This window comes from Durio zibethinus, chromosome 8, assembly GCF_047325235.1.
Source record: "Durio zibethinus cultivar Kanyao isolate XHJ-2024 chromosome 8, ASM4732523v1, whole genome shotgun sequence".
Classification (NCBI taxonomy): domain Eukaryota; kingdom Viridiplantae; phylum Streptophyta; class Magnoliopsida; order Malvales; family Malvaceae; genus Durio; species Durio zibethinus.
In genome coordinates, this window is record NC_143169.1 from 14,905,005 (window position 1) to 15,193,362 (window position 288,358).

The window sequence follows — 288,358 nt, forward strand, 5'->3', positions numbered from 1 at the left end:
TTCGTGGGTTGGGTTAGGCATACGGAGTTCATTCCATGCGTAAGCATATGAACTTCATTCCCAATCTAAGATCAGACTGGACCGAGGGTTGCTGCGGTAGGATCGGTAGCACGCAGGGGGGGATCGAGTCAATCCTCGGCTTGTGCATTCTACCTCTTCGGCCGACTGAGCGCTCCTATGCTCATTTCGTTAGTTGGCTTAGGCATACAGAGTTCATTCCATGTCTAAGCCCCAGTCGGATCAAGGGTTGTGGCAACAGGACCAGCAACGGGATCAGTAACATGTAGAAGGGGATCAACCTGATCCCCAACTTGCACATTATGCCTCTTCGATCGGCCTCTCTGACCGGTTGAGCACCCGTACGCTCATTTCGTAGGTTGACTTAGGCATCGGAGTTCATCCCAAGTCTAAGCATACGAAGTTCATTCCCAATCTAAGATCGGATCGGACTGAGGGTTGCGATAGCAGGATCGGCAGCACGTAGGGAGGACCGGGTCGATCCCCGACTTTCGCATTCTACCTCTCCGGTAGACTGAGCACTCGTACGCCCGTTTCATGGGTTGGCTTACGCATAGGGAGTTGATTCCATGTCTAAGCCCTAGCCGGATCGAGGGTTGTGGCAGCGGGATCGACAGTTCGTATAGGGGGACCGGGCCGATCCCCGACTTGCGCATTATGCCTTTTCAGCTGACTCAGCACCCGAACGCTCGTTTCGTGGGTTCACTTAGGCATATAGAGTTCATTCCCAGTCTAAGATAGGACCGGACCGAGTGTTACAATAGTAAGATCGACAGCACTCAGGGAGGATCGGGTCGATCCCCGACTTACGTATTTTACCTCTCCGATCGGTTGAGTGTCGGCACGCTCGTTTCGTGGGTTGGCTTAGGCATACGGAGTTCATTACCAGTCTAAGATCGAACTGGACCAAGGGCTGCGACAGCAGGACCAATAACAGGATCAACAGTACGCAGGGGGGACCAGGCCGATCCCCGACTTACGCATTCTGCCTCTTCGGGCACCCTCTCCGGGCGCCCTCTTCGATCGGTTGAGCACCCTTACACTCGTTTTGTGGGTTGACTTAGGCATACGGAGTTCATCCCCAGTCTAAGCTTATAGAGTTCATTCCCAGTCTAAGATCAAACCAGACCGAGGGTTGCGACAGAAGGATCGGCAGCATGCAGGGGGGACCAGGCCGATCCCCGGCTTGCGCATTCTGCCTCTCCGACTGGCTGACCGCCAGCATGCCTATTTCGTGGGTTGGCTTAGGCCTAGGGAGTTCATTTCGTGTCTAAGCCCCAGCCAGATCGAAGGTAGTGGTAGTGGGATCGACACCACGCAAAGAGGGACCGGGCTGATCCTCGGCTTACGCATTCTGCCTCTCTGACCAGCTGAGCGCCCGCACGCTCGTTTTATGGGTTGACTTAGGCAAACGGAGTTCATCCCCATTCTAAGCATATGGAGTTCATTCCCGATCTATGATCGAATCAGACCGAGGTTACGACAGCATGATCGATAGCAAGCAGAGGGGACCGGCCGATCCCCGACTTGTGCGTTCTGCCTCTCCGACCGGCTGAGCACCCGCATTCCCATTTCATGGGTTGGCTCAAGCGTAGGGAGTTCATTCCATGTCTAAGCCCCAGCCGGACAGAGGGTTGTGGCAGCGGGACCTGCAGCATACAGAAGGGGACAGGCTTGTGTATTATGCCTCTCCGACAGGCTCAGCGTCCGCACGCTTGTTTCGTGGGTTGACTTATGCATACGGAGTTCATTCCCAGTCTAAGATCAGATCGGAGCGAGGGTTGCGACAGCAGGATTGATAGCAAGTAGGGGGGATCGAACCAGTCCCCGACTTGCACATTCTGCCTCTCCGACCGGCTAAGCGCCCGCACGCTCGTTTCATGGGTTGGCTTAGGCATACAGAGTTCATTCAATGTCTAAGGATAAAGAGTTCATTCCCAGTCTAAGATCGAACCAAACCGAGGGTTGTGACAGCAAAACCAGCAGCAGGATCGGTAGCATGCAGGGGGGGATTGGGCCGATCCCCGACTTGCGCATTTTGCCTCTCCGGTCGGCTGAGCACCCGCACGCTCATTTCATGGGTTGGCTTAGGCATACAGAGTTCATTCCATGTCTAAGCCCCAGTCTGACTGAGGGTTGTGGCAGCAAGACCGTCAGCGGGATCGACAGCACGCAGAGGGGGACCAGGCTAATCCCCAGCTTGCGCATTATGCCTCTTCGGTCGGACTGAGCACCCACACGCTCGTTTCATGGGTTGACATAGGCAAACGGAGTTCATCCCTAGTCTAAGCATATGGAGTTCATTCCCAGTCTAAGATCGGGCCGAACAGAGGGTTGCGGCAGCAGGATCAACAGCACGCAGGGGGGACCGGGCCGATCCCTGCCTTGCACATTTTGCCTCTCCGACCTGCTGAGCGCCCGCACGCCCGTTTCATGGGTTGGCTTAGGCATAGGGAGTTCATTTCATGTCTAAGCCCCAGCCAGACCGAGGGTTGTGGCAGCGAGACCAGCAGCACGCAGAAGGGGACCGAGCCGATCCCCGGGTTGCGCATTCTGCCTCTCCGGCAGGTTGAGTGACCGTGTCACGGACCTAAGGGGGGGTCCTAAATCCCACATCAAATATAATAGGAGGGTCACTGGGGTATAAAAGTGTTCACACCATCTCTGGCTTGTGAGGCACCTTTTATAGGACAAGACCATGAGGCCATGGGGGCTAGACGGACAATACCTCAAAGGGTGTGAACCGTGGCGGTCAGGCTGATTCAAGACACCGAAAGGGTGATGCCCAGGTCTCGAAGCACGAGTTTGGATCTTGAGTCTCGACCCGTGACACCCGAACGCTCATTTCGTGGGTTGGCTTAGGCATACGGAGTTCATTTCATGTTTAAGCCCCATCCAGACCGAGGGTTGTGGTAGCAGAACCGGCAGCGGGATCGACAGTACGTAGAGGGAGACCGGGTTGATCCCCGGCTTGTGTATTTTGCCTCTCCGACCGGCTGAGCGCCCGCACACTCATTTTGTAGGTTGGCTTAGGCATACGGAGTTCATCCCCAGTCTAAGCATACGGAGTTCATCCCCAGTCTAAGATCAAACCAGATCGAGGGTTGCGGTAGCAGGATCGATAGCACGTAGGGGGGACCGGACTGATCCCCGACTTGCGCATTCTGCCTCTCCGACCGGCTGAACGCCCGCACGCCCGTTTCATTGGTTGGCTTTTGGCATAGGGAGTTCATTGCATGTTTTATTGGTTTGCTGCCAATAGCCATTAAAGTGTCTGAAATGGGGACACTTTTTTCAAACTGTCACAAAATCTTTTCCACTTCGAGTTTTTAGCTGAATTTTTTTTGTGTGCCAACAAAAATACAAGGATCACCTCTACCAAATTTGGGTTCAAAATGCTTTCTAAAAAAATTTTAAAAAATCCCAAACCGTAGAAAGTTTTGAAAATCATGAAAAATAGAAAACGGGTCATCTTGCCATGAAACTTCACATGAAGGCGTAGGGGACCATTGTATGAATTTACAAGCCATAAAAATGGCATTGGCATGGCAGAAATATGAAGATGTGCTTCAACCCACCTACCACCTGTTTGATCCCTGGCATACGCATCCTACCTCTCTGGTTGGCTGAGCGTCCACACGCTCGTTTCGTCGGTTGACTTAGGCATACAGAGTTCATCCCCAGTCTAAGCATATGGAGTTCATTCCCAGTATAATCTCGGATCAGACCGAGGGTTGTGACAGCATGCAGGGGGACCAGACCGATCCCCAGCTTACGCATTCTACCTCTTCAACCGGTTGAGCGCCCGTACGCCCGTTTCGTGCGTTGGCTTAGGCATAGGGAGTTCATTCCATGTCCAAGCCCCAACCAGATCGAGGGTTGTGGCAGCAGGACTGGCAGCATGCAGAGCGGGATTGGACCGATCCTCGGCTTACGCATTATGCCTCTCTGGCCGGCTGAGCGCCCGTACGCTTGTTTCGTGAGTTGACTTAGGCATACGAAGTTCATTCCCAGTCTAAGATCGGACTGAACCAAGGGTTACGCCTTCTGCCTCTCCGACCGACTGAGCACCCGCACGTTCGTTTCGTGGGTAGGCTTAGGCACACGGAGTTCATTCCATGTCTAAGCATACGAAGTTCATTCTTAGTCTAAGATCAGATCGGATCGAGGGTTGTGATAGCAGGACCAGCAGCAAGATCGACAGCACACAGAGGGATCGGGTCGATCCCCGGCTTACGCATTCTGCCTCTCTGACTAGCCTCTCCTACCGACTGAGCACCTGTACACTCGTTTCATGGGTTGACTTAGGCGTACGGAGTTCATCCCCAGTCTAAGCTTATGGAGTTTATTCATAGTCTAAGATCTAATCGAACCGAGGGCTACAGTAGCAGGATCGGCAGCATGCAGAGGGGATCGAGTCGAGCCCCGGCTTGTGCATTCTACCTCTCTGGTCGGCTGAGCGCCCGTACGCATGCTCATTTCATGGGTTGGCTTAGGCATACGGAGTTCATTCCCAATCTAAGATCGGACCAGATCGAGGGTTACGGTAGCAGGACTAACAATAGGATTGGCAGCACGTAGGTGGGGACCAAGCCGATCCCCGGCTTACGCATTCTGCCTCTCTAGTCAGCTGAGCGCTTGCACGCTTATTTCATGGGTTGGCTTAGGCATACGGAGTTCATTCCATGCCTAAGCCCCAGCCAGACCGAGGGTTGTGGCAGCAGGACCGGTAGCAGGATCGACAGCACACAGAGGGGGACCGAGTTGATCTCTGGCTTGCGTATTATACCTCTTCGTCCGGCCTCTCCGGCTGACTGAACGCCCGCATGCTCATTTTATGGGTTGACTCAGGCATACGGAGTTCATCCCCAGTCTAAGCATACGGAGTTCATCCCTGGTCTAGGATCAGTTCGGACCAAGTGTTACGACAGCAGGATCGGCAGAACGCAAGGGGGTTTCGGCGATGGAGGGGCCGGGGGGTGCGTACACATGATGTGCGATGGGTGCTGGTACTTGGCCCTTATATTGGCCCCCTATCCCTCATCAAACCTCGAGAACTCACACCCCCTTACAGAGCATTTGATATTTTATAGGTTTGTTGCCAGTAGCCATTAAAGTGTCTGAAATGGGGACACTTTTTTCAAACGATCACAAAATCTTGTCCAGTTCATATTTTTAGCTGACTTTTTTTTTGCATGCCAAAAAAAATACAGGGATCACCTCTACCAAATTTGGGGACAAAAATCTTTCTAAAAAAATTTTAAAAAATCCTAAATCGTAAAAAAGTTTCAAAAATCATTAAAAATAGAAAACAGGTCGTCTTGCCACGAAACTTCGCATGAAGGCTTAGGGGACCATTGTATGAATTTACAAGCTATAAAAATGGCATTGGCATGGCAGAAACATGAAGATATGCTTGAACCCACCTATCACCCGTTCAATCCTCGGCTTGCGTATCCTGCCTCTCTGGTCGGTTGAGTGCTCGCACGCTTGTTTCGTGGGTTGACTTAGGCATACGGAGTTCATTCCCAATCTAAGATCAGACCGGATCGAGGGTTATGGTAGCAAGATCGGTAGCACGTAGGGGGGATCGGGCCGATCCCTGGCTTGCGCATTCGATCGGCTGAGCGCCCGCACGCACGCTGGTTTCGTGGGTTGGCTTAGGCATACAGAGTTCATTCCATGTCTAAGCATACGGAGTTCATTGCCAGTCTAAGATCAGACCGAACCGAGGGCTACGACAGTAGGACCAGCAACAGGATTGACTGCACGTAGGGGGACCGAGTCGATCCCCGGCTTGCGCATTTTGTCTCTCCGTCTGTCTAAGGCCCGCACGCTTGTTTCGTGGGTTGACTTAGGCATACGGAGTTCAATCCATGTCTAAGCCCAAGCCGGACCGAGGTTGTGGCAGCAGGACCGGCAGCAGGATCGACAGCACGCAGAGGGGGATCGGGCTGATCCCTGGCTTGCGCATTATGCCTCTTCGGTCGACCTCTCCAGCCGGCTGAGCGCCCGTACGCTCATTTCATGGGTTGACTTAGGCATACGGAGTTCATCGCTAGTCTAAGCATACGAAGTTCATTCCCAGTCTAGGATCGGATCGGATCGAGTGTTGCGGCAGCAGGATCGACAGCACGTTGGGGGGACGGGCCGATCCCTGGCTTGCGCATTCCGCCTCTTCGGCCGACTGAGTGCCCGCACGCCCGTTTCGTGGGTTGGCTTAGGCATAGAGAGTTCATTCCATGTCTAAGCCCCAGCCGGACTGAGGGTTGTGGCAGTTGGACCAGTAGCACGCAGAGGGGGATCGAGTCGATCCCTGGCTTGCATATTATGCCTCTTCGGCTTGCTCAGCATCCGCATGCCCATTTCATGGGTTGGCTTAGGCATAGGGAGTTGATTCCATGTCTAAGCCCCAGCTGGACCAAGGGTTGTGGTAGCGGGATCGACAGCACGCATAGGGGGACCGGGTCGATCCCCGGCTTGCGCATTATGCCTCTTCAGCTGGCTCAGTGCCCGTACGCTCGTTTCATGGGTTGACTTATGCATACGGAATTCATTCCCAGTCTAAGATCGAATCGAACTGAGGGTTGTGGCAGCAGGATCGACAGCATGCAGGGAGGGACCGGGTCGATCCCCGCTTGCACATTCTGCCTCTCTGGCCGGTTGAGCGCCTGCAGGCTCGTTTGGTGGGTCGGCTTAGGCATACGAAGTTCATTCCATGTCTAAGCATATGGAGTTCACTCCCAGTCTAAGATTTTGAGCCACGGTGCACATGCTGGGCTCGGGCATTTACTGGTGTAAAATTTTTTTAGCCCAGGGCACCATCGCCGGAGCATCGCCGGAGAGCCTAACAGGCGACATTGGGGGGGCCGAGGTTAGTGAACACATGATGTGCGATGGGTGCTGGTACTTGGCCCTTATATTGGCCCCCTATCCCTCATCAAACCTTGAGAACTCACACCCCCTTAAAGAGCATTTGAAATTTTATAGGTTTGCTGCCAGTAGCCATTAAAGTGTCTGAAATGGGGACACTTTTTTCAAACGGTCACAAAATCTTCTCCACTTTGAGTTTTTAGCAGAATTGTTTTGTGGATGCCAACAAAAATACAAGGACCACCTCTACCAAATTTGGGGACAAAACTCTATCTAAAAAAATTTTAAAAAATCTCGAACCGTAAAAAGTTTTAAATATTGTGAAAAATAAAAAATGGGTCTTCTTGCCACAAAACTTCACATGAAGGCTTAGAGGACCATTGTATGAATTTACAAGCCATAAAAATAGCATTGGCACGGCAAAAATATGAAGATGTGCTTGAACCCACCTACCACCCGTTCGATCCTCAGCTTGCACATCTTGCCTCTCTGGTCGGCTGAGCGCCCGCATGCTTGTTTCGTGGGTTGACTTAGGCATATGTAGTTCATCCCCAGTCTAAGCATACGCAGTTCATTCCCAATCTAAGATTGGACTGGACCGAGGGTTACGGTAGCAGGATCGGTACCATGCAAGGGGGACCGAGCCAATCTCCGGCTTGCGCATTCTGCCTCTCTGGCCGGCTGAGCGCCCGCACGCCCGTTTCTTGGGTTGGCTTAGGCATAGGGAGTTCATTCCATGTCTAAGCCCCAGCCAGACCGAGTGTTGTGGCAGCGGGACCGGCAGCACACGGAGAGGGATCGGGCCGATCCCCGGCTTGCGCATTATGCCTCTCCGATCGGCTCAGTGCCTGCATGCTCATTTCATGGGTTCACTTAGGCATACGGAGTTCATTCCCAGTCTAAGATCAGACCGAACTAAGGGTTGCAGTAGCAGGATCGACAGCACGTAGGGGGGATCAGGCCGACCCTAGCTTGTGCATTCTGTATTTTCGATCGGCTAAGCTCCCGTACGCATGCTCGTTTCATGGGTTGGCTTAGGCATACGGAGTTCATTCCATGTCTAAGCATACGAAGTTCATTCCCTGTCTAAGATCGGACCGCATCAAGGGTTGGGGCAGCAGGACCAGTAGCAGGATCGGCAGCACGCAAGGGGGGACTAGGCCGATCCTCGGCTTACGCATTCTGCCTCTCCAGTTGGCTGAGTGCCCGCACGCTCATTTCATGGGTTGGCTTAGGCATACGGAGTTCATTCCATGTCTAAGCCCCAACCGGACTGAGGGTTGTGGCAGCAAGACCGGTAGCGGGATCGACAGCACGCAGAGGGGGACCGGACTGATCCCCGACTTACGCATTATGCCTCTCTGATCGGCTGAGTGCCCGCACGCTCATTTTATGGGTTGACTTAGGCATACGGAGTTCATCCCCAGTCTAAGCATATGGAGTTCATTCCCAGTCTAAGATTGGACTGGACCGAGGGTTACGACAGTAGGATTGGCAGCACGTAAGGGGGATCGGGCTGATCCCCAGCTTGCACATTCTGCCTCTCTAGTCGACTGAGTCCCCGCATGCCCGTTTCGTGAGTTGGCTTAGGCATAGGGAGTTCATTCCATGTCTAAGCCCCAACTGAACTAAGGGTTGTGGCAGCGAGACCGATAGCACGTAAAGGGGGACCGGGCTGATCATCGGCTTGCACATTATGCCTCTTCGACCGGCTCAGTGCCCGCACGCTCGTTTCATGGGTTGACGTATGCATACGGAGTTCATTCCTAGTCTAAGATCGGACCAGACCGAGGGTTGCGGTAGCAGGATCGACAGCACGTAGGGGGACCGGGTCGATCCCCGGTTTACGTGTTCTGCCTCTCCGACCGGTCGAGCGCCCGCACACTCATTTCGTGGGTTGGCTTAGGCATGCGGAGTTCATTCCATGTCTAAGCATATGGAGCTCATTTCCAGTCTAAGATTTTGAGCCACGGTGCATATGCTGGGCTCGGGCATGTGCTGCTGCCGTATTTTTTTTGCACGGGGCACCATCTCCGGAGTATCGTTGGAAAGCCTAACCGACGGCATTGGGGGTTCCGGCGATTGGGGGCCGGGGGGTGTGCACACATGATATACGATGGGTGCTGGTACTTGGCCCTTATATTGGCCCCCTATCCCTCATCAAACCTCAAGAATTCACACCCTCTTAAAGAGCATTTGAGATTTTATAGGTGTGCTGCCAGCAGCCATTAAAGTGTCTGAAATGGGGACACTTTTTTCAAACGGTCACAAAATCTTCTCCACTTCGAGTTTTTAGCTGAATTTTTTTGTGCATGCCAAAAAAAATACAAGGATCACCTCTACCAAATTTAGGGACAAAGCTCTTTCTAAAAAAATTTTAAAAAGTCCTAAACCGTAAAAAGTTTCAAAAATCGTGAAAAATAGAAAACGGGTCGTCTTGCCACGAAACTTCAGATGAAGGCTTAGGGGACCAATGCATTAATTTACAAGCCATAAAAATGGCATTGGCATGGCAGAAATATGAAGATGTGCTTGAACCCACCTACTACCCGTTTGATCTTCGGCTTGTGCATCCTGCCTCTCTGGTCGACTGAGTGCCCGCACGCTCGTTTCGTGGGTTGACTTAGGCATACGGAGTTCATCCCCAGTCTAAGCATACGGAGTTCATCCCCAATCTAAGCATACGGAGTTCATTCCCAGTCTAAGATCAGACCAGAGCGAGGGTTGCAACAGCAGGATCGATAGCATGCAGGGGGACCGGGTCGATCCCCGGCTTGCACATTCTGCCTCTCCGGTCGGTTGAGTGCCCATACTTCCATTCCATGGGTTGGCTTAGGCATAGGGAGAACATTCCATGCCTAAACCCTAGCCGGAACGAGGGTTGTGGCAGCGCAACCGGCAGCACGCAAAGGGGGATCGGGCCGATCCTTGGCTTGCGCATTATGCCTCTCCGACCTGCTCAACGCCTACACGCTCGTTTCGTGGGTTGACTTAGGCATACGGAGTTCATTCCCAGTCTAAGATTAGACTGGATTGAGGGTTGCGGCAGCAGGATCGACAGAACGTAGGGGGGACCAGGCTGGTCCCCGGCTTACGCATTCTGCCTCTCCGGCTGACTGAACGTTCGCACGCTCGTTTCGTGGGTTGGCTTAGGCATACGGAGTTCATTCCGTGTCTAAGCATACGGAGTTCAATCTCAGTCTAAGATTTTAAGCCACGGTGCACATGCTGGGCTCGGGCATGTGCTGGTGTCGCATTTTGTTTTGCCCGGAGCATCGTCGGAGCATCGTCGGAGAGCCTAGCCGGCGACATTGGGAGTTCCGGTGATTGGGGGGGCCGGGGGGGTGTGCGTGCATGATGTGTGATGGGTACTGGTACTTGGCCCTTATATTGGCCCCCTATCCCTCATCAAACCTTGAAAACTCACACCCCCTTAAAGAGCATTTGAGATTTTATAGGTTTGCTGCCAGTAGCCATTAAAGTGTCTGAAATGGAGACACTTTTTTCAAACGGTCACAAAATCTTCTCCACTTCGAGTTTCTAGCTAAATTTTTTTGTGCATGCCAAAAAAAATACAAGGATCACCTCTTCCAAATTTTGGGACAAAACTCTTTCTAAAAAAATTTTAGAAAATCTCGAATCGTAAAAAGTTTCAAAAATCGTGAAAAATAAAAAATGAGTCATCTCGCCATGAAACTTCACATGAAGGCTTAGGGGACCATTGTTTGAATTTACACTCCATAAAAATGGCATTGGCATGGCAGAAATATGAAGATGTGCTTGAACTCACCTATCACTCGTCCGATCCCTGGCTTACGAATCCTGCCTCTTTGGTCGGCTGAGCGCCCGTACGCTCGTTTCGTGGGTTGAGATTAGGCATACGGAGTTCATCCCCAGTCTAAGCATATGAAGTTCATTCCTAGTCTAAGATCAAATTGGACCGAGGGTTATGGCAGCAGGATCGATAGCACGCAGGGGGGACCGGGTCAATCCCCAGCTTGCGCATTCTGCCTCTCTGGCCAACTGAGTGCCCGCACGCCCGTTTCGTGGGTTGGCTTAGGCATAAGGAGTTCTTTCCATGTCTAAGCCCCAATCAGACTGAGGGTTGTTGCAGCGGGACCAACAGCGCACAGAGGGGGACCGGGTCGATCCCCGACTCGTGCGTTCTGCCTTTTCGATCGGTTGAGCACCCGTACGCTCGTTTCATGGGTTGGCTTAGGCATACGGAGTTCATTCCATGTCTAAGCATACGAAGTTCATTCACAGTCTAAGATTTTGAGCCACGGTGCACATGCTGGGCTCGGGCATGTGCTGGTGCCACATTTTTTTCACCCGGGGCACCATCGCCGGAGCATTGCCAAATAGCCTAACCGACGGCATTGGGGGTTCCAACGATTGGGGGGCTGGGGGGTGTGCGCACATGATGTGCGATGGGTGCTGGTACTTGGCCCTTATATTGGCCCCCTATCCCTCATCAAACCTTGAGAACTCACACCCCCTTAAAGAGCATTTAAGATTTTATAGGTTTGCTGCCAGTAGCTATTAGAGTGTCTGAAATGGGGACACTTTTTTCAAACGATCACAAAATCTTCTCCACTTCGAGTTTTTAGCTGAATGTTTTTGTGCATGCAAAAAAAAAATACAAGGATCACCTCTACCAAATTTGGGGACAAAACTCTTTCTAAAAAAATTTTAAAAAATCCCGAATCGTAAAAAGTTTCAAAAATCGTGAAAAATAAAAAACGGGTCATCTTGCCGTGAAACTTCACATGAAGGCTTAGGGGACCATTGTATGAATTTACAAGCCACAAAAATGGCATTGGCATAGCAAAAATATGAAGATTTGCTTGAACCCACCTACCACCCGTTTGATCCCCGACTTCCGCATTCTGCCTCTCTAGTCGGCTAAGCACCTGTATGCTCATTTCATGGGTTGACTTAGTTATACGGAGTTCATCCCCAGTCTAAGCATACGAAGTTTATTCCCAGTCTAAGATCGGACCGGATCGAGGGTTACGGTAGTAGGATCGGTAGCATGTAGGAGGGATCGGGTCGATCCTTGGCTTACGCATTATGCCTCTTTGACCGGCTCAGCGCCCGCACGCTTGGTTCATGGGTTGACTTATGCATATGAAGTTCATTCCTAGTCTAAGATCAGATCGGATCGAGAGTTGTGATAGCAGGATCGACAGCACGCAGGGGGGGACCAGGCCAATCCCCAGCTTGTGCATTCTGCCTCTCTGGCTGGCTGAGCACCCACACGCTCGTTTCGTGGGTTGGCTTAGGCATACGGAGTTCATTCCATGTCTAAGCATACGGAGTTCATTCCCAGTCTAAGATTTTGAGCCTCAGTGCACATGCTGGGCTCGGGCATGTACTGGTGCCGTATTTTTTTTGCTCGGGGCACCATCGTCGGAGAGCCTAACAGACGGGATTAGGGGTTCCAGCGATTGAGGGGGCCGGGGGGTGTCCGCACATGATGTGTGATGGGTGCTGGTACTTGTGTCAAGGGCTCTGACCTTAGACTCAGAAACCGTGCGACCTTAGGCTTGGAATCTCCTCCTTTATGCCTAAGTCAGCCTAAAACACAAGCGTACGGGCACTAGAACAACGGGAAGGGCTGATTACGCAAGTTAAAGAGAAACATGATAAGAAGGTAGAATTCTGGAAATACTCTTGTTTTCACTGAAATGGAAGTGTTTGATGGTGTACAAATGAAGGAGGAGCAGCCCTCTATTTATAGTTGAGGCTCCAGCTTACACTTAATGGCAATATCCCTAGAATAAAGGCTAAAATCATGGGATTATAGAGATTACAATCAATCAGGATGCTAACTCCTGATTTTCAGGGTCAACCAAATCTGTCAGGATGCTGCTGCTGATCCTGCTTGCTTCCAAAAGCTTTCATTGCACGTCTAGCACCTTAGGGCCTTCTGGATGTGGTACAACAACTTGTATGCTAGGCCTTGGTCTCACGGGTTGGCCTGTAAGTTGGGCCGGTGTTCTGAACTCGTTTGCTAGGCTTTGCGTGCAAATACCCGCTAGCATGCCTGGTCTGTGGGCCTCAACCTCTGGCTCACCTGCTATGCGCCTGATGTGCCTAGCATGCTTGCCCAGGGTGTGATATTCTCCCCCACCTGATTGCGTAATGCCCTCATTGCATCTTCTACATTGTACTGCCTGATTTGGTCCTCGAACTACCATAAGTCTTCTACTTGTTCCCAGCTTACCTTACTGTCTGGAAGTCCCTTTCAGTGCACCAAGTACTCTTGTCTTGGCTGATAGTTCTTCCGTCTCACCTCCCGGTCAACTATGATGCTGTCGACCTCCTTCTCATATGAGGCCTTTGGCACACGCTTTGACTCTACCCATCTTGGATCTCTCTCATCCTCATAGAACAGCTTGAGCATGCTCACATGGAACACCGGGTGTACCCTCAGCTTGGGTGGCATATCCAGCTTGTAGGCAACTTTGCCTACCCTTTTGACTACTCAAAAAGGTCCCTCATACCTTCGGACTAGGCCTTTGTGCAGCCCCCTATGGCGTACAATGGGATGTAGCTTCACCAACACCAAGTCTCCAACCTGGAACTGCACGTCCCGCCTATTCTGGTCTGCCCACTTCTTCGACCTCTTGGCCGCCTTGTGTAGACAAACTCTGGCCAAGTCAGTTTGCTCCTGCCATGCCTTGGCAAACTTGTATGCTGCTGGATTCGACCCTGTATAACCTGTAACAATCGAACCGGGTGTTAGTGGTTGCTACCCTGTCATAACCTCAAATGGGCTCTGGTTCGTTGCCTCGCTCCTTTACAAGTTGTAGGAAAACTGCGCAATATCTAACAGGTTTGGCCAGTCCCTTTGTGTGGCACTCACATAGCGCCTGAGGTAGACCTCCAATAGTCCATTCACTCGTTCTGTCTGCCCATCGGTCTGGGGATGCATGCTGGTGGAAAAGTTCAAGTCTGACCCTAACAGCTTGAACAACTCAGTCCAGAACCTGCCCGTAAAACACCTATCCCGATCACTAACAATGGTCCTCGGCACTCCCCAGTACTTAACCATGTTCTTCAGGAACAATCGAGCTACCTCCTTGGCTGGGCACTCCTTGGTTGCTGGAATGAAGATTCCATACTTGGAAAACCTATCCACCACTACCATGATGCTTCCAAACCCTTCTGCTTTGGGTAGACTGACTATAAAGTCCAGAGAAACACTCTCCCATGGTCATTCTAGCATTAGCAATGGCTCCAAGAGACTACTTGGTTTTTTGAGCTCCACCTTGTCCTGTTGGCACACAAGACAAGTCTTCACATAGGCCTCCACATCATCCCTCATGTACGGCCAGTAGTACCGATCCTCAATCAGTGCCAAGGTATGGCTCACTCCAGGGTGTCCAGCCCACCTTGAATCATGGCATTCTTGCAAAACTTCCTTGCAGAGCTTCTTGTGCTACGGCACAAACAGCCTACTACCTTGGTGTACAACAAGCCATCCTGTAACTAAAACCGCCTAGTCTAACTTTGCTGGGCGTACTCCATCAAAGCCTTAGCTGTAGGATCATGCGCAAGTCCCTCCTTGATGTGCGGCACCATTGACCCCTCTAGTTGGCTAATGGCAGCAAGGTTAGCCTTCCTGCTCAGGGCGTCTGCCACTAGGTTCGCCCACCCCAGCTTGTACTCCATCTGGAAATCAAATTCTGCAAGAAAATCTTACCATCTCGCCTGCTTGGGGGATAGCTTCTTTTGCATTTGGAAGTAGCTGGTCGCCACATTGTCTGTCCTAACCACAAACCTTGACCCCAACAGGTAATGGCGCTAAGTGCGTAAGTAGTGCACCACTGCAATCATCTCCTTCTCTTAGACCGTGTGCTTGCGCTCAGTCTCGTTCAGCTTCCTGCTCTCGAACGCGATTGGACGTCCCTCCTGCATTAACATGCCCCCTATGGCAAAGTCTGATGCATCCATATGCACCTCATACGACTTGGCATGGTCTGGCAAGGCCAAGACTGTCTCCTCGGTCACAGCTCGCTTTAACCTATCAAAGGCTTCCTGGCACCCTGCGCTCCACTCCCATGCTTTCCCTTTCTTGAGCAAATCAGTTAATGGCATGGCTATTGCTGAGTGACCTTTGATGAAGCACCTGTAGTAGTTGACCAGCCCAAGGAATGATCTCAACTCAGTGACCTTGGCTGGTGGTTGCCACTCCAGGATGGCATGTATCTTCCCTTCATCCATGCGTATCCTGCCACCTCCCACTATGTGGCCAAGGAACGGGATCTCCTGTTGGGCGAATGAGCACTCCTTCCTCTTGACAAACAGCTTGTGTGCCCGTAACACCTCGAACACCTATCTCAAGTGGTCTACATGCTCTCCCAAAGTCTGGCTGTAGATCATAATGTCATCCAAATAAACCACAACAAACCGATCAAGGAATGACTGAAGTACCTTGTTCATAAGGGTGCAGAATGTTGCTGGGGCGTTCGTGAGTCCGAAAGGCATCACCAAGAACTCATATGAACCATACCGAGTGACACATGCTGTCTTTGGCTCATCTCCCTCTACGATCCTGACTTGATAGTAGCTTGACCTCAAATCCAACTTGGTGAACCACCTACACTCCCAAGTTGATCGAACAAGTTCGTAATGAGTGGGATGGGATACTTGTTCTTGATGGTCAGCTTGTTCAAAGCCCGGTAGTCTATACACAGCCAAAACGACCTATCATGCTTGCGCTAAAATAGAACCGATGCACCATAGGGTGCCTTCAATGGCTTGATGAAGCTAGCATCAACTAACTCTTTGAGCTGCTTCCTCAACTCCTCTAACTCTGGTGGAGACATTTGGTAAGGGGCTCTAGCTGGTGGCTTGGCCTCGGACACCAGCTCGATCTTGTGGTCCACTTCCCTCTTAGGTGGTAGCTTGCTAGGTAGCTTTGCGGGCATCACATCACTAAAGGTCTTCATCACCTTTAGCACCTCTAAGGGTGACTCGGTCTTTTTCTCCCTTGGCTCATCATATTTCAGGGCTGCCAAGAAGGTGTCTTCTTGTTTGCTTACCGCCTTGGCAAATTGGATGGCTGACACCACCCGCGATCGAACTCTAGACCCTCTCCTCAATGGCACTAGGCATTGGCACCGTGCATCCAAGATGCAAACACAATCGGAAAAAGGCACAAAGAGGGCGTTAATCCGAACAAGGAAATCCAACCCAATCACAAACTCATAGTCGTCAAGGGGTATTACCTCAATGGTCTCCTTGCCTTTCCAGTCTCCGACCTAAAACTCCACTCCCCGCGTTACTCCAATGGCTGGAACTTCCTTGGAGTTCACCGTTTTGATGGTACCAGTCCCTTTCTGCACCTTTAGTCCGAGCTTCTGGGCTCTATCACCTAAAATAAAAAGATGTGAGGCACATGTGTCCACCAGTGCGCTCACCTTCTGACCTGCAACCATCAGATCTGCAAATATCAAGCCCTTTGGCTTATGACTCCCCTTACTCTAGATAGCATTAAGCACCAATGACCCAAGCTTTGTTGCCTCTGACTCTGGCTCCTCGTCAGACTCCTTGTCTACAGCAGCCAGCTTGCCTTTCTATGGGTAATTACGTGCTATGTGGCTCCCTCCACATAGGTAGCAAGCTAGTGGCTCTCAGTCCCACTTTGCTTTCCACTTGCCTGCTGGTGGCTTCCTCTCGCCATCCTTGGTTGAACGATCTTGGTCTCCATCCTTGGACTCCCGGTCACGGTCCTTCCCCTTAGACTACTTCTTTCGATCCCTATCATCCCTGCCCTTACCTTTGGGCTTGGTAGACTCAAACTTGTTCAGAGGCTTGAACTCTATCAAGGCCTTGACAGTAGTCATGGCTTTAGCCAAGTCATGAACTCCTCTCCTTTGTAGCTCATGCTTCACCCACGGCTTTAGCCCATCCATGAAAGCAAATAAGGAGTCCTTCTCGCCTAGATCCTAGATCTGTAGCATCAGTTCAGAGAATTTCTGGACATATTCCTTTATGTCCCCTTGCTAGCTCAGCCTGTGTAACTTTGCCTGTGCCTCATCATCGGCATACTCCGGGTAAAATTATTCTCTGAACTCCTTTTGGAACTCTGCCCAGGTTTCAATCTTGGCGCTCCCACGCCTGACATCATCACACCTACGCCTCTACCACAATAAGGCTACATCAGTGAGATACATAGTAGCGGTGCTTACCTTTATCGCCTCGTCTTGCATGCCCATGGCCTGGAAGTACTGCTCTATACCTCAAAAGTAGTTATCTACTTCCTTGGCCACCCTAGTCCCCTTGAACTCCTTAGGCTTGGGGACATCCAATCTGGACTTGGACACTCCAGCAAACATGCCATTCCGAATGGCAGTCTTGTAAGCAACGAGCTCACTGGTAAGCTCCTCCATCCGCTGGCGCATGGCCTCCATGCCATCGCGCAAGGTTAGCACTTCAACCTCCAAGGTCTGATTCTTTTAGGTGAACACGTCCAAGCCTTTCTTGAGAGCAGCTTGCAGCTCACTTTGGATCTCCTCCCCCATGGAGTCTAGGATGCAATGTGAGTCTCTACCCCCTCAAGCTTCTCTCCCATGTCGTCCATGGTCACCTCCACCTTGGCCAGCCTACCATCCATGGTAGACCAGATATCTCTAGAACTGGCTTTCTTCCCTTTTCCATGCCCATGCTCCTGGGCCTCTGGTTGTTGGTTAGCAGTGTCACTTTGGGATGCCATCTCCTCTAACCTGCATAACACAAACACGCAGAATCAAACCTGCTCTGATACCAATTGTCACGGGCTCCGACCTTAGACTCAGAAACCGTGCAGCCTTAGGCTTGAAATCTCCTCTTTTATTCCCAAGTCAGCCTAAAACACAAGCGTACGGGCACTAGAACAACGGGAAGGGCTAATTACGCAAGTTAAAGAGAAACAGGATAAGAAGGCAGAATTCTGGAAATGCTCTTGTTTTCGCTGAAACGGAAGTGTTTGATGGTGTACAAATGAGGGAGGAGCAGCCCTCTATTTATAGTTGAGGCTCCAGTTTACACTTAATGGCAATATCCCTAGAATAAAGGCTAAAATCATGGGATTATACAGATTACAATCAATCAAGATTCTAACTCCTGATTTTCAGGGTCAACCAAATCTACCAGGATGCTGCTACTGATCCTGCCTGCTTCCAGAAGCTTCCCCTATGTGTCCAGCACCTTGGGCCCTTCTAGATGTGGTACGGGCAGCTTGTATTCCAGGCCTTGGTCTCACGGGCTGGCCTGCAAGTTGGGCGGGCGTTCTGAACTCGTTTGTTAGGCTTTGCATGCAGATACCCGCCAGCACGCCTGGTCTAAACGCCTCAAACTCTGGCTCGCCTGTTGGTGCGCCTGATGTGCCTGGCATGCCTACCTAGGGTGTGAAACTTGGCCCTAATATTGGTCCCCTATCCCTCATCAAACCTTGAGAACTCACACCCCCTTAAAGAGCATTTGAGATTTTATAGGTTTGCTGCCAGTAGCTATTAAAGTGTCTGAAATGGGGACACTTTTTTCAAACGGTCACAAAATCGTCTCCACCTTGAATTTTTAGCTGAATTTTTTTGTGCATGCCAAAAAAAATACAAGGATCACCTCTACTAAATTTGGGGGCAAAAAACTTTCTAAAAAAATTTTAAAAAATCCCAAACCGCAAAATGTTTTGAAAATCGTGAAAAATAGAAAACGGGTTGTCTTGCCACGAAACTTCACATGAAGGCTTAGGAGACTATTGTATGAATTTACAAGCCATAAAAATGGCATTGGCATGGCAGAAATACGAAGATGTGCTTGAACCCACCTACCACCCGTTCGATCCCCGGCTTGTGCATCCTGCCTCTCTGGTCGGCTGAGCGCTTGCACGCTCGTTTCATGGGTTGACTTAGGCATACGAAGTTCATCCCTAGTCTAAGCATACAGAGTTCATTCCTAATCTAAGATCGAACCAGACCGCGGGTTACGGTAACGGGATCGACAACATGCAGAGGGGACCGAGCCAATCCCTGGCTTGTGCATTCTGCCTCTTCGACCGGTTGAGCGCCTGTATGCCTATTTCGTGGCTTGGCTTAGGCAACGGGAGTTCATTCCATGTCTAAGCCCTAGCCAAATGAGGGTTGTGGCAGTGGGATCGACAGCCCGTAGAGGGGGACCGGGTCGATCCCTGGCTTGTGCATTATGCCTCTCTGGCCGACTCAGTGCCCGTACACTCGTTTTGTTGGTTGACTTAGGCATACGGAGTTCATTCCCAATCTAAGATTGGATCGAATCGAGGGTTGCAGCAATAGGATTGATAGCACGCAAGGGGGGATAGGGCCGATCCCCGACTTGCGCATTCTGCCTCTCCGACTGGCTGAGTGCCCACACGCTCGTTTCGTGGGTTGGCTTAGGCATACGAAGTTCATTCCATGTCAAAGCATATGGAGTTCATTCCCAGTCTAAGATCGGACCGGAATGAGGGTTGCGGCAGTAGGACCAACAGCAGGATTGACAGCACACCGGAGGGGATCGGGTCGATCCTCAGGTTGCGTATTATGCCTCTTCGGCCGGCTGAGCGCCCGCACGCTCATTTCATGGGTTGGCTTAGGCATACCGAGTTCATTCCATGTCTAAGTCCCAGCCGGACTAAGGGTTGTGGTAGCAGGACCAGCAGCGGGATCGGCAGCACGCAGAGGGGGATCGGGCTGATCCTCGGCTTGCGCATTATGCCTCTCCGACCGGCTGAACGCCCGTACGTTTGTTTCGTGGGTTGACTTAGGCATACGAAGTTTATCCCCAATCTAAGCATACGGAGTTCATTCTTAGTCTAAGATCAGACCGGACTGAAGGTTGCGACAGTAGGATCGGCAGCACGCAGGGGGGACAAGGCTGATCCCCAGCTTGCGCATTTTACCTCTTCGTCCAACTGAGCACCCCCACGCTCGTTTCGTGGGTTGGTTTAGGCATAGGGAGTTCATTCCATGTCTAAGCCCCAGCCAGACCGAGGGTTGTGGCAATGGGATTGGCAACACGCAGGGGGGACCGGGTCGATCCCCAACTTGCGCATTCTGCAAGAGTTCTGCCTCTCCGGCCGGTTCAGCGCCCGCACGCCCCTTTCGTGGGTTGGCTTAGGCATAGGGAGTTCATTCCATGTCTAAGCCCCAGCTGAATCGAGGGTTGTGGTAGTGGGACTGGCAGCACGCAGAGGGGGATCGGGCTGATCCCCTACTTGCGCATTATTCCTTTTCGGTTGGCTCAGCGCCCGCACGCTCGTTCCATGGGTTGACTTATGCATACGGAGTTCATTCCAAGTCTAAGATCGGACCGGATTGAGGGTTACGGTAGTAGGATCGATAGCACGTAGGAGGGGACCGGGCCGATCCCTGGCTTGCCCATTCTGCCTCTCCGATCGGCTGAGCGCCCGCACGTTCGTTTCGTAGGTTGGCTTAGGCATACGAAGTTCATTCCACGTCTAAGCATACGGAGTTCATTCCCAATCTAAGATTTTGAGCCCCAGTGCACATACTGGGCTCAGGCATGTGCTAGTGCCGTATTTTTTTCGCCTGGGGCACCATCCCGGAGCATCACCGGAGAGCCTAACCGACGGCATTGGGGGTTCCGGTGATTGGGGGGCCAGGGGGTTGTTCGCACATGATGTGCGATGGGTGCTGGTACTTGGCCCTTATATTGGCCCCCTATCTCTCATCAAACCTCGAGAACTCACACCTCCTTAAAGAGCATTTGAGATTTTATAGGTTTGCTGCCAGTAGCCATTAAAGTGTCTGAAATGGGAACACTTTTTCAAACGGTCACAAAATCTTCTCCACTTTGAGTTTTTAGCTGAACATTTTTGTGCATGCCAACAAAAATACAAGGATCACCTCTACCAAATTTGGGGACAAAACTCTTTCTAAAGAAATTTTAAAAAATCCCGAACCGTAAAAAGTTTCAAAAATCATGAAAAATAGAAAACGGGTCATCTTGCCACGAAACTTCACATGAAGGCTTTGGGGACCATTGTATGAATTTACACGCCATAAAAATGGCATTGGCATGGCAGAAATATGAAGATGTGCTTGAACCCACCTACCACCCGTTCGATCCCCGACTTGCGCATCCTGCCTCTCTGGTCGGTTGAGCGGCCGTACACTCATTTCATGGGTTGACTTAGGCATACGGTGGGGCACCATCGCTGGAGCATCGTTGGAGAGCCTAACCGGTGGCATTGGGGGTTCCGGTGATTGGGGGGCTGGGGGGTTGTTCGCACATGATGTGCGATGGGTGCTGGTACTTGGCCCTTATATTGGCCCCCTATCTCTCATCAAACCTCAAGAACTCACACCTCCTTAAAAAGCATTTGAGATTTTATAGGTTTGCTGCCAGTAGCCATTAAAGTGTCTGAAATGGGAACACTTTTTCAAACGGTCACAAAATCTTCTCCACTTCGAGTTTTTAGCTGAATGTTTTTGTGCATGCCATAAAAAATACAAGGATCACCTCTACCAAATTTGGGGACAAAACTCTTTCTAAAAAAGTTTTAAAAAATCCCGAACCATAGAAAGTTTCAAAAATCATGAAAAATAGAAAATGGGTCACCTTGCCACAAAACTTCACATGAAGGCTTAGGGGACCATTGTATGAATTTACACGCCATAAAAATGGCATTGGCACTACAAAAATATGAAGATGTGCTTGAACCCACCTACCACCCGTTCGATCCCCGGCTTGCGCATCCTACCTCTCTGGTCGGCTGAGTGGCGGTACGCTTGTTTCGTGGGTTGACTTAGGCATACGGAGTTAATCCCTAGTCTAAGCATACGGAGTTCATTCCCAGTCTATGATCGGACTGGACCGAGGGTTGCGGCAGTAGCATCGATAGCACGCAAGGGGGATCAAGTCGATCCCTAGCTTGTGCATTCTGCCTTTCCGGCTGACTGAGCACCCGTACGCCTGTTTCGTGGGTTGGCTTAGGCATAGGGAGTTTATTCCGTGTCTAAGCCTCAGTCGGACTGAAGGTTGTGGCAGCGGGATCGGCAGCATGCAGAGGGGGACCGGGCCAGTCCCCGACTTGCACATTATGCCTCTCCGGCCAGCTCATCGCCCGCACGCTCATTTCATTGGTTGACTTAGGCATACTGAGTTCATTCCCAATCTAAGATTGGACCAAACCAAGGGTTGCAACAGCAAGATCGACAGCACGCAGGGGGGACCAGACCGATCCCTAGCTTACGCATTCTACCTCTCTGGCTGGCTGAGCGCCCTCATGCCCGTTTCGTGGGTTGGCTTAGGCATAGGGAGTTCATTCCATGTCTAATCCCTAGCCACACCGATGGTTGTGGTAGCGGGACCGACAGCACGCAGAGGGGGATCGGGCCGATCCACGGCTTGTGCATTATGCCTCTCCGATCGGCTCAGTGCTTGCACACTCGTTTCGTGGGTTGACTTAGGCATACAGAGTTCATTCCTAGTCTAAGATCGGACCGGACCGAGGGTTGCGACAGCAGGATTGATAGCACGCAGAGGGGACTGGGCCGATCCCGGACTTACGCATTCTACCTCTCCGATCGGCTGAGAGCCCGCACGTTCGTTTCGTGGGTTGGCTTAGGCATAGGAGTTCATTCCATGTCTAAGCATACGAAGTTCATTCCCAATCTAAGATCAGACCGGATCGAAGGTTACGATAGCAAGACCAGCAGCAAGATCGACAACACACAGGGGGGGAGCGGGCCAATCCCCGGCTTACGCATTCTGCCTCTACGGTCGGCTGAGTGTCCGCACGCTCGTTTCGTGGGTTGGCTTCGGCATACGGAGTTCATTCCATGTCTAAGCCCCAGTCGGACCGAGGGTTGTGGCAGTAGGACCGGTAGCGGGATCGGCAGCACGTAGAGGGGGATCGGGCTAATCCTCGGCTTGTGCATTACGCCTCTCTGGCCGGCCTCTCCGGTTGGTTGAGCACCTGCACGCTCGTTTCATGGGTTGACTTAGGCATACAGAGTTCATCTCCAGTCTAAGCATACAGAGTTTATTCCCAGTCTAAGATCAGACCGGATCGAGGGTTGCGATAGCAGGATCGACAGCACGTAAGGGGACCGGATCGGTCCCCGTCTTACGTATTCTACCTCTCCGTTCGACTGAGCGCCCGCACGCTCGTTTCGTGGGTTGGATTAGGCATATAGAGTTTATTCCATGTCTAAGCGTACGAAGTTCATTCCATGTCTTAGATCAGACCGGACCAAGGGTTGAGATAGCAGGACCAATAGCAAGATCGGCAGCACGCAGGAGGGGACCGAGCTGATCCCCAGCTTATGTATTCTACCTCTCCGATCGATTGAGCGCCCACACGCTCGTTTTGTGGGTTGACTTAGGCATACAGAGTTCATCCCCGGTCTAAGCATACGTAGTTCATTCCCAGTCTAAGATCGAACCGGATCGAGGGTTGCAGCAGCAGGATAGGCAACACGTAGGGGGGATTGGGCCGATCCCTAGCTGGCGCATTCTGCCTCTTCGACAGGCTGAGCACCCGTACGCCCGTTTCGTGGGTTGGCTTAGGCATAGGGAGTTCATTCCATGTCTAAGTCCCAGCCGGATCGAGGGTTGTGGTAGTAGGACCAACAGCACGCAGAGGGGGACCGGGCTGATCCCTGGCTTGCGCATTCTACCTCTACGACCGGTTGAGCGTCCGCACGCTCGTTTCATGGGTTGACTTAGGCATACGAAGTTCATCCCAATCTAAGCATATGGAGTTCATTCCCAATCTAAGATTAGATCAGACCGAGGGTTGTGACAGTAGGATCGATAGTATGTAGGGGGGACCAGGCCGATCCTCGGCTAGCGCATTCTACCTCTTCAATTGGCTGAGTGCCCACATGCTCTTTTCATGGATTGGCTTAGGCATAGGGAGTTCATTCCATGTCTAAGCCCCAGTCGGATCAAGGGTTGTGGCAGTGGGACCGGGCTAATCCCTGGCTTGCGCATTATGCCTCTCCAGCCGGCTCAGCACCTGAACACTCATTTCATGGGTTAACTTAGGCATACGGAGTTCATTCCCAATCTAAGATCGGACTGGACCGAGGGTTGCGGCAGCAGGATCGACAGCAAGCAGGGGAAGATCAGGCCAATCCCCGACTTATGCATTCTGCCTCTCCAACCGACTGAGCACCTACACGCTCGTTTCATGGGTTGGCTTAGGTATACGGAGTTCATTCCATGTCTAAGCATACGGAGTTCCTTCCCAGTCTAAGATCGGACCGGACCGAGGGTTGCGATAGCAGGACTAGTAACGGGATAGGTAGCACATAAGAGGGATCGGGCCGATTGTTGGCTTGCGCATTCTGCCACTCTGACTGGCCTCTTCGATCGACTGCACGCCCGCATGCTCGTTTTGTGGGTTGACTTAGGCATACGGAGTTCATCCCCAGTCTAAGTATACGGAGTTCATTCCCAGTCTAAGATTGAATCGAACCGAGGGTTACGATAGTAGGATCCGTAGCATGCAGGGGGATCAGGTCGATCCCCGGCTTGCGCATTCTACCTCTCCGATCGGTTAAGCGCCCGCACGCCCGTTTCGTAGGTTGGCTTAGGCATAAGGAGTTCATTCCATGTTTAAGCCATAGCCAGACCGAGGGTTGTGGCAGTGGGATCGGCAGCACGCAGATGGGGAACAGGCTGATCCCTGGCTTGCGCATTCTGCCTCTCCGACCGGTTATGCGCCTGCACGCTCATTTCGTGGGTTGGCTTAGGCATACGGAGTTCATTCCATGTCTAAGCATACGTAGTTCAAACCCAGTCTAAGAGTTTGAGCCACGGTGCACATGCTGGGCTCAGGCATGTGCTAGTGCCGCATTTTTTTCGCCTAGGGCACCATCGTCAGAGCATCGCCGGAGAGCCTAACCGGCGGTATTGGGGGTTCCAACGATTGGGGGGGCCGGGGGGTGTGCGCACATGATGTGCGATGGGTGCTGGTACTTGGCCCTTATAGTGGCCCCCTATCCCTCATCAAACCTCGAGGACTCACACCCTCTTAAAGAGCATTTGAGATTTTATAGGTTTGCTGCCAGTAGCCATTAAAGTGTCTGAAATGGGGACTCTTTTTTCAAACAGTCACAAAATCTTCTCCGCTCCGAGTTTTTAGCTGAATTTTTTTGTGCATGCCAACAAAAACACAAGGATCACTCTACCAAATTTGGGGACAAAACTCTTTCTAAAAAAATTTTAAAAAATCTCGAACCGTAAAAAGTTTCAAAAATCATGAAAAATAGAAAACAGGTCGTCTTGCCACGAAACTTCACATGATGGCATAGGGGACCATTGTATGAATTTACAAGCCATAAAAATGGCATTGCCATGGAAAAAATATGAAGATGTGCTTGAACCCACCTACCACCCGTTCGATCCCTGGTTGGCATATCCTGCCTCTCTGTTCGGCTGAGTGTCCGTATGCTCGTTTCGTGGGTTGACTTAGGCATACGAAGTTCATCCCCAGTCTAAGCATATAGAGTTCATTCCCAGTCTAAGATCGGACAGGATAGAGGGTTGCAGCAGTAGGATTAGTAGCACGCAAGGGGGACCAGGCCTATCCCTGGCTTGCACATTCTGCCTCTCCGATCGGCTAAGCGCCCGCACGCCCGTTTCGTGGGTTGGCTTAGGCATAGGGAGTTCGTTCCAAGTCTAAGCCCTAGTCGGACCGAGGGTTGTGGCAGTGGGATCGACAGCACGGAGAGGGGGATCGGGCCGATCCCCGGCTTGTGCATTATGCCTCTCCGATCGGCTCAGAACCCGCACGCTCGTTTCGTGGGTTGACTTAGGCATACGGAGTATATTCCCAATCTAATATCAGATCGGACCGAGGGTTGTGGTAGTAGGATCGACAGTACGCAGGGGGATCGGGCCACTCCCCGGCTTACGCATTCTGCCTCTCCGATTGGCTGAGCGCCCGTATGCTCGTTTCGTGGGTTGGCTTAGGCATACGGAGTTCATTCCATGTCTAAGCATACGGAGTTCATTCCCTGTCTAAGATCAGACCGGACCAAGGCTTACGGTAGCAAGACTAGTAGCAGGATCGACAGCACGCAGGAGGATCGAGTCGATCCCCAACTTGCGTATTCTGCCTCTCCGATCGGCTGAGCGTCTGCACGCTCATTTCATGGGTTGACTTAGGCATACGGAGTTCGTCCCCAGTCTAAGCATATGGAGTTCATTCCCAGTCTAAGATCGAACCGGGCCGAGGGTTACGGCAGTAGGATCGACAGCACGTAGGAGGGACCGGGCCGATCTCCGGCTTGCGCATTCTACCTCTCTGGTCGATTGAGCGCCTAGACGCCCGTTGCGTGGGTTGGCTTAGGCATAGGGAGTTCATTCCATGTCTAAGCCCCAGTCGGACTGAGGGATGTGGCAACGGGATCGACAACCCACAGAGGGGGACCGGGCTGATCGCCAGCTTGCGCATTCTGCCTTTCCGATCAGTTGAGCACCCGCATGCTCATTTCGTGGGTTGGCTTAGGCATACGGAGTTCATTCCATGTCTAAGTATACGGAGTTCATTCCCAGTCTAAGAGTTTGAGCCATGGTGCACATGCTGGGCTCAAGCATGTGCTGGTGCCGTAATTTTTTTCTCCTAGGGCACCATCACCGGAGCATCACCGAAGAGCCTAACCGATGGCATTGGGGGTTCTGGCGATTGGGGGGGACGGGGGGTGTGCATACATGATGTGCGATGGGTGCTGGTACTTGGCCCTTATATTGGCCCCCTATCCCTCATCAAACCTCGAGAACTCACACCCCCTTAAAGAGCATTTGAGATTTTATACGTTTGCTGCCAGTAGCCATTAAAATGTCTGAAATGGGGACACTTTTTTCGAACGATCACAAAATCTTCTCCACTTTTTTCACCTCTACCAAATTTGGGGACAAAAATCTTTCTAAAAAAATTTAAAAAAATCTTGAACCGTAAAAAGTTTTAAAAATCGTGAAAAATGAAAAATGGGTCATCTTACCACGAAACTTCACATGAAGGCATAGGGGACCATTGTATGAATTTACAAGCCATAAAAATGGCATTGGCACGGTAGAAATATGAAGATGTGCTTGAACCCACCTACCACTCGTTCGATCCCCGACTTGTGCTTCCTACCTCTCTGGTCAGCTGAGCGTTCGCATGCTCGTTTCGTGGGTTGACTTAGGCATATGGAGTTCATCCCCAGTCTAAGCATACAAAATTCATTCCCAGTCTAAGATTGGACCGGATCGAGGGTTGAGGTAGCACGCAAGGGGGACTGGGCTAATCTTCGACTTGTAAATTTTACCTCTCCGACCGGCTCAGTGCCCGTACACCTGTTTCATGGGTTGGCTTAGGCATAGGGATTTCATTCCATGTCTAAGCCCCAGCCGGACCGAGGGTTGTGGCAGTGGGATCGGTAACACATAGAGGGGGATCGGGTCGATCCTCGGCTTGCGTATTATGCCTCTCCAATTGCGATGGGAGGATCAGTAGCATGTAGGGGGGATCGGATCGATCCTTAGCTTGTGCATTCTGCCTCTTTGGCTGGCTGAGTGCCCACACGCCCCTTTCGTGGGTTGACTTAGGCATACGAGTTCATTCCCAGTCATGATCAGACTGAACCGAGGGTTGAGGTAGCAAGATCGACAGGACGCAAAAGGGATCAGGCTGGTCCTCAGCTTACTCATTTGCCTCTCCTACTGACTGAGCATCTGCACACTCGTTTCATGGGTTGGCTTAGGCATACAGACTTCATTCCATGTCTAAGCCCCAGTCGAACTGAGGGTTGTGACAACAAGACCGACAGCGGGATTGGCAGCACGCAGAGGGGGACCGGGTTGATCCCCGACTTGCACATTATGCCTCTCCGATCGGCCTTTTCAATCGGCTAAACGCTCGTAAGGTCGTTTCATGGGTTGACTTAGGCATACGGAGTTCATCCCCAGTCTAAGCATACGGAGTTTATTCCCAGTCTAAGATCAAACCAGACCAAAGGTTGTAGCAGCAGGATCCCCAGCATGTAGGGGGACCGAGCCGATCCCTAGCTTGTGCATTCTGACTCTCTGGCTGGCTGAGCGCCTACACGCCCATTGCGTGGGTTAGCTTAGGCATATAGACTTCATTCCATGTTTATGCCCCAATCGGACCGAAGGTTCTAGCAGTGGGACCGGTAGCACGCAGAGGGGGATCGGGTCTATCCCCGGCTTACGCATTATGCCTCTCCGATCGGCTCAGTGCCCGAACACTCGTTTCATGGGTTGACTTAGCCATACGAAGTTCATTCCCAGTCTAAGATTTGACCGCACCGAGGGTTACGATAGCAGGATCGATAGCACGTAGGGGGGATCGAGTCGATCCCTGGCTTGCGCATTCTGCCTCTCTGACTAGCTGAGTGCCCGCATGCTCGTTTCATGGGTTGGCTTAGGCATACGGAGTTCATTCCATGTCTAAGCATACGGAGTGCATTCCCAATCTAAGATCAGATCGGACCGAGGGTTGCGGCAGTAGGATTGACAGCACGCAAGGGGGGACCGGGCTGAACCCAGGCTAGCACATTCTGCCTCCCTAGCCGGTTGAGCACCCGCACGCCCATTTCGTGGGTTGGCTTAGGCATACGGAGTTCATTCCATGTCTAAGCCCCAGCCAGACCGAGGGTTATGGCAACGGGATCGTAGCACGCAGAGGAGGACTGAGCCGATCCCTAGCTTACGCATTATGCCTCTCCGGGCAGCTCAGTGCCCAAACGCTTGTTTCGTGGGTTGACTTACGCATACGGAGTTCATTCTCAATCTTAGATTGGATCAGACTGAGGGTTACGATAGTAGGATCGACAGCACACAGGGTGGGATTGAGCCGGTCCTCGGCTTACGCATTTTACCTCTCCGACCGACTGAGCGCCCGTACGTTCATTTTATGGGTTGGCTTAGGCATACGGAGTTCATTCCTTGTCTAAGCATACGGAGTTCATTCCTAGTCTAAGATCAGACCAGACCGAGGCTTACGGTAGTAGGACCAACAGCAGGATCGACAGCATGTAGGGGCGAACCAGGTCGATCCCTGGCTTGCGCATTCTGCCTCTTCGATCGGCTGAGCACCCGCACACTCATTTTGTGGGTTGACTTAGGCATACGGAGTTCATTCCTAGTCTAAGATCAGACCAGACTGAGGGTTGCGGTAGCAGGATCGATAGCACACAGGGGGGATCGGGCTGATTCCCGGCTTACGCATTCTGCCTTTCTGATCGACTGAGTGCCCACACGCTCGTTTCGTGGGTTGGCTTAGGCATACAGAGTTCATTCCATGTCTAAGCATACGGAGTTCATTCCATGTCCAAGATCAGACCAAACCGAGGGTTAAGGTAGCAGGATCGACAGCACGCATGGGGGATCGGGTCGGTCCCCGGCTTACGCATTCTACTACACGCTCATTTCTTGTGTTGGCTTAGGCATACAGAGTTCATTCCATGTCTAAGCCCCAGCCAGATCGAGGGTTATGGTAGCAGGACTGGCAGCGAGATCAGCAGCACACAGAGAAAGATCGGGTTGATCCCCAGGTTGTGTATTATGCCTCTCCGGTCAGCCTCTTTGGTCAGCCTCTTTGGTCGGTTGAGCGCCCGCATGCTCGTTTCGTGTTTTGACTTAAGCATACGGAGTTCATCCCCAGTCTAAGCATACGAAGTTCATTCCTAGTCTAAGATTAGACCGGATCGAGGGTTACGACAGCAGGATCGATAGCATGTAGGGGGGACCGAGTCGATCCTCGGCTTGTGCATTCTGCCTCTCCGGTCGACTGAGCGCCTACACGCCCGTTTCGTGGATTGGCTTAGGCATAGGGAGTTCATTCCATGTCTAAGCCCAAGCCAGACCGAGTGTTGTGGCAGCGGGACCGACAGCACACAGAGGGGGATAAGGTCGATCCCTGGCTTGCGCATTACGCCTCTCTAGCCGGCTCAGCGCCCAAACGCTCATTTCATGGGTTGACTTAGGCATACGGAGTTCGTTCCTAGTCTAAGATCAGATCGGATCGTGGGTTACGACAGTAGGACCAGCAATAGGATCGACAGCACGCAGGGGGGACCAAGTCGATCCCCGACTTGCGCATTCTGCCTCTTCGGCCGGCCTCCTCGGTCGATTGAGTGCCTGCAAGCTCGTTTCATGGGTTGACTTAGGCATAAGGAGTTCATCCCCAGTCTAAGCATATGGAGTTCATTCCCAGTCTAAGATCAAACTAGACCGAGGATTACGACAGTAGGATCAGCAGCACGCAAGGGGGATCGGGATGATCCCCGACTTGTGCATTCTACCTCTCCGACCGGCTTGTGCATTCTACCTCTCCGACTGGCTTGCGCATTCTGCCTCTCCTACCGGCTAGCACCCGCACGTTCGTTTCATGGGTTGGCTTAGGCATACGGAGTTCATTCCCAGTCTAAGATTGGACCGAACCGAGGGTTGCGATAGCAGGATCGATAGCACGCAGGGAGGGACCGGGTCGGTCCCTTGCTTGCGCATTCTACCTCTCTGGTCGACTGAGCACCCGTACGCTTGTTTCATGAGTTGGCTTAGGTGTATAGAGTTCATTCCATGTCTAAGCCCCAACCGGACTGAGGGTTGTGGCAGCGGGACCGCAGCACGCAGTGGGCCGATCCCTAGCTTGCGCATTATGCCTCTCCATCCAGCTCAGCGCCCAAACGCTCATTTCGTGGGCTGACTTAGGCATACGGAGTTCATTCCCAATCTTAGATCGGATCGGACCGAGGGTTGCGATAGTAGGATTGACAGCACGCAGGGTGGGACTGGGCCGGTCCTCGACTTATGCATTCTGCCTCTCCAATCGGCTGAACACCCGTACGCTCGTTTTATGGGTTGGCTTAGGCATACAGAGTTCATTCCATGTCTAAGCATATGGAGTTCATTCCTAGTCTAAGATAGGACCGAACCGAGGCTTGCGATAGCAGGACCAAAAGCAGGATCGGTAGCATGCAGGGGCGAACCAGACCGATCCCTGGCTTGTGCATTCTGCCTCTCCGACCGACTGAGCGCCCGCACACTTGTTTCATGGGTTAACTTAGGCATACGGAGTTTATTCCCAGTCTAAGATCAGATCGGACCAAGGGTTGCGGCAGTAGGATCGACAGCACACAGGGGGGATCGGGTTGGTCCTCGACTTGCGCATTCTGCCTTTTCAGTTCGCTAAGCACCCGCACGTTCATTTCGTGAGTTGGATTAGGCATATGTAGTTCATTCCATGTCTAAGCGTACGAAGTTCATTTTCAGTCTCAGATCGAACCGGACCAAGGGTTGAGATAGCAGGATTGACAGCACGCAGGAGGGATCGGGCCAGTCCCCGACTTGCGCATTCTGCCTCTCCTACCTGCTGAGTGCCCGTACGCTCGTTTCATGGGTTGGCTTAGGCATATGGAGTTCATTCCATGTCTAAGCCCAGCCAGACCGAGGGTTGTGGCAGCAAGACCGGTCGCGGGATCGGTAGCACGCAGAGAAAGATCGGGCTGATCCCCAGCTTGTGTATTATGCCTCTCCGACCAGCCTCTTTGGCCGACTGAGTGCCCGCACGCTCGTTTTGTGGGTTGACTTAGGCATACGGAGTTCATCCCCAGTCTAAGCATACGGAGTTCATTCCTAGTCTAAGATTGGATCGGATCGAGGGTTATGGCAGCAGGATCGGGAGCATGTAGGGGGGACCGGGCCGATCCTCAGCTTGTGCATTCTGCCTCTCCGACCGACTGAGCGCCCGCACACCCGTTTCGTGGATTGGCTTAGGCATAGGGAGTTCATTCCATGTCTAAGCCCCAGCTGGACTGAGGGTTGTGGCAGCAGGACCGGTAGCATACAGAGGGGGACAGGGCCGATCCCTGGCTTGTGCATTATGCCTCTCCAGCCGGCTCAGTGCCCAAGCGCTCATTTCGTGTGTTGACTTAGGCATACAGAGTTCATTCCTAGCCTAAGATCGGATCGGACCGAGGGTTGTGGCAGCAAGACCAGCAGCAAGTCGATAGCACGCAGGGGGGATCGGGTCGATCCCCGGCTTGCGCATTCTGCCTCTCCGACCAGCCTCCCCGGCCGGTTGAGTGCCTGCACGCTCGTTTCGTGGGTTGACTTAAGCATACGAAATTCATCCCCAGTCTAAGCATAAAGAGTTCATTCCCAATCTAAGATCGAACCGGATCGAGGGTTGCGGCAGCAGGATCGATAGCACGCAAGGGGGATCAGGCTGATCCCTGACTTGCGCATTCTACTTCTCCGACTGGCTTACGCATTCTGCCTCTCCGGTCAACTGAGCGCCCGGACGCTCGTTTGGTGGGTTGGCTTATGCATACGAAGTTCATTCCCAGTCTAAGATCAGATCAGACTAAGGGTTGCGGTAGCAGGATCGATAGCACGCAGGAAGGGACCGGGTCGGTCCCTTGCTTGCGTATTCTACCTCTCTGGCTGACTGAGCACCCGCACGCTCATTTCGTGGGTTGGCTTAGGCATACGGAGTTCATTCCATGTCTAAGCCCCAGCTGCACCGAGGGTTGTGGCAGCAGGACTGGCAGCGAGATCGACAGCACTCAGATGCGGATCGGGCTGACCCCCAACTTGCGCATTATGCCTCTCCGGCCAGCTGAGCGCCCACATGCTCGTTTCATGGGTTGGCTTAGGCATACGCAGTTCATTCCATGTCTAAGCATATGGAGTTCATTCCCAGTCTAAGAGTTTAAGCCACGGTGCACATACTGGGCTCGGGCATGTGCTGGTGCCGTATTTTTTTCGCTTGGGGCACCATCACTGGAGCATCATCGGAGCATCACTGGAGAGCCTAGCCGGCGGCATTGGGGGTTCCGGCATTGGGGGGGCCGGGGGGTCTGCGCATATGATGTGCGATGGGTGCTGGTACTTCGCCTTTATGTTGGCCCCCTATCCCTCATCAAACCTCGAGAACTCACACCCCCTTAAAAAGCATTTGAGATTTTATAGGTTTGCTGCTAGTAGCCATTAAAGTGACTGAAATGGGGACACGTTTTTGAAACGTTCACAAAATCTTCTCCACTTCGATTTTTTAGCTGAATTTTTTTGTGCATGCCAAAAAAAATACAAGGATCACCTCTACCAAATTTGGGGACAAAAATCTTTCTAAAAAAATATTAAAAAATCCCGAACATTAAAAAGTTTCCAAAATCATAAAAAATAGAAAATGGGTCGTCTTGCCACGAAACTTCACATGAAATCGTAGGGGACCATTGTATGAATTTACAAGCCATAAAAATGGCATTGGCACGGCAGAAATATGAAGATGTGCTTGAACCCACCTACCACCCGTTCGATCCTCGGCTTGCGCATCCTGCCTCTCTGGTCTACTAAGCGTCCGCACGCTCGTTTCGTGGGTTGACTTAGGCATACGAAGTTCATCCCCAGTCTAAGCATACGGAGTTCACTCCCAATCTAAGGTTGGACTGGACCGAGGGTTGTGACAACAGGATCGACAGAACGCAGGGGGGACCGGGTCGATCCCCGGCTTACGCATTCTGCCCCTCTGGCTGGCTGAGCACCCTCACGCTCGTTTCTTGGGTTGGCTTAGGCATACGGAGTTCATTCCATGTCTAAGCATACGGAGTTCATTCCCAGTCTAAGAGTTTGAGCCATGGTGCACATGCTGGGCTTGGGCATGTGCTGGTGCCACATTTTTTTCACCCGGGGCACCATCACCGGAGCATCGCCGGAGCATCACCGGAGAGCCTAATCAGCGGCATTGGGGGTTTCGACGATTGGGGGGGCCAGGGGGTGTGTGCACATGATGTGCTGTGGGTGCTGGTACTTGGCCCTTATACTAGCCCCCTATCCCTCATCAAACCTCGAGTACTCACACACCCTTCAAGAGCATTTGAGATTTTATAGGTTTGCTGTCAGTAGCCATTAAAGTGTCTGAAATGGGCACACTTTTTTGAAACGGTCACAAAATCTTCTCCACTTTGAGTTTTTAGTTGAATTTTGTTGTGCATGTGAACAAAAATACAAGGATCAGCTCTACCAAATTTGGGGACAAAACTCTTACTAAAAAAATTTTAAACAATCCTGAACCGTAAAAAGTTTCAAAAATCATGAAAAATAGAAATGGGTCGTCTTGCCACGAAACTTCACTTGAAGGCGTAGGGGACCATTGTATGAATTTACAAGCCATAAAAATGGCATTGGCATGATAGAAATATGAATATGTGCTTGAACCCACCTACCACCCATTCGATCCCTGACTTGCGCATCCTACCTCTCTCGTCGGCTGAGCGTCCACACGCTCGTTTCATTGGTTGACTTAGGCATACGGAGTTCATCCCCAGTCTAAGCATACGGAGTTCATTCCTAATATAAGGTTGGATCGGACCGAGGGTTACGACAGCAGGATCGGCAGCACGCAGGGGGGACTAGGCCGATCCCTGGTTTGTGCATTCTGCCTCCTCGATCGACTGAGTGCCTGCACGCTCGTTTCATGGGTTGGCTTAGGCATACGGAGTTCGTTCCATGTCTAAGCCCTAGCCGGACCGAGGGTAGTGGCAGCGGGACTTACAGCACGCAGAGGGGGATCGGGTCGATCCCCAGCTTGGACATTCTGCCTCTCCGGTCGGCTTAGAGCCCGCACGCTCATTTTGTGGGTTGGCTTAGGAATACGGAGTTCATTCCATGTCTAAGCCCTAACCAGACTGAGGGTTGTGGCAGTAGGACCGACAGTGAGATCGACAGCACGCAGAGAGGGACCGAGCTGATCCCCGGCTTACGCATTATGCCTCTCTGACCGGTTGAGCGCCCGCACGCTCGTTTCGTGGGTTGACTTAGGCATACGAAGTTCATCCCCAGTCTGAGCATATGGAGTTCATTCCCAGTCTAAGATCAGACTGGATCAAGGGTTGCGACAGTAGGATCGGCAGCACGCAGGAGGGACTGGGTCGATCCTCGGCTTATGCATTCTACCTTTCCAATCGGCTGAGCGCCCACACGCCCATTTTGTGGGTTGGCTAAGGCATAGGGAGTCCATTCCAATCCTAAGCCCCAGTCGGATCGAGGGTTATGGTAGCGGGACCGGCATCACACAAAGGGGGACCGAGGTGATCCTTAGCTTGCGTATTATCCGTCTCCGACCGGCTCAGCGCCAGAACGCTCGTTTCGTAGGTTGACTTAGGCATACGGAGTTCATTCCCACTCTAAGATCGGATCAGACCGAGGGTTGTGGTAGCAAGATCGATAGCACGTAGGGTTACGGCAGTAGGATCGATAGCACACAGGGGGGATTGGGCCGATCCTCGGCTTACGCATTCTACCTCTTCGGTCGGCTGAGCGCCCGCACGCTCGTTTCATGGGTTGGCTTAGGCATAGGGAGTTCATTCCATGTCTAAGCCCCAGTCGGACCGAGGGTTGTGGCAGCAGGACCGGTAGCACGCAGAGGGGGATCGGGGTTGATCCTCGACTTGCGCATTCTGCCTCTCCGGCCAACGAAGAGCCCGCACGCTCATTTCATGGGTTGGCTTAGGCATACGGAGTTCATTTCAAGTCTAAGCATACGAAGTTCATTCCCAGTCTAAGAGTTTGAACCACAGTGCACATGCTGGGCTCGAGCATGTGCTGGTGCCGCATTTTTTTTGCTCAGGGCACCATCACCGGAGCATCATCGGAGAGTCTAACCGACGGCATTGGGGGTTCCGATGATTGGGGGGCCGAGGGTGTGCGCACATGATGTGTGATGGGTGCTCGTACTTGGCCCTTATGTTGGCCCCCTATCCCTCATCAAACCTCGAGAACTCACACCCCCTTAAAGAGCATTTGAGATTTTATAGGTTTGCTGCTAGTAGCCATTAAAATGTCTGAAATGGGGACATTTTTTTCAAACGTTCGCAAAATCTTCTCCAGTTCGAGTTTTTAGCTAAATTTTTTTGTGCATGCCAAAAAAATACAAGGATCACCTCTACCAAATATGGGGACAAAATTCTTTCTAAAAAAATTTTAAAAAATCCTGAACCGTAAAAAGTTTCAAAAATTGTGAAAAATAGAAAATGGGTCATCTTGCCACGAAACTTCACATGAAGGCGTAGGGGACCATTGTATGAATTTACAAGCCATAAAAATGGCATTGGCATGGCAGAAATATGAAGATGTGCTTGAACCCACCTACCACCCATTCGATCCCCGGCTTGCGCATCCTGCCTTTCTGGTCGACTGAGCGTCAGCACGCTCGTTTCATGGGTTGGCTTTGGCATACGGAGTTCATTCCATGTCTAGGTATACAGAGTTCATTCCCAGTCTAAGAGTTTGAGCCATGGTGCACATGTTGGGCTTGGGCATGCGCTGGTGTCGCATTTTTTTCGCCCGGGGCACCATCACCGGAGCATCGTCGGAGAGCCTAACCGGCGGCATTGGGGGTTCCGACGATTGGGGGGGCCAGGGGGTGTGCACACATGATGTGCAATGGGTGCTGGTACTTGGCCCTTATATTGGCCCCCTATCCCTCATCAAACCTCGAGAACTCACACCCCCTTAAAGAGCATTTGAGATTTTATAGGTTTGCTGCTAGTAGCCATTAAAGTGTCTGAAATGGGGACACTTTTTTGAAACGTTCACAAAATCTTCTCCACTTCGAGTTTTTAGCTGAATTTTTTTGTGCATGCCAAAAAAATACAAGGATCACCTCTACCAAATTTGGGGACAAAATTCTTTCTAAAAAAATTTTAGAAAAATCTTGAACCGTAAAAAGTTTCAAAAATCGTTAAAAATAGAAAACGGGTTGTCTTCCCACGAAACTTCACATGAAGGCGTAGGGGACCATTGTATGAATTTACAAGCCATAAAAATGGCATTGGCATGGCAGAAATATGAAGATGTGCTTGAACCCACCTACCACCCGTTCGATCCCCGGCTTGCGCATCCTGCCTCTCTGGTCGGCTAAGCGTCCGCACACTCGTTTCGTGGGTTGACTTAGGCATACGGAGTTCATCCCCAGTCTAAGCATACAGAGTTCATTCCCAATATAAGGTTGGATCAGATCGAGTGTCGTGACAGCAGGATCTATAGTACACAGGGGGGACCGGGCCGATCCTCTGCTTGCGCATTCTACCTCTCCGACCGACTGAACGCCCGCACGCTCGTTTCGTGGGCAGGCTTAGGCATACAGAGTTCATTCCATTTCTAAGCATAAGGAGTTCATTCCCAGTCTAAGAGTTTGAGCCACGGTGCACATGCTGGGCTCGGGCATGTGCTGCTGCCACATTTTTTTCGCTCAGGGCAACATTGTCGGAGCATCGTCGGAGGGCCTAACAGGCGGCAATAGGGGTTCCGGCGATTGGGGGGCCGGGGGGGTGTGCGCACATGATGTGCAGTGGGTGCTGGTACTTGGCCCTTATATTGGCCCCCTATCCCTCATCAAACCTCAAGAACTCACACCTCCTTAAAGAGCATTTGAGATTTTATAGGTTTGCTGCCAGTAGCAATTAAAGTGTCTGAAATGGGGACACGTTTTTCAAATGGTAACAAAATCTTCTTCACTTCGAGTTTTTAGTTGAATTTTTTTGTGCATGCCAAAAAAAATACAAGGATCATCTCTACCAAATTTGGGGACAAAACGCTTTGTAAAAAAATTTTAAAAAATCCCGAACCACAAAAAGTTTCAAAAATCGTGAAAAATAGAAAACGGGTCATCTTGCCACGAAATTTCACACGAAGGCGTAGGGGACCATTGTATGAATTTACAAGCCATAAAAATGGCATTGGCATGGCAGAAATATGAAGGTGTGCTTGAACCCACCTACCACCCGTTCGATCCCCGGCTTGCGCATATTGCCTCTCTGGTCGGCTGAGCGTCCACACACTCATTTCGTGTGTTGACTTAGGCATACGGAGTTCATCCCCAATCTAAGCATACGAAGTTCATTCCCAATCTAAGATCGGACCGAACCGAGGGTTGCGACAGCAGGATCAGCAGCACGCAGGAAGGATCGAGCTGATCCCCGACTTGCGCATTTTGGCTCTCCGGCCGACTGACCGCCCGCACACCCGTTTCATGGGTTGGCTTAGGCATAGGGAGTTCATTCCACGTCTAAGCCCCAGCCAGACCGAGGGTTATGGCAGCGAGACCGGCAGCACGCAGAGGGGGATCAGGTCGATCCCCGGCTTGCGCATTACGCCTCACCGGCCAGCTCAACACCTGTACGCTCGTTTCATGGGTTGACTTAGGCATATGAAGCTCATTCCCAGTCTAAGATCAGATCAGACTGAGGGTTTCAGTAGCAGGATCGACAGCTCGTAGGGGGGATCGGGCCAGTCCCTAGCTTGTGCATTCTGCCTCTCCGGTCGGCTGAGTGCCCGCACGCTCATTTCGTGGGTTGGCATAGGCATATGGAGTTCATTCCATGTCTAAGCATATGAAGTTCATTCCTAGTCTAAGATGAGACTGGACTGAAGGTTGCGATAGCAGGACTAGCAGCAGGATCAGCAGCACGCAGGGGGATCGGGCCGATCCCCGGCTTGCCCATTTTCCCTCTCCGATCGACTGAACGCCCGCACGCTCGTTTTGTGGGTTGGCTTAGGAATATGGAGTTCATTCCATGTCTAAGCCCCCGTTGGATCGAGGGTTGTGGTAGCAGTACCGGTAGTGGGATCGGTAGCATGCAGAGGGGGACCGAGCTGATCCCTGACTTACATATTATGCCTCTCTGACTGGCTGAGCACCCGTACGCTTGTTTCGTGGGTTGACTTAGGCATACGGAGTTCATCCCCAGTCTAAGCTTACAGAGTTCATTCCCAGTCTAAGATCAGACTGGACCAAGGGTTGTGACAGCAAGATTAGTAGCACACATGAGGGACCGAGCCGATCCCCGGCTTACGCATTCTGCCTCTCCGGTCGGTCGAGCCCCCACACATCCATTTCATGGGTTGGCTTAGGCATAGGGAGTTCATTCCATGTCTAAGCCCCAACCGAATCGAGGGTTGTGGTAGTGGGACCGACAGGACACAGAGGGGGACCGGGCTTATCACCGGCTTGTGCATTATCTGTCTCCGACCGGCTCAACGCCCGAACGCTCGTTTCGTGGGTTGACTTAGGCGTACGGAGTTCATTCCCACTCTAAGATCGGATCAGACCGAGGGTTACGACAGCAAGATCGATAGCACACCGGGGGGGATAGGGCTGATCCTCGATTTGTGCATTCTGCCTCTTCGACCGACTGAGCGCCCGTACGCTCGTTTCCTGGGTTCGCTTAGGCATACGGAGTTCATTCCATGTCTAAGCATATGGAGTTCATTCCCAAGTCTAAGAGTTTGAGCCATGGTGCACATGCTGGGCTCGGGCATGTGCTGGTGCAGTATTTTTTTTGCCCGGGGCACCATCGTCGGAGCATCGTCAGAGAGCCTAACTGGAGGCATTGGGGGTTCCGGTGATTGGGGGGGTCGAGGGGGTGTGCACACATGATGTACGATGGGTGCTGGTACTTGGCCCTTATATTGGCCCCCTATCCCTCATCAAACCTCGAGAACTCACACCACCTTAAAGAGCATTTGAGATTTTATAGGTTTGCTGCCAGTAGCCATTAAAGTGTTTGAAATGGGGACACTATTTTCAAAGGGTCACAAAATCTTCTCCACTTTTTGTGCATGCCAATAAAAATACAAGGATCACCTCTACCAAGTTTAGGGATAAAACTCTCTCCAAAAAAATTTTAAAAAATCTTGAACCGTAAAAAGTTTCAAAAATCATGAAAAATAGAAAACGGGCCGTCTTGCCATGAAACATCACATGAAGGTGTAGGGGACCATTGTATGAATTTACAAGCCATAAAAAAGGCATTGGCATGGCAGAAATATGAAGTTGTGCTTGAACCCACCTACCACCCGTTCGATCCCCGTCTTGCGCATCCTGCCTCTCTGGTGGGCTGAGCATCCGCATGCTCGTTTCGTGGGTTGACTTAGGCATACGGAGTTCATCCCCAATCTAAGCATACGGAGTTCATTCCCAATTTAAGATTGGATCGGACCGAGGGTTGCGACAGCAGGATCGACAGTACGCAGGGGTGACCAGGCCGATCCTCGACTTGCGCATTCTTCCTCTCCTGTCGGCTAAGCGCCCGCACGCCCATTTTGTGGGTTGGCTTAGGCATAGAGAGTTCATTCCATGTCTAAGCCCCAATCGGACCGAGGGTTGTGGCAGTAGTATTGGCAGCACACAGAGAGCGATCGGACCGATCCCCGACTTGCGCATTACGCCTCTCCGATCGGCTCAGCGCCCGTACGCTCGTTTTATGGGTTGAGTTAGGCATACGGACTTCATTCCCAGTCTAAGATCAGACCGGACCAAGGGTTACGATAGCAGGATTGACAGCACACAGGGGGGATCGAGCCGGTCCCCCAGCTTGCAAATTCTACCTCTCCGACCGACTGAGCGCCCGCACGTTCATTTCGTGGGTAGGCTTAGGCATACGCAATTCATTCCATGTCTAAGCATACGGAGTTCATTCCCTGTCTCAGATCAGATCGGATCGAGGGTTCCGGTAGGAGGACCAGTAGTAGGATCGACAGCACGCAAGGGGGGACCGGGCCGATCCCAGGCTTGCGCATTCTACCTCTCCCGTCGGTTGAGTGCCCGCACGCTCATTCGTGGGTTGGCTTAGGTATATGGAGTTCATCCCATTTCTAAGCCCCAACCGGATCAAGGGTTGTGGCAACAGGACCGGTAATGGGATCGGCAGTATGCAGAAGGGATCGGGCTGATCCTTGACTTGCGCATTATGCCTCTCCAGCCGGTTGAGTGCCCGCACGCTCGTTTCATGGGTTGACATAGGCATGCGAAGTTCATCTCCAGTCTAAGCATACGGAGTTCACTCCCAGTCTAAGATCGGATCAGACCGAAGGTTACGGTAACGGGATCGGCTGCACGTAGGGGGGACCGAGCTGATCCCCGACTTACGCATTCTACCTCTCCTGTCGGCTGAGCGCCCCCATGCCCGTTTCGTGGGTTGGCTTAGGCATAGGGAGTTCATTCCATGACTAAGCCCCAACCGGACTGAGGGTTGTGGTAATGGGACCGACAGCACACAGAGGGGGATCGGGTCGATCTTTGGTTTTCAAATTATGCCTCTCCGGCCTGCTCAGCGCCCAAACGCTCGCTTCGTGGGTTGACTTAGGCATACGGAGTTCATTCCCAGTCTAAGATCAGACCAGATCGAGGGTTGTGACAGCAATATCGATAGCACGCGGGGGGGATCAGGTCGGTCCCCGACTTGCACATTCTACCTCTTCGACCGGTTGAGTGCCCACATGCTCGTTTCGAGGGTCGGGTTAGGCATATGGAGTTCATTCCATGTCTAAGCATACGAAGTTCATTCCCAGTCTAAGATCAGACTGGATCAAGGGTTACAGCAACAGGACCAGTAGTAGGATCGGCAGCACGTAGGGGGGATCGGGCTGATCCTCGGCTTACGCATTCTGCCTCTCCGATCGACTGAGCACCCGTACGCTTATTTCGTGGGTTTTCTTAAGCATACAGAGTTCATTCCATGTCTAAGCCCTCGTCGGATCGAGGGTTACGGCACCAAGACCGGCAGCGGGATCGGTAGCACGCAAAGAGGGACCGTGCTAATCCCCGGCTTGCGCATTATGCCTCTCTGATCGGCCCTCCGGTCGGCTAAGCACCCGTACGCTCGTTTGGTGGGTTGACTTAGGCATATGTAGTTCATCCCCAGTCTAAGCGTATAGAGTTCATTACCAGTCTAAGATTGAACCAGACCGAGGGTTGCGGCAGCAAGATCGATAGCACGTAGAGGTGATCGGCCGATCCCCGGCTTGCACATTCTACCTCTCCGGCCGGCTGAGCGCCTGCACGCTCGTTTCGTGGGTTGGCTTAGGCTTAGGGAGTTCATTCCATGTCTAAGCCCCAGTCGGATCGAGGGTTGTGGCAGCGGGATTGGCAGCACGTAGAGGGGGATTGGGTCGATCCCCGACTTGCGCATTATGCCTCTCTGATTGGCTCAGCACCCGCACGCTCGTTTTGTGGGTTGACTTAGGCATACAGAGTTCATTCCCAGTCTAAGATCGGACTGGACCAAGGGTTGCGGCAGTAGGAGGGATCGGGTTGATCCCCAGCTTGTGCATTCTGCCTTTCCGGTCGACTGAGCACCCGCACCCTCGTTTCATGGGTTTTCTTAGGCATACGGAGTTCATTCCATGTCTAACCCCAGTCGGACCGAGGGTTGTGGCAGCAAGATCGGTAGCAGAATTGGCAGCATGTAGAGGGGGACCGTGCTAATCCCTGGCTTGTGCATTATGCCTCTCCGATCGGCCCTCCGGCCTGCTGAGTGCTCGTACGCTCATTTCATGGGCTGACTTACGCATACGTAGTTTATCCCCAGTCTAAGCATACGGAGTTCATTGCCAGTCTAAGATCGGACTGGACCGAGGGTTACGGCAGCAGGATCGATAGCACGTAGGGGGATCGGGTCGATCCCCGGCTTACGCATTCTGCCTCTCCGATCGGCTGAACGCCCACATGCCCGTTACATGGGTTGGCTTAGGCTTAGGGAGTTTATCCCATGTCTAAGCCCCAGCTAGACCGAGGGTTGTGGCAGCTGGATCAGCAGCACGTAGAGGGGGATCGGGGCAATCCCAGACTTGCACATTATGCCTCTCAGACTGGCTCAGCGCCCGCATGCTCATTTCGTGGGTTGACTTAGGCATACGGAGTTCATTCCTAGTCTAAGATCAGATCGGACCGAGGGTTGCAGCAGCAAGACCAGCAGCAGGATCGACAGGACGCAGGGAGGGACCAGGTCGGTCCCCAGCTTGCGCATTCTGCCTCTCCGATCAGCTGAGCGCCCGCACGTTCATTTCGTGGGTTAGCTTAGGCGTACGGAGTTCATTCCACGTCTAAGCCCCAGTCGGACCGAGGGTTGTGGCAGCTGGATCGGCAGCACGTAGAGGGGGACCGGGCTGATCCCTGACTTATGCATTATGCCTCTCAAACGAGCCTCTTCGACCGACTGAGCGCCCGTACGCTCGTTTTGTGGGTTGACTTAGGCATACGAAGTTCATCCCCAGTCTAAGCATAAGGAGTTCATTCCCAGTCTAAGATCAGATCGGATCGGATCAAAGGTTGTGACAGAACGTTCGGTAGTACACATGGGGGATCGGGTCGATCCCCGGCTTACGCATTCTACATTTCCGGCCAGCTGAGCACCCGCACGCCCGTTTCGTGGGTTGGCTTAGGCATAGGGAGTTCATTCCATGTCTAAGCCCCAGCCAGATCGAGGGTTGTGGTAGTGGGATTGACAACATGCAAAGGGGGACCGGGTCGATCCCCGGCTTTCGCATTATGCCTTTCCGATTGGCTCAACGCCCGAACGCTCGTTTTGTGGGTTGACTTAGGCATACGAAGTTCATTCCCAGTATAAGATCGGATCAGATCGAAGGTTGTGGCAAAAGGTTCGGTAGCACGCAGGGGGGATCGAGCCGATCCCCGGCTTGCGTATTCTATCTCTCCCACCAGCTGAGCGCCCGCACGCTCGTTTCGTGGGTTGGCTTAGGCATAGGGAGTTCATTCCATGTCTAAGCCGCAGCCAAATCGAGGGTTGTGGCAGCAGAACCAATAGCATGCAGAGGGGGATCGGGTCGATCCCCAGCTTGCGCATTATGCCTCTCCGATCGGCTCAGCCCCCGAACGCTCATTTCGTGGGTTGACTTAGGCATACGAAGTTCATTCCCAGTCTAAGATCAGACCGGATTGAGGATTGCGGCAGCAGGATCGACAGCACGTAGGGGGGGACCAGGCCGATCCCCGACTTGTGCATTCTGCCTCTCCAACCGGTTGAGTGCCCGCATGCTCGTTTCATGGGTTGGCTTAGGCATACGGAGTTCACTCCATGTCTAAGCATACGGAGTTCATTCCAAGTCTAAGATCGGACCGGACCAAGAGTTGTGGTAGCAGGACCAGCAGCAGGATCGACAGCACGCAGGAGGGGACAGGGCCTGTGTCGTGGGTTGGCTTAGGCATAGGGAGTTCATTCCATGTCTAAGCCCCAGCAGGATTGAGGGTTGTGGCAGCGGGACCGACAGCACGTAGAGAAGGATCGGGCCATCCCCGGCTTGCGCATTATGCCTCTCCGATCAGCTCAGTGCCGCACGCTCGTTTTATGGGTTGACTTAGGCATACGGAGTTCATTCCCAGTTTAAGATCAGACCAGATGGAGGGTTACGATAGCAGGATCAACAGGACGTAAGGGGGATCGAGTCGATCCCCGGCTTGCGCATTTTGCCTCTCCGATCGGCTGAGCGACCGCACGTTCATTTCGTGGGTTGGCTTAGGCATACAGAGTTCATTCCATGTCTAAGCCCCAGTCAGACCAAGGGTTGTGGTAGCAGGACTGACAGCAAGATCAGCAGCACGCAGAGGGGGACCGGGCTGATCCTCAACTTGCGCATTATGCCTCTCCGACGGGCTGAGCACCCGCACGCTCGTTTCATGGGTTGACTTAGGCATACGGAGTTCATCCCCAGTCTAAGCATACGGAGTTCATTCCCAGCCTAAGATAGGACCGGGCCGAGGGTTACGACAGTAGGATCGGTAGCACGCAGGAGGGATTAGGCCGATCCTTGGCTTGTGCACTCTGCCTCTTCGGTCGGTTGAGCCGATCCCCGACTTGCGCATTTTGCCTCTCCGGTCGGCTCAGTGCCCGAACGCTCGTTTCGTGGGTTGACTTAGGCATACGGAGTTCATTCCCAGTTTAAGATCGGACTGGACCGAGGGTTGTGACAACAAAATCGACAGCACGTTATGGGGACCGGGTCAATCCCCGACTTGCGCATTCTACCTCTCCGGCCTGCTGAGTGCCCGTACGTTCGTTTCGTGGGTTGGCTTAGGCATACGGACTTCATTCCATGTCTAAGCATACGGAGTTCATTCCCAGTCTAAGATCAGACCGGACTGAAGGTTGAGGCAACAAGACCAGCAGCGGGATCGACAACACACAAGGGGGGACCGGACCGATCCCCAGCTTGGGCATTCTGCCTTTTCGGCCTGCTGAGTGCCCGCACGCTCATTTTGTGGGTTGGCTTAGGCATACGGAGTTCATTCCATGTCTAAGCCCCAGCTGGACCAATGGTTGTGGCAGCAGGACCGGCAGCGGGATCGACAGCAAGCAAAAGGGGACCAGACTGATCCTCGGCTTACGCATTATGCCTCTCCGATTGACCTCTCCGACTGGCTAAGCACCCGTACGCTCATTTCATGGGTTGACTTAGGCATACGGAGTTCACCCATAGTCTAAGCATACGGAGTTCATTTCTAGTCTAAGATCGAACCGGATCGAGAGTTGCGACAGCAGGATCGATAGCACGTAGGGGGGACTAGGCCGATCCCCGACTTGCCCATTCTGCCTCTCCGGCCGGCTGAACGCTCGTACGCCCCGTTTCGTGGGTTGGCTTAGGCATAGGGAGTTCATTCCATGTCTAAACCCCAGCCGGACTGAGAGTTGTGGCAGCAAGATCGATAACACGCAAAGGGGGACCTGATCGATCCCAGGCTTATGCATTATGCCTCTCCGGTCGGCTCAACGCCCGAACGCTCGTTTCATGGGTTGACTTAGGCATACAGAGTTCATTCCCAGTCTAAGATCAGACCGGACCGAGGGTTGCAGCAGCAAGATCGACAGCACGCAGGGGGGACCTGATCGGTCCCCAACTTGCGCATTCTGCCTCTTCGACCGGCTGAGCACCCGCATGCTCATTTCATGGTTGGCTTAGGCATACGGAGTTCATTCTATGTCTAAGCATATGGAGTTCATTCCCAGTTTAAGATCGAACTAGACCGAGGGTTACGACAGCAGGACCAGTAGCAGGATCAGTAGCACGTAAGAGGGATCGAGCTGATCTCAACTTGCACATTCTGTTTCTTTGACCAGCCTCTCCGATCGACTGAAAGCCCACACGCTTGTTTCGTGGGTTGGCTTAGGCATATGAATTTCATCCCCAGTCTAAGCATATGGAGTTCATTCCCAGTCTAAGATCGAACCAGATCGAGGGTTACGGTAGCAGGATCGACAGCATGCTGGGGGACCGGCCAGCTGAGCGCCTACACGCCCATTTCGTGGGTTGGCTTAGGCATAGGGAGTTCATTCCATGTCTAAGCCCCAGCCAGATAGAGGGTTGTGGTAGCGGGATCGACAGCACGCAGAGGGGGACCGGTCCGATCCTCGACTTACGCATTCTGCCTCCCCGATTGGCTGAATGCCCGCACGCTCGTTTCGCAGGTTGGCTTAGGCATACAGAGTTCATTCCATGTCTAAGCATACGGAGTTTATTCCTAGTCTAAGATCTGACCGGACTGAGGGTTGCGGCAGCAGGACTAGCAGTAGGATTGGTAGGACACGGAGGGGGATTGAGCCTATCCCCGGCTTGCGCATTCTACCTCTCCGGCCGGTTGAACGCCCGCACACTCATTTCGTGGGTTGGCTTAGGCGTATGGAGTTCATTCCATGTCTAAGCCCCAGTCAGACCGAGGGTTGTGGTAGCAGGATCGACAACACGCAGAAGAGGACCAGGCTGATCTTCGGCTTGCGTATTATACCTCTTCGGTCAGCCTCTCCGGCCGGTTGAACGCCCGCACGCACGTTTCATGGGTTGACTTAGGCATACGGAGTTCATCCCCAGTCTAAGCTTGCGGAGTTCATTCCCAGTCTAAGATCAGACCGGATCGAGAGTTGCGGCATCTGGATCGATAGCACGCAGGAGGGACCGGGCCGATCCCTGGCTTGCGTATTCTGCCTCTCTGGCCGGCTGAGTGCCCGCACGCCCATTTCATGGGTTGGCTTAGGCATAGGGAGTTAATTCCATGTCTAAGCCCCAACCGGACCAAGAGTTATGGTAGTGGGACCGGCAGCACATAGAGGGGGATCAGACCGATCCCCGGCTTGTGCATTATGCCTTTCCGACCGGTTGAACACCCGCACGCTCGTTTCGTGGGTTGACTTAGGCATACGAAGTTTATTCCCAGTCTAAGATCAGACTGGACTGAGGGTTGTGACAGTAAGATCGACAGCACGCATGGGGGATCGGGCCAGTCCCCGGCTTACTCATTCTGCCTCTCCAGCCCATTGAGCACCTGCACATTCATTTCCTGGGTTGGCTTAGGCATACGGAGTTCATTCCATGTCTAAGCATGCAGAGTTCATTTCCAGTCTCAGATCAGACCGGATCGAGGGTTACAGTAGCAGGACCAGTAGCAGGATCGATAGCACGCAGAGGGGGATCGGGCTGATCCCCGGCTTACGCATTTTGCCTCTCCGTTCGGTTGAGCGCCCGTACGCTCGTTTCGTGGGTTGGCTTAGGCATACGGAGTTCATTCCATGTCTAAGCCCCAGTCAGATCGAGGGTTGTGGCAGCAAGATCGACAGAGGGATCGACAGCACACAGAGGTGGATCGGGCTGATCCCCAGCTTGCGCATTATGCCTCTCCAGTCGGCCTCTTCGGTCAACTAAGTGTCCGCACGTTGATTTTGTGGGTTGCCTTAGGCATACGAAGTTCATCCCTAGTCTAAGCATACGAAGTTGATTCCTAGTCTAAGATAAGACCAGACCGAGGGTTACGGTAGCAGGATCGACAGCCTGCAGGGGGACCAGGTCGATACCTGGCTTGTGTATTCTGCCTCTACGGCCGGCTAAGTGCACGCACACCCGCTTCGTGGGTTGGCTTAGGCATAGGGAGTTCATTCCATGTCTAAGCCCCTGTTGAACCGAGGGTTGTGGCAGTGGGATCGACAGCTCGTAGACTAGGTCAATCCCCGGCTTGTGCATTATGCCTCTCCGGTCGGCTCAGTGCCCGAACGCTCGTTTCGTGGGTTGACTTAGGCATACGAAGTTCATTCCTAGTCTAAGAATGGACCGGATCGAGGGTTGCGATAGCAGGATCGACAACACGCAGGAGGGGATCAGATCGGTCCTCGGCTTGCACATTCTACCTCTCCGATCGGCTGAGCACCTGCACACTCCTTTCCTGGGTTGGCTTAGGCATATGGAGTTCATTCCATGTGTAAGCATATGGAGTTCATTCCCTGTCTAAGATCAGGCCGGACAAAGGGTTATGACAGCAGGACCAGTAGCAGGATCAATAGCAAGTAGGAGGGGACCGAGCTGATCCCCAGCTTGCGCATTTTGCCTTTCCGGCTGGCTGAGCGCTCGCACGCTCATTTCGTGGGTTGACTTAGGCATACGGAGTTCATCCCTAGTCTAAGCATACGGAATTCATTCCCAATCTAAGATTGAACTAGATCGAGGGTTGTGGCAGCAGGATTGACAACACACAAAGGGGATCGGGCCTATCCTCGGCTTGCGCATTCTGCCTCTCCGACCGGCTGAGCGCCGCACGCCCGTTTCATGGGTTGGCTTAGGCATAGGGAGTTCATTCCATGTCTAAGCCCTAGCCGAACAGAGGGTTGTGGCAGCAGAACTGGCGGCACATAGAGGGGGACCGAGTCAGTCCTCGGCTTACGTATTCTACCTCTCCGGTCGGCTGAGCGCCCACACGCTCGTTTTGTGGGTTGACTTAGGCATACGTAGTTCATCCCCAGTCTAAGCATACAGAGTTCATTCCCAGTCTAAGATTGGATCGGACCGAGGGTTGCGATAGCAGGATCGGTAGCACGCAGGGGGATCGGGTCGATCCCTGGCTTGTACATTTTACCTTTTTGATCGGCTGAGCACCCGTACACCCATTTCATGGGTTGGCTTAGGCATAGGGAATTCATTAAATGTCTAAGCCCCAGCCAGACCGAGGGTTGTGGTAGCAGGACCGGCAGCATGCAGAGAGGGGCCGAGCCGATCCTCGACTTGCGCATTATACCTCTCCGACGGTTTACGCAGAGGGTCAGGTCGGATCGAAGGTTGTGGCAACGGGCCGAACGCTCGTTTCGTGGGTTGATTTAGGCATACAGAGTTCATTCCTCGTCTAAGATCATACCAGAGTGAGGGTTGTGGCAGCAGGATCGACAGCACGCAGGGGGGACCGGGTCGATCCCTGACTTGCGCATTCTACCTCTCCGCTGGCTAAGCACCCGCACGCCGGTTTCGTGGGTTGACTTAGGCATAGGGTGTTCATTCCATGTCTCTGCCCCAGTCGGACTGAGGGTTGTGGCAGCGGGATTGATAGCACGCAGTATGCCTCTTCGACTGGCTCAGCGCTCACACGCTTGTTTCGTTTATGCAAACGGAGTTCATTCCTAGTATAAGATAGCAAGATCGACAGCACGCAGGGGGGATCGGGTCGATCCCAGACTTGCGCATTCTACCTCTCCCGCCGGCTGAGCGCCTGCATGTTCGTTTCGTGGGTTGGCTGAGGCATACTAAGTTCATTCCATGTCTAAGCATACAGAGTTCATTCCTAGCCTAAGATTTTAAGCCACGGTGCACTTGCTGGGCTCCGGCATGTGTTGGTGTGGCATTTTTTTCACCCAGGGCACCATTACCGAAGCATCGCCAGAGCATCACCGAAGAGCCTAACCGACGGCATTGGGGGTTTTGACGATTTGGGGGGCCGGAGGGGTGCGCATCCTGCCTCTCTGGTCGGCTGAGCACCCGCACTCTCGTTTTGTGGGTTGGCGTAGGCATATGGAGTTCATCCCTAGTCTAAGCATATGAAGTTCATTCCCAATCTAAGGTCAGACCGGATCGAGGGTTGCAATAGCAGGATCGACAGTACGCAGGGGGGATCAGGGTGATCCTCGATTTACGTATTCTACCTCTCCAGCCGATTGAAAGCCCGCACGCCCATTTTGTGGGTTGGCTTAGGCATAGGGAGTTCATTCCATGTCTAAGCCCTAGTCGGACCGAGGGTTGTGGCAGCGGGACCGGCAGTAAGTAGGAGGGATCGGGCCAATCCTCGGCTTGCCCATTACGCCTCTCCGATCGGTTTCGTGGGTTGGCTTAGGCAAAGGGAGTTCGTTCCATGTCTAATTCCTAACCGGTCTAAGGGTTCTTGCAGCGGGACTGATAGCACGTAGAGGGGGACCGGGCCGATCCTCGGTTTGCGGATTATGCCTCTCCGGTCGACTCAGCACCCGCACGCTCATTTCATGGGTTGACTTAGGCATACAGAGTTCATTCCCCATCTAAGATCAGACCGGATTGAGGGTTGTGGCAGCAGGATCGACAGCACGTAGGGGGGATCGGGTCGATCCTCGGCTTGCCCATTCTACCTCTCCGACCGGCTGAGCACCCACACGCTCGTTTCATGGGTTGGCTTGGGCATACGGAGTTCATTCCTTGTCTAAGCATACGGAGTTCATTCCCAATCTAAGATCAGATCGGACCGAAGGTTGTGGCAGTAGGACCAGCAGCAGGATGACAGCACGTAGGGGGGACCGGGTCGATCCTCTGCTTGCGCATTCTACCTCTCCGATCGGTTGAGCAGCCACATGCTCGTTTCATGGGCTGGGTTAGGCATACGGAGTTCATTCCATGTCTAAGCCCCAACCCAGTCAAGGGTTGTGGCAGTAGGACCGGTAGCGGGATCGACAGCATGCAGAGGGGGACCGGACTGATCCCTGACTTGCACATTATGCCTCTCCGATCGACCTTTTCGATCTGTTGAGCACCCGTATACTCATTTCATGGGTTGACTTAGGTATACGGAGTTCATCCCCAGTCTAAGCATACGGAGTTCATTCCCAGTCTAAGATCGAACTGGACCGAGGGTTGCGACAGCAGGATCGACAGCACACAGAGGGGACCGGGCTAATCCCCGACTTGCGCATTCTGTCTCTTCAGTCGGCTGAGCGCCTGCACGCCCGTTTCATGGGTTGGCTTAGGCATAAAGAGTTCATTCCATGTCTCAGCCTCAGTCGGACCGAGGGTTGTGGCAGCGGGACCGACAGCATGTAGAGGGGGATCAGGTCGATCCCCGGCTTGCGCATTTTGCTTCTTCGGTCAACTCAACGCTCGCACGCTCGTTTCGTTAGTTGACTTATGCAAACAGAGTTCATTCCCAGTCTAAGATCAAACCGGACTGAAGGTTGCAACAGCAGGATCGACAGCACGCAGGGGGGGATCGGGTCGATCCCCAACTTGCGCATTCTACCTCTCCCACCGGCTGAGCGCCCGCACGCTCGTTTCATGGGTTGGCTTAGGCATACGGAGTTCATTCCATGTCTAAGCATACGGAGTTCATTCCTAGCCTAAGATTTTAAGCCACGGTGCACTTGCTGGGCTTCGCCATATGCTGTTACGACATTTTTTTCGCCTGGGGCACCATCGTCGAAGCATCACCAGAACATCACTGGAGAACCTAACCGGTGGTATTGGGGGTTTCGGTGATTGGGGGGGTCGGGGGGGTGTGCGCACATGATGTGCGATGGGTGCTGGCACTTGTGTCACGGGTCTGACCTTAGACTCAAAAATCGTGAGACCTTAGGCTTGGAATCTCCTCTTTTATGCCTAAGTCAGCCTAAAACACAAGCACACGGGCACTAGACCAACGGGAAGGGCTGATTATGCATGTTAAAGAGAAACAGGATAAGAAGGTAGAATTCTGGAAATGCTCTTGTATTCACTGAAACGGAAGTGTTTGATGGTGTACAAATGAGGAAGGAGCAGCCTTCTATTTATAGTTGAGGCTCCAGCTTACACTTAATGGCAATATCCCTAGAATAAAGGCTAAAATCATGGGATTATACAGATTACAATCAATCAGGATGCTAACTCCTTATTTTCAAGGTCAACCAAATCTGCCAGGATGTTGCTGCTGATCCTACCTGCTTTCAGAAGCTTCCCTTGCGTGTCTAACACCTTGGGCCCTTCTGGATGTGGTGCGGGCAGCTTGTATGCCAAGCCTTGGTCTCATGGGCTGGCCTACAGGTTGGGCGGGCATTCTGAACTCGTTTACTAGGCTTTGCATGTAGATACCCGCCAGCATGCCTGGTCTGCGGGCCTCAACCTCTTGCTCACCCGCCAGCACCCAGGGCATGACATTCTCCCCCACTTGATTGTGCAAGGCCCTCATTACATCTTCTGCATGGTACTGCCTGATCTGGTCCCTGAACTGCCATAAGTCATCTGCTGGTTCCCAATTCACCTCACTGTCTGAAAGTCCCTTCCAATGGACCAAGTACTCTTGTCTTGCCTGATAGTTCTTCCGTCTCACCTCCCGATCTGCTATGATGCTGTGGACCTCCTTCTCATATAAGGCCCTTGCTCCCAATGGTGCACACTTTGACTCTGCCCATCCTGGATCTTTCTCATCCTCATGGAACGGCTTGAGCATGCTCACATGGAACACCGGGTGTACCTTCAGCTCGGGTGGCATATCCAGCTTGTAGGCAACCTTGCCTACCCTCTTGACAACTCGAAAAGGTCCCTCATACCTCTGGACTAGGCCTTTGTGTAGCCCCCTATGGCGCACAATGGGATGCAGCTTCACCAATACCAAGTCTCTAACCTAGAACTGCACGTCCCGCCTATTCTGGTCTACCCACTTCTTCAACCTCTTGGTCGCCTTGTGTAGACAAACTCTGGCCAAGTCAGTTTGCTCTGCCATGCCTTGGCAAACTTGTATGCTACTGGATTCAACCCTGTATAACCTGCAGCAATCGAACCAGGTGTTAGTGGTTGTTGCCCTGTCACAACCTTAAATGGGCTCTGGTTCGTTGCCTCGCTCCTTTGCAAGTTGTAGGAAAATTGTGCAATATCTAGTAGCTTTGGCCAGTCCCTTTGTATGGCACTCACATAGTGCCTGAGGTAGACCTGCAATAGTCCATTCACTCATTCTGTCTGCCCATCGGTCTGCGGATGCATGCTGGTGGAAAAGTTTAAGTCTGGTTCAGCTTCCTGCTCTTGAATGCGACTGGACATCCCCCCTGCATCAACACGCCCCCTATGGGAAAGTCTGATGCATCCGTATGCACCTCATACGGCTTGGCATGGTCTGGTAAGGCCAAGACTGGCTCCTCGATCACAGCCTGCTTCAACCTGTCAAAGGCTTCCTGGCACCCTGTGCTCTACTCCAATGCTTTCCCTTTCTTGAACAAGTCAGTCAATGGCGTGGCTATTGCTGAGTGACCTTTGATGAAGCACCTGTAGTAGTTGACCAGCCCAAGGAATGATCTCAACTCAGTGACCTTGGCTGGTGGTTGCCACTCCAGGATGGCATGTACCTTGCCTTCACCATGCGTATCCTGCCACCTCCCACTATGTGGCCAAGGAACGGGATCTCCTGCTGGGCAAATGAGCACTTCTCACTCTTGACAAACAGCTTGTGCGCCCGTAACACCTCGAACACCTGTCTCAAGTGGTCTACATGCTCTCCTAAATTCTGGCTGTAGATCACAATGTCATCCAAATAAACCACAACAAATCGATCAAGGAATGACTGAAGTACCTTGTTCATAAGGGTGCAGAATGTTGCTGGGGCGTTCGTGATTTTGAAAGGCATCACCAAGAACTCATACGAACCATACTGAGTGACACATGCTGTCTTTGGCTCATCTCCCTCTGTGATCCTGACTTGATAGTAGCCTGACCTCAAATCCAACTTGGTAAACCACCTTGCACTCCCAAGTTGATCGAACAAGTCCGCAATGAGTGGGATAGGGTACTTGTTCTTGATGGTCAGCTTGTTCAAAGCTCGGTAGTCTATGCACAGCCGCAACAACCCATCATGCTTGCATTGAAATAGAATCGGTGCACCATAGGGTGCCTTCGATGGCCTGATGAAGCCAGCATCAACTAACTCTTTGAGCTGCTTCCTTAACTCTTTCAACTCTGGTAGAGACATTCGGTAAGGGGCTCTAGCTGGTGGCTTGGCCTCGAACACTAGCTCGATCTTGTGGTCCATCTCCCTCTTAGGTGGTAGCTTGCTAGGTAGCTTTGCGGGCATCACATCACTAAAGGTCTTCAGCACTTTTAGCACCTCCAAGGGTGACTCGATCTCTTTCTCCCTTGGCTCATCATATTTTAGGACTGCCAAGAAGGTTTCTTCTTGTCTGCTTACTTTCTTGGCAAATTGGATGGCTGACACCACCCGCAACCCAACTCTAGACCCTCTCCTCAATGGCACTAGGCATTGGCACCGTGCATCCAAGATGCAAACACAATCGGCAAAAGGCACAAGGAGGGCGTTAATCCGAACAAGGAAATCCAACCCAATCACAAACTCATAGTCGTCAAGGGGTATTACCTTAATGGTCTCCTTGCCTTTTCGGTCTCCAAGCTGTAACTCCACTCCCCGCGCTACTCCAATGGCTGGAACTTCCTTGGAGTTCACCGTTTTGATGGTACTAGTCCCTTTCTGCACCTTTAGTCCGAGCTTCCGAGCTCCTATCACCTGAAATAAAAAGATGTGAGGCACCTGTGTCCACCAGTGTTCTCACCTTCTGACCCGCAACCATCAGATCCGTAAACATCAAGCCCTTTGGCTTACGACTCCCCTTACTCTAGATAGCATTGAGCACTAACGACCCAAGCTTTGCTACCCCTGACTCTGGCTCCTCGTCAGACTTCTTGTCTATAGTAGCCAGCTTGCTCTTCTACAGGTAATTGCGCCCTATGTGGCTCCCTCCACATAGGTACCATGCTAGTGGCTCTCGGTCCCCCTTTGCTTTCCACTTGCCTGCTGGTGGCTTCCTCTCGCCATCCTTGGTTGAACTGTCTCGATCTCCATCCTTGGACTCTCGATCACGATCTTTCCCCTTGGACTGCTTCTTCCGGTCCCTATCGTCCCTTCCCTTACCCTTAGGCTTGGTAGACTCGAACTTCTTCAGAGGCTTGAACTCTATCAAGGCCTCGACAGTAGTCATGGCTTTAGCCAAGTCATGAACTCCTCTCCTTTGTAGCTCATGCTTCACCCACAGCTTCAGCCCATCCATGAAAGTAAATAAGGCATCCTTCTCACCTAGATTTGAGATCTGTAGCATCAGTTCAGAGAATTTTTGGACATACTCCCTTATGTCCCCTTGTTGGTTCAACCTGCACAACTTTGCTCGCGCCTCATCATCGGCATACTCCAGGTAAAATTGTTCTCTGAACTCCTTTTGGAACTCTGCCCAGGTTCCAATCTTGGTGCTTCCACACCTGACATCATCACACCTATGCCTCTACCACAATAAGGTTACATCAGTGAGATACATAGCAGCGATGCTTACCTTTATCGCCTGGTCTTGCATGCCCATGGCCTGGAAGTACTGCTCCACACCCCAAAGGTAGTTATCTACTTCCTTGGCCGCCCTAGTCCCCTTGAACTCCTTAGGCTTGGGGACATCCAATCTGGACTTGGACACTCCAGCAAACATGCCATTCCCAATGTCAGTCTTGCAAGCAACGAGCTCACTGGTAAGCTCCTCCATCCACTGGCGCAAGCCTCCATGCCATCGTGCAAGGTCAGCACTTCAGCCTCCAAGGTCTAATTCTTTTGGGTGAACACATCCAAGCCTTTGTTGAAAGTAGCTTGCAGCTCACTTCGGATCTCTTCCCCCATGGAGTCTAGTGATGTAATGTGAGTCTCTACCCCTTCAAGCTTTTCCCCTATGTCGCCCTTGGTCACCTCCACCTTGGCCAGCCTACCGCCCATGGTAGACCAGATATCTCTAAAACTGGCTTTCCTCCCTCTTCCATGCCCATACTCCTAGGCCTTTGGTTATTGGTTAGCAGTGTCACTTTGGGATGCCATCTCCTCTAACCTACACAACACAAACACGTAGAATCGAACTTGCTCTGATACCAACTGTCACGGGCTCCAACCTTAGACTCAAAAACTGTGCGGCCTTAGGTTTGGAATCTCCTCCTTTATGCCTAAGTCAGCCTAAAACACAAGCGTACAAGCACTAGAACAATGGGAAGGGCTGATTATGCAAGTCAAAGAGAAACAGGATAAGAAGGCAGAATTCTAGAAATGCTCTTGTATTCACTGAAACAGAAGTGTTTGATGGTGTATAAATGAGGGACAAGAAGCCCTCCATTTATAGTTGAGGCTCCAGCTTACACTTAATGGCAATATCCCTAGAATAAAGGCTAAAATCATGGGATTATACAGATTACATTCAATCAGGATGCTAACTCCTGATTTTCAGGGTCAACCAAATCTGCCAGGATGCTGCTGCTGATCCTGCATGCTTCCAGAAGCTTCCCTTGCGTGTCCAGCACCTTGGGCCCTTTTGGATGTGGTGCGGGCAGCTTGTATGCCAGGCCTTGGTCTCACGGGCTGCTTTGCAAGTTGGGCGGGCATTCTGAACTCGTTTGCTTGGCTTTGTGCGCAGATACCCACCAGCACGCCTGGTCTGCGGGCCTCAACCTTTGGCTCGCCTGCTGGTGTGCCTGATGTGCCTGGCGCGCCCTCCCAGGGCATGACACTTGGCCCTTATATTGGCCCCCTATCCCTCATCAAACCTCAAGAACTCACACCCCCTTAAAGAGCATTTGAGATTTTATAGGTTTGCTACAAGTAGCCATTAAAGTGTCTAAAATGGGGACACTTTTTTCAAACGGTCACAAAATCTTCTCCACTTCTAGTTTTTAGCTGAATTTTTTTGTGAATGCCAAAAAAAAATACTAGGATCACCTCTACCAAATTTGGGGCCAAAACGCTTTCTAAAAAAATTTTAAAAAATCCCAAACCGTAAAAAGTTTTGAAAATCATGAAAAATAGAAAATGGGTCGTCATGCCACGAAACTTCACATGAAGGCTTAGGGGAAAATTGTATGAATTTACAAGCCATAAAAATGGCATTGGCATGGCAGAAATATGAAGATGTGCTTGAACCCACCTACCACCCGTTCGATCCTCGGCTTACGCATCCTGCCTCTCTGGTCGGCTGAGCACCCGCACGTTCGTTTCGTGGGTTGACTTAGGCATACAGAGTTCATCTCCAGTCTAAGCATACGAAGTTCATTCCAAGTCTAAGATCGAACCAGATCGAGGGTTGCGGCAACAGGATCGACAGTACGCAGGGGGGACTGGGCCAATCCCTGGCTTGCGCATTCTGCCTCTCCGATCGACTGAGCACCCGCACGCCCGTTTCTTAGGTTAGCTTAGGCATAGGGAGTTCATTCCATGCCTAAGCCCCAGCCGGACCGAGGGCTATGGTAGTAGGATCGGCAGCACGCAGAGAGAGACCAGACCGATCCTCGGCTCACGCATTATGCCTCTTCGGTTGGCTCAGCGCCCGTATGCTCATTTCATGGGTTGACTTAGGCATACAGAGTTCATTCCCAGTCTAAGATTGGATAGGACTGAGGGTTACAGCAGCAGGATCGACAGCACGCAAGAGGGGATCAGGTCGATCCCCGACTTGCGCATTCTGCCTCTCCAACCAGCTGAACGCCCACATGCTCGTTTCGTGGGTTAGCTTAGGCATACGGAGTTCATTCCATGTCTAAGCATACAGAGTTCATTTCTAGTCTAAGATCAGACCGGACCAAGGGTTGCGATAGCAGGACCAACAGCAGGAAGGACAACATGCCGGGGGGGAACGAGCCGATCCCCGACTTACGTATTCTACCTCTTCGGCCGGCTGAGCACCCGCACGCTTGTTTTGTGGGTTGGCTTAGGCATACGGAGTTCATTCCATGTCGAAGCCCCAGCCGAACCGAGGGTTATGGCAGCAGGACCGGCAACGGGATCGACAGCACACAGAGGGGGACCGGGCTGATCCTCGGTTCGTACATTATACCTCTCCGACCGGCCTCTCCGGTCGGTTGAACGCCCGCATGCTCGTTTCGTGGGTTGACTTAGGCATACGAAGTTCATCCCCAATCTAAGCATACAGAGTTCATTCCCAGTCTAAGATTGGATCGAACTGAGGGTTGCGACAGCAGGATCGACAGCACGTAGGGAAGACCAAGTCAATCCCTAGCGTGCGCATTCTGCCTCTCTGGCCGGCTGAGCGCCCTGTACGCCCGTTTCGTGGGTTGGCTTAGGCATAAGGAGTTCAATCCATGTCTAAGCCCCAGTTGGACTAAGGGTTGTGGCAGCGAGATCGACAGAACATAAGGGGGATCGGGCTGATCCCCGACTTTCACATTCTCCCTCTCCGACCAGCTGAGCGCCCGCGCGCCCATTTCGTGGATTGGCTTAGGCATAGGGAGTTCATTCCATGTCTAAGCCCCAGCCAGACCAAGGGTTGTGGCAACGAGACTGGTAGCACGCAGAGGGGGATCGGGCTGAACCTCGACTTGTGCATTGTGCCTCTTCGACCGACTCAGCGCCCGCATGCTCGTTTGGTGGGTTGACTTAGGCATATGGAGTTCATCCCCAGTCTAAGCATACGAAGTTCATTCCCAGTCTAAGATTGGATCGAGTCAAGGGTTGCAGTAGCAGGATCGATAGCACGTAAGTGGTCCGGGCCGATCCTCGGCTTACGCATTCTGCCTCTCTGGTCGGTTGAACGCTCGTACGCTTAGGCATACGGAGTTCATTCCATGTCTTAGCATACGGAGTTCATTCCTAGTCTAAGATTTTGAGCCACGGTGCACATGCTGGGCTCGGGCATGTGCTGGTGCCACATTTTTTTCGCCCAGGTCACTATCGTCGGAGCATTGCCAGAGAGCCTAACCAACGGCATTGGGGGTTCCGACGATTGGGGGGGCTGGGGGGTGTGCGCACATGATGTGAAATGGGTGCTGGTACTTGGCCATTATATTGTCCCCCTATCCCTCATCGAACCTCGAGAACTCACACCCCCTAAGCATACGGAGTTCATTCCATGTCTAAGCATACGGAGTTCATTCCCAGTCTAAGATCAGACTGGATCAAGGGTTGCGGCAGCAGGACCAGCAGCAGGATCGACAACATGCAGGGGGGACCAGGCCGATCCCCGACTTACGCATTCTGCCTCTCCGGCCAGTTGAGCGCCCGCACGCTCGTTTCATGGGTTGGCTTAGGCATACGAAGTTTTTTCCACGTATAAGCCCTAGTCAGACCGAGGGTTGTGGGAGTAGGATCGATAGCGGGATCGGCAGCATGCATAGGAGGACTGGGCTGATCCCTGGCTTACGTATTATGCCTCTCCGATCACCCTCTCTGGTCGGTTGAGCCCCCGCATGCTTGTTTCGTGGATTGGCTTAGGCAAATGGAGTTCATCCCCAGTCTAAGCATACGGAGTTCATTCCCAATCTAAGATGGAACCGAACCGAGGGTTGCAGCTGCAGGATCGACAGCACGCAGGAGGGATCGGGCCAATTCACAGCTTGCGCATTCTGCCTCTTCTGCCAGCTGAGCGCCCGCACGCCCGTTTCATGGGTTCGCTTAGGCATAGGGAGTTCATTCCATGTCTAAGCCCCAGCTGGGCCGATGGTTATGTCAGTGGGATCGGTAGCACGCAGGGGGGACTGGGCCAATCCCCATCTTGTGCATTATGCCTCTTCGGTCGGTTCAGCGCCTACACACTCGTTTCGTGGGTTGATTTATGCATACGGAGTTCATTCCCAGTCTCAAATCGGATCAGACTGAGGGTTGCGACAGCAGGATCGATAGCACGTAGGGGGGGACCGGGCTGATCCACGGCTTGCGCATTCTACCTCTCCAGTTGGTTGAGTGCCCGCACGCTCGTTTCTTGGGTTGGCTTAGGCATATGGAGTTCATTCCTTGTCTAAGCATACGGAGTTCATTCCCAGTCTAAGATTTTGAGCCACAGTGCACATGCTAGGCTCAGGCATGTGCTGGTGCTACAATTTTTTCGCCCGGGGCACCATCGTAGGAGCATCACCGGAGAGCCTAACCGGTGGCATTGGAGGTTCCGACGATTGGGGGGGCCGGGGGGTGTGCGCACATGATGTGCGATGGGTGCTGGTACTTTTGTCACTGGCTCTGACCTTAGACTCAGAAATCTCATCCTTTATGCCTAAGTCAGCCTAAAACACATGCGTACAGGCACTAGAACAACGGGAAGGGCTGATTATGCAAGTTAAAGAGATACAGGATAAGAAGGCAAAATTTTGGAAATGCTCTTGTATTCACTGAAACGGAAGTGTTTGATGGTGTACAAATGAGGGAGGAGCAGCCCTCTATTTATAGTTGAGGCTCTAGCTTACACTTAATGGTAATATCCTAAAAATAAAGGCAAAAATCATGAGATTATACAGATTACAATCAATCAGGATGCTAACTCCTGATTTTTAGCGTCAACCAAATCTGCCAGGATGCTGCTGCTGATCTTGCTTGCTTCCAGAAGCTTCCCTTGCATGTCCAGCACCTTGGGCCCTTCTAGATGTGGTGCGGGCAGCTTGTATGCCAGGCCTTGGTCTCACGGGCTGGCCTACAAGTTGGGCGGGCATTCTGAACTCGTTTGTTAGGCTTTGAGCGTAGATACCCGCCAGTACGCCTGGTCTGCGAGCCTCAACCTCTGGCTCGCCTGTTGGTGCACCCTGATGTGCCTGGCGCACCTGCCTAAGGCATGACATTCTCTCCCACCTGATTGTGCAACACCCTCAATGCGTCTTCTGCATGGTACTACCTGATCTGGTCCCTGAACTGCCATAAGTCATCTGCTAGTTCCTAGCTCGCTTCACTGTCTGGAAGTCCCTTCCAGCACACCAAGTACTCTTGTCTTGGCTGATAGTTCTTCCGTCTCACCTCTCGGTTAGCTATGATGCTGTGGACCTCCTTCTCATATGAGGCCCTTGCTCCCAATGGTGCACACTTTGACTCTGCCTGTCCTAGATCTCCCTCATCCTCATGGAACGGCTTGAGCATGCTCACATGGAACACCGGGTGTACCCTCAGCTTGGGTGGCATATCCAGCTTGTAGGCAACCTTGCCTACCCTCTTGACTACTCAAAAAGCTCCCTTATACCTCCGAACTAGGCCTTTGTGCAACCTCTATGGCACACAATGGGATGCAGCTTCACTAACACCAAGTCTCCAACCTGGAACTGCACGTCCCGCCTATTCTGGTCTGTCCACTTCTTCGACCTCTTGGCCGCCTTGTGTAGACAAACTCTGGCCAAGTCAGTTTGCTCTTGCCATGCCTTGGCAAACTTGTATGCTGCTAGATTCGACCTTGTATAACCTGCAGCAATCAAACTGGGTATTAGTGGTTGTTGCCCTGTCACAACCTCAAATGAGCTCTGGTTCACTGCCTCGCTCCTTTGCAAGTTGTAGGAAAACTGTGCAATATCTAGCAGCTTTGGCCAGTCCCTTTGTGTGGCACTCACATAGTGCCTAAGGTAGACCTCTAATAGTCCATTCACTCATTTTGTCTGCCCATCAGTCTACGGATGCATGTTGGTGGAAAAGTTCAAGTGTGACCCCAATAGCTTGAACAACTCAATCCAGAACCTGCCCGTGAAATGCCCATCCCGATCACTAACAATGGTCCTCGGCACTCCCCAGTACTTAACCATGTTCTTCAGCAACAATCGAGCTACCTCCTCGGCTGGGCACTCCTTGGTTGCTGGAATGAAGATTCCATACTCGAAAAACTTGTCCACCACTACCATGATGCTTCCAAACCCTTCTGTTTTGGGTAGACCAACTATAAAGTCCACAGAAACACTCTTCCATGGTCACTCTGGCACTGGCAATGGCTCCAAGAGACCACCTGGTTTCTTGAGCTCCACCTTGTCCTGTTGGCACACAATACAAGTCTTTACATACGCCTCCACATTGTCCCTCATGTGCGGCCAGTAGTACCGATCCTCGATCAGCACCAAGGTATGGCTCACTCCGAGGTGTCCAGCCCATCTTGAATCATGGCATTCTTGCAAAACTTCCTTGCGGAGCTACTCGTGCTGTGGCACAAATAGTCTACTGCCCCTGGTGTACAGCAAGCCATCCTGTAGTCAAAATCGCCTAGTCTTACCTTGCTGGGTGTACTCCATCAAAACCTTGGCTATAGGATCATGCGTAAGTCCCTCCTTGATGCGCGGCACCAGTGACCCCTCTGGTTGGCTAATGGCAGCAAGGTTAGCCTTCCTGCTCAGGGCGTCTGCCACTAGGTTCACCTGCCTCGGCTTGTACTCCATCTGGAAATCAAATTCCGTAAAGAAATCTTGCCATCTCACATGCTTGGGGGATAACTTCTTCTGCGTTTGGAAGTAGCTGGTCGATACATTGTCCGTCCTAACCATGAACCTTGACCCCAACAGGTAATGGCGCTAAGTGTGTAAGCAATACACCACTGCAGTCATCTCCTTCTCTTGGACCATGTACTTGCACTCAGTCTCGTTCAACTTCCTACTCTCGAACACGACTGGACGTCCCTCCTGCATCAACACGCCCCCTATGGCAAAGTCTGATGCATCCGTATGCACCTCATACGACTTGGCATGGTCTGGCAAGGCCAAGACTGGCTCCTCAGTCACAGCCTGCTTCAACCTGTCAAAGGCTTCCTGGCATCCTGTGCTCTACTCCCATGCTTTCTTTTTCTTGAGCAAGTCAGTCAATGGCATGGCTATTGCTGAGTGACCTTTGATGAAGTGCTTGTAGTAGTTGACCAGCCCAAGGAACGATCTCAACTCAGTGACCTTGGTTGGCGGTTGCCACTCCAGGATGGCGTGTATCTTGCCTTCAACCATGCGTATCCTACCACCTCCCACTATATGGCCAAGGAACGGGATCTCCTACTGGGTGAATGAGCACTTCTCCCTCTTGACAAACAGCTTGTGTGCCCGCAACACCTCGAACACCTGTCTCAAGTGGTCTACATGCTCTCCCAAAGTCTAGCTGTAGATCACAATGTCATCCAAATAAACCACAACAAATCGACCAAAGAATGACTGAAGTACCTTGTTCATAAGGGTACAGAATGTTACTGGGGCATTCATGAGTCCAAAAGGCATCACCAAGAACTAATACGAACCATATTGAGTGACACATGCTATCTTTAGCTCATCTCCCTCCGCGATCCTAACTTGATAGTAGCCTAACCTCAAATCCAGCTTGGTGAACCACCTTGCGCTCCTAAGTTGATCGAACAAGTCCGCAATGAGTGGGATGGGGTACTTGTTCTTGATGGTCAGCTTGTTCAAACCCGGTAGTCTATGCACAGCCGTAACAACCCATCATGCTTGCGCTGAAATAGAACCGATGCACCATAGGGTGCCTTCAATGGCCTGATGAAGCAAGCATCAACTAACTCTTTGAGCTGCTTCCTCAACTCTTCCAACTTTGGTGGAGACATTCGATAAGGGGCTCTAGCTGGTGGCTTGGCCTCAGACACCAGCTCGATCTTGTGGTCCACCTCCCTTTTAGGTGGTAGCTTGCTAGGTAGCTTTGCGAGCATCACATCACTAAAGGTCTTCAGCACCTTTAGCACCTCCAAGGGTGACTCAATCTCCTTCTCCCTTGGCTCATCATATATTCAGGGCTGCTAAGATAGTGTCTTCTTGTCTGCTTACCACCCGCGACCCAACTCCAGACCCTCTCCTCAATGGCACTAGGCATTGACACCGTGCATCCAAGATGCAACACAATCGGCAAAAGGTACAAGGAGGGTGTTAATCTGAACAAGGAAATCCAACCCAATCACAAACTCATAGTTGTCAAAGGGTATTACTTCAATGGTCTCCTTGCCTTTCCAATCTCCAAGCTGCAACTCCACTCCCCGCGTTACTCCAATGGCTGGAACTTCATTGGAGTTCACCATTTTGATGGTACTAGTCCTTTTTTGCACCTTTAGTCTGAGCTTCCAGGCTCTATCACCTTAAATAAAAAGATGTGAGGCACTTGTGTGCAGCAGTGCATTCACCTTCTGACCTATAACCTTCAGATCCACAAACATCAAGCCCTTTGGCTTGTGGCTCCCCTTATTCTGGACAGCATTGAGCACCAACGACCCAAGCTTTGCTGCCCCTGACTCTGGCTCATCGTCAGACTCCTTGTCTACAGTAGCTAGCTTGCCCTTCTGTAGTAATTGCATGCTATGTGGCTCCCTTCACATAGGTAGCATGCTGGTGGCTCTCGGTCCCCCTTTGCTTTCCACTTGCCTGCTGGTGGCTTCCTCTCGCCATCTTTGGTTGAATGGTCTCGGTCTCCATCCTTGGACTCTTGGTCACGGTCTTTCCCCTTGGACTGCTTCTTTCGGTCCCTATTGTCCTTGCCCTTACCCTTGGGCTTGGCAGACTCGAACTTGTTCAGAGGCTTGAACTCTATCAAGGCCTCGGCAGTAGTCATGGCTTTAGCCAAGTCATGAACTCCTTTCCTTTGTAGCTCATGCTTCACCCACGGCTTGAGCCCATCCATGAAAGCAAATAAGGTGTCCTTCTCACCTAGATCTGAGATCTGTAGCATCAGTTCAGAGAATTTCTGGACATACTCCCTTATGTCCCCTTGCTGGCTCAGCCTGCACAACTTTGCCTGTGCCTCATCATCGACATACTCAGGGTAAAATTGTTCTCTGAAACTCCTTTTGGAATTCTACGCAGGTTCCAATCTTGGTGCTCCCATTCCTGACATCATCACACTTGTGCCTCTACCACAATAAGGCTACATCAGTGAGATGCATAGCAGCGGTGCTTACCTTTATCGCTTTGTCTTGCATGCCCATGGCCTGGAAGTACTGCTCCATACCCCATAGGTAGTTATCTACTTCCTTGGCCACCCTAGTCCCCTTGAACTCCTTAGGCTTGGGGGCATCCAATCTGGACTTGGACACTCTAGCAAACATGCCATTCCCAATGGTAGTCTTACAAGCAACGAGCTCACTGGTAAGCTCCTCCATCCACTGATGCATGGCCTCCATGCCATCGCGCAAGGTCAACACTTCAGCCTCTAAGGTCTGATTCTTTTGGGTGAACACGTCCAAGCCTTTGTTGAGAGCAGCTTGCAGCTCACTTGGGATCTCCTCCCCCATGGAGTCTAGTGATGCAATGTGAGTCTCTACCCCTCCCCCATGGAGTCTAGTGATGCAATGTGAGTCTCTACCCCTTCAAGCTTTTCGCCCATGTCGCCAATGGTCACCTCCACCTTGGCCAGCCTACCGTCCATGGTAGACCAGATATCTTTAGAACTGGCTTTCCTCCATCTTCCATGCCCATGCTCCTGGGCCTCTAGTTGTTGGTTAGCAGCATCACTTTGGGATACCATCTCCTCTAACCTACACAACATAAACACATAGAATCAAACTTGCTCTAATACCAACTGTCACGAGCTCCGACCTTAGACTCAGAAACCGTGCGGCCTTAGGCTTGGAATCTCCTCCTTTATGCCTAAGTTAGCCTAAAACACAAGCGTACGGGCACTAGAACAACAGGAAGGGCTGATTACGCAAGTTAAAGAGAAACAAGATAAGAAGGCAGAATTCTAGAAATGCTCTTGTATTCACTAAAAACAGAAGTGTTTGATGTTGTACAAATGAGGGAGGAGCAGCCCTCTACTTGTAGTTGAGGCTCCAGCTTACACTTAATGGCAATATCCCTTGAATAAAGGCTAAAATCATGGGATTATACAGATTACAATCAATCAGGATGCTAACTCCTGATTTTCAGGGTCAACCAAATCTGCCAGGATGCTGCTGCTGATCCTACCTGCTTCCAGAAGCTTCCCTTACGTGTCCAGCACCTTGGGCCCTTTTGGATGTGGTGCGGGCAGCTTGTATGCCAGGCCTTGGTCTCATGAGCTGGCCTACAAGTTGGGCGGGCATTCTGAACTCGTTTGCTAGGCTTGCGCGCATATAGCCGCCAGCACGCCTGATCTGTGGGCCTCAACCTCTGGCTCACCTGCTGATGTACCTGATGTGCCTGGCACTCCCACCCAGGGTGTGACACTTGGCCCTTATATTGGCCCCCTATCCCTCATCAAACCTTGAGAACTCACACCCCCTTAAAGAGCATTTGAGATTTTATAGGTTTGCTGCCAGTAGCCATTAAAGTGTCTGAAATGGGGACACTTTTTTCAAACGGTCACAAAATCTTCTCCACTTCACGTTTTTGGCTGAATTTTTTTGTACATGCCAAAAAAAATACAAGGATCACCTCTACCAAATTTGGGGACAAAAATCTTTCTAAAAAATTTTTAAAAAAATCCCTAACCGTAAAATGTTTCAAAAATCATGAAAAATAGAAAATGGGTCGTCTTGCCACGAAACTTCACATGAAGGCTTAGGGGACCATTGTATGAATTTACAAGCCATAAAAATGGCATTGGCATGGCAGAAATATGAAGATGTGCTTAAACCCACCTACCACTCGTTCGATCCCCGGCTTGCGAATCCTGCCTCTCTGGTCGGCTGAGTGCCCGCACGCTCGTTTCGTGGGTTAACTTAGGCATACGGAGTTCATCCCCAGTCTAAGCATATAGAGTTCATTCCCAGTCTAAGCATACGGGGTTCATTCCCAGTTTAAGATCGGATCGGACTGAGCATTGTGGCAGCAGGATCGACAGCACGCAGGGGGGACCAGGCCGATCCCCGGCTTGTGCATTATGCTTCTCCGACCGACTGAGCACCCGCACGCCCATTTCGTGGGTTAGCTTAGGCATAGGGAGTTCATTCCATGTCTAAGCCCCAGTCGGACTGAGGGTTGTGGCAGTGGGACCGGTAGCACGCAGAGGGGGACCGGGCCAATCCTCATCTTACGTGTTATTTCCCTTCGGCTGGCTCAGCGCCCACATGCTCGTTTCATGGGTTGACTTATGCATACGAAGTTCATTTCCAGTCTAAGATCGAATCGGACTGAAGGTTGCAGCTGCAGTACCGACGGCACGTAAGGGGGATCGGGTCGGTCCCCGGCTTGTGCCCGCACGCCATTTCATGGGTTGGCTTAGGCATACGAAGTTCATTCCATCTCTAAGCATACAGAGGGTTGCGACAGCAAGACTAACAGCAAGATCGACAGCACGTAGGGGAGGATCGAGCCGATCCCCAGCTTGCGCATTCTGCCTCTTCGACCGGCTTTACGCCTGCATGCTCATTTCATGGGTTGACTTAGGCATACAGAGTTCATTCCTAATATAAGATCAGACCGGATTGAGGGTTGCGGCAGCAGGATCGATAGCATGCAAGGGGGACCGATCTAGTCCCCGGCTTACGCATTCTACCTCTCTAGCTGGCTGAGCGCCTGCAGGCTCGTTTCATGGGTTGGCTTAGGCATACGGAGTTTACTCCATGTCTAAGCATACGGAGTTCATTCATAGTCTAAGATCGGATTGGATCGAGGGTTGCGATAGCAGGACCAGTAGCAGGATCAGTAGCATGCAGGGGGGACTGGGCCGATCCCTGGCTTGCGCATTCTGCCTCTCCGACCGGCTGAGCACCCGCACGCTCGTTTTGTGGGTTGGCTTAGGCATACGGAGTTCATTCCATGTCTAAGCCCCAGTCGGACTGAGGGTTGTGGCAGCAGGACCGACAGCGGGATCGACAACACGCAAAGGGGGATCGGGCTGATCCCCGACTTATGCATTATGCCTCCCCGACCGGTTGAGTGCCCGCATGCTCGTTTCATGGGTTGACTTAGGCATACGGAGTTCATCCCTAGTCTATGCATACAGAGTTCATTCCCAGTCTATGATCAGACCGAATCGAGGGTTGCGACAGCAAGATCGACAGCATGTAGGGGGACCGAGCCAATCCCCGGCTTGCGCATTCTGCCTCTCCGGCCAGCTGAGCTCTCGTACGCCCGTTTCATGGGTTGGCTTAGGCATAGGGAGTTCATTCCATGTCTAAGCCCCAGCCAGACCGAGGGTTGTGGGAGCGGGACCGACAGCACGTAGAGGGGGATCGGGTCGATCCCCGACTTGCGCATTATGCCTCTTCGACCGGCTCAGTGCCTGCACGCTTGTTTCGTGGGTTGACTTATGCATACGGAGTTCATTCCCAATCTAAGATCAGACCGGACCGAGGGTTGTGGCAGTAGGATCGACAACATGCAGGGGGGACCGGGCCAATCCCCGACTTGCGCATTCTGCCTCTCCGACCAGTTGAGCGCTCGCACGCTCATTTCGTGGGGTGGGTTAGGCATACGGAGTTCATTCCATGTCTAAGCATATGGAGTTCATTCCTAGTCTAAGATTTTGAGCCACGGTGCACATGTTGGGCTAGGGCATGCACTGGTGCCGCATTTTTTTCGTCCGAGGCACCATCATCGGATTGCCTAACCGATGGCATTGGGGGTTCCGACGATTGGGGGGGCCGGGGGTGTGCACACATGATGTGCGATGGGTGCTGGTACTTGGCCCTTATATTGGCCCCCTATCCCTCATCAAACCTTAAGAACTCACACCCCCTTAAAGAGCATTTGAGATTTTATAAGTTTGCTGCCAGTAGCCATTAAACTGTCTGAAATGGAAACACTTTTTTCAAACGGTCACAAAATCTTCTCCACTTTGAGTTTTTAGCTGAATTGTTTTGTGCATGCCTACAAAAATACAAGGATCACCTCTACCATATTTGGGGACAAAACTTTTCTAAAAAAATTTTAAAAAATCTCGAACCGTAAAAAGTTTCAAAAATCATGAAAAATAGAAAATGGGTTATCTTGCCACGAAACTTCACATGAAGGCTTAGGGGACCATTGTATGAATTTACAAGCCATAAAAATGGCATTGGCATGGCAGAAATATGAAGATGTGCTTGAACCCACCTACCACCCGTTCGATCCTCGGCTTGCGCATCCTGCCTCTCTAGTCGGCTGAGCGCCCGCACGCTCGTTTCGTGGGTTGACTTAGGCATACGAAGTTCATCCCCAGTCTAAGCATACGGAGTTCATTCCTAGTCTAAGATCGGATCGGACCGAGGGTTGAGGCAGCAAGATCGATAGCACGTAAGGGGGACCAGACCGATCCCTGGCTTACGCATTCTGCCTCTCCGATCGGCTGAGCGCCTGCACGCCCATTTTATGGGTTAGCTTAGCCATAGGGAGTTCATTCCTCGGCTTGCACATTACGCCTCTCCGACTAGCTCAGCACCTACACACTCATTTCATGGGTTAAGATAGGCATAAGGAGTTCATTCCCAGTCTAAGATCGGATCGGACCGAGGGTTGCGACAGTAGGATTGATAGCATGTAGGGGGGATCGGGTCGGTCCCCGGCTTGTGCATTCTACATCTTCGACCGACTGAGCACCCACACGCTCGTTTCATGGGTTGGCTTAGGCATATGGAGTTCATTCCATGTCTAAGCATACGAAGTTCATTCCCAATCTATGATCGGACCGAACCAAGGGTTGTGGTAGTAGGACCAGTAGTAGGATCGATAGCACGCAAGAGGGGATCGGGTCAATCCCCAGCTTACGCATTCTGCCTCTCCGACTTGCTGAGCGCCCGTACGCTCGTTTCGTGGGTTGGCTTAGGCATACGGAGTTCATTTCATGTCTAAGCACCAGCCGGACCGAGGGTTATGGCAGCAGGACTAGCAGCGAGATCGATAGCACGCAGAGGGTGATTGGGCTGATCCCTGACATACGCCTTATGCCTCTCCGACTGGCCTCTCCGGTCGACTGAGCACCCATATGCTCGTTTTGTGGGTTGACTTAGGCATACGGAGTTGATCCCCAGTCTAAGCATACGGAGTTCATTCTCAGTCTAAGATTTGACCAGATCGAGGGTTGTGGCAGCAGGACCGACAGTGGGATCGACAGCACACAGAGGGAGATTGGGTTGATCTTTGGTATGCGCATTATGCCTCTTCGACCGGCCTCTCTAGTCGACTGAACGCCCGCACGCTCGTTTCGTGGGTTGACTTAGGCATACAGAGTTCATCCTCAATCTAAGCGTATAGAGTTCATTCCCTGTCTAAGATCGGACTGGACCGAAGGTTGCGACAGTACGATTGACAGCATGTAGGAGGAACCGGGCTGATCCCTAGCTTGCGCATTCTACCTCTCCGACCGACTGAGCGCCCGCACACTCATTTTACGGGTTGGCTTAGGCGTAGGGAGTTCATTCCATGTCTAAGCCCCAATCGAATTGAGGGTTGTGGTAGTAGGACCCGCATCATGTAGAGGGGGACCAGGCCGATCCCCAGCTTACACATTATGCCTCTCCGGCCAGTTCAGCTCCCGAACGCTCATTTCGTGGGTTGACTTAGGCATACGGAGTTCATTCATAGTCTAAGATCGAATCAGACCGAGGGTTGCGGTAGCAAGATTGACAGCACGTAGGGGGGATCGAGCCGGTCCCCGACTTGCACATTCTGCCTCTCCGATCGGCTGAGTGCTCGCACGCTTGTTTCGTGGGTTGGCTTAGGCATACGGAGTTCATTCCAGGTCTAAGCATACGAAGTTCATTCCCAGTCTAAGATCAGACCGGATCGAGGGTTGCGGTAGTAGGACCAGTAGCAGGATCGACAGCACGTAGGAGGGACCGGGTCGATCCTCAGCTTGCGTATTCTGCCTCTCCGATCGACCTCTTCGATTGGTTGAGCGCTCGCATGCTCGTTTCGTGGGTTGAATTAGGCATACAGAGTTAATCCCCAATCTAAGCATACAAAGTTCATTCCCATCTAAGATCGGACCGGACCGAGGGTTGCAGCAGTAGGATCGATAGCACGCTGAGGGGACCGAGCTGATCCCCGGCTTACGCATTCTGCCTCTCCGGCCGGCTGAGCGCCTACACGCCCGTTTCTTGGGTTGGCTTAGGCATAGGAAGTTCATTCCATGTCTAAGCCCCAGTCGAACCGAGGGTTGTGGCAGCGGGATCGAAAGCATACAGAGGGGGATCGAGCTGATCCCCGGCTTGCACATTCTGCCTCTCTAACCGGTTAAGCGCCCGCACGATCATTTCGTGGGTTGGCCTAGGCATACGGAGTTCATTCCATGTCTAAACATACAGAGTTGATTCCAAGTCTAAGAGTTTGAGCCACGGTGCACATGCTGGGTCAGGCCTGTGCTGGTGCTACATTTTTTTCACCCAGGGAACCATCGTCGGAGCATCGTCGGAGAGCCTAACCGACAGCATTGGGGGTTCCGGCGATTGGGGGGCTGGGGGATGTGCGCACATGATGTGCGATGGGTGCTGGTACTTGGCCCTTATATTGGCCCCCTATCCCTCATCAAACCTCAAGAACTCACACCCCCTTAAAGAGCATTTGAGATTTTATAGGTTTGCTGCCAGTAGCCGTTAAAGTGTCTAAAATGGGGACACTATTTTCAAACGGTCACAAAATCTTCTCCACTTTGAGTTTTTAGCTGAATTTTTTTGTGCATGCCAAAGAAAATACAAGGATCTCCTCTACCAAATTTGGGGCCAAAGCTCTTTCTAAAAGAATTTTAAAAAATCCCAAATCACAAAAAGTTTTGAAAATCGTGAAAAATAGAAAACGGGTCGTCTTGCCACGAAACTTCACATGAAGGCTTAGGGGACCATTGTATGAATTTACAAGCCATAAAAATGGCATTGGAATGGCAGAAATATGAAGATGAGCTTGAACCCACCTACCACCCGTTCGATCCTTGGCTTACGCATCCTGCCTCTCTGGTTGGCTGAGCGTACGCACGCTCATTTTGTGGGTTGACTTAGGCGTACAGAGTTCATCCCCAATCTAAGCATACAGAGTTCATTCCCAATCTAAGATTGGATAGGATCGAGGCTTACGGCAGCAGGATCGGTAGCATGTAGGGGGGACCGAACCGATCCCCAACTTGCACATTCTGCCTCTCCGGCCGGTTGAGCGCCCACACACCCGTTTCATGGGTTGGCTTAGGCATGGGAGTTCATTCCATGTCTAAGCCCCAGCTGGACTGAGGGTTGTGGCAGCAGGATCGGTAACAGGATCGACAGCACGCAGAGAGGGATCGGCCTGATCCTCGACTTACGCATTATGCCTCTCCGATCGGCTGAGCGCCCGCACGCTCGTTTCGTGGGTTGACTTAGGCATACGGAGTTCATCCCCAGTCTTAGCATACGGAGTTCATTCCCAGTCTATGATCGGACCGGACCAAGGGTTGTGGTAGCAGGATCGACAGCACGCAGGGGGGATCGGGCCGATCCCCAGCTAGCACATTCTGCCTCTTCGGCAGACTGAGCGTCCGCACGCCCGTTTCATGGGTTGGCTTAGGCATACAGAGTTCATTCCATGTCTAAGCCCCAGCCGAACTGAGGGTTGTGGCAGCAGGACCGACAGCACACAGGGGGGACCAGATTGATCCCTGACTTGAGCATTGTGCCTCTCCAGCTGGCTAAGCGCCCGCACACTCGTTTCGTGGGTTGGCTTACGCATACGAAGTTCATTCCTTGTCTAAGCATACGGAGTTCATTCCCAGTCTAATAGTTTGAGCCACGGTGCACATATTGGGCTAGGGCATGTGCTGGTTCCACATTTTTTTCGCTTGAGGCACCATCACCGGAGCATCGTCGGAGAGCCTAACTGGCAGCATTGGTGGTTCCGTCGATTGGGGGGGCCGGGGGGTGTGCGCACATGATGTGTGATGGGTGCTGGTACTTGGCCCTTATATTGGCCCCTTATCCCTCATCCAACCTCGAGAACTCACACCCCCTTGAAGAGCATTTGAGATTTTATAGGTTTGCTGCCAGTAGCCATTAAAGTGTCTAGAATAGGGACACTTTTTTCAAACGGTCACAAAATCTTCTCCACTTCGAGTTTTTAGCTGAATTTTTTTATGCATGCCAAAAAAAAAAATATAGGGCTCACCTCTACCAATTCTTGGGACAAAAATCTTTCTGAAAAATTTTAAAAAATCTCGATCTGCAAAAAGTTTCAAAAATCATGAAAAATAGAAAACGGGTCGTCTTGCCACGAAACTTAACATGAAGGCTTAGGGGACCATTGTATGAATTTACAAGCCATAAAAATGGCATTGGCATGGTAGAAATATGAAGATGTGCTTGAACCCACCGACTACCCGTTCGATCCCCGACTTGCGCATCCTGTCTGTCTGGTCGGTTGAGCGTCCGCACGCTCATTTCGTGGGATGACTTAGGCATACAGAGTTCATCTCTAGTTTAAGCATATAGAGTTCATTCTCAGTCTAAGATCGAACTGGACCGAGGGTTGCGACAGCAGGATCGGCAGCACATAGGAGGGGCCAGACCGATCTTCGGCTGCGCATTTTCCCTCTCTGGCTGGCTGAGCGCCCGCACGCTCGTTTCATGGGTTGGCTTAGGCATAGGGAGTTCATTCCATGTCCAAGCCCCAACCGGACCGAGGGTTGTGGCAGCGGGACCTGCAGCACGCAGAGGGGGACCGGATCGATCCCCGACTTGCGCATTATGCCTCTCCGAACAACTCAACGCCCGCACGTTTATTTCATGGGTTGACTTAGGCATACGGAGTTCATTCGCAATCTAAGATTAGACCGGACCGAGGGTTGTGGCAGCAAGATCGACAGCATGCAGGGGGTGATCGGGTCGGTCCCTGGCTTACGCTTTTTGCCTCTCCGACTGGCTGAGCGCCTACATGCTCGTTTCATGGGTTAGCTTAGGCATACGGAGTTCATTCCATGTGTAAGCATACGGAGTTCATTCCCAGTCTAAGATTAGACCGGACTGAAGGTTACGGTAGTAGGATCAGCAAGACGCAGGGGGATCGGGTCGATCCCCAGCTTGCGTATTCTGCCTCTCCGGCCGACTGAGCACCCGTACGCTCGTTTCATGGGTTGGCTTAGGCATACAAAGTTCATTCCATTTCGGAGCCCCAGTTGAACCGAGGGTCGTGGTAGCAGGACCGGTAGCGGGATCGATAGCGCGCATAAGGGGACTAGGCTGATCCTCAGCTTGCGCATTATGCCTCTCCTATCGACTGAGCACCCGTATGCTCATTTTAGGGGTTGACTTAGGCATACGAAGTTCATCCCCAGTCTAAGCATACGGAGTTCATTCCCATTCTAAGATTGGATCGGATCGAGGGTTACGGGAGTAGGATCGGTAGCACGCAGGGGGGATCGGGCCGATCCCCAGCTTGTGCATTCTACCTCTCCGGTTGGCTGAGTGCCCGCACGCCCGTTTTGTGGTTTGGCTTAGGCATAGGGAGTTCATTCCATGTCTAAGCCCTAGCCAGACCGAGGGTTGTGGCAGCGAGACCTGCAGCACGCCGGAGGGAATGGGTCGATCCCCGGCTTGAGCATTCTGCCCCTCCGATTGGCTGAGCGCCTGCACACTCGTTTCGTAGGTTGGCTTAGGCATACGGAGTTCATTCCCACTCTAAGATCGGACTGGACTGAGGGTTGCGGCAGTAGGACCAGTAGCAAGATCGACAGCCCGTAGGGGGGACCGGGCTGATCCCCGGCTTGTGCATTCTGCCTCTCCGGCAGACTGAGCGCCCGCACACTTATTTCATGGGTTGAGTTAGGCATATGGAGTTCATGCCCAGTCTAAGCATACGAAGTTCATTCTCAATCTAACATCAGATAGGACCGAGGGTTGCAGCAGCAGGATCGGCAGCACGCAGGGTGGACCAGGCCGATCCCCGGCTTGCGCATTCTGCCTCTCCGACCGGTTGAGCGCCCTCACGCCCATTTCGTGGGTTGGCTTAGGCATAGGGAGTTCATTCCATGTCTAAGTCCCAGCCAGACTGAGGGTTGTGGCAGTGTGACCGGTAGCACGAAGAGGGTGATTGAGTTGATCCCCGACTTGTGCATTTTGCCTCTCCAGCCGGCTGAGCGCCCGCACGCTCGTTTCGTGGGTTAGCTTAGGCATACGAAATTCATTCCATGTCTAAGGATACGAAGTTCATTCCCAGTCTAAGAGTTTGAGCCATGGTGAACATACTGGGCTTGGACATGTGCTGGTTCCATATTTTTTTCGCCCGAGGCACCATCGCCGGAGCATCATCGAAGAGACTAACTGGCGGCATTGGGGGTTCCATCGATTGGGGGGCTGGGGGTGTTCGCACATGATGTGCGATGGGTGCTGGTACTTGGCCCTTATACTGGCCCCCTATCCCTCATCAAACCTCGAGAACTCACACCCCCTTAAAGAGCATTTGAGATTTTATAGGTTTGCTGCCAGTAGCCATTAAAGTGTCTGAATTGGGGACACTTTTTTCAAACGGTCACAAAATCTTCTCCACCTCGAGTTTTTGGCTGAATTTTTTTGTGCATGCCAATAAAAATAAAAGGATCACCTCTACCAAATTTGAGAACAAAAATATTTCTAAAAAATTTTTAAAAAATCTCGAACTATAAAAAGTTTCAAAAATCGTGAAAAATAGAAAATAGGTCGTCTTGCCACGAAACTTCACATTAAGGCTTAGGGACCATTGTATGAATTTACAAGCCATAAAAATTGCATTGGTAGGGCAGAAATATGAAGATGTGCTTGAACCCACCTACCACCCGTTCGATCCCCGACTTGCGCATCTTGCCTCTCTGGTTGGCTGAGTGTCCGCACGCTCGTTTCATGGGTTGACTTAGGTATACGGAGTTCGTCCCCAGTCTAAGCATACGAAGTTCATTCCCAGTCTAGGATCAGACCAAGGGTTGCGACAGCAGGATCTACAGCACACAGAAGGGACCAGGTCGATCCCCGGCTTGCGCATTCTGCCTCTCCGACCGGCTGAGTGCCCATACACCTGTTTCGTGGGTTCGCTTAAGGATAGGGATTTCATTCCATGTCTAAGCCCCAGCCGGACCAAGGGTTCTGGCAGTGGGATTGGCAGCATGTAGAGGGGGTCGGGTTGATTCCCGGCTTGCGCATTCTCCCTCTCCGACTGGCTAAGCGCCCGCACGCTCGTTGCGTGGGTTGGCTTAGGCGTACGGAGTTCATTCCATGTCTAAATACAGAGTTCATTCCCAGTCTAAGAGTTTGAGCCACAGTGCACATACTAGGCTCAGGCATGTGCTGGTGGCACATTTGTTTCGCCTAGGGCACCATCGTCGGGGCATCGTCGGAGCATCGTCGGAGAGCCCAACCAGCGACATTGAGGGTTTCGACGATTGGGGGGGCCGGGAGGGTGTGCACAGGATGTGCAATGGGTGCTGGTACTTGGCCCTTATATTGGCCCCCTATCCCTCATCAAACCTCGAGAACTCACACCCCCTTTAAGAACATTTAAGATTTTATAGGTTTGCTACTAGTAGCCATTAAAGTGTCTAAAATGGGGACACTTTTTTCAAACGGTCACAAAATCTTCTCCACTTCGAGTTTTTAGCTGAATTGTTTTATGCATGCCAACAAAAATACAAGGATCACCTCTATCAAATTTGGGGACAATTTTAAAAAAATTTTAAAAAATCTTGAACCGTAAAAAGCTTCAAAAATCGTGAAAAATAGAAAACGGGTCGTCTTGGCACAAAACTTCACATGAAGGCTTAGGGGACCATTGTATGAATTTACAAGCCATAAAAATGGCATTGGCATGGCAGAAATATGAAGATGTGCTTGAACCCACCTACCACCCGTTTGATCCCCGGCTTGCGCATCCTGCCTCTCTAGTCGGTTGAACGTCCGCATGCTCATTTCGTGGGATGACTTAGGCATATAGAGTTCATCCCCAGTCTCAGCATACAAAGTTCATTCCCAGTTAAGATCAGATCGAACCGAGGGTTGCGGTAGCAGGATCGACAACACGCAAGGGGGATCGGGCCAATCCCCGACTTACACATTCTACCTCTCCGGCCGACTGAGCACCCGCATGCCTGTTTCATGGGTTGGCTTAGGCATAGGGAGTTCATTCCATGTCTAAGCCCTAGCCAGACTGAGGGTTACGGTAGCGAGATTGACAGCACGCAGAGAGGGACTGGGCTGATCCTCGGCTTGCGCATTATGCCTCTTCAGTCGACTCAGTGCCCGCAGGCTTGTTTCACAGGTTGACTTAGGCATACGGAGTTCATTCCCAGTCTAAGATCAAACCGGACCGAGGGTTGTGGTAGTAAGATCGACAGCACGTAGGGGGGACCGGGTCGGTCCTCGGCTTACACATTCTGCCTCTCCGATCGGCTAAGCGCCCGCACGCCCATTTCATGGGTTGGCTTAGGCATACGGAGTTCATTCCATGTTTAAGCTTATGGAGTTCATTCCCAATCTAATGTTAGACCAGACCGAGGGTTGCGACAGCAGGATCGGCAGCAGGATCGGTAGCATACAGGGAGGGACTGGGCTGATCCCTGGCTTGCGCATTCTACCTCTTCGGTCGGTTGAGCACCCGTATGCTCGTTTCATTGGTTGGCTTAGTCATACAGAGTTCATTCCATGTCTAAGCCCCAGTCGGATCGAGGGTTGTGGTAGCAGGACCGATAGCGGGATCGACAGCACGCAGAGGGGGACCCGGTTGATCCTCGGCTTAGGCATTATGCCTCTCCGATCGGTTGAACACCCGTACGATCGTTTCGTGGGTTGACCTAGGCATACAGAGTTCATCCTCAATCTAAGCAGATGAAGTTCATTCCAAGTTTAAGATCGAACCGGACCAAAAGTTGTGACAGCAGGATCGACAGCATGCGCATTCTGTCTCTCCGGTTGGTTGAGTGCCCGCACGCCTATTTCATGGGTTGGTTTAGGCATAGGGAGTTCATTCCATGTCTAAGCCCCAGCTGGACTGAGGGTTGTGGCAGCGGGATCGGTAGCACGCAGTGGGGGATCGGGCCGATCCCTGAGTTGCGCATTATGCCTCTTCGATCGGCTCAGAGCCCACACGCTCGTTTCGTGGTTTGACTTAGGCATACGGAGTTCATTCCCAGTCTAAGATTGGATAGGACCGAGGGTTGCGGTAGTAGGATCGATAGCATGCAGAGGTGATCGGGCCGGTCCCCGACTTGTGCATTCTGCCTCTCCGGTCGACTGTGCGCCCGCACGCTCGTTTCGTGGGTTGGTTTAGGCATACGGAGTTCATTCCCAGTCTAAGATCAGACTAGATCGAGGGTTACGGCAATAGGACCAGCAGCAGGATCAACAGCACACAAGGGGGATCGGGTTGATCCTCGGCTTACGCATTCTGCCTCTCCGGTTTGCTGAGCACCCGCACGCTCGTTTCATGGGTTGGCTTAGGCATACGAAACTCATTCCATGTCTAAGCACCAGTCGAACAGAGGGTTGTGGCAACAGGATTGGCAACGGGATCGACAGCATGCAGAGGGGGAAAGGGCTGATCCTCGGCTTGCGCATTAAGCCTCTCCGATCGGCTGAGCGCCCGTACGCTCGTTTCAGGGGTTGACTTAGGCATACGAAGTTCATCCCCAATCTAAGCATATGGTGTTCACTCTCAGTCTAAGATCGGATTGGATCGAGGGTTGTGGTAGCAGGATCGACAGCACGTAAGGGGGACCGGGCCAATCCCTGGCTTATGCATTTTGCCTCTCTGGCTGGCTGAGCGCCCGCACGCCTGTTTCGTGGGTTGGCTTAGGCATAGGGAGTTCATTCCATGTCTAAGCCCCAGCCGGACCGAGGGTTGTGGCAGTGGGACCGGTAGCACGTAGAGCGGGACTGGGTTGATCCTCGACTTGTGCATTATGCCTCTTCGACAAGCTCAGCACTCGAACGCTCATTTCGTGGGTTGACTTAGGCATACGGAGTTCATTCCCAGTCTAAGATCGGACCGAAACAAGGGTTGCAGCAGTAGGATCAACAGCACGCAAGGAGGAATGGGCTGGTCCCCGGCTTGTGCATTCTGCCTTTCCGGCAGGCTGAGCGCCTGCACGCTCGTTTTGTAGGTTGGCTTAGGCATACGGAGTTCATTCCATGCTAAGCATATGGAGTTCATTCCCAGTCTAAGATCGGACCGGACCGATGGTTACGGCAGTAGGACTAGCAACAGGATCGGTAGCACGTAAGGAGGATCGGGCGGATCCCCAACTTACGCATTCTGCCTCTTCGGTTGGCCCCTCCGGTCGACTGAGTGCCTGCATGCTCGTTTCGTGGGTTGACTTAGGCATACGAAGTTTATCCCCAGTCTAAGCATACGGAGTTCATTCCCAGTCTAAGATCAGATCGGACCGAGGGTTACGAGAGCAGGATCGACAGAATGCAGGTGGGATCGATCGATCCTTAGCTTGCGCATTCTGCCTCTCTGGCCGACTGAGCGCCTGCACGCTCGTTTCATGGGTTGGCTTAGCCATACGAAGTTCATTCCATGTCTAAGCATACGGAGTTCATTCCCAGTCTAAGATTGGATCGGATCGAGGGTTACGGTAGTAGGACCAGCTACAAGATCGACAGCACGCAGGGGGGGACCGGGTCGATCCCCGGCTTACGCATTATGCCTCTCTGGCTGGCTGAGCAACTGCACACTCATTTCGTGGGTTGGCTTAGGCATGCGGAGTTCATTCCATGTCTAAGCCCCAGCCGGACCAAGGGTTGTGGCAGCAGGACCAGCAGCACGTAGAGGGGGACCGGGTCGATCCTCGGCATGCGTATTCTGCCTCTCCGGCTGGCTGAGGGCGCGCAAGCTCGTTTCGTGGGTTGGCTTAGGCATACAAATTTCATTCCATGTCTAAGCATACAGAGTTCATTCCCAGTCTAAAAGTTTTAGCCACGGTGCACATGCTGGGCTCGGGCATGTGCTGGTGCCGTATTTCTTTTTCCTGAGGCACCATCATCGGAGCATCGTTCGACGATGAGGGGGCCGAGGGGTGTGCGTAAATGATGTGCGATGGTTGCTGGTACTTGGCCCTTATATTGGCCTCCTATCCCTCATCAAACCTCGAGAACTCACACCCTCTTACAGAGCATTTGAGATTTTATAGGTTTGCTGCCCGTAGCCATTAAAGTGTCTGAAATGGGGACACTTTTTTCAAACAGTCATAAAATCTTCTCCACTTCGAGTTTTTAGCTGAATGTTTTTGTGCATGCCAACAAAAATACAAGGATCACCTCTACCAATTTTGGGGACTAACCTCTTTCTAAAAAAGTTTAAAAAAATCTCGAACCACAAAAAGTTTTGAAAATCGTGAAAAATAGAAAACGGGTCGTCTTGCCACGAAACTTCCCATGAAGGCTTAGGGGACCATTGTATGAATTTACAAGTCATAAAAATGGCATTGGCATGGCAGAAATATGAAGATGTGCTTGAACCCACCTACCACCCGTTCGATCCCCATCTCGCGTATCCTGCCTTTCTGATCAGCTGAGCGTCTGCACGCTCGGTTCGTGGGTTGACTTAGGCATACGGAGTTCATCCCCAGTCTAAGCATATGCAGTTCATTCTCAGTCTAAGATTGGATCGGACCGAGGGTTGCGACCGTAGGATCGATAGCACGCAGGGGGGATCGGGCCGATCCCCGACTTGCGCATTTTGCCTCTCCGACCGGCTGAGCACCCGCACGCTCGTTTTGTGGGTTGGCTTAGGCATACGGAGTTCATTCCTAGTCTAAGATCAGACTGGACCAAGGGTTGCAGTAGTTGGACCAGCAGTAGGATCGACAGCATGCAGGGGGGATCGGGCCAATCCCCGGCTTGCGCATTCTACCTCTCCGGCCGGTTGAGTGCCCACACACCCGTTTTGTGGGTTGGCTTAGGTATAGGGAGTTCATTCCATGTCTAAGCCCCAGCCGAACCAAGGGTTGTGGCAGCGGGATCGACAGCATGCAGAGAGGGACCGGGCCGATCCCCGGCTTGTGCATTATGCCTCTCATGCTGGCTCAGCGCCCACACGCTCGTTTTGTGGGTTGACTTCGACATACGGAGTTTATTTTTGGTCTAAGATTGGACCGAATCGAGGGTTGCGACAGCAGGATTGACAGCATGCAGTGGGGGACCGTGCTGATCCCTAGCTTGCGCATTTTGCCTCTTCGATCGGTTGAACACCCGCACGCACGCTCGTTTCATGGGTTGGCTTAGGCATACGGAGTTCATTCCATGTCTAAGCATATAGAGTTCATTCCCAGTCTAAGATCGGATCAGATCGAGGGTTGCGATAGCAGGACCAGCAACAGGATCGACAGTGCACAGGGGGGGACCGAGCCGATCCTCGACTTGCGCATTCTACCTCTCCGGCCGATTGAGCACCCGCACGCTCGTTTCATGGGTTGGCTTAGGCATACCGAGTTCATTCGATGTCTAAGCCCCAACTGGATCGAGGGTTGTGGCAACAGGACTGGAAGCGAGATCGGTGGCACGCAGAAGGGGATCGGGCTGATCCTCAGCTTGCATATTATGCCTCTTCGACCGGCCTCTCTGGTCGGCCGAGCCCCGCACGCTTGTTTCGTGGGTTGACTTAGGCATACGGAGTTCATTCCCAGTCTAAGATCAGATCGGACCGAGGGTTGCAACAGCAAGATCGATAGCACGCAGGGGGACTGGGACAATCCCCAGCTTGAGCATTCTGCGTCTTCGGTTGGCTGAGCGCCCGCACTCTCGTTTCGTGGGTTGGCTTAGGCATAGGGAGTTCATTCCATGTCTAAGCCCCAATCGGATCGAGGGTTGTGACAGCGGGACCGGCAGCACGCAGAGGGGGACCGAGCCGATCCCCGGCTTTCGCATTATGCCTTTCCAGTTGGCTCAGCGCCCGAACGCTCGTTTCATGGGTTGACTTAGGTATACGGAGTTCATTCCCAGTCTAAGATCGGATCGGACAGAGGGTTGCGGTAGTAGGATCGACAGTACGTATGGGGGGATCGGGTCGATCGTCGACTTGTGCATTCTGCCTCTCCGACTAGCTGAGCACCCGTACGCTCGTTTCATGGGTTGACTTAGGCATACAGAGTTCATCCCCAGTCTAAGCATACGAAGTTCTTTCCCAATCTAAGATCGAACTAGACCGAGGGTTACGGCAGCAGTATCGACAGCACGTAGGGGGGACCGGGCTGATCCCCGACTTGCGCATTCTGCCCCTCTGGCCGACTGAGCACCCGCACGCCCGTTTCATGGGTTGGCTTAGGCATTGGGAGTTCATTCCATGTCTAAGCCCCAGTTGGTCCGAGGGCTGTGGCAGGGCGACTGGCAGAACGCAGAGGGGGAGCGGGTCGATCCTTGGCTTGCGCATTCTGCCTCTTTGACTGGCTGAGTGCTCGCACGCTTGTTTCGTGGGTTGGCTTAGGCATACGGAGTTCATTCCATGTCTAAGCATACGGAGTTCATTCCCAGTCTAAGAGTGTGAGCCACAGTGCACATGCTGGGCTCGAGCATGTGCTGGTGCCGCATTTTTTTTGCCCGAGACACCATCGTCGGAGAGCCTAACCGACGACATTGGGGGTTCCGATGATTGGGGGGGCTGGGGGTGTGTGTGCACATGATGTGTGATGGGTGCTGGTACTTGGCCCTTATATTGGCCCCCTATCCCTCATCAAACCTCAAGAACTCACAACCCCTTAAAGAGCATTTGAGATTTTATAGGTTTGCTGCCAGTAGCCATTAAAGTGTCTGAAATGGGGACACTTTTTTCAAACGATCACCAAATCTTCTCCACTTCGATTTTTTAGATGAATTTTTTTTTGCATGCCAAAAATAATACAAGGATCACCTCTACCAAATTTGGGGATAAAACTCTTTCTAAAAAAATTTTAAAAAATCCCGAACAGCAAAAAGTTTCAAAAATCATGAAAAATAGAAAACGGGTCGTCTTGCCACGAAACTTAACATGAAGGTGTAGGGGACCATTGTGTGAATTTACAAGCCATAAAAATGGCATTGGCATGGTAGAAATATGAAGATGTGCTTGAACCCACCTGCCACCCGTTCGATCCCCGGCTTGCGCATCCTGCCTCTCTGGTCGGTTGAGCGTCCGCACGTTCGTTTCGTGGGTTGACTTAGGCATACGGAGTTCATCCCCAGTATAAGCATACGGAGTTCATTCCCAATATAAGATCGGACCAGATCGAGGGTTGCGACAGCACGCAGGGGGACCGAGTCGATCCCCGGCTTGTGCATTTTGCCTCTCCGGCCGACTGAGCACCCGCACGCCCGTTTCATGGGTTGGCTTAGGCATAGGGAGTTCATTCCATGTCTAAGCCCCAGCCGGACCGAGGGATGTGGCAGCAGGATCGATAGCACGCAGAGGGGGATCGGGCTGATCCTCGGCTTGCGCATTATGCCTCTCCGGCCGGCTCAACGTCCGAAAGCTCGTTTCATGGGTTGACTTAGGCATACAGAGTTCATTCCCTGTCTAAGATCGGATCGGATCGAGGGTTGCAGTAGCAGGATCGATAGCACGTAGGGGGGCTAGGCCAGTCCCCGGCTTGCGCATTCTGCCTCTCCGACTAGTTGAGCGCCTGCACGCTCGTTTCATGGGTTGGCTTAAGCATACGGAGTTCATTCCAAGTCTAAGCATAGGAGTTCATTCCCAGTCTGGGATCGGATCGAACCAAGGGTTACGGCCGCAGGACCAGCAGTAGGATCGGCAGCATGCAGGGGGGTACCGGGTAGATCCCCGGCTTACACATTCTGCCTTCCCTACCGGTTGAGCGCTCGCACACTCTTTTCGTGGGTTGACTGAGGCATATGGAGTTCATCCCTAGTCTAAGCATACAGGGTTCATTCCCAGTCTAAGATCTAATCGGACTGACAGTTGCAGTAGCAGGATCAACAGCATGCAGGGGGGACCGGGTCGATCCCCAGCTTGCGCATTCTGCCTCTTCGGCCAATTGAGTGCACGCACGCCCATTTCATGGGTTTACTTAGACATAGGGAGTTCATTCCTTGTCTAAGCCCCAACCGGACTGAGGGTTGTGGCAGCGGAACCGGTAGCACGCAGAGGGGGATCGGGTCGATCCCCGGCTTACGCATTTTGCCTCTCCGGTCGACTGAGCGCCTGCACGCTCATTTCGTGGGTTAGCTTAGGCATAAAGATTTCATTCCATGTCTAAGCATATGGAGGTCATTCTCAGTCTAAGAGTTTGAGCCACGGTGCAAATGCTGGGCTCGGGCATGTGCTGGTGCTGCATTTGTTTTGCCCAAGGCACCACCGTCGGAGAGCCTAACCGGCGGCATTGGGGGTTCCAACGATTGGGGGGGCCGGGGGGTGTACGCACATGATGTGCAATGGGTACTAGTACTTGGCCCTTACATTGGCCCTCTATCCCTCATCAAACCTCGAGAACTCACACCCCCTTAAAGAGCATTTGAGATTTTATAGGTTTGCTGCCAGTAGCCATTAAAGTGTCTTAAATGGGGACACTTTTTTCAAACGGTCACAAAATGAAGTCTCTATCATCCTGATTAAAAAATCAAAGATGAAACTTCATACACCTTAAGATTCATAGGATGAAGGCTTAGGGGCCTATTTATGAATTTACTAGCCATAAAAATGGCATTGGCATGGCAGAAATATGAAGATGTGCTTGAACCCACCTACCATCCGTTCGATCCCCGGCTTGCGCATCCTGCCTCTCTGGTCGGGTGAGCGCCCGTATGCTCGTTTCGTGGGTTGACTTAGGCATACATAGTTTCATCCCCAGTCTAAGCATACGGAGTTCATTCTCAGTCTAAGATCGGATCAGATCGAGGGTTGCGGTAGTAGGATCGGTAGCATGCAAGGGGGATCGGGCCGATCCCCAGCTTGCACATTCTGCCTCTCCAGCCAGCTGAGCGCCTGCATGCCCGTTTCGTGGGTTGGCTTTGGCATATGGAGTTCATTCCATGTCTAAGCCCCAGCTAGACTGAGGGTTGTGGCAGTGGGATCGGCAACACGCAGAGGGGGATTGGGCTGATCCCCGGCTTACGCATTATGCCTCTCAGCTCGGCTCAGTGCCTGCACGCTCGTTTCATGGGTTGACTTAGGCATATGGAGTTCATTCCCAGTCTAAGATCGATCGAACCAAGGGTTGCGACAGCAGGACCAACAGCATACAGGGGGGGATCGGGCTGGTCCCTGGCTTACATATTCTGCCTCTCCAGCCTGTTGAGTGCCCGCACGCTCGTTTCGTGGGATGGCTTAGGCATACGGAGTTCATTCCATGTCTAAGCATACGAAGTTCATTCGCAGTCTAAGATCAGACCGGACTGAGGGTTACGGTAGCAGGACCAGCAACAGGATCGGTAGCACATAGAGAGGACCAGGTCGATTCCCGACTTACGCATTCTGCCTCTTCAGTCGGCTGAGCACCCACATGCCCATTTCGTGGGTTGGCTTAGGCATAGGGAGTTCATTCCATGTCTAAGCCCCAGTAAAAACTGAGGGTTGTGGCAGCGAAACCGACAGCATGTAGAGAGGGACCGGGCTGATCCCCGACTTGCACATATATGCCTCTCTGGTTGGCTCAGTGCCCACACACTCGTTTCGTGGATTATATTAGGCATACGGAGTTCATTCCCAGTCTAAGATTTTACTGGAACGAGGGTTGCGATAGCAGGATCGACAGCACGCTGAGGGGGACCGGGTTGATCCTCGACTTACGCATTCTGCCCCTTCGCTCGGCTGAGTGCCCGCATGCTCATTTCATGTGTTGGCTTAGGCATACAGAGTTCATTAAATGTCTAAGCCACAACCGGACTGAGGGTTGTGGTAGCAGGATCGACAACGGGATCGACAGCACACAGAGGGGGATCGGGCTAATCCTCGGCGTAGCGCATTATGCCTTTTCGACCGGCTGAGCGCCCGCATACGTTGGCTTAGGCACACGAAGTTCATTCCATGTTTAAGCATACGGAGTTCATTCCCAGTCTAAGATCGAACCGGACCGAGGGTTGCGGCAGTAGGATCGGTAGCACGTAGAGGGGATCAGGCCGATCCTCGGCTTACGCATTCTGCCTCTCCCGCCTGCTGAGCGCCCGTACACCTATTTCATGGGTTGGCTTAGGCATAGGGAGTTCATTCCATGTCTAAACCCCAGCCGGACCGAGGGTTGTCGCAGCGGGACTGGCAGCACGTAGAGGGGGACCGGGTTGATCTCCGACTTGCGCATTATGCCTCTTCGACTGGCTCAGGGCCCGCACGCTCATTTCGTGGGTTGACTTATGCAAACAGAGTTCATTCCCAGTCTAAGATCGGACTGGACCAAGGGTTATGGCAGCAGGATCGACAGTATGCAGGGGGGACCAGGCCAATCCCCGATTTGCGCATTCTGCCTCTTCGGCTGGCTGAGCGCCCGTACGCTCATTTCGTAGGTTAGCTTAGGCATACAAAGTTCATTCCATGTCTAAGCATACGGAGTTCATTCCTAGTCTAAGATTTTGAGCCACGGTACACATGCTAGGCTCGGGCATGTGCTGCTGCCGCATTTTTTTTGCCCAGGGCACCATTTTCGTAGCTTCATCGGAGCATCGTCGGAGAGCCTAACCGACGGCATTGGGGGTTCCGATGATTGGGGGGGCCGGGGGGTGTACGCACATGATGTGCGATGGGTACTAGTACTTGGCCCTTATATTGGCCCCCTATCCCTCATCAAACCTCGAGAACTCACACCCCCTTAAAGAGCATTTGAGATTTTATAGGTTTGCTGTCAGTAGCCATTAAAGTGTCTGAAATGATGACACTTTTTTCAAACGGTCACAAAATCTTCTCCACTTTGAGTTTTTAGCTGAATTTATTTGTGCATGCCAACAAAAATACAAGGATCATCTCTACCAAATTTGGGGCAAAACTCTTTCTAAAAAAATTTTAAAAAATCCCGAACCGTAAAAAGTTTGTAAAATCATGAAAAATAGAAAACGGGTCGTCTTGCCACGAAACTTCACATGAAGGCTTAGGGGAACATTGTATGAATTTACAACCATAAAAATGGCATTGGAATGGCAGAAATATGAAGATGTGCTTGAACCCACCTACCACCCGTTCGATCCCCGGCTTGCGCATCCTGCCTTTCTGGTTGGCTGAACACCTGCATGCTCATTTCATGGGTTCACTTAGGCATACGGAGTTCATCCCCAGTCTAAGCATACAGAGATCATTCCCAGTGTAAGATCAGACCAGACTAAAGGTTGAGGCAGCAGGATCGGTAGCACGCAGGGGGACCGGGCTGATCCCTGGCTTGCGCATTTTGCCTCTCCGGTCGACTAAGCCCTTGCATGCCCGTTTTGTGGGTTGGCTTAGGCATACGGAGTTCATTCCATGTCTAAGCCCCAACTGGACCAAGGGCTGCGGTAGCGGGAGTGGCAGCATGTAGAGGGGGATCGAGTTAATCCTCGGCTTACGCATTATGCCTCTCCGACCAGCTCAACGCCCACACTCTCGTTTCATGGGTTGACTTAGGCATACGGAGTTCATTCCTAGTCTAAGATCAGACCAGACCGAGGGTTGCGACAACAAGATCTGCATTCTGCCTCTTCGGCCGATTGAGCACTCGCACGCTCGTTTCATGGGTTGGCTTAGGCATAGGAGTTCATTCCATGTCTAAGCATACGGAGTTCATTCCCAGTCTAAGATCAGACCGGATCGAGGGTTGTGGTAATAGGATCGATAGCATGCTGGGGGGATCGGGCCGATCCCCGGCTTACGCATTCTACCTTTTCGGTCGGTTGAGCGCCCGCACACTCATTTCATAGGTTGGCTTAGGCATACGGAGTTCATTCCATGTCTAAGCCCCAGTCGGATCGAGGGTTGTGGTAGGGGGACCGGCAGTGGGATCGACAACATGCAGAGGGGGACCGAGCTAATCCCCGGCTTGTGCATTATGCCTCTCCGACCTACCTCTCCAGCCAGTTGAGCGCCCGCATGCTCGTTCCATGGGTTGACTTAGGCATGCGGAGTTCATCCCCAGTCTAAGCATATGGAGTTCATTCCCAGTCTAAGATCAGACCGAACCGAGGGTTACGGCAGTAGGATCGACAGCACGCAGGAGGGATCGGTCCGATCCTCGGCTTACGCATTCTACCTCTTCAGCCAGCTGAGCGTCCGTACGCCCGTTTCATGGGTTGGCTTTATAGGGAGTTCATTCCATGTCTAATCCCTAGCCAGACCGAGGGTTGTGGCAGCGGGACCAATAGCACGTAGAAGAGGATCGGGCTAATCCCCTGCATGCACATTATGCCTCTTCAGTCGGTTTAGCACTCGCACGCTCGTTCTGTGGGTTGGCTTATGCATATGTAGTTCATTCCCAGTCTATGATCAGGCCAGACCGAGGGTTACAACAGCAGGATCAACAGCACATAGGGGGGAACCAGACCGATCCCCAGCTTGTGCATTCTTCCTCTCCGGCCAGCTGAGCGCCCACACGCTTGTTTCATGGGTTGGCTTAGGCATACGGAGTTCATTCCATGTCTGTGCATCCAGAGTTCATTCCCAGTCTAAGATTTTGAGCCACGATGCACATGCTGGGCTCGGGCATGTGCTAGTGTCGCATTTTTTTTGCTCAGGGCACCATCGTCAGAGCATCGCTAGAGCATCTTCGGAGAGTCTAACCGACGGTATTGGGGGTTCCGACAATTGGGAGGGCCGGGGGGTGTCGCATGATGTGCGATGGGTGCTGGTACTTGTGCCACGAGCTCCAACCTTAGACTTAGAAATCGTGCGGCCTTAGGCTTGGAATCTGCTCCTTTATGCCTAAGTCAGCCTAAAACACAAGCGTACGGGCACTAGAAGAACGGGAAGGGCTGATTACGCAAGTTAAAAAGAAACAGGATAAGAAGGCAGAATTTTGGAAATGCTCTTGTATTCATTGAAACGAAAGTGTTTGATGGTGTACAAATAAGGGAGGAGCAGCCCTCTATTTATAGTTGAGTCTCCAGCTTACACTTAATGGCAATATCCCTAGAATAAAGGCTAAAATCGTGGGATTATATAGATTACAATCAATCAGGATGCTAACTCCTGATTTTTAGGGTTAACCAAATCTACCAAGATGCTGCTGCTAATCCTGCCTGCTTCCAGAAGCTTCCCTTGCGTGTCTAGCACCTTGGGCCCTTCTGGATGTGGTGCGGGTAGCTTGTATGCCAGGCCTTGGTCTCACGGGTTAGCCTGCAAGTTGGGCGGGCGTTCTGAACTCGTTTGCTAGGCTTTGTGCGTAGATACCTGCCAGCACGCCTGGTCTGCGGGCCTCAACCTCTGGCTCACCTGCTGGTGTGCCTGATGTGCCTGGCACGCCTGCCTAGGGTGTGACATTCTCCCCCACCTGATTGTGCAATGCTCTCGTTGCATCTTCTGCATGGTACTGCTTGATCTGGTCCTCGAACTGCCATAAGTCATCTGCTAGTTCCTAGTTCACCTCACTGTCTGGAAGTCCCTTCCAGGGCACCAACTACTCTTGTCTTGGTTGATAGTTCTTCCGTCTCACCTCCCGATCAGCTATGATGCTGTGGACCTCCTTCTCAAATGAGGCCCTTGCTCCCAATGGCGCATGCTTTGACTCTGCCCGTCCTGGATCTCCCTTATCCTCATGGAATGACTTGAGCATGCTCACATGGAACACGAGTGTACCCTTGGCTTGGGTGGCATATCCAGCTTGTAGGTAACCTTGCCTACCCTCTTGACTACTCGAAAAGGTTCTTCATACCTCCGAGCTAGGCCTTTGTGCAGCCCCCTATGGCGCACAATGGGATGCAGCTTCACCAACACCAAGTCTCCAACCTGGAACTGCACGTCCCGCCTATTCTGGTCTGCCCACTTCTTCGATCTCTTGGCCGTCTTGTGTAGACAAACTCTGGCCAAGTCAGTTTGCTCCTGCCATGCCTTGGCAAACTTGTATGCTACTGGATTCGGCCCTGTATAACCTGCAGCAATTGAACCGGGTGTTAGTGGTTGTTGCCCTGTCATTACCTCAAATGGGCTCTGGTTCGTTGCCTCGCTTCTTTGCAAGTTGTAGGAAAACTATGCAATATCTAGCAGCTTTGGCCAATCCCTTTGTGTGGCACTCACATAGTGCCTGAGGTAGACCTCTAATAGTCCATTCACTCATTCTGTCTGCCCATCGATCTGCAGATGCATGCTGGTCGAAAAGTTCAAGTCTGACCCCAATAGCTTGATCAACTCAGTCCAGAACCTGCCCGTGAAATGCCCGTCCCGATCACTAACAATGGTCCTCGGCACTCCCCAGTACTTAACCATGTTCTTCAGGAACAATCGAGCTGCCTCCTCGATTGGGCACTCCTTGGTTGCTAGAATGAAGATTCCATACTTGGAAAACCTGTCCACCACTACCATGATGCTTCCAAACCCTTCTACTTTGGGTAGACCGACTATAAAGTCTAGAGAAACACTCTTCCATGGTCGCTCTGGCACTGGCAATTGCTCCGAGAGACCGCCTGGTTTCTTGAGCTCCACCTTGTCCTATTGGCACACAAGATAAGTCTTCACATAGGCCTCCATATGTCCCTCATGTGTGGCCAGTAGTACCGGTCCTCGATCAGCGCCAAGGTACGACTCACTTCGAGGTATCCAGCCCACCTTGAATCATGGCATTCTTGCAAAACTTCCTTACAGAGCTTCTCGTGCTGTGGCACAAATAGTCTACTGCCCCTGGTGTACAGCAAGCCATCCTGCAACCAAAACCGTCTAGTCTTACCTTGCTGGGCGTACTCCATCAAAGCCTTGGCTGTAGGATCATGTGCAAGTCCCTCCTTGATGTGCGGCACCAGTGACCCCTCAGGTTGGCTAATGGCAGCAAGGTTAGCCTTCCTACTCAGGGCGTCTGCCACTAGGTTCACCCGCCCTGGCTTGTACTCCATCTGGAAATCAAATTCCGCAAGAAAATCTTGCCATCTTGCCTGCTTGGGGGATAGCTTCTTCTGCGTCTGGAAGTAGCTGGTCGCCACATTATCCATCCTAACCACAAACCTCGACCCCAACAGGTAATGGCACCAAGTGCGCAAGCAGTGCACCACTGCAATCATCTCTTTCTCTTGGACCATGTACTTGTGCTCAGTCTCGTTCAGCTTCCTGCTCTCGAACGTAACTGGACATCCCTCCTGCATCAACACGCCTCCTATGGAAAAGTCTGATGCATCCGTATGCACCTTATATGGCTTGGCATGGTCTGGCAAGGCTAAGACTGGCTCTTCGGTCACAGCTCACTTCAACCTGTCCAAGGCTTCCTGGCACCCTGCACTTCACTCCTATGCTTTCCCTTTCTTGAGCAAGTCAGTCAATGGCGTGGCTATTGCTGAGTGACCTTTGATGAAGCGCCTGTAGTAGTTGACTAGCCCAAGGAACGATATCAACTTAGTGACCTTGGCTGGTGGTTACCACTCCAAGATGGCCTGTATCTTGCCTTCATCCATGCGTATCTTGCCACCTCCCACTATATGGCCAAGGAACGGGATCTCCTTTTGGGCAAATGAGCACTTTTCCCTCTTGACAAACAGCTTGTGCACCCGCAACACCTCGAACACCTATCTCAAGTGGTCTACATGCTCTTCCAAAGTCTAGTTGTAGATCACAATGTCATCCAAATAAACCACAACAAACCAATCAAGGAATGACTGAAGTACCTTGTTCATAAGGGTGCAAAATGTTGCTGGGGCGTTCGTGGGTCTGAAAGGCATCACCAAGAACCCATACGAACCATACCGAGTGACACATGCTATCTTTGGCTCATCTCCCTCTGCGATCCTAAGTTGATAGTAGCCTGACCTCAAATCCAGCTTGGTGAACCACCTTGCGCTCCCAAGTTGATCGAACAAGTCCGCAATGAGTGGGATGGGGTACTTATTCTTGATGGTCAGCTTGTTCAAATTCCGGTAGTCTATGCACAGTCACAATGACCCATCATACTTGCACTGAAATAGAACCAGTGCACCATAGGGTGCCTTCGATGGCTTGATGAAGCCAGCATCAACTAACTCTTTAAGTTGCTTCCTCAACTCCTCCAACTCTGGTGGAGACATTCGGTAAGGGGCTTTAGTTGGTGGCTTCACCTCAGACACCAGCTCGATCTTGTGGTCCACCTTCCTCTTAGTTGGTAGCTTGCTAGGTAGCTTTGCGGGCATCACATCACTAAAGGTTTTCAGCACCTTTAGCGCCTCTAAGGGTGACTCGATCTCCTTCTCCCTTTGCTCATCATATTTCATGGCTGCTAAGAAAGTGTCTTCTTGTCTGCTTACCACCTTGGCAAATTGGATGGCTGACACCACCCACGACCCAACTCCAGACCCTCTCCTTAATGGCACTAGGGATTGGCACCATGCGTCCAAGATGGAAACACAATCGACAAAAGGCACAAGAAGGGTGTTAATTCAAACAAGGAAATCCAACCCAATCACAAACTCATAGTCGTCAAGGGGTATTACCTCAATGGTCTCCTTGCCTTTCCAGTCTCCAAGCTGTAACTCCACTCCCTGCGCTACTCCAATGGCTGGAACTTCCTTGGAGTTCACTGTTTTGATGGTACCAGTCCCTTTTTGCACCTTTAGTCCGAGCTTCTAGGCTTTATCACCTAAAATAAAAAGATGTGAGGCACCTGTGTCCACCAGTGCACTCACCTTTTGACCTGCAACCATCAGATCTGCAAACATCAAGCCCTTTGGCTTACTGCTCCCCTTACTCTGGACAGCATTGAGCACCAACGACCTAAGCTTTACTGCCTCTGACTCTGGCTCCTTGTCAGACTCCTTGTCTACAGTAGCCAGCTTGCCCTTCTGTGGGTAATTACATGTTATGTGGCTCCCTCCACATAGGTAGCATGCTAGTGGCTCTCAGTCCCCCTTTACTTTCCACTTGCTTGCTGGTGGCTTCCTTTCGCCATCCTTGGTTGAACAGTCTCGATCTCCATCCTTGTACTCCCGATCACGGTCTTTCCCTTTAGACTGCTTCTTTTGGTCCCTATCGTCCCTGCCTTTACCGTTGGGCTTGGTAGACTCGAACTTGTTCAGAGGCTTGAACTCTATCAAGGCCTCGGCAGTAGTCATGGCTTTAGCCAAGTCATGAACTCCTCTCCTTTGTAGCTCATGCTTCACCCACGGCTTCAGCCTATCCATGAAAGCAAATAAGGTGTCCTTCTCACCTAGATCCGAGATCTGTAGCATTAGTTTAGAGAATTTCTGGACATACTCCCTTATGTCCCCCTGCTGGCTCAACCTATGGAATTTTGCTCGCACCTCATCATCGGTATACTCTAGGTAAAATTGTTCTCTGAACTCCTTTTGGAACTCTACCCAGGTTCCAATCTTGGTGTTCCCATACCTAACATCATCACACCTGGTCTTTACCATAATAAGGCTACATTAGTGAGATACATAGCAGCGGTGCTTACCTTTATCACCTCGTCTTGCATGCCCATGGCCTGGAAGTATTGCTCCATACCCCAAAGGTAGTTATCTACTTCCCTGGCTGCCCTAGTCCCCTTGAACTCCTTAGGCTTGGGGACATCCAATTTGGACTTGGACACTCCAGCAAACATGCCATTCCTAATGGCAGTCTTGCAAGCAACGAGCTCACTAGTAAGCTCCTCCATCCGCTGCCGCATGGCCTCCATGCCATCATGCAAGGTCAGCACTTCAGCCTCCAAGGTCTGATTTTTTTAGGTGAACACGTCCAAGCCTTTGTTGAGAGCAGCTTGCAGCTCACTTTGGATCTCCTCCCCCATGGAGTCTAGTGATGCAATGTGAGTCTCTACCCCCTCAAGCTTCTCCCCCATGTTGCCCATGGTCACCTCCACCTTGGCCAGCCTACCATCCATGGTAGACTAGATATCTCTAGAACTGGCTTTCCTCCCTCTTCCATGCCCATGCTCCTAGGCCTCTGGTTGTTGGTTAGCAACGTCACTTTGGGATGCCATCTTTTCTAACCTGCACAACACAAACACGCAAAATCGAACTTGTTCTGATACCAACTGTCACGGGCTCTAACTTTAGACTCAGAAACCATGCGGCCTTAGGCTTGGAATCTCCTCCTTTAAGCCTAAGTTAGCCTAAAGCACAAGCGTACGGGCACTAGAAGAACAGGAAGGGCTGATTACGCAACTTAAAGAGAAACAGGATAAGAAGGCAAAATTCTGGAAATGCTCTTGTATTCACTGAAACAGAAGTGTTTGATGGTGTACAAATGAGGGAGGAGCAGCCCTCTATTTATAGTTGAGGCTCCAGCTTACACTTAATGGCAATATCCCTAGAATAAAGGCTAAAATCATGGGATTATACAGATTACAATCAATCAGGATGCTAACTCCTGATTTTCAGGGTCAACCAAATCTGCCAGGATGCTACTGCTGATCCTGCCTGCTTCCAGAAGCTTCCCTTGCGTGTCCAGCACCTTGGGCCCTTCTGGATGTGGTGCGGGCAGCTTGTATACCAGGCCTTGGTCTCACGGGCTGGCCTGCAAGTTGGGTAGGCGTTCTGAACTCGTTTACTAGGCTTTGCGCGCAGATACCCGCTAGCACGCCTGGTCTATGGGCCTCAACTCTGGCCCGCCTGCTAGTGCATCCAATGTGCCCGACACGCCTGCCTAAGGGGTGACACTTGGCCCTTATATTGGTCCCCTATCCCTCATCAAACCTCGAGAACTCACACCCCCTTAAAGAGCATTTGAGATTTTATAGCTTTGCTGCCAGTAGCCATTAAAGTTTCTGAAATGTGGACACTTTTTTCAAATGATCACAAAATCTTCTCCACTTCAAGTTTTTAACTAAATTTTTTTGTGCATGCCAACAAAAATAAAAAGATCACCTCTACCAAATTTGGGGACAAAAATCTTTCTAAAAAAATTTTAAAAAATCTTGAACCGCAAAATGTTTAGAAAATCGTGAAAAATAGAAAACGGGTTGTCTTGCCATGAAACTTCACATGAAGGCTAAGGGAACCATTGTATGAATTTACAAGCCATAAAAATGGCATTGGCATGGCAGAAATATGAAGATGTGCTTGAACCCACCTACCACCCGTTCGATCCCCGACTTGCGTATCCTGCCTCTCTAGTCGGTGAGCACCCGCACGCTAGTTTTGTGGGTTAACTTAGGCATACGAAGTTCATTCCCAATCTAAGATTGGACCAGACTGAGGGTTGCGGCAACAAGATCGACAGCACGCAGGGGGGACTAGGCCAATCCCCGGCTGGCGCATTCTGCCTCTCTTGTCGGCTGAGCGCCCGCACGCCCATTTTGTGGGTTGGCTTAGGCATAGGGAGTTCATTCCATGTCTAAGCCCCAGCTGGACTGAGGGTTGTGGCAGCGGGACCGGTAGCACGCAGAGGTGGACCGGGCTGATCCCTGGCTTGTGCATTATGCCTCTCCGATCGGTTTAGCGCCCGCAGGCTCGTTTCATGGGTTGACTTAGGCATACGGAGTTCATTCCCAGTCTAAGATCAGATCAGACCGAGGGTTGTGGTAGCAGGATCGACAGCACGCAGGGGGGATCGGGCCAATCCTTGGGTTACGCATTCTGCCTCTCCGGCAGCTGAGCACCCGGACACTTGTTTCGTGGGTTGGCTTAGGCATATGGAGTTCATTCCATGTCTCAGCATACGGAGTTCATTCATATTCTAAGATTGGACCGGACCGAGGGTTGTGGTAGCAGGACCAGCAGCAGGATCGATAGCTTGCAGGGGGGACCGGGCCGATCCCTGGCTTGCGCATTCTGTCTGTCCGGCCGACTGAGCGCCCGCACACTTATTTTGTGGGTTGGCTTAGGCATACGGAGTTCATTCCATGTCTAAGCCCCAACCAGACCGAGGGTTGTGGCAGTAGGACCGGCATCGAGATCGACAGCACGTAGAGGGAGATCGGGCTGATCCCCGGTTTGCGCATTATGCCTCTTTGATCGATCGCTCCGGTCGACTGAGCGCCTGCACGCTCGTTTCGTGGGTTGACTTAGGCATACGAAGTTCATCCCCAATCTAAGCATACGGAGTTCAATCCTAGTCTAAGATCAGACCGGACCGAGGGTTGCGGAAGCAGGATCGGCAGCACGCAGGGGGGACCGGGCCGATCCTCGACTTACGCATTCTGCCTCTCTAGTCGACTGAGCACCCGCACGCCCGTTTCATGGGTTGGCTTAGGCATAGGGAGTTCATTCCATGTCTAAGCCCCAGCTGGATCGAGGGTTGTCACAGCGGGATCGGCAGCATGCATGGGGGACCGGGCCGATCCCCGGCTTACGTATTCTGCCTCTTCGACCGGATGAGCACCCGCACGCCCATTTCATGGGTTGGCTTAGGCATAGAGAGTTCATTCCATGTCTAAGCCCCCAGCCGGACCGAGGGTTGTGGCAGCAGGACTGGCAGCACGCAGAGGGGGATCGGGTCAATCTCTGACTTGCACATTATGCCTCTTCGGTCGGCTTAGCACCCGTACGCTCATTTTGTGGGTTGACTTATGCATATAGAGTTCATTCTGGGTCTAAGATCAGACGGATCGAGGGTTGTGGTAGCAGGATCAACAGCACGCAGTTGGGAATCGAGCCGATCCTCGGCTTGCCCATTCTGCCTCTCCGACTGGCTGAACGCCTGCATGCTCATTTCGTAAGTTGGCATAGGCATACGGAGTTCATTCCATGTCTAAGCATATGGAGTTCATTCCCAGCCTAAGATTTTGAGCCATGGTGGACATGTGCTAGTGCCACATTTTTTTCACCCCGGGCACCATCGTCGGAGCATCGTCGGAGAGCCTAACCGACGGTAATGGGGGTTCTGGCGATTGGGGGGCGGGGGGGTATGCGCACATGGTGTGTGATGGGTGCTGGTACTTGGCCCTTATATTAGCCTCTTATCCCTCATCAAACCTCAGGAACTCACACCCCCATAAAGAGCATTTGAGATTTTATAGGTTTGCGGCCAGTAGCCATTAAAGTGTCCGAAATGCGGACACTTTTTTCAAACGGTCACAAAATCTTCTCCACTTCGAGTTTTTGGCTCAATTTTTGAGTGCATGCCAAAAAAAAAAATACAAGGATCACCTCTACCAAATTTGGGGACAAAACGCTTTCTAAAAAAATTTTAAAAAATCCTGAACCGTAAAAAGTTTTGAAAATCGTGAAAAATAGAAAATCGGTCATCTTGCCACGAAACTTCACATGAAGGCTTAGGGGACAATTGTATGAATTTACAAGCCATAAAAATGGCATTGGCATGGCAGAAATATGACGATGTGCTTAAACCCACCTACCACCCGTTTGATCCCCGGTTTGTGCATCCTGTCTCTCTGGTCGGCTGAGTGCCCGCACGCTCGTTTCATGGGTTGACTTAGGAATACGGAGTTCATCCCCAGTCTAAGCATACGGAGTTCATTCCTAGTCTAAGATCAGACCAGATCGAGGTTTGCGGTAGCATGATTGGTAGCACGCAGGGGGGATCAGGCCGATCCCCGACTTGCGCATTTTGCCTCTCCGGTCAGCTGAGCGCCCGCACGCCCGTTTCATGGGTTGGCTTAGGCATACGGAGTTCATTCCATGTCTAAGTCCCAGCCAGACTGAGCGTTGTGGTAGTGAGACCGACAGCACGCAGAGGGGGATCGGGTCGATCCTCGGCTTGTGCATTCTGCCTCTTCGATCGGCTCAGCACCTGCACGCTCGTTTCTTGGGTTGACTTAGGCATACGAAGTTCATTCCCCTCTAAGATCGGATCGGGCCGAGGGTTGTGGCAGCAAGATCAACAGCAGTAGGGGGGACCGGGCTGATCCACGATTTGCGCATTCTGCCTCTCCGATCGGCTGAGCGCCCACACGCAAGCTCATTTCGTGGGTTGGCTTAGGCATACGAAGTTCATTCCATGTCTAAGGATACGAAGTTCATTCCAGGACTAAGATAGGATCGGACCGAGGGTTGCAGTAGCAGGACCAGCAGTAGGATCGACAGCACTCAGGGGGGACCATGTTGATCCCCGGCTTACGTATTCTGCCTCTTCGGCTGGCTGAGCACCTATACGCTCGTTTCATGGGTTGGCTTAGGCATACGGAGTTCATTCCATATCTAAGCCCCCATCGGACCAAAGGGTGTGGCAGTAGGACCGGCAGCGGGATCGGCAGTACGCAAAGAGGGATCGGGCTGATCCCCAGCTTACGCATTATGCCTTTTCGATCGGCCTCTTCTGCCGGCTGAGCACCCGCACGCTCATTTCGTGGGTTAACTTTGGCATACGGAGTTCATCCCCAGTCTAAGCATATGGAGTTCATTCCCAGTCTAAGATCGGATCGAACCAAAAGTTATGGTAGTAGGATCGGCAGCACGTATGAGGGACCGAACCGATCCCTGGCTTACGCATTCTACCTCTCCGGTCGACTGAGTGGCCGTACATCCGTTTCGTGGGTTGGCTTAGGCATAGGGAGTTCATTCCATGTCTAAACCCCAGCCAGACCGAGGATTGTGACAACCGGACTAGCAGCACGCAGAGGGGGACCAGGTCGATCCTCGGCTTACGCATTATACCTTTTCGGTGGGCTCAACGCTCGGACGCTCATTTTTTGGGTTGACTTATGCATATGGAGTTCATTCCTAGTCTAAGATTAGACCGGACCGAGGGTTGTGGCAGCAGGATCGATAGCACCAGGGGGGACTAGGCTGATCCCGGGCTTACACATTCTGCCTCTCCGGCCGAATGAGAGCCCGCACGCTCATTTTGTGGGTTGGCTTAGGCATACGGGGTTCATTCCATGTCTAAGCCCCAACCGGACCGAGGGTTGTGGCAGTTGGACCGACAGTAGGATTGGTAGCACGCAGAGGGGGATCGAGCTGATCCTCGGCTTGTGCATTATGCCTCTCCGGTCGGCTGAGTGCCCACACCCTCATTTTATGGGTTGACTTAGGCATAAGGAGTTCATCCCCAGTCTAAGATTGGACCGGACTGAGGGTTGCGGCAGCATGATCGACAGCACGCAGGGGGGCCCAGGCCAGTCCCTGGCTTGTGCATTCTAGCTTTCTGGCCGGTTGAGCGCCCGCACGCTCGTTTCATGGGTTGGCTTAGGCATACGGAGTTCATTCTCAGTCTAAGATCGGACCGGACCGATGGTTACGATAGCAGGACCAGCAGTATGATCGACAGCATGCAGGGGGGACCGAGCTGATCCCCGATTGCATATTCTGCCTCTCTGGCCGGTTTAGCGGCCGCACGCTCGTTTCGTGGGTTGGTTTAGGCATACGAAGTTCATTCCATTTCTAAGCATACGGAGTTCATTCCCAGTGTAAGATTTTGAGCCATGGAGCACATGCTAGGCTCGGGCATGTGCTGCTGTCATATTTTTTTCGCCCGGGGCACCATCACTGGAGCATCGTCGGAGAGCCTAACCGGTAGCATTTGGGGTTCCGGTGATTCGGGGTCGGGGGGTGTGCGCACATGATGTGCGATGGGTGCTGGTACTTGGCCCTTATATTGGCCCCCTATCCCTCATCAAACCTTGAGAACTCACACCTCTTTAAAAAGCATTTGAAATTTTATAGTTTTGCTGCCAGTAGCCGTTAAAGTGTCTGAAATGGGGACACTTTTTTCAAACGGTCACAAAATCTTCTCCACTTCGAGTTTTTAGCTGAATTTTTTTTGTGGATGCCAACAAAAATACAAGGATCACCTCTACCAAATTTGGGGATAAAACTATTACTAAAAAAATTTTAAAAATCCCAAACCGTAAAAAGTTTTGAAAATCATGAAAAATAGAAAACGGGTCGTCTTGCCACGAAACTTCACATGAAGGCTTAGGGGACCATTGTATGAATTTACAAGCCATAAAAATGGCATTGGCATTGCAAAATATATGAAGATGTGCTTGAACCCACCTACTATCCGTTCGATCCTTGGCTTGCGCATCCTACCTCTCTGGTCGGTTGAGCGCCCGCATGCTCATTTCATGGGTTGACTTAGGCATACGGAGTTCATCCCCAATCTAAGCATACGGAGTTCATTCCCATTCTAAGATCAGATTGGACCGAGGGTTGCGGCAACAGGATTGGCAGCATATAGGGAGGATCGAGCCGATCTCCGGCTTGCACATTCTGCCTCTCTGGTAGGCTGAGTGCCCGCACGCCCGTTTCGTGGGTTGGCTTAGGCATAGGGAGTTCATTCCATGTCTAAGCCCCAACCGGATCGAGGGTTGTGGCAGCGGGATCGATAGCACACAGAGGGGGACCGAGCCGATCTCCAGCTTGCGCATTATGCCTGTCCATTCGGCTCAGCACCCGCACACTCATTTCATGGGTTGACTTAGGCATACGGAGTTCATTCCCAGTCTAAGATCAGATCGGACTGAGGGTTGCGGCAACAGGATTGACAGCATGTAGGGGGGATCAGGCCGATCCCTGGCTTTCGCATTTTGCCTTTTCGACCGACTGAGCACCCGCATGCACCCTCGTTTCGTGGGTTGGCTTAGGCATATGGAGTTCATTCCATGTCTAAGAATACGGAGTTCATTCCCAGTCTAAGATCAGATCGGACCGACGGTTGCAACAGTAGGACCAGCAGCAGGATCGACAGCACGTAGGGGGAGACCGGGGCCGATCCCCGGCTTGTGCATTCTGCCTCTCCGATCGACTGAGTGCCTGTACGCTCGTTTCGTGGGTTGGCTTAGGCATACTGAGTTCATTCCATGTCTAAGCCCCAGCCGAACTGAGGGTTGTGGCAGCAGGACCGGCAGCGGGATCGACAGCACGCAGCGGGGGATCGAGCTGATCCACAGCTTGCGCATTACGCCTCTCCGGCTGACTGAGCAACCGCATGCTCATTTTGTGGGTTGGCTTAGGCATACGGAGTTCATTCCCAATCTAAGCATACAGAGTTCATTCCCAGTCTAAGATCAGACCGGACCGAGGGTTGCGACAGCAGGATCGACAGTACATAGGGGGGACCGAGCCAATCCCCGGCTGGCGCAGTCTGCCTCCTTGGCCGGTTGAGCACCCGTACACCCGTTTCATGGGTTGGCTTAGGCATACAGAGTTCATTCCATGTCTAAGCCCCGACAGAACCGAGGGTTATGGTAGCGGGACCGGTAGCACACAGAGGGGGACCAGACTGATCCTCGACTTCTGTATTATGCCTCTTCGACTGGCTCAATGCCCGCATGCTTATTTCAGGGTTGACTTATGCATACAGAGTTCATTCCTAGTCTAAGATCAGATCGGACCGAGGGTTGTGGTAGCAGGATCGACAACACACAGGGGGGGATCGGGCCAATCCCCAGCTTGCGAATTCTGCCTCTCCGATCGGCTGAGCGCCCGTACGCTCATTTCGTGGGTTGACTTAGGCATACGGAGTTCATTCCCAGTCTAAGATTTTGAGCCACGATGCACTTGCTGGGTTCGAGCATGTGCTGCTGCCGTATTTTTTTTGCCTGGGGCACCATCGTCGGAGCATCATCGGAAAGCATAATCGGCGGCATTAGGGGTTCTGACGATTAGGGGGCTGGGGGGTGTTCGCACATGATGTGCGATGGGTGCTGGTACTTAGCCCTTATCTTGGCCCCCTATCCCTCATCAAACCTCGAGAACTCACACCCCCTTAAAGAGCATTTGAGATTTTATAGGTTTGCTGCCAGTAGCTATTAAAGTGTCTGAAATGGGGACACTTTTTTCAAACGGTCACAAAATCTTCTCCACTTCGAGTTTTTAGCTGAATTTTTTTGTGCATGCCAACAAAAATAAAAGGATCACATCTACCAAATTTGGGGACAAAAAGTTTTCTAAAAAAAATTTAAAAAATCCCGAACCGCAAAATATTTCAAAAATCATGAAAAATAGAAAACAGGTCGTCCTGCCACGAAACTTCACATGAAGGCTTAGGGGACCATTGTATGAATTTACAAGACATAAAAATGGCATTGGCATGGCAGAAATATGAAGATATGCTTGAACCCACCTACCATCCGTTCGATCCTCGGCTTGCGCATCCTGCCTCTCTGGTCGGTTGAGTGCCCGCATGCTCGTTTCGTGTGTTGACTTAGGCATACGGAGTTCATTCCCAGTCTAAGATCAATCGAATCGAGGGTTGTGACAACAGGATCGACAGCATGTAGGGGGACCAATTCGATCCCCGACTTGCGCATTCTGCCTCTCTGGCTGGCTGAGCGCCCGCACACCCATTTCGTGGGTTGGCTTAGGCATAGGAAGTTCATTCCATGTCTAAGCCCCAGCCAGATCGAGGGTTGTGGCAGTGGGACCTGCAGCACACAGAGGGGAATCGGGCTGATCCCCGACTTGTGCATTATGCCTCTTTGGTCGGTTCAGCGCCTGTACGCTCCTTTCATGGGTTGACTTAGGCATACAGAGTTCATTCCCAGTCTAAGATCGGACTGGATTGAGGGTTACAGCAGCAGGATCGACAGCACATAGGGGGAACCAGGTCGATTCCCGTCTTGCGCATTCTACCTTTCCGTCCAGTTGAGCACCTGCACGCACGCTTGTTTCGTGGGTTGGCTTAGGCATACAGATTTCATTCAATGTCTAAGCATACAGAGTTCATTCCTAGTCTAAGATTGGACCGGACCATGGGTTATGGTAGCAGGATCGACATCATATAAGGGCGGACCGAGCCGATCCCCGGCTTGCGCATTCAGCCTCTCTGGCCGACTGAGCACCCACACACTCGTTTCATGGGTTGGCTTACGCATACGGAGTTCATTCCATGTCCAATCCCTAGCCGGACTGAGGGTTGTCGTAGCAGGACCGACAGCAGGTAGAGGGGGATCGGGCTAATCCTCGACTTACGCATTATGCCTCTCTGGCAGGCTCAATGCCCGCGCACTCGTTTCGTGGGTTGACTTAGGCATACGGAGTTCATTCCCAGTCTAAGATTGAACCGAACCGAGAGTTGCGGTAGCAGGATCGACAGCACGTAGGGGGCGACCGGGTCGATCCCTGGCTTATGCAATCTGCCTCTCCGAACGCCCTTTTCATGGGCTGGCTTAGGCATAGGGAGTTCATTCCATGTCTAAGCCCTAGCCGGATCGAGGGTTATGGTAGCGGGACTGGCAGCACGCAGAGGGGGGCTGGGCCGACCCCTGGCTTACGCATTATGCCTTTCTGACCTGCTCAACGCCTGCACGCTCGTTTCATGGGTTGACTTACGCATACGGAGTTCATTCCTAGTCTAAGATTGAACCGGACCCAGGTTTGCAGTAGCAGGATCGACAGCACGTAAGAAGGGACCAGGCCGATCCCCTGCTTACGCATTCTGCCTCTCCAACCGGCTGAGCGCCCGCATGCTCGTTTCTTGGGTTGGCTTAGGCATACGGAGTTCATTCCATGTCTAAGCATACATAATTCATTCCCAGTCTAAGATCGGTCTGGACCGAGGGTTGTGGTAGCAGGACAAGCAACAGGATCTACAGCACAGGGGGGATCGGGCCAATCCTTGACTTGCATATTTTGTCTCTTCGACGGGCTGAGCGCCTGCACGCTCATTTCGTGGGTTGACTTATGCATACGAAGTTCATTCCCAGTCTAAGATCAAATCGAACCGAGGGTTACGGCAGCAGGATCGACACCACACAGGGGGGATCAAGCCGATCCCCGGCTTGAGCATTCTGCCCGTAAGCTCGTTTCGTGGGTTGGCTTAGGCATAGGGAGTTCATTCCATGTCTAAGCCCCAGCCAGACCGAGGGTTGTGGCTGTGGGACCACCCGCAAGTAGAGGGGGACTAGGCCCATCCTCGGCTTACGCATTATGCCTCTCTGGTCGGCTCAACGTCCGCACACTTGTTTCGTGGGTTGACTTAGGCATACGGAGTTCATTCCCAGTCTAAGCATACGGAGTGCATTCCCAGTCTAAGATCCGACCGGACCGAGGGTTACGACAGCAAGATCGAGAGCACGCAGAGGGGATCGGGCTGATCCTCGGCTTGCGCATTCTACCTCTCCGGCCGACTGAGCGCCCGCACGCCCGTTTCGTGGGTTGGCTTAGGCATAGGGAGTTCATTCCATGTCTAATCCCCAGACGGACCAAGGGTTGTGCCAGCGAAACTGGTAGCAGGTAGAGGGAGACCGGGCCGATCCCCGGCTTGCGCATTATGCCTCTTTGGCAGGCTCAACGCTCGCACACTCATTTTGTGGGTTGACTTAGGCATACGGAGTTCATTCCCAGTCTAAGATCAGACCAGGCTGAGGGTTACGACAGCAGGATCGATAACACATAGGGGGATCGGGTCGATCCCCGGCTTACGCATTCTGCCTATCCGACCGGTTGAGCTTCCGCACGCTCCTTTCGTGGGTTGGCTTAGGCATACAGAGTTCATTCCATGTCTAAGCATACGAAGTTCATTCCCAATCTAAGATCGAACCGAACCGAAAGTTGCAGTAGTAGGACCAGCAGCAAGATCGGTAGCACGTAGGGGTGGACCGAGCCAATCCTCGACTTGTGCATTCTGCCTCTCTGGCAGACTGAGCGCTCGCACGCTCGTTTAATGGGTTGGCTTAGGCATACGGAGTTCTTTCCATGTCAAGCCCCAGTGGAATCGAGGGTTGTGGCAGCAGGACTGGCAGCGGGATCGACAGCATGCAGAGGGGGACTGGGCCGATCCCTGGGTGGCACATTATGCCTCTCTGGCCGATTGAGCGCCCGCACGCTCGTTTCATAGGTTGACTTAGGCATACGGAGTTTATCCCTAGTCTAAGAATACTGAGTTCATTCCTAGTCTAAGATCAGATCGGATTGAGGGTCACGGTAGCAAGATCGGGAGCACGTAAGGGGGACCAAGCCGATCCTCGGCTTGCGCATTCTGCCTCTTCGATCGGTTGAGTGCCTGCACGCCAGTTTCGTGGGTTGGCTTAGGCATAGGGAGTTCATTCTATGTCTATGCCATAGTCGGACTGAGGGTTGTGGCAGCGGGACCGACAGCATGAAGAGGGGGACTGGGCCAATCCCTGGCTTACGCATTACGCCTCTCCAGTCGGCTCAGTGCCCGCATGCTCGTTTCGTGGGTTCGCTTCGACATACGGAGTTCATTCCATGTCTAAGCATACAGAGTTCATTCCCAGTCTAAGATTGGATCGGACTGAGGGTTACGATAGCAGGACCAGCAGCAGGATCGAAAACACGCAGGGGGGACCGGGCCAGTCCCCGGCTTGTGCATTCTACCTCTCCGGCCGGCTGAGCGCCCACACGCTTGTTTCGTGGGTTGGCTTAGACTTACGAAGTTCATTCCATGTCTAAGCCCCAGCCAGATCGAGGGTTGTGGCAGCAGGACCAGAAGCGGGATCGGTAGCACCAAGAGGGGGATGGAGCTGATCCCCAACTTGCGCATTATGCCTCTTTGACCGGCATCTCCGATCGGTTGAGCACCCGCATGCTCATTTCATGGGTAGACTTAGGCATACAGAGTTCATCCCCAGTCTAAGCATACAGAGTTCATTCCCAGTCTAAGATTGGATCGGACTGAGGGTTGCGACAGTAGGATCGACAGCACGTAGGGGACCAGGTCGATCCCTGATTTGTGCATTCTGCCTCTCCTGTCGGCTGAGTGCCCGTAGGCCCGTTCCATGGGTTGGCTTAGGCATACAGAGTTCATTCCATGTCTAAGCCCCAGTCGGACCGAGGGTTGTGGCAGCGGGACCGGTAGCACACAGAAGGGGATCGGGCCAATCCCCGGCTTGCGCATTATGCCTCTTCGGTCAGCTCAGCACTCGCACGCTCGTTTTGTGGGTTGACTTATGCATACAGAGTTCATTCCCAGTCTGAGATCAGACCGGACCGAGGGTTACAGCACTAGGATCGACAGCATGTAGGGGGGACTGAGTCGATTCTCGACTTGCGGATTCTACCTCTCTGGCCTGCTGAGCGCCCGCACACTCATTTTGTGGGTTGCCTTAGGCATACAAAGTTCATTCACAGTCTAAGATTTTGAGCCACAGTGCACATGCTGGGCTTGGGCATGTGCTGGTGCCACATTTTTTTATCTCGGGGCACCATCATCGGAGCATCGTCGGAGAGTGTAACCGGCAGCATTGGGGGTTCCGACGATTGGGGGGGCCGGGGGGTATGCGCACATGATGTACGATGGGTGTTGGTACTTGGCCCTTATATTGGCCCCCTATCCCTCATCAAACCTCAAGAACTCACACCCCATTAAAGAGCATTTGAGATTTTATAGGTTGCTGCCAGTAGCCATTAAAGTGTCTGAAATGGGGACACTTTTTTCAAACGGTCACAAAATCTTCTCCACTTCGAGTTTTTAGCTGAATTTTTTTGTGCATGCCAATAAAAATAAAAGGATCACCTCTACCAAATTTGGGGACAAAAAATCTTTCTAAAAAAATTTAAAAAAATCCTGAACCGTAAAACGTTTCAAAAATCATGAAAAATAGAAAACGGGTCGTCTTGCCATGAAACTTCACATGAAGGCTTAGGGGACCATTGTATGAATTTACAAGCCATAAAAATGGCATTGGCATGGCAGAAATATGAAGATGTGCTTGAACCCACCTACCACCCGTTCGATCCTTGGCTTGCGCATCCTGCCTCTCTAGTTGACTGAGCGCCCGCACGTTCGTTTTATGGGTTGACTTAGGCATACGGAGTTCATCCCCAGTGTAAGCATACGGAGTTCATTCCCAGTCTAAGATCGAACCAGACCGAGGGTTGCGATAGCAGGATCGACAGCACATATGGGGGACTGGGTCGACCCCAGCTTGCGCATTCTACCTCTCCGGCCAGCTGAGTGCCCGCATGCCCGTTTCGTGGGTTGGCTTAGGCATAGGGAGTTCATTCCATTTCTAAGCCCCAACCAAACTGAGGGTTGTGGTAGCGAGACCGACAGCATGCAGAGGGGGACCAGATCGGGCCCTGGCTTGCGTATTATGCCTTTTCGATCGGCTCAACGCCTGCACGCTCGTTTCGTGGGTTGACTTAGGCATACGAAGTTCATTCCCAATCTAAGATCGGACGGACCAAGGGTTGAGGCAGCAGGATTGACAGCATGCAGGGGGGACCAGGTCAATCCTCGGCTTGCGCATTCTGCCTCTTCGGCCAGCTGAGCGCCCACACGCTCGTTTCGTGGGTTAACTTAGGCATACAGAGTTTATTCCATGTCTAAGCATATGGAGTTCAGTCCCAGTCTAAGATCGGACCGGACCGAGGGTTGCGGAATAGAACCAGTAGCAGGATCGGTAGCACGAAGGGGGGGACCAGGTCGATCCTCGACTTGCACATTGTGCCTCTCCGGTCGGCCTCTCCGGTCGGTTGGGTGCCCACACGCTCATTTCGTGGGTTGACTTAGGCATACAGAGTCCATCCCCAGTCTAAGATACGGAGTTCATTCCCAGTTTAAGATCAAACCAGACCGATGGTTGCGGTAGTAGGATCGACAACACGCAGGGGGGACCGAGCCGATCCTTGGCTTGCGCATTCTGCCTCTCCGATCGACTGAGCGCCCATACGCCCGTTTCGTGGGTTGGCTTAGGCATAGGGAGTTCATTCCAAGTCTAAGCCCCAGCCAGACCAAGGGTTGTGGTAGCAGGATCGGTAGTGGGATCAGTAGCACGCAGAGGGGGATCGGGCTGATCCTCGACTTGCGCATTATACCTTACCGACTGGCTTCTCCGATCGGCTGAGTGCCCGCACGCTCGTTTCGTCGGTTAACTTAGGCATACGAAGTTCATCCCAGTCTGAGCGCCCGCACGTTCATTTGATGGGTTGGCTTAGGCATAGGGAGTTCATTCCATGTCTAAGCCCTAGCCGGATCGAGGGTTGTGACAGCGGGACCGGTAGCACGCAGAGGGGGACCGAACCGATCCTCGATTTGCGTATTATGCCTCTTCGACCTGCTCAGTACCCGCACGCTCATTTCGTGGGTTGACTTATGCATACGAAGTTCATTCCCAGTCTAAGATCAGACCAGATCAAGGGTTGCAGTAGCAGGATCAATAGCACATAGGGGGGATCGGGCCGATTCCCGGCTTGCGCATTCTACCTCTCCGCTCGGCTGAGCGCCCGCACGCTCGTTTCGTGGGTTAGCTTAGGCATACGGAGTTCATTCCACGTCTAAGCATACGGAGTTCATTCCCATTCTAAGAGTTTGAGCCACGAGCACATGCTGGGCTCGGGCATGTGCTGGTGCCACATTTTTTTTGCTTGGGGCACCATCGTCGGAGCATCGCTGGAGAACCTAACCGACGGTATTGGGGGTTCCGACGATTGAGGGGGTCGGGGGGTGTGCACACATGATGTGAGATGGGTGCTGTTACTTGGCCCTTATATTGGCCCCCTATCCCCCATCAAGCTTTGAGAACTCACACCCCCTTAAAAAGCATTTGAGATTTTATAGGTTTGCTGTAGTAGCCATTAAAGTGTCTGAAATGGGGATACTTTTTTCAAACGGTCACAAAATCTTCTCCACTTCACATTTTTAGGTGAATTTTTTTGTGCATGCCAATAAAAATACAAGGATCACCTCTACCAAATTTAGGGTCAAAAATTTTTCTAAAAAAATTTAAAAAAATCCCAAACCGTAAAAAGTTTTGAAAATCATGAAAAATAGAAAACGGGTCGTCTTGCCACAAAACTTCACATGAAGGCTTAGGGGACCATTGTATGAATTTACAAGCCACAAAAATGGCATTGGCACAGCAAAAATATGAAGATGTGCTTGAACCCACCTACCACCCGTTCGATCCCCGACTTGCGCATCCTGTCTCTCTGGTCGGCTAAGCACCTGCACGCTCGTTTTGTGGGTTGACTTAGGCATACTGATTTCATCCCCAGTCTAAGCATACAGAGTTCATTCCCAGTCTAGTATCAGACCAGACTGAGTGTTGCGGCAACAGGATCAACAGCACACAGGAGGGATCGAGCTGATCTGCCTCTTTGGCCGACTGAGCACTCGTACGCCCGTTTCATGAGTTGGCATAGGCATAGGGAGTTCATTCCATGTCTAAGCCCCAGCTGGACCGAGGGTTGTGGCAGCGAGATCGACAGCACACAGATGGGGATCGGACCGATGCCCGACTTGTGGATTATGCCTCTTCGACCGGCTCAACGCCTGTACGCTTTTTTGGTGGGTTGACTTAGGCATACGGAGTTCATTCCCAGTCTAAGATTGGATCGGACCGATGATTGCGGCAACAGGATCGACAGCACGCAGGGGGGACCGGGTCGATCCCCTACTTGTGCATTCTGCCTCTTCGGCCAGCTGACCGTCGACACGCTTATTTCGTGGGTTGGCTTAAGCATACGGAGTTCATTCCATGTCTAAGCGTACGGAGTTCATTCTAGTCTAAGATCGGACCGGATCGAGGGTTACCGCACAGGATGGATAGCACGTAAGGGGGGACAGGGTCGATCCCCGCCTTTAGAAATTTGCCTCTCCGACCGACTGAGCGCCCGTATGCTCATTTCATGGGTTGGCTTAGGCATACCGAGTTCATTCAATGTCTAAGCCCCAGCCAGACCGAGGGTTGTGGTAGCAAGATCGGCAGCGAGATCGGCAGCACGCCGAGGGGGATCAGGTTGATCCTTGGCTTGCGCATTAGGCCTCTTCGACCGGCCTCTCCGGCCGGCTGAGCGTCCGCACGCTCATTTCGTGGGTTGACTTAGGCATTCGAAGTTCATCCCTAGTCTAAGCATATGGAGTTCATTCTCAGTCTAAGATCGGACGGGATCGAGGGTTGCGACAGCAGGATCGGTAGCATGCAGGGGGGACCGAGCCGATCCCCGGCTTGCACATTCTGCCTTTTTGACTGATTGAGCGCCCGCACGCCCGTTTCATGGGTTGGCTTAGGCATAGGGAGTTCATGCCATGTCTAAGCTCTAGCCGGACTGACGGTTGTGGCAACGGGACTAGCAGCACGCAGAGGGGGACCAGGCCGATCCCCGATTTACGCATTATGCCTCTTCTGTCAGCTCAGCACCCGCACGCTCATTTCGTGGTTGACTTATGCATACGGAGTTCATTCCCAGTCTAAGATCAGATCAAACTGAGGGTTGCGGTAGCAGGATCGACAGCACGCTGTGGGGGATCGAGCCGATCCCCGGCTTGCGTATTCTGCCTCTCCGGTTGGCTGGGTGCCCGTATGCCCATTTCATGGGTTGGCTTAGGCATAGGGCATTGATTCCATGTCTAAGCTGCAGTCAGACCGAGGGCTATGCCAGCAGGACTGGCAGCATGTCGAGGGGGACCCGGTTGATCCCCGGCTTGCACATTTTGCCTCTCCGACCGGTTAAGCGCCCGCACGCTCGTTTCGTGGGTTGGCTTAGGCATATGGAGTTCATTCCATGTCTAAGCATACGGAGTTCATTCCCAGTCTAAAATTTTGAGCCAGAGTGCACATGTTGGGTTGGGGCATGTGCTGGTGCCGCATTTTTTTGCTCGGGGCACCATCGTCGGAGCATCGCCGAAAAGCCTAACCGACGGCATTGGTGGTTCCAGTGATTGGTGGGGTCGGGGGGTGTGCGCACATGATGTACGATGGGTGCTGGTACTTGGCCCTTATATTGGCCCCCTATTCCTCATCAAACCTCGAGAACTCACACCCCCTTAAAGAGCATTTGAGATTTCATACGTTTGCTGCCAGTAGCCATTAAAGTGTCTAAAATGGGGACACTTTTTTCAAACGGTCACAAAATCTTCTCCACTTTTAGTTTTTAGCTGAAGTTTTTTGTGCATGCCAAAAAAAATAGAAGGATCACCTCTACCAAATTTAGGGACAAAACTCTTTCTAAAAAAATTTTAAAAAATCCCGAATCGCAAAAGGTTTCAAAAATCATGAAAAATAGAAAATGGGTTGTCTTGCCACGAAACTTCAGATGAAGGCTGAGGGGACCATTGTATGAATTTACAAGCCATAAAAATGGCATTGGCTTGGCAGAAATATGAAGATGTGCTTGAACCCACGGCTTACGCATTCTACCTCTTTGGTCGGCTGAGTGCCCGCACGCTCGTTTCGTTGGTTGGCTTAGGCATACGGAGTTCATTCCATGTCTAAGCATACAAAGTTCATTCTCAGTCTAATATTTTAAGCCATAGTGCACATGCAGGGCTCGGGCATGTGCTTGTGCCACATTTTTTTCGCCTGGGGCACCATCGTCGGAGAGCCTAACTGACGGTATTGGGGGTTCCGATGATTGGGGGGCCGGGGGGTGTGCGCACATGATGTGCGATGGGTGCTAGTACTTGGCCCTTATATTAGCCCCCTATCCCTCATCAAAACTTGAAAACTCACACCCCTTTAAAGAGCATTTGAGATTTTATAGCTTTGCTGCCAGTAGCCATTAAAGTGTCTGAAATAGGGACACTTTTTTTCAAATGGTCAAAAAATCTTCTCCACCTCGAGTTTTCAGCTGAATTGTTTTGTGCATGCCAACAAAAATATAAGGATCACCTCTACCAAATTTAGGATCAAAAAGCTTTCTAAAAAAATTTTAAAAAATCCCGAACTGTAAAAAGTTTCAAAAATCATGAAAAATAGAAAACGGGTCATCTTGCCACGAAACTTCACATGAAGGCTTAGGGAACCATTGTATGAATTTACATGCCATAAAAATGGTATTGGCATGGCAGAAATATGAAGATGTGCTTGAACCCACCGACCACTTATTCGACCCTTGACTTGCGCATCCTGCCTCTCTGGTCGGCTGAACGCCCGCACGCTCATTTCGTAGGTTGACTTAGGCATACGGAGTTCATCCCCAGTCTAAGCATACGAAGTTCATCCTGAGTCTATGATCGAACCGGACCGAGGGTCGCGGCAGCAGGATCGACAACACGCAGGGGGGACCAGGGTCGGTCCTCGGCTTACACATTCTGCCTCTTTGGCCGGCTAAGCACCCGCACGCCCGTTTCGTGGGTTGGCTTAGGCATAGGGAGTTCATTCCACGTCTAAGCCCCAGCTGGGTCGAGGGTTGTAGTAGCGGGACTGACAGCATGCAGAGGAGGACCGGGTCGATCCCCGACTTGCGCATTATGCCTCTTCGGCAGGCTCAGCACCTGCACGCTCGTTTCGTGGGTTAATTGATGCATACGGAGTTCATTCCCAGTCTAACATCAGATCGGATTGAGGGTTATGGTAGTAGGATCGACAGCACGAAAGGGGTACCGGGCCCATCCCCGACTTGCGCATTCTGCCTCTCCGATCGGCTGAGCACCCGTATGCTCGTTTCGTGGGTTGGCTTAGGCATACGGAGTTGATTCCATGTCTAAGCATACGGAGTTCATTCCCAGTCTAAGATTTTGAGCCACAGTGCACATACTGGGCTCGGGCGTGTACTGGTGCCGCATTTTTTCCACCCAGGGCACCATTGTCGGAGCATCACCGGAGCCTAACCGACGGCATTGGGGTTTCCGACAATTGGGGGGCCGGGGGGTGTGCGCACATGATGTGCGATGGGTGCTGGTACTTGGCCCTTATTTTGACCCCCTATCCCTCATCAAACCTCGAGAACTCACACCCCCTTAAAGAGCATTTGAGATTTTATAGCTTTGCTGCCAGTAGCCATTAAAGTGTCTGGAATGGGGACACTTTTTTCAAATGGTAACAAAATCTTCTCCACTTCATGTTTTTAGCTGAATTTTTTTGTGCATGCCAACAAAAATACAAGGATCACCTCTATTTAATTTGGGGACAAAAATCTTTCTAAAAAAATTTAAAAAAATCCCAAACCGTAAAAAGTTTCAAAAATTGTGAAAAATAGAAAACGGGTCGTCTTGCCACGAAACTTCACATGAAGGCTTAGGGGACCGCTGTATGAATTTACAAGCCATAAAAATGGCATTGGTATGGCAGAAATATGAAGATGGCTTGAACCCACCTACCACCCGTTCGATCCCCGGCTTACGCATCCTGCCTCTCTGGTCGGCTTAGCGCCCGCACGCTCGTTTCGTGGGTTGACTTAGGCATACGGAGTTCATCCCCACTCTAAGCATACGGAGTTCATTCCCAGTGTAAGATCGGATTGGGTTGAGGGTTGCGGCAGCAGGATCGGTAGCACGCAAGAAGGACCAGGTCGATCCCCAGCTTACGGATTCTGCCTCTCCGGCCAACTGAGAACCCGCACACCCATTTCATGGGTTGGCTTATGCATAGGGAGTTCATTCCATGTCTAAGCCCCAGTCGGATCGAAGGTCATGGCAGCGGGATCGGCAGCATGCAGAGGGGGACCGGGTCGATCCCCAACTTGTGCATTACTTCTCTCTGGCCGACTCAACCCCTGTACGCTCGTTTCATTGGTTGACTTAGGCATACAGAGTTTATTCCCAGTCTAAGCATACGGAGTTCATTCTCAGTCTAAGATCGAACCGGGCTGAGGGTTGTGGCAGCAAGATCGGTAGCACGCAGGGGGGACCGGGCCGATCCTCGGCTTGCGCATTCTTCCTCTCTGATCAGTTGAGCACCCGCACGTTTGTTTCAAGGGTTGGCTTAGGCATAGGGAGTTCATTCCATGTATAAGCCCCAGTCGGACCGAAGGTTGTCGCAGCGGGACCGACAGCAGTAGAGGGGGATCGGGTCGATCCTCGGCTTACGCATTATCCCTCTCCGATCGGCTCAGCCTCTGCACGCTCATTTTGTGGGTTGACTTAGGCATACGAAGTTCATCCCCAGTCTAAGCATACGAAGTTCATTCTAGGTCTAAGATCGGATCGGGCTGAAGGTTACGGAGCAGGATCGATAGCACGTAAGGGGGATCGAGCCGATCCCTGGCTTGCGTATTCTACCTCTCCAGCTGACTGAGCGCCCGCACGCTCGTTTTATGGCATACTGAGTTCAATCCATGTCTAAGCATACGAAGTTCATTCCCAGTCTAAGATCAGATCGGACTAAGGGTTACGGTAGTAGGGCCGGCAGCAGGATCGGTAGCATTCAGAGGGGACCAGATCGATCCTCAGCTTGCGCATTCTACTTCTTCGGTAGGCTGAGCGCCCGTACCCTTGTTTCATGGGTTGGCATAGGCATACGGAGTTCATTCCAAGTCTAAGCCCTAGCTGGACCAAGGGTTGTGGCAGCAGGGTCGACAGCGGGATCGACAGCACGTAGAGGGGGACCGGGTTGTTCTATAGCTTGCGCATTATGCCATTTCGACCGACCTCTTCGGCTAGCTGAGTGCCCGCACGCTCGTTTCATGGGTTGACTTAGGCATATGGAGTTCATCCCGTCTAAGCATACGGAGTTTATTCCTAGTCTAAGATCAGATCGGACTGAGGGTTGCAACAGTAGGATCTACAGGAAGCAGGGGGGATCGGGCCGATCCCCGGCTTGTGCATTCTGCCTCTCCGATAGGCTGAGCGCCCGCACGTACGTTTCGTGGGTTGGCTTAGGCGTAGGGAGTTCATTCCATGTCTAAGCCCCAACCGGACCGAGGGTTGTGGCAGCGAGATCCGCAGCACGCAGAGGGGGACCGGGCTGATCCCTGGCTTGCGCATTATGCCTCTTCGATCGGCTCAGCACCCGTACGCTCGTTTCATGGGCTGACTTATGCATACGGAGTTCTTTTCTAGTCTAAGATCAGACTGGACCGAGGGTTGCAGTAACAGGATTGACAACATGCAAGGGGGTACCAGGTCGATCCTCGTTTTGCATATTTTGCCTTTCCGACCAGCTGAGCACCCGTATGCTCGTTTCATGGGTTAGCTTAGGCATACGGAGTTCATTCCATGTCTAAGCATACGAAGTTCATTCCCAGTCTAAGATTTTGAGCCACGGTGCACATGCTGGGCTCGGGCATATGCTGGTGCCGTATTTTTTTCGCTCGGGGCACCATCGTCGGAGCATCGTCAGAGCAACACCTGGAGCCTAACTGACGGCATTGGAGGTTCTGGTGATTGGGAGGGCCGGGGGGTGTGCGCACATGATGTGCGATGGGTGCTGGTACTTGGCCCTTATATTGGCCCCCTATCCCTCATCAAACCTCGAGAACTCGCACCCCTTTAAAGAGCATTTGAGATTTTATAGGTTTGCTGCCAGTAGCCATTAAAGTGTCTGAAATGCAGACACTTTTTTCAATGGGACCGACAGCATGCAGAAGGGGACCGGACCGGTCCCCGACTTATACATTATGCCTCTTCAGCCGACTCAGTGCCCACACGCTCATTTCGTGGGTTAACTTATGCATTCGGAGTTCATTCCCAGTCTAAGATCAAACCAGACCGAGGGTTGTGGTAGCAGGATCGATAGCACGCAGTGGGGGACCGAACCGATCCTCGGCTTGCGCATTCTGCCTCTCCGGTCGGTTGAGCGCCCGCACGCTCATTTCGTGGGTTAACTTAGGCATACAGAGTTCATCCCCAGTCTAAGCATACGGAGTTCATTCCCAGTCTAAGATCGGACCGGACTGAGGGTTGCGGTAGCAGGATCAGCAGCACGCAAGGGGGACCGGGCCGATCCTCAGCTTGCGCATTCTACCTCTTCGACCAGCTGAGCGCCCGTATGGCCGTTTCGTGGGATGGCTTAGGCATAGGGAGTTCATTCCATGTCTAAGCCCCAGTCAGACCGAGGGTTGTGGCAGCGAGGCTGGCAGCACGCAAAGGGTGATCAGGTCGATCCCCGGCTTGTGCATTATGCCTCTCCGGTCGGCTCAACGCCCATACGCTCATCTCGTGGGTTGACTTAGGCATACGAAGTTCATTCCCTGTCTAAGATTGGACCAGACCGAGGGTTGTGGTAGCAGGATCGACAGCACGTAGGTGGGATCGGGCCGATTCTCAGCTTACGCATTTTGCCTCTCCAATCGGCTGAGCGCCCGCACGCTTGTTTCGTGGGTTGGCTTAGGCATACGGAGTTCATTCCATGTCTAAGCATATGGAGTTGATTCCCAGTCTAAGATCAGACCGGACCGAGGGTTGCGGTAGCAGGACCAGCAGCAAGATTGGTAGCATGCAGGGGGGATTGGGCCGATCCCCGGCTTACGCATTTTGCCACTCTGGTCGGCTGAGCGCCTGCACGCTCATTTCATGGGTTGGCTTAGGCATACAGAGTTCATTCCTTGTCTAAGCCCCCGCCGGATCGAGGGTTGTGGCAGCAGGACCAGTAGCAGGACCAGCAGCGGGATCGACAGCACGCATAGGGGGATCGAGCTGATCTTCGGCTTATGCATCATGCCTCTCCGGCCGTCTGAGTGACCGTACGCTCGTTTCGTGGGTTGACTTCGGCATACGGAGTTCATCCCCAGTCTAAGCATACGAAGTTCATTCCCAGTCTACGATTAGACTGGATCGAGGGTTACGGTAGCAGGATCGACAGCACGGAGGGAGACCGAGCCGATCCCCGACTTGCGCATTCTGCCTCTCTGACCGGCTGAGCACCCATACGCCTGTTTCGTGGGTTGGCTTAGGCATAGGGAGTTCATTCCATGTTTAAGCCCCAGCCGGATCAAGGGTTGTGGCTACAGGACCGGCAGCATACAGTAGGGGACCGGGTCGATCCCGACTTGCGCATTATGCCTCTCTGACTGGCTCAGTGCCAGCATGCTCATTTCGTGGGTTGACTTAGGCATATGGAGTTCATTCCCAGTCTAAGATCGGATCGGATTGAGGGTTGCAGCAGTAGGATCGATAGCATGCAGGGGGGATCAGGTCGATCTCTGGCTTACGCATTCTGCCTCTTCGACATACTGAACGCCCGCACACTCGTTTTGCGAGTTGGCTTAGGCATACAGAGTTCATTCCATGTCTAAGCATACGGAGTTCATTCCCAGTCTAAGATCGGTCCAGATCTAGGGTTGTGATAGCAGGACTAGCAGCAGGATCGACTACACGTAGGGGGACCAGGTTGATCCCGCTTGTGCATTCTGCCTCTCCTGCCGGCTTAGCGTCTGCACGCTTGTTTCGTGGGTTGGCTTAGGCATATGGAGTTCATTCCAAGTCTAAACCCCAGTCGGACCGAGGGTTATGGCAGTAGGACCGGCAGCGGGTTTGGCAGCACACAGAGGGGGACCAGGCTGATCCCCGACTTACGCATTATGCCTCTTTGACCAGCCTCTCCGTTGGCTGAGTGCCCATACGCTCGTTTCATGGGTTGACTTAGGCATACGGAGTTCATCCCAGTCTAAGCATACGGAGCTCATTCCCAATCTAAGATCAGACCGGATCGAGGGTTGCGACAGCAGGATCAGCAGCATGGAGGGGGGACCGAGCTGATCCTCGGCTTGCGCATTTTGGCTCGCCAGTTGACTGAGCACCCGCACGTCCGTTTCATGGTTGGCTTAGGCATAGGGAGTTCATTCCATGTATAAGCCCCAGTTGGACTGAGGGTTGTGGCAGCAGGACCGGCATCACGCAAGGGGGACCGAGCCGATCCTCGACTTGCGCAATATGCCTTTTCGATCGGCTCAGCGCCCGTACGCTCGTTTTGTGGGTTGACTTATGCATACGGAGTTCATTCCCAGTCTAAGATCAGACCGGATTGAGGGTTGCGGCAGCAGGATCGACTGCACGCAGGGAGGGATCGGGCCTATCCTCGGCTTGCTCATTCTGCCTCTTCGGCCGGTTGAGCGCCTGCATGCTCATTTCGTGGGTTGGCTTAGGCATACGGAGTTCATTCCACGTCTAAGCATACGGAGTTCATTCCTAGTCTAAGATTTTTTGCATGCCAACAAAAATACATGGATCACCTCTACCAAATTTGGGGACAAAACTCTTTCAAAAAAATTTTTAAAAAATCTCGAATCGTAAAAAGTTTTAAAAATCATGAAAAATAGAAAACGGATCGTCTTGCCACAAAACTTCACAAGAAGGCTTAGGGGACCATGATATGAATTTACAAGCCATAAAAATGGCATTGGCATGGCAGAAATATGAAGATGTGTTCGAACCCACCTACCACCCATTCGATCCCCGGCTTGCGCATCCTACCTCTCTAGTCGACTGAGCACATGTACGCTCATTTCGTGGGTTGAGTTAGCCATACGAAGTTCATCCCTAGTCTAAGCATACGGAGTTCACTCCCAGTGTAAGATCGGACCGAACCGAGGTTACGGTACCAGGATCGATAGCACGCAAGGGGGACCAGGGCAATCCTCAACTTGTGCATTATGCCTTTTCGGTCGGCTGAGCACCCGCATGCCCGTTTCGTGGGTTGGCTTAGGTATATGGAGTTCATTCCATGTCTAAGCCCCAGTCGGACCGAGGGTTCTGGCAATGGGACTGGTTGCATGCAGAGGGGGACTGGGTCGATCCCTGGCTTGCGCATTATGCCTCTCCGGCCGACTCAACGCCCGCACGCTCGTTTCGTGGGTTGACTTAAGAATACAGAGTTCATTCCCAGTCTAAGATCAGACCGAACCAAGGGTTACGGTAGTAGGATCGACAGCATGCAGGGGGACCGGACCGATCCCCGACTTGTGCATTCTGCCTCTCCGACCGGCTGAGTGCCCGCACGCTCATTTCGTGGGTTGGCTAGGCATACGGAGTTCATTCCATGTCTAAGCCCTAGCTAGACCGAGGGTTGTGGCAGCAAGACCGACGGCGGGATCGGCAGCACATGGAGGGGGACCAAGCTGATCTCCGGCTTGCGCATTATGCCTCTCTGGCTGGCCTCTCTGGCCGGCTGAGCGCCCGCACGCTCGTTTCGTGGGTTGACTTAGGCATACGGAGTTCATCACCCGTCTAAGCATACAGAGTTCATTCCTATTCTAAGATCGAAAGGAAATGAGGGTTGCGACAGCAGGATCGACAGTACGCAGGGGGGATCGCGTCGATCCCCAACTTGCGCATTCTGCCTCTCAGGCCGGCTGAGCACCCGCACACCCGTTTTATGGGTTGGCTTAGGCATAGGGAGCTCATTCCATGTCTAAGCCCCAGTCGGATCGAGGGTTGTGGTAGCGGGACTGGCAGCACGCAGAGGGGGATCGGGCCGATCCCCGGCTTGCGCATTATGCCTTTTCGACCGGCTCAGTGCCCGTACGCTCGTTTCGTGGGTTGACTTATGCTTACGGAGTTCATTCCCAGTCTAAGATCGAACTTGACCCAGGGTTGCAGTAGCAAGATCAATGGAACATAGGGGGGACCGAGCCGATCCCTAGCTTGTGCATTCTACCTCTCCGACCGGCTGAGCGCCCGTACGTTCGTTTCGTGGGTTGGCTTAGGCATACGGAGTTCATTCCATGTCTAAGCATACGGAGTTCATTTCCAGTCTAAGATTTTGAGCCACGATGCACATGCCGGGCTCGGGCATGTGCTGGTGCCACATTTTTTTCACCAGGGGCACCATCGCTGAAGCATCGTCGGAGAGCCTAACCGGCGGCATTGGGGGTTTCGGTGATTGGGGGGGGTCGGGGGGTGTGTGCACGTGATGTGCGATGGGTGCTGGTACTTGGCCCTTATATTGGCCCCCTATCCCTCATCAAACCTCGAGAAATCACACCCCCTTAAAAGAGCATTTGAGATTTTATAGGTTTGCTGCCAGTAGCCAATAAAGTGTCTAAAATGGGGACACTTTTTTCAAGTGGTCACAAAATCTTCTCCACTTCAAGTTTTTAGCTGAATGTTTTTGTGCATGCCAACAAAAATAGAAGGATCACCTCTACCAAATTTGGGGACAAAACTCTTGCTAAAAAAATTTTAAAACTCGAACCTCAAAAAGTTTTGAAAATCATGAAAAATAGAAAACGGGTCGTCTTGCCACGAAACTTCACATGAAGGCTTAGGGGACCCTTGTATGATTTTACAAGCCAAAAAAATGGCATTGGCATGGCAGAAATATGAAGATGTGCTTGAACCCACCTACCACTCATTCGATCCTCGACTTGCGTATCCTGACTCTCTGGTCGGTTGAATGCCCGCACGCTCATTTCGTGGGTTGACTTAGGCATACGGAGTTCATCCCTAATCTAAGCATACGAAGTTCATTCCCAGTCTAAGATCGGACTGGACCAAGGGTTACGATAGCAGGATGACAGCACGCAGGGGGGACCGGGCCGATCCCTGAATTACGCATTCTGCCTCTCCGATCGGCTGAGCGCCCGTACGCCCATTTCATTGGTTAGCTTAGGCATAGCTAGTTCATTCCATGTCTATGCCCCAACAGGACCGAGGGTTGTGGTAACGGGACCGGCAGCATGCAGAGGGGGATCGAGCCGATCCCCGGTTTGCTCATTATCCGTCTCCAGCCAGCTCAGTGCCCGCACGCTCATTTTGTGGGTTGACTTAGGCGTACATAGTTCATTCCCAGTGTAAGATTGGACTGGATCGAGGGTTGCGACAGTAGGATCGATGCACGCAGGGGGGATCGGGTCGATCCCCGGCTTGCACATTCTGCCTCTCTGGTCTGCTGAGCACCCGCATGCTCATTTCATGGCTTGGCTTAGGCATACGGAGTTCATTCCATGTCTAAGCATACGTTCATTCTCAGTCTAAGATAGGATCAGATGAAGGGTTGCGACAGCAAGACCAGCAGCAGGATCGGCATCACACAAGGGCGATCGGGCCGATCCACGACTTGCACATTCTGCCTCTCCAGCTGGCTGAGCACTTGCACGCTCATTTGATGGGTTGGCTTAGGCATACGAAATTCATTCCATGTCTAAGCCCCAGCTAGATTGAGGGTTATGGTAGCAGGACCAATAGCGGGATCGACAGCATGCAAAGGGGGACCGGGCTGATCCTCTGCTTGCGTATTATGCCTCTCCGATCGGCCTCTCCGGTCGACTGAGCGCTCGTACGCTCATTTCATGGGTAGACTTAGGCATACAGAGTTCATCCCCAGTCTAAGCATACGAAGTTCATTCCCAGTCTAAGATCGGACCGGATCGAGGGTTGCGACAGTAGGATCGATAGCACGCAGCAGGACCGAGCTGATCCTCGGTTTACGTATTCTACCTCTTCGATCGGCTGAGTTCCCGCACACCTGTTTCGTGGGTTGGCTTAGGTATAGGGAGTTCATTCCATGTATAAGCTCGAGCTGGACTGAGGGTTGTGGCAGTAGGACCGGCAGCACGCAGAGGTGGGCTGGGTCAATCCTTGGCTTGCGCATTATGACTCTTCGATCGGCTGAGCACCCACAAGCTCGTTTCGTGGGTTGGCTTAGGCATACGGAGTTCATTCCATGTCTAAGCATACGAAGTTCATTCCCAGCCTAAGATCGGATCAGACTGAGGGTTGCGACAGTAGGACCAGTAACAGGATCAACAGCACGCAAGGGGGATCGGGTTGATCCCTGACTTAGACATTCTACCTGTCCGACCGACTGAGCGCCCGTACGCTCGTTTCGTGGGTTGACTTAGGCATACAGAGTTCATCCCCAGTCTAAGCATATAGAGTTCATTCCCAGCCTATGATCAGATTGGACCGAAGGTTACGGTAGCAGGATCGATAGCACGCAGGTGGGATCGGGTCAATCCCCGGCTTGCACATTCTGCCTCTCCAGTCGGTTGAGTGCCCGCATGCCCGTTTCGTGGGTTGGATTAGGCATAGGGAGTTCATTCCATGTATAAGCCCCAGCTGGATTAAGGGTTGTGGCAGTGGGATCGGTAGCACACAGAAAGGGATCGGGCCGATCCCCGACTTGCGCATTCTGCCTGTCCGGTCGACTGAGCGCTCGCACGCTCGTTTCGTTGGTTGCCTTAGGCATACGAAGTTCATTCCATGTCTAAGCATACGGAGTTCATTCCCAGCGTAAGAGTTTGAGCCACAGTGCACATGCTAGGCTCGGGCATGTGCTGGTGCCGCATTTTTTTTGCCCGGGGCACCATCGTCGGAGCATCGCCGGAGAGCTTAACCGGTGGCATTGGGGGTTCTGGCGATTGGGGGGGCCGGGGGAGTGTGCGCACAACATGTGCAATGGGTGCTGGTACTTGGCCCTTATATTGGCCCCCTATCCCTCATCAAACCTCAAGAACTCACACCCCCTTAAAGAGCATTTGAGATTTTATAGGTTTGCTGCCAGTAGCCATTAAAGTGTCTGAAATGGGGACACTTTTTTCAAACGGTCGCAAAATCTTCTCCACTTCGAGTTTTTAGCTGAATTTTTTTGTGCATGCAAAAAATAGTACAAGGATCACATCTACCAAATTTGGACACAAAAATCTTTCTAAAAAAATTTTAAAAAATCCTAAACCGTAAAAAGTTTTAAAAATCGTGAAAAATAGAAAACGGGTCGTCTTGCCACGAAACTTCACATGAAGGCTTAGGGGACCATTGTATGAATTTACAAGCCATAAAAATGGCATTGGCATGGTAGAAATATGAAGATGTGCTTGAACCCAACTACCATCCGTTCGATCCCTAGCTTGCGCATCCTACCTCTCTAGTCGGCTGAGTGTCCGCGCGCTCGTTTCATGGGTTGACTTAGGCATACGGAGCTCATCCTAGTCTAAGCATATGGAGTTCATTACCAGTATAAGATCAGACCGGATCGAGGGTTGCGACAGCAGGATCTACAGCACGTAGGGGGACCGAGCCGATCCCTAGCTTGCGCATTCTGCCTTTCTGGCCGGCTGAGCGCCCGCACGCCCTTTTCATGGGTTGGCTTAGGCATACGAAGTTCATTCCATGTCTAAGCCCCAGCTGGATCTAGGGTTGTGGTAGCAGGACCTGCAGCACGCAGAGGGGGATCGAGCTGATCCCTGACTTGCGCATTATGCCTCTCCGGTTGGCTCAGCGCCCGTAGGCTCGTTTTGTGGGTTGACTTAGGCATACGGAGTTCATTGCCAGTCTATTATTGGACCGAACCGAGGGTTATGGTAGCAAGTTCGACAGCATGTAAGGAGGAGCCAGATTGACCCCCGGCTTGCGCATTCTACCTCTCCAGCCAGTTGACTGCCCGTACGCTCGATTTGTGGGTTGGTTTAGGCATATAGAGTTCATTCCATGTCTAAGCATAAGGAGTTCATTCCCAGTCTAAGGTAGGACTGGATCGAGGGTTGCGGTAATAGGACCAGTAGTAGGATCGACAGCACGCAGGAAGGGACCGGGCTTATCCCCGGCTTACGCATTCTGCCTCTCCGACCGACTGAGTGCCCTCGTTTCATGGGTTGGCTTAGGCATACGGAGTTCATTCCATGTCTAAGCATATGGAGTTCATTCCTAGTCTAAGATCGGATCCGATCGAGGGTTACGGTAGCAGAACCAGCAGCAGGATTGGCAGCACACAAGGGGGGACAGGGCTGATCCCCGACTTGCACATTCTGCCTCTCCGATCGGCTGAACGCCCGCATGCTCGTTTCATGGGTTGTCTTAGGCATACAGAGTTCATTCCATGTCTAAGCCCCAGCTGGACTGAGGGTTGTGGCAGCAGGACCAGTAGCGAGATCGGTAGCATGTAGAGGGGGATCGAGCTGATTCCTGACTTGCACATTATGTCTCTCCAACCGGCCTCTTCGGTCGACTGAGCGATCGTACTTTCATTTTGTGGGTTGACTTAGGCATATGAAGTTCATCCCCAGTCTAAGCATACAGAGTTTATTCCCAATCTAAGATCGAACTAGACTAAGGGTTGCGACAGCAGGATCGACAGCACACATGGGGGGACCGAACCGGTCCTTGGCTTGCGCATTCTGCCTTTTCGACTGGTTGAGCACCCTTACACCCGTTTCGTGGGTTGGCATAGGCATAGGGAGTTCATTCCATGTCTAAGCCCCAGCCGAATCGAGGGTTCTGGCAGCGGGACCAGTAGCATGCAGAGGGGGACCAGCTCGATCCCCGACTTGCGCATTATGCCTCTCCGATCGGCTCAGTGCTCGAACGCTTGTTTCGTGGGTTGACTTAGGCATACGAAGTTCATTCCCAGCCTAGGATCAGACTGAACCGAGGGTTACGATAACAGGATCGACAGCACATAGTGGGGGACCGAGATGGTCCCTAGCTTGTGCATTCTGCCTCTCCGACCAATTAAGCGCCCCCATACTTGTTTCATAGGTTGGCTTAAGCATACGGAGTTCATTCCATGTCTAAGCATTCAGAGTTCATTCCCAGTCTAAGATTGGATTGGATTGATGGTTGCAGTAGCAGAACCAGTAGTAGGATCGATAGCACATAGGGGGGACTGGGTTGATCCTCGACTTGCGCATTATGCCTTTTCGATCGGTTTAGCACCCGCGCGCTCATTTCATGGGTTGACTTAGGCATACGGAGTTCATTCCCAGTCTAAGATCGGACTGAACCGAGGGTTGCGGCAACAGGATCGATAACGCAGGGGGGACTGGGTCGATCCTCAGCTTGCGCATTCTGCCTCTCCGGTCGACTGAATGCCGGCATGCTCATTTCGTGGGTTGGCTTAGGCATACGGAGTTCATTCCATTTCTAAGCATACGGAGTTCATTCTCAGTCTAAGATCAGACCGAATCGAGGGTTGCGGCAGCAGGACCAGCAGCAGGATCGACAGTACGCAGGAGGGACCAGGTCGATCCTCGGCTTGCACATTCAACCTCTCCGGTCGGCTGAGCGCCCGCACGCTCGTTTCATGGGTTGGCTTAGGCATACGGAGTTCATTCCATGTCTAAGCCCCAACCAACTGAGGGTTATGACAGCAAGACCGACAATGAAATCGGCAGCAAGTAGAGGGGGACCAGGCTGATCCTCGGCTTGTGCATTATGCCTCTCCGACTGGCCTCTCCGGTCGGCTGAACGCCCGTATGCTCATTTCATGGGTTGACTTAGGCATATAGAGTTCATCACCAGTCTAAGCATATGGAGTTCATTCCCAGTCTAAGATCGGCTCGGACCGAGGGTTGCGATAGTAGGATTGATAGCACGCAAGGGGGACTGGGCTGATCCCCGACTTGTACATTCTACCTCTCCGACCGGCTGAGCGCCTGCACGCCCGTTTCATGGGTTGGCTTAGGCATAGGGAGTTCATTCCATGTCTAAGCCCCAGTCGAACTGAGGGTTGTGGTAGCGGGATCAGTAGCATGTAAAGGGGGATCGGGCAGATCCTTGGCTTGCGCATTATGCCTCTCCGGTCGGCTGAGCGCCCGCACGCTCGTTTCATGGGTTGGCTTAGGCATACGGAGTTCATTCCATGTCTAAGCGTACAGAGTTCATTCCCAGTCTAAGATTTTAAGCCACGGTGCACATGCTAGGCTCGGGCATGTGCTGGTGCCACATTTTTTTCTCCCGGGGCACCATCGTCGGAGAGCCTAACCGGTGGCATTGGGGGTTTCGACGATTACGGGGGTCGGGGGGGTGTACGCACATGTTGTGCGATGGGTGCTGGTACTTGTGTCACGGGCTGCAACCTTAGATTCAGAAACCGTGCGGCCTGAGGCTTGGAATCTCCTCTTTTATGCCTAAGTCAACCTAAAACACAAGCGTACGGGCACTAGAACAATGGGAAGGGCTGATTATGCAAGTTAAAGAGAAACAAGATAAGAAGGCAGAATTCTAGAAATGCCCTTGTATTCACTGAAACGAAAGTGTTTGATGGTGTATAAATGAGGGAGGAGCAGCCCTCTATTTATGGTTGAGGCTCCAGCTTACACTTAATGGCAATATCACTAAAATAAAGGCTAAAATCATGGGATTATATAGATTACAATCACTCAAGATGCTAACTCCTGATTTTCAGGGTCAACCAAATTTGCCAAGATACTGCTGCTGATCCTGCCTGCTTCCAGAAGCTTCCCTTGCATGTCTAGCACCTTGGGCCCTTCTGGATGTGGTGCAGGTAGCTTGTATGCCAGGCCTTGGTCTCACGGGCTGGCCTGCAAGTTGGGCAAGCATTCTTAACTCGTTTGCTAGGCTTTACGCATAGATACCCACTAGCACGCCTGGTCTACGGGCCTTAACCTCTGGCTCGCCTGCTGGTGCGTATGATGTGCCTGGCGCGTCTGCCTAGGGTGTGACATTCTTCCCCACCTGATTGTGCAACACCCTCATTGCATCTTCTGCATGGTACTGCCTGATCTGGTCTCCGAACTACCATAAGTCATATGCTGGTTCCCAGCTCACCTCACTGTCTGAAAGTCCCTTCCAGCGCACCAAGTACTTTTGTCTTGGCTGATAGATCTTCTGTCTCACCTCCCGATCAGCTATGATGCTATGAACCTCCTTCTCATATGAGGCCCTTGCTCCCAATGGCGCACGCTTTGACTTTGCCTATCCTGGATCTCCCTTATCCTCGTGGAACGGCTTGAGCATGCTCACATGGAACACCAGGTGTACCCTCGGCTTTGGTGGCATATCCAGCTTGTAGGCAACCTTGCCTACCCTCTTGACTACTCGAAAAGGTCCCTCATACCTTCGGACTAGGCCTTTGTGCAGCCCCCAATGGCACACAATGGGATGCAGCTTCACCAACACCAAGTCTACAACCTGGAACTGCACGTCCCACCTATTCTGGTTTGCCCACTTCTTCGAACTCTTGGCCGCCTTGTGTAGACAAACTCTGGCCAAGTCAATTTGCTCTTGCCATGCCTTGGCAAACTTGTATGCTGCTGGATTCAGCCCTGTATAACCTGCAGCAATTGAACCTGGTGTTAGTGGTTGTTACCCTGTCACAACCTCAAATGGGCTCTAGTTCGTTGCCTCGTTCCTTCGCAAGTTGTAGGAAAACTATGCAATATCTATCAGCTTTGGCCAGTCCCTTTGTGTGGCATTCACATAGTGCCTGAGGTAGACCTTCAATAGTCCATTCACTTGTTCTATCTTCCTATTGGTCTGTGGATGCATGCTGGTGGAAAAGTTCAAGTCTGACCCCAACAACTTGAACAACTCAGTCCAGAACCTGCCCGTGAAATGCCCGTCCCGATCACTAACAATGGTCTTCGACACTCCCTAGTACACTCCCCGTCCTGATCTCCTGCTGGGTGAATGAGCACTTCTCCCTCTTGACAAACAGCTTGTGCGGCCGCAACACCTCGAACACCTGTCTCAAGCGGTCTACATGCTCTCCCAAAGTCTAGCTGTAGATCACAATGTCATCCAAATAAACCACAACAAACCGATCAAGAAATGACTGAAGTACCTGTTCATAAGGGTGCAGAATGTTGCTGGGGCATTCATGAGTCTGAAAGGCATCACCAAGAACTCATACAAACCATACCAAGTGACACATGCTGTCTTTGGTTCATCTCCCTCCGCGATCCTGACTTGACAGTAGCCTGACCTCAAATCCAGCTTGGTGAACCACCTTGCGCTCCCAAGTTGATCGAAAAAAGTTCGCAATGAGTGGGATGGGGTACTTGTTCTTGATGGTCAACTTGTTCAAAGCCCGGTAGTCTATGCACAGCCACAACGACCCATCATGCTTGCGTTAAAATAGAACCGGTGCACCATAGGGTGCCTTCGATGGCTTGATGAAGGTTGAGCTGCTTCCTCAACTCCTCCAACTCTGGTGGAGACATTCGGTAAGGGGCTCTAGCTGGTGGCTTGGCCTCGAACACCAGCTCGATCTTGTGGTCCACCTCTCTCTTAGGTGGTAGCTTGCTAGGTAGCTTTGCAGGCATCACATCACTAAAGGTCTTCAGCACCTTTAGCACCTCCAAGGGTGACTCGATCTCCTTCTCCCTTGGCTCATCATATTTCAGGGCTGCCAAGAAGGTGTCTTCTTGTCTACTTACCGCCTTGGCAAATTGGATGGCTGACACCACCTACGACCCAGCTCCAGACCCTCTCTTCAATGGCGCTAGGCATTGTCACCGTGCATCCAAGATGCAAACACAATCGACAAAAGGCACAAGGAGGGCATTAATCTGAACAAGGAAATCCAACCTAATCACAAACTCATAGTCGTCAAGGTGTATTACCTTAATGGTCTCCATGCCTTTCCAGTCTCCAAGCTGCAACTCCACTCCCCGCATTACTCCAATGGCTGGAACTTTACTGGAGTTCACCATTTTGATGGTACCAGTCCCTTTCTGCACCTTTAGTCCGAGCTTCCGGGCTCTATCACCTGAAATAAAAAGATGTGAGGCACCTGTGTCCACCAGTGTGCTCACCTTCTGACTCACAACCATCAGATCTGTAAACATCAAGCCCTTTGGCTTATGGCTCCCCTTACTCTGGATAGCATTGAGCACCAACGACCAAAGCTTTGCTGCCCTTGACTCTGGCTCCTCGTTAGACTCCTCATCTACAGTAGCTAGCTTACCCTTCTACGACCAATTATACGCTATGTGGCTCCCTCCACATAGGTAGCATGCTAGTGGCTCTCAGTCCCTTTTTGCTTTCCACTTGCCTGCTAGTGGCTTCCTCTCGCCATCCTTGGTTGAACGGTCTTGGTCTCCATCCTTGGACTCCCGATCACGGTCTTTCCCTTTGGACTGCTTCTTTCAGTCCCTATCGTCCCTGCCCTTACCCTTGGGCTTGGTAGACTCGAACTTGTTTAGAGGCTTGAACCTATCAAGGCCTCGGCAGTAGTCATGGCTTTAGCTAAGTCATGAACTCCTCTCCTTTGTAGCTCATGCTTCACCCACGGCTTCAACCTATCCATGAAAGCAAATAAGGCATCCTTCTCGCCTAGATCTGAGATCTGTAGCATCAGTTCAGAGAATTTCTGGACATACTCCCTTATGTCCCCTTACTAGCTCAGCCTGTGTAACTTTGCCCGCGCCTCATCATCGGCATACTCCAGGTAAAATTGTTCTCTGAACTCCTTTTGGAACTCTGCCCAGGTTCCAATCTTGGCGCTCCCATGCCTGACATCATCACACCTGTGCCTCTACCACAATAAGGCTACATCAGTGAGATACATAACAGCGGTGCTTACCTTTATCGCCTCATCTTGCATGCCCATGGCCTGGAAGTACTGCTCCATACCTCAAAGGTAGTTATCTACTTCCTTGGCCGCCCTAGTCCCTTTGAACTCCTTAGGCTTGGGGACATCCAATCTAGATTTGGACACTCCAGCAAACATGCCATTCCCAATGGCAGTCTTGCAAGCAACGAGCTCACTGGTAAGCTCCTCCATCCGCTAGCGCATGGCCTCCATACTATCGCGCAAGGTCAGTACTTCAGCCTCCAAGGTCTAATTCTTTTGGGTGAACACGTCCAAGCCTTTGTTGAGAGTAGCTTACAGCTCACTTTAGATCTCCTCCCTCATAGAGTCTAGCGATGCAATGTGAGTCTCTACCCCCTCAAGCTTCTCCCCCATGTCGCCCATGGTCACCTCCACCTTGGCCAGCCTACCGTCCATTGCAGACCAGATATATCTAGAACTGGCTTTCCTCCCTCTTCCACGCCCATGCTCCTGGGCCTCTGGTTGTTGGCTAGTAGTGTCACATTGGGATGCCATCTCAACAGCACGTAGGGGGGATCAGGCCGATCCTCGACTTTCGCATTCTGCCTCCCTGACCGGCTGAGCGCCTGCACGCCCATTTCATGGGTTGGCTTAGGCATAGGGAGTTCATTCCATGTCTAAGCCCCAACCGGACTGAGGGTTGTGGTAGCGGGACCGACAGCACGTAGAGGGGGATCGGGTCGATCCTCGACTTGCGCATTATGCCTCTCCGGTTGGCTCAGCGCCCGAACGTTCGTTTCGTGGATCAACTTAGGCATACGAAGTTCATTCCCAATCTAAGATCGGACCGGACCGAAGGTTGCGGTAGTAGGATCGACAGCACGCAGGGGGGATCGGGTCGATCCTCGGCTTGCGCATTCCACCTCTCCTACCGGTTGAGCACCCTCACACTCATTTCGTGGGTTGGCTTAGGCATACAGAGTTCATTCCATGTCTAAGCGTACGAAGTTCATTCCCATCTAAGATCGGACTGGACTGAGGGTTGCGGCAGCAGGACCAGCAGCAGGATCGACAGCACGCAGGGGGGGATCGGGCCGATCCCCGACTTGTGCATTCTGCCTCTCCGATCGGCTAAGCACCCGCATGCCCGTTTCATGGGTTGGCTTAGGCATACGGAGTTCATTTCATGTCTAAGCATATGGAGTTCATTGCCATTCTAAGAGTTTGAGCCACGGTGCACATGCTGGGCTCGGGCATGTGCTGTTGTCGTATTTTTTTTGCCCGGGGCACTATCGCCGGAGCATCGCCGGAGAGCCTAACCGGTGGCATTGGAAATTCATCCCCAATCTAAGCATACAAAGTTCACTCCCAGTCTAAGATCAGATCGGACTGAGGGTTGTGGTAGCAGGATCGACAGCACGCAAGGGGGATCAAGTCAATCCCCGACTTGCACATTTTTCCTCTTTGATCGACTGAGCGCCCACACGCCCGTTTCGTGGGTTGGCCTAGGCATAGGGAGTTCATTCCATGTCTAATCCCCAACCGAATCGAGGGTTGTGGCAGCGGGACCGGGTTGATCCCCAGCTTGCACATGATGGCTCTTCGGCCGGTTGAGTGCCCGCACGCTCGTTTCATGGGTTTACTTAGGCATACGGAGTTCATCCCCAGTCTAAGCATATGGAGTTCATTCCCAGTCTAAGATCAGACCAGACTGAGGGTTACGGCAGTAGGATTGGCAGCACGCAGGGGGGACCGGGCCGATCCCCGTCTTACGCATTCTGCCTCTTCGACTGGTTGAGTGCCCGCACGTCCGTTTCGTGGGTTGGCTTAGGCATAGGGAGTTCATTCCATGTCTAAGCCCCAGTCAGACCGAGGGTTGTCACAGCAGGACCAGCAGCACGCAGAGGGGGATCGAGCCGATCCCTAACTTGCGTATTATGCCTCTCCGACTGGCTCAACACCCGTACACTCGTTTCATGGGTTGACTTAGGCATACAGAGTTTATTCGAAGTCTAAGATCAGACCGGACCGAGGGTTGTGGCAGCAGCATCAACAGCACGTAGGGGGGATCGAGTCGGTCCCCGGCTTGCGCATTCTACCTCTCCAGTCGGTTGAGCGCCTGCACGCTCGTTTCGTGGTTTGGCTTAGGCATACGGAGTTCATTCCATGTCTAAGCATACGGAGTTCATTCCCAGTCTAAGATTTTGAGCCATGGTGCACATGCTGGGCTTGGGCATGTGCTGCTGCTGCATTTTTTTCTCCTGGGGCACCATCGTCGGAGCATCACCGGAAAGCCTAACCGATGGCATTGATTGGGGGGGCCGGGGGGTGTGCGCACATGATGTGCGATGGGTGCTAGTACTTGGCCCTTATATTGGTCCCCTATCCCTCATCAAACCTCGAGAACTCACACCCCCTTAAAGAGCATTTGAGATTTTATAGGTTTGCTGCCCTTATATTATGCCTCTCCGGTCCGCTCAACGCTCGCACGCTCATTTCATGGGTTGACTTAGGCATACGAGTTCATTCCCAGTCTAAGATCGGATCGAATTGAGGGTTACAGCAGTAGGATCGACAGCACATAGGGGGGACTGGGCCAATCCCCGGCTTGCGCATTCTACCTCTCCGACAGGTTGAGTGCCCTCACCCTCGTTTCGTGGGTTGGCTTAGGCATACAGAGTTTATTCCATGTCTAAGCATACGGAGTTCTACCTCTCCGACCGGTCAAGCACCCGTACGCTCATTTCGTGGGTTGGATTAGGCATACGGAGTTCATTCTATGTCTAAGCCCTACCTGGACCGAGGGTTATGGTAGCAAGACCGGCAGCAGGATCAGCAGCAAGTAGAAGGGGATCGGGTTGATCCTCGACTTACGCATTATGCCTCTCCGATCGGTTGAGAACCCGAACGCTCATTTCGTGGGTTGACTTAGGCATACGGAGTTCATCCCCAGTCTAAGCATACAAAGTTCATTCCCAGTCTAAGATCAGATCAGACCGAGGGTTGATCGGGCTGGGTCGATCCTCGGCTTGCGTATTCTGCCTCTTCGACCGGTCGAGCACCCTCACACTCATTTCGTGGGTTGGCTTAGGCATACAGAGTTCATTCCATGTCTAAGCACTAGTTGGACCAAGGGTTATGGCAGCAGGACTGGCAGTGGGATCGGTAGCATGCAGAGGGGGATCAGGCCGATCCCTGACTTGCACGTTATGGCTCTCCAGCCGGCTAAGCGCCCGCACACTCATTTCGTGGGTTGGCATAGGCATACGGAGTTCATTCCATGTCTAAGCATACAGAGTTCATTCCCAGTCTAAGATTTTGAGCCACGGTGCACATGTTGGGCTCGGGCATGTGCTGGTACCGCATTTTTTTTCGCCCAGGGCACCATCGTCGGAGCTTCGTCGGAGAGCCTAACCGACGACATTGGGGGTTTCGACGATTGGGGGGGCCGGGGGGTGTGCGCACATGATGTGTGATGGGTGCTGGTACTTGGCCCTTATATTGGCCCCCTATCCCTCATTAAACCTCGATAACTCACACCCCCTTAAAGAGCATTTGAGATTTTATAGGTTTGCTACCAGTAGCCATTAAAGTGTCTGAATTGGGGACACTTTTTTCAAACGGTCACAAAATCTTCTCCACTTCGAGTTTTTGGCTGAATTGCTTTGTGCATGCCAACAAAAATACAGGGATCATGTCTACCAAATTTTAGGACAAAACGGTTTCTAAAAAAAATTTAAAAAATCCTGAACTACAAAAAGTTTCAAAAATCATGAAAAATAGAAAACGGGCCGTCTTGCCATGAAACTTCACATGAAGGCTTAGGGGACCATTGTATAAATTTACACGCCATAAAAATAGCATTGGGATGGCAGGAATATGAAGATGTGCTTGAACCCACTTACCATCCGTTCGATCCCCCGCTTGCGCATCCTGTCTCCCTGGTTAACTGAGCGTCGGCACGCTCATTTCGTGGGTTGACTTCGGCATACGGAGTTCATTCCTAGTCTAAGATCAAACTAGATCGAGGGTTACGACAGCAGGATCGGCAGCACGCAGGGGGGACCGGGTCGATCCTCGGCTTACGCATTATGCCTCTTCGTCCGGTTGAGCGCCCACACGCCTGCTTCATCGGTTGGCTTAGGCATAGGGAGTTCGTTCTATGTCTTGTGGCAGCTGGTCCGACAGCACGTAGAGGGGGACCGGGCTGATCCTCGGCTTGCTCATTATGCCTCTCCGGCCAGCTCAGGGCCCGCACGCTCATTTCGTGGGTTGACTTAGGCATACAAAGTTCATTCCTAGTCTAAGATCAGACCGGACCGAGGGTTCCGATAGCAAGATCAACAGCATACAGGGGGGACCGGGCCGATCCTCGACTTGCACATTCTGCCTCTTCGGCCGGCTGAGCACCCGCATGCCCATTTCATGGGTTGGCTTAGGCATAGGGAGTTCATTCCATGCCTAAGCCCCAGCCAGACCGTGGGTTGTAGCAGCGGGACCGGTAACACGCAGAGGGTGATCGGGCCAATCCCCAACTTGCGCATTATGCCTCTCCGACAGGCTCAACACCCGCACGCTCATTTCGTAGGTTGAGTTAGCATACAGAGTTCATTCCCAGTCTAAGATCGAACCAGACAGAGGGTTACGGTAGCGAGACCAGCAGTAGGATCGATAGCACACGGGGGGCACCAGTACGATCCTCGGCTTGCGCATTCTACCTCTCTGGCCGATTGAGCTCCCACACGCTCATTTCGTGGGTTGGCTTAGGCATACAGAGTTCATTCCATGTCTAAGCCCTAGCCGAATCGAGGGTTGTGGCAGCAGGACCAACAACGGGATCGACAGCACATAAAGGGGGATCGGGCTGATCCACGACTTTCGATTAAGCCTCTCCGATCGGCCTTTCCAGTCGGTTGAGCTCCCGCATGCTCGTTTCGTGGGTTGACTTAGGCATACAGAGTTCATCCCCAGCCTAAGCATACGAAGTTCATACCCAGTCTAAGATCGAACTGGATCGAGGGTTGCGACAGCAGGATCGACAGCATGTAAGAGGGACCGGGCCGATCCCCGACTTGCGCATTCTACCTCTCCGGCCGACTAAGTGCCCGCACACCCATTTCATGGGTTGGCTTAGGCATAGGGAGTTCATTCCATGTCTAAGCCCCAGCCAGATCGAGGGTTGTGGCAGCGGCACTGGTAGCACGCAGAGGGGGACCGGGTCGATCCCCGATTTACGCATTATGCCTCTTCAGCCGACACAGCACCCGGAAGCTCGTTTCTTGGGTTGACTTATGCATACGGAGTTCATTCCCAATCTACGATTAGATCGGACCGAGGGTTGTGGCAGCAGGATCGACAGAACGTAGAGGGGGACCGGGCCGATCCCCGGCTTGCACATTTTACCTCTCTGGTAGGCAAAGTGCCTGCACGTGCACTTAGCTGAATTTTTTTATGCATGCCAACAAAAATACAAGGATCACCTCTACCAAATTTTGGGACAAAACTCTTTCTAAAAAAATTTTAAAAAATATGGAACCATAAAAAGTTTCTAAAATCATGAAAAATATAAAACGGGTTGTCTTGCCACAAAACTTGACATGAAGGCTTAGGGGACCATTGTATGAATTTACAAGCCATAAAAATGGCATTGGCATGGTGGAAATATGAAGATGTGCTTGAACTCACCTACCACCCGTTTGATCCCCGACTTGCACATCCTGCCTCTCTGGTCGACTGAGCCCTCACACGCTCTTTTCATGAGTTGACCTAGGCATACTGAGTTCATCCCCAGTCTAAGCATACGAAGTTCATTCCCAGTCTATGATTGGATCGGATAGAGGGTTGCGGCAATAGGACCGACAGCACGGAGGGGGGATCGGGCCGATCCCCTGTTTACGCATTCTACCTCTTTGGCCGGCTGAGCGCCCGCATGCCCGTTTTGGGGGTTGGCTTAGGCATAGGGAGTTCATTCTATGTCTAAGCCCCAGTTGGATCGAGAGTTGTGGTAGCGGGACCGACAGCGCACAGAGGGGGATCGGGCCGGTCCCCGGCTTCTGCATTATGCCTCTCCGGTCGGCTCAGCACCCGCACGCTTGTTTCGTGGGTTGACTTAGGCATATGGAGTTCATTCATAGTCTAAGATGAGACTGGACCGAGGGTTACGGTAGCAGGATAGACAGCACGTAGGGGAGACCAAGCCGATCCGCAGCTTGGCAATTATGCCTCTCCGGCCGGCTGAGCGCCCACATGCTCGTTTCGTGGGTTGGCTTAGGCATACGGAGTTCATTCCTTGTCTAAGCATTCGGAGTTCATTCCCAGTCTAAGATCGGGCCAGACCAACGGTTGCGGCAACAGGATCGACAGCACGTAGGGGGGATCGGGTTGGTCCCTGACTTGCGCATTCTACCTCTCCGACCGGTCAAGCGCCTGCACGGTCGTTTCATGGGTTGGCTTAGGCATACGGAGTTCATTCCATGTCTAACCATGCGGAGTTCATTCCCAATCTAAGATCGAACCAGACCGAGGGTTGTGACAACTGGACCAGTAGCAGGATCGACAACACGTAGGGGGGACCGGGCCGATCCTCGGCTTGCTCATTCTGCCTCTTCGACCGGCTGAGCGCCCACATGCTTGTTTCATGGGTTGGCTTAGGCATACGGAGTTCATTCCATGTCTAAGCCCCAGTCGGACTGAGGATTGTGGTAGTAGGACTGGGAGCAGGATCGGCTGCATGCAGAAGGGGATCGGGCTGATCCCCAGCTTGCATGTTATGCCTCTCCGGTCGGCCTCTCCGGCTGGCTGAGTGCCTGTACGCTCATTTTGTGGGTTGACTTAGGCATACGGAGTTCATCCCAGTCTAAGCATACGGAGTTCATTCCCAGTCTAAGATCAGACCGGACCGAGGGTTACGGCCTTAGGAACGTCAGCACGCAGGGGGGACCAGGTCGATCCTCGACTTACGCATTCTGCCTCTCCGGTCGGTTGAGCGCCAGCACGTTCGTTTCGTGGGTTGGCTTAGGCATAAGGAGTTCATTCCATGTCTAAGCCTCAATCGGATCGAGGGTTGTGGTAGCGGGATCGACAGAACGTAGAGGGGGACCGAGCCGATCTCCGGCTTGCGCATTATGCCTTTTCGGTCAGCTCAGCACCCGCACGCTCGTTTCGTGGGTCGACTTATGCATACGGAGTTCATTCCCAGTCTAAGATCAGACCGGACCGAGGGTTGTGGTAGCAGGATCGACAGCACGTAGGGGGGACCGACCGATCCCCGGCTTGCGCATTCTACCTCTCCGGTCGGTTGAGCACCCGCGTGCTCGTTTCGTGGGTTGGCTTAGGCATACGAAGTTCATTCCATGCCTAAGCATATGCAGTTCATTCCCAGTCTAAGATTTTGAGCCATGGTGCACATGCTGGGCTCGGGCATGTGCTGGTGCCACATTTTTTTCACCCGAGGCACTATCCCTGGACCATCGTCAGAGCATTGTCAGAGAGCCTAACCGACGACATTGGAGGTTCCGACGATTGGGTGGGCCGAGGAGTGTGCGCACATGATGTGCAATGGGTGCTGGTATTTGGCCCTTATATTGGCCCCCTATCTCTCATCAAACCTCGAGAACTCACACCCTCTTAAAGAGCATTTGAGATTTTATAGGTTTGCTGCCCTTATATTATGCCTCTCCGGTCCGCTCAACGCTCGCACGCTCATTTCATGGGTTGACTTAGGCATACGAGTTCATTTCCAGTCTAAGATCGAATCGAATTGAGGGTTACAGCAGTAGGATCGACAGCACATAGGGGGGACCGGGCCAATCCCCGGCTTGCGCATTCTACCTCTTCGACAGGTTGAGTGCCCGCACCCTCGTTTCGTGGGTTGGCTTAGGCATACAGAGTTTATTCCATGTCTAAGCATACGGAGTTCATTCCCAGTCTAAGATCGGATCGGACCGAGGGTTGGGGGAGCAGGACCAGCAGTAGGATCGACAGTACGCAGGGGGGACCGGGCCTGTCCCCGACTTGTGCATTCTACCTTTCTGGCCAATTCAGCGCCCGCACGCTCGTTTCGTGGGTTGGCTTAGGCATACGAAGTTCATTCCATGTCTAAGCCCTAGCCGGACCGAGGGTTGTGGCAGCAGGACCAGCAGCGGGATCGATAGCACGTAGAGAGGGACTGGGCTGATCTTTGGCTTGTGCATTATGACTCTCCGGCCGGCTGAGTGCCCGCACGCTCATTTCGAGGGTTGACTTAGGCATACGGAGTTCATCCCCACTCTAAGATTGGACCGAATGAGGGTTGCGATAGCAGGATCGACAGCGCGCAGGGGGGACTAGGCTAATCCCTGGCTTGCATATTCTGCCTCTCCGACCGGCTGAGCACCCGCATGCCCATTTTTTGGGTTGGCTTAGGCATAGGGAGTTTATTCCATGTCTAAGCCCCAGCTGGACCGGGGGTTGTGGCAGCGGGACCGACAACACGTAGAGGGGGATCGAGTCGATCCTCGACTTACGCATTATGCCTCTTCGGCCGGTTCAGCATTTGCACGCTCATTTCATGGGTTGATTTATGCATACGGAATTCATTCCCAGTCTAAGATCGGACCGGACTGAGGGTGGCAGTAGCAGGATCGAAAGCACGCAAGGGTCGACTAGGCCGATCGCCGGCTTACACATTCTGCCTCTCCGGTCGGCTGAGCGCCCGCACGCTCGTTTCATGGGTTGGCTTAGGCATACGTAGTTCATTCCATGTCTAAGCATATGGAGTTCATTCCCATTCTAAGATCAGACCGGATCGAAGGTTGCGGTAGCAGGACCAACAGCAGGATCGGTAGCACGTAGGGGGGGACCTGGCCGATCCCCGGCTTGCGCATTCTACCTCTTCGGTCGGCTGAGCGCCCGCACACTCATTTCGTGGGATGACTTAGGCATACGGAGTTCATTCCATGTTTAATCCTTAGTCAGACCGAGGGTTGTGGCAGCAGGACTGGTAGCGGGATCGGCAGCACGTAGAGGGGGATCAGGCTGATCCCCGACTTTCGCATTATGCCTCTTCAGCCGACTCAGTGCCTGCACGCTCATTTCGTGGGTAGAGTTATGCATACGGAGTTCATTCCCAGTCTAAGATCTAACCGGACTGAGGGTTGCAGCAGCAGGATCGATGACACGCATGAGGGGACTGTGTCAATCCCTGGCTTACGCATTCTACCTCTCCGACCGGCTAAACGCCTGCACGCTTGTTTCATGAGTTGGCTTAGGCATATAGAGTTCATTCCATGCCTAAGCATACGGAGTTCATTCCCAGTCTAAGATTTTGAGCCACGGTGCACATGCTGGGCTCGGGCATGTGCTGGTGCCGCATTTTTTTTGCCCGGGGCACCATCGTCGGAGAGCCTAACCGACAGCATTGGGGGTTCCAGCGATTGGGGGGCCCGGGGGGTGTGCGCACATGATGTGCGATGGGTGCTGGTAGTTGGCCCTTATGTTGGCCCCCTCTCCTTCATCAAACCTTGAGAAGTCACACCCCCTTAAAGAGCATTTGAGATTTTATAGGTTTGCTACCAGTAGCCATTAAAGTGTCTGAAATGGGGACACTTTTTTCAAACGGTCACAAAATCTTCTCCACTACGAGTTTTTAGCTGAATTTTTTTATGCATGCCAACAAAAATACAAGGATCACCTCTACCAAATTTGGGGCAAAACTCTTTCTAAAAAAATTTTAAAAAATCCCGAATCGCAAAAAGTTTCAAAAATCATGAAAAATAGAAAACGGGTCGTCTTGCCATGAAACTTGACATGAAGGCTTAGGGGACCATTGTATGAATTTAAAAGCCATAAAAATGGCATTGGCATGGTAGAAATATGAAGCTGTGCTTGAACCCACCTACCACCCGTTCGATCCCCGGTTTGTGCATCCTGCTTCTCTGGTTCGGCTGAGCGCTCGTACGCTCGTTTCATTGGTTGACTTAGGCATACGGAGTTCATCCCCAGTCTAAGCATATGAAGTTCATTCCCAGTCTAAGATCGGATCGGAGCGAGGGTGACGACAGTAGGATTGGCAGCACACAAGGGGGACTGGACCGAGAGTTAAGGCAACAGGATCGACAGGATGTAGAGGGGGATCGGGCTGATCCCCAGCTTGTGCATTATGCTTTTCTGGCCGGCTCAGCACCCACACGCTCATTTCGTGGGTTGACTTAGGCATATTCCTAGTCTAGGATCAGACCAGATCGAAGGTTGCGGTAGCAAGATCGACAGCACACAAGGGGGACCAAGGTTGGTCCCCGACTTGTGCATTCTACCTCTCCGGCTGGCTGAGCGCCCGCACACTCGTTTCATGGGTTGGCTTAGGCATACGGAGTTCATTCCATGTCTAAGCCCCAGCCAGATCGAGGGTTATGGAAGCAGGACTGGTAGCGGGATCGACAGCATGCAGAGGGGGATCGGGCTGATCCCTGACTTACGCATTATGCCTCTACGACCCACTCAGCGCCCGCACGCTAATTTCGTGGGTTGACTTAGGCATACGGAGTTCATTCCCAGTCTAGGATCGGATCGGATCGAGGGCTGCGGTAGCAAGATCGATAGCACGTAGGGGGGACAGGGTCGGTCCCCGGCTTGCGCATTTTGCCTCTCCGGTCGGTTGAGTGCCCGCACACTCGTTTCGTGGGTTGGCTTAGGCATACGGAGTTCATTCCATGTCTAAGCATACGGAGTTCATTCCCAGTCTAAGATCGGACCGGACCGAGGGTTGCGATAGTAGGTCCAGTAGTAGGATCAACAGCACGTAGAGGGGACCAGGCCGATCCTCGACTTACGCATTCTGCCTCTCCGGTCAGTTGAACGCCCGCACGCTCGTTTCGTGGGTTGACTTAGGCATACAGAGTTCATCCCCAATCTAAGCATATGGAGTTCATTCCCAGCCTAAGATCGAACCGGATCGAGAGGTGCGGTAGCAAGATCGATAGCACGCAGGGGGGATCGGACTGATCCCCGGCTTGCTCATTCTGCCTCTCCGGTTGGCTCAGCGTCCGCACGCTCGTTTTGTGGGTTGACTTAGGCATACGAAGTTCATTCTCAATCTAAGATGTGATAGGATTGAGGGTTACGGTAGCAGGATCGACAACAAGTAGGGTGGGACTAGGCTGATCCCTGGCTTGTGCATTCTGCTTCTCCGATCGACTGAGTGCCCGCACGCTCGTTTCGAGGGTTGGTTTAGGCATACGAAGTTCATTCCATGTCTAAGCCCCAGTCGGATCGAAGGTTGTGGTAGCAGGACCAGCAGTGGGATCAGTAGCACGTAGAAGAGGATTGGGTTGATCCCTGGCTTGCACATTATGCCTCTCGGACCGGCTGAGCGCTCGCACCCTCGTTTCGTGGGTTGACATAGGCATACGGAGTTCATCCCCAGTCTAAGCATATGAAGTTCATTCCCAGTCTAAGATCAAACCGGACCGAGGGTTGCGACAAAAAGACCAGTAGTAGGATTGGCAACACGCAAGGGGGGCCAGGCCGATCCCCGACTTACGCATTCTGCCTCTCCAGTTGGCTGAGTACCCGCACGCTCGTTTCATGGGTTGACCTAAGCATACGGAGTTCATTCCATGTCCAAGCCCCAGTCGGACTGAGGGTTATGGCAGCAAGACCGGAAGCAGGATCGACAGCATGCAAAGGGGGATTGGGTTGATCCCCGGCTTGCACATTATGCCTCTCATGCCGGCCTCTCTTGCCGGCTGAGCGCCCACACACTCATTTCGTGGGTTGACTTGGGCATATGGAGTTCATCCCCAGTCTAAACATATGGAGTTCATTCTTAGTCTAAGATTGGATCGGACCGAGGGTTACGGTAGCAGGATCAGTAGCACGCAGGGGGGACCAGGCTGATCCTCGGCTTGTGCATTCTGCCTCTCCGACCGACTGAGCGCCCGCACGCCCGTTTCATGGGTTGGCTTAGGCATAGGGAGTTCATTCCATGTCTAAGCCCCAATCGAATTGAGGGTTATGGCAACGAGACCGGCAGCACGCAGAGGGGGACCGGGCTGATCCCCGGCTTGCGCATTATCCCTCTTCGGCTGGTTTAGCGTCCGAATGCTCATTTCGTGGGTTGACTTAGGCATATGGAGTTCATTCCCAATCTAAGATCGGATCGGACCGAGGGTTGCGGCAGCAGGATCGACAGCACACATGGGGGACCGGGCCGGTCCCCGACTTACGCATTTTGCCTCTTCGATCTACTGAGCGCCTGCACGTTCATTTCGTGGGTTGGCTTAGGCATACGGAGTTCATTCAATGTCTAAGCATACGGAGTTGATTCGTAGTCTAAGATCAGACCGGACCGAGGGTTGTGGCAGCAGGTCCAGTAACAGGATCAGCAGCACACAAGGAGGACCAGGCCCTAGTTGAACTGAGGGTTATGGCAGCAGGACCAGCAGTGGGATCGACAACATGCAGAGGGGGATTGGGTTGATCCCCAGCTTGCACATTATGCCTCTCCAGCAGGCCTCTCCTGTCGGCTGAGCGCCCACACGCTCATTTCGTGGGTTGACTTAAGCACATGGAGTTCATCCCCAGTCTAAGCATATGGAGTTCATTCCTAGTCCAAGATTGGACTGAACTGAGGGTTACGGCAGTAGGATCGGTAGCACGCAAGGGGGACCAGGCCGATCCTCGGCTTACGAATTTTGCCTCTTCGACCTACTGAGCACCCGCACGCCCGTTTCGTGGGTTGGCTTAGACATAGGGAGTTCATTCCATGTCTAAGCCCCAGTCGGATTGAGGGTTGTGGCAGTGAGATCGGTAGCATGCAGAGGGGGACCGGGCCGATCCCCGACTTGCGCATTATCCCTCTTCGGCCGGCTCAATGTCTGAACGCTCATTTCATGGGTTGACTTAGGCATACGGAGTTCATTCCTAGTCTAAGATCAGACCGGATCGACGGTTACGACAGTGGGATCGACAGCACGCAGGGAGGGACCGGGCCAGTCCCCGACTTGCGCATTCTGCCTCTCCGACTGGTTGAGCGCCCGCACGCTCATTTCGTGGGTTGGCTTAGGCATACGGAGTTCATTCCATGTCTAAGCATATGGAGTTCATTCCCAGTCTAAGATCAAATCGGATCGAGGGTTGCGGTAGCAGAACCAGCAACAGGATCGATAGCACGCAGGGGGGATCGGGCTGATCCCTAGCTTGCACATTCTGCCTCTTCGGCCGGCCTCTTGCTCACACTCTCATTTCGTGGGTCGACTTAGGCATACAGAGTTTATTCCATGCTAAGCCCCAACTGGACCGAGGGTTGTCATAGTGGGACCGACAGCACGCAGAGGGGGACCGAGTTGATCCCCGGCTTGCGTATTATGCCTCTTCGGTCGGCTCAGTGCCCGTACACCCTTTTCGTGGGTTGGCTTAGGCATAGCGAGTTCATTCCATGTCTAAACCCCAGTTGGACCGAGGGTTGTGACCGCAGGACCGACAGCACGTAGAGGGGGCCCGGGTGGATCCCCGGCTTGCGCATTATTCCTCTTCGGCCGATTCAGCACCCGAACGCTCGTTTCATGGGTTAACTTAGGCATATCGAGTTTATTCCCAGTCTAAGATCGGATCGGACTGAGGGTTACGGTAATAGGATCAACAACACACAGGGGGGATCGGGTCGATCCTCAGCTTGTTCTTTTTGCCTCTCTGGCCGATTGAGAGCCCGCGCGCTCATTTTGTGGGTTGGCACAGGCATATAGAGTTCATTCACAGTCTATGCATATGGAGTTCATTCTCAATCTAAGATCAGACTGGACCGAGGGTTACGGTAGCAAGACCAGCAGCAGGATCGACAGCACGCAGGGAGGGATCGGGCCGATCCCCGGCTTGTGCATTCTGCCTCTCTGACCGGCCTCTCACCTGCATGCTCGTTTCATGGGTTGGCTTAGGCATACGGAGTTCATTCCATGTCTATGCCCCAGTTGGACCGAGGGTTGTCTTGCCACGAAACTTCACATGAAGGCATAGGGGACCATTGCATGAATTTACACGCCATAAAAATGGCATTGGCATTGCAGAAATATGAAGATGTGCTTGAACCCACCTACCACCCGTTCGATCCTCGGCTTGCGCATCCTGCCTCTCTGGTCGACTGAGCGCCCGCACGTTCGTTTCATGGGTTGACTTAGGCATACGGAGTTCATCCCCAATCTAAGCATACGGAGTTCATTCCCAGTCTAAGATCAGACCAAACCAAGGGTTACGGTAGCAAGATCGACAGCACGCAGGGGGGACCAGGCCGATCCCCGACTTCTGCATTCTACCTCTCCGGCCGACTGAGCACCCGCACGCTTATTTCGTGGGTTGGCTTAAGCATACGGAGGCCATTGCATGTCTAAGCCCTAGCCAAACCGAGGGTTATGGCAGCACGTAGAGGAGGACCAGGCTGATCCCCAGCTTGCGCATTATGCCTCTCCGACCGGCCTCTCCAGCCGACTGAGTGCCCGCACGCTCGTTTCATGGGTTGACTTAGGCATATGGAGTTCATCCCCAGTCTAAGAATATGGAGTTCATTCCCAGTCTAAGATCGGATCGGACCGAGGGTTGCGACAGCAAGTAAGGGGGGACCGAGCCGGTCTTCGACTTGCGTATTGTGCCCCTCCAACCGACTGAGTGCCCGCACGCACGCTTGTTTCGTGGGTTCAAGTCAAAGCATACGGAGTTCATTCCCAATCTAAGATCGGACCGGATCGAGGGTTACAGTAGTAGGACCAGCAGCAGGATCAACAGCACACAGGGAGGACTGGGCTGATCCCTGGCTTGCACATTCTGCCTCCCTGGCTGGCTAAGCGCCCGCACGCTCATTTCGTGGGTTTGCTTAGGCATACGGAGTTCATTCCATGTCTAAGCCCCAGCTGAACTGAGGATTATGGCAACATACAGAGGGGGATCGAGCCGATCCCCGGCTTGCGCATTATGCCTCTCCGGTCGACCTCTCCGGTCGACCTCTCCGGCTGGCTGAGCGCCTGCATGCTTGTTTCATGGGTTGACTTAAGCATACGGAGTTCATCCCCCGTCTAAGCATACAGAGTTCATTCCCAGTCTAAGATTGGACTTGATCGAGGGTTGTGGCAGCAGGATCGACAGCACGAAGGGGGGATCGGCCGATCCCTGGCTTGCACATTCTGCCTCTCCTACCGGTTGAGTGCCCGCACACCCGTTTCGTGGGTTGGCTTAGGCATAGGGAGTTCATTCCATATCTAAGCCCCAGCTGGATCGAGGGTTGTGGCAGTTGGATCAAGGGTTGTGGCAGCAGGACCGGCAGCACACAGAGGGGGACCAAGCCGATCCCCTACTTGCGCATTATGCCTCTCCGGCCGGCTCAGTGCCAGTACGCTCATTTCGTGGGTTGACTTAGGCATACGGAGTTCATTCCCAGTCTAAGATCAGACCGGACCAAGGGTTACTGCAGCAGGATCGACAGCATGCAGGGGGCACCGGGCTGATCCCTGGCTTGTGTATTTTGCCTCTCCGACCGATTAAGCGCCCGCACGCTCATTTCGTGGGTTGGCTTAGGCATACGGAGTTCATTCCCAATCTAATATTTTGAGCCGCAGTGCACATGCTAGGCTCGGTCATGTGCTGGTGCCGTATTTTTTTCGCCCGAGGCACCATCGTCGGATCATCGTCAGAGAGCTTAAATGGTGGCACTGGGGGTTCCGGTGATTGGGGGCCGGGGGGCGTGCGCACATGATGAGCATTGGGTGCTGGTACTTGGCCCTTATATTGGCCCCTATCCATCATCAAACATCGGGAAGTCACACTTCCTTAAAAGGCATTTGAGATTTTATAGGTTTGCTACCAGTAGCCATTAAAGTGTCTAAAATGGGGACACTTTTTTCAAACGGTCACAAAATCTTCTCCACTTCGAGTTTTTAGCTGAATGTTTTTGTGCTTGCCAACAAAAATAAAAGGATCACCTCTACCAAATTTGGGGACAAAACTCTTTCTAAAAATATTTAAAAAATCCTGAACCCCAAAAAGTTTTAAAAATCGTGAAAAATAAAAAACGGGTCGTCTTGCCACGAAACTTCACATGAAGGCTTAGGGGACCATTGTATGAATTTACAAGCCATAAAAATGGCATTGGCATGACACAAATATGAAGATGTGCTTGAACCCACCTACCACCCGTTCGATCCCCGGCTTACGCATCCTGCCTCTCTGGTCGGTTGAGCGCACGCACGCTCGTTTCGTGGGTTGACTTAGGCATACGGAGTTCATCCCCAGTCTAAGCATATGGAGTTCACTCCCAGTCTAAGATCAGATCGGATCGAGGGTTGCGGCAGTAGGATCGACAGTACGCAGGGGGACCAGGCCAATCCCCGGTTTACGCATTCTGCCTCTCTGGCTGGCTGAGCGCCTGCACGCCCGTTTCATGGGTTGGCTTAGGCATAGGGAGTTCATTCCATGTCTAAGCCCCAGCCGGATCGAGGGTTGTGGCAGTAAGACCGGTAGCACGTAGAGGGGGACCGAGTCGATCCCTGGTTTACGCATTATGCCTCTCGACCGGCTCAGTGCCCGGACGCTCGTTTTATGGCTTGACTTAGGCATACGGAGTTCATTCCCAGTCTAAGATTGGAATGGACCGAGGGTTGTGACAGTAGGATCGACAGCACACAGGAGGGGACCGGGCCAATCCCCAGCTTGCGCATTCTGCCTCTCCGACCGGTTGGGCGCCCGCACGCTCGTTTCATGGGTTAGCTTAGGCATACGGAGTTCATTCCATGTCTAAGCATACGGAGTTCATTCCCAATCTAAGATCGGACCGGACTGAGGGTTATGGCAGTAGGACCAGCAGCAGGATCGACAGCATGCAGGGGGGACTGGACCGATCCCCAGCTTGCGCATTCTGCCTCTCCGACCTACCGAGCACCCGCACACTCGTCTCGTGGGTTGGCATAGGCATACGGAGTTCATTCCATGTCTAAGCCCCAGCCAGACTGAGGGTTATGGCAGTAAGACCGGTGACGGGATCAACAGCACGTAGAGGGGGATCGGGCTGATCCTCGGCTTGCGCATTATGCCTCTCAAGCTGGCCTCTCCGGTCGGTTGAGCACCCACACACTCGTTTCGTGGGTTGACTTAGGCATACGAAGTTCATCCCCAATCTAAGCATACGGAGTTCATTCCCAGTCTAAGATCGGATCAGATCGAGTGTTGCGGCAGCAGGATTGGCAGCATGCAGGGGGGACCGAGACGATCCCCAACTTGCGCATTCTACCTCTCCGGTTGGTTGAGCGCCCGTACACCCGTTTTGTGGGTTGGCTTAAGCATAGGGAGTTTAGTCCATCTCTAAGCCCCAGTCCGGCCGAGGGTTGTGGCAGCGGGACCAGCAGCACGCAGAGGGGGATTGGGCGGATCCCTGGTTTATGCATTATGCCTCTCTGACCGGCTCAGCGCCCGCATGCTCGTTTCGTGGGTTGACTTAGGCATACGAAGTTCATTCCCAGTCTAAGATCAGGCCGAACAAAGGGTTGCGGCAGTAGGATCGACAGCACATAAGGGGGGACTGGGTCGATCCCCGGCTTGCGCATTCTACCTCTCCGGTCTGTTGAGCGCCCGCACGTTCGTTTCATGGGTTGGCATAGGCAGACGGAGTTCATTCCATGTCTAGGCATACAGAGTTCATTCCCAGTATAAGATCAGATAGGACCGAGGGTTGTGGTAGTAGGATCAGTGGCAAGATCGATAGCATGCAGGGGGGACTGGGCTGATCCCCGGCTTGCGCATTCTGCCTCTCTGATCGACTGAGCGCCCGCACGATCGTTTCGTGGGTTGGCTTAGGCATACGAATTTCATTCCATGTCTAAGCCCCAGCTGGATCGAGGGTTGTGGCAGTAAGACCGACAGCGGGATCAACAACATGTAGAGGGGAATCGGGCTGATCTTTGACTTGTGCATTATGCCTCTCAGGCCGGCTGAGTAGTCACACGCTCGTTTCGTGGGTTGACTTAGGCATATGAAGTTCATCCCCAATCTAAGCATACGGAGTTCATTCCCAGTCTAAGATCAAACCGGACCGAGTGTTGTGGCAGCAGGATCGATAACACGCAGGGGGGATCGGGTCGATCCGCAGCTTGTGCATTCTGCCTCTCCGATCGGCTGAGCGCCCGTACGCCCATTTCGTGGGTTGCCTTAGGCATAGGGAGTTCATTCCATGTCTAAGCCCCAGTCGGACCGAGGGTTGTGGCAGCGGGATCGACAGAACATAGAGGGGGATCGGGCCGATCCCCGTCTTGCGCATTTTGCCTCTCTGACCGACTGAGCGCCCCCACACTCATTTCGTAGGTTGGCTTAGGCATACGGGGTTCATTTCACGTATAAGCATACGAAGTTCATTCCTAGTCTAAGATTTTGAGTCATGATGCACATGCTGGGCTTGGTCATGTGCTGGTACCACATTTTTTTCACTTGGGGCACCATCGTCGGAGCATCGTCGGAGAGCCTAACTGGCGGCATTAAGGGTTTCGACGATTGGGGGGGCCGGGGGGTGTGTACACATGATGTGCGATGGGTGCTGGTACTTGGCCCTTATATTGGCCCCCTATCGCTCATCAAACCTCGAGAACTCACAACCTCTTAAAGAGCATTTGAGATTTTATAGGTTTGCTGCTAGTATCCATTAAAGTGTCTAAAATAGGGACACTTTTTTCAAACGGTCACAAAATCTTCTCCACTTTGAGTTTTTAGCTGCATTTTTTTTGTGCATGCCAACAAAAATACAAGGATCACCTCTACTAAATTTGGATACAAAACTCTTTCCAAAAAAATTTTAAAAAATCCCAAACCGTAAAAAGTTTTGAAAATCTTGAAAAATAGAAAACGGGTCGTCTTGCCACGAAACTTCACATGAAGGCTTAGGGGACCATTGTATGAATTTAAAAGCCATAAAAATGGCATTGGCATGGCAAAAATATGAAGATGTGCTTGAACCCACCTACCACCCATTCGATCCCCGGCTTGCACAACCTGTCTCTCTGGTCGACTGAGCGCCCGCACGCTCGTTTCGTGGGTTGACTTAGGCATACGAAGTTCATTCCCAGTCTAAGATCGAATCAGATTGAAGGTTGTGGCAGCAGGATCGATAGCACGTAGGGGGGACCGGGTCGATCCCTGACTTACGCATTCTGCCTCTCTGGCCGGCTGAGTGCCCGCACGCCCGTTTCGTTGGTTGGCTTAGGCATAGGGAGTTCATTAAATGTCTAAGCCCCAGTTGGACCAAGGGTTGTGGTAGCGAGACCAGCAGCACGTAGAGGGGGACCGGGCCGATCCTCGACTTGCACATTATGCCTTTCCGACCGGCTCATCGCTTGCACTCTCATTTCATGGGTTGAATTAGGCAAATAGAGTTCATTCCCAGTCTAAGATTGGACCGGACCGAGGGTTGCGGCAGTAGGATTGACAGCACGTAGAGGGGGACCCGACCGATCTTTGACTTACGCATTCTGCCTCTCCGGCCAACTGAGGGGCCGCACGCTCGATTCGTGGGTTGGCTTAGGCATACGGAGTTCATTCCATGTCTAAGCATACGAAGTTCATTCCCAGTCTAAGATCAGACCGAATCGAGGGTTGAGACAGCAGGACCAGCAGTAGGATCGACAGTATGCGGGGGGGACCAAGTCGATCCTCGGCTTGCGCATTCTGCCTCTCCGATCGATTGAGTGCCCGAACGCTCATTTCATGGGTTGGCTTAGGCATACGAAGTTCATTCCATGTCTAAGCCCCAACCGGACCGAGGGTTGTGGCAGTAGGACCGACAGTGGGATTGGTAGCACGTAGAGGGCGATCGGGCTAATCCCCGACTTGCGCATTATGGCTCTTCGACCGGCCTCTCCGGCCAGCTGAGTGCCCACACGCTCGTTTCATGGGTTGACTTAGGCATACGGAGTTCATCCCCAGTCTAAGCATACAGAGTTCATTCCCAGTCTAAGATCGAACCAGACCGAGGGTTACGAAGCAGGATCGACAGCACGGAGGAGGGACTGGGTCGATCCCTGGCTTGCGCGTTTTGCCTCTTCGATCGGCTTAGCGCCCGCACGCCCTTTTCGTGGGTTGGCTTAGGCATAGGGAGTTCGTTCCAAGTTTAAGCCCCAGCCAGACCAAGGGTTGTGGCAGCGGGACCGACAGCACGTAGAGGGGGACCGGGCTGATCCCCGACTTGTGCATTATGCCTCTTCGACCGGCTCATCGCCCGTACTCTCGTTTCGTGGGTTGACTTAGGCATACAGAGTTCATTCCCAATCTAAGATCAGACCAGACCAAGGGTTACAGTAGTAGGATCGATAGCACGCAGGGGGGACCGGGTCGATCCCCGGCTTGCACATTCTGCCTCTCCGACCGGCTGAGCACCCGCACGCTCGTTTCGTGGGTTGGCTTAGGCATACGGAGTTCATTCCATGTCTAAGAATACGGAGTTCATTCCCAGTCTAAGATCGGACCGAACCAAGGGTTGTGGCAGTAGGACTAGCAACAGGATTGGCAGCACGTAGGGGGGATCGGGCCGATCCCCAACTTGCGCATTCTGCCTCTCCGACCGGCTGGGAGCCCACACGCTCATTTCGTGGGTTGGCTTAGGCATACGGAGTTCATTCCATGTCTATGCCCCAGCCAGACCAAGGGTTGTGGCAGCAGGACTGGCAGCAGGATCGGCAACACGCAGAGGGGGATCGAGCTGATCCTCGACTTACGCATAATGCCTCTCCGATCGACCTCTCCGACTGACTGAGCGCCTGCACGCTCGTTTTGTAGGTTGGCTTAGGCATATAGAGTTCATCCCCAGTCTAAGCATATAGAGTTCATTCCCAGTCTAAGATCGGATAGGATCGAGGGTTACGACGGTAGGATCGGTAGCACGCAGGGGGGATCGAGTTGGTCCCCGGCTTGTGCATTCTGCCTCTCTGACCAGCTGAGCACCCGTACTTCTATTTCATGGGTTGGCTTAGGCATAGGGAGTTCATTCCATGTCTAAGCCCCAGCCGGATCGAGGGTTCTGGTAGTGGGACCGATAGCATGTAGAGGGGGACCGGGTTGATGCCTGGTTTGGGCATTATGCCTATTCGGTCGGCTCAACGCTCGCACACTCGTTTCATGGGTTGGCTTAGGCATACAGAGTTCATCCCCATTCAGAGCATACAGAGTTCATTCCTAGTCTAAGATCGAACCAGATCGAGAGTTGCGACAGTAGGATCGATAGCACACAGGGGGGATCGGGCCGATCCTCGGCTTGCACGTTCTGCCACTTCGGCCGACTGAGCACCCGCACGCTCATTTCATGGGTTGGCTTAGGCATACAAAGTTCATTCCATATCAAGGCATATGGAGTTCATTCCCAGTCTAAGATTTTGAGCCACGGTGCACATGCTGGGCTCGGGCATGTGCTGGTCCCGTATTTTTTTTGCCCGGGGGGTGTGTGCACATGATGTGCGATGGGTGCTGGTACTTGGCCTTTATATTGGCCCCCTATCCCTCATCAAACCATGAGAAGTCACACCCCCTTAAAGAGCATTTGAGATTTTATAGGTTTGCTACTAGTAGCCATTAAAGTGTCTGAAATGGGGACACTTTTTTCAAATGGTCACAAAATCTTCTCCACTTCGTGTTTTTAGCTGAATTTTGTTATGCATGCCAACAAAAATACAAGGATCACCTCTACCAAATTTGGGGACAATACTCTTTCTAAAAAAATTTTAAAAAATCCCAAACTGTAAAAAGTTTCAAAAATCGTGAAAAATAGAAAACGGGTCGTCTTGCCACGAAACTTCACATGAAGGCTTAGGGGACCATTGTATGAATTTACAAGCCATAAAAATGGCATTGGCATGGCAGAAATATGAAGATGTGCTTGAACCCACCTACCACCCGTTCGATCCCTGGCTTGTGCATCCTGCCTCTCTGGTAGACTGAGCGCCCACACGCTCGTTTCGTGGGTTGACTTAGGCATAGGGAGTTCATCCACAGTCTAAGCTGAGTTCATTCCTAGTCTAAGATCAGATCGGACCGAGGGTTACGGCATCAGGATCGGTAGCTCGCAAGGGGGACCGGGTCGATCCACGGCTTGAGCATTCTGCCTCTCCTGCATGCTGAGCGCCCGCACGCCCGTTTCGTGGGTTGGCTTAGGCATAGGGAGTTCATTCCATGTCTAAGCCCCAGTTTAATCGATGATTGTGGTAGCGGGACCGGCAGCACATAAAGGGGGACCAGGTCGATCCCCGGCTTACGCATTATGCCTCTCCGACCGGCTTAGCGCCCGTACGCTCGTTTCATGGGTTGACTTAGGGATACGGAGTTCATTCCCAGTCTAAGATCAGACCGAACCGAGGGTTACAGCAACAGGATTGATAGCATGTAGAGGGGACTGGGCTGATCCTCGGCTTGCGTATTCTACCTCTCTGACCGGCTGAGCGCCTGCACGCTTATTTCATGGGTTGAATTAGGCATATTAAGTTCATTCCATGTCTAAGCATATAGAGTTCATTTCCAGTCTAAGATTTTGAGTCACGGTGCACATGCTGGGCTCGGGCATGTGCTGGTGCCACATTTTTTTCACCCAGGGCACCATCACCGGAGCATCGTCGGAGCATCGTCGAAGCATCGTCGGAGAGCCTAACCGGCGGCATTAGGGGTTTCGGTGATTGGGGGGGCTAGGGGGTGTGCACACATGATGTGCGATGGGTGCTGGTACTTGGCCCTTATATTGGCCCCCTATCCCTCATCAAACCTTGAGAACTCACACCCCCTTAAAGAGCATTTGAGATTTTATAGGTTTGCTGCCAATAGCCATTAAAGTGTCTGAAATGGGAACACTTTTTTCAAACGATCACAAAATCTTCTCCGCCATGAGTTTTTAGCTGAATTTTTTTATCCATGCCCAAAAAAATACAAGGATCACTTCTACCAAATTTGGGGACAAAAATCTTTCTAAAAAAATTTTAAAAAATCCACAACCGTAAAAAGTTTCAAAAATCATTAAAAAGATAGAAAACGGGTCGTCTTGCCACGAAACTTCACATGAAGGCTTAGGGGACCATTGTATGAATTTACAAGCCATAAAAATGGCATCGGCATGACAGAAATATAAAGATGTTCCTGAACCCACCTACCACCCATTCGATTTCCGGCTTGCGCATCCTGCCTCTCTGGTCGGCTGAGCGCCAGCACGCTCATTTCATGGGTTGACTTAGGCATACGGAGTTCATCCCCAGTCTAAGCATACGGAGTTCATTCCCAGTCTAAGATCGGATTGGACCGAAGGTTGCGATAGTAGGATCGACAGCACGCAGGGGGGACCGGATCGATCCCCGGCTTGCGCATTCTACCTTTCCGACCGACTGAGCGCCCGCATGCCCATTTCGTGGGTTGGCTTAGGCATAGGGAGTTCATTCCATGTCTAAGCCCCAGCTGGACCGATGGTTGTGGTAGCGGGACCGACAACACACAGATGGGGACCAGGTCAAACCCCGACTTGCGCATTATGCCTTTCCGGCTAGCTCAGTGCCCGCACGCTCATTTCGTGGGCTCAATTAGGCATCCGGAGTTCATTCCCAGTCTAAGATTGGACCAGACCGAGCAGGATCGACAGCATGCAGTGGGGACTGGGCTGATCCCCAGCTTGCGCATTCTACCTCTCTGGCCGGCTAACTGCCCGCATGCTCCTTTCGTGGGTTGGCTTAGGCATAGGGAGTTCATTCCATGTCTAAGCATACAGAGTTCATTCCCAGTCTAAGATCAGACCGGACTGAGGGTTACGGTAGCAGGACCAGTAGTAGGATTAGCAGCATGCTGAGGGGACCAGGTCGATCCTCAGCTTGTGCATTCTGCCTCTCCGACCGGCTGAGTGCCCGCACGCTTATTTCGTGGGTTGGCTTAGGCATACGAAGTTCATTCCATGTCTAAGCCCAGCTAGACAGAGGGTTATGGCAGCAGGGCCGATAGCGGGATCGGCAGCACGTATAGAGGGATCAGGCTGATCCCTAACTTGTGCATTATGCCTTTTCGACTGACCTCTCCGATCGGCTGAGCGCTCGCACGCTCGTTTTGTGGGTTGACTTAGGCATACGGAGTTCATCCCCAGTCTAAGCATACGGAGTTCATTCCTAGTCTAAGATCAGACCAGACCGAGGGTTACGGAATAGGATCAACAGCACGCAGGGGGCACCGACCCGATCCCTGGCTTGCGCATTCTATCTCTCCGACCGGTTTAGTGCCCGTACGCCCATTTCATGGGTTTGCTTAGGCATAGGGAGTTCATTCCAAGTCTAAGCCCCAACCAGACCAAGGGTTGTGGCAGCGAGACCGATAGCACATAGAGGGGGACCAGGCTAATCCCGGCTTGTGCATTATGCCTCTTTGGTTGGCTTAACGCCCGCACGCTTGTTTCGTGGGTTGACTTATGCATACGGAGTTCATTCCTAGTCTAAGATCAGATCAGAACGAGGGTTACAGCAGTAGGATCGACAGCATGCAAGGGGGACCAGGCTGATCCCCGACTTGTGCATTCTACGTCTCCGGTTGGTTGAGCGCCTGCACGCTCATTTCGTGGCTTGGCTTAGGCATACGGAGTTCATTCCATGTCTAAGCATATAGAGTTCATTCCCAGTCTAACATTTTGAGCCATGGTACACATGCTGGGCTCGAGCATGTGCTGGTGTCGCATTTTTTTCGCCCAGGGCACTATCGTCGGAGCATCGTTGGAGAGCCTAATCGACGACATTGGGGGTTCCGGTGATTGGGGGGGCCGGGGGGTGTGCGCACATGATGTGCAATGGGTGCTGGTACTTGGCCCTTATATTGGACCCCTATCTCTCATCAATCCTCGAGAACTCACACCTCTTTAAAGAGCATTTGAGATTTTATAGGTCTACTGCCAGTAGCCATTAAAGTGTCTGAAATGGGGACACTTTTTTCAAACGGTCACAAAATCTTCTCCACTTTGAGTTTTTAGCTCAATGTTTTTGTGCATGCCAACAAAATTACAGGAATAACCTCTACCAAATTTGAGCCGATCCCCGGCTTATGCATTCTGCCTCTCCGACCGACTGAGCACCCGCACGCTCATTTCGTGGGTTGGCTTGGGCATACGGAGTTCATTCCATGTCTAAGCCGCAGCTGGACTGAGGGTTGTGACAGCAGAACTGGCAGCGAGATCGACAGCACGCAAAGGGGGACCGAGCTGATCCCCAGCTTACGCATTATGACTCTCCATCCGGCCTCTTCGGTTGGTTGAGCTCTAGCACGCTTGTTTTGTGGGTTGACTTAGGCATACGGAGTTCATCCCCAGTCTAAGCATACGGAGTTCATTCTTAGTCTAAGATTAGACCGGATTGAGGGTTATGGCAGTAGGATCGGTAGCACGCAGGGGGGATCGGGTCGATCCCCGGCTTGCGCATTCTGCCTCTCTGGCCCGTTGAGTGCCCGCACGCCTGTTTCATGGGTTGGTTTAGGCATAGGGAGGTCATTCCATGTCTAAGCCCCAGCCAGATCGAGGGTTGTGGCTGTGGGACCGACAGCACGTAGAAGGGGACCAGGTCGATCCCGACTTGCGCATTATGCCTCTCCGACTGGCTCAGCGCCCACACGCTCGTTTCGTGGGTTGAGTTAGGCATACTTAGTTAATTCCCAGTCTAAAATTAGATCGGACTGAGGGTTACGACAGTAGGATCGACAACACGTTGGGGGTACCGAGCTGATCCTCGGCTTGTGCATTCTACCTCTCCGATTGACTGAGCCCCTACACTCTCATTTCGTGGGTTGGCTTAGGCATACGGAGTTCATTCCATGTCTAAGCATACGAAGTTCATTCCCAGTCTAAGATCAGACCAGACCAAGGGTTGCAGTAGCAGGACCAGTAGCAGGATTGATAGCACATAGGAGGGGATCGGACAGATCCTCGACTTACGCATTCTACCTCTCCGATCGGCTAAGTGCCCATACGCTCGTTTCGTGGGTTGGCTTAGGCTTACGGAGTTCATTCCATGTCTAAGCCCCAGTCGACCGAGGGTTGTGGCAGTAAGACCGGTAGCAGGATCGGTAGCACGCAGAGAGGGACCGGGCTGATCCCTGGCTTGCGCATTACGCCTCTTCGACCAGCCTTTCTGGTCGGCTGAGCATCCGTAGGCTCGTTTCGTGGGTTGACTTAGGCATACGGAGTTCATCCCCAGTCTAAGCATACGGGTTCATTCCCAGTCTAAGATCGAACCGGATTGAGGGCTGCGATAGCAGAATCGATAGCACGCAGGGGGGACCAGGCCAATCCCCAGCTTGCCCATTCTAACTCTCCGGCCCTCCAGCGCCCGCACACCTATTTTATAGGCTGGCTTAGGCATAAGGAGTTCATTCCATGTCTAAGGCCCAGTCGGACCAAGGGTTATGGCAGCGAGATTGGTAGCACGCAGAGGGGGATCAGGTCGATCCCTGGCTTGCGGATTATGCCTCTTCGGCAGGCTCAGCGCCCATACGCTCGTTTCGTGGGTTGACTTATGCATAGGAGTTCATTCCCAGTCTAAGATCAGACCGAACCGAGGGTTTTGATAGTAAGATTAATAGCACGCAGGGGGTTCGGGCCATCCCCGACTTGCGCATTCTACCTTTCCGGTCGGCTGAGCGCCCGTACGATCATTTCGTAGGTTAGCTTAGGGATACGGAGGTCGTTCCATGTCTAAGCATACGGAGTTCATTCCCAGTCTAAGATTTTGAGCCACGATGTACATGCTGGGCTCGGGCATGTGCTGGTGCCACATTTTTTTGGCCCGGGGCACCATCGTCGGAGCATCGCTGGAGAGCCTAACCGATGGCATTAGGGGTTCCGATGATTGCTGGGGCCGGGGGGTGTGCGCACATGATGTGCGATGGGTGCTGGTACTTGGCCCTTATATTGGCCCCCTATCCCTCATCAAACCTCGAGAACTCACACCCCGTTAAAGAGCATTTGAGCTTTTATAGGTTTGCTGCCAATAGCCATTAAAGTGTCTGAAATGGGGACACTTTTTTCAAATGGTCACAAAATCTTCTCCACTTTGAGTTTTTAGCTGAATTTTTTTGTGCATGCCAAAAAAAATACAAGGATCACCTCCAGCCAATTTTGGGACAAAACTATTTCTAAAAATATCTCGAACCGTAAAAAGTTTTGAAAATCATGAAAAATAAAAAATGGGTCGTCTTGCCATGAAAGTTCACATGAAGGCTTAGGGGACCATTGTATGAATTTACAAGCCATAAAAATGGCATTGGCATGGCAGAAATATGAAGATGTGCTTGAACCCACCTACCATGCGTTCGATCCCAAGCTTGCGCATCCTGCCTCTCTGGTCGACTGAGCACCCACACGCTCATTTCGTGGGTTGACTTAGGCATACAGAGTTCATTCCCAATCTAGGATCAGACCGGACCAAGGGTTGCAGTAGTAGGATCGGTAGCACGCAGGGGGGACCAAGCCGATTCTCGGCTTACGCATTCTGCCTCTCCGATCGGCTGAGTGCCCGCACACCCGTTTCCTAGGTTGGCTTAGGCATACGGACTTCATTCCATGTCTAAGCATACAGAGTTCATTCCTAGTCTAAGATCGGGCCGAACCGAGGGTTGCGACAGCAGGACCAGCAGCAGGATCGATAGCACACAGGGGGGGACCGGGCCAATCCCCGACTTGCGCATTCTGCCTCTCCGACCGACTAAGCCCCCGCACCCTCGTTTCGTGGGTTGGCTTAGCTGTACGGAGTTCATTCCATCTCTAAGCCCCAACCGGATCGAGGGTTATGGCAGCAGGGCCAGCAGCACGCAGAGGGGGACTGGCTGATCCCCGACTTGCGCATTATGCCTCTCCGGTTGGCTGAACGCCCGCACGCTCATTTCGTGGGTTGACTTAGGCACACGGAGTTCATCCCCAGTCTAAGCATATAGAGTTCATTCCCAGTCTAAGATCAGATCGGATCGAGGGTTGTGGCAGCAGAATCGGTAGTATGCAGGAGGGACCGGGCCGATCCCCAGCTTGCGCATTCTACCTCTCCGGCCGGTTGAAGGCCCGTATGCCCATTTTGTGGGTTGGCTTAGGCATAGGGAGTTCATTCCATGTCTAAGCCCCAGCCAGACTGAGGGTTGTGGCAGCGGGATTGGCAGCACGGAGAGGGGGATCGGGTCGAACCTCAGCTTACGCATTATGCCTCTTCGGCCGGTTCAGTGCCCGTACACTCGTTTCATGGGTTAACTTATGCAGACGGAGTTCATTCCCAGTCTAAGATCGAATCAAACCAAGGGTTGTGACAGTAGGATCAACAACAAGCAGGAGGGATCAGGCCGATCCCTGGCTTGCACATTCTGCCTCTTCGGTCGGCTGAGCGCCTGCACGCTCGTTTCGTGGGTTGGCTTAGGCATACATAGTTCATTCCATGTCTAAGCATATAGAGTTCATTCCCAGTGTCAGATTTTGAACCACGGTGCACATGCTAGGCTCAGGCATGTGCTGGTGCCGCATTTTTTTTGCCCAGGGCACCATCGCGGGAGCATCGTCGGAGAGCCTAACCGACGGCATTGGGGGTTCGACGATTGGGGGGGCCGAGGGGTGTGCGCACATAATGTGCAATGGGTGCTGGTACTTGACCCTTATATTGGCCCCCTATCCCTCATTAAACCTTGAGAACTCACACCACCTTAAAGAGCATTTGAGATTTTATAGGTTTGCTGCCAGTAGCCAATAAAATGTCTGAAATGGGGACACTTTTTTCAAACGATCACAAAATCTTCTCCACTTTGATTTTTTAGCCAAATGTTTTATGCATGCTAAAAAAAATACAAGGATCATCTCTACCAAATTTGGGGACAAAAATCTTTCTAAAAAAATTTTAAAAAATCTCGAACCGTAAAAAGTTTCAAAAATCATGAAAAATAGAAAACGAGTCGTCTTGCCACAAAACTTCACATGAAGGCTAAGGGGACCATTGTATGAATTTACAAGCCATACAAATGGTATTGGCATGGCAGAAATATGAAGATGTGCTTGAACCTACCTACCACCCGTTCGATCTCCGGCTTGTGCATCCTGCCTCTCTGGTCGGCTAAGGGCTTGTACGCTCGTTTCATGGGTTGACTTAGTCATACGGAGTTCATCCCCAGTCTAAGCATACGAAGTTCATTCCCAGTCTAAGATCAGACTGGACCGAGGGTTACGATAGCCGATCACCGACTTGCGCATTCTGCCTCTCTGGCCGACTGAGCCCCCGCATGCTCGTTTCATGGGATGGCTTAGGCATAGGGAGTTCATTCCATGTCTAAGCCCCAGTCGGACCGAGGGTTATTGTAGCAGGACCGACAGCACACAGCGGGGGATAGGGTCGATCCCCGACTTGCTCATTATGCCTTTCTGACCGGCTCAGCGCCCGCACACTCATTTTATGGGTTGACTTAGGCATACGGAGTTCATTCCCAGTCTAAGATCAGATCAGACCGAGGGTTACGACAGCAGGATCAACAGCATGTAGGAGGGATCGGATCGATCCTCGGCTTGCGCATTCTGCCTCTCCGACTGGCTGAGTGCCCACACGCTCGTTTCGTGGGTTGGCTTAGGCATATGGAGTTCATTCCATGTCTAAGCATACGAAGTTCATTCCTAGTCTAAGATCGGACCGGACCGAGGGTTGTGGTAGTAGGACTAGCAGCAGGATCGACAGCACGTAAGAGGGGACCGGGCTGATCTCCGACTTGCGCATTCTGCCTCTCCGATCGATTGAGCACCCGCACACTCATTTCATGGGTTGGCTTAGGCATACGGAGTTCATTCCATGTCTAAGTCCCAATCGGACCGAGGGTTGTGGTAGCAGGACTGGTAGTGGGATCAACAGCACGCAGAGAGGGGCCAGGCTGATCCCCGAATTATGCATTATGCCTCTCTGGCCGACCTCTCCAACCGACTGAGTGCTCGTACGCTCGTTTCGTGGGTTGACTTAGGCATTCGGAGTTTATCCCTAGTCTAAGCATACAGAGTTCATTCCCAGTCTAAGATCGGATCGGACCGAGGGTTACGACAGTCGGATTGGCAGCACGTAGGGGGATCGAGCTGATCCCCAGCTTGCGCATTCTGCCTCTTCGATCAGCTGAGCACCCACACACCCGTTTCATGGTTGGCTTAGGCATAGGGAGTTCATTCCATGTCTAAGCCCTAGCCACACCGATAGTTATGGTAGTGGGATCGGTAGCATACAGAGGGGGACCAGGTCGATCCCCGGCTTGCACATTATGTCTCTTCAGCCAGCTCAACACCTGCACGCTTGTTTCGTGGGTTGACTTAAGCATATGGAGTTCATTCCCAGTCTAAGATCGGATCGAATCGAGGGTTACGACAGTAGGATCAATAGCTCGCAGCGGGGACCGGGTCGATCCCTGACTTACGCATTCTACCTCTATGACCGGTTGAGCACCCGTACGCTCATTTCGTGGGTTGGCTTAGGCATACAAAGTTCATTCCATGTCTAAGCATATGGAGTTCATTCCCAGCCTAAGATTTTGAGCCACGGTGCACATGCTGGGCTCGGGCATGTACTGTACCATTTTTTTTTACCCGAGACACCATCGTCTGAGCATCATTGGAGCATCGTCGAAGGGCATAACCAACGGCATTGGGGGTTTCGATGATTGAGGGGCCCGGGGGGGGTGCGCACATGATGTGCGATGGGTGCTGGTACTTGTGTCATGGGCTCCGACCTTAGACTCAAAACCCGTGTGGCCTTAGGCTTGGAATCTCCTCTTTTATGCCTAAGTTAGCCTAAAACACAAGCGGACGGTAACAAGAACAACGGGAAGGGCTGATTACTCAAGTTAAAGAGAAACAGGATAAAAAAGCAGAATTTTGGAAATGCCCTTGTATTCACTGAAATAGAAGTGTTTGATGGTGTACAAATAAGGGAAGAGCAGCCCTCTATTTATAGTTGAGGCTCTAGCTTACACTTAATGGTAATATCCCTAGAATAAAGGCTAAAATCATGGGATTATACAGATTACAATCAATCAGGATGCTAACTCTTGATTTTCAGGGTCAACCAAATCTGCCAGGATGCTGCTGCTGATCCTGCCTACTTCCAAAAGCTTCCCTTATGTGTCTAGCACCTTGGGCCCTTCTGGATGTGGTACGAGCAACTTGTATGCCAGGCCTTGGTCTCACGGGCTGGCCTACAAGTTGGGTGAGCATTCTGAACTCGTTTGCTAGGCTTTACGCATAGATACCCGCCAGCATGCTGGTCTACGGGCCTCAACCTTTGGCTCTCCTGCTGGTGCGCCTGATGTGCCTGGCGCACCCACCCAGGGTGTGACATTTCCCCTACCTGATTACGCAACGCCCTCGTTGCATCTTCTGTATGGTACTGCCTGATCTGGTCCCCAAACTGCCATAAGTCATCTGCTAGTTCCCAACTCACCTCACTGTCTGGAAGTCCCTTCCAGCGCACCAAGTACTCTTGTCTTAGCTGATAGTTCTTTCATCTCACCTCTCGGTCAGCTATGATGCTATGGACCTCCTTCTCATATGAGGTCCTTGCTCCCAATGGCGCACGCTTTGACTCTGCCCGTCCTGGATCTCCCTCATCCTCATGGAACTGCTTAAGCATGCTCACATGAAACACCGAGTGTACCTTTAGCTTGGGTGGCATATCTAACTTGTAGGCAACCTTGCCTACCCTCTTGACTACTTGAAAAGGTCCCTCATACCTCTGGACTAAGCCTTTGTGCAGCCCCCTATGGTGTACAATGGGATGCAGCTTCACCAACACCAAGTCTCTAACCTGGAACTGCACGTACCGCCTATTCTAGTCTGCCCACTTCTTTGACCTCTTGGTCGCCTTGTGTAGACAAAGTCTGGCCAAGTCAATTTGCTCCTGCCATGCCTTGGCAAACTTGTATGCTGCTAGATTCGGCCCTGTATAACCTGCAGCAATCGAACCAGGTGTTAGTGGTTGTTGCCCTGTCACAACCTCAAATGGGCTCTGGTTCGTTGCCTCGTTCCTTTGCAAGTTATAGGAAAACTGTGCAATATCTAGTAGCTTTGGCCAGTCCCTTTGTGTGGCACTCACATAGTGCCTGAGGTAGACCTCTAATAGTCCATTCACTCATTCTGTCTGCCCATCGATCTACGGATGCATGCTGGTGGAAAAGTTCAAGTCTGACCCTAACAGCTTGAACAACTCAGTCCAGAACCTACCTGTGAAATGCCCATCCCGATCACTAACAATGGTCCTCAACACTCCTCAGTACTTAACCATGTTCTTCAGGAACAATCGAGCTGCCTCTTCGGCTGGGCACTCCTTAGTTGCTGGAATGAAGATTCCATACTTGGAAAACCTATCCACCACTACCATGATGCTTCCAAACCCTTCTACTTTGGGTAGATTGACTATAAAGTCTAGAGAAACATTCTCCCATGGTCACTTTGGCACTGGCAATGGCTCCAAGAGACCGCCTGGTTTCTTGAGCTCCACCTTGTCCTATTGGCACACAAGACAAGTCTTCACATAGGCCTCCACATCGTCCTTCATGTGCGGCCAGTAGTACCAGTCCTCGATCAGCGCCAAGGTACGGCTCACTCCGGGGTGTCCAGCACACCTTGAATCATGGCATTCTTATAAAACTTCCTTGCAGAGCTTTCTGTGCTATGGCATAAACAATCTACTACCCCTAGTGTACAGCAAGCCATCTTGTAACCAAAATTGCCTAGTCTTACCTTGCTGGGCGTACTTCATCAAAGCCTTGGCTATAGGATCATGCGTAAGTCCCTCATTGATGCACGACACCAGTGACCCCTCTGGTTGGCTAATGGCAGCAAGGTTAGCCTTCCTGCTCAGGGCGTCTGCCACTAGGTTCGCCTGCCCCAGCTTGTACTCCATCTGGAAATCAAATTCTGTAAGAAAATCTTGCCATCTCGCCTACTTGGGGGATAACTTCTTCTACGTCTGGAAGTAGCTGGTCGCCACATTGTCCGTCCTAACCATGAACCTTGACCCCAACAGGTAATGGCACCAAGTACGTAAGCAGTGCACCACTGCAGTCATCTCCTTCTTTTAGACCGTGTACTTGCACTCAGTCTCGTTCAGCTTCCTGCTCTCGAACGCGACTGGACGTCCCTCCTGCATCAACACGCCCCCTATGGCAAAGTCTGATGCATCCGTATGCATCTCATACGGCTTGGCATGGTCTGGCAAGGCCAAGACTGGCTCTTCGATCACAGCCCGCTTCAACCTGTCAAAGGCTTCCTGGCACCCTGCGCTCCTCTCCCATGCTTTCCCTTTCTTGAGTAAGTCAGTCAATGGTGTGGCTATTGCTGAGTGACCTTTGATGAAGCGCCTGTAGTAGTTGACCAGCCCAAGGAACGATCTCAACTCAGTGACCTTGGCTGGCAGTTGCCACTCCAGGATGGTGTGTATCTTGCCTTCATTTATGCGTATCCTACCACCTCCCACTATGTGGCCAAGGAACGGGATCTCCTGCTGGGCGAATGAGCACTTCTCCCTCTTCACAAACAGCTTGTGCACCTGCAACACCTCAAACACCTGTCTTAAGTGGTCTACATGCTCTCTTAAAGTTTGGCTGTAGATCACAATGTCATCCAAATAAACCACAACAAACCGATCAAGGAATGACTAAAGTACCTTGTTCATAAGGGTGCAGAAAGTTGCTAGGGCGTTCGTGAGTCCGAAAGGCATCACCAAGAACTCATACGAACCATACCGAGTGACACATGCTGTCTTTGGCTCATCTCCCTTCGTGATCCTGACTTGATAGTAGCTTGACTTCAAATCCAACTTGGTGAACCACCTTGCACTCCCAAGTTGATCGAACAAGTCTGCAATGAGTGGGATGGGGTACTTGTTCTTGATGGTCAGCTTGTTCAAAGCTCGGTAGTCTATGCACAGCTGTAACGACCCATCATGCTTATGCTAAAATAGAACCGGTGCACCATAGGGTGCCTTCGATGGCCTGATGAAGCTAGCATCAACTAACTCTTTGAGCTGCTTCCTCAACTCCTCTAACTTTGGTGGAGACATTTGATAAGGGGCTCTAGCTGGTGGCTTGGCCTCAGACACCAGCTCGATCTTGTGGTCCACCTCCCTCTTAGGTGGTAGCTTGCTAGGTAGCTTTATAGGCATCGCATCACTAAAGGTCTTCAGCACCTTTAGCACCTCCAAGGGTGACTCAATCTCTTTCTCCCTTGGCTCATCATATTTTAGGGCTGCCAAGAAGGTGTCTTCTTGTCTGCTTACCACCTTGGCAAATTGGATGGCTGACACCACCCGCGACCCAACTCCAGATCCTCTCCTCAATGGCACTAGGCATTGGCATCGTGCATCCAAGATGCAAACACAATCGATAAAAGGCACAAGGAGGGCGTTAATCCGAACAAGGAAATCCAACCCAATCACAAACTCATAGTCGTCAAGGGGTATTTCCTCAATGGTCTCTTTGCCTTTCCAATCTCCAAGTTGCAACTCTACTCCCCGCACTACTCCAATGGCTAGAACTTCCTTGGAGTTCACCATTTTGATGGTACGAATCCCTTTTTGCACCTTTAGTCCAAGCTTTCGGGCTCCATCACCTGAAATAAAAAGATGTGAGGCACCTGTGTCCACCAGTGCACTCACCTTCTGACCCGTAACCATCAGATCTGCAAACATCAAGCCCTTTGGCTTGTGACTCCCCTTACTCTGGATAGCATTGAGCACCAACAAGCCAGCTTGCCCTTCTACGGGTAATTACGTGCTATGTGGCTCCCTCCACATAGGTAGCATGCTAGTGGCTCTCGGTCCCCCTTTGCTTTCCACTTGCCTGTTGGTGGCTTCCTCTCGCCATCCTTGGTTGAACGATCTCGGTCTCCATCCTTGGACTTTGGGTCACAGTCCTTTCCCTTGGACTGCTTCTTTCGATCCCTATCATCCCTGCCTTTACCCTTGGGCTTGGTAGACTTAAACTTGTTCAGAGGCTTGAACTCTACCAAGGCCTTGGCAGTAGTCATGGCTTTAGCCAAGTCATGAACTCCTCTCCTTTGTAGCTTATGCTTCACCCACGGCTTCAGCCCATCCATGAAAGCAAATAAGGTGTCCTTCTCACCTAGATTCGAGATCTATAGCATCAGTTCAGAAAATTTTTAGACATACTCCCTTATGTCCCCTTGCTGGCTCAGCCTACGTAACTTTGCCTGTGCCTCATCATCGGCATACTCTGGGTAAAATTGTTCTCTGAACTCTTTTTGGAACTTTGCCCAGGTTCCAATCTTGGCGCTCCCATGCCTGACATCATCACACCTACGCCTCCACCACAATAAGGCTACATCAGTGAGATACATAGCAGCGGTGCTTACCTTTATTGCCTCATCTTGCATGCCCATGGCCTGGAAGTACTGCTCCATACCCCAAAGGTAGTTATCTACTTCCTTGGCCTCCCTAGTCCCCTTGAACTCCTTAGGCTTGGGGACATCCAATCTGGACTTGGGCACTCCAGCAAACATGCCATTCCCAATGGCAGTCTTGCAAGCAACGAGCTCACTGGTATGCTCCTCCATCCGCTGGTTCATGGCCTTCATGCCATCGTGCAAGGTCAGCACTTCAGCCTCCAAGGTCTCATTTTTTTGGGTGAACTCATCCAAGCCTTTGTTGAGAGCAGCTTGCAGCTCACTTTGGATCTCCTCCCCTATGGAGTCTAGCGATGCAATGTGAGTCTCTACCCCCTCAAGCTTCTCCCCCATGTCGCCCATGGTCACCTCCACCTTGCCAGCCTATCGTCCATGGTAGACCAGATATCTCTAGAACTGGCTTTCCTCCTTTTTCCACACCCATGCTCCTGGGCCTCTGGTTGCTGCTTAGAAGTGTCACTTTGGGATGCCATCTCCTCTAACCTGCACAATACAAACACGTAGAATCGAACTTGCTCTGATACCAACTGTCACGGGCTCCGACCTTAGACTCAAAAATCATGCGGCCTTAGGCTTGGAATCTCCTCCTTTATGCCTAAGTCAGCCTAAAACACAAGCGTACGGGCACTAGAACAACGAGAAGGACTGATTATGCAAGTTAAAGAGAAACAGGATGAGAAGGCAGAATTCTGGAAATGCTCTTGTATTCACTGAAACAGAAGTGTTTGATGGTGTACAAATAAGGGAGGAGCAGCCTTCTATTTATAGTTGAGGCTCCAACTTACACTTAATGGCAATATCCCTAGAATAAAGGCTAAAATCATGGGATTATACAGATTACAATCCATCAGGATGCTAACTCCTGATTTTTAGGGTCAACCAAATCTGTCAGGATACTACTGCTGATCCTGCCAGCTTCTAGAAGCTTCCCTTGCGTGTCCAGCACCTTGGTCCCTTTTGGATTTGGTGGGGCAGCTTGTATGCCAGGCCTTGGTCTCACGGGCTGGCCTGCAAGTTGGGCAGGCATTCTGAACTCGTTTGCTAGGCTTTGCGCGCAGATACCCGTCAGCACGCATGGACTGCGAGCCTCAACCTTTGGCTTGCCTGTTGGTGCACCTGATGCACCTGGCGCGTCCCCTCAGGGCATGACACTTGGCCCTTATATTGGCCCCCTATCCCTCATCAAACCTCAAGAACTCACACCCTCTTAAAGAGCATTTGAGATTTTATAGGTTTGCTGCCAGTAGCCATTAAAGTGTCTGAAATGGGGACACTTTTTTCAAACGGTCACAAAATCTTCTCCACTTCGAGTTTTTAGCTGAATTTTTTTGTGCATGCCAAAAAAAATACAAGGATCACCTTTACCAAATTTGAGGACAAAAATCTTTCTAAAAAAATTTTAAAAAATCCTAATCTGCAAAATGTTTCGAAAATCATGAAAAATAGAAAACGGGTCATCTTGCCACGAAACTTCAAATGAAGGCTTAGGGGACCATTGTATGAATTTACAAGCCATAAAAATGGCATTGGCATGGCAGAAATATGAAGATGTGCTTGAACCCACTTACCATACGTTCGATTCCCGGCTTGTGCATCTCGCCTCTCTGGTCGACTGAGCGCCAGCACGCTCGTTTCGTGGGTTGACTTAGGCATATGGACTTCATCCCCAGTCCAAGCATGCGGAGTTCATTCATAGTCTAAGATCGAACAAGACTGAGGGTTGTGAGAGTAGGATCGGCAGCACGCAGGAGGGATTGGGCCAATCCCTGGCTTGCGCATTCTGCCTCTCCGGCCAGTTGAGCACCTGCACGCCTGTTTCATGGGTTGGCTTAGGCATAGGGAGTTCATTCCATTCTAAGCCCCAGCCCGACTGAGGGTTGTGGCAGCGGGATCGACAGCACGTAGAGAGGGACCGGGCCGATCCCCAGCTTACGCATTATGCCTCTCCGGCCAGCTCAGCACCCGCACGTTCGTTTAATGGGTTGACTTAGGCATACGGAGTTCATTCCCTGTCTAAGATCAGACCAGACTGAGGGTTGCGATAGCAAGATCGATAGCATGCAGGGGAGACTGGACCGATCCCCAGCTTACGCATTCTACCTCTCCGGCCAGCTGAGCACCCACACGCTCGTTTCATGGGTTGGCTTAGGCATACGGAGTCCATTCAATGTCTAAGCATACGGAGTTCATTCCCAGTCTAAGATCGGACCGGACCGAGGGTTGCGACAGCAGGACCAGCAGCAGGATCGGTAGCACGCAGGGGGGGATCGAGTCAATCCTCGACTTGCGCATTCTGCCTCTCCGACCGACGGAGCACCCGCACGCTCGTTTCGTGGGTTGGCTTCGACATACGGAGTTCGTTCCATGTCTAAGCCCCAGTCGGACTGATTGGGTTATGGCAGCAGGACCAGTAGCGGGATCGACAGCACGTAAAGGGGACCGAGTTGATCCTCAGCTTATGCATTATGCCTTTCCGGTCGGCCTCTCCAACCGACGGGGCACCCGTACGCTCGTTTCATGGGTTGACTTAGGCATACAGAGTTCATCCCCAATCTAAGCATACGAAGTTCATTCCCAGTCTAAGATCAGATTGGACCAAGGGTTACGGTAGCAAGATCAGTAGCACGTAAGAGGGATCAGGCCGATCCCCGGCTTGCGCATTCTGCCTCTTCGATCGATTGGGTGCCCGCACGCCCATTTTATGGGTTGGCTTAGGCATAGGGAGTTCATTCCATGTCTAAGCCCCATTCGAATCGAGGGTTGTGGCAGCGGGACCGACAGCACGCAGGGAAGGATCGGGCTGATCCCTGGCTTGTGCATTATGCCTCTTCAGCCGACTCAGCACCCGCACGCTCATTTTATGGGTTGACTTATGCATACGGAGTTCATTCCTAGTCTAAGATCGGATCGGATCGGATCGAGGGTTACGGTAGCAAGATCGATAGCACGTAAGGGGGACCGGGTCGATCCCCAGCTTGCACATTCTACCTCTCCAATCGGTTGAGCGCCCGCACGCCCGTTTCGTGGGTTGGCTTAGGCATAGGGAGTTCATTCCATGTCTAAGCCCCAGCCGGATCGAGGGTTGTGTCAGCGGGACCGGCAGTATGCAGAGGGGGACCAGGCCGATCCCCGGCTTGTGCATTATGCCTCTTCGGCCAGCTCAACGCTTGCACGCTCGTTTCATAGGTTAACTTATGCATACAGAGTTCATTTCCAGTCTAAGATCAGACTGGACTGAGGGTTGTGGCGGTAGGATCGACAGCACGTAAGGAGGATCAGGTCGATCCCCGACTTGCGCATTCTGCACGCCCATTTCGTTGGTTGGCTTAGGCATAGGGAGTTCATTCCATGTCTAAGCCCCAGTCGGATCGAGGGTTGTGGCAGCGGGATCGGTAGCACGCAGAAGGGGACCGGATCGATCCTCGACTTTTGCATTATGCCTCTTCGGTCAGCTCAGTGCCTGTACGCTCATTTCATGGGTTGACTTAGGCATACGGAGTTCATTCCTAGTCTAAGATCGGACCAAACCGAGGGTTACGGTAGCAGGATCAATAGCACATAGGGGGACCGTGCTGATCCTCGGCTTGCACATTCTACCTCTCTGATCGGTTGAGCGCCCGCACGCCTGTTTCATGGGTTGGCTTAGGCATAGGGAGTTCATTCCATGTCTAAGCCCTAGCCAGATCGATGGTTGTGGCAGCGAGATCGGTAGCATGTAGAGGCAAATTGGGCTGATCCCCGGCTTGCGCATTTCGCCTTTTTAGCCGGCTCAGTGACCGCACGCTCGTTTCATGGGTTGACTTATGCATACAGAGTTCATTCCTAGTCTAAGATCAGACCGGACTGAGGGTTGTGGCAGCAGGATTGACAGCACGTAGGTGGCATCAAACCGATCCTCGGCTTGCGCATTCTACCTCTCCGACCGACTGAGCGCCTGCACGCTCGTTTCGTGGGTTGGCTTAGGCATACGGAGTTCATTCCATATCTAAGCATACGGAGTTCATTCCGAGTCTAAGATTTTGAGCCACGGTGCACACACTAGGCTCAGGCATGTGCTGGTGTCGCATTTTTTCACCCGGGGCACCATCGCTGGAGCATCGTCGGAGAGCCTAACCAATGGCATTGGGGGTTCCGACGATTGGGGGGGCCGAGGGGTGTGCGCACATGATGTGCGATGGGTGCTGATACTTGGGCCTTATATTGGCCCCCTATCCCTCATCAAACCTTGAGAACTCACACCCCCTTAAAGAGCATTTGAGATTTTATAGGTTTGCTGCCAGTAGCCATTAAAGTGTCTGAAATGGGAACACATTTTTCAAACGGTCACAAAATCTTCTCCACTTCGATATTTTAGCTGAATTTTTTTGTGTATGCCAATAAAAATACAAGGATCACCTCTACCAAATTTAGGGACAAAAATCTTTCTAAAAAAATTTAAAAAAATCCCGAACTGCAAAAAGTTTTAAAAATCATGAAAAATAAAAAATGGGTCGTCTTGCCACGAAACTTCACATGAAGGCTTAGGGGACCATTGTATGAATTTACAAGCCATAGAAATGGCATTGGCATGGCAGAAATATGATGATGTGCTTGAACCCACCTACCATCCGTTCGATCCCTGTCTTGCCCATCCTGCCTCTCTGGTCGGTTGAGCGCTCGTACCTTCGTTTCGTGGGTTGACTTAGGTATACGGAGTTCATCCCCAGTCTAAGCATACGGAGTTCATTCCCGATCTAAGATCAGATCGGATCGAGGGTTGCGGCAATAGGATCGACAGCACGTAGGGGGATTGGTCGATCCCCGACTTGCGCATTCTACCTCTCCAGCCGGTTGAGTGCCCGCACGCCCGTTTCATGGGTTGGCTTAGGCATAGGGAGTTAATTCCATGTCTGAGCCCCAGTCGGGCCGAGGGTTATGCCAGCGAGACCGGTAGCACGTAGAAGAGGATCGGGTCGATCCTCGGCTTGCGCATTATGCCTCTCATGCCAGCTCAGTGCCCGCATGCTCATTTCATGGGTTGACTTAGGCATATGGAGTTCATTCCCAGTCTAAGATTAGACCAGACCGAGAGTCGCGATAGCAAGATTGACAGCACGTAGGGGGGACCAAGCCGATCCTCGGCTTGTGCATTCTACCTCTCCGACCGACTGAGCACCCGTACACTCGTTTCGTGGGTTGGCTTAGGCGTACGGAGTTCATTCCATGTCTAAGCATACAGAGTACATCCCAGTCTAAGATTGGATCGGATAGAGGGTTGTGGCAACAGGATCGACAGCACGCAAGGGGGATCGACCCAATCCTCAGCTCACGCATTCTGCCTCTTCGACCTGTTGAGTGCCCACACACCCGTTCTGTGGGTTGGCTTAGGCATACGGAGTTCATTCCATGTCTAAGCCCCAACTGGACCGAGGGTTGTGATAGCTGGGCCGGCAGGGGGATCGGCAGCACGCAAAGGGGGATCGGGTTGATCCCCGACTTACGCATTATGCCTCTCCAACCGGCCTCTCTGACCAGCTGAGCGCCCGTACGCTCGTTTTATAGGGTGACTTAGGCATACAGAGTTTATCCCCAGTCTAAGCATACAAAGTTCATTCCCAGTCTAAGATCAGACCAGATCGAGGGTTACGGAAGCAGGATGGGCAGCATGCAGGGGGGATTGGGTCGATTCCCGACTTGCCCATTCTGCCTCCCTGGTCGGTTGAGCACCCGCACGCCCATTTCATGGGTTGGCTTAGGCATAGGGAGTTCATTCCATGTGTAAGCCCCAACCAGACCGAGGGTTGTGGCAGCATGATCGGTAGCACACAGAGGGGGACCGGGTCGATCCCGGCTTGCGCATTATGCCTCTTCGGTCGGCTCAGCGCCCGTATGCTCGTTTCATGGGTTGACTTATGCATACAGAGTTCATTCCAAGTCTAAGATCAAATTGAATTGAGGGTTGTAGTAGCAGGATCGATAGCATGCAGGGGAGGACCGGGTTGATCCTCGGCTTGCGCATTCTGCCACTCCGATCGGCTGAGCGCCCGCAAGCTCATTTCGTGGGTTGGCTTAGGCACACAGAGTTCATTCCAAGTCTAAGCATATGGAGTTCATTCCCAGTCTAAGATTTTGAGCCACGGTGCACATGCTGGGCTCGGGCATGTGCTGGTGCCACATTTTTTTCATCGGGGGCACCATCGTCGGAGCATCGTCGGAGAGCCTAACCGACGGCATTGGGGGTTTCGAAATTGGGTGGGTTGGGGGCTGTGCGCACATGATCTGTGATGAGTGCTGGTACTTGGCCCTTATATTGGTCCCCTATCCCTCATCAAACCTCGAGAACTCACACCCCCTTAAAGTGCTTTTTAGATGTTATAGGTTTGCTGCCAGTAGCTATTAAAGTGTCTAAAATGGTGACACTTTTTTCAAACGGTCACAAAACCTTCTCCACTTCGATTTTTTAGCTGAATTTTTTTGTGCATGCCAACAAAAATTCAAGGATCACCTCTAACAAATTTGGGAACAAAATTCTTTCTAAAAAAATTTTAAAAAATCCCGCACCATTAAAGGTTTCAAAAATTATGAAAAATAGAGAACGGGTCATCTTGCCACGAAACTTCACATGAAGGCTTAGGGGACCATTGTATGAATTTACAAGCCATAAAAATGGCATTGGCATGGCAGAAATATGAAGATGTGCTTGAACCCACCTACCACCCATTCGATCCCCGGCTTGCGCATCCTGCCTCTCCGGTCGACTGAGCGCTCGCCCGCTCATTTTGTGGGTTGACTTAGGCATACGGAGTTCATCCCCAGTCAAAGCATACAGAATTCAATCCTAGTCTAAGATTGGATCGGACCGAGGGTTGCGACAGTAGGATCGACAGCACGCAGGGGGGACCGGGTCGATCCCCGACTTGCGCATTCTGCCTCTCCGGCCGGCTGAGCACCCGCACGCCCGTTTCGTGGGTTAGATTAGGCATAGGGAGTTCATTTCATGTCTAAGCCCCAGTCGGATCGAGGGTTGTGGCAGTGGGGCCGACAGCATGCAGAGGGTGACCGGGCTGATCTCCGGCTTGTGCATTATGCCTCTTCGATCCGCTCAGTGCCCGCACGCTCATTTCATGGGTTGACTTAGGCATACGGAGTTCATTTCCAATCTAAGATCGGACCGAACCAAGGGTTGCGACAGCAGGATCAACAGCACGCAGGGGGACCCGGCCTACTGGCTGAGTGCCCGCATGCTCGTTTCATGGGTTGGCTTAGGCATACGGAGTTCATTCCATGTCTAAGCATACGAAGCTCATTCCCAGTCTATGATCGGATCGGATCGAGGCTTGCGACAGCAGGACCAGTAGCAAGATCAATAAAACGCAGGGGGTGATCGGGCCGATCTCCGGCTTGCGCATTCTGCCTCTCCGGCTGGCTGAGCACACACACGCTCATTTTGTGGGTTGACTTAGGCATACAGAGTTCAACCCCAGTCTAAGCATACCGAGTTCATTCCCAGTCTAAGATCAAACAGGACCGAGGGTTGCGGCGCAGGATCGGTAGCACGCAGGGGGGACCGGGCCAATCCCCGACTTATACATTCTGCCTCTTTGACTGGCTTAGCGCCCGTACGCCTATTTCATAGGTTGGCTTAGGCATAGGGAGTTCATTCCATGTCTAAGCCCTAGTCGGATCGAGGCTTGTGGCAGCGGGACTGATAGCCCGCAGAGGGGGATCAGTGCGATCCCCAGCTTGCGCACTATGCCCCTACGGTCGGTTCATCACCCGAACGCTTGTTTCGGGGGTTGACTTAGGCATACGAAGTTCATTCCCAGTCTAAGATCGGACTGGATCGAGGGTTGCGGTAGCAGGATCGACAGCACGCAGGGGGGATTGAGCCAGTCCCCGACTTGCACATTCTGCCCCTCCGGCCGACTGAGCGCCTGCACGCTCGTTTCGTGGGTTGGCTTAGGCATACGGAGTTTATTCCATGTTTAAGCATACGGAGTTCATTCCCAATCTAAGATCGGATCGGACCGAGGGTTACGGCAGTAGGACCAGTAGCAAGATCGACAGCACGTAGGGAGGGACCGGGTCGATCCCCTGCTTGTGCATTCTGCCTCTCCGGCTGGCTGAGCACCCGCACACTCGTTTTGTGGGTTGGCTTAGGCATACGGATTTCATTCCATGTCTAAGCCCCAGCCAGATCGAGGGTTGTGGCAGCAGGACCGGCAGCAAGATCACCAGCACACAGAGGGGGACTGGGTTGATCCACAGATTGTGCATTATGCCTCTACGGCCGGTTGAGCACCCGTACCCTTGTTTCATGGGTTGACTTAGGCATACGAAGTTCATCCCTAGTCTAAGCATACGGAGTTCATTCCCAATCTAAGATCAGACCGAACCGAAGGTTGCGGTAGCAGGATAGGCAGCACATAAGGGGTACCAGGCCGATCCCCGACTAGCGTATTCTACCTCTCCGGCCGGTTGAGCACCCTCACGCCCGTTTTATGGGTTGGCTTAGGCATAGGGAGTTCATTCCATGTCTAAGCCCCAGCCGGATTGAGGGTTCTGGTAGCCAAACCGGTAGCACGCAGAGGGGGACTGGGCTGATCCTCAGCTTGCGCATTATGCCTCTCCGGCCGGTTCAGTGCTCGAACCTTCGTTTCATGGGTTGACTTAGGCATACGGAGTTCATTCCTAGTCTAAGATCGAACTGGATCGAAGGTTACAATGGCAGGATCGACAGCAGGAACGGGGGGATCGGGTCGGTCCCTAGCTTACGCATTCTGCCACTCCGGCCGGCTGAGCGCCCGCATGCTCGTTTCATGAGTTGCCTTAGGCATACGGAGTTCATTCCATGTCTATGCATATGGAGATCATTCCCAGTCTAAGATTGGACCGGACCGAGGGTTGCGGTAGCAGTACCAACAGCAGGATCGATAGCACACAGGGGGGGATCGAGCTGATCCCCAACTTGCACATTCTGCCTCTCCGGTCGGCTGAACGCCCGCACGCTCATTTCGTGGGTTGACATAGGCATACGAAGTTCATCCCCAGTCTAAGCATACAGAGTTCATTCCCAGTCTAAGATCGAATTGGACCGAGGGTTGCGACAGCAGGGTCGACAGCACGCAAGGGGGACCGAGCCAATCCCCGACTTGCACATTCTGCCTCTTCGGTCGGCTGAGCGCCCGTACGCCCGTTTCATGGGTTGGCTTAGGCATAGGGAGTTCATTCCATGTCTAAGCCTCAGCTGGACCGAGGGTTGTGGCAATGGGACCGGCAGTACGCAGAGGGGGACTGGCCTGATCCCTGACTTGCGCATTATGCCTCTCCAACCTACTGAGCACCTGTACGCTCGTTTCATGGGTTGGCTTAGGCATACGGAGTTCATTCCATGTCTAAGCATATGGAGTTCATTCCCAGTCTAAGAGTTTGAGCCACGGTGCACATGCTGGGCTTGGGCATGTGCTGGTGCCGCATTTTTTTCGCTTAGGGCACCATCATCGGAGCATCGCTGGAGAGCATAACCGACGGCATTTGAGGTTCCGACGATTACGGGGTCGGGGGGTGTGCACACATGATGTGCGATGGGTGCTGGTACTTGGCCCTTATATTGGCCCCCTATCCCTCATCAAACCTCAAGAACTCACACCCCCTTAAAGAGCATTTGAGATTTTATAGGTTTGCTGCCAGTAGCCATTAAAGTGTCTGAAATGGGGACACTTTTTTCAAATGGTCACAAAATCTTCTCCACTTTGATTTTCTAGTTGAATTTTTTTTTGCATGCCAAAAAAAATACGAGGATCACCCCTACCAAATTTTGGGACAAAATTCTTTCTAAAAAAATTTAAAAAATCCTGAACCGTAAAAAGTTTCAAAAATCATGAAAAATAGAAAACAGGCCTCTTGCCAGGAAACTTCACATGAAGGCGTAGGGGACCATTGTATGAATTTACAAGCCATAAAAATGGCATTGGCAGGGCAGAAATATGAAGATGTGCTTGAACCCACCTACCACCCTTTCGATCCTCGGCATGCGCATCCTGTCTCTCTGGTCGACTAAGCGTCCACACGCTTGTTTCGTGGGTTGACTTAGGCATACGGAGTTCATTCCCAGTCTAAGAGTTTGAGCCACGGTGCACATACTGGGCTTGGGCATGTGCTGGTGCCGCATTTTTTTCGCCTAGGGCACCGTCGTCGGAGCATCGTCGGACAGCCTAACCGACGGCATTGGGGGTTCCGACGATTGAGGGGGCCCGGGGGTGTGCGCACATGATGTGCGATGGGTGCTGGTACTTGGCCCTTCTATTGGCCCCCTATCCCTCATAAAACCTTGAGAACTCACACCCCCATAAAGAGCATTTGAGATTTTATAGGTTTGCTGCCAGTAGCCACAAAAGTGTCGGAAATGGGGACACTTTTTTCAAACGGTCACAAAATCTTCTCCACTTTGAGTTTTTAGCTGACTTTTTTTGTGCATGCCAAAAAAAATTGAAGAATGACCTTTACCAAATTTGGGGACAAAACGCTTTCTAAAAAAATTTTAAAAAATCTCGAACCCCAAAAAGTTTCAAAAATCGTGAAAAATAAAAAACGGGTCGTCTTACCACGAAACTTCACGTGAAGGCTTAGGAGACCATTGTATCAATTTACAAGCCATAAAAATAACATTGGCATGGCAGAAATATGAAGATGTGCTTGAACCCACCTACCACCCGTTCGATCCCCAACTTACGCATCCTGCCTCTCTGGTCGGTTGAGCACTCGCACGCTCGTTTCGTGGGTTGACTTAGGCATATGGAGTTCATCCCCAGTCTAAGCATATGGAGTTCATTCCCAATCTAAGATCGGACTGGACCGAGGGTTACGGCAGTAGGATCGACAGCACGCAGAGAGGATCGAGTCGATCCTTGGCTTACGCATTCTGCCTTTTTGACCGACTGAGCACCTGTAAGCCCGTTTCATGGGTTGGCTTAGGCATAGGGAGTTCATTCTATGTCAAAGCTCCAGTCGGACCGAGGGTTGTGGTAGCGGGATCGGTAGCACGCAGAGGGGGATCAAGTTGATCCCCAGCTTACGCATTATGCCTCTCCGGCCGGCTCAGCACTCGCACGCTCGTTCGTGGGTTGACTTAGGCATACGGAGTTCATTCCTAGTCTAAGATCAGACCAGATCGAGGGTTGCGGTAGCAGGACCAGCAGTAGCATCGACAGCATGCAGGAAGGGATCGGGCTGATCCCCGACTTACACATTCTGCCTCTTCGACCTGTTGAGTGCCCGTACGCTCGTTTCGTTGGTTGGCTTAGGCATACGGAGTTCATTCCATGTCTAAGCCCCAGCTGGACCGAGGGTTGTGGTAGCAAGACCTACAGCAGGATCGGCAGCACGCAGAGAGGGACCGGGCTGATCCCCGGCTTGGGCATTATGCCTCTTCGATTGGCCACTCCGATCAGCTGAGCGTCCGCACACTCATTTCGTGGGTTGACTTACGCATACGGAGTTCATCCCCAGTTTAAGCATATGGAGTTCATTCTTAGTCTAAGATCGGACCGGATCAAGGGTTGCAGTAGCAAGATCGATAGCATACGAGGGGGATCGGGTTGATCTTCGGCTTACGCATTCTGCCTCTCCGACCGGTTGAGCGCCCACACGCCCATTTCGTGGGTTGGCTTAGGCATAGGGAGGTCATTCCACGTCTAAACCCCAGTCGGATCGAGGGCTATGGCATCGAGACCGACAACATGCAGAGGGGGACCGTGCCGATCCCCGGCTTGCGCATTTTGCCTCTTCGATCGGCTCAGCGCCCGTAAGCTCGTTTCGTGGGTTGACTTATGCATACAAAGTTCATTCCTAGTCTAAGATCGAACCAGACCGAGGGTTGTGGTAGCAAGATCAACAGCACACAGGGGGGGATCGGGCCGATCCCCAGCTTACGCATTTGCCTCTCCGACTGGCTTAGCGCCCGCACGCTCGTTACGTGGGTTGGCTTAGGCATGCAGAGTTCATTCCATGTCTAAGCTTACGGAGTTCATTCCCAATCTAATATTTTGAACCACGGTGCACATGCTGGGCTCGGGCATATGCTGGTGTCACATTTTTTTCACCTGGGGCACCATCGTCGGAGCATCATCGGAGCATCACCGGAGAGCCTAACTGGCGGCATTGGGGTTCTGACGATTGGGGGGGCCGGGGGGTGTGCGCACATGATGTGCGATGGGTGCTGGTACTTGGCCCTTATATTGGCCTCTATCCCTCATCAAACGTCGAAAACTCACACCCCCTTAAAGAGCATTTGAGATTTTATAGGTTTGTTGCAAGTAGCCATTAAAGTGTTTGAAATGGGGACACTTTTTTCAAATGGTCACAAAATCTTCTCCACTTCGAGTTTTTAGCTGAATTTTTTTATACAGGCCAAAAAAAGTACAAGGATCACCTTTACCAAATTTGGGGAGAAAAGTTTTCTAAAAAAATTTTAAAAAATCCTGAACCACAAAAACTTTAAAAAATCCCAAACCATAAAATAGAAAACGGGTCGTCTTGCTACGAAACTTCACATGAAGGCTTAGGGGACCATTGTATGAATTTACAAGCCATAAAAATGGCATTGGCATGGCAGAAATATGAAGATGTGCTTGAACCCACCTACTACCCGTTCGATCCCCGGCTTGCGCATCCTACCTCTCTAGTCGGCTGAGCGTCCGCTCGTTCGTTTTATGGGCTGACTTAGGCATACGGAGTTCATCCCTAGTCTGAGCATACGGAGTTTATTCACAGTCTAAGATCGGATCGAACTGAGGGTTACGGCAACAGGATCGGCAACACGTAAGGGGACCGAGTCGATCCCCAGCTTGTGCATTCTGTCTCTTCGGTCGACTGAGTGCCCGCACGCTCATTTCATGGGTTGGCTTAGGCATACAGAGTTCATTCCATGTCTAAGCCCCAGTTGGACCGAGGGTTGTGGCAGCAAGACCGGCAGCACGATCGGTAGCACACAGAGGGGGACCAAGCTAATCCCCAGCTTGTGCATTATGCCTCTTCGACCGGTTGAGCGCCCACACGCTTGTTTCGGGGGTTGACTTAGGCATATGGAGTTTATCCGCAGTCTAAGCATATGGAGTTCATTCCCAGTCTAAGATCGAATCGGACCGATGGTTGCGGTAGTAGGATCGACAGCATGCAGGGGGGATCGAGTCAATCCTCGCCTTGCACATTCTACCTCTCCGATCGATTGAGCGCCCGCACGGCCGTTTCATGGGTTGGCTTAGGCATAGGGAGTTCATTCCATGTCTAAGCCCCAGTCGGACCGAGGGTTGTGGCAGCGGGACCGATAGCATGCAAAAGGGGACTGAGCTGATCCCTGACTTGCGCATTATGCCTCTTCGGTCAGTTCAGTGCCCGAACACTCGTTTCGTGGGTTGACTCAAGCATACGAAGTTCATTCCCAGTCTAAGATCGGACCGGATCGAGGGTTATAGCAGCAGGATCGATAGCATGCAAGGGGGGATCACGCTGATCCCGGCTTGCACATTTTGCCTCTCCGACCGGCTGAGTGCCTGTATGCTCGTTTCGTGGGTTGGCTTAGGCATACAGAGTTCATTCCATGTCTAAGCATACGGAGTTCATTCCCAGTCTACGATCAGACCGGACCGAGGCTTGCGATAGCAGGATTGACAGCACACAGGGGGGACCGGGCTGATCCTCGGCTTGTGCATTTTGCCTCTCTAGTTGACTGAGTGCCCGCACGCTCATTTCGTGGGTTGACTTAGGCATACGGAGTTCATCCCAAGTCTAAGCATACGGAGTTCATTCCCAGTCTAAGATCAAACCAGACCGAGGGTTATGGCAACAGGATCGGTAGCACGCAGAGGGGATCGGGCCGATCCTCAGATTAAGAATTTTGCCTCTCCCGCCAGCTGAGCGCCCGCACGCCCGTTTTGTGTGTTGGCTTAGGCATAGGGAGTTGATTCCATGTCGAAGCCCTAGCTGGACCGAGGGTTGTGGCAGCAGGATCGGCAGCGTGCAGAAGGGGACCGGGCTGATCCCTGGCTTGGGCATTATGTAACTTCGGCTGGCTCAGCACCCGCTCGTTCTATGGGTTGACTTAGGCATACGGAGTTCATTCCTAGTCTAAGATCAGACCGGATCGAGGGTTGCGACAGTAGGATCGACAGCACACAGGGGAGGATCGAGCCATTCCTCGACTTACGCATTCTGGCTCTCCGATCGGCTGAGCACCCGCACGCTCGTTTCGTAGGTTAGCTTAGGCATACAGAGTTCATTCCATGTCTATGCATACGGAGTTCATTCCCAGTCTGAGATCGGACCGGACTGAGGTTACAGTCGTAGGACCAGCAGCAGGATCGACAGCACGCAGAGGGGATCAGGTCGATCCCCGGCTTACGCATTCAGCCTCTCCGGTCGGCTGAGCACCCGCACGGTCGTTTTATGGCTTGGCTTAGGCATACGGAGTTCATTCCATGTCTAAGCCCTAGCTGGACCACGGGTTGTGGCAGCAGGACTGGCAGCGGGATCGGTAGCACGCAGAGGGGGACCGAACTGATCCTCGGCTTACGCACTATGCCTCTCTGGTTGGTTGAGCACCTGCACGCTCGTTTCATGGGTTGACTTAGGTATATGGAGTTCATCCCTAGTCTAAGCATACGGAGTTCATTCCCAGTCTAAGATCGAACCGGACCGAGGGTTGCAGCAGCAGGATCGATAGCACGCAGGGGGGACCGGGCCGATCCCCGGCTTACGCATTTTGCCTCTCCGGCCGACTGAGCGCCCGCACGGGCGTTTCGCGCGTTGGCTTAGGCATAGGGAGTTCATTCCATGTCTAAGCCCCAACCGGACCGAGGGTTATGGCAGCGAGACCGGCAGCACGCAAGGGGGGACCGAGTCGATCCCCGACTTGCGCATTATGCCTCTCCGGTCGACTTAGCACCCACACGCTCGTTTCGTGGGTTGACTTATGCATATGGAGTTAATTCCTAGTCTAAGATTAGACCGGACCAAGGATTGCGGTAGCAGGATCAACAGCATACAGGGGGGGCTGGGCTGATCCCCGACTTACGCATTCTGCCTCTCTGACCGACTGAGCGCCCGCACGCTCGTTTCGTGGGTTGGCTTAGGAATACAGAGTTCATTCCATGCCTAAGCATACGGAGTTCATTCCATGCCTAAGCAGTCTAAGATTTTGAGCCACGGTGCACATGCTGGGCTCGGGCATGTGCTAGTGCCACTTTTTTTTTACCCGAGCACCATCACCGGAGAGGCTAACCGATGGCATTGGGGGTTCCGACGATTGGGGGGGCCGGGGGGTGTGCGGACATGATGTGCGATGGGTGCTGGTACTTGGCTCTTATATTAGCCCCCTATCCCTCATCAAACCTCGAGAACTCACACCCCCTTAAAGAGCATTTGAGATTTTATAGGTTTGCTGCCAGTAGCCATTAAAGTGTCTAGAATGGGGACACTTTTTTCAAACTATCACAAAATCTTCTCCACTTCGAGTTATTAGCTGAATGTTTTTATGCATGCCAACGAAAATACAAGGTTAAACTCTACCAAATTTGGGGACAAAACTCTTTCTAAAAAATTTTTAAAAAATCTCGAACCGTAAAAAGGTTCAAAAATTATGAAAAATAGAAAACGGGTCATCTTGCCACGAAACTTCACATGAAGGCATGAATTTACAAGCTAGAAAAATGGCATTGGCATGACAGAAATATGAAGATGTGCTTGAACGCACGCTCGTTTCGTGGGTTGACTTAGGCATACGGAGTTCATCTATAGTCTAAGTATACAGAGTTCATTCCCAGTGTAAGATCAAATCGGATTGAGGGTTACGACAGCAAGATCGGCAACACACAGGGGGGACCGAACCTATCCCCGGCTTGCGCATTCAGCCTCTTCGGCCGGCTGAGCGCCCGCACGCTCATTTAGTGGGTTGGCTTAGGCATACGAAGTTCATTCCATGTCTAAGCATACAGAGTTCATTCCCAGTCTAAGATCAGACCAGACCGAGGGATACGGTAGCAGGACCAGCAACAAGATCGACAGCACGTAAGAGGTGGCTGGGCCGATCCCATCGGTTAAGTGCCCGCACGCTCGTTTCGTGGGTTGGCTTAGGCATACGGAGTTCATTCCATGTCTAAGCTGGATCGAGGGTTGTGGTAACAAGACCGACATCGAGATCACCAGCACGCAGAGGGGGACCGGGCTGATCCCTGGCTTGTGCATTATGCCTCTCCAGCTGGCCTCTCCGGTCGACTAAGCGCCCACACGCTCGTTTCATGGGTTGACTTAGGCATACGAAGTTCATCCCCATTCTAAGCATACGGAGTTCATTTCCAATCTAAGATCAGATCGAACCGAGGGTTGTAGTAGCAGGATCGACAGCACGCAGGAGGGGACCAGGCCGATCCCCGACTTACGTATTCTGCCTCTCCGACTGGTTGAACGCCCGCATGCTCGTTTCGTGGGTTGGCTTAGGCATACAGAGTTCATTCCATGTCTAAGCCCTAGCCAAACCGAAGGTTGTGGTAGCAGGACTGGAAGCGAGATCGACAGCACACAGAGGGGGATCAGACTGATCCCCAGCTTGTGCATTATGTAGCCCCGGCCGGCTGAATGCCCGCACGCTCGTTTCGTGGGTTGACTTAGGCATACGGAGTTCATCCCCAGTCTAAGCATACGGAGTTCATTCCCAGTCTAAGATCAGACCGGACTGAGGGTTACGGCAGCAGGATCGGTACGACAGAGGGGGGACTGGGTTGATCCCCGACTTGCGCATTCTGCCTTTTCGGCTGGCTGAGTGCCCGCACGCCCGTTTCGTGGTTGCTTAGGCATAGGGAGTTCATTCCATGTCTAACCCCTAGTCGGACCGAGGGTTGTGGTAGCGGGATCAACAACACGCAGAGGGGGACCGAACCGATCCCCGACTTGCGCATTATGCCTCTTCGGCCAGCTCAGTGCTCGCACGCTCATTTTGTGGGTTGACTTAGGCATACGAAGTTCATTCCGAGTCTAAGATTGGGCCGCACCAAGAGTTGTGGTAGCAAGATCGACAGCATGCAGGGGGGGATCGGGCCGATCCTTGGCTTACACATTTTGCCTCTCCGGTTGGCTGAGCGTCCACATGCTCGTGTCAAGCATTGGCTTAGGCATACGGAGTTCATTCCATGTTTAAGCATAAAGAGTTCATTCCTAGTCGAAGATCAGACGGATTGAGGGCTGTGGCAGCAGGACCAGCAGCAGGATCGACAGCACATAAGGGGGATTGGACCGATCCCAAGCTAGCGCATTTTGCCTCTTCGGCTAGCTGAGCGCCCGCATGCTCGTTTCGTGGGTTAGGTTAGGCATACAGAGTTCATTCCATGTCTAAGCCCTAACCGGATCGAGGGTTGTGGTAGCAGGATCGACAGCAGGATCGGCAGTATGCAGAGGGGGACCAGGCTGATCCTCGGCTTACGCATTATGCCTCTCCGACTGACTGAGCGCCCGCACATTCGTTTCATGGGTTGACTTAAGGATACAGAGTTCATCCCCAGTCTAAGCATACGAAGTTCATTCCCAGTCTAAGATCAGACCGGACAGAGGGTTGCGGCAGCAAGATCGACAGCATGCAAGGGGGACCGAGTCGATCCCCGACTTGCACATTCTGCCTCTCCAACCGGCTGAGTGCCCGTATGCCCGTTTCATGGGTTGGCTTAGGCATAGTGAGTTCATTCCATGTCTAAGCCCCAGTCGGATTGAGGGTTGTGGCAGTGGGTCCTGCAGCACGCAAAGGGGGATCGGGCTGATTCTGGGCTTGCGCATTATGCCTCTTCGATCGATTCAGCGCCCGCACGCTCGTTTTGTGGGTTGACTTATGCATACGGAGTTCATTCCCAGTCTAAGATTAAATCAGACCGAGGGTTGCGGTAGTAGGATCGATGGCACACAGGGGCGTACCGAGCCGATCCCTAGCTTGTGCATTCTGTCTCTCTGGCCACTAAGCGCCTGCACGCTCGTTTCATGGGTTAGCTTAGGCATACAGAGTTCATTCCATGTCTAAGCATACGGAGTTCATTCCCAATATAAGATTTTGAGCCACGGTGTATATGCTGGGCTCAGGCATGTGCTGGTGCCACATTTTCTTCACCCGGGGCACCATCGTCGGAGCATCGCCGGAGAGCCTAACTGGCAGCATTGGGGGTTCCAACGATTGGGGGGGCCAGGGGGCATGCACAAATGATGTGCGATGGGTGCTGGTACTTGGCCCTTATGTTGGCCCCCTGTCCCTCATCAAACCTCGAGAACTCACACCCCCTTAAAGAGCATTTGAGATTTTATAGGTTTGCTGCCAGTAGCCATTAAAGTTTCTGAAATGGGGACACTTTTTTCAAGCAGTCACAAAATCTTCTCCACTTCAAGCTTTTAGCTGAATTTTTTTGTGCATTCCAACAAAAATACAAGGATCACCTCTAAGAAATTTGGGGATAAAACTCTTTCTAAAAAAATTTTAAAAAATCTCGAACCGTAAAAAGTTTTGAAAATCATGAAAAATAGAAAATGGGTCGTCTTGCCACGAAACTTCACATGAAGGCTTAGGGGACCATTGTAAGAATTTACAAGTCATAAAAATGGCATTGGCATGGCAGAAATATGAAGATGTGCTTGAACCCACCTACTACCCGTTTGATCCCCGGCTTACGCATCTTGCCTCTCTGGTCGGCTAAGCACACGAACGCTCGTTTCGTGGGTTGACTTAGGCATACGGAGTTCATCCCATGTCTAAGCATATGGAGTTCATTCCCAGTCTAAGATTAGACCAGACCGAGGGTTGCGATAGCAGGATCGATAGCACGCAGGAGGGATCGAGTCGATCCCCGGCTTGCGCATTCTACCTATCCAGTCGACTGAGCGCCCGCACGCCCGTTTTGTGGGTTCAATTAGGCATAGGGAGTTCATTCCATGTCTAAACCATAGTCAGACCAAGGGTTGTGGCAGCGAGACCTACAGCACGCAGAGGGGGACCAGGTCGATCCCCGGCATGCGCATTATGCCTCTTTGGCTGGCTCAGCACCCGCACGCTCGTTTCGTGGGTTGACTTAGGCATATGGAGTTAATTCTCAGTCTAAGATCGGACTAGATCGAGGGTTGCAATAGTAGGTTCGACAGCACGTAGAAAGGGACCGGGCCGATCCTCGGCTTGCACATTTTACCTCTTCGACTGGCTGAGCACCCGCATGCTCGTTTCGTGGGTTGGCTTAGGCATACGTAGTTCATTCCATGTCTAAGCATACGAAGTTCATTCCCAGTCTAACATCGGACCATACCGAGGGTTGCGTTAGCAGGATCTGCAGCACGTAGGGGGGACCAAACCGATCCCCGACTTACGGATTTTGCCTCTCCGGCTGACTGATCGCCCGCATGCTCGTTTCGTGGGTTGGCTTAGGCACACAGAGTTCATTCCATGTCTGAGCCTCAGTCAGACCGAGGGTAGTGGCAGAGGGTTCGGCAGCACACAGAGGGGGATCGGGACAATCCCTGACTTGCGTATTATGCCTCTCCGGCCAGTTCAGCGCCCGCACGCTCGTTTCGTGGGTTGACTTAGGCATACGGAGTTCATTCCCAGTGTAAGATCGGACCGAACCAAGGGTTGTGATAGCAGGATCGACAGCATGCACGGGGGATCAGGCTGGTCCTCGGCTTGCACGTTCTGCCTCTCCGATTGGCTGAGCACCCGCACGCTCGTTTTGTGGGTTGGCTTAGCCATACGGAGTTCATTCTATCTTTAAGCATACGGAGTTCATTCCCAGTATAAGATTTTGAGCCACAGTGCACATGCTAGGCTCGGACATGTGCTGGTGCTGCATTTTTTTGGCCCGGGGCACCATCGTTGAAGCATCGCCAGAGAGCCTAACCGACGGCATTGGGGGTTCCAACGATTGGGGGGCCAATGGGGGTTTACACACATGATGTGCGATGGGTGCTAGTACCTGGCCCTTATATTGGCCCCCTATCCCTCATCAAACCTCGAGAACTCACACCCCCTTAAAGAGCATTTGAGATTTTATACGTTTGCTGCCAGTAGCCATTAAAGCGTCTGAAATGGGGACAATTTCTTCAAACGGTCACAAAATCTTCTCCACTTCAAGTTTTTAGATGAATTTTTTTTTGCATGCCAACAAAAATACAAGGATCACCTCTACCAAATTAGCTGAGTGCCCGCACGCTCATTTCGTGGGTTGACTTAGGCATACGGAGTTCATCCCTAGTCTAAGCATACGGAGTTCATTCCCAGTCTAAGATCGAACCAAACCAAGGGTTGTGGCAGTAGGATCGATAGCACGCAGAGGGGACCGGACCGGTCCCCGGCTTGCGCATTCTGCCTCTCCAACCTACTGAGCGCCTGTACGCCCGTTTCATGGGTTGGCTTAGGCATAGGGAGTTCATTCCATGTCTAAACCCCAGCCGGATCGAGGGTTGTGGCAGTGGGATCGGTAGCACACAGAGGGGGATCGGGTCAATCCTCGACTTGCGCATTATGCCTCTCCAGTCGGCTCAGCGCCCGAACGCTCATTTCATGGGTTGACTTAGGCATACGGAGCTCATTCCCAGTCTAAGATTAGACCAGACCGAGGGTTGCGACGGTAAGATTGACAACATGCAGGGGGGACTAGGCCGATCCCCGGCTTGCGCATTCTACCTCTCCGGTCGACTGAGCGCCCGCACGCTCGTTCCATGGGTTGGCTTAGGCATACGGAGTTCATTTGATGTCTAAGCATACGGAGTTCATTCCATGTCTAAGATCAGATCAGACCGAGGCTTGCGGCAGCAGGATCGGCAGTACGTAAGGGGGGACTAAGCTGATCCCTAGCTTACGTATTCTACCTCTCCGGCCTTCTGATCGCCTTCACGCTCATTTCATGGGTTGACTTAGGCATACGGAGTTCATCCCCAGTCTAAGCATACGAAGTTCATTCCCAGTCTAAGATCAAACCGAATTGAGGGTTGTGGCAGCAAGATCGACAACACGCAGGGGGGATTGGGCCGATCCCCGGCTTGCGCATTCTACCTCTCCGATCGGCTGAGCGCCCACACACCCGTTTCATGGGTTGGCTTAGGCATAGGGAGTTCATTCCATGTCTAAGCCCTAGTCAGCCGAGGGTTGTCGCAATGGGACCAACAGCAAGCAGAGGGGGACCAAGCCAGTCCTTCGCTTACGCATTCTACCTCTTCGACCGGCTGAGCGCCCGCATGCTCGTTTCATGGGTTGGCTTAGGCATACGGAGTTCATTCCCAGTCTAAAAGTTTGAGCCATGGTGCACATGCTGGGCTCCAGCATGTGCTGGTGCTGCATTTTTTTCGCCCAGGGCACCATCATCGGAGCATCGCCGGAGAGCCTAACCGATGGCATTAGGGCTTTTGGCGATTGGGTGGGCCGGGGGAGTGTGCGCACATGATGTGCGATGGGTGCTGGTACTTGGCCTGTATATTGGCCCCCTATCCCTCATCAAACCTCGAGAACTCAAACCCCCTTAAAGAGCATTTGAGATTTTATAGGTTTGCTGCCAGTAGCCATTAAAGTCTCTGAAATGGGGACACTTTTTTCAAACGGTCACAAAATCTTCTCCACTTTGAGTTTTTAGTTGAATGTTTTTGTGCATGTCAAAAAAAATACAAGGATCACCTGTACCAAATTTGGGGACAAAACTCTTTCTAAAAAAATTTTGAAAAATCCCAAACCGCAAAAAGTTTTGAAAATCATGAAAAATAGAAAACAGGTCATCTTGCCACGAAACTTCACATGAAGGCATAGGGGACCATTGTATGAATTTACAAGCCATAAAAATGGCATTGGCATGGAAGAAATCTGAAGATGTGCTTGAACCCACCTACCACCCGTTCGATCCCCGGCTTGCTCATCCTGCCTCTCTGGTCGGCTGAGCGTCCGCACGCTCGTTTCATGGGTTGATTTAAGCATACAGAGTTCATCCCCAGTCTAAGCAGATGGAGTTCATTCCCAGTCTAAGATCGAACTGGACTGAGCGTTACGACAGCAGGATCGACAGCACGCAGAGGGGACTAGGCCGATACTCAGCTTGCGCATTCTGCCTCTCCGATCGACTGAGTGTCCGTATGCTCATTTCATGGGTTGGGTTAGGCATAGGGAGTTCATTCCATGTTTGAGCCCTAGCTGGACCGAGGGTTGTGGTAGCGGGACCGACAGCACGCAGAGGGGGATCGAGCCGATCCCAGCTTACGCATTATGCCTCTCCAGTCGGCTAAGTGCCCATACGCTCATTTCGTGGTTGACTTAGGCATACGGAGTTCTTTCCCATCTGAGATCGGATCGGACGGAGGGTTGCGACAGCAGGATCAACAACACATAGGGGGGACCGGGCCGGTCCCTAGCCTGCGCAGTTTGCGTCTCTAGCTGGCTAAGCACCCGTATGCTTGTTTCGTGGGTTGACTTAGGCATACGAAGTTCATTCCATGTCTAAGCATAAGGAGTTCATTCCAGTCTAAGATCAGATCAAACCGAGGGTTACGATAGCAGGACCAGCAGTAGGATCAGTAGCACGAGGGGGGGATCGGGTCGATACCCGACTTTCGCATTCTGCCTCTTCGGCCGACTGAAAGCCCGCACGCCCGTTTCGTGGGTTGGCTTAGGCATAGGAAGTTCATTCCATGTCTAAGCCCGAGCCGGACGGAGGGTTATGGCAGCAGGATCGACAGCACACAGAGGGGGATCGACAGCATGTTGAGGGGGACCGAGCGAATCCCCAGCTTGAGGATTATGCCTTTTCGACCAGTTCAGCACCCGAACACTCGTTTCGTGGGTTAACTTAGGCATACAGTGTTCATTCCCAGTCTAAGATCAGATCAGATCGATGGTTGTAGCAGCAGGATCGACAGCAAGCAAGGGGGACGGGGTCATTCCCCGGCTTGCACATTCTACCTCTCCGGCCGGCTGAGTGCCTGTACGCTCATTTCATGGGTTGGCTTAGGCATACGAAGTTCATTCCATGTCTAAGCATACGGAGTTCATTCCCAGTCTAAGATCGGACCGGACTGAGGCTTGCGATAGCAGGACCAGCAGCAGGATCGATAGCACATAGGTGGGGACCGGGTTGATCCTCGACTTGCGCATTCTACCTCTTCGACAGGCTGAGCGCCCGCACGCTCATTTCGTGGGTTGACTTAGGCATACGGAGTTCATCCCCAGTCTAAGCATACAGAGTTTATTCCCAATCTAAGATCGAACAAGACTGAAGGTTCCGACAGCAGGATCGGTAGCATGCTGGCGGGATCGGCCCGATCCCTGGCTTGCAGATTCTGCCTCTCCGGTAGGCTGAGCACCCACACGCCCGTTTTGTGGGCTGGCTTAGGCATGGGGAGTTCATTCCATGTCTAAGCCCCAGCCGGACCGAGGGTTGTGGCAGTGGAACCGATAGCACGTAGAGGGGGACCGAGCCAATCCCCGACTTGCACATTATGCCTATCCGGTCGGCTTAACACCCGAACGCTCGTTTCGTGGATTGACTTAGGCATACTAAGTTCATTCCCAGTCTAAGATCGGATTGGACTAAGGGTTACGGTAGTAGGATCGACAGCACGCAGGGGGGGCATACAGAGTTTATCCCCAGTCTAAGCATACGAAGTTCATTCCCAATCTAAGATCGAACCGGACCGATGGTTGTGGCTGCAGGATCGACAACACACATGGGGGATCGAGCCAATCCCTGGCTTACGCATTCTGCCTTTTCAATCGGTTGAGCGCCCACACACCCGTTTCATGGGTTGGCTTAGGCATAGGGAGTTCATTCCATGTATAAGCCTCAGTCGGACTGAGGGTAGTGGCAGCGAGACCGACAGCACGTAGAGGGGGACCGAGCCGATCCCCAGTTTGCGCATTCTACCTCTCCGGTCGACTGAGCGCCTGCACTCTCGTTTCATGGGTTGGCTTAGGCATACGAAGTTCATTCCATGTCTAAGCATACAGAGTTCACTTCCAGTCTAAGAGTTTGAGCCACGATGCACATGCTAGGCTCGGGCATGTATTGGTGCCAGATTTTTTTCACCCGGGGCATTATCGTCGAAGCATCATCGGAGAGCCTAACCGACGGCATTGGGGGTTTCGGTGATTGGGGGGGCCGGAAGGGTGTGCACACATGATGTGTGATGGGTGCTGGTACTTGGCTCGTATATTGGCCCCCTAGCGCCTGAGGTAGACCTGCAATAGTCCATTCACTCGTTCTGTCAGCCCATCGGTCTGCGGATGCATGCTGGTGGAAAAGTTTAAGTTTGACCCCAACAGCTTGAACAACTCAGTGCAGAACCCGCCCGTGAAACACCCGTCCTGATCACTAACAATGGTCCTCGGCACTCCCCAGTACTTAACCATGTTTTTCAGGAACAATCGAGCTACCTCATCTGTTGGGCACTCCTTGGTTGCTGGAATGAAGATTTCATACTTGGAAAACCTATCCACCAGTACCATGATGCTTCCAAACCCTTCTGCTTTGGGTAGACTGACTATAAAGTCCAGAGAAACACTCTCCCATGGTCACGCTGGCACTGGCAATGGCTCTAAGAGACCGCCTGGTTTCTTGAGCTCCATCTTGTCCTGTTGGCACACAAGATAAGTCTTCACATAGGCCTCCACATCATCCCTCATGTGCAGCCAATAGTACCAGTCCTCGATCAGCACCAAGGTACGGCTCACTCCGGGGTGTCCAACCCACCTTGAATTATGGCATTCTTGCAAAACTTCCTTGCGGAGCTTCCCATGCTGCGGCACAAATAGTCTACTGCCCTTGGTGTACAGCAAGCCATCCTGTAACCAAAATCACCTAGTCTTACCTTACTGGGCATACTTCATCAAAGCCTAGGTTGTAGGATCATGCGCAAGTCCCTCCTTGATGCACGGCACCAGTGACCCCTCTGGCTGGCTAATGGCAGCAAGGTTAGCCTTCCTGCTCAGGGCATCTGCCACTAGGTTCACCCGCCCCGGCTTGTACTCCATCTGGAAATCAAATTCCATAATAAAATCTTGCCATCTTGCCCACTTGAAGGACAATTTCTTCTGCGTCTGGAAGTAGCTGGTCGCCACATTGTCCGTCCTAACCACGAACCTCGACCCTAACAGGTAATGGCGTCAAGTGCGCAAGCAGTGCACCACTACAGTCATCTCTTTCTCTTGGACAATGTACTTGCACTCAGTCTCGTTCAGCTTCCTGCTCTTGAATGTGACTGGACATCCCTCCTACATCAACATGCCCCCTATGACAAAGTCTGATGCATCCGTATGCACCTCATATGGCTTGGCATGGTCTGGCGAGGCCAAGACTAGCTCCTCGATCACAGCCCACTTCAACCTATCAAAGGCTTCCTGGCACCCTGCTCTCCACTCCCATGCTTTCCCTTTCTTGAGCAAGTCAGTCAATGGCGTGGCTATTGCTGAGTGACCTTTGATGAAACGCCTATAGTAGTTGACCAGCCCAAGGAACGATCTCAACTCAGTGACTTTGGCTGGCAGTTGCCACTCCAGGATGGCATGTATCTTGCCTTTATCCATGCGTATCCTGCCACCTCCCACTATGTGGCCAAGGAACGAGATCTCCTACTAGGCGAATGAGTACTTCTCCCTCTTCACAAACAGCTTGTGCGCCTGTAACACCTCGAACACCTGTCTCAAGTGGTCTACATGCTCTCCCAAAGTCTGGCTGTAGATCACAATGTCATCCAAATAAGCCATAACAAACCGATCAAGGAATGACTGAAGTACCTTATTCATAAGGGTGCAGAATGTTGCTGGGGCATTCGTGAGTGCGAAAGGCATCACCAAGAACTCATACAAACCATACCGAGTGACACATGCTGTCTTTGGCTCATCTCCCTCCGCGATCCTGACTTGATAGCAGCCTGACCTCAAATCCAATTTGGTGAACCACCTTGGGCTCCCAAGTTGATCGAATAAGTCCGTAATGAGTGGGATGGGGTACTTGTTCTTGATGGTCAGCTTGTTCAAAGCCCGGTAGTCTATGCACAGTCGCAACGACCCATCATGCTTGCACTGAAACAGAACCAGTGCACCATAAGGTGCCTTCGATGGCCTGATGAAGCCAGCATCAACTAACTCTTTGAGCTGCTTCCTCAACTCCTCCAACTTTGGTGGAGACATTTGGTAAGGGGCTCTAGCTGGTGGCTTGGCCTCGGACACTAGCTCGATCTTACGATCCACCTCCCTCTTAGGTGGTAGCTTGCTAGGTAGCTTTGTGGACATCACATCACTAAAGGTCTTCAGCACCTTTAGCACCTCCAAGGGTGACTCGGTCTCCTTCTCTCTTGGCTCATCATATTTCAGGGCTGTCAAGAAGGTGTCTTCTTGTCTGCTTACCATCTTGGCAAATTGGATGATTGACACCACCCAGACCCAACTTCAGACCCTCTCCTCAATGGCACTAGGCATTGACACCGTGCATACAAGATGCAAACACAATCGACAAAAGGCACAAGGAGGGCGTTAATTCGAACAAGGAAATCCAACCCAATCACAAACTCATAGTCGTCAAGGGGTATTACCTCAATGGTCTCCTTGCCTTTCCAGTCTCTAAGCTACAACTCCACTCTTCGCGCTACTCCAATGGCTGAAACTTCATTGGAGTTTACTATTTTGATGGTACCAGTCCCTTTTTGCACCTTTAGTCTAAGCTTATGGGCTCTATCACTTGAAATAAAAAGATGTGAGGCATCTGTGTCCACCAATACGCTTACTTTCTGACCCGTAACCATCAGATCCATAAACATCAAGCCCTTTGGCTTCATCTGCCCCTGACTCTGGCTCCTCGTCAGACTATTTGTCTATAGCAGCCAGCTTGCCCTTCTGCGGGTAATTACGTGCTATGTGGCTCCGTCCACATAGGTAGCATGCTAGTAGCTCTCGGTCCCCCTTTGCTTTCCACTTGCCTGCTAGTGGCTTCCTCTCGTTATCCTTAGTTGAACGGTCTCGATCTCCATCCTTAGACTCCCGGTCATGGTCCTTCCCCTTGGACTGCTTCTTTCGATCCCTATCATCCCTGCCCTTACCCTTGGGCTTGGTAGACTCGAACTTGTTCAGAGGCTTGAACTCTATCAAGGCCTCGGCAGTAGTCATGGCCTTAGCCAAGTCATGAACTCCTCTCCTTTGTAGCTCATGCTTCACCCATGGTTTCAGCCCATCCATGAAAGAAAATAAGGCATCCTTCTCGCCTAGATTCGAGATCTGTAGCATCAGCTCAGAGAATTTTTGGACATACTCCCTTACGTCCCCTTACGGCTCAGCCTGCGTAACTTTGCCCGCGCCTCATCATCGGTATATTTTGGGTAAAATTGTTCTCTGAACTCCTTTTGGAACTCTACCCAGGTTCCAATCTTGGCACTCCCACGCCTGACATCATCACACCTGCGCCTTTACCATAATAAGGCTACATCAGTGAGATACATAGCAGTACTACTCCATACCCCAAATGTAGTTATCTACTTCCTTGGCTACCCTAGTCCCCTTGAACTCCTTAGGCTTGGGGACATAAAATCTGGACTTGGACACTCCAGCAAACATGCCATTCCCAATGGCAGTCTTGCAAGCAACGAGCTCACTGGTAAGCTCTTCCATCTGCTCGCGCATGGCCTCCATGCCATCGCGCAAGGTCAACACTTTAGCCTCCAAGGTCTGATTCTTTTGGGTGAACACGTCCAAGCCTTTATTGAAAGCAGCTTGCAGCTCACTTTGGATCTCCTCTTCCATGGAGACTAGTGATGCAATGTGAGTCTCTACCTCCTCAAGCTTCTCCCCCATGTCGCCCATGGTCACCTCCACCTTGGCCAGCCTACCGTCCATGGTAGACCAGATATCTCTAGAACTGGCTTTCCACCCTCTTCCATGCCCATGCTCCTGGGCTTCTGGTTGTTGGTCAGCAGCGTCACTTTGGGATCCCATCTCCTCTTACCTGCACAACACAAACACACAGAATCAAACTTGCTCTGATACCAACTGTCACGGGCTCTGACCTTAGACTCAGAAACTGTGCGGCCTTAGGCTTGGAATCTCCTCCTTTATGCCTAAGTCAGCCTAAAACACAAGTGTACGGGCACTAGAACAACAGGAAGGGCTGATTACGCAAGTTAAAGAGAAATAAGATAAGAAGGCAGAATTCTAGAAATGCTCTTGTATTCACTGAAACAGAAGTGTTTGATGGTGTAAAAATGAGGGAGAAGCAGCCCTCTATTTATAGTTGAGGCTCCAACTTACACTTAATGGCAATATCCCTAGAATAAAGGCTAAAATCATGCGATTATACAGATTACAATCAATCAGGATGCTAACTCCTAATTTTCAGGGTCAACCAAATCTGCCAGGATGCTGCTGCTGATCCTGCCTGCTTCCAGAAGCTTCCCTTACATGTCCAGCACCTTTGGCCCATCTGGATGTGGTGCGGGCAGCTTGTATATCAGGCCTTGATCTCATGAGCTGACCAGCAAGTTGGGCAGGTGTTCTGAACTTGTTTGCTAGGCTTTGCGCGCAGATACCCGCCAGCACGCCTGGTTTGCCGGCCTCAACCTCTAGCTCACCTGCTGGTGCGCCTGATGTGCCTAGCACACCCGCCCAAGGTGTGACACTTGGCCTTTATATTGGCCCCCTATCCCTCATCAAACCTCAAGAACTCACACCCCCTTAAAGAGCATTTGAGATTTTATAGGTTTGCTGTCAATAGCCATTAAAGTGTCTGAAATGGGGACACTTTTTTCAAACGGTCACAAAATCTTCTCCACTTTGAGTTTTTAGCTGAAAGTTTTTGTCCATGCCAAAAAAAATACAAGGATCACCTCCACCAAATTTGGGGACAAAACTCTTTCTAAAAAAATTTTTAAAAATCCCAAACCAAAAAATGTTTCAAAAATCATGAAAAATAGAAAACAGGTCGTCTTGCCACGAAACTTCACATTAAGGCTTAGGGGACCATTGTATGAATTTACAAGCCATAAAAATGGCATTGGCATGGCAGATATATGAAGATGTGCTTGAACCCACCTACCACCAGTTCGATCCCCGGCTTGCGCATCCTCCCGCCCTGGTCGGCTGAACGTCCGTAGGCTCGTTTCGTGGGTTAACTTAGGCATACGTAGTTCATCCCCAGTCTAAGCAAACGGAGTTCATTCCCAGTCTAAGATCGGATTGGATCGAGGTTATGATAGCAGGATCGGCAGCACGCAAGGGGGACCGTGCTGATCCCCAGCTTGTGCATTCTACCCCTCCGGCCTGCAGAGCGCCTGCACGCCCGTTTTGTGGGTTGGCTTAGGCATAGGGAGTTCATTCCATGTCTAAGCCCCAACTGGACCGAGGGTTGTGGCAGCGGGACCGGCAGCACGTAGAGGGGGATCGAGCCGATCCCCAGCTTACGCATTATGCCTCTCCGGCCGGCTCAGCGCTCGAACGCTCATTTCCTGGGTTGACTTAGGCATACGGAGCTCATTCCCAGTCTAAGATCGGACCGGACTGAGGGTTACGGTAGAAGGATCAACAGCACGCAGGGGGGATTAGGCTGGTCCCCGACTTGCGCATTCTGCCTCTCCGACCGACTGAGTGCCCGCACGCTCGTTTCATGGGTAGGCTTAGGCATACGGAGTTCATTACATGTCTAAGCGTACGGAGCTCATTCCCAGGCTAAGATCAGACCAGACCGAGGGTTACGACAGCAGGAACAGTAGCAGGATCGACAGTATGCAGGGGGGATTGGGACAATCCTCGACTTGCGTATTTTACCTCTCCGACTGGCTTCTTCGGCCTACTGAATGCTCGTACGCTCGTTCCATGGGTTGACTTAGGCATACAGAGTTCATCCCCAATCTAAGCATAGGAAGTTCATTCCCAGTCTAAGATCGAATCGGACCGAGGGTTACGACCGCATGATTGACTGCACGCAGAGGGGACAGGGCCAATCCCCGGCTTACGCATTCTACCTCTCCGACTGGCTGAGCGCCTGTAAGCTCGTTTCATGGGTTGACTTAGGCATACGGAGTTCATCCCCAGTCTAAGCATACAAAGTTCATTCCCATTCTAAGATCGGACCGGACTGAGGGTTATGGCAGCAGGATCGACAGCACAGAGGGGGGACTGGGCCGATCCCCGACTTACGTATTCTACCTCTCTGGTCGGCTGAGTGCCTGCACGCCCATTTCGTGGGTTGGCGTAGGCATAGGGAGTTCATTCCATGTCTAAACCCTAGCTGGACCGAGGGTTATGGTAGCAGGACCGGCAGCACATAGAGGGGGGTCAGGTCGATCCCTGGCTTGCGCATTATGCCTCTACGATCGGCTTAGCGGCAGCACGTTCATTTCATGAGTTGACTTAGGCATACGGAGTTCATTCCCAGTCTAAGATTTGATCTAACCGAGGGTTGCGACAGCAGGATCGACAGCACGCAGACGAGATCGGGTCGGTCCCTTGCTTGAGCATTCTGCCTCTACGATCGACTGAGCACCCGCACGCTCGTTTCGTGGGTTGGCTTAGGCATACGGAGTTCATTCCATGTCTAAGCATACGGAATTCATTCCCAGTCTAAGATCAGAATGGATCGAGGGTTGCGACAGTAGGACCAGTAGCAGGATCGAGAGCACGCAGGGGGGATCAGGCTGATCCTCGGCTTACGCATTCTGCTTCTCTGATCGGTTGAGAGCCTGCACGCTCGTTTCGTGGGTTGGCTTAGGCATATAGAGTTCATTCCATGTCTAAGCCCTAGTCGAATTGAGGGTTGTGGCAGCAGGACCGGTAACGGGATCGGCAGCACGTAGAGGGGGAACGGGCTGATCCCCGACTTACGTATTATGCCTCTCCGACCGGCCTCTCCGGCTGGCTGAGTGCCCGCACGCTCGTTTCGTGGGTTGACTTAGGCATACAGAGTTTATCCCTAGTCTAAGCATACAGAGTTCATTCGTAGTCTAAGAACGGACCAGACCGAGGGTTACGGTAGTAGGATCGATAGCACACAGGGGGGATCAGGCCGATCCTCGGATTACGCATTCTGCTTCTCCGGCCTACTGAGTGCCGTATGCCTGTTTCGTGGGTTGGCTTAGGCATAGGGAGTTCATTCCATGTCTAAGCCCCAACTGGACCGAGGGTTGTGGCAGCGGGATCGGTAGCACACTGAGGGGGACTGGGCCGATCCCCGACTTACGCATTATGCCTCTCCGACCGGCTCAACACCCGAACGCTCATTTCGTGGGTTGACTTGGGCATGCGGAGTTCATTCCCAGTCTAAGATCAGACCGGACCGAGGGTTGCGGCAATAGGATCGACAGCACGTATTGGTGGATCAGGCCGATCCCTGGCTTGCGCATTCTGCCTCTCCGGACGGCTGAGCGCCCGCACGCTCATTTCGTGGGCTGGCTTAGGCATACGGAGTTCATTCCATATCTAAGCATACAGAGTTCATTCCCAATCTAAGATCGGACCGAACTGAGGGTTACGGTAGCAGGACCAATAGTAGGATCGGTAGCACACTGAGAGGGATCGGGCCGATCCCCGGCTTGCGTATTCTGCCTCTCCGGTCGGTGTTTTCGGTCGGTTGAGCGCTCGCATGCTTGTTTCATGGGTTGACTTAGGCATACGGAGTTTATCCCCAGTCTAAGCATATGGAGTTCATTCCAGTCGAAGATCGAACCGGACCGAGGGTTGTACAGTAGGATCGATAGCACGTAGGGGGCATTGACACCGTGCATACAAGATGCAAACACAATCGACAAAAGGCACAAGGAAGGCATTAATTCGAACAAGGAAATCTAACCCAATCACAAACTCATAGTCGTCAAGGGGTATTACCTCAATGGTCTCCTTGCCTTTCCAGTCTCCAAGCTGCAACTCCACTCTTCGCGCTACTCCAATGGTTGAAACTTCATTGGAGTTTACTGTTTTGATGGTACCAGTCCCTTTTTGCACCTTTAGTCTGAGCTTATGGGCTCTATCACTTGAAATAAAAAGATGTGAGGCATCTATGTCCACCAATACGCTTACCTTCTGATCCGAAACCATCAGATCCATAAACATCAAGCCCTTTGGCTTCATCTGCCCCTGACTCTGGCTCCTCGTCAGACTCTTTGTCTATAGCAGCCAGCTTACCCTTCTGCGGGTAATTGCGTGCTATGTGGCTCCGTCCACATAGGTAGCATGCTAGTAGCTCTCGGTCCCCCTTTGCTTTCCACTTGCCTGCTAGTGGCTTCCTCTCGCTATCCTTGGTTGAACGGCCTCGATCTCCATCCTTAGACTCCCGATCATGGTCCTTCCCCTTGGAGTGCTTCTTCTGATCCCTATCATCCCTGGCCTTACCCTTGGGCTTGGTAGACTCGAACTTGTTCAGAGGCTTGAACTCTATCAAGGCCTCGGCAGTAGTCATGGCTTTAGCCAAGTCATAACTCCTCTCCTTTGTAGCTCATGCTTCACCCACGGTTTCAGCCCATCCATGAAAGCAAATAAGGCATCCTTCTCGCCTAGATCCGAGATCTGTAGCACCAGCTCAGAGAATTTTTGGACATACTCCCTTACGTCCCCTTACGGCTCAGCCTGCGCAACTTTGCCCGCACCTCATCATCGACATATTTCGGGTAAAATTGTTCTCTGAACTCCTTTTGGAACTCTACCCAGGTTCCAATCTTGGCACTCCCATGCCTGACATCATCACACCTGTGCCTTTACCATAATAAGGCTACATCAGTGAGATACATAGCAGCGGTGCTTACCTTTATTAACTCGTCTTGCATGCTCATGGCCTGGAAGTACTACTCCATACCCCAAAGGTAGTTATCTACTTCCTTGGCTGCCCTAGTCCCCTTGAACTCCTTAGGCTTGGGGACATAAAATCTGGACTTGGACACTCCAGCAAACATGGCATTCCCAATGGCAGTCTTACAAGCAACGAGCTCATTGGTAAGCTCCTCCATCTGCTCGAGCTTGGCCTCCATGCCATCGCGCAAGGCCAGCACTTTAGCCTCCAAGGTCTGATTCTTTTGGGTGAACACGTCCAAGCCTTTGTTAAGAGCAGCTTGCAGCTCACTTTGGATCTCCTCCTCGATGGAGACTAGCGATGCAATGTGAGTCTCTACCCCCTCAAGCTTCTCCCCCATGTCGCCTATGGTCACCTCCACCTTGGCCAATCTACCGTCCATGGTAGACCAGATATCTCTAGAACTGGCTTTCCTCCCTCTTCCATGCCCATGCTTCTGGGCTTCTGGTTGTTGGTTAGCAGCGTCTCTTTGGGATGCCATCTCCTCTAACCTGCACAACACAAACACGCAGAATCGAACTTGCTCTGATACCAACTGTCACGGGCTCTGACCTTAGACTCAGAAACTGTGCGGCCTTAGGCTTGGAATCTCCTCCTTTATGCCTAAGTCAGCCTAAAACACAAGTGTACGGGCACTAGAACAACAGGAAGGGCTGATTACGCAAGTTAAAGAGAAATAGGATAAGAAGGCAGAATTCTAGAAATGCTCTTGTATTCACTGAAACAGAAGTGTTTGATGGTGTAAAAATGAGGGAGAAGCAGCCCTCTATTTATAGTTGAGGCTCCAGCTTACACTTAATGGCAATATCCCTAGAATAAAGGCTAAAATCATGCGATTATACAAATTACAATCAATCAGGATGCTAACTCCTGATTTTCAAGGTCAACCAAATATGCCAGGATGCTGCTGCTGATCCTGCCTGCTTCCAGAAGCTTCCCCTGCGTGTCCAGCACCTTTGGCCCATCTGGATGTGGTGTGGGCAGCTTGTCTGCCAGGCCTTCATCTCACGGGCTGACCAGCAAGTTGGGCAGGTGTTCTGAACTTGTTTGCTAGGCTTTCCGTGTAGATACCCGCCAGCACGCTTGGTTTGCCGGCCTCAACCTCTGGCTCGCCTGCTGGTGCGCCTGATGTGCCTAGCACGCCCGCCCAAGGTGTGACACTTGGCCTTTATATTGGCCCCCTATCCCTCATCAAACCTCAAGAACTCACACCCCCTTAAAGAGCATTTGAGATTTTATAGGTTTGCTGTCAATAGCCATTAAAGTGTCTGAAATGGGGACACTTTTTTCAAACGGTCACAAAATCTTCTCCACTCAATTTTTTAGCTGAATTTTTTTGTTCATGCCAAAAAAAATACAAGGATCACCTCTACCAAATTTGGGGACAAAACTCTTTCTAAAAAAATTTTAAAAAATCCCAAACCGCAAAATGTTTCGAAAATCGTGAAAAATAAAAAACGGGTCATCTTGCCACGAAACTTCACATTAAGGCCTAGGGGACCATTGTATGAATTTACAAGCCATAAAAATGGCATTGGCATGGCAGAAATATGAAGATGTGCTTGAACCCACCTACCACCAGTTCGATCCCCGGCTTGCGCATCCTGCCTCTCTGGTCGGCTGAACGTCCGCACGCTCGTTTCGTGGGTTAACTTAGGCATACGTAGTTCATCCCCAGTCTAAGCAAACTGAGTTCATTCCCAGTCTAAGATCGGATTGGATCGAGGTTATGATAGCAGGATTGGCAGCACGCAAGGGGGATCGGGCTGATCCCCAGCTTGTGCATTACACCCCTCCGGCCTGCAGAGCGCCTGCACACCCGTTTTGTGGGTTGGCTTAGGCATAGCGAGTTCATTCCATGTCTAAGCCCCAGCCAGACCGAGGGTTGTGGCAGCGGGACCGGCAGCACGTAGAAGGGGATCGGGCCGATCCCCAGCTTGCGCATTATGCCTCTCCGACCGGTTCAGCGCTCGAACGCTCATTTCATGGGTTAACTTAGGCATACGGAGCTCATTCCCAGTCTAAGATCAAACTGGACTGAGGGTTGCGGTAGAAGGATCGACAGCACGCTGGAGGGATCGGGCAGGTCCCCGATTTGCGCATTCTGCCTCTCCGACCGACTGAGTGCCCGCACGCTCGTTTCATGGGTAGGCTTAGGCATACGGAGTTCATTCCATGTCTAAGCATACGGAGTTCATTTCCAGTCTAAGATCAGACCAGATCGAGGGTTGTGACAACAGGAACAGTTGTAGGATCGATAGCACGCATGGGGGATTGGGACAATCCTCGACTTACGTATTCTACCTCTCCGACTGGCTTCTTCGGCCGACTGAATGCTCGCACGCTTGTTCCATGGGTTGACCTAGGCATACAAAGTTCATCCCCAGTCTAAGCATAGGTAGTTCATTCCCAGTCTAAGATCGAATCGGACCGAGGGTTGCGACAGCAGGATCGACTGCATGCAGAGGGGACAGGGCCGATCCCCGGCTTACGCATTCTACCTCTCCGATCGGTTGAGCACCTGCAAGCCCGTTTTATGGGTTGACTTAGGCATACGGAGTTCATCTCCAGTCTAAGCATACAAAGTTCATTCCCATTCTAAGATCAGACCGGACTGAGGGTTATGGCAGCAGGATCGACAGCACGGAGGGGGGACTGGGCCGATCCCCGACTTACGTATTCTACCTCTCTGGCCGGCTGAGTGCCTGCAGGCCCATTTTCTGGGTTGGCGTAGGCATAGGGAGTTCATTCCATGTCTAAACCCCAGCCGGACCGAGGGTTATGGTAGCAGGACCGGTAGCACGCAGAGGGGGATCGGGTCGATCCCTGGCTTGCGTATTATGCCTCTACGATCTGCTCAGCGCCAACACGCTCATTTCGTGAGTTGACTTAGGCATACAGAGTTCATTCCCAGTCTAAGATTGGATCAAACCGAGGGTTGCGGTAGCAGGATCGACAGCACGCAGACGGGACCGGGTCGGTCCCTTTTTTGAGCATTCTGCCTCTACGATTGACTGAGCACCCGCACGCTCGTTACGTGGGTTGGCTTAGGCATACGGAGTTCATTCCATGTCTAAGCATACGGAATTCATTCCTAGTCTAAGATCAGACTGGACCGAGGGTTGCGACAGTAGGTCCAGTAACAGGATCGAGAGCACATAGGGGGGATCGGGTCGATCCCCGGCTTGCGCATTCTACCTCTCTGATCGGTTGAGAGCCCGCACGCTCGTTTTGTGGGTTGGCTTAGGCATACGGAGTTCATTCCATGTCTAAGCCCCAGTCGGACTGAGGGTTGTGGCAGCAGGACCGGTAATGGGATCGACAGCACGTAGAGGGGGAACGGGCTGCTCCCCGACTTGCGAATTATGCCTCTCCGGCTGGCTGAGTGCCCGTACGCTCGTTTAATGGGTTGACTTAGGCATACAGAGTTTATCCCCAGTCTAAGCATACAGAGTTCATTCCCAGTCTAAGCATACAGAGTTCATTCCCAGTCTAAGAACGGACCAGACCGAGGGTTACGGTAGTAGGATCGGTAGCACACAGAGGGGATCAGGTCGATCCTCAGATTACGCATTCTGCTTCTCCGACCTACTGAGTGCCCGTACGCCTGTTCCATGGGTTGGCTTAGGCATAGGGAGTTCATTCCATGTCTAAGCCCCAACCAGACCGAGGGTTGTGGCAGCGGGATCGGTAGCACACAGAGGGGGACCGAGCCGATCCCCGGCTTACGCATTATGCCTCTCCGACTGACTCAACACCCGAACGCTCATTTCGTGGGTTGACTTGGGCTTGCGGAGTTCATTCCCAATCTAAGATCAGATCGGACCGAGGGTTGCGGCAGTAGGATCGACAGCATGTAAGGGGGGATCAGGCCGATCCCTGGCTTGCGCATTCTGCCTCTCCGGACGGCTGAGCGCCCGCACACTCATTTCGTGGGTTGGCTTAGGCATACGGAGTTCATTCCATGTCTAAGCATATAGAGTTCATTCCCAATCTAAGATCAGACCGGACCGAGGGTTACGGCAACAGGACCAGCAGTAGGATCGGTAGCACACTGGGAGGAATCGGGTCGATCCCCGGCTTGCGTATTCTGCCTCTCCAGTCGGTGTTTTCGATCGGCTGAGCGCTCGCATGCTTGTTTCATGGGTTGACTTAGGCATACGGAGTTCATCCCCAGTCTAAGCATACGGAGTTCATTCCAGTCGAAGATCGAACCAGATCGAGGGTTGTAGCAGTAGGATCGATAGCACGTAAGGGGCATCGGGTCGATCCTCGACCTATGCATTCTGCCTCTTCGGCCTGCTGAGCACCCGCACGCCCGTTTTGTGTGTTGGCTTAGGCATAGGGAGTTCATTCCATGTCTAAGCCCCAGCCGAACCAAGGGTTGTGGCAGCGGGACTGGTAGCACGCAAAGGGGGATCGGGCCGATCCCCGGCTTGCGCATTATGCCTCTCTGGTCGGCACAGCGCTCGAACGCTCATTTCGTGGGTCGACTTAGACCGGACCGAGGGTTACGGCAGTAGGACCAGCAGCAGGATTCGCAACACACAGGAGGGATCGGGTCGATCTCTGACTTACGTATTCTGCCTCTCCGGTCGGCCTCTTTGGTCGGTTGAGCACCCGTCCGCTCGTTTTATGGTTGACTTAGGCATACGGAGTTCATCTCCAGTCTAAGCATACGGAGTTCATTCCCAGTCTAAGATAGAATCGGATCGAGGGTTTCGATAACACGCAGGGGGGATCAGGCTGATCCCCGGTTGGCTAAGCGCCCGCACGCCCGTTTCGTGGGTTGGCTTAGGCATAGGGAGTTCATTCCATGTCTAAGCCCCAACCAGACCGAGGGTTGTGGTAGCGGGATCGTCAGCACGCAGAGGGGGACCGGGTTGATCCCCGACTTGAGCATTCTGCCTATCCGGTCGGCTGAGCGCCCGCACGCTCATTTCGTGGGTTGGCTTAGGCATACGGAGTTAATTCCATGTCTAAGCATACAGAGTTCATTCCCAGTCTAAGAGTTTGAGTCACGGTGCACATGCTGGGCTCGAGCATGTGCTGGTGCCACATTTTTTTCGCCCGGGGCACCATCACCGGAGCATCGCCGGAGAGCCTAGCCGACGGCATTGAGGGTGCGCACATGATGTGCGATGGGTGCTCGTACTTGGCCCTTATATTAGCCCCCTATCCCTCATCAAACTTCGAGAACTCAGACCCCCTTAAAGAGCATTTGAGATTTTATAGGTTTGCTGCTAGTAGCCATTAAAGTGTCGAAATTGGGACACTTTTTTCAAACGGTCACAAAATCTTCTCAACTTTGAGGTTTTAGCTGAATTGTTTTGTACATGCCAAAAAAAATGAAAAGATCACCTCTACCAAATTTGGGGACAAAACTCTTTCTTAAAAAATTTTAAAAAATCCCGAACCGTAAAAAGTTTTAAAAATTATGAAAAATAGAAAACGGGTCGTTTTGCCACGAAACTTCACATGAACGCGTAGGGGACCATTGTATGAATTTACAAGCCATAAAAATGGCATTGGCACTGTAGAAATATAAAGATGTGCTTGAACCCACCTACCACCCCTTTGATCCCCGACTTGCACATCCTGCCTCTCTGGTCGACTGAGCGTCTGCACGCTTGTTTCGTGGGTTGACTTAGGCATACGAAGTTCATCCCCAGTCTAAGCATATGGAGTTCATTCTCAGTCTAAGATCGGACCGGATCGAGGGTTGCGACAGCAAGATCGATAGCACGCAGGGGGGATCGGGTAGATCCCCAGCTTGCGCTTTCTGCCTCGTCGGTCGGCTGACCACCCGCACGCCCGTTTCATGGTTTGGCTTAGGCATAGGGAGTTCATTCCATGTCTAAGCCCCAGTCGGACCGAGGGTTATGACAGTCGGACCGGCAGCACGTAGAGGGGGATCAGGCCGATCTCCGGCTTGCGCATTATGCCTTTCCGACCGGCTCAACGCCCGCACGCTTGTTTCATGGGTTGACTTAGGCATACAGAGTTCATTCCCAATCTAAGATCAGACCAGACTGAGGGTTGAGGCAGCAGGATCGACAACACGCAGGGGAGATCGGATCGATCCCCGGCTTACGCATTCTGCCTCTCCGACCGGCTGAGCGCCCGCACGTTCGTTTCATGGGTTGGCTTAGGTATACGGAGTTCATTCCATGTCTAAGCATACGGAGTTCATTCCCAGTCTAAGATTGGAACGGACCAAGGGTTGCGGTAGCAGGACCAGCAGTAGGATTGACAACATGTAGAGGGGACCGAGCTGATCCCCGGCTTACACATTCTCCCTCTCCGATCGACTGAGCACCCTCACGCTCATTTTATGGGTTGACTTAGGCATACGGAGTTCATCCCCAGTCTAAGCATACGGAGTTCATCCCCAGTCTAAGATCGAACCAGATCGAGGGTTGCGGTAGTAGGATCGGTAGCACGCAGGGGGGATCAAGTCGATCCTCAGCTTACGCATTCTGCCTCTCCGATCGACTAAGCACCCGCATGCCCGTTTCGTGGGTTGGCTTAGGCATAGGGAGTTCATTTCATGTCTAAGCCCCAGCCAGATCGAGGGTTGTGGTAGTGGGACTGGCAGCACATAGAGGGGGACCGGGCCGATCCCCGGCTTTCGCATTATGCCTCTCCGACCCGCTGAGCACCCGCATGCTCGTTTCGTGGGTTGACTTAGGCATACGGAGTTCATCCCCAGTTTAAGCATATGGAGTTCATCCCCAATCTAAGCATACAGAGTTCATTCCCAGTCTAAGATCGGACCGGATCGAGGGTTGCGACAGCAAGATCGACAGCACGTTGGGTGGGATCAGGTCGATCCTCGGCTTGCACATTCTGCCTCTCCAGTCGGTTGACCACCCGCACACTCGTTTCATGGGTTGGCTTACGCATACGAAGTTCATTCCATATCTAAGCATACAGAGTTCATTCCCAGTCTAAGATCAGACCAGACCGAGGGTTGCGACAGTAGGACCAGCAACAGGATCGGCAGCACGCAGGAGGGGACCAGGCCGATCCTCGACTTGCGCATTCTACCTCTCCGGCCGACTGAGTGCCCGTATGCTCGTTTCATGGGTTGGCTTAGGCATCAGACTTCATTCCATGTCTAAGCCCCAGCTGGACCAAGGGTTGTGGTAGCAGGACTGACAGCGGGATTGGTAGCATACAGAATGGGATCGAGCCAATCCCTGGCTTGTGCATTATGTCTTTCCGGTTGGCCTCTCCAGTCAGTTGAGCGCCCGCACGCTCGTTTCATGGGTTGACTTAGGCATACGGAGTTCATCCCCAGTCTAAGCATATGGAGTTCATTCCCAGTCTAAGATCAGACCGGACCGAGGGTTACGGTAGCAGGATCGGCAGCACGCATGAGGGACCGGGTCGATCCCTGACTTGTGCATTCTGCCTCTCCGACCGACTGAGCGCCTGCATGCCCGTTTAGTGGGTTGGCATAGGCATAGGGAGTTCATTCCATGTCTAAGCCCCAACTAGACCGAGGGTTGTGGTAGCGGACCGACAGCATGCAAAGGGGGACCGGATCGATCCCCAGCTTACGCATTTTGCCTCTCCGACCGACTGAGCGCCCACGCACTCGTTTCGTGGGTTGGCTTAGGCATACAGACTTCATTCCTTGTCTAAGCCCCAGCCGAACTGAGGGTTGTGGCAGTAGGACCGGTAGTGGGATCGACAACACGCAGAGGGGGACCGTGCTGATCCTCGACTTGCGCATTATACCTCTCCGATCGGCCTCTTCGGTCGACTAAGTGCCTGCACGCTCATTTCATGGGTTGACTTAGGCATACGGAGTTCATCCCCAGTCTAAGCATACGGAGTTTATTCCCAGTCTAAGATCAGACCGGATCGAGGATTGCGATAGCTAGATCGACATCACGCAAGGGGGACCGGATCGATCCCCAGCTTGTGCATTCTGCCACTCCGGCTGGCTGAGCGCCTGCACACCCATTTCGTGGGTTAGCTTAGGCATAGGGAGTTCATTCCATGTCTAAGCCCCAGTCAGACCAAGGGTTGTGGCAGCGGGATCGGCAGCATGCAGAGGGGGATCGGGTCGATCATCGGCTTGCGCATTTTGCCTCTCCGATCGGCTCAACGCCCGAACGCTCATTTCATGGGTTAACTTAGGCATACGGAGTTCATTCCCAGTCTAAGATCGGACCGAGGATTGCGGTAGCAAGATCGATAGCATGCAGGGGGGATCGAGCTGATCCCCGGCTTGTGTATTCTACCTCTCCGACGGACTGAGCACCCGCACGCTAGTTTCATGGGTTGGCTTAGACATACAGAGTTCATTCCATGTCTAAGCATACAGAGTTCATTTCCAGTCTAAGATCGGATCGGATCGAGGGTTACGGCAGCAGGACCAGCAGTAGGATTGACAGCACGTAGGGGGGACTTGGTCAATCATTGGCTTGTGCATTCTACCTCTCTGGCAGGCCTTTCTGGTCGGCTGAGCATCCGTACGCTCATTTCGTGGGTTGACTTAGGCATACGAAGTTCATCCCTAGTCTAAGCATACAGAGTTCATTCCTAGTCTAAGATCAAACCGGACCAAGGGTTGTGGCAGTAGGATCCACAGCACGCAAGGGGGATCGAGATGATCCTCGGCTTGCGCATTTTGCCTCTCTGACCGGTTGAGCGCCCGCACGCCCATTTCGTGGGTTGGCTTAGGCATAGGGAGTTCATTCCATGTCCTATGCCTAAGCCCTAGCCGAACCGAGGGTTGTGGTAGCGGGATCGACAGCACGCAGAGGGGGTCTGGGCCAATCCCCGGCTTGCGCATTATGCCTCTCCAACTGGCTTAGTGCCCGAACGCTCATTTTGTGGGTTGACTTAGGCATACGGAGTTCATTCCCAGTCTAAGATCGGACCAGACCGAGGGTTGCCACAGTAGGATCGACAGCACGCAGAGGGGACCGAGTCAGTCCCCGACTTACACATTCTGCCTCTCCGATCGGCTGAGCGCCCGCACGCTCGTTTCATGGGTTGGCTTAGGCATACAGAGTTTATTCCATGTCTAAGCATACGGAGTTTATTCCCAGTCTAAGATTGGATCGGACCGAGAGTTACGGCAGCAGGACCAGCAACAGGACCAGCAGCAGGATCAGCAGCAAGCAGGGGGGGATGCAGCTGATCCACGACTTGCGCATTCTGCCTCTTCGGCCAGCCTTTCCGGCTGGCTGAGCGCCCGTACGCTAAATAGTGGGTTGGCTTAGGCATAGGGAGTTCATTCCATGTCTAAGCCCAAGCCGGACCGAGGGTTGTGGCAGCGAGACCGGCAGCACTAGGAGGGATCAGGCAGATCCCTGACTTGTGCATTATGCATGTCTGACTAGCTCAATGCCCACACGCTCGTTTCATGGGTTGACTTAGGCATACGGAGTTCATTCCCAGTCTAAGATCAAACCAGGCCGAAGGTTGCAGCAGCAGGATCGACAACACGCAGAGGGGGATCGGGTCGGTCCCCGACTTACGCATTCTACCTCTCTGGCTTGCTGAGCGCCCGCACGCTCATTTTGTGGGTTGGCTTAGGCTTACGGAGTTCATTCCTAGTCTAAGATCGGACCAGACCGAGGGTTGTGGTAGCAGGACCAGTAGTAGGATCGACAGCATACAGGAGGGGATCGGGGCGATCCCCAGCTTGCGTATTCTACCTTTTCAATCGGTTGAGCACCTGCACGCTCGTTTTGTGGGTTGGCTTAGGCATACAGATTTTATTCCATGTCTAAGCCCTTGTCGAATCGAGGGTTATGGTAGCAGGACCAGCAACGGGATCAGCAGCACACAGAGGGGGACCGGGCTGATCCTTGGCTTGTGCATTATGCCTTTCCGGCCGGCTAAGCACCCGCACACTCATTTTGTGGGTTGACTTAGGCATACGGAGTTCATCCCCAATCTAAGCATACAGAGTTCATCCCCAGTCTAAGCATACGGAGTTCATTCCCAATCTAAGATTGGACCGGATTGAGGATTGTGATAGCTGGACTAGCAGCAGGATCAGCAGCACATAGGAGGGGATCGGACCAATCCCCGGCTTACGTATTCTACCTTTCGGCCGGTTGAGCACCCGCACGCTCGTTTCGTGGGTTGGCTTAGACATACAGAGTTCATTCCATCTCTAAGCATACGAAGTTCATTCCCAGTCTAAGAGTTTGAGCCATGGTGCACATGCTGGGCTCAGGCATGTGCTGGTACCGCATTTTTTTCGCCCAGGACACCATCATCAGAGAGCCTAACCGACGACATTGGTGGTTCCGACGATTGGGGGGGCCGAGGGGTGCGCGCACATGATGTGCAATGGGTGCTGGTACTTGGCCCTTATATTTGCCCCCTATCCCTCATCAAACCTCAAGAACTCACACCACGTTAAAGAGCATTTGAGATTTTATAGGTTTGCTACCAGTAGCCATTAAAGTGTCTGAAATGGGGACACTTTTTTCAAATGGTCACAAAATCTTCTCCACTTTGAGTTTTTAGCTAAATTTTTTTGTTCATGCCGAAAAAAATACAAGGATCACCTCTACCAAATTTGGGGACAAAACGCTTTCTAAAAAAATTTTAAAAAATCTTGAACCATAAAAAGTTTCAAAAATCATGAAAAATAGAAAATGGGTCGTCTTGCCACGAAACTTCACATGAAGGCGTAGGGGACCATTGTATGAATTTACAAGCCATAAAAATGGCATTGGTATGGTAAAAATATGAAGATGTGCTTGAAACCACCTACCACCCGTACGATCCCGCCTTGCGCATCCTGCCTCTCTGGTCGACTGAGCGTCCGCACGCTCGTTTCATGGGTTGACTTAGGCATACGGAGTTCATCCCCAATCTAAGCAAACAGAGTTCATTCCCAGTCTAAGATCAGATCGGACCGAGGGTTACGGCAGCAGGATTGACAGCACGTAGAGGGGACCGGGTCGATCCCCAACTTACGCATTCTGCCTCTCCGGTCGGCTGAGGGCCTGCACGCCCGTTTCTTGGGTTGGCTTAGGCATAAGGAGTTCATTCCATGTCTAAGCCCCAGTCGGACCTAGGGTTATGGCAGTGGGACCGACAACACGTAAAGGGGGACCGCGCCAATCCCTGACTTGTGCATTATGCCTCTCCGGTCGACTCAGCGCCTGCACGCTCATTTCGTGGGTTGGCTTAGGCATACAGAGTTCATTCCCAGTCTAAGATTGGATCGGACTGAGGGTTGCGGTAGCAGGATCGATAGCACGGAAGGGGGGACTGGGCTGGTCCCTGGCTTGCGCATTCTGCCTCTCTAGTTGGCTGAGCGCCTGCACGCTCGTTTCGTGGGTTGGCTTAGGCATATGCAATTCATTCCATGTCTAAGCATACGGAGTTCATTCCCAGTCTAAGATCGGATCGGACTGAGGGTTACGGTAATAGGACCAGCAGCAAGATCGATAGCATGCAAGGGGCGATCGAGTCGATCCTCGGGTTGCATAATCTGCCTGTCCGGCCGATTGACCGTCCGCACGCTCGTTTCATGGGTTGGCTTAGGCATACAGAGTTCATTCTATGTCTAAGCCCCAGCCGGACCGAGGGTTGTGGCAGCAGGATCGGCAGTGAAATCGGTAGGACGCAGAGGGGGACCAGGCTGATCCGCAGCTTGTGCATTATGCCTCTTCGGCTGGCCTCTTCGGTCGGTTGAGCGCCTGCACGCTCGTTTCATGGGTTGACTTAGGCATACGGAGTTCATCCCCAGTCTAAGATCGGATCGGATCGAGGGGTGCGACAGCAGGATCGGTAGCACTGTGGGATCGGGCCGATCCCCTGCTTGCGCATTCTGCCTTTTCGGTCGGTTGAGTGCCCGTATGCCCGTTTCGTGGGTTGGCTTAGGGATAGAGAGTTCATTCCATGTCTAAGCCCCAGTCGGACCGAGGGTTGTGGCAGCAGGATCGACAGCACGCAGAGGGAGACCGGGCCGATCCTCGACTTGTGAATTATGCCTCTCCGACCGGCTTAGTGCCCGAAAGTTTGTTTCGCGGGTTGACTTAGGCATACGGAGTTTATTCCTAGTCTAAGATCGAATCGAACTAATGGTTCTGATAGCAGGATCGACAGCACGTAAGAGGGACCGAGCCGGTCTTCGGCTTACGCATTCTGCCTCTCTGGTCAACTGAGCACCCGCACGCTTGTTTCATGGGTTGGCTTAGGCATACGGAGTTCATTCCATGTCTAAGCATACAAAGTTCATTCCCAGTCTAAGATCAGACCGGATCGAGGGTTGTGATAGCAGGATCGACAAAAGAGGGGGGGATCGGGGCCGATCCCCGGCTTGCACGTTCTACCTCTCCGATCGGTTGAGCGCCCGCACGCTCGTTTCATGGGTTGACTTAGGCATACGAAGTTCATCCCCAGTCTAAGCATACGGAGTTCATTCGTAGTCTAAGATCAGATCGGATCGAGGGTTACGGCAGCAGGATCGATAATACGCAGGGAGGACCGTGTCGTTCCCCGGCTTGTGCATTCTGCCTCTCCGGTCGGTTGAGCGCCCGCACACCCTTTCTGTGGGTTGGCTTAGGCATAGGGAGTTTATTCCATGTCTAAGCCTCAGCCGGATCGAGGGTTATGGCAGCGAGAGTGACAACACGCAGAGGGGGACTGAGCTGATCCCCGGCTTACGTATTATGCCTCTCCGGCCGGCTCAGCGCCCGAACGCTCATTTCGTGGGTTGACTTAGGCATGAGGAGTTCATTCCTAGTCTAAGATCGGACCGAATCGAGCATTACGGTAGCAGGATTGATAGCACGCAGGGGGGACCGGGTCGGTCCCCGGCTTGTGCATTCTGCCTCTCTGACCGGCTGAGCGCCCATATATTCGTATCGTTGGTTGGCTTCAGCATACGGAGTTCATTCCATGTCTAAGCATATGGAGTTCATTCCCAGTCTAAGATTGGACTAGACCGAAGGTTACGGCAGCAGGACTAGCAGCAAGATCGACAGCATGCAGGAGGGATCGGGTCGATCCTCGGCTTGCGCATTCTGCCTCTCTGGTTGATTGAGCGCTCGTATGCTCATTTCGTGGGTTAGCTTAGGCATACAGAGTTCATTCCATGTCTAAGCCCCAGTCGGACCGAGGGTTGTGGTAGCAGGACCGGTAACGGGATCAGTAGCACGTAGAGGAGGATCGGGTTGGTCCCCAGCTTGTGCATTATGCCTCTCTGGCCGACCTCTCCGGCCGGCTGAGTGCCCACACGCTCGTTTCATGGGTTGACTTAGGCATACGGAGTTCATCCCTAGTCTAAGCATACAGAGTTCATTCCCAGTTTAAGATCGGACCGGATCGAGGTTTATGGCAATAGGATCGGTAGCACGCAGGGGGGATCGGGTCGATTCTCGGATTACGTATTCTGCCTCTCCGATCGGCTGATCACCCGCATGCCCGTTTCATGGATTGGCTTAGGCATAGGGAGTTCATTCCATGTCTAAGCCCCAGCCAAATCGAGGGTTATGGCAGTGGGACTGGCAACACGCAGAGGGGGACCGGCTTGCGCATTATTCCTCTCCAGCCAGCTCAACGGCCGAACGCTCGTTTCGTGGGTTGACTTAGGCATACGGAGTTCATTCCCAATCTAAGATCGAACCAGACTGAGGGTTATGATAGCTGGATCGAAAGCACGCAGGGGGGACCAGGTCAGTCCCCGACTTGCGCATTCTGTCTCTCCAGCCAGCTGAGCGCCCGTACGCTCGTTTCGTGGGTTGGCTTAGGCATGCAGAGTTTATTCCATGTCTAAGTATACGGAGTTCATTCCCAATCTAAGATCAGACCAGACCAAGGGTTACGATAGCAGGACTAGCAGCAATATCGATAGCACGCAGGGAGGGATCGAGTCGATCCTCGGCTTGCGCATTTTGTCTCTTCGATCGGCCTCTGTGACTGACTGAGCGTCCATAGGGTCGTTTAATGGGTTGACTTAGGCATACGGAGTTCATCCCCAATCTAAGCATACGGAGTTCATTCCCAGTCTAAGATTGGATTGGACCGAAGGTTACGGCAGTAGGATCGACAGCACGCAAGGGGGACCGGGCTGATCCCCTGCTTACACATTCTACCTTTCCGATCGACTGAGCACCCGTACGCCCATTTCATGGGTTGGCTTAGGCATAGGGTGTTCATTCCATGTCTAAGCCCCAGCCAGACCGAAGGTTGTGGTAGTGGGACCGACAGCACATAGAGGGGGATCGAGCCAATCCCCGGCTTGTGCATTCTACCTCTTTAGCCGACTGATCACCTGTATGCTCGTTTCGTGGGTTGGCTTAGGCATACGAAGTTCATTCCATGTCTAAGCATACGGAGTTCATTCCAGTCTAAGAGTTTGAGCCATGATGCACATGCTGGGCTCAGGCATGTGCTAGTGCCGCATTTTTTTCGCCCGAGGCACCATTGTCGAAGCATCGCCGGAGAGACTAACCGACGGCATTGGGTGTTCTGGCGATTGGGGGGGCTGGGGGGTGTGCGCACATGATGTGCGATGGGTGCTGGTACTTGTGTCACGGGCTCCGACCATAGACTTAGAAACCGTACGACCTTAGGCTTGGAATCTCCTCCTTTATGCCTAAGTCAACCTAAAACACAAGCGTACGGGTACTAGAACAACGGGAAGGGTTGATTACGCAAGTTAAAAAGAAACAAAATAAGAAGGAAGAATTCTGGAAATGCTCTTGTATTCACTGAAACGAAAGTGTTTGATGGTGTACAAATGAGGGAAGAGCAGCCCTCTATTTACAGTTGAGGCTCTAGCTTACACTTAATGGCAGTATCCCTAGAATAAAGGCTAAAATCATGGGATTATATAGATTACAATCAATCAGGATGCTAACTCTTGATTTTTAGGGTCAACCAAATCTGCCAGGATGCTGCTGCTGATCCTGCCTGCTTCCAGAAGCTTCCCTTGCATGTCCAGCACCTTGGGCCCTTTTGGATGTGGTACGGGTAGCTTGTGTGCCAGGCCTTGGTCTCACAGGCTGGCCTGCAAGTTGGGTGGGCATTCTGAACTCGTTTGCTAGGCTTTTCGCACAGATACCCGCCAGCATGCCTGGTCTGCGGGCCTCAAACTCTAGCTCACCTGCTGGTGCGCCTGATGTGCCTGGCGTGCCCACCCAAGGTGTGACATTCCCCCCCACCTGATTGCACAACACCCTTGTTGCGTCTTCTGCATGGTACTGCCTGATCTGGTCCCTGAACTACCATAAGTCATCTGCTGGTTCCCAGCTCACCTCACTGTCTGGAAGTCCCTTTCAGTGAACCAAGTACTCTTGTCTTGGCTGATAGTTCTTCCGTCTCACCTCCCAATTAGCTATGATGCTGTGGACCTCCTTCTCATATGAGGCCCTTTCCCAATGGCGTAAGCTCTGACTCTGCCCGTCCTGGATCTCCCTCATTCTCATGGAACGGCTTGAGCATGCTCACATGGAACACCGGGTGTACCCTCGCGCTTAGGTGGCATATCCAGCTTGTAGGCAACCTTGCCTACCCTCTTGACTACTCGAAAAGATCCCTCATACCTTCGAACTAGGCCTTTGTGCAGCCCCCTATGGCACACAATGGGATGCAGCTTCACCAACACCAAGTTTCCAACCTGGAACTGCACGTCCCACCTATTCTGGTATGCCCACTTCTTCGACCTCTTGGCCGCCTTGTGTAGACAAACTCTGGCCAAGTCAGCTTGCTCCTACCATGCCTTGGCAAACTTGTATGCTGCTAGATTTGGCCCTGTATAACCTACAGCGATCTAACTGGGTGTTAGTGGTTGTTGCCCTGTCACAACCTCAAATGGGCTCTGGTTCGTTACCTCGCTCCTTTGCAAGTTATAGGAAAACTACGCAATATCTAGCAGCTTTGGCCAGTCCCTTTGTATGGCACTCACATAGTGCCTGAGGTAGACCTCCAATAGTCCATTCAGTCATTCAGTCTAGAACCTAGCCGTGAAATGCCCGTCCTGATCACTAACAATGGTCCTCGGCACTCCCCAGTACTTAACCATGTTCTTCAGGAACAATCAAGCTGCCTCCTCGACTGGGCACTCCTTGGCTGCTGGAATGAAGATTCCATACTTGGAAAACCTGTCCACCACTACCATGATGCTTCCAAACCCTTTTGCTTTGGGTAGACCAACTATAAAGTCCAGAGAAACACTCTTCCATGGTCGCTCTGGCACTAGCAATGGCTCCAAGAGACCGCCTGATTTCTTGAGCTCTACCTTGTCCTATTGGCACACAAGACAAGTCTTCACATAGGCCTCCATATCGTACCTCATGTGCGGCCAGTAGTACCGGTCCTCGATCAACACCAAGGTACGACTCACTCCAGGGTGTCCAACCTATCTTGAATCATGGCATTCTTACAAAACTTCCTTGCGAAGCTTTCCGTGCTACGACACAAACAGTCTACTTCCCCTGGTGTACAGCAAGCCATCCTATAACCAAAACCACCTAGTCTTACCTTGCTGGGTGTACTCCATCAAAGCCTTAGCTATAGGGTCATGCGCAAGTCCCTCCTTGATGCGTGGCACCAGTGACCCCTCTGGTTGGCTAATGGCAGCAAGGTTAGCCTTCCTGCTCAGGGCGTCTGCCACTAGGTTCGCCTGCCCCGGCTTGTACTCCATCTGGAAATCAAATTTCGTAAGAAAATCTTGCCATCTCGCCTGCTTGGGGGATAGCCTCTTCTACGTCTGGAAGTAGCTGGTTGCCACATTGTCCATCCTAACCATGAACCTCGACCCCAATAGGTAATGGCACCAAGTGTGCAAGTAGTGCACCACAACAGTCATCTTCTTCTCTTGGACCGTGTACTTACGCTCAGTCTCGTTCAACTTCCTACTCTCGAACGTGACTGGACGTCCTTCCTACATCAACATGTCCCCTATGGCAAAGTCTGATGCATTCGTATGCACCTCATACGACTTGGCATGGTCTAGGAAGGCCAAGACTGGCTCCTCGGTCACAGTCTGCTTCAACCTGTCAAAGGCTTCCTGGCACCCTGCGCTCCACTCCCATGCTTTCCTTTTCTTAAGCAAGTCAGTCAATGGCGTGGCTATTGCTGAGTGACCTTTGATGAAGCGCCTGTAGTAGTTGACTAGTCCAAGGACTGATCTCAACTCAGTGAGCTTGGCTAGCAGTTGCCACTCTAGGATGACATGTATCTTGCCTTCATCCATGCGTATCCTACCACCTCCCACTATGTGGCCAAGGAACGGGATCTCCTACTGGGCGAATGAGCACTTCTCCCTCTTGACAAACAACTTGTGTGCCTGCAACACCTCGAACACCTGTCTCAAGTGGTCTACATGCTCTCCCAAAGTCTGACTGTAGATCATAATGTCATCCAAATAAACCACAACAAACCGATCAAGGAATGACTAAAGTACCTTGTTCATAAGGGTGCAGAATGTTGCTGGGGCATTCGTGAGTCCGAAAGGCATCACCAAGAACTCATGCAAATCATACCGAGTGACAAATGCTATCTTTGGCTCATCTCCCTCCGTGATCCTGACTTGATAGTAGCTTGACCTCAAATCCAGCTTGGTGAACCACCTTGCGCTCCCAAGTTGATCGAACAAGTCTGCAATGAGTGGGATGGGATACTTGTTCTTGACGGTCAGCTTGTTCAAAGCCCGGTAGTCTATGCACAACCGTAACAACCCATCATGCTTGCGCTGAAATAGAACCAGTGCACCATAGGGTGCCTTTGATGGCCTGATGAAGCTAGCATCAACTAACTTTTTGAGCTACTTCCTGATCTCCTCCAACTCTGGTGGAGTCATTTGGTAAGGGGCTCTAGCTAGTGGCTTGGCCTCGGACACCAGCTCGATCTTGTGGTCCACCTCTCTCTTAGGTGGTAGCTTGCTAGGTAGCTTTGCGGGCATCACATCACTAAAGGTCTTCAGCACCTTTAGCACCTCCAAAGGTGACTCGGTCTCCTTCGCCCTTGGCTCATCATATTTTAGGGCTGCCAAAAAGGTGTCTTCTTGTTTGCTTACTACCTTGGCAAATTGGATGGCTGACATCACCAGCGACCCAACTCCAGACCCTCTTCTCAATGGCACTAGGCATTGGCACCGTGCATCCAAGATGCAAACACAATCGGTAAAAGGCACAAGGAGGGTATTAATCCGAACAAGGAAATCTAACCTAATCACAAACTCATAGTCGTCAAGGGGTATTACCTCAATGGTCTCCTTGCCTTTCCAGTCTCCAAGCTACAAATCCACTCCACACGCTACTCCAATGGCTGAAACTTCCTTGGAGTTCATCGTTTTGATGGTACCAGTCCCTTTCTGCACCTTTAGTTCGAGCTTCCAGGCTCTATCACCTGAAATAAATGAATGTGAGGCACCTGTGTCCACCAGTGTGCTCACCTTCTGACCTGCAACCATCAGATCCACAAACATCAAGCCTTTTGGCTTACGGCTCCCCTTACTCTGGACAGTATTGAGCACTAACGACCCAAGCTTTGCTACCCCTGACTCTGGCTCTTCGTCAGACTCCTTGTCTACAGCAGCCAGCTTGCCCTTCTGTGGCTCCCTCCACATAGGTAGCATGCTAGTGGCTCTCGGTCCCCTTTTGCTTTCCACTTGCCTGCTGGTGGTTTCCTCTCGCCATCCTTGGTTGAACAGTCTCGGTCTCCATCCTTGGACTCTCGATCACAGTCCTTCCTCTTGGACTGCTTCTTTCGATCCCTATCATCCCTACCCTTACCCTTGGCCTCGGTAGACTCGAACTTGTTCAGAGGCTTGAACTCTATCAAGGCCTCGGCAGTAGTCATGGCTTTAGCCAAGTCATGAACTCCTCTCCTTTGTAGCTCATGCTTCACACATGACTTCAGCCCATCCATGAAAGCAAATAAGGAGTCCTTCTCACCTAGATCTGAGATCTGTAGCATTAGTTCAGAGAATTTTTGGACATACTCCCTTATGACCCCTTGCTAGCTCAACCTGCACAACTTTGCCCGTGCCTCATCATCGGTGTACTCTAGGTAAAATTATTCTCTGAACTCCTTTTGAACTCTGCCCAAGTTCCAATCTTGAAGCTCCCACGCCTGACATCATCACACCTACAGCTCTACCACAATAAGGCTACATCAGTGAGATACATAGCAGCGGTGCTTACCTTTATCGCCTTGTCTTGCATGCCCATGGCCTAAAAGTACTGCTCCATACCCCAAAGGTAGTTATCTACTTCCTTGGCACCTCTAGTCCCCTTGAACTCCTTAGGCTTAGGGACATCCAATCTGGACTTGGACACTCTAGCAAACATGCCATTCCCAATGAGCTCACTGCTAAGCTCACTGCTAAGCTCCTTCATCCGCTGGTGCATGGCCTCCATGCCATCGCGCAAGGTCAACACTTCAGCCTCCAAGGTCTGATTCTTTTGGGTGAACACGTCCAAGCCTTTGTTAAGAGCAGCTTGCAGCTCACTTTGGATCTCCTCCACCATGGAGTCAGCGATGCAATGTGAGTCTCTACCCCCTCAAGCTTCTCCCCCATGCCACCTATGGTCACCTCCACCTTGGCTAGCCTACCGTCCATGGTAGACCAGATATCTCTAGAACTGGCTTTCCTCCCTCTTCCATACCCATGCTCCTGGGCCTCTGGTTGTTGGTTAGTAGCGTCACTTTTGGATGCCATCTCCTCTAACACAAACACGCAGAATCGAACTTGCTCTGATACCAACTGTCACGAGCTCTGACCTTAGACTCGGAAACCATGCGGCCTTAGGCTTGGAATAACCTCCTTTAAGCCTAAGTTAGCCTAAAACACAAGCGTACGGGCACTAGAACAACAGGAAGGGCTGATTACGCAAGTTAAAGAGAAACAGGATAAGAAGGCAGAATTCTAGAAATGCTGTTGTATTCACTGAAACAGAAGTGTTTGATGGTGTACAAATGAGGGAGGAGCAGCCCTCTATTTATAGTTAAGGCTCCAGCTTACACTTAACGGCAATATCCCTAGAATAAAGGCTAAAATCATGGGATTATATAGATTACAATCAATCAGGATGCTAACTCCTGATTTTCAGGGTCAACCAAATCTGCCATGATGCTGCTGCTGATCCTGCCTGCTTCCATAAGCTTCCCTTGCGTGTCCAGCACCTTGGGCCCTTCCGGATGTGGTGTGGGCAGCTTGTATGCCAGGCCTTGGTCTCACGGGCTAGCCGGCAAGTTGGGCGGGCATTCTGAACTTGTTTGCTAGGCTTTGCGTGCAGATACCTGCCAGCACACCTGGTCTGCGGGCCTCAACCTCTGGCTCGCCTGTTGATGCGCCTGATGTGCCTGGCGCGCCTATCCAGGGTGTGACACTTGGCCCTTATATTGGCCCCCTATCCCTCATCAAACCTCATCAAACCTCGAGAACTCAAACCCCCTTAAAGAGCATTTGAGATTTTATAGGTTTGCTGCCAGTAGCCATTAAAGTGTCTGAAATGGGGACACTTTTTTCAAACAGTCACAAAATCTTCTCCACTTCGAGTTTTTAGCTGAATTTTTTTGTGCAAGCCAAAAAAAATACAAGGATCACCTCAACCAAATTTGGGGACAAAACTCTTTCTAAAAAAATTTTAAAAAATCCCGAACCGCTAAAAGTTTTAAAAATCGTGAAAAATAGAAAACGGGTCATCTTGCCACGAAACTTCACATGAAGGCTTAGGGGACCATTGTATGAATTTACAAGCCCTAAAAAAGGTATTGGTATGGCAGAAATATGAAGATGTGCTTGAACCCACTTACCACCCGTTCGATCCCCAGCTTACGCATCCTGCCTCTCTGGTCGACTGAGTGCCCGTACGCTCGTTTCATGGGTTGACTTAGGCATACAGAGTTCATCCCCAGTCTAAGCATATGAAGTTCATTCCCAGTCTAAGATCGGACTGGACCGAGGGTTACGGTAGCAGGATCAGTAGCACATAGAGGGGACTGGGCCAATCCCCTGCTTGCGCATTCCGCCTCTCCAGCCGACTGAGCACCCGCACGCCCATTTTTTGGGTTGGCTTAGGCATAGGCATAGGGAGTTCATTCCATGTCTAAGCCCCCGCCGGACTGAGGCTGTGGTAGCGGGACCGGCAACATGCAGAGGGGGGCCAGGCCGATCCCCGGCTTGAGCATTATGCCTCTTCGGCTGGCTTAGCACCCGTACGCTAGTTTCGTGGGTTGACTTATGCGTGCGAAGTTCATTCTTAGTCTAAGATTGGACCGAACCTAAGGTTACGGTAGCAGGATCGACAGCATGCAAGGGGGACCGAACCGATCCCCTGCTTGCGCATCTGCCTCTCAGGCCGGCTGAGCGCCTGCACAGTCGTTTCGTGGGTTGGCTTAAGCATACGGAGTTCATTCCTTGTCTAAGCATACGGAGTTCATTCCCCGTCTAAGATTTTTAGCCACATGCTGGGCTCAGGCATGTGCTGGTGGAGTATTTTTTTCACCCGTGGCACCATCGTCAAAGCATCGTCGGAGAGCCTAACCGGCGGCGTTGTGGGTTCTGACGATTGGGGGGGCCGGGTGGTGTGTGCACATGATGTGCGAAGGGTGCTGGTACTTCGCCCTTATATTGGCCCCCTATCCCTCACCAAACCTCGAGAACTCACACCCCCTTAAAGAACATTTGAGATTTTATAGGTTTGTTGCCAGTAGCCATTAAAGTGTCTAAAATGGGGACACTTTTTTCAAACGGTCACAAGATCTTCAAAGGCCGATCCCCAGCTTGCACATTCTGCCTCTCCGGTCGGCTGAGCACCCGCACGCCCATTTCACGGTTTGGCTTAGGCATAGGGAGCTCATTCCATGTCTAAGCCCCAGCCGGACCGAGGGTTGTGGCAGCGGGACCGACAGCACACAAAGGGGGACTTAGCCGGTCCCCGGCTTGCGCATTATGCCTCTCCGATCAGCTCAGTGCCCGTACGCTCATTTCGTGGGTTGACTTAGGCATACGGAGTTCATTCCCAGTCTAAGATCGGACCGGATCGAGGGTTGCGGTAGCAGGATTGACAGCATGCAGGGGGGGATCGGATTGATCCCCGGCTTGCACATTCTGCCTCTCCGGCTGGCTGAGCGCCCGCACGCTCGTTTCATGGGTTGGCTTAGGCATGCGGAGTTCATTCCATGTCTAAGCATACGGAGTTTATTCCCAGTCTAAGATCGGACCGAACCGAGGGTTGCGGTAGTAGGACCAACAACAGGATCGGTAGTATACAGGGGGGACCAGGTTGATCCCCGACTTACGCATTCTACCTCTCTGGCTGGTTGAGTGCTCGTACGCTTGATTCATGGGTTGGCTTAGGCATACGGAGTTCATTCCATGTCTAAGCCCTAGCTGAACCGAGGGTTGTGGCAGCAGGATCGACATCGACAGCACGGAGAGGGGGACTGGGTCGATCCCCGACTTGCGTATTACGCATCTCCGGCCAGCCTCTTCGGCCGGCTGAGCACCCGCACACTCGTTTCGTGAGTTGACTTAGGCATACGGAGTTCATCCATAGTCTAGGCATACAGAGTTCGTTCCCAGTCTAAGATCGGACCAGACCGAGGGTTACGATAGCAGGATCGACAGCATGCAGGGGGACCAGGCTGATCCCCGGCTTGCGTATTCTGTCTCTCCGGTCGGCTGAATGCCCGCACGCCTGTTTTCTGGGTTGGCTTAGGCATACGGAGTTCATTCCATGTCTATGCCCCAATCAGACTGAGGGTTGTGGCAGCGGGACCGGTAGCATGCAGAGGGGGATCGGGTCGATCTTCGGTTTACGCATTATGCCTCTCTCACCGGCTCAGTGCCCGCACGCTCATTTTGTGGGTTGACTTAGGCATACAGAGTTCATTCCCAATCTAAGATTAGACTGGACCGAGAGTTGCGATAGCAAAATCGATAGAACGTAGGGTGGGATCGGGTCGATCCCCGGCTTACACATTCTGCCTCTCCGACCGGCTAACTGCCCGCACGCTCGTTTCGTGGGTTGGCTTAGGCATACGGAGTTCATTCCATGTCTAAGCATACGGAGTTCATTCCATGTCTAAGATCGGATCGAACCGAAGGTTGCGACAGCAAGACCAGCAGCAGGATCGGTAGCACGCAGACGGGGACCGGGTTGATCCTCGGCTTGCATATTCTACCTCTCCGACTGGTTGAGCGCCCGTACGCTCATTTCATGGGTTGGCTTAGGCATACGGAGTTCATTCCATGTCTAAGACCCAGCCAGACCGAGGGTTGTGGCAGCAGGATTGGCAGCAGGGATCGACAGCACGTAGAAGGGGATCGGGTTGATCCCCAGCTTGCACATTATGCCTCTCCGACCGGCCTCTCCGGCCGGCTGAGCACCTGCACGCTCGTTTCATGGGTAGACTTAGGCATACGGAGTTCATCCTCAGTCTAAGCATACGGAGTTCATTCCCAGTCTAAGATCGAACTGGACCGAGGTTTGCAGCAGCAGGATCGGTAGAACGCAGGGGGGATCGGGTCGATCCCCGGCTTGCGCATTCTGCCTCCCCGGTCGACTGAGCGCCCCACGCCCGTTTCGTGGGTTGGCTTAGGCATAGGGAGTTCATTCCATGTCTAAGCCCCAGCCGGACCGAGGGTTCTGGCAGCGGGACCGGTAGCACGCAGAGGGGGACTGGGTCCATCCCCAGCTTGCGTATTATGCCTCTCCGACCAGCTCAGTGCTCGTACACTCCTTTCGTGGGTTGACTTAGGCATACGAAGTTTATTCCCAGTCTAAGATTGGATCGGACCAAGGGTTACGATAGCAGGATCGATAGCACACAGGGGGGGATCAGGCCTATCCCCGGCTTGCACGTTTTGCCTCTCCGGCAGGCTGAGCACCCATACACCCATTTCATGGGTTGGCTTAGGCATAGGGAGTTCATTCCATGTCTAAGCCCCAGCTGGACTGAGGGTTGTGGCAGTGGGACCGGTAGCACGCAGAGGGGGACCGGGCCGATCCCTGGCTTGTGCATGATGCCTCTTCGGTCGGCTCAGTGCCCGCATGCTTATTTCGTGGGTTGACTTATGCATACGGAGTTCATTCCCAGTCTAAGATCAGACCAGACTCAGGGTTATGATAGCAAGATCGATAGCACGCAGTGGGGGACCGGGTCGATCCCCAACTTGCGCATTCTGACTCTCTGGCCGGCTAAGCACCCGCACGCTCGTTTCTTGGGTTGCCTTAGGCATACGGAGTTCATTCCATGTCTAAGCATACAGAGTTCATTCCTAGTCTAAGATTTTGAGCCATGGTGCACATGCTGGGCTCGGGCATGTGCTGGTGCCACATTTTTTTCACCCAGGGCACCATCGTCGGAGAGCCTAACCGGTAGCATTGAGGGTTCCGACGATTGGGGGGGCCGGGGGGTGTGCACACATGATTTGTGATGGGTGCTGGTGCTTTGCCATTATATTAGCCCCCTATCCCTCATCAAACCTCAAGAATTCACACACCCTTAAAGAGCATTTCAGATTTTATAGGTTTGCTGCCAGTAGGCATTAAAGTGTCTGAAATGGGGACACTTTTTTCAAACGGTCACAAAATCTTCTCCACCTTGAGTTTTTAGCTGAATTTTTTTCTGCATGCCTACAAAAATACAAGGATCACCTCTACTAAATTTTGGGACAAAACTCTTTCTAAAAAAATTTTAAGAAATCCCAAACCGCAAAAAGCTTCAAAAATCATGAAAAATAAAAAACGGATCGTCTTGCCATGAAACTTCACATGAAGGCTTAGGGGACCATTGTATTAATTTACAAGCCATAAAAATGGCATTGGCATGGCAGAAATATGAAGATGTGCTTGAACCCACTTACCACCCGTTCGATCCCCGACTTACACATCCTGCCTCTCTGGTCGGTTGAGCACCCGCACGCTCGTTTCATGGGTTGACTTAGGCATACAAAGTTCATCCCCAGTCTAAGCATATGGAGTTCATTCCCAGTCTAATATTGGACCAGACCGAGGGTTGCGACAGTAGGATCGACAGCACATAGGGGGGATCGAGCCGATCCCCGACTTCTGCATTCTGCCTCCCTGGTCGACTGAGTGCCCGTACGCCCGTTTCGTGGGTTGGCTTAGGCATAGGAAGTTCATTCCATGTCTAAGCCCCAGTCGGATCGAGGGTTGTGGCAGCGGGACCAACAACACGCAGAGAGGGACCAGGCCGATCCTCGGCTTACGCATCTGCCTCTTCAATTGACTCAGCACCTGCACGCATACGGAGTTCATTTCTAGTCTAAGATCGGACTGAACGGAGGGTTATGGCGACAGGATCGACAGCACGCAAGGGGGGATCGGGCCGGTCCCTGGCTTGTGCATTTTGCATCTCCGGTCGGCTGAGCGCCCGCACGCATGCTCGTTTCGTGGGTTGGCTTAGGCATACGGAGTTAATTTCATTTCTAAGCATACGGAGCTCATTCCCAGTCTAAGATCCGATCGGACCGAGGGTTTCGTGGGTTGGCTTAGGCATAAGGAGTTCATTCCATGTCTAAGCCCCAGCCGGACCGAGGGTTGTGATAGCGGGATCGGCAGCACGTAGTGGGGGATCAGGCTGATCCCCGACTTGCGCATTATGCCTCTCCGACCGGTTGAGCGCCCGTATGCTTGTTTCGTGAGTTGTCTAAGGTATACGGAGTTCATCCCCAGTCTAAGCATACGGAGTTCATCCCCAGTCTAAGCATACGGAGTTCATCCCCAGTCTAAGATAGGACCGGACCGAGGGTTATGGTAGCAAGATCGACAGCACGCAGGGGGGATCGAACTGATCCCCGGCTTGCGCATTCTGCCTCTTCGGCTGGCTGAGCGACTGCACCCCCGTTTCATGGGTTGGCTTACGCATAGGGAGATCATTCCATGTCTAAGCATACGGAGTTCATTCCCAGTCTAACATCAGACCGGATCGAGGGTTGTGGCAGCATGACTGACAACGGGATCGGGAGCACGCAGGGGGGATCGGGCCGATCCCTGGCTTGTGCATTTTGCCTCTCCGATCGATTGAGCGCCCACACGCCCGTTTCATGGGTTGGCTTTGGCATATGGAGTTCATTCCATGTCTAAGCCCCAGCCGGACCGAGGGTTGGGGCACCATTGCCGGAGCATCACTAGAGCATCGTCGGAGAGCCTAACGGGCGGCATTGGGGGTTCTGGCGATTGGCGGGCCAGGGCGTGTGCGCACATGATTTGCGATGGGTGCTTCTACTTGGCCCTTATATTGGCCCCCTATCACTCATCAAACCTCGAGAACTCACACCCCCTTAAAGAGCATTTGAGATTTTATAGGTTTGCTGCTAGTAGCCATTAAAGTGTCTAAAATGGGGACACTTTTTTCAAATGGTCACAAAATCTTCTCCATTTCAAGTTTTTAGTTGAATTTTTTTGTGCATGCCAACATGCCCGTTTCATGGGTTGGCTTAGGCATAGGGAGTTCATTCCATGTCTAAGCCCCAGTCGAACCAAGGGTTGTGCAGTGGGATCGGTAGCACGCAGTGGGGGATCGGGCCGATCCTCGACTTGAGCATTATGCCTCTCCGGCCGGCTCAACGCCCGCACACTCATTTCATGGGTTGACTTAGGCATACAGAGTTCATTCCCAGTCTAAGATCGGACAAGATCGAGGGTTGCAGTAGCAGGATCGATAGCACGTAGGGGGGGATCGGGCCTATCCCCAGCTTGCGCATTCTGCCTCTCTGGCCGGCTGAACGCTCGGACGCTCGGTTCATGGGTTGGCTTAGGCATATGGAGTTCATTCCATGTCTAAGCATACGGAGTTCATTCTCAGTCTAAGATTTTGAGCCGCGGTGCACATCCTGGGCTCAGGCATGTGCTGGTGCCGTATTTTTTTTGCTCGGGGCACCATCGTCGGAATATCACCGGAGAGCCTAACCGGCGGCATTGGGGGTTCCGGTGATTGGGGGGCCGGGGGGTGTGTGCACATGATGTGCGATGGGTGCTGGTACTTGGCCCTTATATTGGCCCTCTATCCCTCATCAAACCTCGAGAACTCAGACCCCTTTAAAAAGCATTTGAGATTTTATAGGTTTGCTGCCAGTAGCCATTAAAGTGTCTGAAATGGGGACACTTTTTTCAAACAATCACAAAATCTTCTCCACTTCAAGTTTTTAGCTAAATATTTTTGTGCATGCCAACCACAAAATTTGGGGACAAAACTCTTTCTAAAATAATTTTAAAAAATCTCGAACCGTAAAATGTTTCAAAAATCGTGAAAAATAGAAAATGGGTCGTCTTGTCACGAAACTTCATATGAAGGCTTAGGGGACTATTGTATGAATTTAGAAGCCAAAAAAATCGCATCGGCATGGCGGAAATATGAAGATGTGCTTGAACCCACCTACCACCCGTTCGATCCTCGGCTTGCGCATCCTACCTCTCTGGTTAGCCGAGCACCCGTACGCTCGTTTTGTGGGTTGACTTAGGCATACGAAGTTTATCCCCAGTCTAAGCACACGGAGTTCATTTCCAGTCTAAGATCAGACCAGATTGAGGGTTGCAGTAGCAGGATCGCTAGCATGCAGGAGGGATCGGGCCGATCCCTGACTTACGCATTCTGCCTCTTCGGTCGACTGAACGCCCGCACGCCCGTTTCATGGGTTGACTTAGGCATAGGGAGTTCATTCCATGTCTAAGCCCCAGCTGGACCGAGGGTTGTGCCAGCGGGACCGACAGCATGCAGAGGCGGATCGGGTCGATCCTCGACTTTCGTATTATGCCTCTCCGATCAGGTCAACACCTCCACGCTTGTTTCCTGGGTTGACTTACGCATACGGAGTTCATTCCCAATCTAAGATTGGATCGGACCGAGGGTTGCGGTAGCAGGATCGATAGCACTCAGCGGGGGATGGGGTCGATCCCCGACTTGCGCATTATGCCTCTCCGACCGACTGAGGGCCTGTACGCTCGTTTCATGGGTTGGCTTAGGCATACGAAGTTCATTCCATGTCTAAGCATACGGAGTTCATTCCCAGTCTAAGATCGGACCGGATCGAGGGTTGCGGCAGTAGGACCAACAGTAGGATCGATAGCACACAGGGGGGATCGAGCCGATCCCCGGCTTGCATATTTAGCCTCTTCGACCGGCTGAGCGCCCGCACGCTCGTTTCGTGGGTTGCCTTTGCCATACGAAGTTCATTCCATGTCTGAGCCCTAGCCAGACCGAGGGTTGTGGTAGTAGAATTGGTAGCGAGATCAACAGCACACAAAGGGGGACCAGGCTGATCCCTGGCTTGCACGTTATGCCTCTCCGATCGACCTCTTCGACCGGTTGAGCGCCTGCACTCTTGTTTCATGGGTTGATGTAGGCATACGGAGTTCATCGCCAGTCTAAGCATATAGAGTTCATTCCCAGTCTAAGATCAGACCGGACCAAGGGTTGCGACAACAGGATCAACAGCACGCAAGAGGGACCGAGTTGATCCCCGGCTTGTGCATTCTACCTCTCCGGCCGGCTGAGTGCCCGCACACCCATTTCATAGGTTGGCTTAGGCATAGGGAGTTCATTCCATGTCTAAGCCCTAGTCGGACCAAGGGTTGTGGCAGCGGGATCGACAGCACGCAGAGGGGGACCGGGCCGATCCCCGGCTTGTGCATTATGCCTCTTCAACCGGCTCAGCGACCCCACGCTCGTTTCGTGGGTTGACTTATGCATACGAAGTTCATTCCCAGTCTAAGATCAGACCAAACTGAGGGTTGTGGCAGCAGGATTGATAGCACGTAGTGGGGGATAGGGCCGGTCCCCGGCTTGTGTATTCTACCTCTCCGACCAGCTGAGCACCCCCACGCTCGTTTCATGGGTTGGCTTAGGCATACAGAGTTCATTCCTTGTCTAAGCATACGGAGTTCATTCCCAGTCTAAGATTTTGAGCCACAGTGCACATGCTGGGCTCGGGCATGTGCTGGTGCCACATTTTTTTCACCCGGGGCACCATCGCCGGAGAGCTTAACTGGCGGCATTGAAGGTTCCAACGATTGGGGGCCGGGGGGTGTGCGCACATGATGTGCGATAGGTGCTAGTACTTGGCCCTTATATTGGCTCCCTATCCTTCATCAAACCTCAAGAACTCCCACCCCCTTAAAGAGCATTTGAAATTTTATAGGTTTGCTGCCAGTAGCCATTGAAGTGTCTGAAATGGAGACACTTTTTTCAAACGGTCACAAAATCTTCTCCACTACGACTTTTTAGTCGAATTTTTTTTTGCATGCCAACAAAAATACAAGGATCACCTCTAATAGATTTGGGGACAAATCTCTTTCTAAAACAATTTAAAAAAATCCCGAACTGTAAAAAGTTTTGAAAATCATGAAAAATAGAAAACGGGTCATCTTGCCACGAAACTTCACATGAAGGCTTAGGGGACCATTGTATGAATTTACAAGCCATAAAAATGGCATTGGCATGGTAGAAATATGAAGATGTGCTTGAACCCACCTACCATCCGTTCGATCCCCGGCTTATGCATCCTGCCTCTATGGTCGGTTGAGCGCTCGCACGCTCGTTTCGTGGGTTGACTTAGGCATACGGAGTTCATCCCCAGTCTAAGCATACGGAGTTCATTCCCAGTCTAAGATCGAACCAGACTGAGGGTTGCGACAGCAGGATTGACAGCAAGCAAGGGGGACCGGATCGATCCCCAGCTTGCACATTTTGCCTCTTCGGTCAACTGAGCGCCCGCACGCCCGTTTAGTGGGTTGGCTTAGGCATAGGGAGTTCATTCTATGCCTAAGCCCTAGCCGGACGGAGGGTTGTGGTAGCGGGACCGGCAGCACGCAGAGGGGGACCGGGTCGATCCTCAGTTTACGCATTATGCCTCTTCGATCGACTCAGGGCCCGTACGCTCGTTTTATGGGTTGACTTAGGCGTATGAAGTTCATTCGCAGTCTAAGATCAGATCGGACCGAGGGTTGCGATAGCTGGATCGCCAACACATAGGGGGGACCGGGCCGATCCCCGACTTACACATTCTACCTCTTCGGCCGGCTGAGCGCCCGCTCACTCGTTTCATGGGTTGGCTTAGGCATACGGAGTTCATTCCATGTTTAAGCATACAAAGTTCATTCCCTGTCTAAGATCAGACTGGACTAAGGGTTACGGCAACAGGATCGATAGCACGCAGGGGGTGATCGAGCTGATCCCTGGCTTGCACATTATGCCTCTTCGGTCGGCTCGGTGCCCGTATGCTCATTTCATGGGTTGGCTTAGGCATACGGAGTTCATTTCCAGTCTAAGATCAAATCAGACCGAGGGTTACGATAGTAGGATTGATAGCACGTAGGGGGACCAGGTCGGTCCCCTGCTTGCGCATTCTGCCTCTCCGACCAGCTGATCACCTACATGCCTGTTTCGTGGGTTGGCTTAAGCATAAGGAGTTCATTCCATGTCCAAGCCCCAACCGGACCGAGGGTTGTGGCTGCAGGATCGGTAGCACGCAGAGGGGGACCAGATCGATCCCCGGCTTATGCATTATGCCTCTTCGGCTGGCTCAGCACCCGCACGCTCGTTTCGTGGGTTGGCTTAGGCATACGAAGTTCATTCCATGTCTAGGCATACGGAGTTCGTTCCCTATCTAAGATCGGACCGGACTAAGGGTTACGATAGCAGGACCAGCAGTAGGATCGACAACACGCAGGAGGTGATCGGGTCGATCCCCGGCTTGTGCATTTAGCCTCTTCGGTCGGTTGAGCGCTCGCACGCTCGTTTCATGGCTTGGCTTAGGCATATGGAGTTCATTCCATGTCTCAGCCCCAGTTGGACCGAGGGTTGTGGCAGCAGGACCGGGAGCGGGATTGGCAGCACGCAGAGGGGGACCTTGCTAATCCCTGGCTTACGCATTATACCTCTTCGATCGACCTCTTCGACCGGCTTAGCACTTCGACGCTCCTTTCGTGGGTTGACTTAGGCATACGGAGTTCATCCCCAGTCTAAGCATATGGAGTTCATTCCCAGTCTAAGATCGGATCGGACCGAGTGTTGTGGTAGCAGGATCGACAGCACGTAGGGGACCGTGTCGATCCTCGACTTGCGCATTCTACCTCTCCGACCGGCTGAGTGCTCGTAAGTCCATTTCATGGGTTGGCTTAGGCATAGGGAGTTCATTCCATGTCTAAGCCCCAATCGGACCGAGGGTTGTGGCAGCGAGACCGACAGCACGCAGAGATGGACCGAGTCGATCCCCATCTTGCGCAATATGCCTCTTCGACCGGCTCAGCACCCATGCACTCGTTTCATGGGTTAACTTAGGCATACGTAGTTCATTCCCAGTCTAAGATTGGTCTGGACTGAGGGTTGCGACAGCAGGATCGACAGTACATAGGGGGGACCTGGCCGATCCCAACTTACGCATTCTACCTCTCTGGCCGACTGAGTGCCCGCACGCTCGTTTCGTGAGTTGGCTTAGGCATACGGAGTTCATTCCATGTCTAAGTGTACAAAGTTCATTCCCAGTCTAAGATCAGACCAAATCAAGGGTTGCGGCAGCAGGACTAGCAGCAGGATCGATAGCACACAGGGAGAACCGGGCCAATCCCTGGCTTGTGCATTCTGCCTCTTCGACCGACTGAGCACCCGCACGCTCATTTCGTGGGTTGGCTTAGGCGTACAGAGTTCATTCCATATCTAAGCCCCAGCCAAACCGAAGGTTGTGGTAACAGGATCGACAGCGGGATCGGTAGCATGTAGAAGGGGATCAGACTGATCCCCGGCTTGCGTATTATGCCTTTCCAGTCGATTAAGCACCCGCATGATCGTTTTGTGGGTTGACTTAGGCATTCGTAGTTCATCCCCAGTCTAAGCATATGAAGTTCATTCCCAGTCTAAGATTAGATCGGATCGAGGGTTGCGACAGCAGGATCGACAGCACGCAAGGGGGACCGGGTCGGTCCCTAGCTTGCACGTTCTGTCTCTTCGGTCGACTGAGCGTCCGCACGCCTATTTCCTGGGTTGGCTTAGGCATACGGAGTTCATTCCATGTCTAAGGCCCAGCCGGACCGAGCGTTTTGGTAGCGGGACCGGCAGCACACAGATGGGGGTCAGACCGATCCCCGGCTTACGTATTATGCCTCTTCGATTGGCTCAGCACCCTTACGCTCATTTTGGGATTTGACTTATGCATACAGAGTTCATTCCTAGTCTAGGATTGGACTGGACCGAGGGTTGCGACAGTAGGATCAATAGAACGTAGGGGGGGATCGGGCCGATCCCCAGCTTGCTCATTTTGCCTCTCCAGTCGGCTGAGCGCCCGCACACTCATTTCATGGGTTGGCTTAGGCATACGGAGTTCTTTCCATGTCTAAGCATACGGAGTTCATTCCATGTATAAGATTTTGAGCCACGGTGCACATCCTGGGCTCAGGCATGTGCTCGTGCCGCATTTTTTTCGCCCAGGGCACCATCGTCGGAGCATTGTCGGAGAGCCTAACCGACGGTATTGGGGGTTCCAGCGATTGGGGGGCCGGGGGCTGAGCACACATGATGTGCGATGGGTGCTGGTACTTGGCCCTTATATTGGCCTCCTATCCCTCATCAAACCTCAAGAACTCACAACCCCTTAAAGAGCATTTGAGGTTTTATTGGATTGCTGGCAGTAGCCATTAAAGTGTCTGAAATGGGGACACTTTTTTCAAACGATCACAAAATCTTCTCCACTTTGAATTTTTTGCGGAATTTTTTTGTGCACGCCAAAAAAAATATAAGGATCACCTCTACCAAATTTGGGGACAAAACTCTTTCTAAAAAAATTTTAAAAAATCCCGAACCATAAAAAGTCTCAAAAATCATGAAAAATAGAAAACGGGTCGTCTTGCCACGAAACTTCATATGAAGGCATAGGGGACCATTGTATGATTTTACAAGCCATAAAAATGGCATTGGCATGGTAGAAATATGAAGATGTGCTTGAACCCATCTACCACTCGTTCGATCCTCGGCTTACGCATCTTGCCTCTCTGGTCGGTTGAGCATCCGTACTCTCATTTCATGGGTTGACTTAGGCATACGGAGTTTATCCCCAGTCTAATCGTACATACTTCATTCCCAGTCTAAGATCAGATCAGACCGAGGGTTACGGCAGCAAGACCAGTAGCAGGATCGGTAGCACGTAAGGGCGATCGGGCTGATCTTCAACTTACGCATTCTGCCTCTCCGATCAACCTCTCCGATCAACTGAGTGCCCGCACGCTCGTTTCAAGGGTTGACTTAGGCATACGGAGTTAATCCCCAGTCTAAGCATATGGAGTTCATTCCCAGTCGAAGATCAAACCAGACTGAGGGTTGCGACAGTAGGATCGATAGCACGCAGGGGGGATCAGGTTGATCCTCGGCTTGCGTAGTCTACCTCTCTGGTCGGCTGAGCACCCGCACACCCATTTCATGGGTTGGCTTAGGCATAGGGAGTTCATTCCATGTCTAAGCCCCAGCCAGACCGAGGGTTGTGGCAGCGGGACCGACAGCATGCAGAGAGGGATCGAGCCGATCCCTGACTTGCACATTATGCCTCTTCGGCCAACTCAACGCCCGCACACTCGTTTCATGGGTTGACTTAGGCATACGGAGTTCATTTATAGTCTAAGATCAGACCAAACTGAGTGTTGCTGTAGCAGGATTGACAGCATGCAGGGGGGACCAGGTCGGTCCTCGGCTTGCGCATTCTGCCTCTCCGGTCGGCTGAGCACCCGCACACTCATTTCGTGGGTTGGCTTAGGCATACGGAGTTCATTCCATGTCTAAGCATACGGAGTTCATTCCCAGTCTAAGAGTTTGAGCCACGGTGCACATGCTGGGCTCGAGCATGCGCTAGTGCCACATTTTTTTCGCCTGGGGCACCATCGTCGGAGTATCGCCAGAGAGCCAAACAGACGGGATTGGAGGTTTCGACGATTGGGGGGTCCGGGGGTGTGCGCACATGATGTGCGATGGGTGCTGGTACTTGGCCCTTATATTGGCCCCCTATCCCTCATCAAACCTCGAGAACTCACACCCTTTTAAAGAGCATTTGGGATTTTATAGGTTTGCTACCAGTAGCCATTAAAGTGTCTGAAATGGGGACACTTTTTTCAAACGGTCACAAAATCTTCTCCACCTCGAGTTTTTAGCTGAATTTTTTTAGTGCATGCCAACAAAAATACAAGGATCACCTCTACCAAATTTAGGGACAAAACGCTTTCTAAAAAAATTTTAGAAAATCTCGAACCCCAAAAAGTTTTGAAAATCGTGAAAAATAGAAAACGGGTCGTCTTGCCACAAAACTTCACATGAAGGCGTAGGGGACAATTGTATGAATTTACAAGCCAGAAAAATGGCATTGGTATGACAGAAATATGAAGATGTGCCTGAACCCACCTACCACCCATTCGATCCCCGACTTACGCATCCTGCCTCTCTGGTCGGCTGAGCGTCCACCCGCTCGTTTCGTGGGTTTACTTAGGCATACGGAGTTCGTCCCCAATCTAAGCATAAGGAGTTCATTCCCAGTCTAAGATCGGACCAGACCGAAGGTTGCGGCAGTAGGATCGATAGCACGCAAGGGGGACTGGGTCGATCCCCAGCTTGCGCATTCTGCCTCTCTGATCGGCTGAGCGCCCGCACGCCCGTTTCATCAGTTGGCTTAGGCATAGGGAGTTAATTCCATGTCTAAGCCCCAGCTGGACTGAGGGTTGTGGCAGCGAGATTGACAGCACGTAGGGGGGATCAGATCGATCCTCGACTTGCGCATTATGCCTTTCTGCCCGACTCAGCGCCCGCACGCTCGTTTCGTGGGTTGACTTAGGCATACAGAGTTCATTCCCAGTCTAAGATCAGACAGAACCGAGGGTTACGATAGCAGGATCGACAGCAAGTAAAGGGATCGGGTCGGTCCCCGGCTTACACATTCTGCCTCTCCGACCGGTTGAGCGCCCGCACGCTCGTTTCGTGGGTTGGCTTAGGCATATGGAGTTCATTCCATTTCTAAGCATATGAAGTTCATTCCCAGTCTAAGATCAGATCGGAGTGAGGATTACGGTAGCAGGATCGGTAGCATACAAGGGGGATCGGGCCGATCCCTGGCTTGCTAATTCTGCCTCTCCGATCGGCTGAGCACCCGCACGCCCGTTTCGTCCGTTGGCTTAGGCATGGGGAGCTCATTCCATGTCTAAGCCCCAGCTGGACCGAAGGTTATGGCAGCAGGACTGATAGTGGGATCGACAGCATGCAAAGGGGGATCGGTTTGATCCCTGACTTGTGCATTATGCCTCTCCGATCGGCCTTTCTGATCGGCTGAGCGTCCGTACGCTCATTTCGTGGGTTGACATAGGCATACGGAGTTCATCCCCAGTCTAAGCATACGAAGTTCATTCCCAGTCTAAGATCGAATCGGACTGAGGGTTACGGCAGTAGGATCGATAGCATCCGGGGGGACCGGGCCGATCCTCAGCTTACGCATTCTGCCTCTCTGGCCAGCTGAGTGCCCGCACGCTCGTTTCATGGGTTGGCTTAGGCATAGGGAGTTCATTCCATGTCTAAGCCCCAGCCAGATCGAGGGTTGTGGCAACGGGATCGATAGCACGCAGAGGGGGACCGGGTCGATCCTCGGCTTACACATTCTGCCTCTCCGACCGACTGAGCACCCGCACGCTCGTTTCGTGGGTTGGCTTAGGCATACAGACTTCATTCCATGTCTAATACCCCAGCCGGACTGATGGTTGTGGCAGTAGGACCGGTAGTGGGATCGGTACCACACAGAGAGGGATTGGGTTGATCCCCGACTTACGAATTATGCCTCTTCGACTGGCCTCTCTGACCGACTGTGCGCCCGTACGCTCGTTTCATGGGTTGACTTAGGCATACGGAGTTCATCCCCAGTCTAAGCATACGGAGTTTATTTCCAGTTTAAGATCAAACCGACTTGCGTATTCTACCTCTCCAGCTTACGCATTCTACCTCTCTGGCTGGCTGAGCGCCCGCACGCTCGTTTCATTGGTTGGCTTAGGCATAGGGAGTTCGTTCCATGTCTAGGCCCCAGTCGGATTGACGATTGTGGCAGTGAGACCGGTAGCACGCAGAGGGGGACCGGGTCGATCATCGGCTTACGCTCAACATCCAAAAGCTCATTTTATGGGTTGACTTAGACATACGGAGCTCATTTCCAGTCTATGATTGGACTAAGGATTGTGGCAGCAGGATCGACAGCACGCAAGGGGGACCGGGCCAGTCCCCGGCTTTTGCATTCTGCCTCTCCGACCGACTGAGTGCCCATACGCTCATTTCGTGGGTTGGCTTAGGTATGCGGAGTTCATTCCATGTCTAAGCATACGGAGTTCATTCCCAATCTAAGATCAGACTAGACCGAGGATTACGGTAGCAGGACCAGCAGTAGGATCGGCAGCATGTAGGGGGGCCCGAGCCGATCCTCTGTTTACCTATTCTGCCTCTCTGGTCGACCTCTCTGATCGATTGAGTGCCCGCACACTCATTTCATGGGTTGGCTTAGGCATACGGAGTTCATCCCCAGTCCAAGCATACGGAGTTCATTCCAGTCTAAGATCGAACCAGATTGAGGGTTACGGCTGTAGGATCGGTAGCACACAGGGCGGACTGGGCCATTTCGTGGGTTGGGTTAGCCATAGGGAGTTCATTCCATGTCTAAGCCCTAGCCGGATCGAGGGTTGTGGCAGTGGGACCAACAGCACGTAGAGAGGGACCGAGCCGATCCCCAGATTACGCATTCTACCATTTCAGCCGACTGAGCGCCCGCACGCTTCTTTCATGGGTTGGCTTAGGCATACGTAGTTCATTCCATGTCTAATCATATGGAGTTCATTCCCAGTCTAAGAGTTTGAGCCATGGTGAACATGCTGGGCTTGGGCATGTGCTGGTGCCACATTTTTTCACTCGGGGAACCATCACCGGAGTATCGCCAGAGAGCCTAACCGACGGTATTGGAGGTTCTGGCGATTGGGGGGCCGGGGGGTGTGCGCACATGATGTACGATGGGTGCTGGTACTTGGCCCTTATATTGGCCCCCTTTCCCTCATCAAACCTCAAGAACTCACACCCTTTTAAAGAGCATTTGAGATTTTATAGGTTTACTGCCAGTAGCCATTAAAGTGTTTGAAATGGGGACATTTTTTTCAAACGGTCACAAAATCTTCTCCACTTCGAGTTTTTGGCTGAATTTTTTTGTGCATGCCAAAAAAAAATACAAGGATCACCTCTACCAAATTTGGGGACAAAACTCTTTCTAAAAAAATTTTCAAAAATCTCGAACCGTAGAAAGTTTCAAAATTTGTGAAAAATAGAAAACGGATCGTCTTGCCATGAAACTTCACATGAAGGCGTAGGGGACCATTGTATGAATTTACAGGCCATAAAAATGGCATTGGCAATGTAGAAATGAAGATGTGCTTGAACCCACCTACCACCCGTTCGAACCCCGACATGCGTATCGTACCTCTCTAGTCGGCTGAGCGTCCGCACGCTCGTTTCGTGGGTTGACTTAAGCATACGGAGTTCATCCCCAGTCTAAGCATACGGAGTTCATTCCCAGTCTAAGATCAGACTGAACCGAGGGCTGTGGCAGTAGGATCGACAGCACGCAGGGGGGATCGGGCCGATCCCCAGCTTATGCATTCTGCCTCTCCGACCGATTCAGTGCCCGCACGCTCGTTTGTTAGGTTGACTTAGGCATACGGAGTTCATCCCCAGTCTAAGCATATGGAGTTTATTCCCAGTCTAAGATCAGAACAGATCGAGGGTTGCGGTGTAGGATCAACAGTACGCAGGAGGGACCGGGTCGATCCCTGGCTTGCGCATTCTACCTCTCCTACTGGCTGAGCACCCGCACGCCCATTTCGTGGGTTGGCTTAGGCATAGGGACTTCATTCCATGTCTAAGCCCCAACCGGACCGAGGGTTGTGGCAGCGGGACCGGTAGCTCACAGAGGGGGACCGAGCCGATCCTTGGCTTGTGCATTATGGCTCTCCGGTCGGCTCAACGCCCGAACGCTCATTTCGTGGGTTGACTTTGGCATATGAAGTTCATTCCCAGTCTAAGATCAGACCGGACCGAGGGTTGTGGCAACATGATCGACAGGACGCAGGAGGGATCGGGCCAGTCCCCGACTTACGTATTCTGCCTCTCCGACCAGCTGAGCGCCTGAACGTTCATTTCGTGGGTTGACTTAGGCATACAGAGTTCATTCCCAGTCTAAGATCAGACCGAACCGAGGGTTGTGGCAGCAGGATCGACAGCACGCAGAGGGGACCATACCGATCCCCAGCTTGTGCATTCTGCCTCTCCGACTGGCTGAGTGCCCGTATGCCCATTTCGTGGGTTGGCTTAGGCATAGGTAGTTCATTCCATGTCTATGCCCTAGCCGGACCGAGGGTTATGGCAGTGAGACTGGCAGTACACAGAGGGGGACCGAGTCAATCCCCGACTTGCGTATTTTACATCTCTGATCGGCTCAGCACCCGAACACTCGTTTCGTGGGTTGACTTAGGCATACGGAGTTCATTCCTAGTCTAAGATCGGATCGGACCGAGGGTTGCGACAGCAGGATAGACAGCACACAGGGGGGGACTGGGCCAATCCCCGACTTACGCATTCTGCCTCTTTGGCTGGCTGAGCACCCGCACGCTTATTTCGTCGATTGGCTTAGGCATACGGAGTTCATTCCATGTCTAAGCATATGAAGTTCATTCCCAATCCGATCGGCTGAGCGCCCGCACGCTTGTTTCGTGGGTTGACTTAGGCATACGGAGTTCATCCCCAGTCTAAGCATACAGAGTTCATTCCCAGTCTAAGATCGGATCGGACCGAGGCTTGCAGCAGCAGGATCAATAGCACGCAGGGGGGACTGGGCCAATCCCCAGCTTGCGCATTCTGCCTCTCTGGCCAACTGAGTGCCCGCACGTCCGTTTCATGGGTTGGCTTAGGCATAGGGAGTTCATTCCATGTCTAAGCCCCAGTCGGACTGAAGGTTGTGGCAGCGGGACCGGCAGCACGCAAAGGGGGATCGAGTCGATCCTCGGCTTGCGCATTATGCCTCTCCGGTCGGCTTAGCAGCTGCACACTCATTTCATGGGTTAACTTAGGCATACGGAGTTCATTCCAAGTCTAAGATTGGGCCGGACTAAGGGTTGCGGCAGTAGGATCGATAGCACGCAGGGGGGATCGGGTCGACTCAGTGCCTGTACGCTTGTTTCGAGGGTTGGCTTAGGCATACGAACTTCATTCCATGTCTAAGCATACGGAGCTCATTTCCAGTCTATGATCGGATCGGACCGAGGGTTGCGGCAGCAGGACTAGCAGCAAGATCGATAGTAAATAAGGGGACCGGACTGATCCTTGGCTTGCGCATTCTGCCTCTCCGATCGGCTGAGCACCCGCACGTTCGTTTCATGGGTTGGCTTAGGCATACGAAGTTCATTCCATGTCTAAGCCCCAGTCGGACCGAGGGTTATGGTAGTAGAACTGGCAGTGGGATCGACAGCACGCAGAGAGGGATCTGGTTGTTCCTCGGCTTGCGCATTATGCCTTTCCGACCAGCCTCTCCGACCGACTAAGTGCCCGCATGCTCGTTTCATGGGTTGACTTAGGCATACAGAGTTCATCCCCAGTCTAAGCTTACGGAGTTCATTCCCAGTCTAAGATCAGACCAGTCTGAGGGTTGCGGTAGCAGGATCGACAGCACGCAAGGGGGATTGAGCCTATCCTCGACTTACGCATTCTGCCTCTCCGATCGACTGAGTGCCCGCACGCCCATTTCATGGGTTGGCTTAGGCATAAGGAGTTCATTCCATGTCTAAGCCCCAACCGGACCGAGGGTGGTGGCAGTGGGACCGGCAGCACACAGAGGGGGACCGAGCCGATCCTCGGCTTGCGCATTGTGACTCTCCGGCCAGCTCAGCGCCCGAACGCTCGTTTCATGGGTTGGCTTAGGCATACGGAGTTCATTCCTAGTCTAAGATCAGACCGGATCGAGGGTTACGACAGTAGGATCGACAGCATGTAGGGGGGATCAGGCCGGTCCCCGACTTGCGCATTCTGCCTCTCCGATCGGCTGAACGCCCGCACGCTCGTTTCGTGGGTTGGCTTAGGCATACGGAGTTCATTCCATGTCTAAGCATACGGAGTTCATTGCCAGTCTAAGATCAGACTGGACCGAGGGTTGTAGCAGCCGGACCAGTAGCAGGATCGACAGCATGTAGGGGGGACCAGGTCGATCCCCAGCTTACGCATTCTGCCTCTCCGATCGGCTGAGCGCCCACACGCTCGTTTCATGGGTTGACTTAGGCATACAGAGTTCATCCCCAGTCTAAACATACAGAGTTCATTCCCAGTCTAAGATCGAACCAGATCGAGGGTTGCGACAGTAGGATCGACAGCACACAGTGGGGACCGGGTCGATCCTCGGCTTGTGCATTTTGCCTCTCTGACCGGTTGAGCGCCCGCACGCCCGTTTCGTGGGCTGGCTTAGGCATAGGGAGTTCATTCCATGTCTAAGCCCCAGCAAGACCAAGGGTTGTGGCAGTCAGACCGATAGCATGCAGAGGGGGATCGGGCCGATCCCTGGCTTGCGCATTCTACCTCTCCGGCCGGTTGAGCACCCGCGCGCTCGTTTGGTGGTTTGGCTTAGGCATACGGAGTTCATTCCATGTCTAAGCATACGGAGTTCATTCCCAGTCTAAGAGTTTGAGCCACGTTGCACATGCTGGGCTTGGGCATGTGCTGGTGTCGCTATTTTTTAGCCCGGGGCACCATCGCCGAAACATCGCTGGAAGCCTAACTGGCGGCATTGGGGGTTCTGACGATTGGGGGGCTAGGGGGTGGGCGCACATGATGTGCGATGGGTGCTGGTACTTGGCCCTTATATTGGCCCCTATCCCTCATCAAACTTTGAGAACTCACACCCCCTTAAAGAGCATTTGAGATTTTCTAGGCTTGTTGCCAGTAGCCATTAAAGTGCTGAAATGGCGACACTTTTTTCAAACTATCACAAAATCTTCTCCACTTCGAGTGTTTAGCTGAATTTTTTTGTGCATGCCAACAAAAATACAAGGATCACCTATACCAAATTTGGGGACAAAAATCTTTCTAAAAAAATTTTAAAAAATCTTGAACCGTAAAAAATTTCAAAAATCGTGAAAAATAGAAAACGAGTCGTCTTGCCACGAAACTTCACATGAAGGTGTAGGGGACCATTGTATGAATTTAAAAGCCATAAAAATGGCATTCGCATGGGAGAAATATGAAGATGTGCTTGAACCCACCTACCACCCGTTCGATCCCCGGCTGAGCACCCGCACGCTCGTTTCGTGGGTTGGCTTAGGCATACAGAGTTCATTCCATGTCTAAGCCCCAGCTGGATCGAGGGTTGTGGTAGCAAGACCGGCAATGAGATCGGCAGCACACAGAGGGGGATTGGACTGATCTTCGGCTTATGCATTATGCCTCTCCGACAGGCCTAGCACTCACACGCTCATTTCGTGGGTTGACTTAGGCATACGTAGTTCATCCCTAGTCTAAGCATATGGAGTTCATTCCCAGTCTAAGATCGAACCAAACCAAGGGTTACGACAGTAGGATCAACAGCAGGCAGGGGGGACCGGGTCGATCCCCCGCTTGCACATTCTGCCTCTCCGATCGGTTGAGCGCCCACACACCCGTTCGTGGGTTGGCTTAGGCATAGGGAGTTCATTCCATGCTTAAGCCCCAGTCGGACCGAGGGTAGTGGCAGCGAGACTGGCAGCACGTAGAGGGGGACCGGGCTGATCCCCGGCTTGCGCATTATGCCTCTTCGATAGGCTCAGCGTCCGAATGCTTGTTTCATGGGTTGACTTAGGCATACGAAGTTCATTCCCAGTCTAAGATTGGACCAAATCGAGGATTGCGGCAGTAGGATCAACAGCACTCAGTGAGGACCGGGTCGATCCCCGACTTGCGCATTCTACCTCTCTGGTCAGTTGAGCACCCGCACGCTCGTTTCGTGGGTTGGCTTAGGCATACGGAGTTCATTCCATGTCTAAGCATATAGAGTTCATTCCCAGGATAAGATTGGATCAGACCAAGGGTTGCAGCAGTAGGACCAGCAGTAGGATCGGCAGCATGCAGGGGGGATCGAGCCAATCCTCGGCTTACGCATTCTGCCTCTCCGATTAGCTGAGCGCCCGCACTCTCGTTTTATGGGTTGACTTAGGCATATGGAGTTTATCCCCAGTCTAAGCATACAGAGTTCATTCCCAGTCTAAGATCAAACCAGAGTGAGGGTTGCAGCTATAGGATTGGCAGCACGCAGGGGGGACTGGGCTGATCCTGGCATGCGTATTCTGCCTCTCCGACCGGTTGAGTGCTCGTACGCCCGTTTCGTGGGTTGGCTTAGGCAAAGGGAGTTCATTCCATGTCTAACCCTTGTCAGATCGAGGGTAGTGGCAGCGGGACCGGTAGCACACAGAGGGGGATCGGGCCGATCCCCAGCTTGCGCATTCTGGCTCTCCGACCGGCTGAGTGCCCGCACGTTCATTTCGTGAGTTGGCTCAGGCATACGGAGTTCATTCCATGTCTAAGCATACGGAGTTCATTCCCAGTCTAAGAGTTTGAGCCACGGTGCACATGCTGGGCTCGGGCATGTGCTGGTGCCACATTTTTTTCGCACGGGGCACCATCGTCGGAGCATCGTCGGAGAGCCTAACCGGTGGCATTGGGGGTTCCGATGATTGGGGGGTCCGAGGGGCTTGCGCGTATGATGTGGGATGGGTGCTGGTACTTGGCCCTTATATTGGCCCCCTATCCCTCATCAAACCTCGAGAACTCACACCCCCTTAAAGAGCATTTGAGATTTTATAGGTTTGCTGCCAGTAGCCATTAAAGTGTCTAAAATGGGGACACTTTTTTCAAACGGTCACAAAATCTTCTCCACTTCGAATTTTTAGCTGAATTTTTTTGCACATGCCAAAAAAAATACAAGGATCAACTATACCAAATTTGGGGACAAAACTCTTTCTAAAAAAATTTTAAAAAATCCCGAACCGCAAAAAGTTTTGAAAATCGTGAAAAATAGAAAACGGGTCGTCTTGCCATGAAACTTCACATGAAGGCATAGGGGACCATTGTATGAATTTACAAACCATAAAAGTGGCATTGGCAAGGCAGAAATTTGAAGATGTGCTTGAACCCACCTACCACCCGTTCGATCCCCGGCTTGCGCATCCTGCCTCTCTAGTCGACTGAGCGTCCGTACGCTCGTTTCATGGGTTGACTTAGGCATACAGAGTTCATCCCCAGTCTAAGCATACAAATTTCATTCCTAGTCTAAGATCAGACCGGACCGACGGTTGCGGCATCAAGATCGGTAGCACGTAGAGGGGACCGGGTCGATCCCCAACTTACGCATAATGCCTTTTCGACCGACTGAGCGCCCGCGTGCCCGTTTCGTGGGTTGGCCTAGGCATAGGGAGTTCATTCCATGTCTATGCCCCAGTCAAACCGATGGTTGTGGCAGCGGGATCGGCAGCACGCCGAAGGGGATCGGGCTGATCCTTGACTTGCGCATTATGCCTCTCCGACCGACTAAACGCCTGGACGTTCGTTTCGTGGGTTGACTTAGGCATACGGAGTTCATTCCCAATCTAAGATTGGATCGAACCAAGGGTTGCGACAGCATGTAGCAGGGGATCGGGTCGGTCCCCGGTTTACGTATTCTACCTCTTCGGCCGACTGAGTGCTCGCACGCTCGTTTCGTGGGTTGGCTTAGGCATACGATGTTCATTCCATGTCTTAGCATACGGAGTTCATTCCTAGTCTAAGATCAGACCAGACCGAGGGTTGCAGTAGGACCAACAGCATGCAGAGGGGGACCAGGTCGATCCCCGGCTTACGCATTCTGCCTCTCCGATCTGTTGAGCGCCCGCACGCTCACTTCGTGGGTTAGCTTAGGCATATGGAGTTCATTCCATGTCTAATCCCCAGTCGGATCGAGGGTTGTGGTAGCAGGACCGGTAGTGGGATCGGCAGCACGCAGAGAGGGACCGAGCTGATCCCCGACTTGTGCATTATACCTCTCCGATCGGCCTTTCCGACCGGTTGAGAGCCCGCATGCTCGTTTCATGGGTTGACTTAGGCATACGAAGTTCATCCCTGATCTAAGCATACGAAGTTCATTCCCAGTCTAAGATCGAACCAAATCGAGGGTTACGACAACAAGATCGGTAGCATACAAGGGGGACCGGGCCGATCCTCGACTTACGCATTCTGCTTGTCCGGTCGGTTGAGCGCCCGCACACCCGTTTCGTGGTTTGGCTTAGGCATAGGGAGTTCATTCCATGTCTAAGCCCCAACTGGACTAAGGGTTGTGGCAGCGAGATCGGCAACACGCAGAGAGGGATCGAGCTGATCCCCGGTGTGCGCATTATGCCTCTCCAGTCGGCTTAATGTCCGAACGCTCGTTTCGTGGGTTGTCTTAGGCATACAGAGTTCATTCCCAGTCTACATCGTACCGGACTGAGGGTTGCAGTAGCAAGATCGACAGCACACAAGGGGGGACCGGGTCGATCCCTGGCTTACGTATTCTGCCTCTCCGATCGACTGAGTGCCCGCACATTCATTTCATGGGTTGGCTTAGGCATACAGAGTTCATTCCTTGTCTAAGCATATGGAGTTCATTCCCAGTCTAAGATTGGACCAGACCAAGAGTTACGGTGATAAGACCAGCAGTAGGATTGGTAGCATACAGGAGGGGACCGGGCCGATCCCCGACTTACGCATTCTGCCTCTCCAGTCGACCTCTCTAGCCGACTGAGTGCCTGCACACTCATTTCATGGGTTGACTTAGGGATACGGAGTTCATCCCCAGTCTAAGCATATAGAGTTCATTTCCAGTCTAAAAGTTTGAGCCACGATGCACATGCTGGGCTCGAGCATGTGTCGGTGCCGTATTTCTTTCACCCGGGGCACCATCGCCGGAGCATCGTCAGAGAGCCTAACTGGCGGCATTGAGGGTTCCAATGATTGGGGGGGCCGGGGGTGTGCGCACATGATGTGCGATGGGTGCTGGTACTTGGCCCTTATATTGGCCCCCTCTCCCTCATCGAACCTCGAGAACTCACACCCCCTTAAAGAGCATTTGAGATTTTATAGGTTTCCTGCCAGTAGCCATTAAAGTGTCTGAAATGGGGACACTTTTTTCAAACGATCACAAAATCTTCTCCACTTCAAGTTTGTAGCTGAATTTTTTGGTGCATGCCAAAAAAAATACAAGGATCACCTCTACCAAACTTGGGGACAAAACTCTTTCTAAAAAAATTTAAAAAAATCCCAAACCGTAAAAAGTTTCAAAAATCGTGAAAAATAGAAAATGGGTCGTCTTGCCACAAAACTTCACATGAAGGCATAGGGGACCATTGTATGAATTTACAAGCAAAGATATGAAGATGTGCTTGAACCCACCAACCACCCGCTCGATCCTCGGCTTGTGCATCCTGCCTCTCTGGTCGGCTGAGCGTCCGCACGTTCGTTTCGTGGGTTGAGTCTAACCAAATTTGGGGACAAAACTCATTCTGCCTCTCCGGCTGACTGAGCGCCTGTACGCTCATTTCGTGGGTTGGCTTAGGCATACGGAGTTCATTCCATGTCTAAGCATACGGAGTTCATTCCCAGACTAAGATCAGACCAGACCGAAGGTTGTGGTAGTTGGACCAGCAGCAGGATTGACAGCATGTAGGGGGGGACTGGGTGATCCCCGGCTTACGCATTCTGCCTCTTCGGCCAGCTGAGCGCCCGCACTCTCGTTTCGTGGGTTGGCTTAGGCATACGGAGTTCATTCCATGTCTAAGCCCCAGTCGGACCGAGGGTTATGGCAGCAGGACCAGCAGCGGGATCGGTAGCACGTAGAGGGGGATCGGGCTGATCCCTTGCTTGCGCATTATGCCTCTTCGGTCGGCCTCTCCGACCGACTGAGCGCCCACACGCTCGTTTCATGGGTTGACATAGGCATACGGAGTTCATCCCCAGTCTAAGCATACGGAGTTCATTCCCAGTCTAAGATCAGACCGAATCGAGGGTTGTGGCAGCAGGATCGGTAGCACGTAGGTGGGATCGGGCTGATCCCCGGCTTGCGCATTCTGCCTCTCCGACCAGCTACGGGCCTACACGCCCGTTTCATGGGTTGCCTTAGGCATAGGGAGTTCATTCCATGTCTAAGCCTCAGTCAGACCGAGGGTTGTGGTAGCAGGACCAGCAGCGGGATCGATTACGCGTAGAGGGGGACCTGGCTGATCCGAGTTCATTCCATGTCTAAGCCCCAGCCAGACCGAAGGTTGTGGCAGCAGGATCAGCAGCGGGATCGAATACGCGTAGAGGAGGACCTGGCTGATCCTCGACTTATGCATTATGCCTCTTCGGTCGACTGAGCACCTGCACGCTCGTTTCGTGGGTTGACTTAGGCATACGGACTTCATTCCATGTCTAAGCAAACGAAGTTCATTCCCAGCCTATGATTTTGAGTCGCAGTGCACATGCTGGGCTAGGGCATGTGCTGGTGCCACCTTTTTTTCTCCCGGGGCACCATCACCGGAGCATCATCGGAGAGCCTAACCGGCGGCATTGGGGGTTTCGACGATTGGGGGGTCGGGGGGGTGTGCGCACATGATGTGCAATGGGTGTTGGTACTTGTGTCACGGGCTCTGACCTTAGACTCAAAAACCGTGCGGCCTTAGGCTTGGAATCTGCTCCTTTATGCCTAAGTTAGCCTAAAACACAAGCGTACGTGCACTAGAACAACGGAAAGGGCTGATTACGCAAGTTAAAGAGAAACATGATAAGAAGGTAGAATTCTGGAAATGCTCTTGTATTCACTGAAACAGAAGTGTTTGATGGTGTACAATTGAGGGAGGAGCACCCCTCTATTTATAGTTAAGGCTCCAGCTTACACTTAATGGCAATATCCCTAGAATAAAGGCTAAAATCATGGGATTATACAAATTACAATCAATTAAGATGCTAACTCCTGATTTTTAGGGTCAACCAAATCTACCAGGATGCTGCTGCTGATCCTGCTACTTCCAGAAGCTTCCCTTGCATGTCCAGCACCTTGGGCCCTTCTGATATGGTGCGGGCAGCTTGTATGCCAGGCCTTGGCCTCACGGGCTGGCCTGCAAGTTGGGCGGGTGTTCTGAACTCGTTTGCTAGGCTTTACACGTAGATACCCGCTAGCACACCTGGTCTGCGGGCCTTAACCTCTAGCTCACTTGCTGGTGCGCCTGATGTGCCTGGCGTGCCCGCCTAGGGTGTGACATTCTCCCTCACTTGATTGCGTAATGCCCTCATTGCATCTTCCGTGTGGTACTGCCTGATTTGGTCCCTAAACTGCCATAAGTCATCTGCTAGTTCCTAGCTCACCTCACTGTCTGGATCATGCACACAGGGGGGACCGAGCCGATCCCCGACTTTCGCATTCTGCCTCTTCGGCCTGCTAAGCACCCGCACGCTCGTTTCGTAGGTTGGCTTTGGCATACGAAGTTCATTCCATGTCTAAGCCCAGTCGGACCGAGGGTTGTGGTAGCAGGACCGGTAGCACGTAGAGGGGGACTGGGCCGATCCCCGGCTTGTGCATTATGCCTCTCTGACTGACTTAGCGCCCATACGCTTGTTTCATGGTTTGACTTAGGCATACGGAGTTCATCCCCAGTCTAAGCATACGGAGTTCATTCCCAGTCTAAGATCGGATAGGACCGAGGGTTACGGCAGTAGAACCAGCAGCAGGATCGACAGCACGCAGGGAGGGATCAGGCCGATCCCCGACTTGCGTATTCTACCTCTCCGACCGGCTGAGCGCCCGTGTCATGCCCTAGGCAAGCGTGCCAGGCACATCAGGTGCACCAGCAGGCGAGCTAGAGGTTAAGGCCCTCAGACCATGCGTGCTGGCGGGTATCTGTGCGTAAAGCCTAGAAAACGAGTTCAGAATGCCCGCCTAACTTGTAGGCCAGCCCGTGAGACCAAGGCCTGGCATACAAGCTACCCGCATCACATCCAAAAGGGCCCAAGGTGCTGGACACGCAAGAGAAGCTTCTAGAAGCAAGCAGGATCAGCTAGAGCATCCTGGCAGATTTGGTTGACCCTGAAAATCAGGAGTTAGCATCCTGATTGATTGTAATCTGTATAATCCCATGATTTTAGCCTTTATTCCAGGGATATGCCATTCAGTTGTAGCTGGAGCCTTAACTATAAATAGAGGGCTGCTCCACCCTCATTTGTACACCATCAAACACTTCTGTTTCAGTGAATACAAGAGCATTTCCAAAATTCTATCTTCTTATACTATTTCTCTTTGACTTGCGTAATCAGCCCTTCCCATTGTTCTAGTGCCCGCATGCTTGTGTTTTAGGCTGACTTAGGCATAAAGGAGGAGATTCCAAGCCTAAGGGCGCACGGTTTCTGAGTCTAAGGTCAAAGCTCATGACAGTTGGTATCAAAGCGAGTTCGATTCTACGTGTTTGTGTTGTGCAGGTTAAATCATGACTGAAAAGATGGCATCCCAAAGCGATGTTGCTAGCCAACAACCAGAGGCTCAGAAGCATGGGTGGGGAAGAGGCGAGAAAACCAGTTCTAGAGATATCTGGTCTACCATGGACGGTAGGCTGGCCAAGGTGGAGGTGACCGTAGGCAACATGGGGGAGAAGCTTGAGGAGGTAGAGACTCACATTACATCGCTACACTTCATAGGGAAGGAGATCCAAAGTGAGCTGGAAGCTACTCTCAACAAAGGCATGGACGTGTTCACCTGAAAGAATCAGACCTTAGAGGCTGAAGTGCTAACCTTGCGCGATGGCATGGAGGCCATGCACCAGCGGATGGAGGAGCTTGCCAGTGAGCTCGTTGCTTGCACGTCTGCCATTGGGAATGGCATGTTTGCTGGAGTGTCCAAGTCCAGATTGGATGTCCCCAAGCCTAAGGAGTTTAAGGGGTCTAGGGCAGCCGAGGAAGTAGACAACTACCTATGGGGTATGGAGCAGTACTTTCAGGCCATGGGCATGCAAGACGAGGCGATAAAGGTAAGCATCGCTGCTATGTATCTCACTGATGTAGTCTTACTGTGGTGGAGGCACAGGTGTGATGGTGTCAGGCATGGGAGTACCAAGATTGGAACCTGGGTAGAGTTTCAAAAGGAGTTCAGAGAACATATTTACCTAGAGTATGCCGATGATGAGGCGCGGGCAAAGTTGCGCAGGCTGAGCCAGCAAAGGAACATAAGGGAGTATGTCCAGAAATTCTCTGAACTGATGCTAAAGATCTCGGATCTAGGCGAGAAAGATGCCTTATTTGCTTTCATGGATGGGCTGAAGTCGTGGGTGAAGCATGAGCTACAAAGGAGAGGAGTTCATGACTTGGCTAAAGCCATGACTACTGCCGAGGCCTTGATAGAGTTCAAGCCTCTGAACAAGTTCGAGTCTACCAAGCCCAAGGGTAAGGGCAGGGACAATAGAGATCGTAAGAAGCAATCCAAGGGGAAAGATCATGACCGGGAGTCCAAGGATGGAGATCGAGACCGTTCAACCATGGATGGTGAAAGGAAGCCACCAGCAGGTAAGTGGAAAGCAAAAGGGGATCGAGAGCCACTAGCATGCTACCTATATGGAGGGAGCCACATAGCACCCAATTACCCGCAGAAGGGTAAACTGGCTACTGTAGACAAGGAGTCTGATGAGGAGTCAGAGTCAGAGGTAGCAAAGCTTGGGTCGTTGGTGTTCAATGCTATCTAGAGTAAGGGAAGCCGTAAGCCAAAGGGCTTGATGTTTATGGATCTAATGGTTGTAGGTCAGAAGGTGAGCGTACTGGTGGACACAGGTGCCTCACATCTTTTTATTTCAGGTGATAGAGCCCAGAAGCTCAGACTAAAGGTGCAGAAAGGGACTGGTACCATCAATATGGTGAACTCTAAAGAGGTTCCAGCCATTGGAGTAGCATGGGGAGTAGAGTTACAGCTTGGAGACTGGAAAGGCAAGGAGACCATAGAGGTAATACCCCTTGATGACTATGAGTTTGTGATTGGGTTGGATTTCCTTGTTCAGATTAACACCCTCTTTGTGCCTTTTGCCGATTGTGTTTGCATCTTGGATGCACGGTGCCAATGCCTAGTGCCATTAAGGAGAGGGTCTGGAGTTAGGTCACGGGTGGTGTCAGCCATCCAATTTTCCAAGGCGATAAGCAGACAAGAAGACACCTTGTTGGCAGCCCTGAAATATGATGAGCCAAGGGAGAAAGAGATCGAGTCACCCTTAGAGGTGCTAAAGGTGCTGAAGACCTTTAGTGATGTGATGCCCGCAAAGCTGCCTAGAAAGCTACCACCTAAGAGGGAGGTGGACTACAAGATCGAGCTGGTGTCTGAGGCCAAGCCACCAGCTAGAGCCCTTTACCGAATGTCTCCACCAGAGTTGGAGGAGTTGAGGAAGCAGCTCAAAGAGTTAGTTGATGCTGGCTTCATCAGGCCATCGAAGGTGCCCTATGGTGCACCGGTTCTATTCCAGCGCAAGCATGATGGGTCGTTGTGGTTGTGCATAGACTATCGGGCTTTGAACAAGCTGACCATCAAGAACAAGTACCCCATCCCACTCATTGCGGACTTGTTTGATCAACTTGAGAGTGCAAGGTGGTTCACCAAGCTGGATTTGAGGTTGGGCTACTATCAAGTCAGGATCGCGGAGGGAGATGAGCCAAAGATAGCATGTGTCACTCGGTATGGCTTATATGAGTTCTTGGTGATGCCTTTCGGATTCACGAATGCTCCAGCAACATTCTGCACCCTTATGAACAAGGTACTTCAGTCGTTCCTTGATCGATTTGTTATGGTTTATTTGGATGACATTATGATCTATAGCCAGACTTTGGGAGAGCATGTAGACCACTTGAGACAGGTGTTCGAGGTGTTGCGGGTGCACAAGTTGTTTGTCAAGAGGGAGAAGTGCTCATTCGCCCAGCAGGAGATCCTGTTCCTAGGCTACATAGTGGGAGGTGGTAGGATGCGCATGGATGAAGGCAAGATACACGCCACCCTGGAGTGGCAACCACCAGCCAAGGTCACTGAGTTGAGATCATTCCTTGGGCTGGTTAACTACTACAAGTGCTTCATCAAAGGTCACTCAGCAATAGCCACGCCATTGACTGACTTGCTCAAGAAAGGGAGAGCATGGGAGTGGAGCGCAGGGTGCCAGGAAGCCTTTCATAGGTTGAAGCAGGCTGTGACCAAGGAGCCAGTCTTGGCCTTGCCAGACCATGCCAAGCCGTATGAGGTACATACGGATGCATCAAACTTTGCCATAAGGGGCGTGTTGATGCAGAAGGGACGTCCAGTCGCATTCGAGAGCAGGAAGCTAAACGAGACTGAACGCAAGTACACGATCCAAGAGAAAGAGATGACTGCAGTGGTACACTGCTTGCGCACTTGGTGCCATTACCTGTTGGGGTCGAGGTTCATGGTGAGGACGGACAATGTGGTGACCAGCTACTTCCAGACGCAGAAGAAGCTGTCCCCCAAGCAGGTGAGATGGCAAGATTTTCTTGCAAAATTTGATTTTCAGATGGAGTACAAGCTAGGATGGGCGAACCTAGTGGCAGATGCCTTGAGTAGAAAGGCTAACCTTGCTACCATTAGCCAACCAGAGAGGTCATTGGTGCCGCGCATCAAGGAAGGACTTACGCATGATCCTACAGCCAAGGCTTTGATAGAGTACGCCTAGCAAGGTAAGACTAGGCGGTTTTGGTTGCAGGATGGGTTGCTGTACACCAGGGGTAGTAGACTGTTTGTGCAGCAGTACGGGAAGCTTCGCAAGGAAGTTTTGCAAGAATGCCATGATTCAAGGTGGACTGGACACCCTGGAGTGAGCTGCACCCTGACGCTGATCGAGGATTGGTAATACTGGCCGCACATGAGGGATGATGTGGAGGCCTATGTGAAGACTTGTCTTGTGTGCTAATAGGACAAGGTGGAGCTCAAGAAACCAGGGGGTCTCTTAGAGCCATTGCCAGTGCCAAAACGACCATGGGAGAGTGTTTCTCTGGACTTTATAGTCAGTCTACCCAAAGCAGAAGGGTTTGAAAGCATCATGGTAGTGGTGGACAGGCTTTCCAAGTATGGAATCTTCATTCCAGCAACCAAGGAGTGCCCAGTCGAGGAGGCAGCTCGATTGTTCCTGAAGAACATGGTTAAGAACTGAGGAGTGCCGAGGACCATTGTTAGTGATTGGGACGGGCATTTCACGGGCAGGTTCTGGACTGAGTTGTTCAAGCTGTTGAGGTCAAACTTGAACTTTTCCACCAGCATGCATCCGCAGACTGATAGGTAGACAGAGTGAGGTAAAATGGACTATTAGAGATCTACCTCAAGCACTATGTGAGTGCCACACAAAGGGACTGGCCAAAGCTGCTAGATATTGCGCAGTTTTCCTACAACTTGCAAAGGAACGAGGTAACGAACCAGAGCCCATTTGAGGTTGTGACAAGGCAACAACCACTCACAGCCGGTTCGATTGCTGCAGGTTATACGGTGCTGAATCTAGCAGCATACAAGTTTGCCAAGGCATGGCAGGAGCAAACTGACTTGGCCAGAGTTTGTCTACACAACGCGGCCAAGAGGTCGAAGAAGTGGGCAGACCAAAATAGGTGGGACGTGCAGTTCCAGGTTGGAGACTTGGTGTTGGTGAAGCTGCATCCCATTGTGCACCATAGGGGGCTGCACAAAGGCCTAGTCCAGAGGTATAAGGGACTTTTTCGAGTAGTCAAGAGGGTAGGCAAGGTTGCCTACAAGCTGGATATGCCACCCAAGCTGAGGGTACACCCGATGTTCCATGTGAGCATGCTCAAGCCGATGAGGGAGATCCAGGATGGGCAGAGTCAAAGTGTTCACCATTGGGAGCAAAGGCCTCATATGAGAAGGAGGTCCACAGCATCATAGCTGACCAAGAGGTGAGACAAAATAATTATCAGCCAAGACAAGAGTACTTGGTGCACTGGAAGGGACTTCCAGAAAGTGAGGTGAGCGGGGAACCAGCAGATGACTTATGGCAGTTCGGGGACCAGATCAGGCAGTACCATGCAGAAGATGCAACGAGGGCATTGTGCAATCAAGGGGGGAGAATGTCACGCCCTGGGCGGGCACGCCAGGCACATCAGGTGCACCAGCAGGCAAGCCAGAGGTTAAGGCCCGCAGACCAGGCGTGCTAGTGGGTATCTGTGCGCAAAGCCTAGCAAACGAGTTCATAATGCCTGCCCAACTTGCAGGCCAGCCCGTGAGACCAAGGCCTGGCATACAAGATGCCCGCACCACATCCAGAAGGGCCCAAGGTGCTGGACACGCAAGGAAAACTTCTGGAAGCAGGCAGGATCAGCTAGAGCATCCGAACAGATTTGGTTGACCCTGAAAATCAGGAGTTAGCATCCTAATTGATTGTAATCTGTATAATCCCATGATTTTAGCCTTTATTCTAGGGATATGCCATTAAGTTGTAGCTGGAGCCTCAATTATAAATAGAGGGCTGCTCCACCCTCATTTGTACACCATCAAACACTTATGTTTCAGTGAATACAAGAGCATTTCTAGAATTCTGTCTTCTTATCCTATTTCTCTTTAACTTACGTAATCAGCCCTTTCCATTGTTCTAGTGCCCGCATGCTTGTGTTTTAGGCTGACTTAGGCATAAATGAGGAGATTCCAAGCCTAAGGCCGCACGGTTTCTGAGTCTAAAGTCGGAGCCCGTGACACCTGCACGCTCGTTTTGTGGGTTGGCTTAGGCATACGGAGTTCATTCCATGTCTAAGTCCCAGCCAGACCGAGGGTTGTGGCAGTAGGACCGGTAGCAGGATCGACAGCACGCAGAGGGGGATCGGGCTGATCCCCGGCTTGCGCATTATGCCTTTCCGACCGGTTGAGCGCCCGCACGCTCGTTTTGTGGGTTGACTTAGGCATACAGAGTTCATCCCAGTCTAAGCATACGGAGTTCATTCCCAGTCTAAGATCAAATCGGACCGAGGGTTGCAGCAGCAGGATCAGCAGCACACAGGAGGGATCGGGCCGATCCCTGGCTTACGCATTCTACTTTTTTCGGTCGGTTAAGCGCCCGTACACCCATTTCGTGGGTTGGCTTAGGCATAGGGAGTTCATTCCATGTCAAGCCCTAGTCGGATCAAGGGTTGTGGCAGCGGGATCGGCAGCACGCAGAGGGGGACCGGGCTGATCCCCGACTTGCGCATTATGCCTCCTCAGTCGGCTCAGCACCCGTATGCTCGTTTCATGGGTTGAATTATGCATACGGAGTTCATTCCCAGTCTAAGATCAAATCAGACCGAGGGTTATGGCAGCAAGATCGATAGCACATAGAGGGGACCAGGTCGATCCTTGGCTTGCGCATTCTGCCTCCCCAGTTGGCTGAGCACCCGCACGCTTATTTCATGGGTTGGCTTAGGCATACGGAGTTCATTCCATGTCTAAGCCCCGATCGGACCGATGGTTGTGGTAGCAGGATTGGTAACGAGATTGACAGCACATAGAGGGGGATCGAGCTAATCCCCGGCTTGCGCATTATGCCTCTCTGGTCGACCTCTCCGGCTGGCTGAGCACCCGCACGCTCATTTCGTGGGTTGAGTTAGGCATACGGAGTTCTTCCCCAGTCTAAGCATACGGAGTTCATTCCCAGTCTAAGATCAGACCGAACTACATGTTGCGGCAGCAGGATCGACAGCACGTAGGGGGGACCGGGCCGATCCCCGACTTGCGCATTCTGCCTCTCCGATCGGCTAAGCGCCCGCACGCTCGTTTCGTGGGTTGGCTTAGGCATACGGAGTTCATTCCATGTCAAAGCATACAGAGTTCATTCCCAATCTAAGATTTTGAGCCATGGTACGCATACTGGGCTCGAGCATGTGTTGGTGCCGAATTTTTTTCACCAGGGCACGATCGTCGAAGCACCGTCAGAGCATCGCCAGAGAGCCTAACCGACGGCATTGAAGGTTCTGACGATTGGGTTGGTCGGGGGGGTGTGCGCACATGATGTGCGATGGGTGCTGGTACTTGGCCCTTATATTGGCCCCCTATCCCTCATCAAACCTCGAGAACTCACACCCCCTTAAAGAGCATTTGAGATTTTATAGGTTTGCTGCCAGTAGCCATTAAAGTGTCTGAAATGGGGACACTTTTTTCAAACGGTCACAAAATCTTCTCCACTTCGATTTTTTAGCTGATTTTTTTTGTGGATGCCAACAAAAATACAAGGATCACCTCTACCAAATTTGGGGACAAAACTCTTTCTAAAAAAGTTTTCAAAAAATCTCGAACTGTAAAAAGTTTGGAAAATCATGAAAAATAGAAAACGGGTCATCTTGCCGCAAAACTTCACATGAAGGCTTAGGGGACCATTGCATGAATTTACAAGCCATAAAAATGGCATTGGCATGGTAGAAATATGAAGATGTGCTTGAACCCACCTACCACCCGTTCAATCCCCGGTTTGCGCATCCTGCCTCTCTAGTCGACTGAGCGTCCACATGCTCGTTTCATGGGTTGACTTAGGCATACGGAGTTCATCCCCAGTCTAAGCATATAGAGTTCATTCCTAGTCTAAGATCAGACTGGACCAAAGGTTACGGCAGCAGGATCAGCAGCACGTAGGGGGGCCTAGGCTGATCTCCGACTTGCGCATTCTGCCTCTCCAGCCGATTGAGCACCCGCACGCCTGTTTCATGGGTTGGCTTAGGCATACAGAGCTCAGCCAAACTGAGGGTTGTGACAGCAGGATCGATAGCACGTAAAGGGAGATCAGGACAATCCTCGACTTGTGCATTATGCCTCTCTGACTGGCTCAGCGCCCGAACACTCGTTTCGTGGGTTGACTTAGGCATACGGAGTTCATTCCCAGTCTAAGATCGAACCAGGCCGAGTGTTACGGTAGCAGGATCGATAGCACGCAGGGGGATCGGGTCGGTCCCCGACTTGCGCATTCTGTCTCTCCGACCAGCTGGGTGCCCACACGCTCATTTCATGGGTTGACTTAGGCATACGGAGTTCATCCCCAGTGTAAGCATACGAAGTTCATTCCCAGTCTAAGATCGAACCGGACCGAGGGTTGTGGCAGTAGGATCGACAGCACGCAGGGGCGACCGGGTTGATCCCCGACTTGTGCATTCTGCCTCTCCGGCCGACTGAGCGCCCGCACACCTGTTTCATGGGTTGGCTTAGGCATAGGGAGTTCATTCCATGTCTAAGCCCCAGTCGGACAGAGGGTTGTGGCAGCGGCACTGACAGCACGCAGAGGGGGATCGAACCGATCCCCGACTTTTGCATTATGCCTCTTCGGCTGGCTCAATGCCCGAACACTCGTTTCATTGGTTGACTTAGACATATGAAGTTCATTCCCAATCTAAGATCAGACTGGACCGAGTGTTGCGATAGTAGTATCGAAAGCATGTAGAGGGGGACCGAGTCGGTCCACGGCTTGCGCATTCTGCCTCTCCGGTCGACTGAGCGCCCGCATGCTCATTTCGTGGGTTGGCTTAGGCATACAGAGTTCATTCCATGTCTAAGCCCCAGTCAAACCGAGGGTTGTGGTAGTAGGACCGGCAGCACGTAGAGGGTGATTGGGTTGATCTTCGGCTTGCGCATTATGCCTCTCCGACTGGCCTCTCCAGTCGGTTGAATGCCCGCACGCTCGTTTTATGAGTTGACTTAGGCATACGGAGTTCATCCCCAGTGTAAGCATATGGAGTTCATTCCTAGTCTAAGATCGTACTGGACCAAAGGTTGCGGCAGCACGTAGAAGGGGACTGAGCCGATCCTCGAATTACGTATTCTGCCTCTCCAATAGGCTTGGCACCCGTACGTTCGTTTCGTGGGTTGGCTTAGGCATACGGAGTTCATTCCATGTCTAAGCATACGAAGTTCATTCCCAGTGTAAGAGTTTGAGCCACGGTGCACATGCTGGGCTAGGGCATGTGCTGGTGCTGCATTTTGTTCGCCCGGGGCACCATCATCGGAGCATCGTCGGAGAGCCTAACCGACGGTGTTGGGGGTTCCGGTGATTGGGGGGGTCGGGGGTGTGCGCACATGATGTATGATGGGTGCTAGTACTTGGCCCCTATATTGGCCCCCTATCCCTCATCAATCCTTGAGAACTCAGACCCCCTTAAAGAGCATTTAAGATTTTATAGGTTTGCTGCCAGTAGCCATTAAAGTGTCTAAAATGGGGACACTTTTTTCAAACGGTCACAAAATCTTCTCCACTTCAAGTTTCTAGCCAAATTTTTTTGTGCATGCCAAAAAAAATACAAGGATCATCTCTATCAAATTTTGGGACAAAAATCTTTCTAAAAAAATTTTAAAAAATCATGAATCACAAAAAGTTTAGAAAATCGTGAAAAATAGAAAATGGGTCGTGTTGCCACAAAACTTCACATGAAGGCTTGGGGGACCATTGTATGAATTTACAAACCATAAAAATGGCATTGGCATGGCAGAAATATGAAGATGTGCATGAACCCACCTACCACCCGTTCGATCCCTGACTTGCACTTCCTGCCTCACTGGTCGGCTGAGCGTCTGCACGCTCATTTCGTGGGTTGACTTAGGCATACAGAGTTCATCCCCAGTCTAAGCATACATAGTTCATTCCCAGTCTAAGATCGGACCGGATGGAGGGTTGCAGTAGCAGGATCGATAGCACATAAGGGGGACTGGGCCATTCCCCAGTCTTAGCATACATAGTTCATTCCCAGTCTAAGCATACATAGTTCATTCCCAGTCTAAGATCGGACCGAACGGAAGGCTGCGGTAGCTGGATCGGTAGCACGCAAGGGGGACTGGGCCTTTCCCCGACTTGTGCATTCTGCCTCTCTAGTCGACTAAGTGCCCGCATGCCCGTTTCATGGGTTAGCTTAGGCATAGGGAGTTCATTCCGTGTCTAAGCCCCAACCGGACCGAGGGTTGTGGCAACGGGACCGACAACACGCAGAGTGGGATCGGGCCGATCCCCGGCTTGTATATTATGTCTCTTCGACCGGTTCTTGAACACTTGTTTTGTGGGTTCATTTAGGCATATGGAGTTCATTCCCAGTCTAAGATCAGATCGGACTGAGGGTTGCACTAGCAGGATCGACAGCACGCAGGGGAGGACCAAGCCGGTCCCCGGTTTGCGCATTCTGCCTCTCCAGTCGACTGAGCGCCCGCACGCTCATTTCATGGGTTGGCTTAGGATACGGAGTTCATTCCAAGTCTAAGCATACGGAGTTCATTCCTCGTCTAAGATCGGATCGGACCGAGGGTTGCGATAGCAGGTCCAACAGTAGGATCGACAGCATGTAGGGGGGATCGAGCCAATCCCCAGCTTGCGCATTCTGCCTCTCCGACCGGTTGAGCGCCCGTACGCTCGTTGTATGGGTTGACTTAGGCATACAGAGTTCATCTGCAACCTAAGCATACAAAGTTCATTCCTAGTCTAAGATCAGACCGGATCGAGGGTTGCGACAACAGGATCGGCAGCACGCAGGGTGGATCGGCCCGATCCCCGACTTACGCATTTTGCCTCTCCGGTCGGCTGAGCGCCCGCACACCCATTTCATGGGTTGGTTGAGGCATAGGGAGTTCATTCCATGTCTAAGCCCTGGCCGAACCGAGGGTTTTGGGAGTGGGACCAGCAGCACGTAGTGGGGGATCGGGCCGATCCCCGGCTTGCGCATTCTGCCTCTCCAGCTGGCTGAGCGCCTGCACGCCCATTTCGTGGGTTGGCTTAGGCATACGGAGTTCATTCTATGTCTAAGCATACGGAGTTCATTCCCAGTCTAAGAGTTTGAGCCACGGTGCACATGTTGGGCTCAGGCATGTGCTGGTGCCCCATTTTTTTCGCTTGGGGCACCATCACCGGAGCATCGTCGGAGAGCCTAATTGACGGTGTTGGGGCTTTCGGCCATTGGGGGGGCCGGGGGGTGTGCGCACATGATGTGTGATGGGTGCTGGTACTTGGCCCTTATATTGGCCCCCTATCCCTCATCAAACCTCGAGAACTCACACCCCCTTAAAGAACATTTGAGATTTTATAGGTTTGCTGCCAGTAGCCATTAAAGTGTCTGAAATGGGGACACTTTTTTCAAACGATCACAAAATCTTCTCCACTTCGAGTTTTTAGCTGAATTTTTTTGTACAAGCCAAAAAAAATACAAGGATCACCTCTACCAAATTTGGGGACAAAAATATTTCGAAAATAATTTTAAAAAATCCTGAACCGCAAAAAGTTTCAAAAATCGTGAAAAATAGAAAATGGGTCATCTTGCCACGAAACTTCACATGAAGGCTTAGGGGACCATTGTATGAATTTACAAGCCATAAGAATGGCATTGACATGGCAGAAATATGAAGATGTGCTTAAACTCACCTACCACCCGTTCGATCCCCAGCTTGCACATCCTGCCTCTCTGGTCGGTTGAACGTCCGCACGCTCATTTCATGGGTTGACTTAGGCATACGGAGTTCATCCCCAGTCCAAGCATACGGAGTTCATTCCTAGTCTAAGATTGGATCAGACTGAGGGTTGCAGTAGCAGGACCAGCAGCAGGATTGGCAGCACGTAGAGGGGGACCGAGTTGATCCCCAACTTGCGCATTCTACCTCTCTGGCCGACTGAGCGCCCGCTTGCTCGTTTCGTGGGTTAACCTAGGCATACGGAGTTCATCCCAGTCTAAGCATACGGAGTTCATCCCAGTCTAAGCATACGGAGTTCATTCCAGTATAAGAATTTAAGCCACGGTGCACATGCTAGGCTTGGGCATGTGCTGGTGCCACATTTTTTCGCCCAGGGCATCATCGTCGGAAAGCCTAACTAGCGGCATTGGGGGTTCCGGTGATTGGGGGGGCCGGGGGGTGTGCGCACATGATGTGCAATGGGTACTGGTACTTGGCCCTTATATTGGCCCCTTATCCCTCATCAAACCTCGAGAACTCACACCCCCTTAAAGAGCATTTAAGATTTTATAGGTTTACTACCAGTAGCCATTAAAGTGTCTGAAATGGGGACACTTTTTTCAAACGGTCACAAAATCTTCTCCACTTCGAGTTTTTAGCTGAATTTTTTTGTGCATGCCAACAAAAATACAAGGATCACCTCTACCAAAATCCTGAACCATAAAAAGTTTCAAAAATCATGAAAAATAGAAAATGGGTCGTCTTGCCACGAAACTTCATATGAAGGCTTAGGGGACCATTGTATGAATTTACAAGCCATAAAAATGGCATTGGAATGGCAGAAATATAAAGATGTGCATGAACCCACCTACCACCCATTCGATCCAATGCTTGCACATCCTGCCTGTCTGGTCGGCTGAGCGTCCGCACACTCATTTCGTGGGTTGACTTAGGCATACAGAGTTCATCTCTAGTCTAAGCATACGGAGTTCATTCCCAATCTAAGATCGGATCAGACCGAGGGTTGCGGTCGCAAGATCAGCAGCACGTAAGGGGGGTCGGACCAATCCCCGGCTTGCCCATTCTGCCTCTCCGACTAGCTAAGCGCCCGCAAGCTCGTTTCGTGGGTTGGCTTAGGCATAGGGAGTTCATTCCATGTCTAAGCCCCAGTCGGACCGAGGGTTATGACAGCGGGATCGACAGCATGTAGAGGGGGACTTGGCCAATCCTCGGCTTGCACATTAAGCCTCTTCGGCCTGTTCAGCACCCGCACGTTCGTTTTGTGGGTTGACTTAGTCATATAGAGTTCGTTCCTAGTCTAAGATAAGACCAGACCGAAAGTTGTGGCAGCAAGATCGACAGCACGCAGAGGGCGACCGGGTCGATCCCCGGCTTATGCATTCTCCCTCTCCGACCGACTGAGCGCCCGTACGCTCGTTTCATGGGTTGGCTTAGGCATACGAAGTTCATTCCATGTCTAACCATAGGAGTTCATTCCCAGTCTAAGATCAGACCAGATCGAGGGTTGCGGTAGTAGGACCAGCAGCAGGATCGTCAGCACGCAGAGGGGGATCGGGCTGATCCCAAGCTTACGTATTCTGCCTCTCTGGCCTGCATGCTCGTTTCGTGGGTTGACTTAGGCATACGGAGTTCATCCCCAGTCTAAGCATACAGAGTTCATTCTCAGTCTAAGATCAAACCGGATCGAGGGTTGCGGTAGTAGGACCGATAGCACGCAGGGGGGATCGGGCCGATCCTCGGCTTGTGCATTTTGCCTCTCCGACCGGCTAAGCACCCGCACGCCCGTTTCATGGGTTGGCTTAGCCATAGGGAGTTAAATCCATGTCTAAGTCCTAGCTGAATCGAGGGTTGTGGCAACGGGATCAACAGCACATAGAGGGGGATCGAGTCGATCCCTAGCTTACGCATTATGCCTCTCCGGTTGACTCAGTGCCCGTACACTTGTTTTGTGGTTTGACTTAGGCATACGGAGTTCATTCCCAGTTTAAGATCAGAACAGACCGAGGGTTGCGGCAGCAGGATCGATAGCATGCATGAGGGGAACAGGTCGATCCCCAACTTGTGCATTCTGCCTCTTCGACCAGCTAAGTGCCCGCACGCTCGTTTCGTGGGTTGGCTTAGGCATATGGAGTTCATTCCATGTCTAAGCATACGGAGTTCATTCCCAGTCTAAAATCGAATTGGATCGAGGGTTACGATAGTAGGACCAGTAGCAGGATCAACAGCGCCCAGGGGGGGACAAGGCTGATCCCTGGCTTACGCATTCTGCCTTTTCGACTGGCTGAGCACCCACACGCTCATTTCATTGGTTGACTTAGGCATACGGAGTTCATTCCATGTCTAAGCATATGGAGTTCATTCCCAGTCTAAGATCGGACTAAACTGAGGGTTGCGGTAGCAAGACTAGAAGCAGGATCGACAGCACGCAAGGGGGATCGGGCCGATCCCTGGCTTGTGCATTCTGCCTCTCCAGTCTGCCTGGCTTACGCATTCTGCCTCTCCGATTGGCTGAGCGCCCGTAAGCCCATTTCATGGGTTGGCTTAGGCATAGGGAGTTCATTCCATGTCTAAGCCCCAGTCGGACCGACGGTTGTGGCAGCGGGACCGACAGCATGCATAGGGGGACCAGGCCGATCCCCGACTTGTGCATTATGCCTCTCCGACCGGCTCAGTGCCCGCACGCTCGTTTCATGGGTTAACTTAGGCATATGGAGTTCATTCCCAATCTAAGATCAGACCGGACCGAGGGTTGCAGCAGCAAGATCAACAGCACGCAGGGGGGACGAGGTCGGTCCCTGGGTTGCGCATTCTGCCTCTCCAACCGACTGAGCACCCGCACGCTCGTTTCGTGGGTTGGCTTAGGCATATGGAGTTCATTCCATGCCTAAGCCCCAGCTAGACCGAGAGTTGTGGCAGTAGGATCGGCAACGGGATCGGCAGCACACAAAGGGAGACCGGGCTAATCTTTGGCATGCACATTATGGCTCTCTGATCGGCCTCTCCGGCTGACTGAGTGCTCATTTCGAATCACAAAAAGTTTCAAAAATTATGAAAAATAGAAAACAGGTCATCTTGCCATGAAACTTCACTTAAAGGCTTAGGGGACCATTGTATGAATTTACAAGCCATAAAAATGGCATTGGCACGGCAGAAATATGAAGATGTGCTTGAACCCACCTACCACCCGTTCGATCCCCGGCTTGTGCATCCTGCCTCTTTGGTCGGCTGAGCGTTTGCATGCTCGTTTTGTGGGTTGAGATAGGCATATGGTGTTCATCCCTAGTCTAAGCATATAGAGTTCATTCCCAGTCTAAGATCAGACCGGACCAAGGATTGCGGCAGCAAGATCGACAGCACGCAGGGGGGACCAGGCCAATCCCCAGCTTGCACATTCTGCCTCTCCGGCCGACTAAGCACCGGCACACCCATTTCATGGGTTGGCTTAGGCATAGGGAGTTTATTCCATGTCTAAGCCCCACCCAGACCGAGGGTTGTGGTAGCGAGATCGATAGCACGTAGAAGGGGATCAGGCCGATCCTCGGCATGCGTATTCTACCTCTCTGACCGGCTCAACGCCCGCACGCTCATTTCGTGGGTTGACTTAGGCATACAGAGTTCATTCCTAGTCTAAGATCAGATCGGATCGAGGGTTGCGATAGCAGGATCCACATCACGTAGGGGAGGAACGGGCCAGTCCCTGACTTGCGCATTCTGCCTCTCCGATCGACTGAACGCCCGCACGCATGCTCATTTCATGGGTTGGCTTAGGCATACGGAGTTCATTCCATTTCTAAGCATACGGAGTTCATTCCCAGTCTAAGATCCGACCGGACTAAAGGTTGCGGCAGTTGGACCAGTTGTAGGATCGACAGCATACAGGAGGGACCGAGTCGATCCCTGGTTTGCACATTCTGCCTCTTCGGCTGGCTGAGTGCCCGCACGTATACGGAGTTCATTCCATGTCTAAGCCCCAGCTGGATCAAGGGGTGCAGCAGCAGGACCAACAGTACACAAAAGAGGACCGGGCTGATCCCCGGCTTGCTCATTATGCCTCTTTGACCGGCCTCTCCGATCGGTTGAGTGCCCGTACACTCATTTCATGGGTTGACTTAGGCATACGAAGTTCATCCCTAGTCTAAGCATGCGGAGTTCATTCCCAGTCTAAGATCAGATCAGACCGAGGGTTGCGATAGTAGGATCGACAGCACGTAGGGGGGACCAGGCCAATCCCCGACTTACGCATTCTGCCTCTCCGATCGGCTGAGCGTCTGCACGCCCGTTTCATAGGTTGGCTTAGGCATAGGGAGTTCATTCAATGTCTAAGCCCCAGCCAGACTGAGGGTTGTGGCAACGGGACCAGTAGCACGTAGAGGGGGATCGGGTCGATCCTCGACTTGCGCATTATGCCTTTTCGACTGGCTCAGTGCCCGTACGCTCATTTCATCGGTTGACTTATGCATGCAAAGTTCATTCCTAGTCTAAGGTTAGACCGGATTGAGGGTTACGATAGCAGGATCGACAGCACGTAGGGGGGATCAGGCCGATCCTCAGCTTGTGCATTCTGCCTCTTCGGTTGGCTGAGCACCCGTACGCTCATTTCATGGGTTGGCTTAGGCATACGGAGTTCAATCCATGTCTAAGCATACGGAGTTCATTCCCAGTCTAAGATTTTGAGCCACGGTGCACATGCTGGGCTCGGGCATGTGCTGGTGCCACATTATTTTCGCCTGGGGCACCATCGTCGGAGCATCGCCGGAGAGCCAAACAGACGGGATTGGGGGTTCCGGCCATTGGGGTGGCCGGGGGGTGTGCGCACATGATGTGCGATGGGTGCTGGTACTTGGCTCTTATATTGGCCCCTATCCCTCATCAAACCTCGAGAACTCACACCCCCTTAAAGAGCATTTGAGATTTTATAGGTTTGCTGCCAATAGCCATTAAAGTGTCTAAAATGGGGACACTTTTTTCAAATGGTCACAAAATCTTCTCCACTTTGAGTTTTTAGATTAAGTTTTTTGTGTATGCCAAAAAAAAATACAAGGATCAGCTCTACCAAATTTGGGGACAAAACTTTTTCTAAAAAAATTTTAAAAAATCTCGAACCGTAAAAGGTTTCCAAAATCATGAAAAATAAAAAACGGGTCGTCTTGCCACGAAACTTCACATGAAGGTTAGGGGACCATTGTATGAATTTACAAGTAGTAAAAATGGCATTGGCATGGCAGAAATATAAAGATGTGCTTGAACCCACCTACCACCCGTTCGATCCCTAGCTTGCACATCCTGCCTCTCTGGTCGGCTGAGCACTCGTACGCTCGTTTCGTGGGTTGACTTAGGCATACGGAGTTCACCCCCAGTCTAAGGATATGAAGTTCATTCCCAATCTAAGATCAGATCGGATCGAGGGTTACGACAGCAGGATCGACAGCACGCTGGGGGACTGGGCCGATCCCCGGCTTATGCATTCTGCCTCTCCGGTCGGCTAAGCGCCCGCACGCTCGTTTCATGGGTTAGCTTAGGCATACAGAGTTCATCCCCAGTCTAAGCATACGGAGTTCATTCCCAGTCTAAGATCGGATCGGACCGAGGGTTGCGACAGCAGGATGGACAGCACGCAAGGGGACCGGGCCGATCCCCGACTTACGCATTCTGCCTCTTCGGTCGACTGAGCACCCGCACGCCTGTTTCATGGGTTCGCTTAGGCATAGGGAGTTCATTCCATGTCTAAGCCCCAGTCAGACCGAGGGTCGTGGTAGTAGGACTGACAGCATGCAGAGGGGGACTGGGCTGATCTCCCGCTTGCGCATTATGCCTCTCCGGCCGGTTGAGTGCCCCCACTCCAGTTTCGTGGGTTGGTTTAGGCATAGGGAGTTCATTCTATGTGTAAGCCCCAACCGAACCGAGGGTTGTGGCAGCAAGACCGATAGCACGCAGAGGGGGACCGGGCAGATCCCCGGCTTGCGCATTCTGCCTCTCTGGCTGACTGAGGGCCCGTACGCTCGTTTCATGGGTTGGCTTAGGCATACGGCGTTCATTCCATGTCTAAGCATACGGAGTTCATTCTCAGTCTAAGATTTTGAGCCACGATGCACATGTTGGGCTCGAGCATGTGCTGGTGCCGCATTTTTTTCACTCGGGGCACCATCGCCGGAGCATCGCCGAAGAGCCTAACCGACGGCATTGGGGGTTCTGACGATTGTAGGGGCCGGAGGGTGTGCGCACATGATGACCGATGGGTGTGGGTACTTGGCCCTTATATTGGCCCCCTATCGCTCATCAAAACTCCGGAACTCACACCCCCTTAAAGAGCATTTGAGATTTTATAGGTTTACTGCCAGTAGCCATTAAAGTGTCTGAAATGGGGACACTTTTTTCAAACGGTCACAAAATCTTCTCCACTTTGAGTTTTTAACTGAATTGTTTTGGGCATGCCAACAAAAATACAGGGATCACCTCTACCAAATTTGGGGACAAACTTCTTTCTAAAAAAATTTTAAAATATCCCGAACCGTAAAAAGTTTCAAAAATCGTGAAAAATAAAAAACGGGTCGCCTTGCCATGAAACTTCACATGAAGGATGAGGGGAACATTGTATGAATTTACAAGCCATAAAAATGGCATTGGCATGGCAGAAATATGAAGATGTGCTTGAACCCACCTACCACCCGTTCGATCCCCGACTTGCGCATCCTGCCTCTCTGGTCGGCTAAGCGCGCGCACACTCGTTTCGTGGGATGACTTAGGCATATGGATTTCATCTCCAGTCTAAGCATACAGAGTTGATTCCCTGTCTAAGATCATACCGAATCGAGGTTTACGACAGCAGGATCGGTAGCATGCAGGGGGAACCAGACCGATCCCTGGCTTGTACATTCTGCTCTCCGATTGGTAGAGAACCCGCACGCTCGTTTCATGGGTTGACTTAGGCATACAAAGTTCATTCCATGTCTAAGCATACGAAGTTCATTCCCAATCTAAGATCGGATCGAACCGAGGGTTGCGACAGCATGACCAGCAGTAAGATCTGCATCACGTAAGGGGGATCAGGTCGATCCTCGGCTTACGTATTCTACCTCTTTGGTAGGCTGAGCGCCCGTACACCCGTTTCATGGGTTGGCTTAGGCATAGGGAGTTCATCCATGTCTAAGCCCCAGCTCGACTGAGGGTTGCGGCAGCAGGACCAGTAGCACGCAGAAGGGGACCGGGCTGATCCCTGGCTTACGCATTATACCTTTTCGACTGGCTCAGCGACCGCACGTTTGTTTCATGGGTTGACTTATGCATATGGAGTTCATTCGTAGTCTAAGATCAGACCAGACCGAGGGTTGTGATAACAGGATCGACGCACCTAAGGGGGACCGGGCCAATCCCCGACTTGTGCATTCTGCCTCTCCAGCTGGGTGAGCACCTGCACTTTCGTTTCGTGGGTTGGCTTAGGCATACGGAGTTCATTCCATGTCTAAGCATACGGAGTTCATTCCCAGTCTAAGATTTTGAGCCATGGTGCACATGCTGGGCTCGGGCATGTGCTGGTGCCGCATTTTTTTTGCCCGGGGCACTATCGTCGGAGCATTGTCGGAGAGCCTAACCGACGGCATTGGGGGTTCCGGCCATTGGGGTGGCCGGGGGGTGTGCGCACATGATGTGCAATGGATGCTGGTATTTGGCCCTTATATTGGGCCCCTATCCCTCATCAAACCTCGAGAACTCACACCCCTTAAAGAGCATTTGAGATTTTATAGGTTTGCTGCCTGCAGCCATTAAAGTGTCTGAAATGGGGATGCTTTTTTCAAATGGTCATAAAATCTTCTCCACTTCGAGTTTTTAGCTGAAGTTGTTTTTGCAGGCCAACAAAAATACAAGGATCACCTCTACCAAATTTGGGGATAAAACTCTTTCTAAAAAAATTTTAAAAAATCCTGAACCGCTAAAAGTTTCCAAAATCATGAAAAATAGAAAATGGGTCGTCTTGGCACGAAACTTCACATGAAAGCTTAGGGGACCATTGTATTAATTTACAAGCCACAAAAATGGCATTGGCATGGCAGAAATATGAAGATGTGCTTGAACCCACCTACCACCAGTTCGATCCCCGGCTTGCGCATCCTGCCTCTCTGGTCGACTGAGCGCTCGTACGCTTGTTTTGTGGTTGACTTAGGCATACGGAGTTCATTCCTATACTTAGGCATACGGAGTTCATTCCCAGTCTAAGATCAGATCGGATCGAGGGTTACGACAGCAGGATCGACAACACGCAGGAAGGATCGAGCTGATCTTTGGCTTGCGTATTTTGCCTCTCCGGTCGACTGAACGCCCGCACGCCTGTTTCGTGGGTTCATTTAGGCATAGGGAGTTCATTCCATGTCTAAGCCCCAGTCGGACCAAGGGTTGTGGCAGCAGGACCGATAGCACGTAGAGGGGGACCTGGCCGATCCCAGACTTGTGCATTATTCCTCTCCGACTGGTTGAGCGTCCCCACACCAGTTTCATGGGTTGGCTTAGGCATAGGGAGTTCATTCTATGTTTAAGCCCCAGCCAGACAGAGAGTTGTGGTAGTGGGACCGACAGCACGCAGTGGGGGACCGGGTCGATCCCCGGCTTGCGTATTCTGCCTCTCCGACCGGCTAAGCGCCCACACGCTCGTTTCATGGGTTAGCTTAGGCATACGGAGTTCATTCCATGTCTAAGCATACGGAGTTCATTCCCAGTCTAAGATTTGAGCCACAGTGCACATGTTGGGCTTGGGCATGTGCTGGTGCCATATTTTTTTTGCCCGGGGCACTATCACCGGAGCATCGTCGAAGAGCCTAACCGACGGCATTAGGGGTTCCGATGATTGTGGTGGCCGGGGGGGTCTGCGCACATGATAAGCGATGGGTGCGGGTACTTGGCCCTTATATTGGCCCCATATCGCTCATCAAACCTCTGAAACTCACACCCCCTTAAAGAGCATTTGAGATTTTATAGGTTTGCTGCCAGTAGCCATTAAAGTGTCTGAAATGGGGACACTTTTTTCAATCGATCACAAAATCTTCTCCACTTCGAGTTTTTAGTTGAATTGTTTTGTGCATGCGAACAAAAATACAGGGATCACCTCTACCAAAATTTGGGACAAACCTCTTTCTAAAAAAATTTTAAAAAATCTCGAACCGCAAAAAGTTTCAAAAATCATGAAAAATAGAAAACGGGTCGTCTTGCCACGAAACTTCACATGAAGGCTTAGGGGAACATTGTATGAATTTACAAGCCATAAAAATGGCATTGGCATGGTAGAAATATGAAGATGTGCTTGAACCCACCAACCACCCGTTCGATCCCTGGCTTACGAATCTTGCCTCTCTGGTCGGCCAAGCGCTCGACACTCGTTTTGTGGGTTGACCTAGGCATACGGAGTTCATACCCAGTCTAAGCATACCGAGTTCATTCCCAGTCTAAGATCAGTCCGGATCGAAGGTTACAGTAGCAGGATCGGCAGCACGCAGGGGGGATCGGGTCGATCCCTGGCTGGCACATTCTGCCTTTTCGATTGACTGAGCCCTCGAACGCTAATTTCGTTGGTTGGCTTAGGCATACAGAGTTCATTCCATGTCTAAGCATACGGAGTTCATTCCCAGTCTAAGATCAGATCGGATCGAGGGTTGCGGTAACAGGACCAGCAGCAATATCTGCACCATGCAGAAGGGACCGAGCCGATCCCGGGCTTACGCATTCTGCCTCTTCGACCGGCCTCTCCGACCGATTGAATGGCTGTACGCTCGTTTCATGGGTTAACTTAGGCATACAGAGTTCATCCCTAGTCTAAGCATACGGAGTTCATTCCTAGTCTAAGATCGAATCAGACTGAGGGTTGCGGCAGCAGGATCGACAGCACACAGGGGGGACCGAGCCGATCCCCAGCTTACGCATTCTGCCTCTCCGGTCGGCTGAGCGTTCGCATAATCATTTCATGGGTTGGCTTAGGCATAGGGAGTTCATTCCAAGTCTAAGCCCCAGCCGGACCTAGTGTTGTGGCAGCGAGACCGATAGCATGCAGAGGGGGATCGGGCTGATCCCCGGCTTGTGCATTCTGCCTCTTCGGTCGGCTAAGCGCTCGCATGTTCATTTCGTGGGTTGGCTTAGGCATACGAAGTTCATTCCATGTCTAAGCCTAGCTGGACCGAGGGTTATGGCAATAGGACCGGTAGCACACAGAAGGGGACCAGATCGATCCCCGGCTTACGCAATATGCCTCTCCGGTTAACTCAGTGGTCGAACGCTCGTTTCGTCGGTTGACTTAGGCATACGGAGTTCATTCCCAGTCTAAGATCAGACTGGACCAAGGGTTGCAGTAGCAGGATCGACAACCCGAAAGATGGGACTAGGTCGATCCCCGACTTGCGTTTTCTGCCTCTCCGACCCGTTGAGTGCCCACACGCTCATTTCGTGGGTTGGCTTAGGCATACAGAGTTCATTCCATGTCTAAGCATATGGAATTCATTCCCAGTCTAAGATCAGACCAGACTGAGGGTTGCAGTAGTAAGATCGGCAGCACACAAGGGGCGACCAGGCCGATCCCCGGCTTGTGCATTTTGCCTGTCTGACTGGCCTATTCGGCCAGTTGAGCGTCGGGACGCTCGTTTCTTGTGTTGACTTAGGCATACGGAGTTCATCCCTAGTCTAAGCATACAGAGTTTATTCCCAGTCTAAGATCTAATCGGACCGAAGGTTGCAACAGTAGGTCGGTAGCACGCAGGAGGGACCAAGCCGATCCCCAGCTTGCGTATTCTGCCTCTTCGACCGGCTGAGCACCCGGACGCCCATTTCATGGGTTGGCTTAAACATAGGGAGTTCATTCCATGTCTAAGCCCCAGCCGGACCGAGGGTTGTGGCAGCGGGACCTGCAGCACGTAAAGGGGGACTAGACCGATCCTCGGCTTGCGCATTTTGCCTTTCCGATCGCTGAGCACCCGCACACCCATTACATGGGTTGGCTTAGGCATAGGGAGTTCATTCCATGACTAAGCCCTAGTCAGATCGAGGGTTGTGGTAGCGAGATCAGTAGCACGCAGAGTGGGACCGGGCCAATCCTCGGCCTCCACCCAGCTCATTGCCCGAACGCTTGTTTCGTGGGTTGACTTAGGCATACGAAGTTCATTCCCAGTCTAAGATTGGACCAGATCGAGGGTTGCGACACTTGGCTCAACAGCACGCAGGGGGGATCGGGCCGGTCCCTGGCTTACGCATTTTGCCTCTCCGGCCTGCTGAGCTTCCGCACGCTCATTCCGTGGGTTGGATTAGGCATACGGAGTTCATTCCATGTCTAAGCATACGGAGTTCATTCCCAGTCTAAGATTGGACTGGATCGAGGGTTGCAGCAGTAGGACCAGTCGTAAGATCGACAGCATGCAGGGGGGGACCGGGCCAATCCCCGGCTTGCACATTCTGCCTGTTTGATCGGCTAAGCGCCCATACGCTCGTTTCATGGGTTGAGTTAGGCATACGAATTTCATCCCTAGTCTAAGCACACGGAGTTCATTCCCAGTCTAGGATCTAACCAGACCGAGGGTTGCGGCAATAGGATCGACAGCACACAGGGGGACCGGGCCGATCCCCAACTTGCGCTTTCTACCTCTCCGACCTGCTGAGCGCCCGCACGTCGGTTTCATGGGTTGGCCCAGCCATAGGGAGTTCATTCCATGTCTAAGCCCCAGCTGGACCGAGGGTTGTGGCAATGGGACCGGCAGCACGTAGAGGGGAACTGGGTCGATCCCTGGCTTGCGCATTCTGCCTCTCCGGCCAGTTGAGTGCTCGCACGCTCGTTTCATGGGTTGGCCTAGGCATACGGAGTTCATTCCATGTCTAAGCATACGGAGTTCATTCCTAGTCTAAGAGTTTGAGCCACAGTGCACATGCAGGGCTCAGGCATGTGCTGGTGCTACATTTTTTTCGCCCGGGGCACCATCACCGGAGCATTGTCGGAAAGCCTAATCGACGGCATTAGGGGTTCTGACGATTGGGGGGGCTGGGGGGTGTGCGCACATGATGTGTGATGGGTGCTGGTATTTGGCCCTTATATTGGCCCCCTATGCCTCATCAAACCTCGAGAAATCATGCCCCCTTAAAGAGCATTTGAGATTTTATGGGTTTGCTGCCAGTAGCCATCAAAGTGTCTAAAATGGGGACACTATTTTCAAACAGTCACAAAATCTTCTCCACTTCGATTTTTTAGATGAATTTTTTTGTGCATGCCAAGAAAAATACAAGGATCACCTATACCAAATTTGGGGACAAAACTCTTTCGAAAAAAATTTTAAAAAATCTTGAACCGCAAAAGGTTTCAAAAATCGTGAAAAATAGAAAACGGGTCGTCTTGCCATGAAACTTCACATGCAGGCGTAGGGGACCATTGCATGAATTTAAAAGCCATAAAAATGGCATTGGCATGGCAGAAATATGAAGATGTGCTGGAACCCAACTACCACCCGTTCGATCCCCGGCTTGCGCATCCTTCCTCTCTGGTCGGCTGAGCGTTCGCACGCTCATTTCGTGGGTTGACTTAGGCATACAGAGTTCATCCCCAGTCTAAGCATACAGAGTTCATTCCTAGTCTAAGATCAGACCGAACTGAGGGTTGCGACAGCAGGATCGACAGCACGCACGGGGGACCAAACCGATCCCCGACTTGCGCATTCTACATCTCCGGCCGACTGAGCACCCGCACGCCCGTTTCGTGGGTTGGCTTAGGCATAGGGAGTTCATTCCATGTCTAAGCCCCAGCCAGATCAAGGATTGTGGTAGCGAGATTGAAAGCATGCAGAGAGGGATCAGGTCCATCCCCGGCTTGCACATTATGCCTTTTCGACCTACCCAACGCCCAAACGCTCGTTTCGTGGGTTGACTTAGGCTTACGGAGTTCATTCCTAGTCTAAGATCAGACCGGACCGAGGGTTGTGGCAGCAGGATCAACAACACGCAAGGGGGACCGAGTCGGTCCCCAGTTTACGCATTCTACCTCTTCGACCAGTTGAGCGCCCGCACGCTCGTTTCGTGGGTTGGCTTAGGCATACGGAGTTCATTCCATGTCTAAGCATAGGGAGTTCATTCCCAGTCTAAGATCAAATCGGACCGAGGGTTACGGCAGCAGGACTAGCAGTAGGATCGACAGTATGCAGGGGGTCCGGGCTGATCCTCAGCTTGCGTATTTTGCCTCTCTGGTCGGCCTCTCTGATCGATTGAGTGTCTGCACGATCATTTCATGGGTTGACTTAGGCATACGGAGTTCATCCCCATTCTAACCATATGGAGTTCATTCCCAGTCTAAGATCAAACCGGACCGAGGGTTGCAGCAGCTGGATTGGTAGCACGCAGGGGGGATCGGGCCGATCCCCTTGCTTACGCATTTTGCCTCTCCAATCAGCTGAGCGCCCGCACACCCGTTTTGTGGGTTGGCTTAGGCATAGGGAGTTCATTCCATGTCTAAGCCCCAGTCGGACCGAGGGTTGTGGCAGCGGGTCTGACAGCACGCAAAGAGGCATTGGGTCGATCCCCAGCTTGCGCATTATGCCTCTCCGGTTGGCTTAGCACCCGTACGCTCATTTCATGGGTTGACTTAGGCATATGGAGTTTAGTCCCAGTCTAAGATCGGACCGGACTGAGGGTTGTGGCAGTAGGATCGATAGCAGGCAGGGGGGATCGGGCTGATCCCCAGCTTGCGCATTCTACCTCTCTGATCGGTTGAACGCCCGCACACTCGTTTCATGGGTTGGCTTAGGCATACCGAGTTCATTCCCTGTCTAAGCATACGAAGTTCATTCCCAATCAAGATCAGACCGGATCGAGGGTTACGACAGCAGGACCAGTAGCAGGATCGACAGCATGCAGGGGAGATCGAGCCAATCCTCTGCTTACGCATTCTGTCTCTTCGGCCGGTTGAGCATTGCATGCTCGTTTCGTGGGTTGGCTTAGGCATACGAAGTTCATTCCATGTCTAAGCCCCAGTCGAACCGAGGGTTGTGGAAGCAGAACCGGTAGTGGGATCAGCAGCACGCAAAGGGGGATTGGGCTGATCCCCGACTTGCTCATTATGCCTCTTCGATCGAACTCTCCGGCCGGTTGAGTGCTCGTACGCTCATTTCATGGGATGACTTAGGCATACGGAGTTTATCCCCAGTCTAAGCATACGAAGTTCATTCCCAGTCTAAGATCGAACCGAACCAAGGGTTACAGCAGCAGGATCGACAGCTTGCAGGGGGGACTGAGCCGATCCCTGGCTTGCGCATTCTGCCTCTCTGGTCGGCTGAGCGTCCCCACGCCTGTTTCATGGGTTGGCTTAGGCATAGGGAGTTCATTCCATGTCCAAGCCCCAGTCGGATCGAGGGTTGTGGTAACGGGACCGACAGCATACGGAGGGGGATCGGGCCGATCCCCGGCTTGCGTACTATGCCTTTCCGACTGGCTCAGCACCCGAACGCTCATTTTGTGGGTTGACTTTGACAAACGGAGTTCACTCCCAGTCTAAGATCGGACCGGACTGAGGCTTACGATAGCAGGATCGACAGCATGCAGGGGAGATCAAGCCGATCCCCGGCTTGCGCATTCTGCCTCTTCGATCGATTGAGCGCCCGCACGCTCGTTTCGTGGGTTGGCTTAAGCATACGAAGTTCATTCCATGTCTAAGCATACGGAGTTCATTCCCAGTCTAAGATCAGATCGGACCGAGGGTTACGGTAGCAGGACCAGCAGCAGGATCGACAGCACGTAAGGGAGGACCGGGTCAATCCCCGGCTTGCACATTTTGCATCTTCGACCAACCTTTCTGGCTAGCTGAGTGCTCGTACGCTCGTTTCATGGGTTGACTTAGGCATACGGAGTTCATCCCCAGTCTAAGCATACGGAGTATATTCCCAGGCTAAGATCTAATGGACCGAGGGTTTCGACAGCACGTAAGGGGGACCGGGCCAATCCCCAGCTTGCGCATTTTACCTCTCCAGCCGGCTGAGCGCCCGCACGCCCGTTTCATGGGTTGGCTTAGGCATAGGGAGTTCATTCCATGTCTAAGCCCCAGTCGGACTGAGGGTTCTGGCAACGGGAACGACAGCACTCAGTGGGGGATCGGGCCGATCCCCAGTTTGTGCATTATGCCTCTTCGGCTGGCTCAGTGCCCGAACGCTCATTTCGTGGGTTGACTTAGGCATACAAAGTTCATTCCCAGTGTAAGATCAGATTGGACCGAGGGTTGCAGTAGTAGGATCGATAGCATGCAGGGGGGACAGGGCCACTCCCTGGCTTGCACATTCTGCCTCTCCGGCTGGCTGAGCACCCGCACGCTCGTTTCGTGGGTTGGCTTAGGCATACGGAGTTCACTCCATGTCTAAGCATACGGAGTTCATTCCCAGTCTAAGATCAGATCGGACTGAGTCTTGCGACAACAGGACCAACAGTAGGATCGACAGCACACAAGGGGGGACCAGGCCAATCCCCGACTTGCCCATTCTGCCTCTCCGGCTGGTTGAGCTCTGGCACGTTCATTTCGTGGGTTGACTTAGGCATACGGAGTTCATCCCTAGTCTAAGCATACGAAGTTCATTCCAAGTCTAAGATCGAACTGGATCGAGGTTTGCGGCAGTAGGATCAGCAGCACGCTGAGCGCCCGCACCTTCGTTTCGTCGGTTGGCTTAGGCATAGGGAGTTCATTCCATGTTTAAGCCCCAGCCAGACTGAGGGTTGTGGCAGCGAGACCGGTAGCATGCAGAGGAGGATCGGGCCAATCCTCAGCTTGCACATTCTGCCTTTCTGACCTGCTGAGCGCTCGCACGCTCGTTTCATGGGTTGGCTTAGGGTTACGGAGTCCATTCCCTGTCTAATCATACGGAGTTCATTCCCAGTCTAAGAGTTTGAGCCACGGCAGTAGGATCAACAGCACGCAGGGGGGACAAAACTCTTTCTCAAAAAATTTTAAAAAATCTCGAACGGTAAAATATTTCAAAAATCATGAAAAATAGAAAACGGGTCGTCTTGCCACGAAACTTCACATGAAGGCTCAGGGAACCATTGTATGAATTTACAAGCCATAAAAGAAGCATTGGCATGGCAGAAATATAAAGATGTGCTTGAACCCACCTACCACCCGTTCGATGCCTGGCTTGCGCATCCTGCCTCTCTGGTCGGCTGAGTGCCCGCACGCTCGTTCCATGTGTTGACTTAGGCATACGGAGTTCATCCCCAGTCTAATCATACAAAGTTCATTCCCAGTCTAAGATTTGACTAAATCGAGGGTTACAGCAGCAGGATCGGTAACACGTAAGGGGGACCGAGCTGATCCTTGGCTTGCGCAGTCTGCCTGTCCGACCGACTGAGCCCCCGCACGCTCGTTTCATGGGTTGGCTTGGGCATAGGGAGTTCATTCCATGTCTAAGCCCCAATCAAACTGAGGGTTGTGGCAGCGGGACCGACAGCACGTAGAGGGGGATCGGGTCGATCCCCGGCTTGCGCATTATGCCTCTTCGATCGACTCAGTGCTTGCACGCTCGTTTCATGGTTTGACTTAGGCATACGGAGTTCATTCCCAATCTAAGATTAGATCGGATCGAGGTTTGTGGTAGTAGGATCGACAGCACGCAGGGTGGGATCGGGTCGATCCCCGGTTTACGCATTCTGCCTCTCCAACTGACTGAGCGCCCGCATGTTCATTTTATGGGTTGGCTTAGTCATACGAAGTTCCTTCCATGTCTAAGCATATAGAGTTCATTCCCAGTCTAAGATCGGACCGGACCAAGGGTTACGGAAGCAGGACCAGCACCAAGATCGACAGCACGAAAGGGGGGATCGGGCCGATCCCTAACTTGCACATTTTGCCTTTTTGGTTGGCCTCTCTGGCCGGCTGAGCGCCCGCACACTCATTTCGTGGGTTGACTTAGGCATATGGAGTTCATCCCCAATCTAAGCATACGAAGTTCATTCACAGTCTAAGATCGAACTAGACCGAGGGTTGCGACAGTAGGATCAGCAGCACGTAGGGGGGACCGGGTCGATCCCTGGCTTGCGCATTCTGCCTCTCCGACCAACTGAGCACCCGCACGCCCGTTTTATGGGTTGGCATAGGCATAGGGAGTTCATTCCATGTCTAAGCCCCAGTCGGACTAGGGGTTGTGGTAGTAGGACCGGCGTATAGAGTTCATTCCCAGTCTAAGATTGGACCAAACCGAGGGTTGTGACAGCAGGATCTACAGCACGTAGGGGGCACTGGGCCGATCCTCGGCTTGTGCATTCTGTCTTTTCGGCCAGTTGAGCACCCGCATGCTCGTTTCATGGGTTGGCTTAGGCATACAGAGTTCATTCCATGTCTAAGCATACAGAGTTCATTCCCAGTCCAAGATCAGACCAGACCTAGGGTTGCGACAGCAGGACCGGCAGTAAGATTGGCAGCACGCAGGGGGGACCAGGCCGATCCCTGGCTTACGCATTCTACCTCTCAGACAGTTGAGTGCCTACACGTTCATTTCATGTGTTGGCTTAGGCATACGGAGTTCATTCCATGTCTAAGCCCAAGACGGACCAAGGGTTGTGGTAACAGGACCGACAGCGGGTTCGATAGCACGCAGAGGGGGATCGGGCTGATCCCCGACTTACGCATTATGCTTTTCGACCAGACTCTTCGGTCGGCTGAGTGCCAGCATGTTCGTTTCGTGGGTTGACTTACGCATACGGAGTTCCTCCCCAGTCTAAGCATACGGAGTTCATTCCCAGTCTAAGATCGGATCGGACCGAGGGTTGCAGCAACAGGATTGGTAGCACACAGGGGGGACCGGGCTGGTCCCCGACTGAGCGCCTGCACACCCATTTCATGGGTTGGCTTAGGCATAGGGAGTTCATTCCATGTCTAAGCCCCAGCCGGACGGAGGGTTGTGGCAGCGGGATCGGTAGCACGCAGAGGGGGACCGGGTCGATCCCCTGCTTGCGTATTATGCCTCTTCGACTGGCTCAGCACCCGTACACTCGTTTCGTAGATTGATTTATGCATACGGAGTTCATTCCCAGTCTAAGATCACACCAGATCGAGGGTTGCGGCAGCATTATCGACAGCACGTAGGGGACACCGGGTCGGTCCCTAGCTTACATATTCTACCTTTCCGACCGGCTGAATGCCCGCATGCTCGTTTCGTGGGTTGGCTTAGGCATACGAAGTTCATTCCATGTCTAAGCATACGAGCTCATTCCCAGTCTAAGATCAGACCAGACCGAGGGTTACGATAGTATGACCAGCAGCAAGATCGACAAGATAAATGAAGGGATCGGGCCGATCCCTGGTTTGTGCTTTCTGCCTCTCCGGTTGGCTGAGCGCCTGCACGCTCGTTTCGTGGGTTGGCTTAGGCATAGGGAGTTAATTCCATGTCTAAGCCCCAGCCGGACCGAGGGTTGCGGTAGTGGGACCGACAGCATGCAGAGGGGGATCGGGCTGGTCCCCAGCTTACGCATTATGCCTCTCCAGCCGGCTCAGTGCCCGCACGCTCGTTTCTTTGGTTGACTTGGGGAAACGAAGTTCATTCCCAGTCTAACATCGGACCCGATCAAGGGTTGTGGATGCAGGATAGACAGTACACAGGAGGGCACCGGGCCAATCCCCAGCTTACGCACTTTGCCTTTCCGGTCGACTAAGCGCCCACATGCTCGTTTCATGGGTTGGCTTAGGCATAGGAGTTCATTCCATGTCTAACCATACAGAGTTCATTCCCAGTCTAAGATTGGACCGAACTGAGAGTTGTGGTACCAGGACCAACAGCAGGATCGGTAGCACATAGGGGGGCCGGGCCAATCCACGGCTTGCGCATTCTGGCTCTCCGATCGACTGAGTGCCCGCACGCTCGTTTTGTGTGTTGGCTTAGGCATACGGAGTTCATTCCATGTCTAAGCCCTAGCCGAACCAAGGGTTGTGGCAGTAGGACCGGCAGTGGGATCGACAGCACGCAGAGGGGGACCGAGCTGATCCCCTGCTTGCGTATTATACTTGTTCGGCCAGCCTCTCCGGCCGACTGAACGCCCACATGCTCGTTTCGTGGGTTGACTTAGGCATACAGAGTTCATCCCCAGTCTAAGCATACGGAGTTCATTCACAGTCTAGGATCGGACCGGACTAAGGGTTGTGGCAGCAGGATCGACAGCACGCAGGTGGACCGAGTCGATCCCTGACTTACGCATTCTGCCTCTCCGGTCGGCTGAGCGCCCGCACGCTCGTTTCATGGGTTGGCTTAGGCATAGGGAGTTCATTCCATGTCTAAGCCCCAGCCAGACCGAGGGTTGTGGCAGCTGGACCAGCAGCACGTAGAGGGGGACCGGGGCGGTCCCCGACTTGCGCATTATGCCTTTTCGGTCGACTCAGTGCCCCCACACTCATTTCGGGGGTTGACTTATGCATACGGAGTTCATTCCCAGTCTAAGATCAGACCAGACTGAGGGTTGTGGCAGCAGGATTGACAGCACGTAAGGGGGGATTGGGCCGATCCCCGGCTTGCGCATTCTGCCTCTTTGGCCGGCTGAGCACCCACACGCTCGTTTCATGGGTTGGCTTAGGCATACGGAGTTCATTCCATGTCTAAGTATACGGAGTTCATTTTCAGTCTAAGATTTTGAGGCACGGTGCACATGCTAGGCTCGGGCATGTACTGGTGCCACATTTTTTTAGCCCGGGGCACCATCGCCGGAGCAGCGTCGGGAGCCTAACCGACGGCAATGGGGGTTTCGACGATTGGGGGGGCCGAAGGGTGTGCGCACATGATGTGCGATGGGTGCTGGCACTTGGCCCTCATATTGGCCCCATATCCCTCATCAAACCTCGAGAACTCACACCCCCTTAAAGAGCATTTGAGATTTTATAGGTTTGCTGCCAATAGCCATTAAAGTGTCTGAAATGGGGACATTTTTTTCAAACGGTGACAAAATCTTCTACACTTTGAGTTTTTAGCTGAATGTTTTTGTGCATGCCAACAAAAATACAAGGATCCCCTCTACCAAATTAGGGGACACAACTCTTTCGAAAAAAATTTTAAAAAGTCCCGAACCTCAAAAAGTTTCAAAAATCGTGAAAAATAGAAAATGGGTCGTCTTGCCACGAAACTTCACATGAAGGCTTAGGGGACCATTGTATGAATTTACAAGCCATAAAAATGGCATTGGCATGGTAGAGATATGAAGATGTGCTTGAACCCACCTACCACTAGTTCGATCCTCGGCTTACGCATCCTACCTCTCTGGTCGGCTGAGCGTCCGCATGCTCGTTTCGTGGGTTGACTTAGGCATACGGAGTTCATCCCCAGTCTAAGCATATGGAGTTCATTCCTAGTCTGAGATCGAACCGGATCGAGGGTTGCGACAGTAGGATCGATAGCACGCAGGGGGACCAGTCCAATCCCCGGCTTGCGCATTCTGCCTCTCCGATCAGCTGAGCGCCTACACGCCCGTTTCATGGGTTAGCTTAGGCATAGGGAGTTCATTCCATGTCTAAGCCCTAGCTAGATCGAGGGTTGTGGCAGCAGGATCAGCAGCACGTAGAGGGGGACCGGGCCGATCCCCAGCTTGCGCATTATGCCTCTTCGATCGGCTCAGTGCCCGCACGCTCATTTCGTGGGTTGACTTATGCATACAGAGTTCATTCCTAGCCTAAGATCAGACCGGACTGAGGGTTGCAGCAGCAGGATCGACAGCACACAGGGAGGAACCGAGCCGATCCCTGGCTTGCACATTCTGCCTCTCCGGTTGGCTTAGCGCCCGCATGCTTGTTTCATGGGTTGGCTTAGGCATACGGAGTTCATTCCATGTCTAAGCATACGGAGTTCATTCCATGTCTAAGCATACGAAGTTCATTCCCAGTCTAAGATTTTGAGCCACGGTGTACGTGCTGGGGTCGGGCATGTGTTGGTGCCGTATTTTTTGGCCCGGGACACCATCGTCGGAGCATCGCTGAAGCATCACCGGAGAGCCTAACCATCAGCAATGGGGGTTCCGACGATTGGGGGGCCGGGGGGTGTGCGCACATGATGTGCGATGGGTGCTGGTACTTGGCCCTTATATTGGCCCCCTATCCCTCATCAAACCTCAAAAACTCACACACCCTTAAAGAGCATTTGAAATTTTATAGGTTTGCTACCAGTAGCCATTAAAGTGTCTGAAATGGGGACATTTTTTTCAAACGGTCAAAAAATCTTTTCCACTTCGAGTTTTTAGCTGAATTTTTTTGTGCGTGCCAAAAAAAATACAAGGATCACTGCAACCAAATTTTGTGACAAAACTCTTTCTAAAAAAAGTTTAAAAAATCCCGAATCGCAACAAGTTTCAAAAATCATGAAAAATAGAAAACGGGTCGTCTTGCCACGAAACTTCACATGCAGGCTTAGGGGACCATTGTATGAATTTACACACCATAAAAATGGCATTGGTATGGTAGAAATATGAAGATGTGCTTGAACCCACCTACCACTCGTTTGATCCCCGGCTTGTGCATCCTGCCTCTCTGGTCGGCTGAGTGCTCGCATGCTCGTTTCATGGGCTGACTTAGGCATACGGAGTTCATCTCCAGTCTCAGCATACGGAGTTCATTCCCATCCTAAGATTGGACTAGACCGAGAGTTGTGACAGCAGGATCGACAGAATGCAGGGGGGATCGAGTCGATCATCGGCTTGCGTATTTTCCCTCTCTGATCGACTGAGCGCCCGTACGCTCGTTTCGTGGGTTGGCTTAGGCATAGGGAGTTCTTTCCATGTCTAAGCCCCAGCCAGACCGAGGGTTATGTCACCAGGACTAACAGCACACAGAGGGGGACCAGGCTGATCCCCGGCTTGCACATTCTGCCTCTCTGATCGGCTGAGCACCCGTACGTTCGTTTCGTGGGTTGGCTTAGGCATACGGAGTTCTTTCCATGTCTAAGCATACGGAGTTCATTCCCAGTCTAAGATTTTGAGCCATGGTGCACATACTGTGCTCAGGCATGTGCTGGTGCCGCATTTTTTTCGCTCGGGGCACCATCGTCGGAGCATCGTCGGAGAGCCTAACCGACGACATTCGGGGTTCCGGTGATTGGGGGGGTTGAGGGGGTGTGCGCAAATGATGTGTGATGGGTGCTGGTGCTTGGCCCTTATATTGGCCCCATATCCCTCATTAAACCTTGAGAACTCACACCCCCTTAAAGAGCATTTGAGATTTTATAGGTTTGCTGCCAGTAGCCATTAAAGTGTTTGAAATAGGGGACACTTTTTTCAAACGGTCACAAAATCTTCTCCACTTCAAGTTTTTTGCTGAATGTTTTTGTGCATACCAAGAAAAATACAAGGATCACCTCTACCAAATTTGGGGACAAAAATATTTCTAAAAAAATTTTAAAAAATCCCGAACCGTAAAAAGTTTCAAAAATCATGAAAAATAGAAAACGGGTCGTCTTGCCACGAAACTTCACGTGAAGGCTTAGGGGACCATTGTATGAATTTACAAGTAGTAAAAATGGCATTGGCATGGCAGAAATATAAAGATGTGCTTGAACCCACCTACCACCCGTTCGATCCCCAGCTTATGCATCCTACCTCTTTGGTCGGCTGAGCGCCCGTACGCTCATTTTGTGGGTTGACTTAGGCATACAGAGTTCATCCCCAGTCTAAGCATATGAAGTTCATTCCCAGTCTAAGATCGGACCGGACCGAGGGTTACGGCAGCAGGATCGACAGCACCAAGGGGGGACCGGGTCGATCCCCGACTTACACATTCTGCCTATTTGATGGGTTGGCTTAGGCATACGGAGTTCATTCCATGTCTAAGCCCTAGCCGGACCGAGGGTTGTGGTAGCGGGACCGACAGCACACAGAGGGGGACTGAGCCAATCCCCGACTTGCGCATTATGCCTTTCCGGTTAGCTCAGCACCCGTACGTTCGTTTCATGGGTTGACTTATGCATACGGAGTTCATTCCCAGTCTAAGATCAGACCGGATCGAGGGTTACGACAGTAGGATCGACAGCATGTAGGAGGGACCGAGCCGATCCTCGGCTTGTGCATTCTGCCTCTCCGGTCGACTAAGCACCCGCACGTCCGTTTCGTGGGTTGGCTTAGGCATACGGAGTTCATTCCATGTTTAAGCATACGGAGTTCATTCCCAGTCTAAGAGTTTGAGCCAAGGTGCACATGCTGGGCTCGGACATGTGCTGGTGCCTCATTTTTTTCGCTCGGGGCACCATCACCGGAGCATTGTCGGGTAGCCAAACTGGCGGCATTGAGGGTTCCGACGATTGGGGGGGCGAGGGGGTGTGTGCAAATGATGTGTGATGGGTCCTGGTGCTTGGCCCTTATATTGGCCTCGTATCCCTCATCAAACCTTGAGAACTCACACCCCTTAAAGAGCATTTGAGATTTTATAGGTTTGCTGCCAGTAGCCATTAAAGTGTCTGAAATGGGGACACTTTTTTCAAATGGTCACAAAATCTTTTCCACTTGGACTTTTTGGCTGAATTTTTTTTTGCATGCCAAAAAAGATACAAGGATCACCTCTACCAAATTTGGGGACAAAACACTTTCTAAAAAAATTTTAAAAAATCCCGAACCGTAAAAAGTTTCCAAAATCATGAAAAATAGAAAACGGGTCGTCTTGCCACGAAACTTCACATGAAGCCTTAGGGGACCATTGTATGAATTTACAAGCCAAAAAATGGCATTGGCATGGCAGAAATATGAAGATGTGCTTGAACCCACTTACCACCCGTTCGATCCCCTGCTTGTGTATCCTGTCTATCTGGTCGGCTGAGTGCCTGCACGCTCGTTTCGTGGGTTGACTTAGGCATACGAAGTTCATCCCCAGTCTAAGCATACAGAGTTCATTCCCAGTCTAAGATTGGATTGGATCGAGGGTTACGACAGCAAGATCGGCAGCACGCAGTGGGGACCAGGCCGATCCCTGGCTTGCCCATTCTGCCTCTCCGACCGACTGAGCGCCCGTACACCCGTTTCTTGGGTTGGCTTAGGAATAGGGAGTTCATTCCATGTCTAAGCCCCAGCCAGACTGAGGGTTGTGGTAGCAGGACCGGTAACACGCAGAAGGGGACCGGGTCGATCCTCGGCTTGCGAGTTATGCCTCTTCGGCTGGCTCAGCGCCCGCACGCTCGTTTCGTGGGTTGACTTAGGCATATGGAGTTCTTTCCCAATCTAAGATCAGACCAGATCGAGGGTTGCGACAGCAGGATCGATAGCACACTGGGGGGATCGAGCCGATCCCCGACTTACGCATTCTACCTCTCCGATCGACTGAGCGCCCTCACGCTCGTTTCATGGGTTGGCTTAGGCATACGAAGTTCATTCCATGTATAAGCATATAGAGTTCATTCCTAGTCTAAGATCAAACCGGATTAAGGGTTGTGGCAGCAGGATCGGTAGAACGCAAGGGGGACTGGGTCGATCCCCGACTTGCGCATTCTGCCTCTCCAGCCGATTGAGCACCCGTACGCTCATTTCATGGGTTGGCTTAGGCATACGGAGTTCATTCCATGTCTAAGCCCCAGTCGGACTGAGGGTTATGGCAGCAAGACCGGTAGCGGGATTGACAGCACGTAGAAGGGGATCGGGCTGATCCCTGGCTTGCTCATTATCCTCTCCGATCGGCCTCTCCAGCCGGCTGAGCGCCGACACGCTCGTTTCGTGAGTTGACTTAGGCATACGGAGTTCATCCCCAGTCTAAGCATACGGAGTTCATTCCCAGTCTAAGATTAGACCGGATCGAGGGTTGCAGCAGCAGGATCGGCAGCATGCTGGGGGGATTAGGCCGATCCCCAGCTTACGCATTCTGTCTCTCCGACCGGCTGAGCGCTCGCACACTTGTTTCGTGGGTTGGCTTCATAGGGAGTTAATTCCATGTCTAAGCCCCAGCCAGATCGAGGGTTGTGGCAGCGGGACCGACAGCACGTAGAGGGGGATCGAGCCGATCCTCGGCTTACGATTATGCCTCTTCGACTAGCTCAGCACCCGCACGCTCGTTTTGTGGGTTGACTTATGCATACGGAGTTCATTCTCAGTCTAAGATCGGATCAGACCGAGGGTTGCGGCAACAGGATCGACAGCTAGCAGGGGGGATGGGGCCGATCCCTAGCTTGCGCATTCTGCCTCTCCGGCCGGTTGAGCGCCTGCACGCTTGTTTCGTGGGTTGGCTTAGGCATATGGAGTTCATTCCATGTCTAAGCATACGGTGTTCTTTCCCAGTCTAAGATTTTGAGCCATGGTGGATATGCTGGGCTCAGGCATATGCTGGTGCCACATTTTTTTCACCTGAGGCACCATCGTCGGAGCATCACCAGAGAGCCTAATCGACGGCATTGGGAGTTTCGACGATTAGGGGGGCCAGGGGGTGTGCGCACATGATGTGCGATGGGTGCTGGTACTTGTGTCACAGGCTCCGACCTTAGACTTAAAAACCGTGCGACATTAGGCTTCGAATCTCCTCCTTTTTGCCTAAGTCAGCCTAAAACACAAGCTTACGGGTACTAGAACAACGGGAAGGGCTTATTACGCAAGTTAAAGAGAAAGAGGATAAAAAGGTAGAATTCTGGAAATGCTCTTGTTTTCGCTGAAACGGAAGTGTTTGATGGTGTACAAATGAGGGAGGAGTAGCGCTCTATTTATAGTTGAGGCTCCAGCTTACACTTAATGGCAATATCCCTAGAATAAAGGCTAAAATCATGGGATTATACAGATTACAATCAATCAAGATGCTAACTCCTGATTTTCAGTGTCAACTAAATCTACTAGGATGCAACTACTGATCTTGCCTGCTTCCAGAAGCTTCCAATTGCATGTCCAGCACCTGGGGCCCTTCTGGATGTGGTGCAGGTAGCTTGTATGCCAGGCCTTGGTCTCACGGGTTGGCCTGCAAGTTGGGCAGGCGTTCTGAACTCGTTTGCTAGGCTTTACGCGTAGATACCTGCCAGCATGCCTGGTCTACGGGCCTCAACCTCTGGCTCACCTGCTGGTGTGCCTGGCACGCCCACCCAGGGCATAACATTCTCCCCCACCTGATTACGTAACACCCTCATTACATCTTCTGCATGGTACTGCCTGATCTGGTCCCTGAACTACCATAAGTCATCTGCTGGTTCCTAGCTCGCCTCACTGTCTAGAAGTCCCTTCCAGCACACCAAGTACTCATATGAGGCTCTTGCTCCCAATGGCGCATGCTTTGACTCTACCCGTCTTGGATCTCCCTCATCTTCATGGAATGGCTTGAGCATGCTCACATGGAATATCGGGTGTACCCTCGGCTTAGGTGGCATATCCAGCTTGTAGGCAACTTTGCCTACCCTCTTGACTACTCAGAAAGGTCCCTCATACCTCCGGACTAGGCCTTTGTGTAGCCCCCTATGGTGCACAATGGGATGCAGCTTCACCAACACCAAGTCTCCAACCTGAAACTGCACGTCCCGCCTATTCTGGTTTGCCCACTTCTTTGACCTCTTGGCCGCCTTGTGTAGGCAAACTCTGGCCAAGTCAGTTTGCTCCTACCATGCCTTGGCAAACTTGTATGCTGTTGAATTCAGCCCTGTATAACCTGCAACAATCAAACTGGGTGTTCGTGGTTGTTGCCCTGTCATAACCTCAAATGGGCTCTAGTTCGTTGCCTCGCTCCTTTGCAAGTTGTAGGAAAACTACGCAATATCTAGTAGCTTTGGCCAGTCCCTTTGTGTGGCACTCACATAGTGCCTGAGGTAGACCTCCATTAGTCCATTCACTCGTTCTGTCTGCCCATCGATCTACGGATGCATGCTAGTGGAAAAGTTCAAGTCTGACCCCAACAGCTTGAACAACTTAGTCCAAAACCTGCCCGTGAAACGCCCGGCCCGATCACTAACAATGGTCCTCGGCACTCCCTAGTACTTAACCATGTTCTTCAGGAACAATCGAGCTACCTCCTCGACTGGGCACTCCTTGGTTGCTGGAATGAAGATTCCATACTTGGAAAACCTATTCACCACTACCATGATGCTTCCAAACCCTTCTGCTTTGGTTAGACCGACTATATAGTCTAGAGAAACACTCTCCTATGGTTGCTCTGGCACTGGCAATGGCTCTAAGAGATCGCCTGGTTTCTTGAGCTCCACCTTGTCCTGTTGGCACATAAGACAAGTCTTCACATAGGCTTCCACATCATCCCTCATGTACGGCAGTAGTACCGGTCCTCGATCAGTGCCAAGGTACGACTCACTTCGGGGTGTCCAACCCACATTGAATCATGGCATTCTTGTAAAACTTCCCTACGGAGCTTCCCGTGCTGCGGCACAAACAGTCTACTACCCCTGGTGTACAGCAAGCCATTCTGTAACTAAAATTGCCTAGTCTTACCTTGCTAGGCATACTCCATCAAAGCCTTAGCTGTAGGATCATGTGCAAGTCCCTCCTTGATGCGCGGCACCGTGACCCCTCTGGTTGGCTAATGGCAGCAAGGTTAGCCTTCCTGCTCAGGGCGTCTGCCACTAGGTTCACCCACCCTGGCTTGTACTCCATCTGGAAATCAAATTCTGTAAGAAAATCTTACCATCTCACCTAATTGGGGGACAACTTCTTCTGCGTCTGGAAGTAGCTGGTCGCCACATTGTCCGTCCTAACCATGAACCTCAACCCCAACAGGTAATGGCACCAAGTGCGCAAGTAGTGCACCACTGCAGTCATCTCCTTCTCTTGGACCATGTACTTGCATGCAGTCTCGTTCAGCTTCCTATTCTCAAACGTGACTGGACGTCCCTCCTGCATCAACACGCCCCCTGTGGCAAAGTTTGATGCATCCGTATGCACCTTATACGGCTTGGCATGGTCTGGCAAGGCCAAGACTCGCTTTTCAGTCACAGCCCGCTTCAACCTGTCAAAGGCTTCCTGGCACCCTGCGCTCCACTCCCATGCTTTTCCTTTCTTGAGCAAGTTAGTCAATGGCATGGCTATTGCTGAGTGACCTTTGATGAAGCGCCTGTAGTAGTTGACTAGCCCAAGGAATGATCTCAACTCAGTGACCTTGGCTGGCGGTTGCCACTCTAGGATAGTGTGTATGTTGCCTTCATCCATGCGTATCCTGCCACCTCCCACTATGTGGCCAAGGAATGGGATCTCCTGTTGGGTGAATGAGCACTTCTTCCTCTTGACAAATAGCTTGTACGCCCACAACACCTCAAACACCTATCTCAAGTGGTCTACATGCTCTCCCAAAGTCTGGCTGTAGATCACAATGTCATCCAAATAAACCACAACAAACCAATTAAGGAATGACTGAAGTACCTTGTTCATAAGGGTACAGAATGTTGTTGGGGCATTCATGAGTCCGAAAGGCATCACCAAGAACTCATACGAACCATACCGAGTGACACATGCTATCTTTGGCTCATCTCCCTTCGAGATCCTGAGTTGATAGTAGCCTGACCTCAAATCCAGCTTGGTGAATCACTTGCGCTCCCAAGTTGATCGAACAAGTCTGCAATGAGTGGGATGGGGTACTTGTTCTTGATGGTCAGCTTCTTCAAAGCCCGGTAGTCTATACACAGCCGCAACGACCCATCATGCTTGCGATGAAATAGAACCGATGCACCATAGGGTGCCTTCGATGGCCTGATGAAGCCAGCATCAACTAACTCTTTTAGCTGCTTCTTCAACTCCTCCAACTCTGGTGGAGACATTCGGTAAGGGGCTCTAGCTGGTGGCTTGGCCTCGGACACCAGCTTGATCTTGTGGTCTACCTCCCTCTTAGGTGGTAGCTTGCTGGTAACTTTACGGGCATCACATCATTAAAGGTCTTCAGCACCTTTAGCACCTCCAAGGGTGACTCGGTCTCCTTCTCCCTTGGTTCATCATATTTCAGGGCTACCAAGAAGGTGTCTTCTTGTCTGCATATCGCCTTGGCAAATTGGATGGCTAACACCACCCGTGACCCAACTCCAGACCCTCTCCTCAATGGCACTAGGCATTGGCACCGTGCATCCAAGATGCAAACACAATCGATAAAAGGCACAAGAAGGGCGTTAATCTGAACAAGGAAATCCAACCCAATCACAAACTCATAGTCATCAAGGGGTATTACCTCAATGGTCTCCTTGCCTTTCCAGTCTCCAAGCTGTAACTCCACTCCCTACGCTACTCCAATGGCTGAAACTTCCTTGGAGTTCACTGTTTTGATGGTATCGGTCCCTTTCTGCACCTTTAGTCTGAGCTTTTGAGCTCTATCACCTGAAATAAAAAGATGTGAGGCACCTGTGTCCACCAGTGTGCTCACCTTCTGACCCACAACCATCAGATCCGTAAACATCAAGCCCTTTGGCTTGCGGCTCCCCTTACTTTGGACAGCATTGAGCACCAATGACCTAAGCTTTGCTACCCCTGACTCTAGCTCCTCATCAGACTCCTTGTCTACAGCAGCCAGCTTGCCCTTCTGTGGGTAATTGCACGCTATGTGGCTCCTTCCACATAGGTAGCATGCTAGTGGCTCTCGGTCCCCATTTGCTTTCCACTTGCCTATTGGTGGCTTCCTCTCGCCATCCTTGGTTGAACGGTCTCGGTCTCCATCCTTGGACTCCCAGTCATGATTCTTCCCTTTGGACTGCTTCTTCCGATCCCTATCATCCCTGCCCTTACCCCTGGGCTTGGTAGACTCAAACTTGTCAGAGGCTTGAACTCTATCAAGGCCTCGACAGTAGTCATGGCTTTAGCCAAGTCATGAACTCCTCTCTTTTGTAGCTCATGCTTCACCCATGGTTTCAGCCCATCCATGAAAGCAAATAAGGCATCCTTCTCGCCTAGATCCGAGATCTGTAGTATCAGTTTAGAGAATTTCTGGACATACTCCCTTATGTCCCCTTGCTGGCTCAGCCTACGCAACTTTGCTCGTGCCTCATCATCGACATACTCCAAGTAAAATTGTTCTCTGAACTCCTTTTGGAACTCTACCCAGGTTCCAATCTTGGTGCTCCCACGCCTGACATCTTCACACCTATGCCTCTACCATAATAAGGCTACATCAGTGAGATACATAGTAAAGGTGCTTACCTTTTGTCACCTCATCTTGCATGCCCATGGCCTGGAAGTACTGCTCTATACCCCAAAGGTAGTTATCTAATTCCTTGGTTGCCCTAGTCCCCTTGAACTCCTTAGGCTTGAGGACATCCAATCTGGACTTGGACACTCCAGCAAACATGCCATTCCCAATGGCAGTCTTGCAAGCAATGAGCTCACTGGTAAGCTCTTCCATCTGCTGGCATATGGCCTCCATGCCATCGCGCAAGGTCAACACTTCAGCCTCCTAGGTCTGATTCTTTTAGGTGAACACGTCCAAGCCTTTGTTGAGAGCAGCTTGCAGCTCACTTTGGATCTCCTCCCCCATGGAGTCTAGTGATGCAATGTGAGTCTCTACCCCCTCAAGCTTCTCCCCCATGTCGTCCATGGTCACCTCCACCTTGGCCAGCCTACAATCCATGGTAGACCAGATATCTCTAGAACTGGCTTTCCTCCCTCTTCCACACCCATGCTCCTGGGTCTCTGGTTGTTAGTTAGCAGTGTCACTTTGGGATGCCATCTCCTCTATCCTACACAACACAAACACGTAGAATCAAACTTGCTCTGATACCAACTGTCACGGGCTCTGACCTTAGACTCAGAAACCGTGTGGCCTTAGGCTTGGAATCTCTTCCTTTATGCCTAAGTCAGCCTAAAACACAAGTGTACGAGCACTAGAACAACAGGAAGGGCTGATTACGCAAGTTAAAGAGAAACAGGATAAAAAGGCAGAATTCTGGAAATGCTCTTGTATTCACTGAAACAGAAGTGTTTGATGGTGTACAAATAAGGGAGGAGCAGCCCTCTATTTCTAGTTGAGGCTCCAGCTTACACTTAATGGCAATATCCCTAGAATAAAGGCTAAAATCATGGGATTATACAGATTACAATCAATCGGGATGCTAACTCCTGATTTTTAGGGTCAACCAAATCTGTCAGGATGCTGCTACTGATCCTGCCTACTTCCAGAAGCTTCCCCTGCGTGTCCAGCACCTTGGGCCATTCTAGATGTGGTGTGGGCAGCGTTTATGCTAGGCATTGGTCTCACGGGCTGGCCTGCAAGTTGGGCAAGCGTTCTGAACTCGTTTGCTAGGCTTTGCGTGTAGATACCTGCCAGCATGCCTGGTCTGTGGGCCTCAACCTCTGGCTCACCTGTTGGTGCGCTTGATGTGCCTGGTGCACCCACCCAGGGCATGACACTTGGCCTTTATATTGGCCCCCTATCCCTCTTCAAACCTTGAGAACTCACACCCCCTTAAAGAGCATTTGAGATTTTATAGGTTTGCTGCCAGCAGCCATTAAAGTGTCTAAAATGGGGACACTTTTTTCAAATTCTCACAAAATCCTCTCCACTTCGAGTTTTTAGCTGAATTTTTTTTTTGCATGCCAAAAAAAATACAAGGATCACCTCTACCTAATTTGGGGACAAAACGCTTTCTAAAAAAATTTTAAAAAATCCCGAACCAAAAAATGTTTCAAAAATCATGAAAAATAGAAAACGGGTCGTCTTGCCATGAAACTTCACATGAAGGCTTAGGGGACCATTTTATGAATTTACATGCCATAAAAATGGCATTGGCATGGCAGAAATATGAAGATGTGCTTGAACCCACCTACCACCTATTCGATCCCCGGCTTGCGCATCCTGCCTCTCTGGTCGGCTGAGCGCCCACACGCTCATTTCGTGGGTTGACTTAGGCATACGGAGTTCATCCCTAGTCTAAGCATACAGAGTTCATTCCCAATCTATGATCGGATCGGATCGAGGGTTACGACAACAGGATCGGTAGCACGCAGGGGGGACCGGGCCAATCCTCAGCTTGAACATTCTGCCTCTCCGGCCGACTGAAAGCCCGAACGCCCGTTTCGTGGGTTGGCTTAGGCATAGGGAGTTCATTCCATGTCTAAACCCCAGTCGGATGGAAGGTTGTGGTAGTGGGACCGGTAGCATGCAGAGGGGGACCGGGCCGATCCCCGGCTTGCACATTATGCCTTTCCGATCGACTCAGCGCCCGTACGCTCGTTTCATGGGTTGACTTAGGCATACGGAGTTCATTCTCAGTCTAAGATCAGACCGGATCAAGGGTTGCAGCAGCAGGATCGACAGCACGCAGGGGGGATCGAGCCGATCCCTGGCTTGCGCATTCTGCCTCTTCGGTCAGCTGAGCGCCCGCATGCTCGTTTCGTAGGTTGGCTTAGGCATACGGAGTTCATTCCATGCCTAAGCATACGGAGTTCATTCCATGCCTAAGCATACGGAGTTTATTCCCAGTCTAAGATTAGATCAGACCGCGGGTTGCGGCACCAAGACCAGCAGCAGGATCGACAGCATGCAGGGGGGGATTGAGTCGATCCCCAGCTTGTGTATTCTGCCTCTCTAGCCGACTGAGCACCCGCACGCTCGTTTCGTGGGTTGAATTAGGCATATGGAGTTCATTCCATGTCTAAGCCCCAGCCAGACCGAGGGTTGTGGTAGCAGGATCGGCAGCACGCAGAGGGGGACCAGGCTGATCCCCAACTTACGCATGACGCCTTTTCGATCGGCCTCTCTGGCTGGCTGAGTGCCTGCTCGCTCGTTTCATGGGTTGACTTAGGCATACGAAGTTCATCCCCAATCTAAGCGTATGGAGTTCATTCCCAGTCTAAGATCAGATCAGACCGAGGGTTGCGGCAGCGGGATCGACAGCATGTTGGAGGGATCAGGCCGATCCCCGGCTTGCGCATTCTACCTCTTCGGCCGACTGAGCACCCGCACACCCGTTTCGTGGGTTGGCTTAGGCATAGGGAGTTCATTCCATGTCTAAGCCCCAGTCGGACCGAGGGTTGTGGCAGCAGGATCGGCAGCACGT